Source organism: Mustela nivalis, assembly GCF_964662115.1.
Source record: "Mustela nivalis genome assembly, chromosome: 19".
NCBI classification, from domain to species: Eukaryota; Metazoa; Chordata; class Mammalia; order Carnivora; family Mustelidae; genus Mustela; species Mustela nivalis.
The window spans coordinates 38,525,615-38,727,832 of NC_139038.1; the positions used below are offsets into that span (position 1 = coordinate 38,525,615).

The 202,218-nt window shown below is 60.2% G+C and overlaps 7 protein-coding genes and 4 long non-coding RNA genes across 35 annotated transcripts; 6 read left to right on the forward strand and 5 right to left on the reverse strand.

Annotated features, from left to right (window-relative positions):
* Positions 1–21,574: 21,574 nt before the first annotated feature.
* On the reverse strand, positions 21,575–26,549 carry SOX8 (SRY-box transcription factor 8). The gene is made up of 3 exons (XM_082714002.1): positions 25,980–26,549; positions 24,401–24,630; positions 21,575–23,671 (listed from the first exon to the last, which is right to left on the reverse strand). The coding sequence occupies exons 1-3, from the start codon at positions 26,399–26,401 to the stop codon at positions 22,935–22,937; spliced, it is 1,389 nt and encodes a 462-aa protein (XP_082570128.1). The 5' UTR covers positions 26,402–26,549; the 3' UTR covers positions 21,575–22,934.
* A 9,873-nt stretch (positions 26,550–36,422) lies between these two features.
* LMF1 (lipase maturation factor 1) lies at positions 36,423–122,127 on the forward strand. 8 transcript variants are annotated; one of them, XM_082713682.1, is made up of 11 exons: positions 36,423–36,647; positions 46,679–46,988; positions 53,460–53,470; positions 81,952–82,100; positions 97,970–98,035; positions 105,974–106,141; positions 116,198–116,381; positions 116,497–116,650; positions 116,766–116,949; positions 117,587–117,699; positions 120,315–122,127. In XM_082713682.1, exons 1-11 carry the CDS (start codon positions 36,449–36,451, stop codon positions 120,568–120,570), a joined length of 1,794 nt encoding a protein of 597 aa, XP_082569808.1. In that variant the 5' UTR covers positions 36,423–36,448; the 3' UTR covers positions 120,571–122,127. The 8 variants fall into 8 exon arrangements, with proteins under 8 accessions (XP_082569808.1, XP_082569809.1, XP_082569815.1 ...); XM_082713683.1 differs by lacking the exon at positions 120,315–122,127 and adding an exon at positions 117,995–118,214; XM_082713689.1 differs by lacking the exon at positions 120,315–122,127 and adding an exon at positions 117,995–118,214 and having other exon boundaries at positions 116,766–116,869.
* LOC309854513 lies at positions 108,407–161,403 on the reverse strand. 2 transcript variants are annotated; one of them, XR_014306271.1, is made up of 3 exons: positions 161,325–161,403; positions 157,810–157,896; positions 108,407–108,678 (listed from the first exon to the last, which is right to left on the reverse strand). It is a non-coding gene; the product is annotated as an uncharacterized lncRNA (long non-coding RNA). The 2 variants fall into 2 exon arrangements; XR_014306272.1 differs by lacking the exon at positions 108,407–108,678 and adding an exon at positions 157,626–157,689.
* Positions 136,764–137,923, forward strand: LOC309854580. The gene is made up of 2 exons (XR_014306303.1): positions 136,764–136,840; positions 136,969–137,923. It is a non-coding gene; the product is annotated as an uncharacterized lncRNA (long non-coding RNA).
* A 2,892-nt stretch (positions 161,404–164,295) lies between the features above and the next one.
* Positions 164,296–167,700, forward strand: LOC309854501. Of its 2 annotated transcripts, none has more exons than XR_014306253.1 (2): positions 164,296–165,399; positions 167,088–167,700. It is a non-coding gene; the product is annotated as an uncharacterized lncRNA (long non-coding RNA). The 2 variants fall into 2 exon arrangements; XR_014306254.1 differs by having other exon boundaries at positions 164,698–165,121.
* Positions 167,701–168,292: 592 nt separating this feature from the next.
* LOC309854511 lies at positions 168,293–171,946 on the reverse strand. The gene is made up of 3 exons (XR_014306269.1): positions 171,543–171,946; positions 169,574–170,525; positions 168,293–168,925 (listed from the first exon to the last, which is right to left on the reverse strand). It is a non-coding gene; the product is annotated as an uncharacterized lncRNA (long non-coding RNA).
* GNG13 (G protein subunit gamma 13) lies at positions 170,306–172,473 on the forward strand. 3 transcript variants are annotated; one of them, XM_082713771.1, is made up of 3 exons: positions 170,306–170,431; positions 171,987–172,118; positions 172,294–172,473. In XM_082713771.1, the coding sequence occupies exons 2-3, from the start codon at positions 172,021–172,023 to the stop codon at positions 172,397–172,399; spliced, it is 204 nt and encodes a 67-aa protein (XP_082569897.1). In that variant the 5' UTR covers positions 170,306–170,431; positions 171,987–172,020; the 3' UTR covers positions 172,400–172,473. The 3 variants fall into 3 exon arrangements, with proteins under 3 accessions (XP_082569897.1, XP_082569898.1, XP_082569899.1); XM_082713772.1 differs by having other exon boundaries at positions 170,313–170,431; positions 171,953–172,118; XM_082713773.1 differs by lacking the exon at positions 170,306–170,431 and adding an exon at positions 170,721–170,780.
* CHTF18 (chromosome transmission fidelity factor 18) lies at positions 172,450–180,871 on the reverse strand. 4 transcript variants are annotated; one of them, XR_014306237.1, is made up of 22 exons: positions 180,714–180,847; positions 180,350–180,544; positions 180,118–180,268; positions 179,808–179,976; positions 179,366–179,458; positions 179,228–179,280; positions 179,008–179,140; positions 178,100–178,309; positions 177,499–177,596; positions 177,150–177,273; positions 176,917–177,065; positions 176,644–176,737; positions 176,276–176,374; positions 176,072–176,202; positions 175,727–175,898; positions 174,638–174,862; positions 174,405–174,554; positions 174,189–174,319; positions 173,429–173,685; positions 173,200–173,331; positions 172,834–172,891; positions 172,450–172,746 (listed from the first exon to the last, which is right to left on the reverse strand). XR_014306237.1 is itself a non-coding variant. In XM_082713604.1 (22 exons), exons 1-22 carry the CDS (start codon positions 180,802–180,804, stop codon positions 172,610–172,612), a joined length of 2,940 nt encoding a protein of 979 aa, XP_082569730.1. In that variant the 5' UTR covers positions 180,805–180,871; the 3' UTR covers positions 172,450–172,609. The 4 variants fall into 4 exon arrangements, 2 of the variants coding, with proteins under 2 accessions (XP_082569730.1, XP_082569731.1); XM_082713604.1 differs by having other exon boundaries at positions 173,429–173,573; positions 180,714–180,871; XR_014306238.1 differs by having other exon boundaries at positions 180,118–180,544.
* Positions 180,803–183,991, forward strand: RPUSD1 (RNA pseudouridine synthase domain containing 1; the record flags this gene model as incomplete). 4 transcript variants are annotated; one of them, XM_082713705.1, is made up of 6 exons in its annotated part: positions 180,803–181,192; positions 181,622–181,812; positions 181,908–182,031; positions 182,160–182,265; positions 182,378–182,479; positions 182,917–183,991. In XM_082713705.1, the coding sequence occupies 6 exons, from the start codon at positions 180,803–180,805 to the stop codon at positions 183,312–183,314; spliced, it is 1,311 nt and encodes a 436-aa protein (XP_082569831.1). In that variant the 3' UTR covers positions 183,315–183,991. The 4 variants fall into 4 exon arrangements, with proteins under 4 accessions (XP_082569831.1, XP_082569832.1, XP_082569834.1 ...); XM_082713706.1 differs by having other exon boundaries at positions 182,163–182,265; XM_082713708.1 differs by having other exon boundaries at positions 181,042–181,196; positions 182,163–182,265.
* Positions 183,992–185,485: 1,494 nt separating this feature from the next.
* LOC309854450 (mesothelin-like protein) lies at positions 185,486–193,271 on the forward strand. Of its 3 annotated transcripts, none has more exons than XM_082713626.1 (16): positions 185,486–185,922; positions 186,581–186,665; positions 186,873–186,993; positions 187,832–187,952; positions 188,768–188,853; positions 189,015–189,141; positions 189,225–189,415; positions 189,682–189,772; positions 189,978–190,119; positions 190,426–190,619; positions 190,691–190,846; positions 190,916–191,043; positions 191,596–191,726; positions 191,805–191,899; positions 192,149–192,404; positions 192,822–193,271. In XM_082713626.1, exons 2-16 carry the CDS (start codon positions 186,650–186,652, stop codon positions 193,073–193,075), a joined length of 2,109 nt encoding a protein of 702 aa, XP_082569752.1. In that variant the 5' UTR covers positions 185,486–185,922; positions 186,581–186,649; the 3' UTR covers positions 193,076–193,271. The 3 variants fall into 3 exon arrangements, with proteins under 3 accessions (XP_082569752.1, XP_082569753.1, XP_082569751.1); XM_082713627.1 differs by having other exon boundaries at positions 192,247–192,404; XM_082713625.1 differs by having other exon boundaries at positions 191,596–191,899.
* Positions 193,272–193,562: 291 nt separating this feature from the next.
* Positions 193,563–198,395, reverse strand: LOC309854466 (mesothelin-like). 6 transcript variants are annotated; one of them, XM_082713710.1, is made up of 11 exons: positions 198,348–198,395; positions 196,506–196,593; positions 195,954–195,997; positions 195,746–195,845; positions 195,309–195,487; positions 195,070–195,225; positions 194,821–194,963; positions 194,617–194,744; positions 194,241–194,335; positions 193,840–194,026; positions 193,563–193,767 (listed from the first exon to the last, which is right to left on the reverse strand). In XM_082713710.1, the coding sequence occupies exons 1-11, from the start codon at positions 198,378–198,380 to the stop codon at positions 193,679–193,681; spliced, it is 1,242 nt and encodes a 413-aa protein (XP_082569836.1). In that variant the 5' UTR covers positions 198,381–198,395; the 3' UTR covers positions 193,563–193,678. The 6 variants fall into 6 exon arrangements, with proteins under 6 accessions (XP_082569836.1, XP_082569835.1, XP_082569839.1 ...); XM_082713709.1 differs by having other exon boundaries at positions 198,321–198,395; XM_082713713.1 differs by lacking the exon at positions 198,348–198,395 and adding an exon at positions 197,242–197,476.
* Positions 198,396–202,218: the final 3,823 nt, after the last annotated feature.

The following is a 202,218-nucleotide window of genomic DNA, read 5'->3' on the forward strand; positions in this document are numbered from 1 at the left end:
TCCCTGACTCTGAGAGCCCAGGACCCAGCCCTCACCATCTCACAGCCAGGCGCCCACAGATGGGGCACAAATCCCTCCATACCAGGTCCCGGAGGGGAAGGAGTGGGAGCCCTCGAGGGCAGGACCCCATCCTTGCTGGGAACAACCTGCGAAGTCGGGTTAGCAAGTGTCAGACACCGGGGGGCAGGTATTGGAAACAGCAAGCACCCGCAGGGATGGAAGACCCCAGTGGGGGTCCCCGACTGTGGGGGCTCTGGAGCAGCCGACACAAAGTTCACTACCTGCCTCTGGGGGACAGAGCACACAGCTGTGGTACAGCTCCAGTTGCCACAACCCCGGCCTGAACCCTGCATTCCAGCCAGGAAAACCCCGCTTCCCTCATTTTTCTGGGGAATTCACCCAGAAGCAGAAGTTTACGCAGATCACCTGAAAACCCCGGAAAAGGTCATGGCCAGGTGAGGGACCCAGGCTCCTCCCACCCCAAGAGCCTCCATGGCCCTGGGGGCAAAGATACCAGTGGAAATTGGGGGAACCCCCATGCCCTGGCTTGGAGGCAAATCCTGGGGGTCACACCCCATAGCTCAGTTCACTTCCTGGATTCAGGGAGACACCAGGTCACAAATGGGCCAGTTCCGGCCCAGGAGTGGGGCTGGAGAGGGTGGCCTGGGCTGGTGGCTTCCTCTCCGCGGGGCAGGCTGCTGGGCTCTGCGAGGAGGTAGCTGCGGGGTAAACCCATTCCTCTCCGCACAGGCTGGGGCAGGCCTCCGGGCCCTGGCCCCAAGCAGCAGAGGGACAGATGAGGGTCCCTGGAGTCTCTGGGAACCGATAAGGCCTCCTGGAGGTCGACCACCAGGCAGCCTACAGGCTGCGGTGGGGCTGGAGTTCAAGCTCATTAGCACACACCCGGCGGCAGACCAGGGACGTCCATGGGCCCTGACCTCTCCACCTCTGTCTTTCACTGCCTGCAGGGTGGCTCGGCCCTCCCTGCTCTGGGATGCAGCCAGGCCCTGGCTCCCCTCACTCCCTGAGCAGCGTCCCCCACGGGCTTCCGGTGGCTGCCAATGAGCTGAGAACCAGGCCTGCAGGGCTAAGAGCCCTTCCCTGGCTTCCTGGTCTCCTACATGGGGAAGTGGGGGCAGGACAAGAAAGAGGAGAGGACGGGGTGTCGGGACTCCCCCAGTCCTCTGCATCTACCCACCTTGCCTGGAAAGTCCCCCCAGCAATGATGCTCTCAGGCCCCTGTGGGGAGAGGGAGACAAGTGCATGGAGTCTGTCCCTGGGGCCCGAGGACCTCCAGGTGTGCAGAGTCCTGGCAGGATAGAGAGGCAGCTCTGAGGGGTCTTCAGCCCTAGGCGGGGACCCCCCCCCATAGGGTAGGCACACGGCTGCTTGGGGAACCCCTCCACGGAGAGGAGAGAGTCCCACGCCCCCAGCCCCCAACTCCTGCCGAGTCCAAGCCCCCTGGAGAGGGCTGCTCTCCCCCAGACCTCAGGCCACATGCAAGAGAGGCTGCTTCCCCCCAAGGCCCCCAGAGGCCCCCAGAGGCCTGGCCGAGGACAGCGAATCCACATCTGCCTGCGTCTGCACGTGGGCCCTCAACAGAACCCAGAAGGTTCCATGGGCTGGGCTCCACGGCAGCCCGCCGGGTCCTTACACAGGTGAGCCTGAGGACCCGCCCCTTTCACCGTATGTCCCCGCAGCCGCCCGTTGTCCGCTCCAGACACTGCCCAGACAGCCGCGGGCGTCCCCGTGACCCCACAAAGGGATGGCGTCTCCAGAAATCCCAAACAAGCCGTTGTGGAAACAGAGGCCAGGCCCGGTCAGGGGCTATGCCAGCCGAGCGCAGCTGGGAGTGCAGGGAGCCTGGGCGGGCGCGGCCTGCCCTGACCCTGCCCGCGCCTCCCACCTTGGGACTGAAGGGGCTCCCCGGCAGTGCAGCAGCCCCGGAGCCGGGCGCCCAGGAGCTGTCCCCGGCTTGCTGGTTTGTGGCCGACTTAATCCACACTAATTGGATTCGGCCTCAGTGCTGAAACCGCTTCGTTCCTGCCGGCCGGCTGCCACTTTTACACAGAATTTTAATTGTTTCCAAATTAATCCTCCGACTGGAGTGAGCTCAGCGCAGATAAGCTGGTGGCAGGGAGGGGAGCGGCCGTCTTCCCATCTTCCCGGCCCCGAGCTGGCCGCCCCTCCAGGGGCGTGGGGAGGCCAAGCCTCGGACATGACGTGATCGCCGAGAAATGTCCAGCGCCTTCTCCGGCTCTCCCGCCTCCGAGAGCTCGGCCCCGCTTTCTCCTTCTGTGTGCCCTTGGCTAAGCTGCTCCCCTAATCCCATTTTCGGCAGTTTCTATCCAATTTAATACAGCTTCTGTGAGTCAAAATTAATTACCCCGTGTGTCCAGTCCTGCGTCCCGCCACTCGCCGTTTGCTGTCCTGTGGCTGGGCTCGGAAGGGAGGGCGTGGAGGGCAGGCGGGGGGAGACAAGGACAGCCCACAAGGGCAGGGGCTTTGGGGTCCACTCCCACACCGAGAGCCCCCACCAGGCTGAAGGGGCAAAGCCCCAGGCCCACAGCATGCAGGGCCAGCTCTGACACCAGGAAGACTTCCCTGATTGCCTCGGCCTCCCTGAGTGTCCCTGACATCTGGGGCCCATGCCCACGCCAAGCCCACCTTCTCACCACCCTGCTCCTGAAGGCCTCGGGCAATACACGCCCATTCCAGGTGGATAAAAATGCATAAAGTTTCCAGAAGCAGAAAAACAGATAAATGAGACTCCAGTGGAGCTGAAGCATTCTGTGCCTTCACGGGACGGCGGGGGCACAGCTGGCGGAGTGGGGAAGGTGTCTGCAAGTCACACAGCCGATAAAAGCCGCGTGTCCTGGACACGTAAAGAAGTCTTATAACTCACCAGGAAAGCATGAACCACCTTGTCATAAAAACCGGGCAAAGGGTGTGAGCAGATGCCTCTCCAAAGGAGACACGCGCCGGCCAGTCAGCGCACGGGGAGACGTTCAATGTTGTGAACCGCAGGCACCGGGCGAGAGGTACCACCACACACACGCTGAGGCCCATCGGCAAACCCAGCGGCCCGAGAAGCTTGCGAGTATCGGCGAGGGTGTCGGGCACGGAGGCCCGGGCGTGGCCAGCGGGTGTGGACACGGTGCGGGGCGGGGGGTGGGGGTGGCAGTCGGGCGTTTGCCTACAAGCGTACGCGCACACAGTTGCCGCGTGACCCAGCACTTGCCCTCGCCGGCAAGCCTCCAGACCCTTGGACACACGCGTCCCCACGGAAGCCTGCACACTAATTGCTAGTGTCCTGGCTCCCCCCACAGGAGCCCAACATGGATACCATGTCCCTCCACAGAGGAGCGGACGGACGGCCCTCGGTCCATCCACACAGCGGGACAGGATCCAGCCAGAAAGAGGGGAGGAGCGCTGACACTCGCGACCGCGTGCGCTCCATGAAATGAGGACACGTGCTGTGTGACACGTCCAGGGCAGAGAGCCCGGAGAGGACACGGGGTCAGTGGTCACCCAGGGCCAGGCACGAGGATGTGCTGCCCAAGGGGCCGACTCGCCCAGAGGGACAAGGAGATGCTGGAAACCGACGAGGCGAAGATCGCAGTCGCACACTTTAGAACCACAAACCCGAGAGCGTCTGAGTTAACATCCAAGAGAGAAAACTGGAAGTTGTTCTTGAAGAAAGCGAACCACGTGTGAACGAGGGAAGGCGAGAGGCGACACGGGAGAAACCAAGAGCTTCTGCGAGCACCTGGGGTCCCCTGGCGGGGGGGGTGTCCCTGCCTCTGCTGAGGGCTGACGCGGGCCGCCGCATTCTGAGCGGGAAGGCCCGGTGCCCGGCCCGAGACCAGCACCTGCTTTTGACATGGATTAGCAGAGGGCGGGCATGAACCAAGCCTGCTGGCTCTCTAGCCCACATGTGTGTGTGGGCCTCACACAAGTCCCCGTGAGTGTGCGCACGTCCATGTGCATGTCCCTATGTGTGTGCGTGCACGTCCACGCGCACATCCCTGTGAGTGTGCACATGTCCACATGCATGTCCACATCCACGTTTGTGCGCACATCCACGTGCATGTCTCCGTGAGTGTGTGCACGTCCCCGTGTGTGTGCACGCACATGTGTGTGCAAGCGTGTCTCTGCCGCACTCCCTGTGTGTGCTGTCGTGGCAGTGCGTGTGTGTTCTCTGTGACCATGGTGAGGGCGTGCCAGGCTGGCGCAGGGAGAGGTGCCGCGCTCAGCCCATCCCTGAGCAGCATTGGGTCTGTGGCCCAAAGCCCAAGAGCCAGGAGCAGGCACCCCTTCCGCACCCTGAGCTCCATAGAGACCCCGGTTCCTTCCCGACGAGTGACTCCGGAGCAGCTTCTCGGCTATCCAATCACCTTGGGAAGCACGGACAGATGCTGCCTGGCAGAGTGGGGCAGCCCTCAGCTTCCTGGGGACACGGCGGCCACCAGAGAGCCCTGAAGACTGACTTTCCACCGATGTAACCTCCTCCCCCATTCCTCCCAGCGTGGCCCTCGTCATCCCCTTCCCACCCACCTGCAAGGGGCTCCTGGCTGTGTATTAAGATAAAGGGGGACATGATTGTGCTCCCGAGAGCCCCAAAACAGGCCCACGGAGGTCCTCGGGTGGTTCGGAGCCCCGGAGGAGAGCCCTTCTTGCCGGCGGCCTGTGCTCTCCCCGTGTTCTCCCACCCCCAGCATCGAAAACCTGTGGCAGGAAAACTTGCAAAACAGATGTGAAGCTCAGGAAGGGAGAAGTTTTCTAGAGAAAACTCGGGGTCCAGTCGTGCAGATGGCCGTGGGCACAGACAGCCGCACCAGAACACCCGCCTGGAGGGCAGGGACCCACACTCGCGGGAGCAGTCAGGCTCAGAGGCTCTGCTGCGCACCCAGTTCCGTGCTGCCGGGTCTGGGGGTTCGAGTGGAGGAAAACACGGGGGTCCCTGTGGCCCCAGAGCTACTATTGCACCAGGGGAGGGCCGGCTGGTGGGGCTGGCGCGGCCACTAGGTTATCCCACCCACAGCTGGAGGAGGACAAGGCCGCTGGCCGGTGGGCGATGGAGTCACGTCCCTGGCCACAAGGACACTGACCCATCACGGAGTCTAACTCCTTTCCTCCAGGCCCCCTGAGCCCCCACATGCGGCTCTCACCAGTTCTCTCGCCATCCCAGGAGAGCCACACGTGGGAGCCTCCCCCACTCCCACCGCGTGTGGGACAGGATGGGCCACGGACGTGGCGTGGACACCATCAGGGTGTCCTCACTGGAGGGTGGACTGGAGGCCTGTGGCCACCAGCCAAGAAGGGCCAGGATGGCTGGGGAGAACGGCAGCAGTAGGAAACTAACATCGGACAGGGTCCAGTAACACGGGACCCACCCTGGCCGGGGTCGGGTCCTTTCCCTAAGTTCTGAGGCTGGAAGGTCTCAGCCCAGTGCAGTGGGGCTCCAGGGATCCTGAGCCCGCGGCCACCTCCTCGGGCCTCTGTCCTCACTCTCCAGCCCCTTGGGCCGTGCCCACTGCTACCCCGGGGGCAGAGCCTGCTCACCGCCCCGTGCTCCTCAGCTGTTCGGCGTCCAGGCCAGCCTGAAACACCCTGGGCTCGCGCCACCTCCCTCAATGCCCGGAGGACAGTGAGACTATGAGCCCCAGGAGGTAGGCCTCCCCGGTGTGCGTCCCTCTCCCCTGCCCATAGCTGGTCACCCCACGGAGACACCTAGGCCTCGCCAAGCCTCTGGAGGTGCCTGCAGCCTGCTACAGAGTTACCTCTGTCTGGTCCCGTCCCCCACCCCGGCACCTTGCATGTACAGCGGAAAGCCCTCCCAGGCGCCTCTGTTCCGTGGACACCCCAAGAACTCCTGATGGGCGTCCTTCCCTGCCTGTCCTTGCAAGGGTCCCCACAGGGGCCACATCCTTGTTCTCCCCACTGTGTGACCCTCAAGGGATTCCACCAGGCAGGGGCTCAGACCTCTGCAGAGGCCACGGGGGCCGCCCTGCGCCAGACTCACGCCAGCATCTTCCCGTGGGCATTCCCACCCCCTGGGCATTCTCGGAGCCCTGACTCTGGGCAGGGCTGCCTGCCATCACCCTAGCGGGAGGCTGTGATAGAAGGTTCTGGGCGTGCCGGTCCAGTCTGGACCTCCAGAACCTCCCATCACTGTACCCCTACCCCATCTGGCCAGCCCCGGTCCAGTGCTTGGCCAAAGCTGCAACCAGCCAGAGCCCCTTAGCCCCCACAGAGGCCCTCCTGTCCACCGGCCCCCGTGGACCTGGCTGTGTGCACAAAAGTCCACTTCTCTGGCCCTCCCCTATGAGCCTCAAGTCAGAGGCCACAGATGGGCGCTGCACTGGGTTTAATGATGTCCCCCCGATTCATGTCCCCTGGGACCTCAGAATGTGACTTCATGTGGAAATAGCCTCCATAGATGGAATGAGGGCATCCTGGGTCAGGACGGAGGCTTTAGTCCAGCACCTTGTATCCTTGTGGGAAGAGAGACACAAGCAGGGAGAAGACAGCCTCTGTTACTAGGGGAGCCTCCTTGTTGCTGTTCTCAGACCCCCATTTGTGTGGAGTGACTACAGTGGCCCCAGGACACTGACACCAACCTCCCATGAGTCCTGGGGCCAAGAGCAGGATGCCAGCCAGTGCCTTCCAGCCGCAGCTGGAGATGAGCCCAGGGGGAGACAAAGTTTGTGGGGGCCAGGCTGGAGGTCCCCACTGAGGGTCTGCAGGCTCAGGACAGGAGTGGGGGTCCCGGACAGAGACCCAGCAGAGCATCAGGACCCCTCACCCCAGGGCCATGGGGAAGGGGGCAGGTTTCTGTCAGGGCCTAGGAGGTACGGCCGTAGTGGAAGGAGAATGTGGAGCCTCTGGGCAGGGGGGCTGCCCCCCAGCTTTGCGCCTGGGCCAGAGGGGTATCCCTGGGCCAGGCTCTGCTTACCTGGCCAGGCAAGGTGGCCCGCAGCTGCCGGTGTGGCACACACACACCACCCACCGCTGGGCGCCCCAAGAGTTATTTCAGGCGCCTGGTGGAGACTCGACCCGTCTGGCCAGACAGGGGTACGGCCCCGCCCACCGGGTCCTCTCTGCCAGGCCTCCCTGACCCTGCCAGCCACAGTGACTCACGCCCTTGTGGAGCTGCTGGCTGCCTCAGTGCAGGGGAGCCCAAGAGCTCTGCTCCCCCAGCCCCCGCAGCAAGAGGCCCCCGTGCCAGGCCCTACAGAGAGCCAGCTGGGAGCCAGGCCTGGGGGACCTCCTTCAGCCCCGCAGCAGCCCCATACCTCCCCACCTAAGTATCTTTGCACATCTGCTCCCTGCGAAGCATGAGGCCCCACCGGGAAGGTCGCTGGAGTCCTGGGGGTTGGTCGTGGTCCAATCACCCCACCTCTCTTTCTGGCTTCCCAAGGCCCAGGCTGCTGCCCCGGGTGCCATGACATGTCTCCACTTGGAAGAGGGAGAGCACCCTTGCACCGCTGCCCTCAAACCCTGCTCCGGGGTCCACACCCCCGTCCCTCTTGGTCCATGCAGTCTGCTCTGGGCCAGGATCTCAGGGGCCCCTTATGACTGGTGACTGAGCAAAGGGCCCAGGAAGCTTTGGGGCTTCACCACCCCAAGTTTGGGATGCCAGGACAGCATCGGCGACAGTTTCTGTGTGAACAGGGACAGGAGAAAGCAGCTCGCCTCCTGAGCAGATGGTTTCCTGCCAGGGGAGGCCGGCTGTCCATGCCCCAGGGGACAAGAAGAACTCCAAGGTCCTCTATTCATGCCCCAGGGGACAAGAAGAACTCCAAGGTCCTCTGTCCCTTGGGCGGGGGCAGATTCCCATCAGGGGTCCCTGGACCCGGGCCCTCTATAGGCACTCGGAGCTGGGTGTAGGTGCGGGGAGGGTTCCCCTGACTCCCTCCAGGCCAAGCCCTCCACACCATCCGTGACCCCACACCTAACTAGGGCCCCACCCATCATGTGTGCTGTGGAACATTCCAGACGAGGGGAGGAGGAAGCAGGTCGGCAGGGCCCTCCGGGTAGAGAGCTGAGTCCGGACCCCTCTCAACCGGTGCCACCCCCCTGGCTCCCCCACTCCGTCTTCCAAAAATTCAAATCAGCACAGAATCAAGAAAACAAAAGCATCACTGCCCATTTCGAATTGCGATTTCCATCCTACCTTCTGATTTACTGGTTACTGGAAAGTAAGTCCTACAAATGGGTTTCTGTAAAGGACTTGTTTTTGGCGAGTTTATATAGCTACCTTTGTTCACATAAAAATCCAGAGGCCGCCTCCTGTGCGCTGGGCCCCGGCCCCCTCCGACACTTGGGGGAGGCCTTTCTTGCGTGATCTACACCCCTGCGGGTGCCGGGACAGGCCCTGCTCCGAAGCGGCCGGTGCAGTAAACCCTGAGCTGGGATTTGTTTAACCTTTCACCCTGAGGCAGCAAGTGCGCCGCGGAGCACCCTGGTGCTCTCATGTGTTTTTATAACTCCTGGCAGGGCTGCTTTGGAGCCTGGAGAAAATCTGCCAATAGCCACCGCAGAGGTGGGCTTCTGCGTGGGCTGGCCCCTCCCAGGAAAAGTTCTGAAGCCTTGTGGGTCTCTGCAGCACACCCGTTCATTCATTCATTCACTTGCTTGTGCATTCACAGCTGACTTCCCTCTCCAGCCAGGGGTGGCAGCTGCTGGACTGCCCAGCCCCGGCCCCCAGTACCTGCCCACCCTGAGGCCATAAGCAGGCGATGGGGGGTGGGGGCCTTCATAACACGCCCAGGTCCGTTGCCCTCAGAAATCGGGAGGAACGGCCAAAGAAGAAGACAGGAACAGAGAAGCTTGGCCTCACTTCAAGTCATCCCAGCAAGCATAGGCCACCTTCTCAGGAAGTGAGCCCTCTGTCTCTAGAGGTAACCAAGGAGAAGATGTTGGGTTCAGGATGCTGCAGGGAGCAGGGTGAGCTGGGAGACCCTGGGGTCTCTCCAGGAATGCCCCCACTCCCTGCTCAGAGAGAGCATGCTCCTATGGGCCCCAGGCCGGTCTGCTTCTTCTTACCAACGGCCAAGACTTGGAAGGAGGCGCTAAACAGCCCAGGAACCAGGGAACGTGTGGACACCCAGGTCCACACTGAAGACCCAGCGCCTCACCAAGAAAGGCCAGCCGGCCACCCCTGGCCTTGGGGTCGCACGACCAATTTCTCGGCTCCAACACACTCTTGGGGCCTGGGTGAGATCCCCCAGGGGGCTACCGCCCCCACAGTCATCCACCCAGGGTGGGGGGTGCTGCTGCAGGGCAGGCCGAGGAGAGCAGAGGGCAGGGGAGGGGGCCGTCCTCGGCCCCGAACCTGAAAGCCGCCTTTATAAATCCAGCCTTAGGAGAACGCGGTGGGAGCATTCTCCCTAGTGCGGGGCCGCAGGTGCCCTCACCCCACTCACCCTGCCTCCCCTCTGCCCAGCCGCGTCTCCGAGCCTGGCAACAGCCCCGGGGTCACCCAGAAGTCTCAGTCCCTGGCACCACCTCTGCTCATCATCACTGTTGGCCGAGGTGGGGGCAAGAGGGCGGCGGTGGGGGGGGGCGGGCAGTGGCCCTGGGGGGCCTACAGCACAGCTCCCACACGCGCCTGCTGCACTCCCTGGGCCCCTGCCATGTTTGTGGGGGTTATGAGCCACCCCGGGGCCCCCGAAGGGCGCTTATATTTATGTTGGGAAACATAACAGGGCTTCTTGTCCATGAAATGCCCATTCATGGCTTCTGGAGGGGAGAGGAGCCTTGGGATCCAACCCTGTAGGAGCGTGAAACTCACCGTTGTGCTCGCCTTGCGGCTTGGCAGGCTCAGAGCCAAAGGCGTAGCCAGGCGTCCTCTCCACGGTGCTCCTCCTGGCTGTTGCCCCCGGCGCAGGGTCTCCCAGCCAAGGTCCGGCCGGGGAAGGACCGGCTGTGAGCCCACAGGCCACTGTGTGCATCTGCACTGTGCTCCACGCAGTGGGGTGGGGCGTGAGCCCCAGGGAGGGGCTGGTTTACACAGCGAGGGGCACAGAAGCTTCCGGAAACCCTCCCAGAGCGTGGCCATGGGCTGCTTCAAGTCACACGGTCCTTGGCCTGCAAATACTTCAGTAGAATGTCTGGTGGCTTCTGTCAGCCAGGCAGCCACACCGGGCTTCACAGACGGGGGCTCAACAGGAGTGTGTGTGATAGCGACCCTACTGGCTGGAAGTCTGAGACCCAAGTGTGGGCAGGGCTGGACCCTCCGGAGGCCTTGGCTTCCAGACGCCGTCTCCTCCGGTGACGCCGGAGGGGGAGGCTCCCCAGTGAGTCTGTGTGCTCACCTCCTGGAGACACCAGGCCCCGGGTGGAGACCCCCCCTAAGGACCTCATTTTACCTTAATCACCCCTGTCTGCAAACAGTCCCAGCTGAGAAACTGGGCGTTAGGACTTCAACGACAAGATCTGGGGGACACTCTGGTCTGTAAGGCAATGTCCTCCGGCAATCACCCCAGGGGAGGTGGGGACAATGATCGGGGTTTTGCAATTTGCAAACATTTCCAGGCCCGGCTGCCCCTTCACCCCCCCCACAGGTAGGGACCCTGATTTTCTCCCCTGGCCCCAGGCCCAAGGTGGGGATGCTGCGCTCTAACCCCCAGGAGGCACCGAGAGACAACCTCGCTGTCCAGGGACCTCAGGCGACATGCAGGACTCGGGTGCTGGTGGTGATGGGGCTGGGAGACAATTGTTAACGGACTCTCTCCACCCCTCAGGACTCCTAGAAGCAAGCCTCTCTGAGCCTCAGTTTCCCCACCTGGAGGTCACGCGTGTAAGGGCCTGTGTCTGAGCAGACTGTGTCCCTCCCGCAGCAGCTGTCGTCACTGCCAGCAAAGTCATGGTTCGAGAAATCACACATAGGGAGCAAAGGCGAGCGGAGGGCACACAGCCCACCCCCGCCAAGGGCCTGAGCGCCCAGCACCCTCCTCCCCCACACTCTCCTGCAAGGGGTCACCCTGTGCCTGCCCAGCCCCCAGACCCACGTGCTCACCCAGGTAAAGGTGGGGCCTGGCCACCGGGACACCTGCCTGAGGCTCCATGGCCTCCTGGGGCTCCCAGAGGAGGGCCTCCACACTCTCCCTGAGAGTCTGGCAGCCCTTGGAGTCGGCACTGAGCAGTTGATCCTGGTTACTGAGGTCCGATGGCCCAGGAATAATGAAAGGGGTACGATGCTGGGACGCTTTCTGGGGATGTGGGCTTGGGCAGGCTCCAGGTGCTGCTGCCCGGCGTCCATGCGGCATGTGGGGCTCGGGGCGAACAGCAGCTCCAGCAGCCCCCTCTGGGGCCAAGTCTGCGCTCCCCGCCCCAGACTCTGGCCACCAGCGGGGCTGTCTGTGAAGCCGGGAAAATCCCGCCAACACCTGCCCCTTCCTCAAAGAGTGGTGTGTGATTCGGGGGGGACAAGCGAGCCCCTCGGCCACATGGGACCGCGGGGATGAGTATGGGGCCATCCGTGGTACTCTCCGGGTTTGCACACTGCGCGGGGAGGCCGGGGGTGAGGGGAGCAGGGTGTGCGGCCCCGACCCCAGCGCCTCTCTGGAGCTGGAGTCCTCTGCTCTGGGCAGGGTCCCTGGGACGCCAAAGGCCGCCAGCCGTGCCTCCCCCTCCCAGCTCCTCCCTCCACACCCCTAGCATGGTTCAGGCCCCCAGACTCCAGCGGCCAGGCCCTGACAAGGGCTTTCATTTCTCCAAAACCAAAGCCATCCCTGACCCGGGAGGGCCGAGCCTGCATCCGCAGCTTGGCGCAGGGGAGGCCAGAGCCTCAGGCCCATCTCCACTCCTGACCTCCGTGTCCCCAGGACCTCACTTGGGCTTTTCAGCATTCTGGAAAAGGTCAGGTTTGTCATTAAGTGGCCACAATGCGAATGGTGTGGATGAGTCACCCTGGTGGCCACGATCCTCGTACTTTAATTCCTTTTCTTCATGGAGGTGAGATTCTGTGGCATTTCGTGCTGCCCCAACACGTGCGACCCTCAGGTCAATCAGGCTCCGAGACCACGGTCATCCCCCCCGAAACAAGACCTTGCCCCCATTCTCAGCGACCCTCCCAGCCCTCCCCCAGCCCCCTGCAGCCCCTCGTCCACTTTCTGTCTGTCTGGACGTTCCATAGAGGTGCGGTCACACAGCGTGGCCTTTCGTGAGTGGCTTCTCCCGCTAAGGGTCCTGCCTGGGGGTCAAGGGCCGGCCCCCTGGGTGTAGCCGAGTCCTGGGCCTCTGTCTACCTGCCCATGACCTCAAGTGAGCACTTTCCAGCCCACACTTGGCCACGATTTTGTCGTGGTTCCTTCTGGAGGCATTGCTGGAAAACCAAGGCCCGGGGCTGCCTGAAGATAATTTGGATCTCATTAATTTTAACCAGCCCAGGTGTGGGGTGTCAGTGTCCTGGGGGGGACTGTCCGGAGACACTGATTTCCTGTCAGGCAGGTCAGTCCACGTCTGCTGTCAGAAGCAGGCTGGGCCAGGTGTGAGGGCCCTCCCGCGGCCCCGCACCAAATCGCTCTGGGGCCCCATCGGCAGGGGACGCACGGAGGCCCGGACAGGCCTAGAGGCGTGCCCAAGGCGGGACGGAGATGCCAGAGCCCAGGAGGCTATACCCCCCTGGCTCGCCTGAGAGTCCCTGCCCAGGGAGGCCGTGCCCCCCAACCCACCCCGGGGTCCCAGCCCAGTCTCTGCTTTCCCTCCCCCTGCTATCCCTCGCTCTACTTCCAGCTGATTTTTCTGTCAGCATTCCAGGGAAAATCAAATCCCCCCGGGTAGAAAGGGCATCGGTCCAAATGAGTTTTCTGAGTCTGGTTTAAAACACTTCGGGAAGCTCCAGGAGAGAAAATATGGTTTTGATTTGGTGGAGCAGGCGCAGACCCCCCGACCCTGAACTTAGCCCACATGGCCTGAGAGCCCGTCTCCGAGACTCTCCCCCAGACACTGCGCGTCACAGAGCACGTCGCAGAGAGAGCTGGGCTGGAGCTTACTGATGAATGGCCTCCTTCTGGGGCCTGGAGCTCCCGTCCGAGGCCACAGCTCTCTCTGAGGCCAGGACCCGAGGGAGCTCAGAGCTCAGAGAGCCAGCCGCCGGAGTGTGGACAGACACTTGTCAAGGTCCTGAGAAGCTTGGGTGGGGAAAAGACTTGATCCCACGGGGCCCACCCTGGCCAGCACAGCTCCCCTCTCTCAACGCCCACTGCCTGGTGGCAGGCGGATGTCCGTGGTCCCCTCCCGCCTGCGACTGCCTGCAAGATGGGGTGGAGGGACATGGATGGAAGTGAGGTTCTCGTAAGCACCTTGGGCACGTGTCTTGCCTTGTCTGAGGTCAGAGGCGTGGGTCACGGCCACCCGGGGATCCCAAGCCCACAGGCGGGGAGGGCCTGGCTGCCCAGAAGCCATGGCGAGGCGACCCCAGGGCCGCTCCTGCTTTCGGTCCCAGGCCAGGCTCTCCAGAAGCCTGAGGCCGCTTCTGCCTCCCAGGTCTGGGGTCATGGGGTAAGGGCCCTCCTGCTCCTAAGGGTCCCCGGAGGTCTACACACCTCCCGCACCCCATGTTGACAGAGAATAACCTGGGAGGCCTCACCAGTGTCTTGATGCCTCGTGACCGGGAGCCCCTTGTTGCCCCACAGCAGAGGGTGGAAGACCCTGCCCAGGCTCTGAGAGGCCACAGGCTTGGCGAGGGAGGCGGAGCCTCCATGCCTCTGTCGACTGAAGACCCTCAGAGGTTCACAGCTGTGAGGGGCAACTCCAGGGGCCTGGCATGACCCAAGCGGGCCCCACTGTTGCCCTCCTGGGCTGCACGAAGTATGGGCAGGGTGACTGGGACCCACACGGTCCTGACTGGTGTGCCGGTAGCCGGTGGGGACCTGAGCAGCAGGGGTAATGATCAGAGGGGCTCACAGCTGGGGGGCAGTCCTTCTGTCCTTTCCTTTCAGGCGTTGAGTGCAAGGGGTGACCTCGGGTCCTCAGCCATCCTGGGCCTTGGTGCTCTTCCAGGCTCCCTGCCTGCCCCATTCCTCTACCTTCTTCCCCATGGGCACAGCCAGGCACCAGCACTCCCTGGACGCCCACTGCAAGCCAGTCCCTATTGTGAACCCTGCTCCAAACCTCCCCAGGCCTGAGGGGCAGGGTCTCCAGCAGTCCCGGTGGGCACACGTGTCCTTCACTTCGTGGCCACACCAGCCTCAGAGCCCCGCACCAGCACCCGTCACTCTGCCTTCTGCACCCATGGCTGTGGGGACAGCAATTTAATCCCTTTCCTTGAGCTCATCTGGGTCCAAGCGCCTCCTCACTCAAGCCCACCACCTGGCCACCGCCCAGGACCTCCGTCCCTGCTGGCTCCCCCGCCCTCCGAGGGCCCCAGGCAGGCAGCACATGGGTGCCCATTTCTCAGGTGGGTAAACTGAGTCTGTGGCTTCCCCTGACGTGTACCAGCAGGGACCTCAGAAGCTGCTGGTAGCTGGGGTCCCTCCACCCCTCTGCGCAGTGTCCGGGACGGTAGGGCCCTGCACCGTGCAGACCTGAGCTGCAGAAACTCCAAATAAAGGATGACTTGGTCGGGGATGCCTGGGGGCTTCATGCAAATGAGCCTCCTTGCGGGCTGTTTTGTAACGAAGCAGGGAGCAGGCTCGCCTACACTCCGGATCTGCCGCACCCGCCGCCGCCCACAGCCCCTGCGGAATTAGCTCGCAAATGGGAGGAACAGGTGACAGGCGCCCGCTCTGGGATGGGAGCCCTCCGATCTCACACCCGAGGTGTGCGAAGCAGGAGGCGGGGGCGCAGGCCGAGACCCCGTTGCAAATTCAGATGTACTTTGCCTCCGTTTCCAAAGCCTCGTCCCTGCTTTGCAAGAAAATGACTCTCCTGCCAGATGGGAGCAGGACGCCCACCTCCCCGCAGCGCCACACTGCGTGCATTCCTGAAGGGCTGAGAACCCCCCCCCCCCCCCCCCCCGCAGCCTCCGGTGGGCCTGCGACATCCATTTCCCCAGGCGGGTAGGTGGGTGGGGCTGGGGCTGGGCTGGGGAAGGAAATACTCCAGCCAGAGCTTCCTGCGGGGGTCGCCTGGCCTCCCGGCATCTCCTGCCCTGCCTGGCAGGCCTGGCGGTCATGGGGACTGTAGCTGAGCCAGTCTTGGCGTCCCCCCACCCTGCCACTTGGGCCAGCTCCCTGGGGACCTGCGGGTCTTTCCTGGGCTCAGGGCTGAGCTGAGCATCCCTTCGTTCCCCCCACCCGGGGCCCTGGCCCTCTTTGTCCCCTTCCCAGGGTTTGGCCTGGGGTCCCAGCCAAGCCGGGAAGCACTGACCCGTCAGGCCCTGTCCCCTCATGCATTAAACTGGGCACAGACAGGGACAGCCAGCAAGCCTCCGAGCCTCGCTGAGGGTGCACTGGCTGAAGAGGAGCCGGCTGGGACGCTTTCCTTCTGGGCATGGCATTGACGTCAGCTGCCCCCTCACCGCGGAACACCCACCCGTCCCCAGCCCAGATGCAGGGGTGCTCGGGGGTCCCTTGATGACTGGATGACTTCCCCAGGACCTGGGCTGCATCGACCACCTGGCACTGAGATTTCCTCTTTTTACCCATGCTCCCTGGGCGGGGGGCGTTTCCTCTCCCAGGGATTTGGGGCAGCTGTGAGTGGGCTCCGTCCCCCTGCCCCTCCTCTCCATCAGGGGAGGAACAGTGCTCCAGATGCCCAAGAAGGTATGAAAGGCTGTCGTTGGAGCCGTTCCCCCACTTCGGGACGTTTTCTTCCCACCTGCTGAATCGGGAGGAATGTTCTAGAATGTGGAGACCCCCAAGGCTGGGAGAGACATCTAGGGACGTGGCTTTCCAAAAGACAGATCCTCATAACTCTGGACTGATTCTGGAAGAAATCTCCCAGAAATGTTTTTCTCACTGCTCTGCCTTAAAAGAGAAAATCAAAACCAAACCAAACCCTAACTACTTTACATAAGTGGGGTCTTGTGGGATGTCCTCTGTCCGCGGGGGCGGCTCGGTGTTGCCTGCACTCCCTCACCATCGGACTGATTCCCGATGTGTGAAGGATCATAATTCATTTATTCACCAAGGGCGTGAGGAATGTTCCTGGACAGCGGTCGGCCATGACCCTCCTAGTAGAACGGGGAACATGAGCCTGTGTTGGGGCTGGGTGTGACCACACCTGGGGGCCCGCCCGCTCCTAGGTCACCTCCTGTTAGCTTTCAGTGGGACCTCTGGAAGTGGGAAGAAGGGGAGGCTCCCCCTCTTCGGGGCTGATGCCCAGGGTGTCACGGCCCACCTTAGCTTCACACACACATTTGAGAGGGACACACACACACACACACACACACACACACCCCTCAGTGAGTTGCGAAGACATTGATGGTATTTCCCAGCAGTGTCTGGACACCCCACCACCTGACAGACACTTGTCACCTAGAAACAGGTGTGGCCTCTGCTTTAGGGCACCTGACCGGGGTGGAGACCCTCTACCCAGAGACGACCAGGGCTCGCCCTCATTCTGTGTGAGAGGCTGTCCTCTGGTCTCAGGGACATGGGGACAGCCGTGGGACACAGCCCAGGATCAAGTCCTGGAGTAAGGGACACAGCTTAGCACCCTCATCACCTGTCGCTTAGGGGTCCCTCCAGAATCGCAAGTGGGCCGAAGGAGACAGTGCTGGCACGGTCCCACCAGCGGCGTGCTGAGGCGGTGCAGAGTGCCGGTTATATCCCTGTCCCTGGACATCTGGCAAGGGAAATATTGTTGACTGACCAACTGACAAACACTGCTTTTACTCTGCCGTTCTCATCATCCCTGGGGCAGGGGCGACCTCTCCCCATCCACCCAGAGTTTCTCCCCCTCTGTCCCACAGGCTACCAGAGGGGCAGCAGGAAACCGAAGGACAGAGTGCAGCTAGTTTTCAAATCCAGTCCCCAGGGAGCCATGGCTCATGGGCACAGCGGCACTGAGCCCCCACTCCGTGGGCGAGGAACCTTGGCCAGCGGGACCCCTGATGAGCCCCCCTTCACAGGCGCTCCACTCTAGCTCCCCAGCCCCCCCGAGGAGCTCAAATTTTCTGGGTGGGAGAGCCAGATCTGTGGGTGGCACTTTTTTCCTGGTGACGTCTGGATAAGCTTGACAGCAGCTCAGGGAGGAGGAGCCTGGCTCTGGGAAGAGCTTCTGGGTCTCCCCCCTTTCTTCTCCCCTCCTTCTCCTCCCCCAACCCCTGCCTTCTGCCTCTCTCACGGTGGGGGAAGGACCCCCATGCCAGCCTCTGTACCCCACCCCCAGCCAGAAGTAGAGTCCAGGGGCCTGAACGCCATCCACAAGTCCCTTCGCATCCAAATATTTACCACCGTGTCTGCACATAAAAATTAATACACCAGTTTTGTCTGCGGTTCCCACTACCCGCTTTGCCTTTGGGGCTCAGGCCTGCCCCCGCTGCCCAGCCGGCCACAATGCCAGCGCCCACAAAGCCCGCACAGAGGCCGGCTGGTCGCGCATACAAAGCACCCGGCCCCGCCATTATCATTCCGGAGCCGAAATCCAGCCCGGCGCGCATCTCATCGGTCATTCAGCAACCCTTAATGACTTGTCAGTTCCTTGCCCTGCCATTTTCTGTCTAATTAATTCTTTTATTGTGCACCGGATAAAGAAAGACAAAGGCCTCCCCGGCAATAATGATTCATTAAAATGCAGCGCCTTCGCTTGGCCCCGCACCAGCCCGGCTGCTCTGCCCGCGGCAGGCCCTGCCCGCCCGCACTCCCACCCGGCCCGCGCACCCCTTAACCCTTTGCAGCCCCGAAGGCCTGGCTGCATCCTCCCAGGTCTCAGGCTTGAGGGGAGCTGGGGAGCGGGGCTCCCGTACAAAGGGCTCAGGGAAGAGCCCAGACCGGACTTCGCAGTCACCATGCCCACCAGCGTCCTGCACTTTCCCACCGGGGCCTCAGCGGGACTAGATTCTGGCCCAGCAACCACCCCCAAAGGTTGGGGCTGCTGGGTGCATCTGCCACACACAGGACAGCAGCCCCCCCCTCCGCTCTGGGCCGCCCAGCGTGGGTGCAGGAGGGAGGGAGGCTGGGGAGCCCTGGGAAGAGAGTCAAGGCCCCAGAGACACAGGGCAGGAGGGTACCTGTCAACGTGTGTCTGTCACGTGTGCCAAGCCTGGTCAATCCTCAGAGCCCCTCGGCGAGGCTGTCACCATCCCATGGTCACGGGGGAAGGAAACAGAGGCACACAGAGATGACTGACAAGGGACAGAGCTTCGGACCCCTGGCCTGGCCTGCTTGGGGTGTGGGGGGTTGTAAGACACCCCCCATGCGGCAGGAGGGAGAGGTGCCCCCTACTTCCCCAGGCTTCTGAGTGCACATTCTCTGCCTGGTTTACTTTGAATTTTCTAACCAACAAACCCACCTCACTGTGCGGGTGAGCAAACAGAAGTGTGTGATCAGAGGTAGTAACGTGTTTAACAGTCACTCTCGGGCCTCTGTGCGGAGCTCTGGGTCACAGCCGCAGCAGCCGGTTCCTAATCTCACTGAGAGCCCCCAGCTCCACGAAGGGTCTTGTTCCCAGCTTACTGCTGGGAACTCAGAGGCTGCACGGGAAGCCAGTGCCCCGAAGCCAGCAGAGAAGGCAAGAGCTGGGGAACCCCTCAGAGCCCCGCTCCCTCTCTTCCTGGAGACAAAGGGGCTGGGGGTGAGCCAGGCTGGGCTCTTGGCACCAGAAGGTCCTCCCAGGAGGGCAGGGCCATGTGTGTCTTCTCTTCTCTCCTTGGAAGGCCCCCGGTGGGTCCCCCCAGGGACCCTGGGTCATGGCAGCCCATCCTGGGAGGGGTTGGTCTGCACATCTGCCCCCTCCGGATCCAGGGACCCCACAAGCAGGCAGGCTGTGGCCCAGGGTGACAGAGCAGCAGGAGGCATGAGGACATGAAGTCTCCAAAACACAGATCCACGATGCTCCTCTTCTCTGCCTGGGGACTGGGGTGGGTCCCTGCAGCTCCCAGCAGCCACCCAGGTGTCCTCCGGACCTGGACAGACGGGCCTGGGGGGTGCGGGGCCTGAGGGGCAGCAGGGCTGTGCCCAGCAGGGAGGGCTCAGGACACAGGGAAATGTCTCCTTCCCTCAGTAGTGCCACATGCCTGGGGCAGCAGCTCCCTCTCCCTTGTCTTGGGGTCTACACTGGCCCCAGGGGTGGGAGCAGGGGATCTCACACCACTGTCTCCGTGGCCCTGAGACCAGTCCTGGCCAGCACAGGTTTCCTCTGAAGTGGAAAGTGTGGTGGAAAGTGTCCCAGGAGGCTGCCCAGCGGCCGTCAGTCACCACCCACAAACATGTCATGCCAGCCCTGATGTGTGGCCCACAGCCTCTGGAGACCTGGTCAGCCACAGATGAGGTCCGTGAAGATCCTCCATCCAGGGCCAGCCTGGAGGCCCTGGGCCAGACTCTGGGGAGGGAGGACAGGGGTCCACATAGCAAGGCACGTCCCTGAGTCGGTGACACTTGCCCTGGCTGTCCCCCAGATGTGGCCAAAAGTCAAAGCAGGCAGGGTGGGGGTGGAGTGTGCCCAAGGGACAGGCCTGGGTGGGGGAGCGCGGGCCTCCCCTGGCAGCTGCTCTGAGGACACGGGCCCTCCCCTGAGCTGACAGCCGCACCAGCCATGAACTCACATCCAAACAGAAAACCCACTCCTGAAAGCAGATATCATCCCAGGAAGAACGGCTGTGAACAGGCCCGGCGTTGGGGGCGGGGGGGCTTTCCCAATCTACCAGAGCAGGGTCTGGGTCATAAGGCTGTTTCCCCTTTGTCTCCGAATAGGGCATTCTGTTCAGCTGAGATCAGAGGCAATGTCCTCTGCTCTGGGGAAGGAAACGAAAAATGAGGAACTTTTCCCGCCAGCTCATCCCCAAGATGGGCCGATGGGACACTCTCCCTGAGGACGCAGACCTGGACAAGCTGTGGCAACAGCCGCCCTGGCCTCAGGCAAGGTGGGGTAAGGCCAGCCTTGTGAATGATGTCTGCTGGGAGCTCCCTGGAAAAACCCTCCCAAGCCTGAGAACCAGGGCAGCCCCTGGGACCCCTCCCAGTGGCCCTGACTGCCCCCCCCCATCTAGGGATCCACCTTGCCTCCTGGCAACGTCACTGGGGACCCTGTGTTTGGGAAGCAGAGCCCCCAGGACTCCAATGCCTGAGAACATGCCCTCGGGGAACCCACTGGCCTGGCTCCCCGAAAGCGGGGGGGGGGGGGGGGGCCGAGGCATGGCCTTTAAAGAATGGTGGTGGCCGTCCTTGCTCTCCCTGCAACTCCATGATGAGCTCAAAGAGAGGAAACCCTCCGGAGGCTTGCCCGGGCTGGGACCCAGGGCCATCGGGGCCTTTGCATCAGGCAGGCTGGCGGGAGAAAGGGCCACACCCCCAAGGAGTCAACACGCAGGAGCCCCTCCAAGTGCAAACTGAACAGGCAGGGCCTCCCGCCCCCAGGAGCCTGGCACCGCCTGATCGATTCCAGAGCAGTGAAGGGGCGGCCTCGCTCCCTGTCAGGGAGCTTGATGCGGGCGCTTTCCTTGCTTCGGGGTGTCCATGGGAGAGCCTGGAGGGCCATATGGAACTGGACAGCCCTCAGCTGCACCAGGACTTGCTGGACCGGCCCCACACAAGCATCCGTGAGCCTGGCTTACAGCCCCCTGCAGACCCCGCCTGGCCCAGGAGGCTTGGCACACCCCAGACCTCACAAACCCTCATAAACCCGGGCAGCTCTTCCCCAAGACTACTCTTGGCAGGCCCGGGACAAGGCTCTCCAGCACAGGGTGAGGTCCGTGCCCTGGATCACAGCCACACGGGCGGCTGGCAGACCAGGAGACGGGCTGAGCGTCCCCCTCCCCCGCTGGAATCACAGAGCTAGTTGTTTCAGGGATCTGGGTCCTTGTGAGAAGCTCGATCTTCCTCTCAGCCCCAGATGCATCCCCAGGGCCTGGCAGCGGGTGCACCCAGCCCGGTGAAGCCCGGATGCCGGCTACATGGGCCGGGGCGGCCCCAGCAAGGGGTGAGGCCACCCCTCGCCTGCTCTAGCTCCCCACAAGCATTTCTCTCTTGAAACAGTCAGCTAACCGGACACCCCGCCTGGTGCCTGCAGGGCAGCATTCACCCAGCTCCCAGCTTGGCTAGGCGCCAGGGCCCGAAAAATGCTGTCAGCCACCCAGAAACCCAGCTCTGGGATTCGCCCGGGAGGAAACCATGGCCCCATATTGGACCCGATTTGCCTACTGAATAGGCCCTGGGTAGGGGTGGGGGGCCAGGGAAGGAAGGCTCTGGCTGGCCAGCCAGCAGCCTGGGGCCTGAGATTTGCTCAGATGCAGATGCAGCCCCTGGAGGGCGGGGGCAGGGGTGGTGGTGCCTGGCTGTGCCCCAGGGCTGGGGCGCTGTCTCGGCCCTCGTGAGGCTTCTGGTGCCCACATCCTCCGAGGAGGGCCTGGGGCGAACCCCACTCCTGCCTTGGCCGAGGCCCTCCCGCACGGGACCCCATACGTACAGAAAGCAACACACAAAATGCAGCCCACGTAGATAAAAAGCTTTTTTTTTTTTTTAATTTTATCAAACTGGTCTGTACAAAAGTTAGCGTTGCTTGGTCAGAAAGCAGCAGAACACAGCAGGTAGTGGCGGCGGAAGGCCAGACTCCACGCGGAGCAGCAGAGTCGGCGTGAGAATGAGCTGTAGTTCCCTGCCCGCTCGCCCAGGAAGAGACAGGCCAAAAAAAAAAAAAAAAAAAAAAAATTGTTTCTAGAAAAAGGTAGGAAAAAGTAGAAAAAGTAAAAAGAAGCGACTTCTCAGAGGTCTCTCTATGTACAAAGTTGAAAGGCACAAGGTTCCATGAAGTAGGCGCGGTCAGGGCTCTGCACGCAGCGGAAGCAGGGGTTACTCCTCTAAGACTAAGCCTCTAAACACTTTAGTGGATGAGGTTTCAGCTTCACAGCTTGTAGGTGGCGTCTGGTTCCTAAGAGCCCCGATGAACGAGCTACCCCGTCCCAGGAAATCCCCATCCTGGGCGGCGACCAACTGGAGCCACAGCCCTGCCTTCCAAACGTCGGGTGGATGCTGGCACCGGGGCCAGGGCGCCCCAACCCAGTCAGAGACACTGCAAGGCAAGTCCCTTCTCCTCCCTGGGCGGGGGTGGTGGGGGGGACCCCAGAGGGGCCTGGAGCTTAGGGGGATGAGGGGGCACCCCACCTGACCTCCCAGCCCTCGTGCTCAGCCACCGGCCTCCGTTTTGTCTTCAATTCTACTCTCAGTACGAATGGACTTCATTAATTAAAGATAAAATAATACAGAACATAAATACACTTCAACAGCTTCCCAAACAAATTGAATGTGTTTAAGCTTCAAAAATAACAATTAAAAAAATAAAATAAAAAGAGAGAAATGTTAGTCGCAGCCAAACCTTGCCAGGAAGAGCCTTTCATGGCAGGCAGCACCTCAGAGCGGACGGGCCGGTCCCCAGAGGGGCTCCTGCAATGGGGTCCCCTGGAGGTCTCCACGCATGTGAGGCCGGTGGGGACCCTGGAGCACAGGAGGCCGGAGACCCCACGCCTCTTCCCTCCTTTCTGTTTTGTGCTGTGGCTGCTCCGTCCACCGAGAGGCAAAACCGAGGCGCTGGTGCCGGCAGGGAAGAGGGCCCAGTGGCAGTCCTTGGTTCCAGAGTCGCCAGCCACGGTGAAGAGAGCACGGGAAAGGGGCTCTGTCGGACGCAGGGAACATGGAGATCTGGAAGCCCCCACGTGGGTTACAAAGCGAGGCTTCCCGGCACACTTCAGCCTGCGCCCGCCGGGCCGTCCCCGGCCCTCCCTCACTAGCGCACCCCTCCCACTAGACAGGAGGCTCCATCCATCCTCGCCGAGATCCAGGCTGTCCCGCACCGACGCCAGTCCCCTCCCTGGGGCCACAGCACCCTCAGGGCCTGGTCAGGGTCGTGTACACGGGCTGGTCCCAGTTGCCGGGCGGGCTGTGGGCAGGCGGCACAGAGAGGCCGCTGAGCAGGGGTGAGGCATAGGGCCGCCGAGAAGGGTGGAAGTAGGGGCACTGGTAGAGGCTGGACGGGCAGCCGGGGTATGGGCCGTAGTAGCTGGGGGCCTGCAGGTCGGTGTAGTCGCCCTGTGAGCTGCTGAAGGAGCTGGCGGCCGCGGCGGGGGCGGCTGTGGTGACACTGGCCTGGCCGCTGTAGGAGCCGTAGTCGGCGCGGCCCGGGGAGCCGTGTGACTGGTCTCCATAGTGGCCAGGGCTCAGCTGCTCCGTCTTGATATGCGGCCGCGGGGGGCCCGCCTCGGTGGGCGACGCGGAGGCTGACGGGGCTCCCTTGTGGGCCCACACAGGGGATGCCCCAATGCCTGCCGCCCCCGAGTGTGAGTAGGAGGCAGCCCCGTAGGAGCTGGCGGCAGGCTGGCCTGGCTCCGTGGGCAGGGCCGAGTGGCCGTTGAGGGGCAGGTATTGGTCGAACTCATGCACATCGAAGGTGTCCATGTTGCCGATGACCTCGCTGCTCAGCTCTGAGATGTCCACGTTGCTGAAGTCGATGTTCTGACGCCCGCTGTCCGCCAGGCGGCGGCCTTCCAGCTTCAGCTCGGGCTTGCCCCCGTGGTGCAGGTCCGTCTTGGGGGTGGTGGGTGGGGTGGGTGGCCCGTGGGTCTGCCCTGAGGACAGAGCATGTTTCAGAGATGAATGCCCCTTCTGTGGGGGGCCGGCCAGGCCGGCGATGCGCACCCGGAGGAACACGAGCCCACTAACTGCCGCAGGTAGAAATCAACGGCTTTTTGTTTCTGTACGTTTCCCAGAAATTCCAGCACAGCCAGACCTAGACCTCACTCCTTGGCCGAGGAAATTCCGTTAAGCACTGTTCTAGGGCAAGAGCTGGGGCTGCGGAGGCCCCGCTGTGAAGACCAAGGTAGGGGAAAGAAAAGGAAGTGCCCGGCCCCCTGCACACGACCACAACGGGACCCACACAAAACGTGTTCTCCCGGAGGCTCGCAGCTTTCGCCAGCTTGACCGAGACTGCTCGGCTAGCCAGGATTCTCCCCGTCTGTCTGATGTTAGCTGGGCAGCTGACCGCCACGCCAGGGGCAGGAGTGCTGGGTCAGCACCAGCAGGAAGGCCAGTGGAAGCAGAAACGCCTTCAGGCGGAGCAGAACACACCCACATCACCCAGCTCCAGACCACGGCAAAGCTGCGAGACCCTCAGTGCTAGGTGGGGGCTAAGCAGACCCCCGGCCGCCCGTGTGCATCGGGGAACCTGGGATTATCTCAGCGCCACCTGTCCTGGGAGTGAGCCCCACTTCCCACCCCCACTACCCATCTCAGCAGACGCCGAGACCCCCACTTCTCCTGCTGGGGCAGGCACCTGCTGTGGGGCCCTGGGAGCCCACCTGTGTGGTCGCTGTGATGGTGCGGGTCACCCAGGCTGGCATCAGCCTTGTACACGGTGCTGCCAGGGTGGGGGCCCAGCTCAGGTCCGGAGTCAGAGTCGCCTTGGCCCGTCTTCACGCTCTTCCTGCGGCGTGGCTGGTACTTGTAATCTGGGTGGTCCTTCTTGTGTTGGACCCGCAGCCGCTCTGCCTCCTCCACGAAGGGGCGCTTCTCACTCTCGCTCAGCAAGCTGCAGCAGCAAGGGCAGACGTGGGATGACCTGGGTCCCCACTGCTGCCCCGGGGGCAGGGCCTCACCCATCCCAACACTCACGGGGAGGCCCGTGCATGCCCCTGCACCTCAGCAGGCACCAGGCAGGCTCTCCCCTCGCCAGGGACAGGGCGCTCAGGCCAGGGAGGAGTTCTGGTGAGGTCTGTTCTCACCAGGGTCACAGGAACGTGCTACAACAAGACCTAAACCTTCCCACTCCATCATCTTCTTACTTCCCTTCACTCAGAGCCTGTGTAAGTCCCCTCCCTTTGGGGCTTTCTCAGGCAGGCGGGGAGGAGGCAGAACCCAGCAGAGAACACACCAGGGACAAAGCAAGACTTCCTGAGAACAGGCAGGGATACCATGGGCATCTGGGCTTCCCAGACCCCCAGAAAAACTGGCAAAACCCATGTGATCCTCCCTGAGGCTCAGAACACACACGGTCCTCTCAAACCTTTCCAGAAACTCACCTCCAACCGCCTATGGGACAGGCTGCAGGGCTGCCAGAGTCCGCTGTGCCCAGAGCAGACAGAGACAGGCACGCAGAGGACAGACGTCCCAACTCCCAGTGCCCACTCCCAAGGAGAGGGGCAGGAAATGGGAGCCAGTGCCCCAAACCCACAGCCATCCATTTTAAACCCAAGTAGAAGAAAACACATCTGGTGGGGATAGGCAGTTCTCAGCATTACTGCTGTCCTACTTTCTGTAAAAATGTTCAGCTTTGCCATCCCCAAGTATGTGCGCAGCGTGCCCGTGCTGGACCCCTCCTGTATTTCTCATCCTTCCCTGCACAGGGTGCAGAGGTGGGAAAGGAGGAAAAAGCTTGGGGACCGTCCCAGCTGAACAGACGTGCACCCCTCCAACTAACTGCCTTCTCTTCCCCACATGGTGGTCAGAGTGGAGGGGAACCCTTTCCAAAGAGGGACACTTCCAGAGGGCACTACCCTGCCTGCTACTGTGTCCTGCTTCCAGACAGAAGCCACCTTCCCTTGGAGAGGGCCAGGCCTCCGGACTCTGGGGCCGCTCACGCGTGGAATCCCCAACCCCCACATGCCATCCCAGCCTTCCGCAGGCTGCTGGCGACTGAGGGAGCGTGCTAGGGTTTGCACACTCGCGGGGCAGCCCTCTGTGGCCCTGACCACCTGTGCAGCCCAGTCAAAGAGGGGGTTCCCACTGGGACTGGCCCTGAGAACAGCCACTGGGAGCAGAGCCCAGGGCGGGAGCAGGGCCACCTTCAGGGTCCCTGCGCACCTCCCCCAGAACCACTCGCAGCCCGCGGCTGCGGGGCCCGTCCCTGCACACACGCACACCCAGGCACCGCGCACTCACCGCCACAGCTTGCCCAGCGTCTTGCTGAGCTCGGCGTTGTGCAGGTGCGGGTACTGGTCCGCCAGCTTGCGGCGCGCCGCCTGCGCCCACACCATGAAGGCGTTCATGGGCCGCTTCACGTGAGGCTTGGCCTTGAGCGCGCCGCCGCCGCCCCCGCGCACGGGCATAGGCACCAGGCTCCAGTCGTAGCCCTTGAGCACCTGCGACACGGCGTCGCGGATGCAGGCCGGGAAGCGCTCGTCCGCCGCCTCGGCCGCGTCGCCCCGGACGCCGCCCCCCGCGCCCGCCGCGCGGCCCAGGCCCTCGGACCCGGTAGGCGACGGCGGCGCGTCCGAGTCCGAGTCCTCCACGTGCGACATGGAGCTGGCGGTGCCGGACGGGCTGCAGGGCGGCTGGGCGCGGGCCTCGCTCATGTCCAGCATCGGGGCCGCGCGCGGACGGGCGCGCACCGGGACCCGCGGGGCCGCTGCTCAGCTGCGCCGCGGCCGCTCCGGGACCCGAGGTCGCCGCGCCGTGGTCCGACCTGCGTCGTCGTCGTCGCCGCCGCCGCCGCCGCTGCCGCCGCCCGACCCGGGCCTCCCCGCCGCCGCCGCAGCCGCCGCCGCCGAAGCTCCGTCCCGACCGAGGACCCGCAACAAGTTTCTTTAAGCGGCGGCCGCGAGGCCCCGCCCCCTCCCCGGCTCCTCATTGGCCAGCGCGCGCCCCGCTGCCCTCTGGGGCGGAGCCTGGCGCCCGCCCCTCCCCCATCCGAAGAAAGTGCCGCGGTTCCCTCTGCGCCCCCGCACGCCCCGCCCGGCGCCGCCCCGCGCCTCGGGCCCCTTTTCCAGTCGGGTCGGGGAGGGAAAGGGGTCGAGGACCGGGGACGGCGGGGCGCTCCGGGGTGTCTCTGCGAGGCGCGTCGCGGCTTCTGCGGGTCCCGCCCCCGGCCGGGTCGCCAAGCCCGGGGAAGCCCGCTCCGCTTGGAGGCGGGTCCTCCAGAGCTTCCCCCACAGGCGGTCCTGAGCCCCGACGTCTCGCCCGCAACCCAGAGGCGCCGGGGTCAACTCCTGCCAGCCTGCAGCCCAAGGGAGGGTTGGCTCGGCCGTGTAGCCTCAAAGCCCGGGCTCCCCGCCCGCAGGGCCAGCGCGCCGGGCAAGACCCTCCAGGGCGCCCTTGGTTTGCGCGCCGCGCACGTCCAGGTAAAGCGCGCCCAAGGGCCTCGGCTGGGAGCTGGACGATCCCAGGTCCCCCGCCCAGTCCGGTATGAGCGGGGAAAGCGCGGGCGGGAGAGCGGCCCCAGGAGCCGGGCAGCAGAGGGAGGCGGGAGCGCTGGGCAGGGACTGAGCTGACCCTACTTGTGGAGTCCCTGGGGCCGCCCGGCGGATGGCGTGGCCGGACGCGGGGGCCTAGGGCCTTCCGGGCCTGACCCGTTGAGGGCGGGGGGCGCTGAGGCTCTCCGGCTGGGCGGCCCTGGGTGGTCCAGCGAAGGTGATGGCCGCCCCGAGGCGCCTTCGGTGGAGGAGATGGGCGCGTCAGCCTGGAGGGAAGGGGGCGGGCTGTGCCGCCCGTCTTGGGGCAGTGGGGTCGGAGAGGGGACATTTCTCTTGAGGCTAGAGCTAGGCCGCGGCTCCGAGTCCCCGCCCGAGGCCGCCCCCGCGAGTTGGCTTTGGGCCTGGCAGTCCCCGAGGGCGGCTCAGATTCTTTTGCCAAACCCTCGGGGAGGCGAGGAACCGGCTGCCCAGAGCTTCGCCACAGGCCCCCGCGTGGCCGAGTGGGAACACGTGTGGCTGCGAGCTCTGGGTCCCGCGCCCTGGGTGACCCTAGACAAGGGCACCGATTCCCCTCCTCAGAGTCTTGGACGCCCGGGCCACTGGCTCCTGCAGCGAAGGGGCGATGCCCAGAACAGAGTGGGTGTGCTACCAGAAAACTCCAAATTTAAAGTCGGTGCGTCCACGGAAGAGTCTTCGAATGCTCATAATACCGATCCCGGGCCCACCACCGAGCCCTGGACTGCCCAGGGCAGGCTTCCTGGCCCCACCCAGGCCTGCCCTTGCCACCGGTTGCCGATTCTTTAGCTCGCACTTGGGCCTTGAAGCCCTGTCCACCTGGGCTGCCTGTCTAGGGATGAAGCCTTCACCTCAGGGACTCTAGGGGCTGCCCAGGGATCCCACAGCCTTGCATGGGAACATGCTGGCCTCTCTGTGGGGACACCTCAGAGTCTAAGAGGGAGGAGCCCAGATTTCCTGTCACCTGCAGGTGACCCCAAGGCACAGGATGGGCTCCACTGCTTGCCCTACATCAGCGAACCTGATATTGTGCGTTATGGCCACGGGGATAGGGCGCGGTTGCTGTCTAAGCGCTGGTGGAGGGCCCCAGGACGGCAGAGCTGAAGCCTCTGGGCTTGGCTTGTGCCCTTGTCTCCTGTCCTGTGGCCGGCCTCCCTTGGCTCTGTCACCTGCGGGGGAACATCCTTACCTGCTCGTCTGCAGTGGCCTCCCCTTGAGGTCCTGCCCTCCATCTGGGGTCCGCACTCCACACTCTGCAGCAGGAGGACTGAGGGAGGCCCAAACGGGGATCGCCTGAGGGTACACATCCATCTTACTGGCCTGTGGGGACCCACTGCAAATGCAAGCAGGAGAAGGGTTGAGGTTGGCAGACCTGGACCCCCGAGAAAACAGGTCCCACCCCTCCCTGCATCCAGTGTACCCCTGGGCACCAGATCTGCTGTGTGCAGAGACAGGAAGCACAAACGGCAAAGGAGGCATCAGGTAAGGTAGCCTCTCCCTGTTCCCCACTAGCCCAGAGGGTCATGGGCTGGTGACCACCAGGCAGGGGGAGTCCCCTGCCAATCCCTGTCATACAGGTCCTAGGCCCCACCCTCAGCTCCACGGGGCTGCAGCGACTGCCCTGGAGATTGGTAGGGCTGGTGGGCCATGCCCATCATGTATGTACAGCTCATGACTCCAACAGGATGGGAAGGGAGGGCAAATCCTGCCAGGCCCGGACTCGGACTGTCTGTGTGTATGCCCTTCCCCACCAGGCAGCATCCAGGTGTAAGCTCATCGGCCCAGCGCAGGCTATGGACACATAGGATGGCACGCAGATGTATTCCACAGCCTCCTGGCCTTCTGGAAAGCCCTTATACTTACCAGCGTGCCATCCAGCCTCCTCTTCCGTTAGTGCTGACCGCAGTGTGTGCCCTCAATGGCTAGGCAGGCCTTGAGCAGGTACGTGGGTGTAGCGTTCAGAGAAAGGGGTGACCGTGGTTGCTTCCTGTGTTCCTTAGTAATGATGAAGCATCTGTTTTGTGCCAGGGGCTTTAGTGGGCAAACACCAAAGAGATGCGACACTCACCACAGCAGAGGGGTGTGTGTGTGTGTGTGTGCGCATCTGGGAAGGAGTCTTTTGAGGAGGCAAAATTCAGCTGAGACCTAAAGCTTCCAACTTCTGGAAGAAGGAGGAAAGACCATTCTCTCAATGGCAAGGAAGTTGGGGGAAGACAACTTGTGCAAAGGCCCTGAGGCAGCAGAGAGCATAGGGTATCTGAGAAAGAGTGAAGCTACAGTGATTTAAAACTTGAGGGACAGCTCTTTGAACTTCCTCTCGGTCCACCTCCTGGCTGTTCCTTCCTGCCCCCACCCCCCCCCAACTTCACCCGGTGGCTTTTGCAGTCTCAGGGATATGATCCAATAGGCCAGGTGTAAACCATATCCCTGCCCCTGGGGCCTAGGAATGCCGATGGAGATGAGGATTCTAGACCTACACCCTCGGCAGGGCCCCAAGGGCACCTGTGAAGAAGGGTGTACAGGCTGGCAAACACCCCTGTGCCAATGAGCCCGGGCTGGTCCAGGCCCGGACGGTTCCAGGGAGACCTTTTCCAGGCAGAAGACCCCCAGTCCTCCCACCTGTTGGCTTCTAGGGAAGCTCAGAAAGCCCTTGCCCACATGTGTGCACCTGTGTGCATACACATACATGTGTGAGCACATGTGCATGCTCCCGGGTGTGTGTGTGTGTGTGTGCATGTGTGTGCCCTTATGTGTGCGTGTGCACGTACCCCGTGTGTGCCCGAGTAAATGTGTGGGCATGCCTATGTGTGTGTGCCACTATGTGTACATGTGTGTGCTCATGTGCACGTGTGTGTGTGTGTGTGTGTGTGTGGTGGGCCCTGGGGAGGCTGAGTGGGAAGGAAGGGCTGCCCACCATGGAAATGGGCCTTGTACTCTAACTGCTCACAGTGCCCTGATGTCTCTGCCCACCCCCTGCCCAGCCCAGATCTTGGACAGCCTGGGAGGCTGTGTCCTTGGTGTGTACGGTCTTTCAGAGAAAGGCACTGTGGGGGGGGGGCTCTTGAGCCCCAGGGACGGCATGTCCCCTGTGTGTCTGCAGTTGTGACCTGGGCCTCTCTGTGAGCCAGCCCAAGGCAGTTGGCATCACATCCTGGGACCCCCGGCTCAGTCTCAAAGATTAATTGGTGCTTTTAATTACTGGCTGGTCTGCAGAAACCGAAAGTCTCAGACACAGATGAGCAGTCAGCCCCAAACAGCGGCTCCATAAAGACAGCCTCGTCCTGCCCCACTGGGTCTCCAGAGAGGCGAGGGGACTCCCAGGGGCGCCAGGAGTCCAGTGTCCCTCAGTAACAGACCATCAGGGCTCTGGGCCAAGCTTTTTGTTCAAACACCCCGACTTAGTTTGCCAGCTGGCGTGAAAGTTCTGGTTTGGGTCAAAGCCCTCCCCTTGGTTGGGCTGATGTCCACTTGGGAGCTGGCTGTGTCTGTTCCTGGGCCTTCTCTGTTCTGCGTGTGGAGGACACTAGAAGGAAGATCCCGCCCGGATTCTGCTCCCTCCGCCACAGACCTTGGTGCTGCGGGCCAGCGTGTGCGGGTTGCTGAGCGGCTCGCTCCAGAGGGGGGCTCCTGCTCAAGCCAGTGTATCTTCAGGACCTCGCCCAGCCTTTAGGTAGGGATGGCCGCAGCTCTTGTCTGCACCTTGTCACCAGCCCTGAAGCCTCCTGGGAGGAAAGCCACCCTGCCCAGGGATGACTGCTGATGGCCCAGTGGGACCCTCTCTGTGGCCATTCTTGGAAAATGTTTGGGGAGAGGGCGATGCTGAACCCAGAGGGCTGAGCCCCAGTGAACACGGCCTGTCCAGTGACATGTGCTACACAGATGTGTTGAGAACAGCTGCGGTCTCTGCCCAGGCCTCCGGTCACCCCCTGCTGGTAGCGACACCCTTCACCACCAGCCCCAGCCTCCAGCTGTGCCTATCCATCTCTCCTCCCCCTGGCCTGGGCCTGGGGGGCTGACTCCACTAGTGACATTCAGGTTTTGGTGTGTGTCTTTGACGGGAGGCAGACGCTGCTTCTGTAGCAAAAAAAAAAAAAAAAAAAAAAAAAAAAACCGTCCTCAGGCAGGGTCCCAGGGGTCTCCGAATACAGCCTTCCTTGGACACCAGGTGTCCAGGCCAGGTGCCAGCAATATCATCGATGGGGGAAACCAAGTCCGCTGAGGTGTTAGAGACCTGGGATCTGCCATCCCATGGCAGATCCATGGCATCGACATGGTGCAATACGTTCCCTTCCTTGCCTGAGCACATGGGCTTTACATAATACAGGATCCTGGGCCTCAGACCCCACCCTCATTCTGGACCCTAGGCTTTCCGGCTACTCTGGGCGCTTGCCCCCTGGACCCCAGTCCCCAGCTCAGGACCCCTGCCCTTCACCAGCAGCTGGGTCCTTGTCCCTGTGCACCAAGCTCCTCTGCGTTCTGATCACTGGGCTCCTCTGAGAGGCAATGGGGCTTGGAGAGGCTTTCCCAGCCCCCTTGCCGGAGGGGAGCCAGCACTTCGGAAGAGAACCCTCAGTCCAGAAAACTGGATTCCGAGCCCAGATAGGCTCCGGGAGCTGTGCTTGTCCTCCCGAACTCAACTTTCAGATTTAAACGAGGCTTCCTGTTGAAGATAGACGTGGGAAGCCCCCGGGAATGGAGCCCCACATCTGTTACGATCGAGAAAGGCAGACGTTAGCTTGAAATAAAAGTCTCGGAGAGAAAAATCCTCTTTCGGAGTGAGGGGCCCGGGCTGGCTCTGACCCCACGGAAGGTTCCAGAGACAGGGCAGTACCAAAGACAAATTAAAACACACCCTGTCAAAAGATTTCCTCTGTCTCCCAAAGATTTATTTTTCGGAACTTGGCGAAGGAGGCTTGAATTAAGACCCCCTCAGGCGGGAGCCTTGTGCATAAGGGAAGAAAGCTGAGAGTTCTTGGGAGCCCATCAGGAAGGCTCAGAGCGACAGTGGCCACCTGCCCCTGCCTCCCGCCCTCAGGGTGTGGAAAGGGGCATGAGGGAGTTGCAGGGGTCCCCTGAGAAGGCACTAAAGTTCTGCAAAAGAGGGTGTCGAGGTCACGGGAATGTGACGCCTCTGTCCCCTGTGGCCCTTTGACTTTGGGTGAGTCCGGGCTTACTCTGGGCAGCAGGGGGGTCCGGAATGCCCGTCTGTTCCATGGGCTCGCCGTGGGGCCTATGTGAACTGGCGGATGCCGGCTGCTGGGCATCCAGGAGACCCCACCTGATGCTTGTCGCTTGTCAGTCCCAGTAGCAACTTCCAGAGCCTGTCTGCACTGCTGGGGCTGTCTCCACCTTCGCGGAGAATACCTCATAGGAGTGCCACCTGTTCTCTTCAGAAGCGAGTCGTCTGCTAGAATCAGGGGCAGAAATCCTCCAGACGTGAGGCATAGTCCTAGAGGGTGGGGGGCACAAGCTCTGCAAGCCCATGAAATAAGGAGTTTGGGTCAAATCAGGGGTCTTGGGTGCCGATGCCATCTGGAGCCTGGTCAGGAGGGGAGTGTGGAGCCGCTATGGGCCAGGCTGTACGGCCTCCAGAGAGAGGCCCCAGCCTGCCCCGTGTCCAGCTGCCCCCAGACCTCAGCCAACTGCAGACGCACAGCCTGAGCCCAGCTCGGAGGGTAGCAGCGCGGCCGGCACCATGATTTTTGGTTTGAAGTCTGTTTGTTACACAGTATTGTTGTGGTGACTGGTAACTGACACAGATCTGCAAGTAGAATTCAGCCCGCAGTCCTCCTGTTTGTGACCCCTGGCCTGGGCAGTTTCCAAATCTTCGTCCGGGACAGAGCCTGACTCCAAGAGAAACACTTCAGAGCACGTATTCTTGTCCCATCTGGCTCAACAGCCACGGATGGTAACAGCACGCTGACTTTCTGCTTTCGTCTCTGCCTTGCGGTCGTGGCTTACCGGCCTTGCCTGGCCGCACAGAACCACATCTCCTTCTGGGGTGGAGGCACGGGAAGAGAGGCGAGGGTGCCAGGAGAGGGACGGGTGAGCCAAGCAGAACAGCCGTCCGTGAGTCACAGTTCCCGCAAACCAGCAAATGGCCCAGCACCTGCTCACCCACCCCCACCGGCACCTGCCAGCCTTACCCAGGGTCTTGGCCACTGGACAGTCAGGGGGGGACCAGCCCAAACTGACCACCCCCCCAGAAGAAAGTGACAGATGTTAGTGCCCGTGGGTTCTGTCCCCCCATCAACAGATGTCAAGACATGAAAAATTGGGGTAAATGAAGGGAGGGCGATTAGGTCGGGCCCAAGCTGGGGTCTTGTGGGTGCCAGAGACAGCTGCAGACACACGGCAGGAACAATTGCCCTGAGGCAGAGGGGGCTGCCAAGCCAGGGTGCCTGGGGACAGTTGGACGAGGTGCTGACACGGGGCTCATTCCTCCGTGAAGCCCTCCCGCAGCTGCTGGGAATACCGCCAGCCCGTGGGCCTGTGTGCGCCTCCACTCTGGGACGGCACCCGGGAGCTGTGGATGGCACCCCTGGGATGGGCCCAGGAGTTCTGGCTTGTCTGTGGGTCCGTGTGACACCAGCCCCAGACTGGAGCTAAGGGGTCATCTCGGGGAAGCCTCCCTTTCTCTCCTCTTGTCTTCTTCTGGGCTCTTTCTCGCTCGTTCTGTCCAGGCGGGGCTCTGCACCTGTCCCTTGGGAACCAGGCTTTTTCCTCCAGCAGTTTTTGGCTTGAAAATGTAGGTTTAGGAGCCCTCCCCCTACCCCAGGGCTCCTGGTATGGGGGAGAGGCCTCTCCAGAGATAACCCCCGCATTCCTGGGGCTTGCAGGCGTGGAAGTGAAGTTCACAGGGCAGAGCATGTAAGCATTTGGAAGTGTGCGCTGGGTAGGCTTTCGGCGGGCTCCCCGTGCTGCGCAGCCATCACCTCTGTCTGGCTCTGGAGTACTTTCGTCACTCCCCGACCCCCAGCCCTAGACAAGCACCGGTCTGCTTTCTGTCTCTGCGGACTGTTTATCCTGGACATGTCATATATGGGGAACAGGACCACACATGACCTGTGCGTCCGCTGCTCCCGCTGGGCTTGACATGCAGCAGGTGTCAATATTTCTCTCTGCTCTCCGGCTCAGTAATAGACCAGCACACTTCTGATTAAATCGGCGTGGAAACAGACCATCCCTGAGCCGCTGGCCGGCCTCTCCTCAGGGCAAGCCCTGCTCTGTCAGGTTTGCTCCCTTGTGCGTTCTAGACCCTCAGACTCGCTGGATCTCTGCAGTCAGCAACCAGGAAGGCAGGTCCCAGAGGAAACAGAAGGACATGAGCTCCCCGCCATCCTCTCCGATGGCCTCGCCCACCCTGGGTAAACCCGGAGAGGGAGCCTGGAGCCCAGCAAGCTGGATGCTGGACAAGGCCCCTTTTCTGCTCTACACAATGCCCCATTGTGCCCTTCTCTGGGGAGAACAATGCAACTCGGGCCAGGGGAAGCCGAGGACAAAGGGCCCTTTATGAGGACTGTCCCCACCTGAAAAGCAGCACCCTGGGTCACACCTGATGGCAGAGCTGTCCTTCCTTGCCTTCTGTCCCTTGAGCACCTCCTGCATCCGGGGGAAGGCATGGAAGCTCAAGTGGGCTTGGGCTGAGGGGCGCCAAATTCTCCCTGCTCTCCCCCAGACAGCTGTGCTAACCCATCCCAAACAGCACCCGGACCCGGCAGGGGAAGTGCAGATCGTAGCTTTGAAGGAAAGACCTGGAAGGACAGACAGGGACTAACTGTTCCCCAGACCCCCAGGGCTGGGAGCCCTTGGGCACATGGTTTCCTGCTGGGGGCTCACAAAAATGCAGAAAATGTTTGCCCCCCCACCCCCCCGCTGATCTTTTACATGCCCCACTTTGCAGTTGGGCTCTGAAGGGAGACCTTTCCACTGCAAAAAAGGGGGGAAGGCACTGCTTAAAAACTCACACTGTAAGATGCACGTGTTATCACTTCAGCAGTGCAGGTGGGGGACAGCCAGAAGTTGCTGATCTGTCCTAGATTTGGGGGAGTCTATGTCCAAAGCCAGTCCCTGCCCTCACAGAGCTCACATGGCAGGTAGTAAAGATATAATCAAACAAGACTGATCATTTGGCCACACAAGTATACATAATTTATACATCAAAACACTCAGAACAAGATGTCAAAACAAAACACCCAGGACAAACATTTGCAATGTACACACAAGAACAGGATCTTTAAAATGTAAAGAGTTGTGAAGAATAAGGAAAACCCACACTTGCGTCAGCGATGTGCTTCCAAGCACCTCGCAGTGTGCCCACTGACCACTAAGGGTCTAATACCTACGCCGTCTCGCACGCCCTGTGTTCTTCTAAGGAGTGCCTGTGAGCACATGGCACGCTTCTCCTGAGCGGTGCCTGGGCCGCTCTGTGCTCAGAACGTGGAGTTGCTGGTGTTCTCACCAGGTTTCTGCTTGGGACATTGGTCGGTAAGTTCTTTCCTCTGAATCCTCACGGCGCCACTTTCCCCAGGGGGCTGGCGGTGCCACCCTGAGAGCCTGTAGGGGTGCTGCCTAGTGCAGCTTTGCTGCCCTGAGCTGAAGGATCTGGCTGGATTTCAGGACCCAGCCGCTGACTGTGCTCTCCCTGCTAGCTGGGTAACTGTCACCCCAACATCCTCCCAGGACAGGAGACATGAGGGCATGGGAAGGGCACCTGTAGACCCCTGGCCACACACGCTGAGCTGTCAGTGGCTGCCTCCAAGCCTTCCTCTCCTGGAATGCAACTCCATACACCGCAGGGGCACGCAGAGGGAGTGCAGCACCCACAAGGGTCCTCTGCTGCCCACGCGGACGCTGACCAGGCCCACTCCGGTCATGTCCAGACACAAGCTTTCCAACAGTCATAGAGAGAGGGTCCAGGAGGGCAGCCGCGTGGGTGAGAAAGTGCACCGGGAGCTTCTGCAACACTGGCTGATAAAAGCGCCAACCAGGGAATGAGTCCGCCGTTTTACAGATGGGAGTACACGCTGGTCCTCCCAGGTACACCCAGTCTTGCCCTCACTGCTGCAGCACGCCCGGCGGCCTGCGGGGGGCGCGCGCGCGCCTGGAGCCGGAGCGCGCTCCCCGCCCATGGGCGTGGCCATCCCGGGCGGGAGCGGCCTCCCTTTTTGGGCGGGGTGTCCGGGCGCTTGGCGCCTCACGCGCATGCGCACTGGCGGCCCCGCGATGGCGGCCCCCGAGGAGTCCCTGAGGAGGCGGAAAGCCGGGAATGCTGGCGCCGAGCCTGGGTCTCCGCCGGGACGGGGGCCGGGGCGCGAGCCCTCGGGCTGTAATGCCCGTCTCCGAGCGGGCACTTTCTGGCTGACCAGGATCGTGCTCCTGAGGGCCCTCGCTTTCGTTTACTGTGAGTCCGCGGGGCCCAGGGCTCCCGTCACTGTGGCCCCCGCACGCGCCCTCGTCCCCCAGACCGTCCCCGACGCCGGGACAGCCCCTCGCCCAAGACAACGCTTTCCTCGCACTCTTCGCCCCCCGCCCCGGTCCCATCCGTCTCCCCCTTTCCCGGGGCACCTCCACAGCGCCCCCGACGCCCCTCCCCTTGCACGTGCCTCTCTCCTCCCCTCAGGGCGCCCCTCCCTCCGGGCGTCCCTTCCCCCCAGGGCGCTCCCCCGACGCCCCTCCCCCGGCACGAGCCCCGCCCCTCCAGGGCCCCCTTACCCGGACTCTCCCCCCCGAGGGCGCTCCCCCGGACGCCCTCCCCCGACGTGCCCCTACTCCCCAGGGCGCTCCTCACCTCTCCCCACAGGAAGCTTATCACCCCACTCCACGCCCCTCTCCTCGGGACGCACCCCCTCCCCCGCAGACGCGCCCCCCCTCCAGGGCCCCCTTTCCCTGGGACGCCTCTCCCCCTTGGGCGATCCTCCCCACAGGACGCTCTCTCTCGACAACGTGCATCCCCGGGTCTCTCCCCCCATCGCTTCCCCGCCACTTCCCCAGTGCTCCTCCCTCCACTCGTGCCCCTCCCCTGCACGACGCCCCTCCTCCGGGAAACACACCCCTCTTCCCTCAAAGCTCCCTTCTGGATCGCTCCCCCCCCCCCAAAAAAAAACGCTCCCTGGCAGACAGGGCGACCCACAAGCGCTACCCCCTCCCCCATGCTCCCCCCACCCAGGCTTCTGGGTGCCCCTCTCCCTGGATGCAACACCCCTCCCACAGGCTCCCCTTCAGCCTTCAGACAGGTGCACCGCAGAGCCCCTGCTCCCTGCGCGGTCGTGCCCCCTTAGTCTGGAGCGTTGAGTTTGAGGTGAAGGTGCTCAAGGGCGACAGCACCTGCCCCCACTTGAGCACTTCCCCGGGCTTCCGCGTTCGGCCGGGGCGTGCGTGGGTGGGGGCCTCCGAGCCTCTGTCCCTAGAGCCTTGTCTGTTAGCTCCCTGTGCCCCCGACTCAGCAGCGGCACCTAGGCTGTGGGCAGCCCCTTGCACAACCCGGGAGCCTGTGGAGGCTGGCCTGGCCCCAAGCTTCACCGCTGTTCTGGAAGCTTCTGAGCAGGCTTCTCGTTCCATGTTAGGTTAAGCTTGAGCCTCAGCCCTCCTTTGACCGGCCAGGAGCTGCTGGGCCCTCCACAGTGCAGAGCCCGCAGCAGCCCTGGCCCCAGAGGGTGAAGCCTGTGGGTGCTGAACCCACCTCCCCGCCCCAGCCCTGCATCCACAAGGGCGCAGGAGCCCTGAGCCTTCCAGCGGTGGAGCTCAAGCTCAGGTTCTCCAGCCGACCTGGGGAGCAGACTGAGAGACCCCAGCCCCGGTGGTCTCTGCTCCGGGATCCAGAGGGTGCTGGTCCCTGGCATTGCCGGCCTCCACCGCATGGGGGTCACCGAACATCTCAGCTTCGTTTCTCAGCTCTTTCATCCCCCGAGGAAGCAGCACTGTCCTTACAGAATCACGGAACTGTGGGCTGCGCCCTAGGAGGGCGCCGGGCTTTTGCGTCTCCTGGTGCACAGGGGAGACCCGGCTTTCCAGAGCGATTCCGTGGCTTTCCGCAATGTCTCCCTCTCTTTTGTTACCGTAAACATAGTTTTCGCCAGCGCTGCCTTGTGCTCCACACTGTGACATAGTCGTTGGGAGTGTTTGAGCTGTCACTTAGCAAGAGATGGAGTGAGACAGAGGTCCCCGAGGAGGCTTCAGAGACTGTTACCAGGGGAGCCCGGAGCTGGCCCGCGGCACCGCCTGCTAACGCCAGCCCCGGCTTCCCTGGGAGCAGGGCTGCCTTTGATCTCTGCGGCTTCTCTGTTCCAGTCCTGAAGAGATTGTTCTGAGCTGCTGGGTCGTGGACAATTTAAGCCCTGTGCTGAGCACAGAACCACTTGCTTTGAGACATGCATTTTTCCCTCTTTTCTCTACATTTGGGGTAGAATCAGTGTTTTTCAGCTGTATGAAGGAACTTGTTTCCCATTTCCAGGGATGAAGTTCTCTGACAGATGACCCTGGGCAAGTGGCCATGCATCTTGCATTGGTCCCTTTCTGGAAAGTTCTGGATCTTTCTGGTAGCCTGAACTACCTCAGAGTTTCTGAAGTCCCAGTGTTTTCCATGATGCCATGGGGGCCGCCTGCACATTTCACTTGATGTGGAATTTTATAGTTGTCCCTGTGGACTCCTGACCCCACCCCAAGGCTGCATAATGAACCCCTGCCCTGCGCTTCATTCTCTGCACGTTTAAGAGAGTTTTTGCAGTCCTGTCTTGAGTGTCCCTGTTCCTCCACTCGTGAGCCTGCGGCTGGGACGGGTTCTTCCTCACACTTCTGTCCTCCATCTTCTAGCGGCATCTCGTGCTTCAGAAAATTTCCTTGACTTCTTGCATAATCTTTATCAGTACTCTTTGTCCCCATGGGATACTTTCCCATCTGTGTCCCCCTTTCCTCCCCGCCCCCCCCCACCAGCTGTTTGGTGCGGACACTCAGGACACAGACCGCCTGCCCGAGAGGCCCTGACTCCCTCTGGGTTGTAGTCGCAGTTCTTCAGCTCTCACATTGCCGTCTTTTTGTCTTTTATTCTTTTAGTCTCTCTTTTTCTGGGATTTGTCCCCAAACAACTTTTTAAGAAAGAACTTGAAGCTGGACTTTCTCTGGTCTTCTTGCACCCAGGGGTCTTATGAATCTGCCTGGGTCTTCCGTTCTCAGTCGGAGCAGGTTTCTCAGAGCTTCTGGGGCTGATGATAAGTCTTCATGCAGCCGGACCCCTACTCGCTCTTCTCCGGACGCCTAAGTAGAAGCGTTTTCCTTTTCCTTTTTCTTTTACTTTTTTTGAAGATTTTATTTATTTACTTGAGAGAGAGGCAGCAGGAGTTGGGGGAGGGGCAGAGGGAGAAGCAGTCTCCCCACTGAGGAGGAAGCCCAGTGCTGGGCTCCTCCCGGGATCATGACCTGATCGGAAGGTAGATGCTTAGCCAGCTGAGCCACCCAGATGCCCCAACACTTTCATTTTTCTGCTGACACACTCTTGACACCAAATGTGGGTTTTTTTCCCTCACAAGCAGTTCTGACGCTATCTGTCCGGCATGAGTGCAGCTGCCGCCTGGCCCCACAAGACCGCCCCCACGTCCAGGCTGTCACCAGCTGTAAGTCAGGGTTCCAGACCCCCTTGTCCAGCCTTAATTTGTTAGAATGGCTCACAGAACTCAGGGAAACACCTTACTCCAGTTACCGGTTCATCGTCAAGGACAGGACCCGGGAACAGCAGAAGGAAGACACCCACAGGGCAGGCGGGTGTGTGGAAGGAGCACGGGGCTTCCAGGCCCTGCCCCCTGCCCAGGGGCCACCCGCCCCCTGCTGGCACCCCCATGTGCCCAGAGACTCCCGCACCCCTTCATTTTGGTTTCTTAGGGGAGCTCAGGGCTGATGGGCTCATCGTCTGTGGGTGATGGGCTTGATCTCCAGCCTTCTAATCCCACGTCGGGGCCTTTGGCCACCAGCCCTCAAGCTGCTCAAGTCCCCTAGGTGGTGAGAAGCCAGGTGAGGCGCATCGGGCCTGGTCAGGGGCCCCTGCAGCTGCTCCTCTCGGCCCCGCCGCTCAGCGAACTCCCAGGAGCAGGGACGAGGAGCTCAGAAACGGTTCTGGTTCTTCTCTTCTTCGTAGGTGGCATAGGTGGCGATACTACAGTGACCTGTGTTTACCTCTGGAGGCTTTCAGAGTCACTGCTGCTGTGCCATCTTATTCTGGGTCCTTGTTATTTAATGGCATGTCGACATGAGCGTCCCTTCCTCATTCTTTCTCAGGGCTCCTGCCCTAGTTCTGGACAGCTTCTCTGACCGTGCCCCATCTGCTGCCTCTAGGTCCCTGTGTGTCCGAACACCCCAGTGGGTCCCAGATGTGCCCCATTAGCGGACTTGTCCCCATCAAGCCTCCCAGGTTGGTGGGAGCCTGTCTGAGAAGCCACTTCCCGGAGCTAAATGTGGGCCTGTTGGAGAAGATGGGCCCCTCCCAGGCCCTGTGGACGCTGCTGCGGTGACGGCCCGGTCTGCTGAGTGTCCACGAGTAGTGATGTGGGGGCCTCCAGAGGGGGCTCTGAGCACTGTGGGAGCAGAGACATTAGGGTTTGAAGCTGAGAGCCAGTAAGGAGTTCTTGAGATGTCTTTGGTATAAAAAAGTCATTTAATTAAAGTACGGGCACAGGCGACCTATGGGCAGAAGGAGCCGAGCCGAGGTCATGGGGAGTGGCCCATTACGTACCTTCAAGTCTGGGGAGGGTTGGGGACAGTGTGAGTCTCCCAGGAATTTTGGAAACAAGGTTTTCAAGATCCCAAGGGTGCTAGCTATTGTTATTAAAAGGCCATTCTTACCATTTAGTAAAAACTCAGTTGTGAGACCCCTCAGATGTAAATTTGTGGGCCATGTGCTTGGGGGGTGATTGCTAACATGTATCTTGAGGGGTAGAGAAAAGGGAGTTTCCGAAGGAGTTTTTTTATGTTCAAGTAGACTTACAGGGTTGGGCTAGGACTGCCTTTTGTTCTTAGCAAACTGTCCACATTGGGGCAGTTGAGTCCCTAGAGGAAGGTCACTGCCTGTTCCAGGACCCGTCAGTGGGCTTAGGTAGCCACGGAAATGTGATCATTTCTCGGCTGCCTTTGTTTCCCACGTCACAGAGGACGGGGGCATGTAAGCAGATTGCACATTCCACTTCCCTCTGTTACTGCGGAGTCCCTAGAATCGAATTTCTTTGAAAATCCTGTCTCTGAGTGGTCTCAGGGCTAGTTGTGGCCAGACGCTGATTCTTGGTTTTGCTTTACGTGTGTGTGTGTGTGGCGGCTCTGGCGGCTCTCCTTGTTCAGTCCATGTGCTAGCCCCGACCCGACCGCGGCTGCTCTTCGAGGCGAGTCAGAACTGCACTTTCTAGAAGCAGAAGCTGGTTGACCTCCCCATCAGGGCTCTGCTGTCCCCTCCCTCACTGCCACCCCAGGGACCGGGAAGGGGGCGCTTGCCGCGCAGACAGCAGAGCCCGGGCCTGGTGGGCACTGGACTTTCGGAACTCCTAGCTGCTCCGTGGAAAGTTTGAGGGAAAAATGGAGCCAAAAGAAATCCTGCTTCATTGTATATGGTGGTGACGCTTCCCGCTCCAAGAGCTCGCAGAGGTCAGCCCTTGTCTGTGCTCCGGGCCCTTGGATTTGAACGAGGTGCTCCGGGCCCTTGGATTTGAACAAGGTGCTCTGCTGGCTTTTACAGGGTTCTCTGTGAAGCGCTGCCAGGTTGTTTAAAAACAGGTGCCACTGCCCGCTTCAGAGCTGTCTGCAGCGCACGCCTCCAAAGAGCGAGGCCTGGGCGCTGCCGTGCCCGGGCCAGGGCTTAGCCACACTCGGTAAAACCCCTGCCCAGAATGGCATCTGGGGTGATTCCGTTTCAGTTTTATAGACATTCATCTGAATGAGACAGAAACCTCAATTTTTGGTTTCTAAAGAAAGTATCTGCAGACGTCTTTGGTAATGGATATTTAGGGAATCTGCTCACCTCCCCTAGATCAGCATCTGGGTTACCTCCCACCCCGCACCCCCAGTTTCCTGCCTTCAGGGGCTGGGGTGGGGGTGGGGCAGACTCCTGCCTGCCTGGGGTGGGGTGGCGGGGCGGGGGTGCTAAGGCTTTGGAGGTTCAGTTGGTTGGTTGAGCTTTTGGATGCTATGATATTTTGACATTTTCACTTCTTTTTACTTAGGTATTTCTGTAACAGGAGTGGAAATTTAAATAGGTTTTCTTTCCTGAAATTTTAATCGAAGCTTTGTTCATGGCTTCCTGATAAGATAGGAAATTTCCTAAGCTTCTTGCCTTAGAATCACTTTTTAAAACTAATTGGTGCGGGGCATCTGGGTGGCTCAGTCAGTTGAACAGCTCCCTTTAGCTCTGGTTGTGGTCCTGGGTCCTGGGATCCAGCGGCAGCTGGGGCTCAGCAGGGAGTCTGCTTCTTTGCCTCCCTTCCCCCACTCGTGTATGTGCTTGCTCGCTCTCTGTCAAATAAGTAAAATCTTTTTTTAGGAAGAAATAATGGGTGAGACCAGGGGTCTCTGGCAGCTGAGTCGGTGAAGCGTCCGACTCTTGATCTTGGGATTGTGAGCCCAAGCCTCACGTTGGGCATAAAGATTACTTTAAAAAGAGAGAGAGAGAGAGAGAGAGAGAGAAGTCCTTGAACAGATCGGTTAGACCAGATCTTGTTTTCCTTCCCTGGCAATGGAGTGTGAATCATGGTCATAGGGAGAAAGGACGTGCCTCTCTTCCGTCATCGCTCATCAGGTCCCTGTGTGGGTGAGCCCCACGGCTCTGGAATGGGCCAGGGTATCGTCAGTGAGGAAGGAGACGGGCTGGGCTCCATGTGGGGCAGCCCTGCTGTGGCCTCGAGGGTCAGTGGCATGTGGACTTGATTGGTTCTGCCCGAGGTGGAGGCGGGTGAGGGAGAAGGATGTCTGCGGGTGCTCCACTGCTTTCCCACTGACCCTCTGTGGATGGTGGGGGCTTTCGTCCTCAGGTGACTCCCACCCACTGTCCCTTCCCTTGGCCTCCCGTGGTTACGTGAGGGTCAGGCCTCACTTCTCTATCTCCGCTGCTCTGAGCTTCATATCGTGGGCGTTCAAGACACTTGGAAGAAAAAGACCAACCTATTAAGAAAACCCCAGACTTCATTGGAATTTCTCACAGGTGCCCCTTCTCACCCCGGGGCCCCTCCCGGGGCCACACTGCACTCTGTCGCCGCATCTCCTTGGGCCCTTCTGGTCTGTGGCAGTCTGTAGGACCTCCTTGGCTCTTCGTGAGCTTGGTCATTCTGGGAAGTTCTCGTCCCATATTTGCTCCAATGCCTCCACACTGGGTTTGTCTGGTGTTTCTGGGACAAGACAGGTCACAGAGGCGAGGTGCCTTTGTCGCCGATCGGGTGCCCAAGTCCACACGACTCGCCGCGGGCCTGTATCACCTGGTGAAGGTGTGTTTCCAGATGTCTCCTCCCACCGGTTCCCTGTCCTCTGGAAGCCGGTTACTGGGCCCGGCTCGTGCCCTAGGGGAGGGAGGACTCTGCTCCAGCCCCGGAGGGCATCTCCCCGAATCACTGGGAATCCCTCTGTGAGGAAGGCTCATGTCTGCTCTCCTCGTCTTCACCAGGGGCTCCAGGTTGTGTCCCACACTGTTCCTTACTGTGGCTCCAGACTGTCCGCCTCTGGTCAGCGCTCTGCGCTCCTCTTGCCCCGCCCGGCCCTGCCGTCTCCCTTTCCTTCCTTTGTTGCTCTCCTCACCCGCCTTTGCCATCCCTAACACTGGTGGTTTGTCTGGCATAGTTTCTTCCCCAGGGAGCAGTGTTTGGAGCCCAGATCTGTGTGCCGGGAGTGCCTGCTGTCGCGTGCGGTCACAATCCGTCGGAATGTCTACCGGGGTTAACGTGAATTCACGCTGGCCTCTCCAGTCCCGATCCAGGACACAGGTGCGCCCCTTCCTTCCTCGCTTCTCTGGAACCTCCTTGTGTCCTGCTGGGACCCTTGCCCCACCCCTCGCACGTGCAGACGGCTTCAGACTGCTGCGCTCCCGCCCAAAAAAAAACCAGCCAGACTCCGGGGTTTCTCAGCCATTCCTTTGGTCTTTGTCCTGGCACTGTTCATGCGAAGCATTTTCCGGAGTCCCTTAAGCCAGCCTTCCCTTCCTCCTTGGGCACAGTGCGATGGCGTTAGGTATCTGCCATAGAGTGGCGTTCAGGGGTCACAGTCTGCATTTCGTCCTGGCTTCCTCTGACCTCCAGTCTGGCTTGTTTCGATGGTTCGAAAACACTGAAGTTCATTGCTTGTGACCTACAGTTCTGTGGGTATTGACACATGCATGTTTCTCTGTCACGGTGGTATATACAGGGTAGCCGTATCCCCCCCCAGACTCCCCTGTGCATGTCATCACCTACCCCCCACCCAGCCCCGGCACGGCCGTTGTTGTCCCCCTGGCTTTGCCTTTTCTAGTGTGAATGGAACCCTAGAGTATGTAGCCTTTGGGTCCTATTCTGTTCGTTGGAAAAGGACATTTGTGGTCCTGCCATGCTGTTGTGTGACTCAGCGGCTTGTGTAGCTTCTCTCCACTGTCCCCCCACTGTCCCCCGACTGTAGGCAGCTTCCACCCGTGGATGTTTACCCCCCACATGCGGGGACCTCTGTGCTGTTTCCCATGCTAGCGGTTGTGAACCAGGCCCCTGTTGGCTGCATTTGTGCACGAGCTTTTGCGGAAATGGGAGTTTTCAGTTCATGCGGGCACAGACCTAAGCGTCGGACTTCTGGGCTATCTGCAGTAACCCGGGTTCTGCTTTAGAAGAAACAGCCAGCGCCTCGCCCACGGCAGCTGCAGCCCATGCCCTCTCGCCGGCGGTGAGCGTCTGTGGCTCTGGACCCTCGGGGGCGCTTGGTGTTCCCCGCATTTGGGATTTTGCCTGTTGTGATAGGTGCTGGTGTATTCAGGCCTTACTTGGCATTTCCCCAGTAAATGCTACTGAGCGTCTTTTCTGTGTGTATGTAACATCCGTGTGTCTTACTCATGTGCCGCAGATGACTTCGGCGTCCCGGTGCTCTGCCCAGCTTAAACGTTGAGGGTGAGCAAGAGAGAGCATGAGCAAGGGCAGAGGGAGAGGGGGAAGCAGACTCCCTGCTGAGCAGGGAGCCCAACGTGGGGCTCAGTCCCAGAACCCTGGGATCATGACCTGAGCTGACAGCAGACACTTAACTGACTGAGCCATCCAGGCATCTGAGTCCTGCTTTTTTATCCATTCTGACAATTTGTCTTTACTGGTAGGTTTAGAACATTCTCATTTAAAGCATCAGATTAAAATCTGTCATATTGCTAGTTGTGTTCTATTTGTTTCTTCTGTTCTTTTTTTTTTTTCTTTTCCTGCCTTATCTTTGGTTAGTTTAGCATTTTCTATGATTCCCTTTTTGTATCTGTATTAATTATTTAGAGTCACTTAAATTTTTATTTGCTCTCCCATAGGACTTCCAGTAAACAAATTAATCTGAGCCTGCAACTTCCTGTGTGGCATCAGGTCCTTCTAAGAGTGGCTTCCAACATCTCCCTCTGGCCTTGATGTTTTCTCACATTGGGCCCTTCGTGTGCGTTAGGCGAATGTGATTGGTTTTGCTTTAGACGAGGGGTGGCACACGTTTCCGCCAGTCAACATCACACTGTGAGCCCAGACCCGTGTTTGTGGAACTAGAACCTGAGCTACAGCCATGCTCCCTTCTCTCCCTCTACCCCATCCGGCCCCGTGGTGCAGCTGCCCGGCCCTCAGGCGTGCAGCTGTGTCCAAAGGGCGGGCGTCCCTGCCGTGCGTGCGGTGCGGCCTGAGACGGCCTGTTGCCTTGCTCTTTCTCCTTGGTGGGCGTGGAGTCGCCCTGCTCTACACATTCGTGGAGGGGAACATGTGCCCTCGCTCCCTGCCTGTGGCATCCCTGTGCAGACATGTCTGTGCACGCACCCAACCCTAGACTCTATAGAGTGCTGGTGCACTCTTGCGGGGCAGGGCTTAAAGGAAGCCCGCGGCCCCCAATGCGGGCGATCGTGACTGATATGTGAGCTGTAGCCCGTCCGGGAGGGCCGCTGTGGACCTGGACCATGGGCCGTGCAGACATGCGTTGTCATGACAGATGCTGAGTGACGTTCCCTTGTGGTCATGTGAGACACCTGCATCTGTGTCACATACACATACATGACACATAATTGGACACAACCCGTGTTAGTTTGTGTATGTGTGCAACACAGCCTAACCTTCCCAGATTGGGTCTTCTAGTATTTTCCCTAGGATTTTGGAATTTGGACCTCTTGCATCCCTGCTTTGATTCCAAACCATGGCTCAGACAGCCCCTCGTCTCCTCACCCCGCCATGCCCCCTCCTGCAGCTGTCCACAGACGGCTGTGCTCCTGTTCACGGTCCTTCTGTCTGTTTCTTCCAGTCGTGGCGTTCCTGGTGGCTTTCCACCAGAACAAGCAGCTGATCGGAGACCGGGGCCTGCTGCCGTGCCGCACATACCTGAAGAGCATACAGCAGTATTTCCGGGGCCCAGTCGGCTGGGATGCCGTGAGCTACGCACCCACCCTGCTCTGGCTGCTGGACTGGTCACACATGGACTCCAACCTGGACGCCCTGGCACTGCTTGGGCTGGGTGTCTCGTCTTTCGTCCTGCTCACCGGCTGTGCCAACATGGCGCTCATGGCCACTCTCTGGGTTCTCTACATGTCCCTGGTCAACGTGGGACAGATCTGGTAAGCAGGAGGACGTGGAGTGTTGGGGTTCAGGCAGGCTGGGGCCCCGTGGCCTGGCAGCCTCCTGGCAGCTGGGGAGACGGAGCAAGCTTGCTGCTCACGCTCGTCCGAGGGGTACCACCATGTCGCTCTCGCGGTAGGAGAGTCTGCTAGTTGCCAGTTGACCGGAATCCAAGGGACTTTGTGCCTTGGGAAGAACCATGATTCTGTTCAGTGTGGCGTGGCCACCCCTGAGAGTCTGCATTCAGCCTCCTGGGGCCGGAAAATATGAGGTGGATGTAGGGTCCTGCCGTGGGCTTCTGGGAGTGCTCTGGGGGTGGGGGCCGGCTTTGGGGGCCCGTTTCTTCCGCTCGTCCCCACTCCAGCTCCTTCCTTGTTCAGGAGGAGCTGCTACCGGCAATGTCAGGGGTCACGATCAGGTTGGGCCTGCTTGGCGCTTCACACAGCCAGGGAGGCTGGAGGAGTCCTATGGGGAGCTGGGGGAGTGTGCCAGGGTGGCCCACCCTCCAGGGGCCTTGATGGAAGTGCAGCAGCCGCGGGCTGCTACGGAATGCCCGAGCCGAGGGCTGGCACTCCTTCCTGTCGTGGGCTCCAGAGGAAGCACGGAGGACTCTAAGAAAAGGCGTGGTTTGGGGAGAAGCTCTGGGATGGGGGTTGGTGTCTGTGCAGATGTGGAGGAAGCAGATGTGAGCATCTGCAGCTGTGCACGTGCGGAGGTGGTGGGCACTGACTGCAGGGTCATCTGTTTTCCAGAGGACAGATGTAAGTCCAGTGTCCCGACGGTTCCTCTAGCGCTGGCCTGGCCTGGGGAGGCTTGTGCAGTCTTCCTGGAATGTGGGCTCTGACCCAGACTGTCTCCACCTGGGCCTGTGGAGCTGCCTGCCCTTCAGTCCCGTCTGGCAGGTCTGTTTTGACTGGTCCGTCAGGGCTGTGGCCTGGCTTCCCCGTGTGCAGCTGCGCCCTGGTCCCCGTGGGCAGGTGTGCGCCACTCGGAGAGGAGTTGGGGCTGGACTCTGGCCTCTTCCTGGCCATGGGAAGTGCCGCTTCGCACCACACTGGGGAGGCCAGGTATGGAAAACACTCCCGTGCAGGAGGCCCGTCATACAGATCTGGTCTGTGGCCAAGAAGGCTGGGTATCCCGGGCACCCTGGGAGACCCCTGCTCTGCCCACGCCTGGGGCCCTCCTGTCAGTGTATTACTGTTGACCATGGCGGTGCAAATGGGCTGGGGTACCTTGGTTGGGGTCTGGGTGACAGTCCCACATGCCTCCTGCACATCAAGCAGCTGTGAGGTGTGATGCCCCCTGGACCCCTACCTGCTCCTTCCCTCGTGGAATTCTTGGAGGTCAGACGCCCAAGGTGCTGTCCCTTCTGCCCCTAGGCTCTTGGTCACACACAGAGACTCTGGCTGGTATTTCTGTGGTGCTAAAGAGGTTGCTGCGTTTTGAGACATGTGCTTTTAGTCCACGCCAGACCAGGGAGAGCTCTGGGCACACGCGGTGAGCACACCCGACTGTGTGGGTGGCCAGGGTGGCACGCGTCCTGCATGGTGCATGGCTTGGGTCACGCTTCGGTGTATGGCAGCCAGAGAGATCATTCTGACTTTAAGTTCCCTGTGAGAAGTATTTCCTAGTCACGAGTAGGGTATGGTCAGGAAAGAGTAACCCCAGGTTTAAACTTCTGAAAACCATTTTGGGTACGCATGGCCAAGATAGTCTTGTATTGTTTTTACTGGAAGAGATACTTCGCTCCCCTTCCCTCGGATACGTAAAAAAGAAAAATGTGATTCAAATTAGGTTAAGCTCACTAAAGCAAAACAGAATAAAGGTACATCTTCTCAGAAATGATTAGAAAATGAGGAAGAAAACAAAATCTGTCATGGAGACCAGCGGTTTCTTCACCCGCCCCTGCTGCGGATGCACTCATTCCCAGCCCAGCTGCTTGGCACTGGTTTCGTGCTCTGGTGGGGCTGCGGGGTTGGGCTCCGAGCCCTCTGCCTCCACGGTCTGTCCAGCCTTGCCCTTGACGCGGGTTTCCCAGACAGACGGCAGCTTCAGGGTCAGAGTGACATTGAACACTTACTAAGTGAGGACCCCTCCTGTGGACAGTAGGCTTTCTTTTTCCTGGTACCCCAGAGTGAGAGGCACAGACTGTTCTCACCTGTCCCATTTATTTAAAGTTGAAAAAAAAGAATGAGGTGAGGTGTCAGCTAATGGGCACTGTTGACAGACGTCTTTCAGGTGTTGTCCAGCTCCGGGCAGGGGCACAGGGTGCTTCTCTGAGGGCACTGCTGCCTTGGTCTGGGGTCGTGTGGGGACGACCCTGCATCCGCTGGCCGTTGCTGCGTGTGTGCGGTGGCCTTTGGTTCGCTAGGCCCTCTGCGTCTCCTGTCCCTCTGGGGGCGTCCGCCGAGCTGCTTCCCATCTCAGACTAGTGCCCCTGCCCAGGACCTGGCATCTCACACACGTGTTCCAGAGCAGTGGGAAGCCCACGCGGCTGCCCTGGGAGGCAGGTGAACCTTGCGCTTGGGGGCACCATGAGTGTCTGAGGCAGATGCCATGGGGCGCAGGCAGGTGTCCTTACACAGCACCCTGCCCCTTCCAGAACCACAACCGTCCTTCTCCCACTCTCCTGACCTGTTCCTGACGCTGTATCATGGGTGGGAACTCACAAAGCCACTTTGCGACGGCAGTGACTAGGGATCTCATCGTGGGGAGAGCGGCTCCCATCCAGGCGGTGAGTGCTCCGCAGAGTGACGGCCTGTGATGGCCCTTAGGATTGGGGGGCAGGGCGCTGATGCTCTGAGGTCCTTGCTGGGGCTGTGGGAGGCACAGCCGGAGGGAGCCCGGGGCCACGGGGGCCAGCATGAGGGACTGAGGCCGGGGGCGGACTGGGGACCGTGCCCTGGGCAGCTGCACCCCAGCGGGCCCTGTCCCAGATCTGCAGGGCTGGCAGCAGTGTGGGTGGCCTATGGTTGGGCGTGGGGTGACCGTGGACTGTGAGGGAGCACTGCCGGGCTGGACGCTCAGCCCTCCGTGAGGCCACCCCCTCTGTCTCACGAGCCCCCATGCCTGCGGTTCCATAGCCATCAGTGGGAACCTGGGGAACCTGGGACGCCGACTCTCCCCGCTTCCCCCATGTTTCCCTGGGCTCCACATCCTCCTGATTTTACCTACCAAGTGTTTCCAGAACCTTCCTCTGCTGTCAGCACCCGGTGTGGCCCCACGTTCATGACAGCTTTCAGCTCTCCTTCCCACACGGTGTTGTTTTGTCACAGGCACGGGCCAGCTTCATTCTGTCGTTCCACTTATGGGCAGTGAAGACCCACTGTTTCCGTATGTTGGGCAGTCTAAGGTGATGAATCACGATTTCTCCATGGACTCCAGCCACCGCCCTCCCTGTCAGCCTCGTGCTGAGGACCAGGGCAGACACGATGTTGGTTTCTTGGGCCCTGGCAGCTGGGACTTGTGGCCCCTGTCAGGGAATGGGAGCCCCACACCCCAGGGGAGGGGCCTGTCTGCTGCAGGAAGTAGCTGGGATAGGGGTGCGCGTCCCGGGACCACCGGGGGCTGTGCTGTGCTCAGGAGGGTGAGGGAGGAGTGCGGTCCTTTCCCCTGTGGTGTCGCAGTAGACTTGGGCTTTCCTCTGCCTGAGTAGAGGGAGGGACACAGGAGATGCCATGCAGGCCTTGCTCATGCAAGAGAGGTGAGCAGGCAGGAAGTACGGACAGGGCCTGGCACCGGGCACCCCACGTCCTGTGGGGCTTCATCTTGGAGGCCGCTGCGAGCCAGCAGTCAAGGCGCCGACGTAGGGCACACCCGTGCAGGGGTGTCGAGTGGCTTTCACCCAACTGCTTTCGCCCCCTTCCCATCATCAGCTCTCGAGTGTGGTCGGAACGGGTTTTCTTTGCCTGGTCTACAGGGCAGGAGCATCACAAGGGTGTCCATCCCCGAGGTTGTGCGGTTGGGGCAGAGAGATGACCGCCAGTGGTTCCTCTTGCTTATGAGCAAAGGAAGCCTTGTTAGCAGGGGTGCGGCACCATCTGCCGGGTGCACATGGGGAGGAGGCGACCTGGGACTGGGTCGAGCAAGAAGGGGCCCGGGGCACACGGCTGGCAAGTGGCACCCCATGGCTGAGCCGACGCGTCCTTGTCCTTGGACACAGTGGGCCGCGTGCCCACATCTGCACGCACTGTGGACGGGTGCTGTTCTTGGTGAGGACTTGACTTTGTCTGCCTTGCACGTTGCCCAGAGCTCCAGAGGTTTCGTTCTGTGGAAGGAAGCTTGGGCCTGGCCTGTGCGAGCGCCACACGCGGGTCGGGTGGCTGGTGGGGACCCGGCGGGCTGGAGTGCTTCTTCCCCCAGGCAGAGATTCTGTTGCTGCCTAGCTACTTCCCCCTCCTTTTAATTGAATAAACCTCCTTTTTGAAATAGTTGTGGGCTTACAGGTTCATTGCGGAGACAGTATAGAGAACTCCTGTGTACCCACACCCCGCTTCTTGTATTGTCTGCCTTTTCCTCGTCCAATTTAAAGAGCTAACACTGACCTCTTCCGTCCCTGGCTCCCCTCTGGGACATTTGGGCATCATGTCCCCTCAGGCTCCTCTGGGCTGAGACAGCGTCTCTCACTCTCCGGCTTTGAGGAGGACCAGTCAGGGATGCTGTGGGACGTCTCTGCGCGGGGACTTGGTTGATGCTCTTCTCGTGACTGGACTGGGCCGTGGGTTTGGGGAGAAGGCCACGGAGTGCACGCGGCCTCCTCAGCACAGCGCGGCTTGTCAGGGTGGGTGACACCGACGTGACTCGCCTGCACCGCTGCTGCCCCTCTGCTCCCGGCCAAGGTCCCATCTGCCCTGTGTCAGGGCGGGGTGCTGGGGACTGGGACGCTTCTGCAGGGGAGTCAGGTCTCCTGGCCCTGTGTCAGTCACAGCAAGTCATTGTGAGGCTTCGGGTGTCTGTCCTCTTGCTCTAGGGCCTTAACTGTCTTGGGGACCGGTGACATTGGAAGAGAGAATGAAAGTTCAGTAGCCGTGACCACAGGAAGTTTACGTGAGTTTACAGAAGAGTCTTGTCGCACCAGTTCTGTCCTCCGACGGGGGAACATGGAAGAACACCGGAGGCCCTAGAATTGTGACTTTGCTCCGGCCGCCCCACTTAGCATCAGTTTTCCAGAATGCTGGTTTCTGATCCTTTTATCTGTGCTTTACTTTGGCAGTGCTCCTAAAGGGCTCCTTTGTTGCTAGCGAGGACGGCTGTGCGACTGCCTTTTCTCTTCCCCACCTTCCTGGCCCCCCAAAAGAAGAAAGGATTATCTCCAGAAACTTGGACGGAGGTCGGGGAGGCTCAGGGGGTCCCTTCCTGTGGAGGAAGCCGCCTTGGCCACGTCCCTCTGAGAGAGCGGACAGAGCTTGCACTTCAAAGAGCACCGAGAGCAGATGCCAGAGGGCCGCGGGGGGCGCGGGGGTCAGGGTCAGTGCCACGGGGTGCGCTGCCAGGCTGCTCCCTTCTGACTGTCAACAGTGAAAACCTCGTTTTGTCTTAAACACACTAGCACTCCCTGAGGCCCCGCGCCATTGCCCGGCCCCTGCCCGCTGCCCGCAGCTCTGCCATGGACCTTGCCCAGAGCCCAGATGTTGTGTCCACTGAGTATGGACTGAAGATGGAATTGATACATAGTCGTGAACTCCTGCTTCAGTTCTGCGAGGTTCGGGGAGCAGAGTGGGGCCATTTCCGCTCTGTGGGAGCAGTGGCCTTGCACACCCAGTGCCTGCGTGCTGCCAAGGACCCTGTGTTTGCATCGCAGTCCACTCTGGGACAACCCTTCCTCAGCCCCAGGAGTGGAGACCAGACACCTTTCAGTTAGGGTCCCCTTTGCAATCATCTGTGCTCGGGGTACTGGGCAACTTTGAAACTTTCAAGTTCTAGGGTAGGACATTTTCCTGAAGTTTAATTACTTACAGAATTACTTGCCAGATTTCCACTGTTACGTTTGCTTTTTCCTGAAAGACTCCTTGATTGGCCTGGGTGGGCATGGCCTTAGACCCCTAGGTGGAATGGGGGCCTGGGCAGCAGGTGGGCCCTGCACAAAACACTTGAGGGCTGGTCTCCCCTCCCCCACCTTCTCCCACCACATTTAATGTCCATGGGGTCTGTGACCTGACCCACTGTGTCCTGGGGTCATGGAGTTGGGCTTTACCTAGTTGGGTAGCATGATACCAAATTTTTTGACAAAGCAAGGCAAAAAAATTTTTTTGAGATTTATTTGAGAGAGAGGCAGAAAGCCAGCATGATTGGGGTAGGGGCAGAGGGAGAGGGAAGAGCAGGCTTCCCACTGAGCAGGGAGCCCAACTCAAGACTCGATCCCAGGACCCCGGGATTGTGACCTGAGCTGAAGGCAGATGCATAACCGACTGAGCCACCCACGCACCCAGCAAGGCAGAATTTTAATGCCTTTTTCTCCTTTTGTTTTTTAGGTATTCATTTGGTAAGTGAAGTCAGAAAGTCCTCCGTGGGAGTTTAGCGTTGTTGGTGGGGTATGTATTCCCATGCTCTTCCTGCTTGTCTCCTTGCCTGAGCTGCTGTTGTCGGCTTGGCAGGTGTCCGTGTTGTCTGAGGTCTGCTGTCTAGTCTGGAATCGTGGCCCACGCTGGCTTCCGTGCCCACAGTGGTGGACCAGGGCAAGCAAGGAGGCAGAGGATGTTCAGGTGTCTTGGTGTCGATGGCGGTCTCCGCACAGCTGGGATGAGCTGCCCCACAGCAGTGACCGCGCGGTCCTGTCGCGTGTCAGTTCCGTTTCCTGGGTGGAGGCCATGCCATCCTGCAGGCCAGCTCCTCCCCACTCTAGGCCGTGCCAAATTCCCAGAGGACACACGCTTGTGGAGGGGTCAACTCGGGGCTGACACTTGTGGGCACCCCAGAGGCGGTCAGGTGCCTGTTCATTTTGCTGAAGGGAGGACTTCGGATCCCGCAGCTCTGTGAGGAGTGCTGTTCCCAGTGTGAGCCTGTGGAGTCGGGTTTGTTCAGAAATGAGGGGCAGTGGGCACTAGGCTGCTGGTGGGGGTGAGCAGAGGACAGCCCCCTACTTCCTCTGGGCTGAGCCTCATCGCGCGCCAGTATCACAGAGACGGCTGCTCGCTCCAGCGGTCGTGACAGCCTACATGCTCACCGCACAGCACCCCCAGCGCCCAGGCAGAATCCCCGACCACACGAGGAATCCCCAGGGTCTAGTGCCCCTGTCGTGACTGGGCGCAAGGCCCTAATGCACGAAAACAAGAGCTCTCAGGAGAGGAACTGATTAGATGAGAAAAGAACCAGGTGGAAAATACAGTATTTGAAACGAAAGACTCCCTGGACTGGCTGGCTGGCAGGGTGTGGGTGACAGCAGGGGATGGAGGGGTCCCAGAGGCCATCAGGCCCAGCAGAGCTCAGGTGCCATAGGGAGAGCTCAGAGGTTGGTGGCGTATGTATGGAGTTCTGGGGGGCGGGGCTTGGTAGCCAAAGTTTCCAGGTGTGGAACAACACACAGATGCCTGGCCCAGAGAACCCCGTGAATCCCGCACAGCATGAACGGGAGGAGGCTCTGCCTCCAGGTCATCCACATGCTGCCGAAAACCAGGGAAAGGGAGCGTGTTGAAAGCAGTAGGAGAAAGGGGACATGGCCCTGAGAGCTCAGGAGCAGTGGGCCATGCGCCTTGGTGCTAATGTGGGAACCGGGACCCTGTCTGGGGGCGGAGCCTTCAGATCAGGGGAGTGAGAGAACTCAGGGTCCAGGGGCAGACTTGGGGTGCCAGTGTGGGGTTCCAGGTCACGCGGGAGGGACAGGAGGAATGGAAGGGTAAGCTGGGCGTCTGGGAGGAGTGCCAAGCACAGAGAGCGGGAATCTGCTGGGCAGCGTGAACGCCTCTGCTCCCCTCTTTCTTTACACACACCTGATCATTTAAAGCAAAGGACGTTGTTTACGCTGAGACGGACAGTGCCCCCCAGAGCAGACACACGCGACAGGCTGAGGGCACACGGTGGGTGGGCCCACATGGTCCGGGTTTCCATGCGTTATGTGAAGCTGCACAACTTTTACAAAAATACATTAATTTATATGAGAGAGAGAGAGTGTGTGGACGCATGCAGGGCGGGGAGGGGCGGAGGGAGAGAGGGAGTCCTGAAGCAGGCCCCCCTCTAGCACATAGTCTGACACGGGTCTCGGCCCCAGGACCCTGAGATCACTACCTGAGCTGAGATCAAGAGTCAGACGCTCAGTAACTGTACCACTCAAGTGCCCCTGCCTTTGTTTTTTTTGTTTTGTTTTGTTTTGTTTTAATTTATTTATTATTTGAGAGCGAGCATTCACGCAGGTAGGGAGAGGCAAAGGGAGAGAGAAGCTTAGCAACTCAGCACTGAGCATGGAGCCCGACCCAGGGCTTGATTCCACGACCCTGAGGTGGGGGCCTGAGCTGAAACTGAGGCCACCCAGGGTGCCCGCAAAGCTGCCCATGGTGAAGGAGAGTCACGGAGCGGGGGTGGGCAGAGGGTGCGCCGGGAGACAGGTGAGGCCCCAGCTGCACTGGGTTGTGTCAGAGCAGTCGGGAAGACACTCCAAGCTGAGAGCAAGGATGGGAGAGCATGATGGGATCGGAGGGGAACACTGACCCCTGGGGGTACAGCAGTGGGACAGAGAAGGGGGACAGGCGAGGATTGCCTGCGCCGTGCTGCCGGGCCCTGGCTCAGGAGCTGCTGAGTGGTGACACATCCTGTCCCATGTGTGGGGATACCACAAGGCACAGCAGCCGTGTCCTGGCCATTAACAAGCAGGACAGTGAGGAGGGACCCTGTCGGGTGGGGTTCCATTCCCCATGAGCCCTCTGTCCCGCCAGATGGAGGAAGGGCAGCTTGCCGGCAGGCACCTCCATGGGGCGGCAGCAGGGTCTGCATCCCCGGCACTGGCTCAGGAGGGCAGGGCCGTGACGGGTTCCACCTTTCACCTTGGGCTAAGCCCTAGCAGCAAGAGGGCAAGGAGAGGCCTGGAGAGACATTGGGCCTGCCGGCAGGGTGTGCCGGTGCAAGCCTGTTTCCAACCAGCAGGCTAGTACGGCAGCAGGCGGTCACAGTCATGGGCACTGATGGCAGCCACAGACCTAAGCACAGCCTGTTTGTCAGCTTGCTGGCCCCATAAACTCCCCACCCAACCCGACTGCAGCCTCTCTGCAAATGCTTGTCTGGGGAGTTATGTTCCCTTCAGGAGCTACTGTTTCCTCTTTTTTTATTTTATTTTATTTTATTTATTTATTTGACAGAGAGAGAGATCACAAGTAGGCAGAGAGGCAGGCATAGGCGGGGGGCGGGGGGAGCAGGCTCCCCACCGAGCAGAGAGCCCAGTGTGGGACTCGATCCCAGGACCCTGAAATTACGACCTGAGCCGAAGGCAGAGGCTTTAACCCACTGAGCCACCCAGGTGCCCCAAGAGCTACCGTGTCTTACACAGCATTTTACAGAACAACTCCCAGACATACACCCGTGGAAAAAAAGTACTTGCTGACGGTGGGTTGTCAAGAGGTTCCAACTGCTGTTGAACTGCCAGGTATGGGCTCTGAAATCCAGGGAGGCATCTGTGCGCAGTCCCAGCCCCCAGAGGAGCGAGAAGGATGGGCCAGAAAGAGGTGCCGGGACCAGGGCATCCTTGCTGGGCCTGCAGCTGGCGGACAGACTCTGCCTGGGGTGCCCGCCGTGATGTGGCATGGGGGGAGGAAAGCACGGAACATCGGAGGCTGGAGGAGAGATAAGAGGTGGAGGAAGGTTTAAAGGAGGAAAAGCCAACTTTCTAAAAGTGAATGAAAGGCACAGGTCACAGATCCAGGAGACTACCCCACACCCCCTGCACACGCGTAAGGCTGAAAACCAGCAGGATGAGAAAATCTTGCCTCTGCGCCAGAGCGGAGGGAAGACCCCTCTGCCGGCCCACACGAGGCCTTCCCCAAGAAAGTGCGTCCGCCTCCCCTCGGTGGCCCGCCCTCGGAGCTGACGGAGCCTTCCGGCAAGGGGGCCGGATGCCCACGGAGGTTGCGTTCACTCAGCGAGAGGAGGAGGATGGCAGTCCGTGTGGAGGAGGGGAGCCTCTGGCCACTTGCAGAGATAGGAGAGCAAGCGAGCATCTAAGTCTGAAGTTGCAAGTGAAGCTATTCATTCATGTGGGCCTGTGTCCCTCACGGACTTCTTAGTGGCTGGACGCAGCCATCCCAGAGCGGGGGGCCCCTTCGGCGTCCAGCGCTGCCGGCGCCTTCCCGGCCAGCCCTGCCCACATATGGTCTTCCTGCTGGGGTTTGTGCTTCTGTCTGAAGCAAGAGGCAGGTGATGCAGGGATCACAGGATCCGCTCTCGCATCCCGCTCGCCAGTGGGGTGATACGGTCTAGGCGGCGCTCCGAGCAGCTGCGACAAGGGAAGGAGCGGCCGTGGGGCTGGGACGGACATCCGAGCGAGAGTGCTGCCCCGTGCTTCAGTTCGTGCGACCTCAGGGTCCTTCTCAGCAGACCTGCCTTCTTACTGTCTGGCTAAAATCTGGCACTTTGTGTGAACCTGTAACCATGTTGTGACTGAGCAACCATCAGACCCTCACCCCTTTTCAGGGTGGCTGAGGCCCCGTGCCCAGCGCCGCTCATTCGGGGCAGTTACAGTGAATGAGCTCAGATCAGCTTCCGTGAAGCCACCGGAAGCGCCGGTCCGTGGCTGTGAAGGGACCGGCGTGGCAGCAGATGCAGCAGGAAGACCTACCCCAGGGGACATCTGCAGGGCAGGGGTTCGCAGGGCTGCCCAAGCCGGGGCGGTGGGCTGTGGGGGACCTGTGGCCGCCCCTGGGACATGCGAGGCCGAGTCCAGGGCCCAGCCCCTCGGGGCCCCGCAGTTGGTGGCACACGGACCTTGTGCGTGGCTGTGAGACCAGGGCGGCATCCCAGGGGGAGTGTTGCTGTCGCAAGAGCCAGCGAACAGCCACTGTTTCGCTCGGCGGTCGGGCAGTCTGCGCGCCATCTGTGCGTTGTGGGTGTCGCCCTGGCGTTCACGAGCCCCAGCTGTGTCACGAGGAGCCCGAGCTGCCCGGGGTGGGGGGGCCTCCCGCGGACCGCCCACCCACCCGCATCAGAGCGCTGCTGGCCGCCACCGCCGGTTCTGGATGCTTTCCCCTTCACTCATTGCAGAGGCCACGCCAGCGGCTGAGGTGCGGCCCGCCTGCAGGCCCCGAACCAGCACACGAGGAAGACGGAGGCCCTGGGCCAGCCTGTTTCCTGACAGGAGCAGGTCGTCTGGGCCCGCGTGCACCTGCTCCTGCGTGTTCGTCTGTGGGCGGCATCTTTGTTTCAAACTGTGGGCTCCGATGAAGAGGCCTGCCGAGGGCCAGGCTGCCTGGGAGCACGTTCCCAGCAGGGAAGCTCCGCCAGCAGGCCGCTGGAGCAGCTACCCCAGCACCGGCGTCGGCGGCCATGGGGGTGTCGATTAAGGAGGCCTAGGAGGGAGCAGGTGCGGCCCCTTAGCCACACCTGCACCGTGGCCAGCGCTCAGTAGCCACGTTGGCCCGCACGTCACAGCCCGCTGCTGAAGGAAGCCCTGTGGACTAGCTGGCTGGGACTCCAGAGGCACGGACGCAAGCAGCTGCCTTCCCTGACCTCGAAGGACACGGTGGGTGAAGTATTAGCCCCTCCAGTTTGGGACGAGGGCTGCACCACCGGGCCTCTTTCTAGGCACCTTCCCTTTGTTCAGAAGGACGTCACGTTTCTCGGGGTGTCTGGGTTTCTGCTGTCATAAGGGTCCCCTCTGCAGTGTGAGTGGCTCTGGGACCCGGGGTCTTGAGTGCCCGTTTGCTGCCAGTGGTCCTGCGGGAGGGGCCGGGCGCGGGAATGGGGCTGTTTACCCCGGGTCACAGGGAAGCGCCTGGCGTGTTAGGAAGTTGTTTGCCGGCCGCGTCTGTGAGGAAGCTTTAGTGCGGCTGCGCCTGGAAGGCCCTGGTTTGGGAACTTTTACTGCAAAGATGGGTCTAAGTGTGATTAATTCAGGTCCCTGCTAAGTGCTGTTTCCTGCTCCCCTGGGAATGTGTGCTCAGAGTGGGGAACTTGTCTGACTTCGCTCTGTCCTTGAAAGCAGCCCAGGAACCAACAGGCCTCACCCAGCTGGTGCTTCTAGTCCCTTTTACCCAGAAGGGACTGCTCTTAGCCCACGACCGCCTGCCGTTGCTCAAGTGCTGTTTGGCGAGGTTGGGACCCACAGAGGGCCCCGCAGTCCTTTCCGGGTGGGGAGTCTGGCAGCTTAGCCCCAGATGCTTCTGCGGAGGCAGGCCCCGAGACCTGGTGTGGTTGAGACCTCGAGGAGAGGCTGGCCGATGGCCACAATGGGGATGGTCCCCTCGGCCAGGAGCCAGGCTGTCACAGGGGCCCTCGTGCCCCCTCCCACATACGAGAAGGATGGGTGCTTGGCTGAGGCCTCCTGTAGTGTTCAAGGCCCCTGAGGCTTCTAGAGTGTTTCCAGTCCTAAAAGGATCCCGTAAGCAGATTTTAGCTTGAGTGCGTGCAGGTGTTGCCCCCAGGTGCTCTCCCAGGCAGGTCCTGGGTCGGTCTCCCCAACCCTGATCTTCTGTCAGGAGCCCCTGGAACTTTGCTGTTCAGGAGGGCGCAGTGTGCCTCGTGAGTTCGTCTGGTTCACGCTCAGAAGTGCTGCTTCATGGACTGGTGTCTCCATCGGTTTTGGTCGTTCCATCATGGTTCTGAAGGTCTTTTGTCGTGAGGTCACTAAATCCAGCCATTTCCAAGGCCTTGCCACCCTGCTGAGTTCGGGGACCAACAGGCAAGCACTGACTGAGCCGTGCTGCCGGCGTGTGCCTGGGACATGCCTCAGGGCCACGTCTGCTTTGGTTTTTCTCAAACGGGGCCGACAGATTGAACCCTCACACGGCGCCTGAACATGGGAGGCGATGAAACACAGGTCCTCCTCGGTTAGACAGGGAGCCTGGGCACCCCTTCCCGGTCCCTGGAGTGTGAAGCATCTGACCGAAGGGTTCCGGGGGCTCCATGCTGGGGGACATTCCTCTGTGGGAAAAGAGCATTCTGTTTTCACTGCGGGCCCATCTAGTGGGGGACAGTATGCTCTAGGGACCGTCGGTTTCAGTAAGAAGCTCCGTGAACTACTGTTTTATGCTGATGTGCTCAAGGTCGGGTGTCAGCTGTTACTTGGGCCGGCGGTGTCCGGAGGCCCGGCCACAAACCTCTGGGTCAGGGAGCAGAACCCTGGAGGAGTTGGGGGGCTGACTGCGCTCTCACAGGGGCGTGGAGGGCAGAATAGCAGCAGAGGGGAGAGCTGAGGGGCTGGGCGGGCAGGTGCTTCTCCTGCGTGGTCGGTGTCTGGCGGGAGCGGGGCTGCAGCGGGGGTGCCCACACCTGCTGGGCCGGACACTGAGGGCAGGTGCCTCGCTGCAGGGCCTAGTCCAAGCCTGCTGTGTCTGTGCTTGGAATGCAGAAGAACCAGCCCCTTCGGGTGTTCGGCTGTGCCTCCTGTCCAGAGCGAGACTTCTGCTGGTGCCTTATGAAGTCTGATTTTCATGCAGGTCCAGTGCTGGCATCGATGGTAACGTGGTCTGGACTCTTGAACTCTGGGTCAGTCCCAGCAGCACCTCCCGCCAGCCGTTGTGAATTAAATGCTCCCCGTGACCCCTTACCCTTGCTGCTCTTAAATTCATGCTTTAAAAACAGCTTAATGAGGGGTTTACTGGTCCAATTGGAATTTTTTATTAAAACCTATTAGTGCTGGAGCGGAGCCTGCCTACAGGAAGCGATTAGCCAGCCCCGGAGTTCCAGGCTGACTCGGCTGCAGCAGGTCCAGCAAACCGTTTCCAGACCCTCGTGGCCCCCATGCTGCGCTTTGCCTGGTTCTCATATCCTCTGCTTTAATGTATGGTTTGTCTAATTCCCTTCCCAGCCCCCATGTCCAAGCAAGCAGTTTCTTTTAATCAAATTATTGCTGTAATCAGAGGCAGCCCGGCCTGCCGTCTTGTGAGCTTTCCTGGCAGTGCACCCTTTCAGGGGTGTCTCCCCGCTGTTTCCTGGGTGCTCGGGCTGGACGAGGCTGCTCTCTGAGCACAGCCCACAGGTCTCAGCGCACCCTTCCTCCCTGACACGTGGGCCTGAGAGGGGCCTTCCGGCACTGTTGATGTTTGGTCTCTCGTCCACTCCTGTCCCGAGGAAGGACAGAGAAGCCTGGATCCAGTGATTCCCAGAGCCACCACGTGACCCGCGTGGGCTGTGACCAGGCTCCGCCAGCAGAGCTGCGCAGTGCATGGTGAGGAAACGGTCTCTAAGCGCATGTGCGAGGGGCTCAGCCCTGAGCCCCAGGGTCTCTGCCCTGGTTGGCCGGGCAGCCTGAGAGGGGCCCGGAGCCTGGCGGCCATGAGCCTGTCGTGTCTGAAATTTCAGGTGCTCTCTCAACCAGGGTCTTGGGGTCGGTCCTGATCTGGGGGGAGTATTCTTGCCTCCCCCGCCACCTCCCCAGCCATCGCCATCCTTTCTTCGCCCAGCTGTCTGTCTGCACACCACAGTTCCCTCCTCTGCTCCCCGGAACACCAGGGCATGGCGACTTTCTGCTGCCAGAGAGAAGGAGCGAGCAGTGAGGGGCTGGGGCCTGGGGGTCTTTCAAGGCACACTCCCCACGGGGAGCAGTTGGCGCTCCTGGCTATGACCCACTTGGCACAGTTGTCCCCAGGGTACTAGCATGTGGAAGGGGCAAAGTCAGGTCCAGAGTGCTGGGGCCCTTAGGTGACATCTTGCACAGTACTGGGTTCTCTATCCTCGCGTGTTTGCACTGAGCATGCTGCCTGATTTTTAGTCTTGCCTTTCTCGTGTGATGTTTGTTCCTCCCTCTGTGCCAACCCCCTGCCTTATACCCTCTTTGACCCTCATGCCTCCTCAGAGCTATGTGTACACGTGGACGCACACGCACTCCGGTTAACACCACTGTACCCGAGTGGGGCCATGCTACGTGCGTGTCTGCTCTCTCTCTTCACTCAGGACTGTCTGGTGAGAGTTCTTTTGTTGGACCTACAAGGGGGGAAAAAATACACACACACACACACACACACACACACACACACATACATTTTTTAATTTAAAATCTTTTTTTTTTTTTTAAGATTTATCTGTCAGAGAGAGAGAGAGAGAGAGAGAGAGCCCGCACACAGAGGCAGGCAGAGCAGCAGGCAGAGGCAGAGGGAGAAGCAAGCTCCCTGCTGAGCAAGGAGCCCAACGTGGGACCCGATCCCAGGAGCCTGGGATCAGGACCTGAGCCGAAGTCAGCGGCTCAACCCACTGAGCCAGCCACTCAGGCGTCCCAAGAAAATATATATATATTTTTTTTAAAGATTTATTTATTTGACAGAGAGAAATCACAAGTAGACAGAGAGGCAGCCAGAGAGAGAGAGAGAGGGAAGCAGGCTCCCCGCTGAGCAGAGAGCCCGATGCGGGACTCGATCCCAGGACCCTGAGATCATGACCTGAGCCGAAGGCAGCGGCTTAATCCACTGAGCCACCCAGGCGCCCCCCAAGAAAATATATTTTAAAGATCTTTTTTTCTTACACAATCAGTAACATTTTGTTTTTCTCAATTTTTCCCATCACGTTTAGCTATCCATTTCCAGTTCTAAACTTGCTTATCTCTTTAATATGTAGAATTCTAGAATAGTGAAGAAGCATTTTGTTGCTTTAATTCATACTTCTCGTTCTGAATCCATTTGGGCAGCTTTTGTCTGAAATACTTCTGAATTACCTTTTACTAAATTGTATAGATGTGGATGCTTGACTAACACTTGCTTTTTTGGCTTTTGGATTTATTTCCAATAATTTGAAACATAAATGTGAAAAATGATTTGTATCCAACTTAATACAACTTTTTTAAAAAAAGATTTTATCTATTTATTTGACAGAGGTGGGCAGCGGGGGGTGGGGAGCAGGCTCCCCACTGAGCAGCGAGCCTGATGCGGGGCTCGATCCCAGGACCCTGAGAACATGACCAGAGCCCAAGGCAGAGGCTTTAACCCACTGAGCCACCCAGTCTCCCCATTAATGACTTTCAAACAGAAAAGTCACTACAGACTAAATGTGGCAAAGGATGTGCTTTGTAATTAATATAGACAGCATTTCTTGTTAGTTGCAGTAATCACGTAAAAACACGGTCGATGAACTGTTGTCTCCTGGGTGCTGGCGCCCTCGTGGTTGAAAAACATGGTTGAAAAACGTGGTTGAAAAACACTCCTTTGTCACCACCCCATTTTCTGGAGACTTGGTGCAAGTTCCTGTGGCCAGGTCTGTCTGACTGGTACACGCTCTCCCTTCCGCCATCCCACTGTTGCTGTGAGTGGCCGCTAGGAGTGGCCTTCCCACCCCCACGCCCAGTCGTAGTTCTATCTCTGCTGGGCAGTGCTGAGTCCTCGTCTGTTCCCTCCTTATTCCTGTGGTCAAAACTATCATGGGTCTTTTCACATAAGTGGTCTTATCTGATTTTTTAAAAATTGTGTTCCAGTTCATTAATTTGTAGTTTTTATATGTTTCCTCTTTCTAGGAGGAAGGGGTTTATTATTTTCTAAGATTTTGAGTTGATTGTTTAACTCATTAATTTTCCATCTTTTCTTGGCTGCTAATGAAAGCATGCAGACGGGTCGCCACTCTCTTCTGACTGTGTCCCTGGCCTACCCACCCTGTCAGGTGACATTCTAGTGTCTTCCTGACAATGGCACATAGTGTAGGTTTTTGGGTTTTTTCTTTAAGCTTTTATTTATTTGAGAGAGGGAGCACAAGTAGGGGGAGGGAGAAGCAGGCTTCCCGCTGAGTGGGGAGCCCAATGCAGGGCTCCAACCCAGGATCCTGGGATCATGACCTGAGCCGAAGGCAGACACTTAACCAACTCAGCTGCCTGGGCATCCCACATACTGTAGTTTTGTAATCATCAGTGCTGATACTTATTTGGTCCAAGTGCTGTTCAGAGAAGAGCTTCAAAAATCCCAAGCCCTTCAGAGTTTTATAGGTGATCTTTCGTTGATCAGTTTCTGAATTTAGTACATAGTGAGCAGATAAGTGGGCCCGAAGGTTGTTCTTTGAGTTATTTAAAAAAAAAAAAAAAAAGTTGTGTATGGATTAGAAAGAAATTGTTATCACACAGCTTCTAACAACAACATCAAAAAGTATCTTCTTTGACCTCTGCTCACCCCCTTCTGTTTCCCAGAGCAACTCCTTTACTCCTTCTACTACTGCTGGTATTTGCTTCCTTATTTCTGAATAATACGGTTTGTAGATTATTCTTGGTGTCTGCTTCTAGACTCGATATCCTTCTTATTATGAATGATAAGGATTACTTTCTCCTACCTCTAATTCTCTTTCCCTTACCACCTTAGTAGAGTTATGTCACAAATATAATTTATGAAACTCATGTTCACTCTTTATATTGTGTAAACGTCAGCTGCTGAGCCAGCAGTGGATTGAGCTCAATTGTCTCTAATAACTCTTGGTTTCTCCTGGAGTTAATAGTTGCCTCCTCTTTTTTGGTTTGCTTTTCCATCTCTGATCATGCTTCACCATTCCATTCCACATTCACCAACACAACCGCTTGACCTCTCCCAGTACTATTTTTACTGACCCACACATGTTGAATAATCTATCACTTCCTTTCCCCCTTCACAGAGATTTCTGCTTGGGAACCGTAGCCCCCTGGAGTAGATGCTTTACAGGCCCCCGGATTTGGAGTTATAGTTCACAGAGAGTGGTCCCAGTGGTGCTAGGGGAAAGGCTTAGAGACACAGCCACTCCACTGCCTTCTTCCCCATGTATCTTCTAGAGCAACATTCTTAGGAAGGGTCTTTTTTAAGTGCTTATCTTGATCACATTGTAGAAAGACCACTACAAGCAGCAGGGGAGACGAGTCCTTCCCTCTCCTTCCCTAGCACTAGCAGTTGCCTTTCTGAGGCAAGAAGAACCATCGCCCCCAACCATCACCCCCATGCTCTTTCCCTGCCAGGTAAACATTAACGCGTCCTGAATCACCCTGAGCGGCTGAGAGGCCAGAGAAGGGCTTTGGTCTTCAGACACCACTGCAGCCACTGGCTGGCCTGGAACCTCCAGAATCTGGTGTGTGTCCCTGGAGCTTCCTGGCTCCAATGCCCCATTGTTGGATGCAAGAGGAACCCAGCGTCGGCGAGCCTGACCTTTGCCAGCGCCAGTAACAGGGAGAGGCATTGTTAAGTTAGCCCGGAGTAGCAGCTGTGTGCCCGTTGCTTTTGTAAATGCTTTGATATTTTAAAACAGAAATTTTAAGCAAGGAGGCCGTGCTTTGTTGCTGTTACAATAGCAGCCCTTGTGTGTGTGGACTCGTTGAATGGAGGTCCTGATACCGGGGCTGTTTCAGTGCCCTTAATAGTTCCTAAGTGCACAGAACACATCTCTTCTCAGCAGCTGGTGTCCTTTTCCTGCGGGGAACTTCACAGCTCTTCCGGAGGAGGTCCCTGTGCTTACTGTGGACGTGCTGGCAGGTCGCAGATCTACATCTCTGGGACAAGGCGGAACACCGCTGGTTTTCCATTTGGCTTTAGCCTCGGCTTTAGCGAGCGGCTTTTGAGCATTCAGAAGACTTACCTGCAGACAGGACTGTGATACACTTTTGTGCCACATCCATTCACACTGACTTGGCCTCCAGACTGGCTGCTCCCACTGTGGGACACGGCCCCAGCCTACCTCTGTTTGTCTCCACCTCCCCCGACGTGGGTTCATATGTGTATGTCGGTTTATCATTGATCTACCTGTCCTCCTCCCTGAGAGAGTCAGCCCATGAGGGCCGGGGCTTCGTGGGTCCCCCAGCATCACTGTGACACACAGGATGGGGGAGCTCGATCACAGCGTGGCTGGTCATGGTGAGCCTGCACGTGGGTCCGCGCTCACATGCCACGAGGAGGCAGTGGTCTGGGTTTGTAGAAGTGGCTACGCATCCTTACGTTGTCATTCTTCTCTAGACCACTGGCAGCTCAGGAGCCCTGCTTGGTGTGGTGCCTGACGTGTTCATGGAGAAAACCGATCAGGGCGTTCGATGTTCCCAGTGCTGTGGCTCTTGAACTCAGACCACGGGCACAGTTGCACCAAGCATTCTGGTGTGTGGGACATGGCTGCGTTGACGCACACACAGCCGTTCCTGGGGACTCCATGGGCCTCTGTGGCATGAGAGCCTCAGGGGTGGGAATGTGGCACCTCTTCCTCCTCCATGCTATGAGCTGCACATAAAAGATGCACTGAGCAAGATATCCATGGTGCACCGATTAGACCCGACCAGACACAAAGCGCAAAATGGAAAACCAACCACAGAGCAGGAGGTACCATGCGAGGTCCCGTGTGAGGTCTGTGCTCCACGGCACCAGCCGGGGTGAATTCAGGGTTAACAGTGGCACGGCCGTGCTTTGTTCCCAGGTTGCAAGGCGAGAGGTGGCTCTTGTCCGGGGCAGAGCCCCCGGTATCCTGTCCAGGGGCAAGGCCTTGCGAGCCTGCTGCTGACCTGAGGCTGTAACTTGTACCTGGTAGAACCATGTCAGCAGCTCTTGTAAACGATGATCTGGACCTAGTTTCTGACTCACTGAAATGTTGCAGAGAGATGTGCAGAGGCCGCATCAGCCTTAATCTTGCATCCCTGCAGGTGGCACGTAACTGGGGTCAGACAGACATTGGCGCTGGCAGGGCTGTCGACTGAACCAGACCATGGTTGGGCTTCTCCATCTTCCCCACCGGTGCCCCTTCCCACCCCGGGGCCACACTGCACTCTGTCGCCGTCTCTCCTTGGGCCCCTCTGGTCTGCGGCAGTCTGTAGGACCTCCTTGGCTCTTCGTGAGCTTGATCATTCTGGGCAGTTCTCGTCCCATGTTTGCTCCGATGCCCCCACACTGGGTTTGTCTGGTGTTTCTGGCACGAGACAGGTCACAGAGGCGAGGTGCCCTTGTCACCGATTGGGTGCCGACTTGCGTGTCACCGATTGGGTGCCGACTTGCGCGACTTGCCGCGGGCCTAGATCACCTGGTGAAGGTGTGTTTCCAGGTGTCTCCTCCGGCCCGTTCCCTGTCCCCTGGAAGCCGGTCACTGGGCCCGGCCCATGCCCCAGGGGAGGGAGGACTCCGCTCCAGCCCCGGAGGGCATCTCCCCGCATTACTGGGAATTCCTCAGTGAGGAAGGTTCATGTCGGCTCCCCACATCTTCACCAGGGCTCACGTCGAGTGGGGCTCTGGGTTATGTCCCACACTGTTCCAGAAGATGGGTGTCAAACAATATGTGGCTACACATTACAGTCATGTAGTCATTAGAAATTGGGGAAGTTTTTGGTTTTTATTTATTTATTTTTTTAAGATTTTGTTTATTTATTTGACAGAGATCACAAGTAGGCAGAGACGCAGGCAGAGAGGAGGAAGCAGGCTCCCCGCTGAGCAGAGAGCCTGATGTGGGGCTCAATCCCGGGACCCTGCAATCATGTCCTGAGCTGAAGGCAGAGGCTTAACTCAATGAGCCACCCAGGCGCCCCTGGGGAAGGTTTTTTTTTTTTGAGATTATGCAATTGTCCTATTTTTTTCCTTCAAGATTTGCCTGCTGATTTAGGCTTCCCTGCAGCCATGATTACTGCGATGTTCTGGAAGTGATTTTTCTTTCCCTCATTCCTTCTTTGGAATTCCCCTGCATGGAAGGGCCATCCTTTCCCCACCCATTTATTTATCAGATTCTCGTTTGTGTTGCCGTGGCCACTTGCAAGTTTTCACAGAGTAGGATCCTGCATGAGGAGGACCTGCTTCGCTGCTCGTCGTCCAGCCGTGGCTGTGGGAACCCCAGGGCTGGCTGCTGCGGCCTTTTGGAGTCCCCCCTCCTCCCCTGCCTGACTTCCCAGCCCTACGGGAGCTGGGGGCCCATCCAGAGACGTCCCTTCTGCAGCCGTCGCTTCAGCTCTTTCTCCCTAGGCCCTGGTTCCCTGTCACAGAGAACAGCGTCAGGCGCCACAGCCCAGGTGCTGGGTATATACGCTCGTCGCTCACAGTGGACGGAGCCAGGAAGTATCTGAGCACTTAGAGCCCAGCCCCGACAGGCTGGGAGCGCCCCTCAGACCCGGATGCCCCTCCGAGGCCCCGGGCTGCGGGAGAGCTGCCCGCTCTGCTGGCGCCTGCGCCGTGATGCTGGGGAGCCAGCTGCGTGGGCACTGACGGGGCTTCTCAAGTCCACACCTGTGTCCGCGTTGTGGAACCTGCGGCAGGGGTTCCTGGGGGCTCTGCACTGCTCCTCGGCGTGCTGTGAGCTGGCGACAGCTCCAAACGGTAAACACGGAGCAGTACGGCCCAAAGAGGCCATCGCACCATCTGTAAATCTTGGAAAAAGCAGGCAGGGATGTGTGGGCAAGGCAAACAGAAACCGTAAGCATGGAGCGTGCTTATCACCGTGCAGCATCTGCACACTCATGGCCATGTGGTCTGGTACACGGATGTGCTACCTGTGACGTGTTGTGCTTGTGTCCGGCCCGCCCATGTGTCTGCTCGCGGTGCGCCAAGGGCTTGCGGAAGGCATTTCCACTGTGTACCTGCGCGAGAGGACCTCAGTGTCGCAGGGCGCTGTCCTCCGCGGAGGCATTTATGAGAGAAAGTGCAAATGCGCCGGAACAGCGAGCCATTCGCTGAGTGGTTTTCGGGACTGAGAGCCTGTGACATGATTTGGCCAGGAATTGCGGGAGGCAGTCCTTAAACCAGCAACGAGCGGGGGTGCCGGGTGCTGGGGAGGACTGTCTGCAGCAGCCCTGGGGTGGCTGGGCAGCCAGGTCCCAGCGCGAGCCCACAACTCAGCGCCACCTCTCGAGGACAGCATGGCCACACGGGTTTGGCTTGGCCTCTTCCAAGTGCATGAGCCTCTGGGTCCCCGGCCCACTTGACAGTTTTCTCCGGCAAGGCTGGGGGTGTGCAGAAAGACTGTGAAGTCTTTGCCACTGTGTTTGCGGCAGGAGAAAATGGAAACAGCCCGAAAGGTTCAGCCACAGAGAATGAGTTAAAATGACATTTCTGTGGATTACTAAACGTAATATTTAATGATGCAAAAATATACTTAAAATATATTAAAGTGGGTTTTAAACTACGGGTACTCTATTCCATTGCTACTTCTGAGAAATCCTTTAAAATGATTTTGAGGTACCTGATCAGGGAATTAGACTTATCTCTAGGTGATCAGGTCACTTTTCTTCTTAGTTCCACTTTAACTGAGCATGTTTGCTTTCCATTAAGAATTAGTAAAGTTGATAGCATTAGTTTTAATAAGTTGGCTTTAGTAAAACACGATCAGCGTTAGATGGAAGGTGAACAGCAGAGGGACCACGCTCCCAGAAGGCCGTGAGAAGTCCGGCTTGGGACAGGGAGGGCTGGAGAGGGGAGCCACTGACACTTTGGCTGGGGGCTGTAGTGAGGCCCACTCCCAGCTAGGGGCCTTTGGCTTGGTGGAAAGTCCCTTCCTTTTCTGGGACTGGGGGCTTCATGGTGTTTATGGCTAGAGGTGGGATATGGACGGGTTCAGGGGCCTGTTCTAAGTGTGGGGGCGATGGGGGCCTGCCCCTGCTGGGGGTTTGGGAGGAGTGGAGGTCTTCAGAGGATGGCAGGGTGTTCAGACTAGGAGCAGACTCGGATTTGTCTCTCCTGTTGGCCAGTCCGAGGTTGACCTGTGCTCTGTGTAACTCCCGGCAGGATTGGACACAGTCTATCTAGGTTCTCTTGGTGGTGCGTGGAGAGAGCCCTCGCAGGTGTTGCATGGACAGAGCTCCTCTAGGTGCCCCGCAGATGGTGTGAGGAGACATCCCCCCCACCCCAGTGGTGCATGGACAGAGCCCCCCCCCAGGTGTTGCATAGAGAGAACTCCCCCAGGTGGTATGTGGAGACGGCCTCCCCAGGTGGTGCATAAAGAGAGCCCCCCAGGTACCCCACAGGTGGTGTGTGGAAAGAGGCCCCTAGGTGGTGCGTGGAGAGGGTCCCCCATGTGGTGCGTGGAGACAGCCCTCAGGTGCCCCGTAGGTGGTATGTGGGGAGAGGCCCCCAGATGTCCCGCCGGTGGTGCATGAAGACATCCCCTGCCCCGGTGGTACATGGAGAAAGCCCCCCCCACCCACGTGGTGCGTGGACAGGAGCTTCCCCCGCAGAAGGGGTACGGGAAGAGAACCACCCAGGTGCCCCCCAGGTGGTGTGTAGAGAGGGACCCCCCCCCAGGTGGTGCATGGAGAGAGCCACCCAGGCGCGTGGAGAGAGCCCCCGCCCAGGTGCCCCGCAGTGTGTGGAGAGAGCCTCGCAGGTGTCCTATAGGTGGTGCATGGAGAGCGCCCCCCAGGTGGTGTGTAGAGAGGGCCCCCCCCAAGGTGATGCATTGAGGGAGCCACCCCCAGGTGGTGTGTGGAGGGAGCTTCCTCCAGGTGGTACATGGAGGGATCCCCCCCAGGTGCCCCACAGACAGTGTGTGGACAGAGCCCCACAGATGCCTTCAGGTGGTGCATGGTGACATACCCACCCCTGCCTCCCAGTGGTGCATGGAGAGAGCCTCCCAGGTACCCCTGCAGATGGTATGTGGAGAGAACCCCCCCAGCTGGTACATGAGGAGACCACCCAAGGTGTCCCGTAGGTAGTGTGTGGAGAAATCCCCTCTGGTGGTGTATAGAGAGGGTTCCCTCAGGAGGTGCATGGAGAGAGCCCCCCCAGGTGTGTGGAGAGAGCCCCCAGGTGCCCCTCAGTTGGTATGTGGAGAGAGTCCCTCCGTGAGGTGGTGTGTGAAGAGAGCCCCCCAGGTGCCCTGCAGATGGTATGTGGAGATGGTCCCCCAGGGGGTGTGTGGAGAGAGGGCCCCCCCGTGGTAGGTGAGAAGAGGCCCCCAGATATCTTGCAGGTGGTGCGTGGAGACATCCCCCCAGGTGGTGCATGGAGGGAGCTCCCCCAGGTGGTGGATGGAGAGACCCCCCCCCAGGTGGTGCGTAGATAGACACCCCGCCCCGGTGGTACATGGAGAGAGCCCACAGGTGGTATGTGGAGAGGGTCCCCCCAGAGGGTGCGTGGAGAGAGCCCCTCCAGGTGGTACGTGGAGAGAGCCCGCAGGTGCCCCACAGGTGGTTCATGGAGAGAACGCCCCAGGTGGTGTGTGGAGAGACGCCCACCCCACCCCGTACATGGAGAGAGCCCAGAGGTGCCCCGCAGGTGGTGCATGGAGAGAACCCCCCAGATGCCCTGCAGGTGGTGTGTGGGAAAGCTCCCTCTCCAGGTCGTACATGGAGAGAGCTGAGGGTCCAAAGAGTGGTCTAGGAAGCGACATCTAGGTTATCGTGGGAGGGGCTGGTAAGGCAGGGAGATGGTCTGCTGGAGCCACTGAGGGAACCCAGCAGTGGGTGTGAGTGAGCCTGAGGAAAGGATTTGGTGCCTGGGATCTGCAAGGGCAGTCCACAGAACAGGGGCGGTGCTCAGTGTGGCCCTTGGTGCTTCGTCGGGCCTGGTGACTTTACTGCTTTCCTGTCCACTCTGTCTGTGCTGTGTTTCTGATTTTGTGGGTTTTGATGGCAAGAAACCCCCTTCCATCTAAGTAAGAGCTGTGTGATCTGCCTTAAGAAAGGCCCGGGGCTTGGGGATGAAAGCTGTGACACAGGAGACAGGAAGCTGTGATTCTCACCACGCCAAGTGGCTCTCCGCGCCTCAGAAGCTTCTGGACTCCCCACAGCTTGGCCCCTTCCTAAATTCTAAGCATGTATGTGATTGTGTTGACTCAGGCTGTCACTTGGTGTCTGGGCCCAGCCTGCCTGGGCACAGTACCCGTTCCCACAGTGTGGCAAGGTCAGCGCCCGCCACTTAGAACAGACGCCCTCATGCAGCTCTCGCACCCGCCATTCGGTCACTTGGCTTTAAGACCCAGATTGAGTATCCATAAACAGTTCTCTTCCCTTTTTTCCCTTTTGATGGTGCCAAACTCAGCAAGTATAGTCCTAATCCCAAGGAATATACTGACAGGGGCACACCTGGTGTGGGTGTGAGCAGCGGGTGGCTTCTGTGTCCACATGAGCTCCATGGTTTGGGAGCAGGACGCCCCCTCTTACACGGTCACCAAACGGGAACAGAACCCTCAGTCTTCGTGAATGTGGCTGCCGGACCCCAGGACCCTGGATCCTCCCTCCCCTTTCCTTGGGCCCTGCAGGCTGGCATGTGCGGGCCACGTGGCCGCAGTCTGCTTGCTTCCGGGGGCGGCGCTCTCCCCATCAGTACACCGTGGCCGCCAGCCCTCCGGCCCTCATCCGCCTCAGCTCCTCACCTCCTTCGGGCAGCCGGCCACTGGACAGAGGATGGGGCGACGAAACCGCTGTTAGAGCTTCGCCTGAAGAGTTTGGCTAGCCTCGCCACGCTCCCAGAGCCCTGGCTTTCAGCTGCTCTGCTGCTGTCCTCTTTTGGAAAACGCACGCACGCTGTGCTGGTGTTTTTAAAAACCTTGTGTGTCTCTCTATAAAGTGTAATGGCTTTCCTTCTGAATATCTTCTTAAAAGACGTATTCCCATACTCACTGTAAGCTTGGCTTCTAGAACAAATGGTGGTTTAAACCCCTGCATTTCACAGGCTGGTAGGATTTGTGGACATGCTGGCAGTCAGTCTAGATGTCCCAGCAGATGGGAGAAGGCCCTGCTCACTGAACTTAGGGTTACGTGACTCTGGGAGTGTGCAACGAGGGTCTGCTGTGCCGGCTGGAGAGGACCGCAGGCCACGCTGCTTAGGAACGCGCCCCCCGGCGCAGCCCCCTACAGCAGCACCTTGGAAATGTCGCGGGGGTTCCAGCAGGTTCCAACAGGTTCCAGCATTGCTGGCCGCCTCGTGAATAAATACCTTGTGTGGGGTTGCTGTGTCTGGAGGAGACTGCGTTGTGTTCCATAGCTGTGGAGGCCTCTCCTGCAGCCCCCGGGCATCCAGACAGGATTCTGCGAGCAGCTGACTGCCTCCAGCCCTGCCATCCCCTGCCGGTCGCTGGTGGGCTAGCCATTGGCTCCAGGCGGCATCAGAGCGGGGTGCCTCACGGGTGCGGGGACTTCTCTCGCTGTCGGTCAGAAAGCACAGGTTACCTTCCCTCACTCTGCGATGGTGAGATCAGCAATGGGCCAAGTGTTACCAACCCGATCTGTTCCCAGAAAGTTCTCCGTCAGCAGCACCGGAAGGTCTGGCCAAGGTTGTACCGAGTGTCTGAACTCAGCTCCTCGGTACCCGGTGCCCGCCCAGGGCACATGCTCTCATTCTGTCATTCTGCTTGCATTTCTCTGCGATTCTTTTTTTTTTAATTGAATCAACTTTCCTTCTTCAACTCCTTGGTCGCTTGAAACCCAGCTTCTCCGGAAAACTCAAGATAGAACACTTAATCTTTCCCTTGTCAACTTCCAGGAGAATCACTGGTCCCTAAGTGCCCTATAGGGTTCCTTTTAATGTCATTTGCGATTGCTGCCAGTGCCTCTTGATAGTTAAGCTCATTTTCTGTAGATTTTTTTAAACTTTCTGTGTAGGCAAACGTGTTTTTTTTCTATGTCAAGTCTTAGAACTTTTTTCTTATTTTTACAGTGGCTAAGAATAAGTGTTACATAGGACTTTTTAAATCATGTCATGAAAAATTTTAAACATGCCAAAAGAGCTTAAAGGATTGTGTGGTAAAAACCCATATATGGACCATCTAGCTTCTACAGTTTACATTTTACTAGCTTTTTTGCTTTATTTGGCTGATCTCTTCATATCTCTGTCCATCTGTCAATCCACAATCTGTTTTGATGCGTTTCAGAGTCTGTGTCCTGTGACCCACGTACTTGCCCTGATCATTAACTTCAGCACCGCTGGTCGTTCGCTAGACTGGAGCGCTGTCCCCGACAGAGTTCACGTGCCATGAGACGCGCAGATCCTAAGTACACAGTTTTAGTGTTTGGCAAATGCGTACACCTGTGTAACTTGCTGTCAGGATGTAGAAAATTCCCGTCACTCCCGTGTATGCAAAGGGAGGACCCTGTCTATTGTGAGGTGTGTCTGTCCGCACCCATGCTTTCCAGGGAGGGAAGGTCTGCTTTGTGCCCGGCTTCTTGGCCACTTTCCAGAGCTCCTCCTCAGCGGGTACCTCTCTGCAGACAGTGTGCCTGTGCATCCCCCACTGGGGATCCTTGATCTTGGTGGCCTGTGGGGAAGGGCCATTGTTAATAGGGTATGTCTGAGAAATGAAATCAAAATGACCCAAATGAAAGCGGATCTTCGGTAGCTGACAGTGGGGAACCATCTCCCGCTTTCTCATAGGCTGCAGTATTCTTCATAGTGACGTTTTCTAAGACTGTGTCCTGTGCTCCCAGGCAGCTGATCTGTCCCCCGAGGGACGCGAGTGCCTTCTCTCACTTGTGCTGGGCTGCTCGAGTGCTTCCTGTCCTCCAAAGATCCTTGACTGTCTCCGCATTCTGTCTCTGCGGACGGTTTGGGTCCTTGCCATGTGAAAGCGTGGGGTTCTTGGTTCTGGTCTCGGAACACAGTTGCGGGAGGTGGAAGGGTCTGCATTCAGTCTGCGGTCTGCTCGCCTCCACTGTCTGGCAAGAAGGCAGCTGTCCCTCACCCAGTCACTCCTCCAGACCTAGCGCCGTGTTTTTCTCCGACTGTGGGGGAGGGTTTGTCTCCGGTTGTCGGCAGTCTGACTCTGTGTGGCATTTTTTGGACGCTGTCTTGTGATTCTCTGAGGCTCCTGAATCTGTACCTTTATGTCTTTTACCAAATTTGAGTAACTTCTGCCAGTATATTTTCAGGGTTTTTTCTGCCCTTTTCTCTCCAAGGTTCCAATGATGTGTATGTAGGAACGTCTGATGGTGTCCCCCACTTCCTAGGGGTGTGTTCTTTTGTTACTCAATCTTTGAAAAAAAAAATCTAGGGGCACCTGGGTAGTCAGTCAGTCCAGCATCCTACTCTTGGTTTCAGCTCAGGTCGTGATCTCAGGGTCCCGGGATCGAGCCCCATGTCGGGCTCCCTGCTCAGTGGGGAGCCTGATACCCTCTGTCCCTCTGCCCCTCCCCTGCTCGTGTGCTAAAATAAATCTTAGGAAAAAAAAAAGATCTGTTTTTCAAGTTGAATAACTTCAGTTGAGCTATTTTCACGGTCACTACCTTTTTGTTCTGTGTCCTCCCAGCTGTTACTGCATTCATCTAGTAAAATTTAAATTTCAGATATTTTCTTTTCCAGTTCTAGAATTTGTCGGGTTGTTTTCTTGTAGTTCTGTTTCTCTGTGCAGTTTCCCTGTCTGTCCATGCCTCGCGTGAGTGGAGGCGGGAGGTGCGTGACGTGCAGTCGGGGCTAGCGCATTGATCGGGAGGCTGTGCTGGGACGCGCTGTGGCCCAGTTGTAAATTTTATGTCCTGAGAAGGCGGCATCTCAGCAGAGACTTGACCAGAGGGGCCAGGAACGGGCACTGGGGGCAGAGACCTAAGGTGGGCCTGGTCTCCAGTGAGGGAGGAGAGCCGGGCTGGAGCGGAGGGGTGGGGGGGGGGGCTGTCCGTGGGGCGCCGGCGAGCTTTGCCCTCTCCCTGCCGGGGCCTGTGCATCGCTCGTGTGCTGTTTTCCTCTGGTGATTCACGTCAGCTGACTTAGCTGAAGCCCTTCCTCCGTCGTACCTGACCCTTCGAAAAACAAAAAGCATTTCTGGAAACCTGCCCTGACGGCCTCAGGGATGTGGTGCCCGTGGACATCACTGGCCCTTCCCCTCACCAGACCGCCCCCAGGCTTCTCTGCGCACAACCTGGGATCAACACTGGCCGCCAGCAGTGCCTGCGGGGTCCTCGTTCTGTGCCTGATGCCTGCCTCTCCTTTCCATGGCACCGTGGAACGTACACGCTGCCCAGAGCGGGGTCTGTGGGGTGGGCTGTGCCTTAGTGTCCGTCCTGCTTCCAGACCTGGAGCTGCCGGTCACCTCATGAGAGGGCCAGAAATTTCTCCCTCTCAAAGGGGAGTGAGGCCAATCCTATTGCGTGTGGGAAGGGGGAGCGCCGCTGTGCCCAGTGCAGTGACCCCAGGGGAGACCGTGTCTGGGGGGCTAAGGCTGCAGTGCCACCCGACCTCGGTCCTGGGCACACAGCGGCCGGAGACGTGCGTGACCCCTTCCTGCTGTTCAGAAGAGCTGACCCTCGCGTGGCTCCCGACGCGTTCGCCTGTGCATACGGTAAGTGGATGTGCCAGCCTTGTGCACCCGCCAGGCCTGCCCTCCTTCGGTGACAAGGGCGCGCCCCTCAGCAGCTTCGGGGATGCCCAGAAACCGTACGCACGGAGTACGTGGAAGATCGGGAACAGTGGAGGGTGAAAGTGGGTCACGCCGCAGAGCATGTGGGATGAGTGGCCCGCCTCCGCAGGCACGGGGCCCTGTGTGCACGCAGGCGGGCACTCCCTCGGCTGCATGAGGCAATGCCGTGCGGGGCCCACAGATACAGGGTGTGCCTCAGCGGACACACCTCCTGGGGCACAGTAGACCTGGAGCATCCCTTGCCGTGGCAGCCCCAGACGGCGTGACCTGCACGTCTTCAGCATCCTGACAGGCTGCTCTGAGACAGGCTCCGGCTAGTTTCCAAGCGCAGGAAGGAAACAAAAGACAAAGGAATGGTAGTGCATCGTGCCCTTCAGCCGGATGTATGTTAGTTATTTGGAATATATTAATCCTAAGAAATCTCTGTTGCTAGATCTAATTTCCGTGGACAGGAAGCATTTTCATATTTATCCAAAACCAGTAAAGCTAGCTAAGGTCATTACTGAGTTTTGTTTTCGGGCTAGCTGGTGACACCTGCACAGATCTGAGCAGCAGGGGACACCTGGGGCTAGGAAGTCTGGTTGCCATGGTAACTGAGTATTAACCAGCACCGTGACAAAGTGCAGTGGACAGAGGGTCGCTGTGTGGGTGTGCAGGTTACAGAGGTCACTTCCTATTCCCTGCAACGCCCAAGGACATCCTCACAACACAGATTAACAATTTTCTAAATGATTCATAATTGGGAGCATGCAGTTTAAAATGATTTTATTTGAAGCATGAAGCCTTTAACTGACTCTTCCAAAAGTATCCACTTGCTAGAAAATTCACTCCTGTTCACGATTTGTTCACTACTGGACTTAAATCCTGCCTCCGAAATGTGGAGTCCCCGGCTTGCCTCTCCTTTCAGAAACCAGGCTTTGTCTCCTGGACTAACAGCCAGAGCAGAGCCTCTCTGGCCGCATTCCCCTACTCGGTTCATGCTGGTTCTAGGGGATTCTTGGGGAGACCCACCTCCAACCAGGCCAGGGCTGGGGGAGGCAAGAGTGTGGGCCTATCTCTGGGGTGAGGCTGGCATCAGTACCGCCCAGCCCGAGGACAAAGGACTGTCCCCAGTCTGTCCCCTTAGGGCAAGGTCAGTCAGCTCTACAAGCCATTCCAATGGCCTAAAGGGGTCATCAAGGCCAGGCCCCTCAAACGGTGTCCTTTCCTGCAGACACGTGACACATGCTGGCTGTGGCTGGTTGCCACGGCAGGGGGATATTAGCAGGGGTGAAGGCATTGGTACCCGTGAAAGACATGGTAACCCCAGAACCGTGTGGGGCACTCTGTCACCCCCACACCATGGAAAGGGCCCCTTGCGTCGCCGTGGCCCACAGCCCTCTGGTGCCATAGCCGGACTGTGCACAGTGGACTGGTGGGCTGGTTCATCACTCCCCACCCTGGCGGAGGACCTCGAAGGTGGAGAACGCGGCGTGGAAGAGCTGCGCGTGCTCTCTGGGTGCCGCTGGGAGCCCCGGGCGGCGCCGGGGGGGGGGGCGTGCAGGAGTGACAGCCCGTCAGAGGGGAGGCGTCTCTCTGCCTCTTCCCAGTTTCTAACCCGAGGCTAATGGGTTTCCTGCCCCTCCTGTGGATGGCGGCTGTCACTCTTGAAGGATCTGTAGGTGCCACGCTTCAGTATTCTAAGTAGCTGTAATAAATTTCAGGAAGGTGACGAGCCCTCGCTTGGTACTGTCTCTGCCAGCGGCCGTCTGCAGCTTGCACCTCGACCAGGTCTTTCTCCAGGCTCAGAAGCAGCTGCACTTGTGCCTCATGGGACCTCGACTCCGGATGACCTCCTCAGAGGCCTGGTGCAGGCCTCCGAGCTGCCCTGGCCCCACAAGCCCCTCACCAGCCAGAGCACGTCTGCTTCCCACCACGAGCAGGCAAGACCCGGAGAGGCAGCCAGGGCCCCCCAGCCCCGTGCCGTTGGCCTCAAGGCGCCATGCCTTCGGCTGCTCCCCGGTCTGCAGGCACAGGTTGGGCCTGTGGGCGCTGGGTTCTCTGGGTGTTTAACAGAAGAGCACCTTCACTCTCCACATGTCCCCAAGTAGGGCAGAAAGCTCAGTGCCACTGGTATGCTGGTTTTATTTCGAGAGCAGGTCCCTGAGATGAGCCAGAGGCGTGGGACGCGGGGCCACAGACTGAACCCCTGTGCTTCTGCATGTGCTGAGGGTCCGCGTTCAGCACGTGCCCTGGGGTCTTTCCTCAGGCTCCCTGCAGTGGCCTGGCAGACAAGGGCGTGTGCCCCACAGTGTGAAATGCTAGCTCGGTGGCACCAGCCAAGAGAGCAGTGCCCACCGGCCCCGGCCCCACAAGCCGCCCACTGACTGCAGAGCTCAGGGCTGTGGCTGCCCTCTGACCTGGAGGATGTGAACAGTGGTGGTTGGCCCCAAGCTCTGGGCAGAGCTACATCGGGGTTCATGGTCCCAGCAGCAGCACCGGGGGGTTGACCCTGCAGCCTCTCTTGAGTGTGGTCCAGCCCTGGTCCCACTGCCTATCTGGTGACATGGCCAAAGAGCTAACATAGCTTGGGAGCTGCCCGCCGGCTGACAGATGCTCCGGCAGTCACTGTCCAAGTGTCAGGGTCAAGAGTGCTGACCCCATTTCTCTGAGCTGGAGGACTTCCCCCCCAGTTCACGTGGAAGCTTCCCAAATGTGGCCTATTCACTGCTTGTCTACACTATTGCAAATAAGCCAGTAGGTTTCTGGAAGTGGCCATTCCAGAAAAAGGCAGCTCCCTGGACCTCAGGCTTTGTGGCTTCCTAGAGGACGTCAGCTAGCCATCCCCCCAGAGCCGTGTGGGACCACACATCGGCAGCACCCCTGAGAGACACCCGAGGGGTCGGAGCTTTCTAGGGTCACCATGGAAGCGAAATGTTTTTCTTAAAGATTTTATTTATTTGTGAGAGAGAGAGAAAGAGAGAGTTGTGGGGGGTGTAGCAGAAGAAACAGAATCCCAAACGGACTCTGTGCCGGCTCCACCCCACGACCTGAGCTCATAACGTGAGCCCAAGTTGAGTCAGACGCCGCCCAGCCGACTGAGCCCCATAAGCGGGCATTGGCATAGCAGTGCAGGAGCCAGTCTGCAGTCTCCCGTCCGGAAAAGGGTCTGAGTACAGGTGGAGGAGGCGCAGGCACCCTCCCCGAGGGACTTGGAGCTGCGGTGAGGCCGCCGTGGAGTCTGCGGGTGGCGTTCAGCGCTTGCGGCGGGGAGCCGTGTGTTGTGGGGCCCCGGCAAGCGTGGGCTGGCCGTCCTCTGCACCTGGCCACGGGGCTGTGGGAAGCCAGCTGTCCAGGCATCTGGTTCTGGGGACGCCTGCCCACCACACTGGGCGAGAACAGTGCTGCTCCTTGTGCCGCAACCCAATCTGCTTGGCCTTGACAGGATCTGCAGGAGCAGGGGGCTCTGCCAGCGACATTTTCCATCCCAGCAGTGTCGGCGAGTGCTCATGGCCCAGGAGCCAGCAGCCAGTGACCTGGTGGCTCCAGCCGGCTGGGAGGGGTTGGCGAGGGCCTTAGGTGTCTCCACTGTCCCTGAACTCGCCAGCAGGGTAAGGAAGGTTCCAGCAGGTTCACAGGAAGCAGGAGGGCGGCTGACCCCTGCCAGTCCACGTGAGTCCCCGAGGTGGCTGTGTATCCCTCGCCCGCCCCATCACCCGCTTGCCGGCACTTGAGTGGGTCTCTGGGCTCCGCCATTTGCACATCACTTTGACTGGTGTCATTCAAACAACGTGTTAAAATTCCGCTCGGCACATCTGTGTGAAGTGCAGCGGCAATTAGAGAAGGCGGGCCTATGCTCTGGGGAACGCTCTGCACCCGCGCCAGCGGCTCCGAGTCTGCCAGGGCTTTCCCGTGAGTGTGGGCAGCACCAGCCTTGTACTGGGGGCCGAGCAAACGTGCCCGTGACCATGGGGTTCTGGGCAGACGCCCCACCTGCCCGTCTCTGTGGCTTGCCAGGTTCTGCCCAGAAGGCCCCGCACCTGCCTGTTCGCTGGGCCACTGCCCCAAACCGCTGCTCTGTGCCGCGGGGCCTCCCGGCTCCCTCGCACTCTCGGCGCGTGGGCGGAGGGCCGGGAGCGGGCGGAGGGCCCGGAGCAGGCAGCAGGCCTCAGAGGTCTCTCCACGAGCAGAAGCGCCCCCTGGGAAGCAGCTGCAGTGCCCGGTCACTTCCGCCTTCTGTGGCATCCCCGGGGCAGTAGGGACATGGCTTGGGAAACAGTCCACGTGAAGTGAGCCCGAGGTTGACGACAGCCCTCTCTCAACACAAGACTGGAGAAACTGTCACAAGGAACAAAGTCTATTTCTGCTTGAGACAAGAAAGGGAGTTTGAAGCAAGTTGTAAAGCAAACTCTTCCAGCGACGTGAACGAGAAGGGAACCTTGACCCCGGGTGCTCTGTGTCCGGAATCCCCAAAACAGACTAAGTGCTGAGGCTTCCTGCCTTTTTCCTCTTGGAGCTCGGACAGGAGTCAGGTCTCCCAGCACTTAGTCACGGCTGGTGGACGCCACTCACTGGGTCTCCACAGAACGGGGCATGAGTGCCCCTTCCTGGACACAGCCCCCACCTCACGTCCCAGCTCCTGAAGGCGCCCCCTCCCCCGCACTGCCCAGGCTTCTACCTGCTTCTGGAAGCCCCTCTGGATGGGTGCAGGGTGCATGCTGGCAGCCCCAGAGTCCCCAGCGCAGGTACCGGGCACTGCCTCACAGCAAACCGTCCTCTCCCGCAGAGGAGCGGGTTTGGAACTGGGACTTCAGAAATTCCCGAAGACATGAGAGTAAGCGGGTCCCCCCACTTTGTTATGAAAAGTGTCAAACTGCAGAGTTTCAAAGAGGGGGTGCGGTGAGACCCGTAAACCCACCACCAGGGCCACACTGGGCGTCCGCTCTGCAAACGTCAACCTGTCCCACGCTGTAACCTTCTGTGCATGTCAACCCGAGTTGCAGACCCCAAGAGCTGTCTGTCCAGCCGTAAAACTCAGGTTCAGAACTCAGTTAAGTTTGTCTGTTGGCTGTTTTGTTTTGTTGCAGGAATAAATTTACAGTGAAGTACACATTCAGCTGTCACTGATGAGTCTTGGCCCAGGCACCCCCTGCCCCTCACCCCCGCCGGTGTCACCCTGGAGGCTAGGTGTCCGTTTCTCCTGTATCAGTTCCGCTCATTCTTGAGCGTTCTGTGAATGGGACCGTAGCGCACGGACCTTGTGTAAAGTAGCTTTCATGCTGCACAAGGTTTTTGAGCAAAGTGAGCTCCTAAGGGGCATGGGCAGCACACAGAAAGGCCAAGGGACGGCAGCCTGAGATCTGCTTCAGGTCCCAGCTCTGGGCATGCTTGTGAGAACGTGGAGCTGCTGCCACCGCCGTGTGCACTGCTTGCTGCGTTTCTCGGCAGCTTCCTTGCATCCCGAGGTGGAGCTGGGGCCCCTGACGCCGGACCTGTGTCTCCCTCTGGCTTCCCCCACCCTAGCGCAGTCCGGGCAGACCCTCCCATCAGGTTGTCTGGCCCTACACATCGTCACACCACCTGTGTGGTTTGGGGACCATGTAAGTTCAACTGAGTTTGGTGACTTGCTGCTCTGGAGAATGGCTGGTGCTAACGTGGCCCTTCGTGTTCTTCCTGTCCTCGTTGCAGGATGGGAGTCCCAGCTTCTGGAAACAGGATTCCTGGGGATCTTCCTGTGCCCTCTTTGGAGTCTGTCTCGACTGCCCACGGGGACCCCCCCATCCCAGATTGTGCTGTGGGGCTTTCGATGGCTGATTTTCAGAATCATGCTTGGAGCAGTAAGTAGAACTCTCATTTACTATGTTTTGGGGGAATGCGTCGCAAAGGAGCCATCCCTCACCGCCCTCTTGGCTGGGCGGTGCCTGCTGGGCCCCTCCTGCCGCTCTCCATGTTCTCTGGCTGCTCTCCGTGCTCTCTGGCCTACCGTGAGCCCTTGAGATGCCCCCGGCCCTTTGCATGAGCACTCTGTGAACGTGTCCCGACCCTGAACCTGCTGCACAAGGGAGACTCACAGAAGAGTCCCCTGGCAGCTGCCCCTCTCCCCACCAGCCCTCCTGCTGGTTCCTGGGACTGGTTTAAGCCAGTAAGGACAGGGACAAAGCGAGACGTGCTAGAGGATTCGTGTCCCTCGGTGCCGTGGTTCTTGGTCCTGTTGCCTTAGGGAACGAAGAGGTCGACCAGACCCAGAGTGGTGGGTAGCAAAGCCACGTTCTCGAGCGAGAGTATAAAGCTTCTGGAGAGGGCAGGGTCCGGGCTTGGAAGGGGTGCCCTGTGAGCTTCCAACGTGGGGGTTTTACAAACACTCTCAAGGAGCTATCGTAAGCCTCCTGAGACTGGGCCCGTGGGTTGGCCACTACGGTGTGACGGTCGGGGCTCTGACCACGTACTCGTCTGCCTCTTATTGTTCACGTGGTGGTGCTCTTAGGACCGGACATTTGGAGGCTAAGTGATAGTGGCCAGTGTTTTATGGGTCACCGTTTTCTTTTGGGACGTCCTGCGAAAGTACCCCCTGCAGAGGCTGCAGATAGCAGGCTTTCGTGTCTCATGCACGCGATCGAACGGGATGCTAGTGCACTTTCGTCTCAGCTGGCCCGGCTTCTTGGCTTCATGTTGGGGCCCCTGGTCCTGACTACATACGTGTCTGATGAGCTCCTAATAGCAAGGCTCACAGTCCCTGTGTCACCCCAGAGCAGCCACGCCGGCTTCCTCCTGTCTGCGCCTGCTGAGTGCCATCTGCAGACACATTGCTCTCCAGGGAGTGTCTCCCACAGGCCAGGCGAGTGGGCAGCACTGTCCACCCGCTGTGGCTGCTCGGCGCATGGCCATGGCTGCCTGCCGCGGAGTCTCGGCTCACACCCTCTCACCAGGCCCCGGGCCCAGACGTCCCTGCCACCAACTTCCTCAGGGCCTTTGTATGTGCACGCGTCTGCCTCCCGTCACCTTTCCCATTTCCAGAAACGCTCTCTGAACCGTAGAATCAGGAGTGACATGTTTCCTTCTGACCCCCAACTGACGAGGCACGGAGCCTGGCAAATTGTGTTCACTTGCTCTAGCACTTCTCTCTTTGGTAATGAGATCTGGGTTTTTATCCTACAACACTAACTTCTTTCGTACCGGACACCTTGTCATTCAGGTCCGGGAAGTACCTGTTTGCTTGAAGTCTCCCCAGGGGCCGGGACCGGGGGCCAGCATGAACCCACAGACAGCCTGCTTCTGCCGTGCCCGAAACAGCAGCCCCCCCGCCCGTGTCCCCTGCAGTCCAGATGGCCCACAGTCCTCCCACCCCGTTCCCCGCAACTGACACTGGCTGTGTGCCCTGCATCCCCAGTAGGCAGCCTCTCACTCAGTCCGGGGCAGGGTCCATGTGTCCTATCTCTGACTCAGGCATGTCCAGCCAGTTCTCCAAGGAGCTGCCTTCTCCCCCACTGTGTACTTAGTGAGCGTGGTGTGGTGGACTCCCAGGGGATTCTGTGGTTGCCCTCGACAGACGCTTTGTACGTGGGAGTGTGTCCGCCTCCCCTCTGCTCCGCCCAGCGGCCGTACACCCCTCTGGGGCTGCCAGTCATCGGATGCCCTCGCTCCCCAGGTCTGCGTGGCCAGCAGGAGTCTGTCTTACTGCCACATCGCCCTCAAATGCTGAGCAGGGCCCGCTCTTGCTGGCGATGGGTGGTTCCTGAGCAGCACGGGTGTGTGTGGGCACAGAGGGCCCCGACTGCTTATGGGACCACCAGGAGCCTGTGCTTACGTGTTTCTGACACCCTCCGGGATGCCAAAGCAGCTTCGTGCTGGTGTGGCGGCCGCCTGTGGTCTGCTGATGCCGCACCTGGGGCTCTCGAGAGCGGCCAGAGTACAGAAGCAGGGTGCTCTGCCTGGGACCTGGGTGCCCGTGCGGGAAGCCACAGGAGCATGCGTCCGGCTATGGTGTGGCCGGGAGGTGCCCAGCCCCGGGCAGGCGTGCGCGGCTGCAGGTGCTGGGAGCAGCCCTGTGGAGCCACGAAGGGTGCGTTCTCCAGACTCCATGTCCGCGTCACTACCAGGACGGCCAGCCTCCTTTTCACTGTTCCTTTTCCGCCACTGAGAATTTCCCGGCTGCGTCTCGTAGGACACAGTTAGTAGTGGGCTGAGGCTCCGTGCACATCTCCCACCTCATCTTGATTTTCTACTCAGCTGCCTTTAAAGATGACAGCATGGTGCTCGGTTCGGCAGCACATATACTAAAGATGATAGCATGCGCAGTTTCCTTCGCCGCGGGGGACCTGCCTGGGGCAGCAGTTTCATCAGGTGGGGGCGGGAAGCCAAGGGCCCCATGGGAGCACAGCCAGGGTCGGGGCGCGGGGCATGGGGCGGCAGAGCTGTCAGGATGCTGGGCACAGGGCTTGTGATACCGGGAGGGGAGTGGCCCCCACGGGGCCTGCCGGCACCCCCAAGCACCTTCCGTGGCATCGTGACTGACGGCTAACCCAGCTGCGCAGGAGTTACTGGGAAGAGGAGCCGTTCGTGCTTCTGTCGGCGCACTGGGTGCTTGTCCTCCTTTGTGGGAACGGAAGCAGAGAATGCATGGGACGGGAGAGCGGCAGCCTGCACAGCGCCTGCTGCTTAGGAAGTGACAGGGTGTGGAGGCCACCAAGGACGGGGCTGCCTGCAGCTGGGAGCCCCGGGCCCTGGCCTGTGCCGATCTGGAGCCTCGGACACAGAGGCTGCGGTGACGGTGTCATCCGCAGCGCTTCCGCTGTGCTGAGAGAGCTCAGGCCTCCCACGGTTGGGCAGCACAGCCTCCCCTTCTCAGGGCTCCCACGTGTTCATGCCGCATGGGGCCGTGGAGGAGCGGTGGCAGTGGGCTGCCCGGCTCTCCCTACACAGCTGGAGATGACCCAGGGCGTTGTGCGGCCCGCATCACACCGGACAGCAAACAGTGGGGCTGGGGTAAACAGCCGGCGCCCATTGGCTCTGCTCCGCCTCACGTCCTGCTGGACTTTGGGGGCAAGGTACAGGAAGGAGGGTGCTGGGCACAGAAGGAGCCCCAAGGAGAACACGGCCCATTGCTGTTGGAGACCTGCGACAGTGCCCAGCTCTGATCTGACCAGGAGAACCCAAGGCCGTGCAAACCCTGACCGGAGGACAGTCTTCAGAGTTACTCCCCAGCACTCTGCAGGGCTGAGGTCATGGAGTGCAGGGCATGGCTCCGCCCGGGGAGCACAGCCACTCAGCCTGCGTGCTGGATGGCCCTGGCACAGGGGAGGACTTCTGGGGGGAACTGGTAACATCGGGCAGCGTGGGGAGGTTCTGGCGTGAAATGAACGTGACAGGTGCGCAGGGCCTCTGTGCCGTGTACACAGCTTTCCCGGGCGCTGGGATGTTCTCAAAGTAAAAGGTAAACAGCTTACATACTTGTCGTGTATGGAGGGGACAGTCCGAGAAGACACTCCGTTCTCTCAGACGTGAATTACCAACAGACAGAAGAAACAAAAACTCTGCGAAATGTCAGGAACAGCGCACCTTTCCAACTGCGTAACTACAGGCCCAGAAGCCCTCACCAACGCATTCTCTCAACATTTACGGCAGGAAGTGTGTAAACTCGGTGCCGTGCATCCAGAGAGCGGAGAGGAAAGCCTTCCCAGCTCAGGTGTGTGAAACGCGGAGGGCAAGGGCGTTTCAAGAAAAGAATGTTCCGGAGCACTAATCTTCAGGAGCACCAACAACGTTTTGACCCGTTAGCAAACGGAGCCTGCAGCACTAGAATGGCGTGAGGCGTGGGCACCAAGCGGCCTTTCCCGGGACGCGGGACTGGGCGGGCGGGAACGCACCGCTGTGGTTCAGCCAGTGACCGAATGCGGGGAGGTCATCTCAGCCAACGGAGGGAGGACATTTGTTAACCCCAGAGGTCATGAAACATCCTCCAGCTCATGAGGAACAGGCGGTTTCTTCAGGCTGACATGACACAATGTCGACCCCGTCCCTGCCGGGGGCCTGCACTCTCCTGCCACGAGACACAGAGCACGCACCATCGTCACATCTGCTTGGCATCAGGATGGAGAGCGTGGCTTCTGCAGAAAAGCGAGAGAACGTAACAAAAGCTCCGAACATGGGAAGAAGCACCTGTCCTCACGGGAAAGGAGACCATGCATGTGGAGGGTCACGAGCTCCTCGGGGGGAACTACGCAGTCACCAGGGCAGGAGCCACAGACCCTGCGCAGAAGTCAGTGCTCTCCCCACGCGGGCAGACGCTCTCAGGAAATGAAACGTTAGGCAGCTGCAGTCGTGCTCACCTGTCTCCCGGCCCACACCACCCGGGAGGCCTTCCGGAACTGCGACCCGGCTGCTGCCATTGCCACTGCTGCTGCAGAGGATCTGGGCCCAGCGGGAATGCTGCCCAGGGCCCTGGGCACAAGAGGCTACAGAAGGAGCAGTGGCCCCCATGGTGTCTGGCAACAAGGCGATTTCTGCCTTCCCTGAATCAGACCTTTTCAAACGGGGACCACCGTGCAGCCTGCAAAGTAAATGGAGATCTGAGGCGTCAGTTCTCCCCGGAGCTCCCCAGCGGTCCCCCTGCCGCGCACCCTGCCGACACCCCAGCGCCAACACCCGGGATCACATCTGCCTGGACATCCTGACAGACAAGGGGTCTGCTGTCGGTGACGTCAGGACCAACCCTCTCTCCGTCCAGAGCCTGCAAGGAGAAGGCAACATTGAAGGCCCTTTGAAGACACACGCTGCCGAGCTCTGGGACAAGCCAGAGCCTTCAAGAAGTCTCTACAAAGATGGCACTGAACATAGGCCCCCGGCTGGCACCTAACCTGGGAGCCTCTCCTGGTGCTTCTTACTCTCTCCTGTGGTCATCTGTCCCTTCCTTCGCTTCTGTCTATGACTCTGTGATCTGTGGTGTCACTTCTGTTTTGTTCCTGTTTCCTAAATTGAGTCTGTGGTTTATCCCTTGTGATGAATATATTAAATAAACATACTGAGTGTTCTTTTAAACAAAATTTTAACTACATCATTAATAACATCCAAAATCGGGAAATTTTAACAAGTCTGATGCTCCGTACCCCAAAAGCCACTAGACATTGCTGAGAGAAATGACAGGCTTCAACAGACAGACAAGCATGTGCGAGTCAGAGTCCCAGAACTGGGCGCCTGGCGGGCTTCATCGGTGAAGCGTCTGCCTTCGGTTCAGGTCATGATCCTGGAGTCCTGGGATCAAATTCTACATTGGGCTCCCTGCTCTGCGGGGAGTCTGCTTCCCCTCTGACCTCCCCTCTCGGCTTTCTCTCTCTCTCTCCCCCTCAAATAAATACAAACTTAAAAAAAAAAAGGTCCCAGAATTGTCACAGCCCCCCACAGCTGTCCCCAAACCCATCCATAGATTTCCTGCAGCCCAGATGTAACCCTAGAAGGATCTTCGTTTTAGAAGTTGGTGAACAGGGGCACCTGGGTGGCTCAGTGGGTTAAGCCTCTGCCTTCAGCTCAGGTCATGATCTCAGGGTCCTGGGATCGAGTCCCAGATTGGGCTCTCATCTCAGCAGGGAGCCTGTTTCCCCTTCTCTCTCTGTGCCCCATCTCTCTCTCTACTTGTGATCTTTGTCAAATAAATAAAATCTTTTTTAAAAATTTTTTTCTTTAATTAAAAAAAAAAAGGTTGGTGAACTGACTCAGATTTGGATGGAAATGCCACAGGCCAAGAATAGCCAGAAAATCTTGAATAAGTTGTCAGAGACTTGTCCCTGGTTTCAGGACTTCCCAGAGGTCATGGTCAGCAAGACTGACCATGGGCGGTGAGGGCATGAGGACAGACGGCTGACCTGGGGACAGTCCATGTGTCTGAAAATAGTCCCACACGGAAATCACCGGCACACACTTTTTGGCAAAGGAGGAGTCCCCCAGACCAAGAAAGACCGGCGTCTTCACCCAGGTGCCGGGAGGTGTGGTTCTCTGCAGAGGGCCAGCGAGCCACGCACAGGCACACATCGGAGAGGCACACATCGGAGAGACACTGAGAGCAGTACCCTGAAGTCACATGTCCTGAGGGTAACAGGGTGTGTCTGCAGTTTGCAACAGGCCCAGGTTTCTTAGAACACGGAGGACGTTAGCATAAAAGACAAAAACAGGTAAGTGGGACTCCGTTGGGATAAAAACCCTCTGCTCCTGGTGGATGCCAGTGGCAGACCAGGAGAGCGTGTGGTGGGTCGGTGAAGAACGCATAAAACCCAGTAACAAGGATGACTCGGCAGAAAAAGGGGACGGTTTTATCAGGTAGTTTACCAAGACCCGTAGATGGTCGCTGCCAGCACCTGAAACCCCACTCAACCTCACTGGCCACCGCAGGAAGAACTGGACAGACAGATGGCAAGCATCCCAGCTAGGGCCGCCCCAACTACCACCGGCTGAGCGGCTTCAACAGCGCAGACTTCCTCATGCCTCTGGAGGCTGGCAGCTGAAGACCAACGTTCTGGGGACTTCCGTGCCCGGTGGGGACGCTTCCTGGCTCATGGACAGCCGCTCTCTGCTGCGTCTTCTGCTGGCCAAGGGGCAAGCCCCCGTGTCTCTACTGTGTGCGCCGATCCTGTCAGGCCGGGATCCCAGCCTCCAGCCTCTCTGACACTTAGCTCTTTCCTCAGTCTAAATATGGCCACACGGGGGGCTGGGGCTTCAGCCTGCAGACTGGGGAGGACAACCCGAGTGGGTGGGAGCAGCTAGGCCATTACCTACAAAGTTGGCCTCCTCTTCGCTGTTGTGTTCCCACCCCAGGGGGACGGAGCCAGGGGAGCCGGAAATGCGCTGCCTATAGCCTCCCCCGGCACCAGGAGCTAGAAACCAAGCTTGGCCCGTGAGCGGAAGCATGAGGACCAACCTTGCTGACTCCCCAGAATGGAACACAGAGGACCACGCCATCTCGCCAGGTGGCGTGCTGGGGGAGAGAAGTCAGACACACTGTCCAGGTCCTTGTGCAGGGCCTTCCAGAACGGCAGGGCCAGCACGTGGCCATAGCCAATGTTCTGAGAAATGTTTCTGTTTTGTTAGAAGATGTTACACTTCTCCAGGATTTGGCGGGGGGACTCCTGGGGGGGGGGGACACTCAGAGTGTCTCCTGTGCTGATGGGGTGGGGGAGCTGCAGGCTTCCTGGTAGGACAAATCATTTTTTGAAACTTAACGAGGTGAACAGCGGTGGGGGAAGCAGCGGGGGAGATGGCGGCGGGCCCCCATGTTGAGCAGAGACCTCTGTGTTTGCGGGCAGGGCTAGAGACAGACAACGTGGCAGTTTCTCCTTGCCATGCCTCTGCTGAGTGCCAGAGAGAATCGTGTGCCCTGCACTCCTGAAGGACCACCAGCTCAGCTGGAAGCTTCAGCTTGAGACAGTACCACAGGACCGGCTTCCTGGCCAACTTTGGGCACAACTGCGGGCATGGGCCGTGTGGGGTGGGACACCCTGCTTTGTCTCCTGTCCTTAGCGCCACCAACAGGGAGGTTCCACGATGCCCCAAACCCTCCGCTCCTGTTGACGGGCTACACTCCGGCAGCTCCCTCCATGTAGCTGCGAGCTGACCTGCTGGGGGCTTCTCCAGGGAGCGGGGCTCCTTCACACTGCTGAGCCGAGAGCGGCCATGTGGTACAGACCACCCCCAGGCCCCCTCCCTTGGAGCCATGGCACAGGTCCACTCCGCGGGTTCCCCTGTGCCCTCCCGCTGGAATGGGGCAGACACGTCCCAGGTGCGTCTCTGGAAAAGCTCTGGAACCTTTCTTGCCTGTTTCAGCTCAGTTTTCTCTTTTAGCTGCATAGATTTCAACCATATTAGTGTGGAGAATCTTTTTCATTTGCAGAAAATGGCAAAGAGCGTGGGTGTCTGACTCACTGTATTTAAGGTAATAGTTTGCCCTTAATTATGCTTTAAAAAGGTTTTCACTTTGTTCTCAAATCTCTGCTTTTGTCAAGACAGAAACGCCTCTGTGTTTGTAGCTCCGTTGAGACTGGCCGGTTTCAGCGGGGGCAAGCGGTCACGTGCGCAGCCAGCGTCCGAAGCCCGAGTGCTTTGCATCTGGTGCCTCCGTGCCCCGAGTCAGACCAGGCCGCAGGCTTCCACGTGGCTTCAGAGCCACGGCTGTCCTGGCCCCTTGCTGTGCCAAGGGCTGAGCCCTCCATTGCTGGAGCCCTGGCAAGCGAGCAGGACGGCAGCGAGGGGAGGCAGGAATCGGTTTCTGTCTGGACAGCCAAGACCATCTTCTTCGTGGCCCGCCTTCCGCTCAGTGCCTGTCTGGCTGTGCACCTGGTCTTGGTTTGCAGCCATAGGCAGGCGCTTGACAACTCGTCCCGTGAGAAACATGCTCGCTGGCCCACGAGGAGGAGGAGCGTGTGCGGATCAGGCCGGGGCAGGGGAGGAGCGCTGCAGCACACCTCAGCGCGGGCAGATAAGGACAGTCAGGGCACCATGAGATCGCCCTTGTGGGGGCGCAGCAGCCTCTGTGGGCTTGGGCTCCGTTGGTCCGCGCAGCTTCCGTGTTTCTGCTCTCTCTGCGGTTCTTCCCGCACGGCGTGTCACGCTTCTCCTGACTGTGCGTCCTTTTTACTCTTGCTTCACATTAGCCAAGAAATGATACCCTTGGGGCGCCTGGGGCGCACTGTCAGTTTAGTGTCCGACTCTTGGTTGCGGCTCAGCCCATGGTCTTGGTATGAGCTCGAGCCCTGCATCAGGCTCATGCTCCGCAGGGAGTCTGCTGGAGATTCTCTCTCCCCCCTCCGTCCCTCTTTGCCCCTCCACCTCTCCAAAAAAATGAATATCCTGAATTCTTAATGACCAAGTCACTGCTGAAGTAAGCCATTTGGTTCAGGAGCTGCGCATTCTGCGGTGGCTGAGCAGGTCACCTGCATATTCAGTGAATGGAGAGTGCGATGGTGGGAGGCGGGGGCCCGTGTCGGAGCCCCCAGACACCTGCCGGAAGCTGACAAGGCGTGAGCCTCCCCGTCCCATACGTGTGGAGCCCTGGGTGGCCTGCCAGGAAGAGATGCCAGTGTGTTCTCCGCGCGGCTCCGTCACGGGGTGACCGCAAAGCACCTGTTCTGCTTGTGCTCACAGCCGTGTGCTGGCGCCGGCTGCAGCGCCCACCGTGGGGCCCTCCCACTGCTCCACGTGTGTAGACTGTCCTGCAACCACCAGAGGAGGAAAAGAACAAGGACTGTGCACCTGCATTTTTCACGTCAGTATTCGGCAGAAGCAGGAGCCCCGGTTGGGCTGTGGCCGCAGCCCCAGGAGAAGGTGCTATCCTCAGCCCACAGGCGGGTGCGTCTGAGGCCCCTGCTGCGAGAGGCCACTGTCTGCAGCCCGACAGCCTAGATGAAATGGACACGTCCCGTCACACATGCACTTCCCAAAACCAAGGAGGAAACAGGAAACCTAAACTGCTCCGTGCCTATTAAATACATTGAATCTGTAATCAGAACTCCTTCCAGAGAGAGAAGTGTGGGCCAGACGGCTTCTCGAGCAGAATCTACCAGACGCTGGAGGAGGAAACGGTCGTACTCCTACCCAGACTGTGTTGGAACACTTGCCAGGTCGTTTCGTGACTGTGAAACCAGACTCGTGGCGGTCATTACAGAGCAGGAAGAGACCGGCATCCTCCTCCCCCAGGAGCAAAGCGCAGAAACCCTTAGCAAAACACCAGCAAATCAAATCCAGCACCCAAGAAAAGCGTGGTCTATCTCAGGAATGCAAGGCTGGTTTAACGTTTGAAAATCAGTGAGTGCAGCTCACTCCGGTAACAGAAGCCCAAGACAGGTGCGCACCACAGTTCGACGCCTCACCGTGATAGCTGGGGGGCCATCCTCCGGACACATCTGAAAGCCCGGCCAGCCCGTCCTGGCTGCTGGGGATAGGAGCACTCACGGCAGCAGACCAGGCCACTGTCTGTCCTTGCCCACAGTCAGCGTTGTTAGAAGTCGTGGTGCAGAAAAACAGGAGAAAGAAAGACATCGCATAAAGCTTGGAAGAAAAGTAATGACACTGTTGTTTACACACGTGATCAGAGAAGCAGAAAGCCTGGTGGCATCTGAAAACCAGCTCGTGAAACGAGTGCGTGAACTTGGCAAGGCGCAGGACACATGGTCAGCGTGAAGCCCGGCCGTACTTGGTGTGCCATGAAGGGATCATTCCAAGAGAAGATCCGGGAAGTACCATCTCCAGCTGCCACAAGCACCACCAGGGCCGCGAGGCAGCCTGTCTTCAGCTGTCTGAGGTGCATGGGCGGCCGACGCCAGGACGTGCACCTGGCCTCACAGGCAGGAACACACTGTCACCGCCATGTGTTGTGTCCACACGCGTGTGCAGATTCCAGGCCGTTCCTGTCACAGTGCCAGCAGGCTTTCTGGAGAAGTTAATATGCCGACGGTCAAGCATACACGGGAAAACAGAATTTTGGAAAAGAACAAAGCTGGGAGACATACTTCTTGGTTTCACAGCTTCACGTAAAACTTAAGTGTGGCACTGACCTAAGCTAGAGAAATGGACCACGTCTCTCCTGCCAGTGGACACTCAGCCAAGGGTCCCAGTTCAAGTCCGTGGAAAAAGGAAAGCCCGTTTTTGCCGACAGAGCCGAGGGGATGGTGAGTCTGCAAGCAAGGACGCTTGGGTGTGGTTCCATCGCACCAACTCTCGTACGAGATGGACTGGATAGAAGTGCAGAAGCAGCTCTACCAAGTTCTAAAAGGCTCGGGGGAGCGCCTTGCGGCAGCAGCCCACACAACAAGTCGGTCATGGCCAGCCGAGGCGTGAGGTCACACGCCGGGACTTGGCTGACAAACACAGATGCCAGGAAATAAAGGTTCCCGAAGAGAATGCACCTGCACTTACCTTGGGGTAGGTGAAGACTCTCCGACAGAACACAGAATACAGTAACTATGAGAAAACAAAATGTTGCTAAACATACTTCATTGATACTAACATTTCTCTGATCAAAACACAGCATTGAGAAGAGAGGCAAAGGGTGCACAGACCCAACCAAAAACTGACATCTGGAACACACCGCAGGAGAAGGGCGGGCGCCAGGCTTAAGCACACATGGAGGACGGACACCGGAGGAGTCTAGGCTGGGACCAGCACATCCCATGGGCGGGCGCCTCGTGGGGCACGATGCTGGCTCGGGGATGGGATGCAGCCTCAGGGAGGGCGGTCGGCCAGCCCCCCTGCAAGCCAGCCTTGCACTCCTGCGGGTTTGCCGGCAGAACGGAGAGCCTGCGTCTACATGGGGGCGGGCACACACCGCACGTCTGTTCACAACAGGCACACCTCGGGACAACCATGGGTCCAGCGACACAGTGTAAATGGTGGTGCTGGGGGTGCATTCGTAAGAGGCTGTGTGTGGACATCCGGGGACAGGCAGAGCTGGTGCTGGCTGCAGCTGCCTCCCACCCAGCAGGGCCTGGGCACGCCTGGGAAGGGGTCCCCAAGAACGTTTGCGGGAGGAGTGGCTGCATCCTGCACGGGTGACCTGACTATGCGGTTGTCAGGAAGCACGGGACATTCACGATGGGTGTTCTGTTTCATGTGGTCACTGAGCCCGTCATTCAGAGCGTGTCGTGGGTCTTCTTCTCCCACACAGGACTTGCTGGCAAAGGCAGCCCCAGCCCTGGGGGACCCCAGCCCAGAGACCACCAATGCCCAGCAGACGCCGAATGTGGGGGTGGGTTCCGGGGCAGGTGGCGCACTCCTCTCTTTAGCCCAGCCCATTTGTGCCAGGGCCCCTCGAGGCTCCAACGCTGGCTGGCAGCAGCACAGTGTTTCCGGGTGCACGTGGAACATGGGCCCGTGTCTGCTCCGCACCGAAGCAGTTGCTCCCTCGGTGTCCAAGCCGTACCCCTTGGGAGACTCGCCCCACTTCTGTGAGAGGGAGAAGGGGCTGTGGCGAGGAAACCCCCCAGGCTGCACCTGCGTCGGCTCTTTCCTTGGGAGGTGAGTAATCTGGAGCTCTCTGGGAAGCAGTTCTGTGTCCGGGTGCCCCCGCTCCTGAGGGTCTGGGTCCCGACTGGCACTGAGGGGACAAGAGAGGTGCTGCCAGCCACCTCGAGCTTCTGACCATGGGTAGAAGTCAGGACTCTCCCTCGGACTCCCATTCCTCCAGTAAAACTGCGTCAAACATAATGGAGTAAGTGTCACATGCCCCCATGAAGGCGAGCCCCGCGTGGCTGTCACCGGGTCCTTGCCCTCCCGTCCTGGGATCCCCGCTCTGAGAGGAGAGCACGTCCTCCAACCTGCTTCATCACGTTCGTGCAGACAGCAGAGCGAGGGGCCGGGAGGCCGGACCACACCCCCGCTCGGGGGTGCTCGGGGGGTGGTTCTGGAAAGAACAGTCGGCAGCGCTGTGACCTCTGGCCTCAGCTTCAGACCCCACTCATGGCCGCACGCTCGGTACCTCAGCTGCTGTCTGCCTCCGAACAGCCTGGGCCTAGATGGGCAGCGAGGCCTCGTGGCTCCTGAGCGCCTGCAGTGCTCCCAGCTGCTGCAGGCAGCCCCTCACGGGCCGGGGTGGGAGGAGACGACACGGCACCGTGAGTCACCCCCACACACACAACACTGTTTTCCCGGCACCTGCCGGCCGTGCTGACTCCGCCCTGCACGCTGGACCCCGGGGCGGCTCCTGCACTGCTATCCCCGGGCCGGGAGAATGCCGGCAGCACCTGCCACGGCAGGAGACTGAAGGGGCGGGGCGCGGTGGGATGGCTCGGTCCCGAGAGGAGCCCAAGCGGTCCTGTGACCCCAGTGCAGAGCAACAGCTCGTGACCCTCACCCTCACGTACACCCAAGACGTAGAGGCCCCCACACGCCTGCGCAGCCCCCAGAGGAGAGGGATAGCGGGAAGCCCGAGTGGCGTCCCAGACGGCCAGGCCTGCCCGCAGGAAGAGTGGCGTATCCTTCTCAGCCCATGACCCCATTACTGTGTGCAGTCCAGGGTCATCGAGCCTTCTGGAACTCGGAGGGGAGAAGCCCCAGCGTGGCCCAGCCCCCCTGTTTGCAGAGGGAGGAAGCAGGGCTGCCCGTGGGAGAGCAGGATGCCGTGCGCTCTCAGGATGGGGCTGCTGCAGACAGCTCCCTGCGCCTGGTGCCCCCACAGGCCTGGCAGCACAAGGAAACAGAGGTCCTTCCTGCGCCAAGGCCTTGGGCTGCCTGTGTCCAAATAGGGGTGTCAGAAGCATGTCCTCAGACCCGTGAACATCTGGAGAGGCCTGTCCACTTCCCTGGGCAGCTGCCTTTGTGCTCCTGCCTCCCCCTCACTGCACCAGGCCTGAGGCTGCCCCGGCAGGCCTGGAATGTTCCAGCACCTCGCACCCTCCCTTCCCCAGAGAGCAGGCGTGGACAGCTGTGGTCACGTGGCTCTCTCTGGGTCTGGCCTGGTACTGGCTTGTCTGAGCCATTTTTTCAGAACTAATTTTGGGCTGAAAAAGGCTGACAGAAGTCTTTGTTCCTTTGACGCTCACTCAGGAAGGAAAAATCCGTGGAAAATCTGACATGTGCACTACAGGGAGAAGTCAGCGGATGGGGAGGAATATAATTACTCTCCGCTCCCGGAAGAATGTCTCAGATCTTTAAGTGTCTCGTATCAGCTTAGAACTTGAATGACATTTTAATTATTTTGTTTTTTTCTTCTCTGCCTGGTTCGAGTCTCTAAAGAAACCCACTCTTGGATTCCGAGGGGTGCGGGGAGCGGAGACCCGCTCACGGGGCTGTCGCGTGACAGCAGCTGCTCTCCCGCCCTGGGGGGGCGGGGGGGAGGACGCACTTGGGTCTGGACTGCAGGCGTGCAGGTCTTCCTGCGTGTCCCACAGAGGGGCACCCAGGGGCTGTGTCTCCCGCATTGCTATGCCCAAGCAAACCCAGTTCCTGGAAGGACAGGACTCCAGTCTCCAAATAGCACCACCCAGGTGCCTGGTGGCTACAGCTGGGTGAGGGGGCACAAGGGCACCCCCGAGGGGCCAGCTGGCCGGGGGTGCTGAGCACAGCGAATGCACGACCTGGTCCTAGCAGCCGGTGGTCAGGGCTCGGGACGCTGGGGTTCTCGGAGCTCTGGGACATAGGTTTGTGATCCGGCCGTTGGCAGCATGTTGAGCTCCTGCCGAGCTTCTGTGCGTGGCCAGAGCGTCATTTCTCAGGCTTCGGAGGCCCCAGGGGCTGCCACATGTCCCTGGGACTTCTTGTCACATCTTGTCCCTGCCTCTTTGAGTGTTGCTGTGTCCATGCCACTCCCCACTCAACACCCGTGTTGCCCCGCAACACATCCTGTGGGCTCCGCATCCCAACTCCTGGGTGGTCCTTCTGCCTGGATGGCCACAGGGCTGACACAGGACCGTCCTGTTCCCGCTAAGAGCCCTCACCACCCCAGGGTCCTTCCCTGCGTCGAGGTCCCATTTTACATGTCAGCGGCAGGGCCAGTACCCAGGTCTGCGTCCACTCAGCTTGGCATTGCCACGAGGCTGTGCTGCCCACGGGACTAAAGCCCATGGTCACGGGGCGCCCATGAGAAGGCAGAGCTGAGGCTCCCGCAGTCATCCCTCCTGGTGGCTGTCCTCCCAGCCTCAGCCCTGGCCAGCTCTGTCCCTCCCCGAACCACACTGACATGGTGGCCCCGGCGCCCCTGGGCATCGTCCACCATGGCCTTTCCTGGTCTTCTCTGCTCTGGAGGCGCCAGTCTTAGGCGTCGCTCACCCCCGCTGCCTGGCGCGTCCGTGTCTGCTCCGCGCTCCTCCAGCCCATCCTGCTTCTCCGTGGCTGCCCACCCTCCTGCTGAGGAGCCCAGCGCCTCTTCTCTGCCCACGCCACCCCAACCAAGGCAGGCCCGCTCCCATGCCGCGATGGGCCTCTGCAGGGGAGTCTGCTGACGGGGCGGGCGGGTGAAGCTGGGCCTCGGCCAGAGCAGCAGCAGCTGTAAAAACCGGCATCACGAGAGAGCCCAGCTGCATCCCACACTGGTTTCACGGGCCGCGTACCTCCTCGCCTCCTTGGAACCACGAGTCCATGTCTAGGCTCCCCAGTGGAGCTTCCAGTGCTGGAGGGGATGGCCTCTGACTTAGGAAGGGAGCCTTGAGTTCCCGAGAGGAAGTGGGGAGCAGGCACGGTGCTGGGGACCTCGGCCACAGACCATTCAGGAGACCCTCCTCCAGAGCGGCAGAGCCGTTCCCTGGACACTCAGGTCAGGCACCCGTTTTCCCTGCATGCTGCGCGGAAGTGAGCCTCGGGCTGCCGGGAGGGGATCTGCAGGCCCCGAGCTTCTGAGTCGCTCGCTGCCCTCCTGAGACATGCAGCCCCCTTTCCTGGCTCCTCGGCTTCTGGCATCCGTCCAGCTGTAGCTTTGCTTTCCTGTCCGCTTTCAAAGCCTCCAAAGTGTGATGGTGCTCAGAGAACCGGAGTTTCAGGAAAGCACAGAAGTCACCACGTTCACCCGAGGAAGCTGGTAGCTGGACGCGTCACGTGCATGTTGGACTTGGCCATCGAGGGCCTGGCTGTGCTGTTGCTGCGGCCACTTATGTCTCTCCTGTTGCGCATCTCAGGCAGGAGACGCCCTCCTGCCGCTCCCCTGAGGCCTCCTGGGTTGCACCTGCGGCCAGTTTGCACGCTCCCTAGGACCGCTGGCAGCCTCGGGAGTGGCTCACGCTTTTGTGTCTTGCCTTGGCAGGGCCTGATCAAGATCCGGGGGGACCAGTGCTGGCGGGACCTCACCTGCATGGACTTCCACTATGAGGTGAGCTGCATGGCGGCCGTGGACCCAGCTCCCTGTCCCTGCCTGCCCGGTCCAGGGGCACCGGCCCCCATACCGCAGGCACAAGCCTCTCGGAGGCCACAGCTCAGTTCATGGAGGCCCCTCCTGTTTGCTCTCTTGTCAGGACACAGGCAGGTCACACGGGCGCTTGTAGGACGTCCTGTGTGCTGGGCTGGCGGGGGGGCTCCTGGCCCCCACGGCTGTGGTCCAGGGGTCCATTCTGGCTGTGGGCATTGGTCCCTCCACCGCTGCGTGTGGTCCTGCCCAGGTACCCCCTGCTCCTGGCATCGGGGACATGCCTCCAACAGGAGTGCATAGTGGGGAGCTGCTCTGCCACATGTCCTTCCCCCCAAATCAGGGCACATGGACATGGGAGGAGGTGCAAGTCCTGCTGTCCTCAGAGACCTATGGCCCTCTCCCCCACCTCGACCCCCAGCTTTAGGCAGTTGTCATCCCTGCCCCCCACTCCCTGGGACCCCACCCAGGTCCAAGCTCCTCCAGACATTCCTGTTCCTGCTGCCCGCTCACATGTTTGTGGGGGGCTGGGACCGTGTCTCCCCGTGAATGAATTAACACGAGGGCGCTTGGGTCAGAGCGACCTCATCCACTCGTCCGTGGACACAGCGAATGCCTGTCACGGTGTCCTCTGCCCCTTGTCGGCCACAAAAACATGGGTGCCTAGAGCGCCACCTGTCAGATGGGACACTTGCTCTGTCTCCCACTCACGGCGACGCAGCAGCTATCCTGTAAACGCTGCTGGGACCGCCCCACTCCTCCTGTGGCTTTTCAGTCCTTGGTGTGTCAGAGCTGCTGCCTCCCGAGTCCTGGGTGCATCTGCGGCCATGTCACCTGTGACCCAGCCTGGCAGCAGGGACATCCTGCAGGGGTGTGTTTGGCGGGGAGATCAGACTGGAGATCTCGCCCCGTCCCACCAAACTCCCCTCCCCTCCTGCCCAAGGGCCCGTGAGTCCCTCCCTTGGTTCCAGAGCCAACGCCCTGTGTGCTATGCCCGTGGCCTTGGGTGCAGCCGAGGGCACAGCTGGGGCTGCTGAGCCACGGCCCCCACCAAGCACAGCGGAACCTTCCTCTAGAGTTCCCAAACCAGCCCCAGCACCGGAGGCTTCCATATGTCTCTCGGGCTGGTGAGTCTGACCCCGGAACACGGTTACAGCTGTTTTGTCCCGTAACTGGGGGAGGGTCTGGTAACCTGGAAGTAATTTGAATCAAGGTTGAAGTTACCATGAAAGCTATGAATGTTCACTTGGCGGAAGCCGTGACTCGGTTATCTCCGGTGGGTGGGGGGGAGGCCCTGGGCCTCTGTGCTGTGCCCCGGCGGTTTTACTGATGTTATAGGAAGAGTATATTTTTGTGTGTGTCCTGGGGACTGGGTGGGTCAGCGCTGGGGCCAGGAGGCAAATGCAGTCTGGTGTGTGCTCCTGGTGCAGCCCACGCCCTGGGGTCACCGGGAAGGGCAAGCCCCGCCAGACCAAGGCCAAGTCCATGAGATGCAGGGACAGAGCATCAGGGTCAGTGACGGTTGCTGCTGCAAGTACTAGACTTGAGCCCAGGTCCATGTCACTCCTGCTCTTCGTACAGACCTGTGCTGCCCGCCCTCCCACAGCCACACTGGCTCACATGCTCCTAAGGAAGCGACCTCACGGCTTGACTTGGTTTCCCCCACTTGAGTAACAACCCTGAGGTTGTGATCAGATTCGTGGCCCGTATACTAGAGCGTGTGCTCAGGTAGGCTGCTCCATCGGCGTGACTGAGTACCCAAACAGGTGGGCGCTTTGCACGTGTTTTCGGTTACTCCTTTCTGATTTAGTTCATCATTTTCAGAGACAGCGTGTGTCCACTCAGACCTGTGTCGTGGCCCAGAGCGTGGCCTCAGGGAGCACTGCCTTTGAGCCGACCACAGGAATGTCCCGTGTCGCGTGACTGCTCCCAAAGTTGGGCTGCGGGCTCGGTGCCTCCCGGTCTCCTCCCCGCTGTCCGCTTGTCCTAGTACAGTTGAGAAGGGCCCAAAACGTGCAGCAGCAACTGTGGGCGCGTGGGCCCCAGCTATGGTGTCTGCTGCCCACGCGGTGGGTCTAGACACTCTGGTACAAGGCACCTAAGTGTCGGTGCCCTGGGGCCTCCTGGTGATCCCCAGTGGCCTTAAGAAACCATCTTCTGTCCCTGGTCTCGGTGCTTCCGAGGTCTGACAGCCGCCCCCGTGTGCCCTCGCCTCCAAAGTGTGCGTCTCACAGGCCGCTGTGCTGGGTCTTGTCTTGGGGGTATGACAAATTCAGCCTTTTTTTTTTTTTAAGATTTTATTAGAGTGTGGGCAAGAGGGCGCACAGGCAGGGGGAGGGGCAGCGGAGCAGGGAGCCAGCCATGGGGCTCGATCCCAGGATTCTGAGGTCACGATCAGCCGCCCTGGCAGCCCCGGGTTCTGCCTCGCAGTGCGTTTGGGCCGCCCGCACCAAGCTGCGCTTCGACCTGGTTTCCGACACCGTTGCTGGCTCCTTCTCCTGTCTGTCCTCCCACATCGCCCGCGGCTTCTCTCGGGTCACTCCATTCTCACCACGGCTCCTTGGCTTCCCTTGGCTCACGAGCGGGAACGTCAGGGTTCACAGCACGTCTCAGGTGTGTCACCGCGTACCTGTGAGTGACATGCTGCTCCCGTGAGCCCTGGGGACCGGCAGGGCTGTAGCCGTGATGCTCTCTCACTCTCCCTCCCAGCCCCCCGTGGCTGTGGTCACACAGTTCCCGTCCCAGAAACCGCGTGTCGCGGTGCTCCTATGTTCTTCCACGGACTTGCCACTTCCAGGGCTGCTGCTTCGCGCCGACTGGACCCAGCCCGCCGTCCCCCCACTGCCTGCCGGACGCCCTTCATGTTGCTCACGCGTGGGCTCGCTGCCGGCGGGCTCCACTCTGAAGGCCTCTCTCCTGCCTGCCTGGGCGGTGTGCTACAGGTACAGCACGGGGGGCAGACCACACCCGTCCCTCGAAGACAAGGGTGGGACCCGGCCTCTCCCCACCATCGGGCAGGAAGAGCCCCCACAAAGCGGGGTGGTCGGTGGCAGCTCTTGGGGTGCCACCGCAGCTCACCCTGGTGTCCAGTACTGCCCCACAGCACTGTGACTGCTCCTGTCCCATGGGCCCTGGGGCACCCTATCACATTCATAGCTCGCTCCTCCTCCTACATCTTGGGTGGGCCTTGGGTAGGTGGGGTCGGCAGCCACCGCTGGCTCTGCCTTGGCCTCTCACTCGGGACGGAGCCTTCAGCCCTGACATCTGGGGCCCCACCCGTCCCGAGGCCCGTGGGGAGCCGGCCGGCAGCTGTGTACAAACAGCGTCCATCTCCGGGTTTTATCCTGAGACCCTCACCGGCCAGATGCCAGCAGTCCCCCCTCCTGCCGTCCGGGGGCCACCAGCAGGCGGATGCCTCTGGTATACGGGGGAGGCCCCCCACCCCGCAAACATATGGGGACTAAGAATTCCCAGTGGCCTTTCTGTGGACACCTCAGTCCTGGGCTCAACAAGGGGCAGGGGTCCTGCGGCGGAGGGCTTGTGACTCAGTCTTCTGACGGAACAGAATGCAGGTGGCTTGACGATTTTCAGAAATTTGTTCTTCAGACAAAAATTACACATATACCCTTCCTGACTGAAGCCTCAAACACGTAATTTACTATCCCCGAAATGGGAAAATGGCTGAAAAAGCCATTTCTGTCTCTTTCGGACTCACCACTGAGGCTTGGAAGGGAAGGTGTTGGAACAAGCATGAAGGAACGTTGCTTTCCCCAAACCCTACAACTGTTTTTATCACCCTTCGTGTTTTTCTTTTTTAAAAGTGTCTCTTCTTAAGGGAACCAGCTGTAAAGTGTTCCTGGGGTCAGGGCTGGCCAGCCGCCAACATCCAGGCTGTGCAGCACTTGAGCCACTTGGCCACAAGGGTGAGCGTGGCTGAGCTTCCTGCCAGAGGCAGCACTGGGCACCCCTTCCCCCGCTTTATGGGGTGTGATGTTCCAGACGCCGTTTCCAGGGTTTACAGCCAGATTCTATGACACAGTGGGGTTTTTCCCAGCTTCAGTACAAACAAAAATAAAACTGTCCTGGGCTTGCAGGAGCAGGAAGGCCTTGGGACCCTCCCCGGCCCTGCAGAGAGGGCAGGTAGAGCCGACACCCCCTGCCCAGCAGACCGTAAACCCACAAGAGGAGCCCAGTCCCTGCACGGGCAGTGCAGGCACTGGAAGACAGAGCATCCCTGGAAGGAATTCCATGCCGCGGCTAGCGTCCGTCCCCAGGCATCAGCTGGCATTTCCGCAGCGCGGTGGGGCCCGGCTGCTCTGAGCTCACACCTGCCGACCCCGGCCCCACTGCTCCCCCAGCTGTGCAGCTGCTCCCTGCTGTGGTGGCAGGGACACTTCTGCTGAGCATGGCTTCTCGGCACTCCCTAGGCATGTGCTGACCAGAACTGGCAGTCGCTGCCCCACAGAGAGGATACGTTTGGGCAGGAGCCCTTCTCCGAACCCTGACCTGCCTCTGCAGTGCTCTCCGTCTGGGCTCCCGCCGCTACAGGCAAGACCCAGAGGCTGAAGCAGGTGCACTGCCGGGTCCCCTCCTCATCTCTGGTCCCAGGGGCCAGCCTGCAGAGGACGCAGTGAGCCCACCCTGGTGGACAGAGCCTTGCTGCCCAAAGGTGGGGCCAGTGCCCAGAGGCCTCAGGGGCCGCTCAGCCTCACTCCCTGCCCCGGACAGTGTATCTCTTCTGGCAAATGCTGAAGCCAAGTCGTGCACTCTGCCCTGTCGCCACCCGCACCACAGCCGGGTGCCCTCCGTGGGGAGGAAGTGTCGCAGGTGGGGGCCTCTGGCAGTTTCTCCCGGATTCAGCGAGGAGCATGGCTTCCCTCCCCAGGCTCCAAGCAAGCACGGCGAGTTGTGTTTCTTTTTCTTTATACACGCATCCTACCCTCAGCCAGGCCTGCCATCCTGGAGGAGTCCTAGAAAGCCGGCCGTCACTAGGGCCCTCCTTGGGTGCAGGCGGCCCCACACTTCCAGAGACGCGGAAGTGACCCCGTGGTACATGCACTTCTGGGGCGGTGACTGCTCCGAAAGCAAAGGGAAACACATCTTCTCCCTGCATCTGTGCTCGTTCCCTCATGTGTGCACCCTATCACCACGGTGGCCTCGACAGTCATGTGTCTCAAGTGCTTTTCAGAAGCGCGCCAGCTGAAGACTCCGCAGAACGGGCACCAAGACCTTTGTCCTTTTCGGCCATCCGTGGGCCGTCCGCATTGGAGGGCAGAGCACATGCGGCCGCCTGTCTGGAGACCCTGTGGGACAATGAACGGGAAGGCCGCGTCACAGGGACACGCGCTGCACTTACCCACCCACGAGCAGTGGCCGCCATGTGCCCATCTACCAAGTATCAGCCACACGTCGTTCCGTGGTTGCTGGGGACTCGGTGTGGCAGAAGCCTCAGGAGGGAGCAGACAGGGTTCAGAGGCCTCGTGGCAGGTGGGCCCCCCATGCTCACAGGTGGGAACAGGTGTCGGTGGCCAAGAGCCCCTGGGGTAGATGAGAAGAGACCGGTCTGCCTCCCTGTGCGGCAGAAATCTGCTCGGAACGCGGTGGGACGCACAGCCCTGTGAGCGAGATGGCGTGGGTGCGGCAGTAGAGACACTGTCACTTGCGTTTTTCTCTACTTGCGCCCACGGAGGAGCCCAGAGACAGCACGCACAGGCTGGGTGCCGGCTCCCAGCCTGCCCTAATGGGGACCAGGGCTCCTTGGGGAGAAGAGAGGCACCGGGGGGCAGCAGCAGCAAGGGGTTCTGATGACCCTGGGGCATCTTTAGGGCCAGAAAGTAGGGAGTCTCTGGAAGGGCTGTGGACACGTCAGAAGTGGCTGTGAAGAAAGCCCACGTGGCCACGTGAGCACTGATAAACAGGCTGGAGGCACACTTGACCTTGCGGTGGAAAGCCAGCTCACAGAGGCAGAAGGAACACTGGCCCCGGAAGTCACCACTCAGTGGCCAAGGGAACCCCAGATTCTGGCGAAAAACGTCCCAGGATGCTGGAACACAGGAGGCTGCTTCTGTCTGCCTCACCGTGCCAGGTGGGACCCGACGGACACCCCTCAACCCAGAAGTCCCGGCACAAAGCACCATGCCACCCTGGGTCCGCCGGGACAGCCCTGTCACCCCTGCGGGCCTCCTGCTGAGAGCATGTGCCCCAGACCCGCCCTGAGGGACACGGGGCACATGGGCTTGTCTGTGTCCTGACGTTCCAATGAGAGGCTGGCGAGGTGCAGGACTACAGGCCACATGGCCTGGGGCCGCCCTCACACCAGCTAGGCCCATGGGCGCAACGGCCCGTCGTGGTTGTGCTTGCCAAGCCACGGGAGCGCTCACCCTTCAACACTCTGGTGCCGCGGGGCCCAGCCGCCCACCCACCGCCGCTCCTGTGGTGGGAAGCGGGAGAGCATGGGCGCGAAGTGTGCCATTCGGGGGTTTTCTTTCCTCTTCTGACTTTTCTCCAAGTCAGAAATTGTGTCCGAATGAAAAGTTAGCAAGGGAACGAACTGGATGGGACAGTGGCCCTTCCCTGGTGGCCGTCCTTCCTGGGGTCATCTCCGGCCCTGAGTGGTGGGCAGGGGCAGTCAGCCGAGGGCTGCCGTTCACGCGACTTTTTCCCGCAGCCTCTTACCTGATCCCGCCGCCCCACGTGTCCTGGCAGGAGGCTCCGTGCCCCGAGGGCAGCACCGGGCTGGCACACCTGGACCCGTGGCACAGGCACCTCCTTGTGTCCGGAGGGGAGGGGGGACACACGCCCAGGGTAGGGGTAGGAGAGCCTGCAGCTGGGCCGAGCTGGGGAGCCGGGTGGGGCCAGCACAGGCCTCCAGGGGCAACGGCAGGGGCTGCACACCCGTGACGAGTAGACATCGTTTTGTACCAGAACCATGTTGGAGTTTCAAAACTGGAACCAGGTCAGCCCAACCGCCGTTGCCCGTTGTCTCTGCGACCCCGACATTCCCCTCACTCAGATGGCGACGTCATGGCCACGATGGGCAGGCGTGGAGAGAAGTCCCAGGAGGGAGAATGGGGCACATGAGGGGCTTATGCTCAGAGCCATAGTGGCGAGAAGAGGAACAAGGCCACTGACCTGGGCTGGGCTCCCCTACACCTGCTTTTGGACGCCCTGGGTTCCAGACCCGGGTGGGGGTGGCGGGTGAGCCGGGCCACACGCGGCTCCTGGAACCAGAGCGCTCTGGGTGGTGGTCTCCTCACGGATGGCTGCGTGTACCCACCCGGGCATCGGGCTTGGGTGGGAGGCTCCCAGCCTCGGCTGCTGCCAGGGCTCTGGGGGAAGACTGGGCCACTGCGGTCAGAGGTACAGGGCCTGTCAGCTGGGTCCTGGGGCGGCCAGCACCACGGCTGAGTCAACATACAGGCCTCCCGGGACACTCCCCCCCGCCCCCTCACACATGCTCGGGGGCTGTTCCCAGGAACACACACACGGCCGGAACCCCCAGCTTCCACCGGCCTCCAAGCGGAAATTCCCACATGTGAGCACGGACCTGAAACCTGGGTTCCCCTAGTGCCCATCCCTTTGCTTCTGGGTCCCCAGGACACTCAGGGTGGCCTCCGGGGCCCGCGTCAGAATTAAAGGAGACCAGGCAGGGGGAGGGCGCCCATGATTCACACCCTAAAGCTGAGACACTTGGTTCTAGGTCTGGTATCTTGGCCACAGGCATCTGAGCTGCCGGAGGAAGGTCCATGGGACTGGTCTCCCCTGAGCCTTTCCCAGCCAGGACGCTCTCCTAGGACAGCCAGTGGGCACAGAGTGGGCAGGGCCAGGCGGCATGGTGGGGGTGTGCAGAGGTCCCCTGCGGGGTGGAGCTCCAGGCTTGGCTCACGGGTCTCCTTCTTCCCCCAGACACAGCCAGTGCCCAACCCTATGGCCTACTTCCTGCACCAGTCCCCATGGTGGGTCCACCGCTTCGAGACCCTCAGCAACCACTTCCTCGAGCTCGTGGTGCCTTTCTTCCTCTTCCTCGGACGGCGAATGTGCACCCTCCACGGGGTCTTACAGATCCTGTTCCAGGTGAGCCCCCACCTGCGTCATTCCTGTAACTGTCACTGGAAGGACAGGCAGGTGGCCTGGGACGTGCTCCTCCCTTGCGTCCGGGAAGCCATCTGTGGTGGGTTCTAGGGGCATCGTCCCACAGGGTCATCCCTCTCCTGGGTGAGCCGTCCAGCCCTCGTCAGTCAGGCTCCAAGGTAGAGGCTGGTGCTATGTTATGTCCACGTGGACCATGGTCCTGAGCCCTCGCCTGCCGCCCTGCCTCCCCCCAGCCGTCGGCCTCAGTGCCCGTGGCACCAAGCCCGCGCCCCCTGAGCAGTGCTTCCACTGCCGCCGTCTGGGGCCTCTACTCTCTGGGCCTCTCCTTTCCCTCAACTGGGGCATCTGATCATTGATTCCCAAGAAGAACTCCGTTGGGACTTGTAAATTCCTTGTAATTTATTTATTTGACAGAGACAGTGAGAGAGGAACACAAACGGTGGGAAGGAAAGAGGCAGAAGCAGAGCTGAGCTGGGAGCCTGACATGGGACTCGATCCCATGACCCCGGGGATCATGACCCGAGCAGAATGCAGACACCTAACAACTGAGCCACCCAGGTCTCCCGTTTCCTTGTAATTTAAATTCAGGCAGCCGACCTGGAGGTCATCTTTAGCTTTGGAGACGGAGTGTCCAAAACTGGGATTCCGACTGCTCTGTCATAGCTGCTGTCCTTGCCGGGGGACAGCTCGCAGGGAAGGGCATGGGCATGAGCGTTCTGGGAAGGGCATGGGCGTGAGCGTTCTGGGAAGTGCGTGCCCCACCTCGCCTGCCCACAGGGAGAGCCAAGGGCCTTGGGCTGGGGAGGGCCCTCCCCCTCGGGCTTTGCCCCTCCCTGTGTCCCGTAGTTGGCTGATCTGTTGTTCCATCGTGGAATTTCCGGGTGTTTCCAAGTCTTTGTGGTAACAGGTAAGGCTGGGGGCGGGGGGTGTGAAGGGAGGCCTGTGTCCAGGCGGGCGTGACTCCCGTGGTACCACTGTCGTAACTAGAGCAGCGAGTTGTGCAGACGGACCCCATACTCAGGAGGCCGCAAGGGAGCGCATGCGCTCCAAAATCTGAATGCGCTTGGGGGTAGACGTAGAAAGGCATGAACCATGTCCTGTTGCCAGTTTCCAGGAACAGCCAAGCGCAACACAGAAGCAAACGCACAGGGTTAAGCAGGCATTCAGGGTGGGGGCGCCTTCCCCGAAATCGCTAGGTCTGCGGCATTTTGCAGTTTCTTGCTACGGTTGCAATGACACGGGCGTAGGGATGCCCACTTCTCGTAAATGCGCCGTGACATACACTAAGTGCGTGTCCTGGGGTCTTACCGTCCCCTGCCCTCCAGCCCCGAACCCCTCGCTTCACCTCCTCCCTGTGCCACGTGTCCACCTTTGTCCTATTGTGTGGCCAAGGGCCTGACAGCGGGCGGCGGCGTGCAGGAAACACCGGCAGTGTCACGGGACTGCCTTCGGGTCCTCGACCACAAGGCTGGTCCCCGCAGCGGCTATGATGGGCACAGGAGCTCTGGTCCACACCGGGGTGTGTTTATACGAGGCACCTTGCTTTTTGACACTGTAAATGCCATCTTTAACTACAACATCTTCCTTTGTGCTACCCAAGCATGCCAATACCACGGACGCAGCCATCGTCACGCGTGCTAGTCTCTGCGCCGGCCAGTCCCGGATAACCGTGTGCTCGCCCCGTGGCAGTTCCTGGAGTGGCGGCACACCGGCAAGTCGAGCTCCCCGCGACTGCTTCCTGCGGCTTGGGCGGTCCGGGCCCTGCCCCCGTCCCAGTGCTTGGGCAGGCAGCGCCGGGCTCCTGCGTGCTCTCGAGGGCCCCAGCAGGGAATGCCGGTGTGGGCCACCCTTCCCCAAGTCCCGTCAGTTTGTGGTTTCCTTGGGCTATTTTTAGTCACTGAATTAAACACGTGGTTCTCTCTGCACCTGCTGTGAGGAGGTCACTTCACGCTCCCAAGCGGCCAACGTGGTCCATCACGGTTCACCTCCCAGGACGAACGCCTCTTCGGTCACCCTGCACACTGGGATGCGTCCTGGGGGCTGCCTGGCCAGCGTGAGTGTGCACCACGCGTGGCCGTCGTGCAGCGGTGGCGGTGACCTACCTGGCTGTGCTCCCGGCAAGCAGGACAGAGGCAGGGCTGTGGGGGGATGGGGACTCGGCCCCTGGGGCTGGCGGCTGGGCCACGCCCATTTCTTCTGAAGGCAGACTTAGCAGCAGACTGTTGTCCTTGGGATGGGCCGCACGTCAGAGCAGCCGTCCCAGCCGGCATCTTTGGACTTTCACATCTTTGTGTTCCCTCGTCTTCCTTTCATTATTCTCAGCATCCGTCTTCTGACTCAGTGGTTACACACGTGCTTCCCGCGGGTGACGTGCTCCCTGCACGACTCCACGCCCAGATTTCACCCCCATGCGGCTGCCGCGGCCACCCAAGAGCTCAGGCCCGGGCCTGCCACCTGCTATCATCCCCCGTGCTTCAACCTCTGTTGGAGTAACATTCTTGTTGTGGACGGTCACGGATCTGCAGAAAGACAGCACAGAGCGTGGATGGTCCCAATGTCACCGTCACGTGACACGGCGGTAGAGGACCCCCTATCCATGCCACGTGACACGTCGACTCAGGAGCCCAGACGGACACCTGACCACCAGCGGGATTACAAGTTCGCTGCAGGGTCACGGGCACTGTGCATCCTCTGGGTTCGGACACATCTAGTGATAGGTGTCCGTTGAACTGTCAGTCAGAGTCCCTCCACCACCCTGACAGCCTTCTGTGCTCCCAGACCCCTCCCCGCCTCAAGCCCAGGGCAGCCCCTGACACTCAGCCTTCTCCAGGGCATCCCGTGGCTGCAGGCGTCCGGGACACTCGCTCTCCAGACGTCCCCTCACTTAGCAGCACACGCTCGGGGGTCCTTGTTCTCCCAGCTGAAGTGCTCACTTCCACCGCGGAGCAACCCTCTGCGGTCCGGGCGCCACAGTTCACACATCAGCCAACCAGACTGGGCTCAAGGGCAGCGCTGCGGCTGGGCTGGTGAGCCCTGCACGCCCCCCCAGGTAAGGGCCACCTGCCGGTAGGTGGGGGCGCAAGGGCCGCACGCCTGCCGCACCCACCCTGAGCCCTGTGCTCCCACAGTCCCAAGCCAGCAGAAGGCGACTCCGGGCTGGCTCAAGCGCCCCTGATGGGGTCCGCCAGTGTGGGCACCACCTCGTGCCGGACCCTCCCCTGCTGTCCCAATTCCAAGGCAACTCAGACGATCCAGCCCTGCACAGCTGGGAGTGGGGCTCTGCGTGGCTTTGGGGTCACCATGGTGACAGACAACTGCCTGGGGAGGGGACTAGGGGGTATTCACTAGCCCCCGTCCACCTTGGCTGCGGACTGCTAGGGACCCTCTCCAATCTCTAAACCTGCCTGGGCCTGGGGGAAGCAGTGTCCACCTCCCGCTTTCTCTCCCCAAAACCTGACGGCCGGCTGTGACGAGTACCAAGGAGAAGCCAGTTGTCCTGTCACTTGAAAGAGTAAGTGAAGGAGGTCTGCTACCCTGGGGCAGACTCAGCTCTCCGACCTGGGACCCTCTGAGTGCCCTTGTCCACAGAGTATGTGGCAGGATTCCTGCTCCAGGCCGGCAACTGGTTAGCTGGACCCGGCTCAGCGGCAAGTCCGAACCCCAGCCCAGGCCACCAGTGTCCCCACAGCATGTGGAGGGGCTCAGGGCTCAAGCGTGGATGGCTCAGCCAGGAGCAGCCTCGGGGTTGGGCCCTGACCCGGCCCTGGGGGCAGCTGCCCGGGTGGGTAACAGTGGACAGCGGGCGCCCCAGGAGTGCAGGGCGGGGCCCAAGCTGGACTTTGCTGGCCCGCAGCTCTGGACGTTATTCCAGAAGACCAGCTCAGGAGCTTGCCTTCTTTCCCCCAGAGACCTGGGGATCCCCTGGTCCAGGCACATCCCAGGAGTCCTTGCCAGAGCCACGGTATCACTGTGGCTCTCCAGGGTCCAGTGCGTTGCCCAGCTCTCTGGAGCAGAGAGGATGGCCAGACAGCTGGTCTGCTGCCATCCCAGGCAGTCTGGGGCTCCGGTGTGGGCACAGCCTTGCGGCCGCAGCTTAATTCTGAGGAATCCCCGCGCTGTGCCAGGGGCCGGTCACTGGGGGGAGCAGTGTACAGAGTGGGGGGGTTATGCTCAGTCCTGACAGGCCACGCTTCTCCTGTGCCCAACAGTCCGAGGGAAACCTCCAGATCGGTTGTTTCCGCTCATTCCTCCGGGGGAGGGCTGAGGATGTGGACATGCTCCTCTCCTCCTACGCTTGGTTTACACAGCTGTTCCGGAGGGTTCTGCGAGGCCACAGGGCCGCTGTCCACTTGGAGAGGTGCACGTGAGACTCAAGAGCTGAACCGCCTGGGCCCAGACGCCCCCCGCCTTGTGACATTAAGCCTCGAGTCAGGGAGGGACCCTGGCAGGGGCAGCATCTGTGAGGGACAGGAGTGGGCACCCTCCCTAGTGGGACCAGGTACTCAGAGGCCAGAGGCTCCTGGTTGGAGCAGAGAGACCCGCCTCCGCCTCCCATCATGTCCTGCTCCTTCTACCCTCTGTGACTTTGGTCGGAGTCAGGAATGGGTCATGGTGAGGGTCATCACCAGGGCAACAGCCAGAGGGAGGTGCCTCCCCCGACTCCTGAGCCACACGCCCAGAGCTGGGGTCCCAGGACACAAAAAGTTGCCCATGAGCACGTGTGTCCCCTGGGACGCCTACGCTGTAAGACGTCCAGAAGTTATTCACGCGCAGATGGGCTGTTCTTGACCTGTGCCCCTGCACACAGCCCGAAGTCCATGCGGAGAGGCCGCCGGCCACTGTCCTCCAGTCCCCACCCTCCTGACACTTTTACCACTGCGGTTCAGAGCCTGACCGCATTCTTGCAGCACGGCTGTGCCGTCTGTGCAGGGCCCCGCCACACTCCCCCGTGCTCACCGTGTGACTCTGCCCCTCATCCCGCTGGTGGTGTCGTAGGTTATCTCTGATCTGTTCGTCACTGTCCTCAATCAGAATTCTGGGACATGATCTCTCGGTACTTTCTCTGCCATCCTCCCTTCCCGTGGCACCTGGTGTGTCTGTCGGGCATCCGGTCCCGTCACAGTCCGTGCTGCGGCTCAGAGGGCGCCTCGCCTCCGGGCCCTGCCGTCCCCGTGCCCACTCACCTCATGTCTGGGTGGGAGCCGCTCCGTTGCTGGCAGGCCCGTGGCCGCTCTCGGAGGGTGTGTGGTTCTTTTCACACTTGGCGCATTTCTCCTGCTTGTGACAGCGTCTCGTAGAGGCTGCTCGGACACGCTTATCCACAAGTTCCAGGTTTCCTCCCGCCTCCCATCTATTCTCCTGAGCCCTTCTCCTTGGCTCGTGGGTCCTCAGGCCCCGACGGGACGCCAGCTGCCATGGGCCGTGGGTGAGGGTGCGGACGCCGTGTCCTTCTCTGTGCCGAATCCCGCCCTGCCAAGCAACTCTCCTACTCACAGGTCTGGCTCATGGTACCGGGCGGGTCTGACGGAGCCTCCGAGGCAGGGCTGGCTTAGCCTTCCTCGGGGCTGGGCCTGGTGGGGTCTTTGCTATGTGCCTGGCTTTCCCCTAGGTCTCCACCATGTTCTCTGGGTACTTCCACGTGCCTGGGACCCTGTGGCTGGCAGACGCGAGGGCACCCTGGCCGTCCCTGCGCCTACTGGCCTGCGTGCCTCCTTCTGGCACAGCGCCAGCCCGCCGCCTTGACCTCCCCGGCATCAAGCTCTGCCCTTCAAGGGTTCCTTCCCTGGTCCGAGGCCCGCTAAATGCCTCTAGGGAGAGCAGAAGCTGGCATGGATCTGTGTGGCTGCCTGGGCTCAAGCGTCACCAGCCCTGTCCCCCATCCGGCTGCAGCACTGCTTCCCTCCTTCCAAGCCCTTGAGCCTTGAGAAGCCAGTCACCTTGGATGCAGAGTCAGACTGTTCCTGGAGAGCCACTGAGTGATGGCACAGAAGGGTCGTGGCTTTGGGACGCAGGGGCTCTCTCCACTTATCAAGGACGAAAGGGCATGGTCAGTGGTGGCCCGCCAGCGACCGATGGCTCTGTGGGAGTCTTCAGAAACTCCCAAGTTCATGCCTGCTGGGCTCTTCTCCGCAGAAGTGGCAGGAAGGGTGTGCCCGAGTGTGGGATCAGATGGTTCCAGGGACACAGACAGGACGGAGATGCTGGAGGAAACAGGGTGCCTCGGACAGGCTCCCTGGACTCTCCTCTGTCCCCGTCCTCACTGCTGGGGGTTTGCACATGGAACTCAGGGAGGCCCAGTGCCTGGGCGGACAGGGCCCCGGGGCTCTGCTCCGTTCTCGGGGGAGCCAGACCCCACGGTTGCGTGCTGCTCTCTCTCCAGACGACACCTGCTGTGCCCACACCACGTGACCACCTGCGCTCCAAGCCGGGCTTTGTTCCAGAGGGGGGAGTGGGCGACCCCGCACGAGGGCAGCCCTGCAATGCCACAGGACACCCCCTGCGCCGTCCTCCCACTCACATCCGAGGCCCGGCATCCACGGGCGACTGGCCCCGCGCCTTCCGTGTTTCAGTCTAAATGTTTACATGGTCTTAACATCGACTTCATCCCAGGACACGAGGGACCCTATGAGCTGGCAGGTCACTCTGCTGGGGCATCCTGTATAAGGGCTGTCGGGAAGCCCCTGGGGCTGGTCGGCGGGTCTGCCCTCCCCTCAGCGTTTCTCAGACACACCTTCCGGCGCGGCGGTACCTTCTGGCGCAGCAGTCCCATCTGCTCTGAGCTGGGTCCTTCCGGGGCTCGCTGCAACACACGGGAGCACGGGCAGGGAGCGCTCCGCAGGAGCGTCCGGTCCCACAGGCGGCTTTGGGCCTGGGTTGCTATGGGCTCTCAGCATGGCCGCAAGGGGACAGGGGGTGACGCCGTGTCTCAGAGTGGCTGCCGGCTGGGCTCGTCGCGCCTGGAGAGGTTGGCCCCTGGCCACGCGGCTGCCGGGCCTATTACTGGTGATGGTGGCCATGTGTCCGGGCGGTCTGAGGGTTGCCGTGAGGGTTTGCCCAGACAGGCCCCTCGTGGCTTGAGGGGGTTGCTGATGGCCAGCAGCTCAACAGGGACTTTGAGGGGCAGGTGTGAGGGTCCCCACCTGCCTGGCACCCCACCCGGCACAAGCACGGGCTTCGGGCCATGGGGGACGGAGGCAAGGTCACCATCTCAGAAGCCCTCAGGCCATACAGAGCAGTGGAGGGAGCTGCAGCCGCCACCTTCCCCTGTGGCCGCAGAGAGCTGCACGGAGACCGCCAGTGGTCGGCATCTTGACGGGGACCCAGACAAACAGGACGTTTCCGTGAGCATGCAGAGACCTGCAGACTCGGCCAGAGCAGCCCAGACTCCTGAGAGGAGGAGGCAGAGCCGAGCTTTGGGGACACCTGCCTGCCTGGTCTCTTGCTCATGCAGCAAGGAGAGACTGGGGAGCTGAGAGGAGTGTGAGGGGCCGCCGGCCCGGGAAGACGAGCTGGGAAGTCAGGCCCCCGGGGAGGAGGCACAGGGATGTGGCACACAGGCGGCTCGGGCAGGAGCCCCAGGGCCCCACCTGGGGGAGAGACTGCGGCCCAGGGCTGTTAGTGTTGCAGACAGTGAAGAATGAGAAATCATCGATTTGGGGGCTCAGAACCAAAAACGCTGGGTTTCCAAATTAATCCTGGGAGAGCCGTGAATCCACACATCTCAGGTCACACCTCGTAAAATGCCGTCGTAATCCATAAAACTGACACGACCCATCGAAAGCACGGCTCCTCCTGCCAGACCCTCATTAGGCTGGCGTCTGGGACCTCACATTCGTCCCTGATGGCCGGGATTAGGACCCGGCTGAGACGCAGGGCCAGTGGTTGGCCGTGGGTCGCCTCCTGCAGGGGACAGCTGAGGCAGACCAGCGCCCAATACTGACAGGCCCACCGGAGAGGATGAGTGGGAGCCCGGCTGCCGGGAAGCCCGATCTCGACACCCCCGCCCACGCCAGACCACACCTGTCCAGTCGCCCGCGCGAGGGGATGGCCTGCTCTGCTTGGTGGATGGCCGTGGGCTTCTGAAGGTCACGCTTGTTGCAGAAATAATGTCCGTTCGGTCATGCATGTGGATGAACTCTGGCCCTTCTCCTCCAGCCTCTGGGGCGACTGTGCGGTGTTCTGGTCTCACCATTTTTCGCAGTCGCCATGGAAGCATGTCTGGCCACTGCCCAGCTCACCAGGTCCCCCTCCCATCTTCACTGCTCTTGGGGCGGCAGGTGGCGGCTAGTGATTGCCGTTAACGGCTTCCTCTCCTGCCCCAGCCTGGGGCCGCCTCTACCCTTCCCAGGACTCACCCCTGGGACAGTTCTGGAACCTGCAGAGACTCTGCTGCAGCCCCACACCCGAGTCCACGTGAGGAAGAGCCCTCGGCCTCACAGCGCACAGAAAGCGGATTCACAGCGGCACATCACAGCTGGGGTACGTCGTCATCCTCGGAAGCCCAGAGGAAGCCAGCACTGCCCAGAACGTGGGCACAGCACGGTCGTGAAGCTCGAGACATGGGTAACTCAGAACCTCGTGAAAAGCAGACTCCTCTCCTGGAGATGCTGTCACTGGCCACGCGCCTCGTACGGACCACAGCTGGGCCAGTAGGTGCACAGGGCCCCCAGCCAGCTACGCGCGGTCCCAGAGGCAGGGGCGAGCACACAAGCCACAGAGCCCACCGAGTTCAGGAACAGGCAGAGTGACAGGCGGCAGTGGTCAGTTCACAGGTCGTAGGGTGGGGGTTGGTAGCTGTCTGGGATGGAAGCTTCGGGATTCTATGGTGGTTTGCACAAGAGTCAGCATCTGGGAAAAGCCTTTGCACTGGGTGCTTCAGAAGCGCGCGACCTCCCACGTGTGTCCGGGAGACTAAGGAGCAGAGAATGCCAAGTGGCCAGGGACACACTGCTCCCGATGGGCTCCTGAGCCCATGCCGCCGTGGGGCCGCCTGCTCCCACCCAGACGCCTCCTTCCCAGGGGCCCCCTCAGCAGCCGCGGCCTCGGAGGGCTGGCTGGGCGCACAGTGTCCCCTCATCGCCCTCCAGTACCCAACGACGGTGTCATCATCAGGCCAAAGATGTTATTTTTAAGTCACTAAGCAACCTGCAACACATGCAGCTGCTAGAAGGACGCTCCAGAAGTCCCAGTGCAAGGTGGCTTCAGGTGCAGTCCCCGCCGGCCAGCAGCTCACCGGGCAAGGGGCTGAGCACGCAGGACAGCCCCGGCCGTCGCACTCCGGCCAGAGGCTTTGCGACCTTGGTTCTTAAGACCAAGAGGCTAAGTCGTCTCTAGGGTGAGCCCCATGGGGACGCTGCTGCCACCCGGTTATTACCAAGTCCTCAGATGAGCCCAGTGGGACTGGGACACGGGGGAGGCCCGCTGGATGTCATCTAGACCCTGTGTCACCCCCGACGCTTCGGCGGCACGAGCCAGGGCTGCTCCAGGCCTCTGAGGGATGGTGGCCTGCCCCAGCTCACGGTGCCCAGAAAGTGGAGGAGGTCGGGCTCCACGAAGCCGCGTGGAAGGGAAGGTCAGCCACGCCCGTCCCAGCATGTGCCCAGGTCCAGGCCAGCCTCACACACAGTCACTGAGGACATGGCTCGGGGCTGCTAGATGTGGAGAGTAGGGCGGCCAAACAGGGGCCCTCATCCTGACTTCTGGGGGAGCAGCGAGAGCCTCGTCTACCTCCCGCAGGACTGAGGATACCCGCGGACAGTCACCAGCACGACGGCCCCACACTCAAACTCCAGCCCCAGGCCGCACAAAGCCGCCGGCTCCCAGGTCTGTGGGTGGGCGTCGGGCAGCCCCAGAGGCTGGAACCAAGGTCCACAGGTTGGGGCACACCAGGGCTCTAGTAAGAACCGCCTCCGATCAGCTGAGGCGTGGGCACGCACGGGGCCTGGCCCTCCAGACGTCCCCCCACACCAGCACGGCAGCCGCCACGTCCTCCAGAGTCCACTGTGGGCCTAGGCTCAGACACTGCCCCATCCCCTCCAGGCGGTCCTCATCATCAGCGGGAACCTGAGCTTCCTGAACTGGCTGACCATGGTGCCCAGCGTGGCCTGCTTCGATGACGCCACCTTAGGGTTCTTGTTTCCCTCCGGGCCCGGTGGCCTCAAGGACCGAGTCCTGAAGCTGCAGGAGGAGGCCGCCCGAGGGCTCCGGCCCCCCCCGAGATACGGTGAGTGGACAGCAGAGCCACTAGCCAGAGTCACAGCTTGGGAGCAAGGGGCCGCCGAGGGTCTGAGCCCCGGAGCAGAGCTCAGCCCACCGTCCCCCTCTCTGCCCCCCACCAGGCTGCATGGTACGGCGGGCGGTGCATGTGGCCCTGGGCATCCTAGTGGCCTGGCTCAGTGTCCCCGTGGTCGTCAACCTGCTGAGTCCCACGCAGGTCATGAACACGTCCTTCAACCCTCTCAGGATCGTCAACACGTATGGCGCCTTCGGAAGGTACAGGCACGGCAGCTCCTTGCCCCATCCCCTGTGCGCACACGCGGGACCCAGGGCCCTGAGGGAGCCCCCCGACCCTCCATGTGCCACAGCCCCCTCCTTGGTCTCCCCACAGCATCACCAAGGAGCGCACAGAGGTCATCCTGCAGGGCACGGCCAGCCTCAACGCCAGCATGCCGGATGCCGTGTGGGAGGACTATGAGTTCAAGTGCAAGCCCGGTGACCCAGGGCGGCGGCTGTGCCTCATCTCCCCCTACCACTACCGCCTGGACTGGCTCATGTGGTTCGCAGCCTTCCAGGTAAGGCCTCTGCTGTCCTCCCCACCGGCTGGGTTCCCAAGGCTGCAGGCCCCACAGTGAGGACGCCCGAAGTGTGGCCGGTGGGGTGCGATCGCTGCCTCACATGACCACCCCACTGCGCACATCTTCCTTCTGGGTCTTTCCCTTGGTGTTCCTGCAAGCACAGGCCCTGCCTCTGGGCAGCAGGGCCCCTCCCAGGTGGGGTCTCCGCATCGCCTGGACCGCCTCCATTAAGGGTCTGTGGACGCAGAGGGCCACGGTGTCACTATCAGCGATGGCAGGACAGGCCTGGTAGGGCTGTCCCTGTCCCGTCTGCCTGTGCAGACGGTCGCTCACGTGCGACCCCCAGGGCTGGCAGGTGCCAACACTGAGAGGCCACCACTTCGCCCCCCCAGAAGGGGACCGCCGCAGGACTCCCCCCCTCCCGCCAAGAGGGGCCGTCCACAGACACCTGCCCAGTGAGCCAGGGCAGGCGCGGGCATGGGCCCACCTGCCGGGAGGGCTGACCCCTACCACACCTGAGGGGGCGCAGGCGGGGAGCTGAGGGCCCTGGGCCCACGGCTGGGTTGCCTCCCCCAGAGGGCTCCCTGCGTCCCCAGCTCTTCCCGGAGCCCGCGCCCTCTCCCTTCTCGCCCAGACCTACGAGCACCACGAGTGGATCCTGCACCTGGCAGGCAAGCTCCTGGCCAACGACGCAACGGCACTGTCCCTACTGGCCCTCAACCCTTTCGAGAACAGGGCGCCCCCCAGGTAGGTCCCCCCTCCTGCACGGGACCCCTGTGCACTGCAGCCTCTCAGGCCCCTCCTCCAGAGGCACCCGCAGCTAGCTTGGAACCCCTGCAACGTGCGGGTGCAGGTCCCCTGTGCTGGGAGCCCCCCCAGCCATGGCCAGTCCGCAGGGCCTGTGGGCTCCGGGCCTGAGGGCCCTTCTGCAGATGTCACCTGGGCCCCTGCGGTCCCTGGGCCGGGTCTGTGTGCCACTCCTTGGAGTGGCCACTCGGCAGGCAGCGGGACAGGCCGCCTGACCTGGGGTCTCCCCTCACAGGTGGGTCCGGGGAGAGCACTACAGGTACAAGTTCAGCCGCCCGGGGGGCCGGCACGCCGCTGCAGGCAAGTGGTGGGTCCGCAGGAGGCTCGGGCCCTACTTCCCCCCGGTCAGCCTCCCAGACCTGAAGGACTACTTCCAGTCGCGGGAGTGGCCATACCCCGAACTGCCGTAGGAGCGGCCCCGGGCCTGCGCGCAGACCAATAAAAGCAGGAGCCCAGCTGCTGGAGTGAAGGCTCGTGTGCCCGGGCCCCGCTGCCCTGCGTCCTGACCTCTTGGGAAGCAGGCTCAGAGAGCAGGGGCTCCCTGGGCCAGCGGGTCCCCTCCTTTCGTCCTGAGTTCGTTACACAGAGCCCCTGTAAAGCCCCTGACCCCGTGGTGTCCACTGGCACCTGCCGTACAAGGGAGGGCGGGTCCCCAGTCAGGCCCTTCTGCCCGGACAGCTGAGCCCCATTCACTGCCTGGTGTGGCCCCAAGGAAGCTGCCACTCCCTGTGCTCTTGGCCCCCGTGGCTATCCCCCCACATCCAGGATAAGCCTGGAAAAGGGAGAGGCCAAGGCAGCCATTCCTCCCCTCATGCCCACCCCCTTCTCAGAACCTTCGTGCCTCCCTAGGGGGGACGTGTCCAGCATCCAGAGGCATGGACAGAAGCCCCTTGTTCCTCCTCCGGTGGGCCACCTCCTCCCCCCTCCTTTTGACCACGTCCCCCCGCCCCCCGCCCCAACTCCCTGACCTGCAGAGGGGGCTCAGCTGGGGACATCAGGCCTGGGCCCTGGGCATGCCCGCTGCGGCTTGGGCGGGACGGGGTATTCCCGGTGTGGTGGGGCTTCCGGGCCCTCTGCCTCCAGACGTGTGTGCGGCCCCAGTCCTAAGGCCTGACGTGAGCTGCAAGCAAACTGCTCCCACCAAGGGCTGCACCCCTGCTGCACCAGCGGCCCAGCCCCTGCCCCGGTCACCCCTCCCTTTTCCAACAGCTCCCCTCCCTCCCTTCCCCGACCCAAAACCGCCTGGAGGGCCACACTGCTCCAGGGAGGGTCCCAGCGGGAACACGGTGGTTCAGGCAGGAGGCCTGGCTGGGGCAGGCACAAGTACGGGTCTGTGTGCGGCGCCCGCCCCTGAGAGCCTGCCCGGGGGGCTGGCCAGTCCAGGTGCCAACAGAGAGGCCGTGTTCCTACTCGCAGGGAAACAGGCTCCCAGTGTCTATCTCAGAACAGACGCAGCCTCAGACGGGGAGCCCGGAGCCAGCAAGTCTGCCCGTGGCCGCTGTACAGAGCGGAGCACCGGCCCGCCACGGCCTGGGCGGCCCTTCCTGGGGGGCCGTCCCGGGGACTCCGCCGCTGGCCAGGGGCACCACAGTGGGCAGGGACCCAAGGAGCTTACGCCTTGGCCCAGGCGGCCGCTGCCTGCCCTTGCTGCACGCCGGACTCCCTGTCCCCCGGGGCCTCAGAACCCCTGTCTGGGGGCTCCCCTCCAGGCCTCCGTCAGGCTCGGCACCACCCCCGGCCTCCCCGTACCCTTCGGAAGGCCTCGTGTCCCAGAGGCGCCCCTGTCCTGGGACAAGACAAACATGCTCACCGTGGAGGCCATGGCAGGGGACTCTGGGTCCCGGCCATGGGGCCTCTGACAGAGGAGCCCCCTCAGATCTCCCCCAGCCTCCACCCACATATCAGCACAGCTCCTCCGGAGGTCCCCCCCAGCTCGCTAGCACAAGCTCGGCAGCCACACACCTACACAGTCCTCAGGGCCACACTGCTCCTGGTCACACACAAGGCAGGTGGGGGCTCAGCCCGGCCCCCAGTGACGGGCAGCACCAATCCGGGCCGGGACAAGCGCCACTTCAGGAAGGGGAAAGGCCCAAACTCCATTTGCCTCCGCTCTGCCCGACCCTGCCCTCTCTTGGAATCCGCAGTTTCCACACAAGAAGGGTGGCTCGGGGACACGAGATGTGAGCCCACCATTCCCCACCAGGGCTGAGGGGCCGCTGGACTGCTGTGTCCAGGCGGACCGAGAACATCCTTTCCTCCCCGCTGGCGAGGACCAGATGTGGCAGAAGCAGTGGCTCAGGCTTCGTCAACACGCCAGAAACGCTGCCCTCACCTTCCCAGGGGTCGGGCGGGCGGGGGGGCCACCAAGGTTAAGGGAGGGGCTTGACCCAGGGGGCCGAGCCCTCTTGATCCCACTACTACACAAGGGGCCGTGTGGGAGGCAGGATGTGCGCCAGCCTCCGCCCAGCCATCGGGCGGGGGCATCTGCTGGGCCACCAGGAGGGTTCGCACCTCACTCAGATCTGAGAGCTGCGGGGGCGTCGGGTCTCTCGCAGTGCTCGGCACCTGACCTGGGACGGCCCTGTGCTCTGCGGGCCCCTGCTGCGGGAGGACAGACACCACGGTGAACCCAAGAATGTGATGGGTCACCGCCACTGGCCCAGATGGGGCCCGAAGACCGAGCGGTTCCTGCCCCCGACGGTTCCACTCGGTTTCTGGTGCAACTACTCCCGCTGTTCGCCTCGTGTCCCTGTGACCTTGGGAGCGGTCCCTGACTTGGGCGAGATGGCCCTTCTCCATTCCCGATGCTGATTTTGGCCTTTCCCCTCTTACCTCCTCATCAGTCTCGAAGCCCCGACACAAGGTTTTCCTGTCAGCTCTGCTGTCGCTGGTCCGTCCAACAGGTCCCAGTGCTCGCTCGCTGCCATCTTGGGCTGAAAACTCCCGTTTCTTTCTATTCCTCCTCCTGCTCTCGGGGAGACGCAGCTGGAGGCTCCAGCCGCAGGCTCTGCCAGACACAGCGAGCCTTCCTGGAATTCTAGAAATGCTGATCTCCCCGTTAACGTGTCAGACCAACAGAGGTGGGGGTTTTGGTTGCCAGAGGAGTGCATGTGGGGCTGTCCCCTCCGCTGTCCCCCCAGCATTTGCCGCCGACCCACACCTCGGCCCCAATGCCCCACAGCACCCTTCAGACTGACGTCCCTCTCAGACACGAACCGGCTCGGGGAAGGACGGCCTCCGCGGTCCCCCGGTGGCTGCTTGCCTCCCTCTGCCCAGAAGCCCCCTGCTCCCTGGGTCCGCTCCCCATGTCGACCCCTGCCCTGCGTGCAGCATGAAGACGCCTCCGCCCCGGGGGATGCAGCTTCCAAACCCCGCTGCGAAATGGGGCTCACGGCCACGAACAGACCTTTAAGATGAAACAGTTGCGCCTTTAGCTTCCCTGACAGGAAGTGGAAACAAACACCCACGGGAAAGCGAGCGGAAATCAGGGCCACTGCGGTGGACCTTCCGCAGGTCCCAGGAGCCGCGACAACACCATGAAGTGGCGGCAGCAGAACCAGATCCCCACAGCGAAGTGGACGAAATCCCGGAAGCCCGCAGCCACCGCAAATGACTCAGGAAGAGATGAAGTCGCCAACTTTCACAGTGTGAAGAGGCATCCGTGTAGACACCTCCCACCAGAGACAGCGCTAGCCCAGGCAGCCTCACTGTGTGCTCCCCAGGACGGGCAAGAACGGGCGCTGGCCCTTCCCAAACGCTCCCCAAAATCAGAGAAGGGAGCGCTTCCCGACTCCTCTCACAGGCCTGGTTTACCCTGATTAACCCCAAGATGCCAGCATCTCTCAGGATTTTTGCCGGAAGCAAACGCCCTCAACGAAACAGCAGCATGACAGATGGACGCCGCGCCGTGCCCAGGTGGGATCGGTGGGTCCCTCGCGCCCACAGAACGTGGGGGAGTGGGGGGGCACGGTCCTCTCGACAGACGCAGGAAAAGCATTTGACACAATCCAAAGCCCGTTCATGAGCAAAGCCACTCTGGAATAATAGTGATGATAAAATGTCGTCAGTGAACCCACAGCCAACAGCGAACGTGAAGACCTTCCTGCAGAGCCAGACAGACGAGAGAGGCCGCTGCCATCCATGCTCATAACGGCGACTAAAGTTCCAGCCAGCACCGCTGGTCAAAACACTAAAACGCTTCAGGGGCACCTGGGGGGTTAAAGCCTCTGCCTTCAGCTTAGGTCATGATCCCAGGGTCCTGGGATCGAGCCCTGCGTCGGGCTCTCTGCTCAGCAGGAGCCTGCTCCCCCCTCCCCGCGTACTTGTGATCTCTGCCAAATAAATAATAAAATCTTTAAAAATAAAAAATTTTTAAAAATAAAGTTTTAATAAAGTAAAAAGAAAGTAAAATTACCTCTAATTCACAGATGACATGATCCTCTAGAAAAAAATCCCAAATGATCCACCAAAGAAATGCGCTAGAGCTAACGAACCAGCTGAGCAGAGCGGCAGGTACAGAACCAGCACCGAAGACCAGCGACGAGGAGTCGGAAACCGAAACCATGACAACAGGCTCACTCACCACTGCACCCAACAATAATAAAAAACACCTTCCAAAAGACTGAACCAGGGGCACCTGGGTGGCTCAGTGGGTTAAAGCCTCTGCCTTCGGCTCAGGTCATGGTCCCAGGGTCCTAGGATCGAGCCCCGCATCGGGCTCTCTGCTCAGCAGGGAGCCTGCTTCCTCCACTCTCTCTCTCTCGCTGCCTGCCTCTCTGCCTACTTGTGATCTCTGTCAAATAAATAAAATCTTTAAAAAAAATAAAAATAAAAAAAATAAAAAAGACTGAACCAAGGAGGCAAAACCCCTACACGCTGAGAGCCACGTGATGCAGCTGAAACCTGCCGTGAACAAGGCGGAGGGCAGGGGAGAGACGCATGCCTGCAAGCTGGGGACAACAGTGACAAGACGTGGAACCAGCCAAGGCCGTCTGCGGGCCCAGCGAACCCTCTCCGGACACTCCAACGGCCTTGCTGTGTAGAAACGGAGCCAACGCTCAAGTTCACAGGGAACCGCAAAGGGCCGCAAATAATAGAAACAACCGTTAGAAAGACAGTGGAAGCTTCATGTTTCCTGACCTGAAAACTTAATACAAAGCTACAGCCATCGAAACGGTGTGGTCCTGCCGTGGCCACCGACCTGTGGACAAGAGGAACAGAACGGAAGCCTCGTGAACCCTCACTCAAGTGGTCAATGATTCTTGACAAGGATGCCATGACCGCTTCGTGGGAAAAGGGCAGTTGGGCGGGAGAGCAAGAGCTAGAGCACTGAAGAACGGAGCTGGGCGCTCGGAAATCAACCCAGAAAAGGGGCGCCTGGGTGGCTCACTGGGTTAAAGCCTCTGCCTGCAGCTTGGGTTGTGACCCCAGGGTCCTGGGATCAAGCCCCACATGGGGTGATTCTGGTTCAGCAGGGAGCCTGCTTCCTCCTCTCTCTCTGCCTGCCTCTCTGCCTACTTGTGATCTGTCAAATAAATAAATAAAATCTTTTTAAAAAATAATTAAACAATAAAATTCCCAGAAGAAAACATGAATTTAACAATGGATTCTGAGGACACCAACGGCAGGAGCAGCAAAAGGAGAACCAGATAGACTGGACAACAAGGAATTTAAAACTTTTGTGCACCTGAGGACGTTATCAGGAAAGTGAAAAGACAAGCCACAGAGTGGGAGAAAATATTTGCACATCATCTACCTGGTAAGAGTCTTGTATCCAGGACATACGTGGAACTTGTGCAGCTGAGCATCAAAGACGACAAACCCTAGTTCAAAAGGACTTGATCGGGGCGCCTGGGGGGGCTTAGTGTGTTAGGCCTATGTCTTCAGTTCAGGCTCCCGGGATCGAGCCCCACATCGGGCTCCCCGCTCAGCATCGAGCCTGCTTCTATCTCTCCCTCTGCCGGCTGCTCTACCTGCTTGAGCTCGCCCGCACGCACGCTTGCTCTCTCTGACAAATACATAAAATCTTTAATTAAAAAAAAGGACTTGATCAGCCCTTTTTTCCAACGAAGAGACACAAGTGGCCATAAAGCACACAAAAGGATACTCAGCATCTTTAGTCAGTATAACACATGTGAAAAGCACAGTGAGGTACTACTCCACACCCACTTGCATGGCTGAGGTTTGTTTTTATTTTAGGATTTTAATTATCTGAAAGAGATCACAAGTAGGCATAGAGGCGGGGGTGGGGGGAGCAGGCTCCCCGCTGAGCAGGGAGCCCAATATGGGGCTCGACCCCAGGACCCCGAGATCATGACCTGAGCCGAAGGCAGACGCTCGACCCACTGAGCCACCCAGGTGCCCAAAATGTGGATAAACCTTGAAAGTATTATGCTCAGTGAAAAGCCAGACACAAAAGCTCACCTACCATACAGTTCTATTTATGTGAAATATCTAGAACAGGTTAGTGTGTAGAGACGGAAAAATTAATGATTGCGAAGGCTGGGGTGAGGGGAGAAGGAAGAGTGACCAAATCATGGGGAGAGGGATTCGTTCTGAGGGCATCAAACAGTTTAGAACTCGACAGGGGCGGTGATGACCAAACACTGATACACTAAATACCACCAACTGGTCGTTAAAACGAGTAACTCTGGGGGCACCTGGGTGGCTCAGTGGGTTAAGCCTCTGCCTTCAGCTCGGGTCATGATCTCAGGTCCTGGGATTGAGCCCCGTATCAGGCTCTCTGCTCAGTGGAGGGCCTGCTTCCCCCTCTCTCTCTGCCTGCCTCTCTGCCTGCTTGTGATCTCTCTCTGTGTGTCTAATAAATAAATAAAATCTTAAAAAAAAAAAAAAAACGAGTAACTCTGTGCTAATGTCAGTTTGACCTCAATTTTTAAAAATAAAACAGAAGCCAAAAAAAATTTCTAAGTGTCCCAAGGCCCTAGGTCTCCCTCTCTCAGAGGCCAGGAGACCTCACATTGCCAAGATCTAGTAGGCGTACAGGGCAGCTAAGCAGATAAAACACTTGTCTCTCTTGTGTTAAGTGTGCGGGGCTAGATTCTCTTAAGGCCAAAACATAAGGGGGTGCTCAGCCAGTGAGACAGAAAGTGGGTGTTCAGGGCCAACATACGACCACACATGAACTCTCTTACAGATGTGCAGCTACCGACTGGTCATGGAAATTTTGAGTAAAGAGCAGCCATGCTTACACGACACATAAACCTTTTGCCGTCTAGATGGCTTTCTGCCAAGGCTGCCTGCCCTGCCCTCACCTGGAATCAGCTCGACACTAGCACAGATGGGGTTCTGCCTCACCTCTTCAAGGTGAGTGGCCACCTTGCTCCACTGGGACTGAGCTGGCTGGGTGGACAGCAGACTGTGGGAAAGAACCACCTTGTCCTGAAGACATGTAGGACTCCTTAAATGGCCTTTGAATAAAACCAGAAGCCTTTCAGGGCCAAAACATTTGAGAACAAAACCAATGAAACCCAGTCTGGTCCTTTGAAAATACTAGAGAAATAGATAAACGTCTAGCTACAAAATCAAGGGGAAAGGAGTGAAAATACAGGTCATCAATACCAAGAAGGAAAGCAGAGTCATCACTACAGGTCCTACGACACTGAAAGGGAAATGAGAATATTATCGACTTCATTCTCATGGATTTCACTTACTAGATGAAATGAAAACAATTCCACGAAAGATGTAAGTTACTAAAACTGAGTTACAAAGAAACAAAACCGAGGCACCTGGGTGGCTCAGTGGGTTAAAGTCTCTGCCTTCGGCTCAGGTCATGATCCCAGGGTCCTAGGATCGAGCCCTGCATTGGGCTCTCTGCTCAGCAGGGAGCCTGCTTCCCTCTCTCTGCCTGCCTCTCTGCATGCTTGTGATCTCTGTCTGTCAAATAAATAAAATCTTAAAACAACAACAACAACAAAAGAAACAAAACCCAAGGAGCCCCATAACAATGAAATGAATTGAATTTGTGAATAAAAACCTCACAAAGAAAATTTCAGGCTGGGGTGACTTAGATGAGAAAACACACTCGGTCTGTTCCACCCAACATTTAATGGAGAGAAGTAGCCCAAACACTCCCGCACTGCTGGTCAGAACAGGAAAAGGTGCAAATGTTTAGCGAAAACACTAAACATATTCCACCATACGACCCAGCCATTTTACATATCTACCAAGAGACATGATGAAACAGACCTGTGAGCAATGCCTTTAGCAGATTTATTCAGAGTAGCCAAGAACTAAGAAACAGCCCAAGGGTCCATGAGCAGAAGAGGGGACAAGTCCACTGCGTTGTATCCACCGGCGACAGATTTTATTGACATGCGTTAACACATTTGAATCTCAGAACCATGCTGAACTAATAATGAATCCAGAGACAGAAGAATATGCACCAAAGGATTCCATTTATGTGGAACTCTAAGAAGAAAAAAAGCCTCAGCTGCAGTGACAGAAAACAGGTCAGTGATCACCTAGGGCCATGCTGGGGAGGGGCTGACTGGGAAGCAGGAACAAGGGAGGATGTGGGGGCTGGAAACATCTCAGCCACATGGTGGGTAACATGGTGTGCACACTTGCCAAATCCATGAAGCTGTACACTTAAAGTGGGTACATTTTTTACATTTAATTTTTTGAGAGAGAGAAAATGAGAGAGAAGGAGCATGGGGGAGAGGGTCAGAGGGAGAAGCAGACTCTCCACCAAGCAGGGATCCCAATGTGGGACTCGATCTCAGGACTCCAGGATCATGACCTGAGCCAAAGGCAGTTGCTTAACCAACTGAGCCACTCAGGTTCCCAAAGTAGGTGCATTTTGTGTAAATTGCAACGGACCCTCCAAACAAAGCTCTGATTTGTAGTGTTTTAATTTCCACAACTTAAGTACACCCACTGCACCTGGTTTCAAGCAAGCAACATGTCATCACTCAGTGCAGAGCAGAGAAGGCTAAGGGGCCAGCTCTTGAGCCGTGTGGGCCAGCACTGGCTCCTGTACGCTACCACCTGCGCCTCAAAAAAGTTGTTTCTGAAAACAAAAGATGACAAAGAGACCCTGAAACATCCCCAACACGCAGTGGCGATGCCATGTGCTGATGGAGACACAGAGCAATTGAAATGCCTGTGGGGCCCAGCAGCTCCCCACCCTCCGTGTGTACACAGTGGACGCGTGGATAGGTGCCCCAAGGAGGCGCCACCGAGGGTCACAGCAGCCCTGCTCCTAAAGACAAAAACGGCCAGCAACTCATCGCCAAGAGCAGGACGGATGACTGGCGCTCGTGGAATCGCTTCCAGCAGAGAGGAGGACAGTCTGCAAGGTCGGGCAGACGGGGTGAGTGGCGCAGGTGTGCCGGGCCGCAGGCGGCGTCCTGACGTGCGCAGACGCGCGGGAGCACTGGGGGCCCCACCCAGCCAGGCTGATGACACGAACGGACGCTGGGGCCACCAGGGGTCTGGTTCTTGGCTCTTGGTTGTTCAACGGACACTCGGTCAAGTTCTCGCGAGCACATGGTCTGTGGACTCTTGCGTGAGTTCCAATTACGAAAATATTTAAAAAAAGAAAACCCATGTTTCCGTGGTCAAGCATGAGAGCCTGCTTTGTTTCCAGTACGTTTGCCACAACAGGCGCCACATGGCGAGTCTTTTCACAGACACGCAAGAAAGTGTAAGCAGAATGCATGCGTGCGTCCCCTTGAGTCCCGGTGTCCTTAAGTCCCCGTCTTCCTGTGTGTCTTGACGGCACCACGGCTTGTTGCCGTCCCTCCCCACCCTCCATTCCCACTCTTTCAAAGCGTCTTCTGTCTTCTTTCTAAGCAGCCTCAGGACCTGCTCCAGCCCCGGCAGGGACTGGGAAAGCCTCGCGTGCCCCCTCTCTCCAGAAAGGGCTCCAGGCCGGTGGCTCGGTCCCCCCGTGAGCGTGCACGTAGCTACCCAGAGGCAGCGTAAAACCAGAGGGACACGCGCGAACCCGACAAAGCGTCACACAGCACCGAGGACCGGCCAGCCGCCCTGCTCCCACCCACGTCTACCTGCAAGGACACCTCGGTTTAAGACCGAGAGCCAGGAAAGCAGTGACAGGCAAAGCCAATGAGACCAGATGATGCCTCCTGTTGAGGGGCAACTGATGCCTTTGTCCTCAGGGAGGGTCGCCGGCAAGGCACCTCCTCCTGGCGCTGGCCGTTGCTGCACCTGGGCCTCGGAGGCCACTGCGCCAGCCCTGCAGCTGCAGGCCTCTCTGTGCTGGGCGCACATTTGCATCTCAATACCCCGATTAATATTTAAGGAGCCAGCTGTCTGCGCCACATGGGAAGGGGGGGAACCGCCTTGTTCCTTTAAGGGGTGGGCTCAAGGCTCTCCGTCATCTCCCCTCCGGGTCTTCACACTCACGCAATTCTTCTCCGTGAAAAAATACCGAGCGCCATTAGCGAGTTATCAGGGCCCGACTGTGTCTCCATCAATGGCCCTCAGTCCATTGTGGCCATCATGCAGCTGCAGGGCTGGCGCAGAGCAAGCTGCCGGGCTGGGCTCGGTCCCTCTGTCTGTCCGTTGTCACCGGGCACCGCGTCCAGCGTGGCCTGTCACTGCCCCGTCAAACGGAAGTGGACAGCATGTTCAGAGCTCCCGCACTGCCCTGGGGGTCAAGCCAGCCAGCACCCCCAACCAGCCCAGGGGGCCACCGGCCCCGCTGCTCTCCCCCAATCCCCACACGGCCACCAGCGCTGAGGCCTCCCTTGCTGGCCACCGCCCCGAGCAGGGTCTTGGCTCACAAGTCTGCCCGGAGGCCTCCTCTGGCCTCCTCTGGGGATCTCTGGGCAGGCATCAGTTGTAGGGAGTTCAGTGATGTCCCCCAGAACTCAGAACCTCAGAACATGACTCTCCGGAAAGAGTCTTTGCAGGTGTAATTAACTAAGAAGAGGTCATGCTGGGGGAGGGCGGGCCCCGAATCCAGTGTCTGGTCCTTGTAGTAAGAGGAAACAGGCACAGGGAAAAGACCATGCGACCCCAGATCCCCTGTCCCCAAAAAGCGACACACCCAGCAACAGTGGAGGCAGAGATCTGGGCCCAAGAGAGCCCGCATACCCAGGACGGCCACTCAGAGCTCCCCTCCTTTCCAACCTGGGGGGCAGGGGCCAGGTGCCTCCTGGGACAGCAGCCCCACCAAGGTCGGGGAGCAGGGAAGCAGGGGCAACAGCCCTCCCAAGCGCCGTCTGGCCTCCTGACCACACCTGCCCTCGTGAGTCCTGGGCCCCCTTCAAGCCCAAGCACCCAGCCAGGAACCACCTGAGACCCTTCACCCACACCCGGGGGCGGGCATCTCACTGTCAACACATAGGAATGCCTGGGTCACCGCATTCCTGGCGGCCTCAGCTGGGCACTCACGGGAGGCGGGGCCTCCACCTACAGAGGGCAAGGGTCACAGGCCCTCGCACTGGTGGGATTTGGCTTCCCCCAGCCCCCACCCAAGGGCAGGTCTAGAGAAAGTCACTCCTCAGAGCTCTTCTGCAAATTCCTCCCCAGACGGCATGGCGAGGCCCCCAGACCCGCACACCGCCGCAGTCCTGCCCACCAGGCAGAAGAGGCAGAGTCACGGGCAGCACCCACGCTCTCCCACGGCCGTGCGGGCTCAGGGGTACGGCCTGACGGACTTAACACGCCATTTCCCCCGACGAAGACCCCAAGGACCGGCTCTGCCCTGGCCAAGGGGAAACAGGGCCCAGGTCAGGCTCTGCGCACCTACCTGCTGGGAGGGGACCTGCCCGTCCCCATCCCAGCACTGCTCCCGCCGCTGGACACCTACGGGGTCCCTGACCCAGAAACTCTGCCGCCTCCGCTTTTCCCAGCCCAGGGTGTCGGGCGAAGCCAACCCACGAAGAGTCAGGAGAGTTCGCCCAGCCACTCCCGTCCCTGCCACTGGGGACTGGGGGAGTCTGGGGACTCAGAGGCGAGGCCTGGGCAGCTGCACTGTCGCCAGCACTCAAGGTTTCCACGAGGAACACATGCAGGCCGGGCAGACCGGCGGCAGATTCTTGCCAAACCTCTGAGAAAGCCTCTGGTTTCCGAGCGTGGGGCTGGGAACTGCAGACCGGGGCGGCGGGCTGACCTGTGTCCTGGAGTTTCCCGAGGAGGAGGGATGCCCATGCCCTGGGGAGAGAAATCGAAGGATGCCCAGAGACAGCGAGGGCACTGGTGAGGGCCTGTGAGCGCAGCCGCGGCGGGGACGCCCCCGCGTCCAGACATGTGCGCACAAATGTGCGGCAGCACCGACGGCCGCGTGTGCCAGTGTCACACTGTCCCAGACGGCACGAGCAGCTGGAGCGCCCGCAGCCGGGAGTGACCGCACAGGCCAACCGTCCGCCCCGGGGGCCTGCGGCGGGGGCGCCCACGCCGAGGGCATCTGCCCCAAGGGGCAGCCATGTGCCCAAGGCATCGGCCGCCCTTTCCCCCTACAGGGAGCTCCCCACGAGCTTCGGGATGCCAGAGGAAGAACCCCTCTGGGTTCAGACGCCCCTTCCAAAGGGAGGTCCACCAGCCCGGGGGTGGAGTGGGGGCATCCACGGCCCGCTGGCGCCCACACCCTCAGTCTCGCTGACCCACCCCTGTGCCCCCTCAGGATGCCCACCAGTGTGCTGGCCACAGCTTTCCGAGAGCCCCGGAAAGTGCCAGGAGGACAGTAACTATCTGCAGGGCCGCCAGCCCCCTGCCCCATCGGCAGCTGCACTGGCCAGACCCACCCAGGGCGGCCATGAGCCATGAGCCCAGGCAGGAGCCCATCGCCACCACTGCACACAGCCCACTGGCTCATTCCACATTCACTGGTGTCACAGGATCTTAGCGGCAGGAGACAGTCACCAAGGGGGACACCCCCTATCATCCATGAGTGCTGGGGTGGGGGAAGAGCAGCAAAGCACAGAGGGCCTCCAGGTGGAGGCAGCAGCCCTGGAAGCCTCAGGAGGCCCTGCCTGCCAACTGCACAGACACACCACGGTCTCTGTCACCTCTAGGTGACGACACCTCTGTCACCACTAGGCTTCCTTCCCTTGTCCCTAGGACCAGTGGAGGCCACCTGAGGGGGCTCCATGCATTCCTGGCATTGGCTTTCCCTCAACCCAGCCATGCCCTAAGGCCCAGGACAAGGGCTGCCAGTGCTGGAAGGAAGCCGTGTGGAACCCAGGAAGCTGCCGGGATCCCGGACTCAGTAGGACCCACCTTTCTGGGGCTAGGGTCTATGGCTCAGGGTCCAGGTGCAGCTCTTCTTGGGAACGAGATTTAAATGCAAATCATCTCCCAGGAACAGGCTGCCAGGGAGGGAGGAAATGAAGACACCCAGCATGCAGCTGCCACTCCAGCTGGGTGCAGAGAAGAGCAGCCCCAGGGGGCAAGGGGCAAACCCCACACAGAGGAGCGGTGCCCATCCCAGGGCTGAGGGCAGCCAGCCCGCAGCCTGTCGGAGCACAGGGACCCCAGCCGGGCTGACCGCACAAGGCTGGACTCTGATCCCAGAGAACAAAGTGTCCTCCTGCTCTGTGGCTGATGGCATGGGACAATGCCAGACCCAGGATGCCCATGGGTCCCCACACAGAATGGGAGCACTGAGCATGGCTCTGTTCCTGAGAGGAACGCCCCACTGGGAGCCACGCACAGCCCTGTCACTCCCGCAAAGCTAAGGAAAGAACCCTGAACACGTGAGACGGGCTGACATGAGGGCACCCACCACGGTCCTCACCTGCCTGCGGGGCAGGGACACACTCACACACACACAGGTCGGGGCAGAAGCTGAGAAGACTAGAATGATTCTCCTGCCTTGATGATCCCAAGGCCCTGGATTCTGAACCAAGAATCCGTGGGTCACTGTGTAGGCTTGGAAGCTGCCCACCCCACGGGTGGGTGGTCCATGGGTCCATATCAGGGCCAGGGAGGGGATGCACCCCTGCCCCGATGTCCTTGATGCCTGCCCCCACTCCTGGGGCTATACCAAGTGCAGCCCACATGTCCAGGGACTCAGGCTAAGTAGGGGACTCCAAAATGACCCACGTCCTAAGCCCCAGAACCTACAGATGTGACCTCACTTGGAAAAACAGATCTTTACTGTTGTCATGAAATTAAAGATCTCAAGATGAGACCATCCTGGCTCATGAGGAGAGGTCCTGAATCCAGTGACAAGTGTCCTTAAAGAGACACGGATAAGGCGCCTGGGTGGCTCAGTGGGTTGAGCCGCTGCCTTCGGCTCGGGTCATGATCTCAGGGTCCTGGAATCGTGTCCCGCATTGGGCTCTCTGCTTAGCAGGGAGCCTGCTTCTCTCTCTCTCTGCCTACCTCTCTGCCCACTGGTGATCTCTGTCGAATAAATAAAATTTTTTAAAAAGAGAGAGAGACTCTGAGAAGCCACACGAAGATGGAGGCAGAGATTGGAGGGATGTGGCCACAATGCAAGGGACACCCAGAGCCTCCAGAGGCAGGAAGGAGTCTCCCCCAGAGCCTCTGGAGAGAGCATAACCCCACTAGCACCTTCTTCTCGGACTTTCAGCCTCCAGAAGTGTGAGAAAGTCCGTTTCCATCGTTTTCAGCCGCCCAGTTTGTGGTGAGTTGTTACGGCAGCCATGGGACAGTAACAGAGCCACCAGCCCAGAGGTGATGCGGGTGTAACAGGGGCACCCGTCACTCCCACGCTTCCCCTGACTTCTCTGGTCAGCCCTGGGGGTACAGCTGCCCCTCAGCCTCATGAGGACTCACCCCTGACCTCAGGCGACCCCAGATATGTCCCCAGTAAGAAGTAGAAACACCTCCCCTCAGAGAATTTACATGAAACGGACCAATTCCTCCAAGTCACAGAACAGCGAAGCCACCTAAAGTATTAACAGACACTGAGCAGTCTTGTAGCTACGAAAGACGCTCGACTCACAGTCACACATAAAGGGAAGTGTCGGCCCAAGCGGTTCAGCTGTGAATTCTGCCAAGCGCTTACAGGAGCAGTAACACCGATTATCCCCAATCCCCTCTAGAAAGGACAAACGCAGGGACACCTCCCGGTTCATTTTATCAGGCCAGCATTACTCCAAGACCAGAACCAGGACAGACGACACACGAAAACCACAGACCAACGTCCCTCACAACCAGAGAAGTCCTTGACAACTGCTAGAAACGTGCCAGCCCAGTGCCCGGGCGGACGGGCCCACACGCTGCGGGCACCTGGGCGGCAGCCGGTGAGCGCAGGGCTTCTGGCCTCGGCTCAGCTCTGTCTCCAGGTCACACCACTGGCCCTGAGGCGGGCTCCACACTCAGCAGGGAGTCTGCTTGCAATCCTCCCTCCCTCCGCCCCTGCCCCCCCACCCCTGCCCTGTGCACGCGATCGTTCTCCCATCCTCTCAAAATAATTAACTAAATAAACGAGGAGAAAAGAAAAGACTCACACTGACCCAGCTGGGCTCACCACAGAAACTGGAAGATCTGTTAACAACTAAGTAAGAAAACACACACGACCTTATCCGTAGATGCAAAAAAAAAAGAAAAAAAAAACATACCCTAGACAGAATTCAGCATCTACTTGTACTAAAGGAGTTTTCTTACCCGTCAGCAAATGAGAAGGGAACCTCCCCCCCACCCGACCCGCACACAAGGGAGACGGCCCCTCCTCGCAGGTCGGGCCCAGCACAAGCACGGCTGTCAGCCGCAGCCCTTCAGCATCACGCGCGGACGGAAAGGATACGGGACGCGCCGCAGAGAGTCCAAGAAACCTGACGAATGCAGCCAATGGATCCCCCATATGCGCAGCTTCAGGACCGGCGGGGCCCTCGGGACGGATGGACGGGCAAGAGTGCATGGAGTCTGCAGGGCCACAGGGCAGGCACGGGTTACCGACGGCCCTTCCTCAGAACCCACAGCCTGACCCAGGAGTGTGCGCTTCTTGACCAGCCATCACAATGGGATCGTTTCACAAACAGAAGAGAAGGGGACCTCGGGGTATCTGTGGGCGTCAGTCCCCTCATCAGGACCTGAGTCATGGCCCAGGTGCCGCAGAGCCCCCAAGGATCCCCACAGCCCAGCCCCTCTCCCAGAACTTAATTACGTCCACAAAGACCCAATTTCCAAACAAGGTCATGTTCAGAGGCTCTAGGGACCCCTCTTTGGGGGGACCACCCAGCCCACCAGGATCCGCAAACCAGCCTGGCACGAGGAGACACTACCAGCCTCAGCACATTCCCACAGCCTGGGAAGCACCCCCAGGCCAGACCCTGGCCACCCTGCACCCATCAGAGCCTCCATGCCAGCACATGCGGGGTGCTCACGTGCGCTCCGAGGGGAAGGCCTCTGATCTCTGACCGGTCTCTCCACTCACAGATCCCCCGGTGGGCCTCCCGCCCCAGATTTGATGATGCCCGATCCGCAGGGAAGTGTGGGGGTGACGGGTGCCTGATCCGCAGTCCTCTGCCAGCTCTCAGCTTGAGGGGCCCAACAGGGATGACCCCACCACCGCCTGAGTGGGAGCGCTGCCATCAAGTGACAGCCGGAGGTGGAGCCCGCCGCCTCACTGGTTTATGGCCATAGGGTCTGGCCAGGCTGCCTCCCCGCGAGTCCATTCCCTCTGACGCGTTGGGGTGATTCTGTCTCTGAGAAAAGCGAGAATGTTCCAGGCCTTGCCCCTCCCTCACAGAACTGCTAGGCTCCTGGCAAGGCCTCCTGAGGGACAGGCACCCAGGCCCGCAGGCAGCACAGAGGTCAGAACTGGACCCGGTGCCACGTCCTCGGGCTGCCCCAGCTCACGGCTGAGGGTCGTTAGCACTTAGTAGGCTCATGGTGGAGCCACCTGGGCCTGGGCGTTCCTCTGCGGGAAGTTTTAAATTATGAATTTAATCTCTTTATTACAAATCTACTCAGACTACTTCCTCTGAAGCAGTCACCGGAGTCGTCTTTCTAAGAATTTACACGTTGTCTCTATTAACATGTCAGTATATGGTCTCAACTGCAGCCCCTCGTGACCTTAAGTCAACAGTGACACAAGGCCAGTGGCCCTCTGGACACACAGGAACCACGACAGCCTGCGGCCGGCCTCACGCCTAACCTTACAGCAGAAAGCTCAGGCTGTCAGGCTCCCCGCATCCGACATGCGTCTCTGCTGCACCCTCTTCGAGTTGAAGAAATCGTGTACCATCCCTCATTTTCTCAATTTTTTCATGAACCGGTGCTGAAAGCTAATTACGTTTCCAGCATCAACTCATAAACAAACTGAAATGATCCATTTTCAGATACAAAATTACATCATCGAATCCCCGACATGACACAGTGATACGCTTGCTCGTAAACGCGTACTTCCAAACCCTAAATATTTATAACGCAAGTCGAACTTGCTGACGACAGTGTTCTCATCTCCCACACCACTACTTACCTTCACGCCACCCATTCAGCGTCTTAAGAGGAGCGCGTTCAAGTCCCCACAGACATCCCCACCTTTGCCCTGAAAGTGACCTGTGGCATCCGGGCCCGGCCCGGCCACCAGAGCCAGCAGTGGCAGCTGTTAGCAATGTATCAGACACTGACTTTAAATACCCGGGAGCACAACATAGGGCTAGCCTCGCCCCTTGGGGCTGCTGCTTCAAAAAACCCAGCGACCTGCTTTAAATAAGATTTTATTTATTTATTTGACAGAGATCACAGGCAGGCAGAGAGAGAGGGGCAAGAAGATTTCCCGCGGAGCAGAGAGCCGGATGCAGGGCTCGATCCCAGGACCCTGAGACCACGACCTGAGCTGAAGGCAGAAGCTCAACCCACTGAGCCACCCATGCGCCCCTTGCTATGGTTTTTTTGTTTGTTTATTTAAATTATCATGGCAGTCCTGCTGGGGAGACAATGTTGAGAAGCCCACAGAAGGCAGAGGAATCGCATCTGATTCTGAACCAAAGCCCGTGGACATTTCATGTCCAGTTTTGGGGGCCAGTCTGCATCATCCTTGGGCCAGAGCAGCCCTGGTTCTCAGGCTGGACCTACAGGGCTCTGGGTGGGGACAGCCCTGGCCCTGTGTCCCTGTTATAAGTGCATTCTCAAAGTTCCTCTTAAGTTTTGACACAGAAAAGACAAAAAGCAAAAACAATAGAATCACACAGATGTCAGACATCCGAGGGCACATCCTGGTGCGGCTCACAAGGGAAAAGGAACCCGCCTGGGCTCTTGGCGCTCTTTTCCAAAGGTGTCCCAAACATCTTCTCTCCCCAAGCTGCCCCACCCACCCCACGCCTTGCCATGGGAGGGGCATGTAGGCAGCAGGACTCTGCGGAGCCTCCCCTCACCCAGGCTCGGGGGGCCACTCGGGCCAGCAGGAGCCCGTACCCCGGGGTCTGTGCCCCGACCAGACCACTCCAAAATGGGAAGGTGACCAGCACCAACCCAACAACCGATGTGTGGCCCCACCGGGATGGGCAGGCGCAGGCTCCCCTGGGGCATGCAGGAAGGGTGTGTGGGACTCTGCAGGCCTCCCTGGGGGGACCCGCCCGCACTCCACCTGGGGCGCCCCAGCTGACCGAGCCAAGCCCCCATACCCCGCACACACACACACACACACACACTCCTGCAGACAACCGCAACTCTCAGAGCCCACAGCTACCCTCCAGGCGGACTATGTCTGCCCCACAACACAGAGACCCAGTGCTGGGCCGGGTTCCAGGCACCCTCAGCCACAGCCTCCCTGAACCACGTGAGCCCCCAGAGAGCCCCCCGCCCACCCTGGAGTCCGCAGCGGCTCAGTGGCCCCGCCACCCAAACGCCCGACACACCAGCCCCCCAGCCATCCGCACAGCCGCCCCCTAGCCGTCCCTGTAAGGGCCTGCCCCTCCCAGAGGAACTTGCTTGTGGACCCCGATGTAGGGGTGGGGCAGGCCAGGTGGAGATGTCCAATCGGTGCAGCATGTGTATATCCACTAGGGTGGATTGAGATCCGATTGGCCACCTGTATAGGGATGGGACTCAACCAACTGCATAAAGGTTGCTGCGACGGGAGCAGAAGAGTCCACGGGAGCGAAGAGTCGGCGGAGTGGAGGAGCTATAACAGCTCTTGTAAGAGCTATAACCACCGCGAGCGGTCCCACCTCCAGCGGTCCTGCCTCCGGTGGCCCCGAGAGCCGCCGCCTGCAGCTTCCAGCTGCCTGCAGCACCCAGCCGCCTGCAGCTTCCAACCGCCTGCGGTCCTGCCTCCGGCGGTCCTGCCTCCGGCGGCCCCAAGAGCCGCCGCCTGCAGCCTCCAGCCACCGGGGGTCCCGAGCCGCCGCCTGCAGCCTCCAGCCGCCTGCAGCTTCAAGCCCCCTGAGGCCCCGCCTCTGGTGGCCCTGAGCCACCTGCAGCCTTCAGCCACGTGCAGCTTCCAGCAACCCCAAGCTGCCCAGACACCAGTGGTCCAACTGTCAGCTGTCCCTCGACATCTGTGGCCCTGAGACACCAGCGGTCCAGCTGTCAGTGGTCCCTCGACGCCTGCGGCCCTGAGACTCCAGTGGTCCAGCGGCCCAGCGGTCAGCGGTCCCGAGATACCAGTGGTCCAGCAGTCCTGTGCTCAGCGGTCCCCATGCCTGCAGCACCTAGACGTCAATGGTGCCGAGACACCAGCAGTCCAGCAGCCCAGCGGTCAGCGGTCCTGATGCCTGCAGCCCCTGGATGCCAGCGGTCCCGAGACGCCAGTGGCCCAGAGATGCCAACAGCCCCTAGCCGCCAGCAGCCTTGCCGCAAAATGCCTTGCCACCCCAAGCCACGAGCGGCCTTGTCCGCAGCGGTGGCTTCCTCTGGGTGGCAACCTTGTCAGAGTGGCATCGTGGGGAGCAGAGTCTGTGTCATCCGGGTTGTCCTCCTTGTCATCGTCGCTGTCATCGTTGCCTCTTCGTCGTCAGGAGCGGCCTCATCCGGGAAGCGGTCTTGTCCAGAATGGCATCTTCTTGGGAGCGGCCTTGTCTGGGGAGCAACCTCATGGAGCAGCGGCCTCATCTTGGGAGTGGCCTCTTCTTGGGAGCGGCTCCGATCATGGAGCGGCCTCATCTGCGGAGCAGCCTCATCTAGAGCAGCCTCGTCTGGAGCGGCCTTCTTGGGAGTGACCTTGTCGGGGTCATCGTCCTTGTCTTTTCGTAAGAGATAGCCCTGACCGGTCAGTTTGATTCTTGATGCTTGGCGCGAAATAAAGTTTTGTTTGACCTTCGCTTTGTATCAGTCTCGTTCCTTTGATCACGAACCCTAACATTTGGGGGCTCGTCCGGGATCAAATGAAGAGAACTGAGCCAGCATCAGAATTTTTAGGAAAAGCCTTCAGAGGTATTGGGTTCGGAGGTATTGGGTTTTGAGGTATTGGGTTTTGAGGTATTGGGTTCGGAGGTATTGGGTTCAGAGGTATTGGGATCTGAGGTATTGGGATCCTATCTGTCTGGTTGGAGCTCCAGGGTATAGCCCACCGGGGAAAAGCTGGACGCAGCCATGCTCCCTAGGGCTGGAGTGGATGCGGGGACGCCCCATCCCTCTGCTGATAGATCGACAGGGGGTTCGAGTCCCCCTGTGCGGTCAAGGGGGTTAGAGTCCCCCTGTATGGTCGGGGGGTTCGAGTCCCCCTGGGCGGTCCCGGGGGGTTCGAGTCCCCCTGGATGGTCAGGGGGTTCGAGTCCCCCGCCAGTTGTGGGGGTTCGAGTCCCCCTGCGTGGTCAGGGGGTTCGAGTCCCCCTGGGCGGTCGGGGGGTTCGAGTCCCCCTAGACGGTCGGGGGGTGCGAGTCCCCTGCCTCCCTTTAGACAGTTGAGGGGTTCAAGTCCCCTTAGACGGTTGGGGGATAAAGATAGCTCCCACCAGTGGCTAGCTCTGGGTAAATTAAAAAGTGTGTAGAAATTAATGCACTCCATAAATTTGGTCAGTAGGTCAAAGAGAAAAATCAAATTAGGAAATTCATTGAGCTATACAAGAACAAAAATGCAACACACCAAAGCTTATGGAATGTCACTAAAACAGTACTTAAAGGGAAATTATAGCAGTAAGCACCTGTTTTAAAGGAAACAAATAAACAAACAAAAAAACCCTCAAACCCTACCTTAAAAATATTGAGAAGAGAACAAACTGAACCTGAAACAAGTGGTTGAAGGAATGTGGCAAGCAGAGAGTAAGGGGACGCTGGCTTTCATCTCTCTGTTCCTCATAATAGATGTGGGGCTTCTCCCTCACTCATTTCGTGTGTTAAGGGTTATAACGAGCCACCTGGAGTTAGTCAAATGCCGGGTTGAGGTGTCCAATGCTGATGCTCATTAGAACCGGGCGTGGAATATGAGTGCCTAGTGGGCCACTTTTGGTAAGCAGAACTGGCACTGTGGGATGAACCGACCTCGAGACAGAGACTTTAAGGAATATTCCCAAGCAGCTGCCGAAACTTCTTTTGTTTCGGGGAATTCCTTGCCTTCTCTGGCCCGATGTGGACTGCCTAGCCCCCCCCCCTCCTTGCTGGCAGGGAAAGCATGGCATCTGAAGTGTAATGGGCCCAGGTGGAACATGAGGTCTGTTGGCGAAGGGATGGCTGGGCTGATGGTTAACTGTCTGTTTCAAGGGTTTAATGAGTAATTGTTAAAGTGGCTTCTGAAGTCTTTGGTAACCTGAAACTGTGAAGGGTTGCTGGAATGACAAATGGAGTTAAATTTGTTGGACATCTAGATCCTAACCAAATGGGATGAAATGCTAGGGCGCTGGTTGCTGGAACTGGGGTTTTACTTTTGAAATCTGCTGGTGAACACGTTCTGTGCTTAACTGATAAATTTGCCATCTAAAGAATTCTGTTGTAACAACTCACAATTGGTTTTGTCTTCAGTAGAGGTTAAGGTATTCCTAAGAGTACAAAATTCTGTTAAGTGCAATTAAGACTGATGGAAATGAGAAAAGCAACTCTGTATGTAAAAAGTAGGAGATATGCAAAAAGAGAGAAAAACAGCCGTGAGGCCACTGTCAGAGCTAAATCCATTCATAAAAGAATGGAAGGGGAGACTGATCACCTCCCATTAGCCAAGGATACCCAAAGGGGAGGATGTCCAACCTGTTTGAATCTGGAGAGTGTCTGACTGTGAATGTATCTCTATGGCTCCACCGCTTCCGTTATGGAGTCTGAATGGACTGCACCCTGAATCTTGCAGGGCGTCATATGTCATAACGGTCATCTACTCCACGGAGTAGCCTGGTCCAGGGTTTATAAGGACAGACCTTAGATAAGACGCTCCTAAGTTCCTGCAAGGGATGCGAGCAGGACGGCATCCAGGGACAGCCCTGCTCCGATGGCAGAGCAGACCACAGCTGTTCTCTCTGGGCTCCTCCACCCAGAATCTGGGAGATGGAACAGGGAAAATTCTGTGCAATGAATTTGGACTCTGGCTCAGCACCCAGCAGAGGTGTGTAGGCTCAAAGGTGTGCCTACGTGCCTTCGTCCATCGTCAGGAACTTGGGATCAGTAGCCGGCAACAGGGCCGGGTAGCCTCCCCTTGCTGAGTACTGCTGCTCCTGGGAGCACAGCCTGGGGAGTGGGCGGTGTGGGTTCAGGTGAGGCAGCCCTGCTGCCAGGTGGCCGATACCCCCATGCTAGAACACGCATGCCCATGAGCCTCAGCACCTCTGTGTTGGCTTTCAGACCTAGAAAAACGAGAGTCTGAGGGTCCACTTTGAGTCTAGGAAGCCATCTTCCAAGGGGAAGAAAACTCTCAAGTTCCATGAGCTGCCCGTCCCTCTTCTCTGATGTCTGGACTTGATGGGTCACACAAGGGCCCATGGGAGGAGCTCGGGAGTCAAGGCTTCAAATCTTGGCCATCGGAGGCTGCTAGGGACCTGTCCCAATTGATACACGTGCAGCTGCTGGCACGTTCCTGAATATGCTGGCTCTCTGCAGCCTCTGCATCTTTGAACGACATGTCCATCTGTCTGAAACATCATTCTGTTCCAAGCACTTAGAAACCCTCCACTACCTCTTCTTTTGTACAGAATGGGTATGACCACAAGGCATCCGTAGCCCAAGAAGGCTAGGGGCCAACGTAACTGAACAAGAGAGATATGGTAGCTAACCAAGCCTGGACAGATTAAGGTAACAGTAGGGTATGAGAAAGTTCAGCTTCCTCCAGCAAGGGAAGGACGGTTCCATGTTACATAGGGTGTCGCGTACACTCATCTGAGAATATCGGGTAAGAACCCGTTGATTGTCTATGGCCATACCACCCTGAACGCGCCCGATCTCGTCTGATCTTGGAAGCTAAGCAGGGTCGGGCCTGGTTAGTACTTGGATGGAAGACTTCCAGGGAATACCGGTTGCTTTTGCTTTGATCTCCAAGAGGGAATTTCTTGGGATGGTGGGCTACTGCAGGATGTGGATGCTGCCTTCATGGAGATGGCACAACCTCTCTACGAACTGGCTAAGGGAGGACTCACTATGGTAGAGTGTGGACAGCTGAGGCAGAAGGAGCATTTTGGGAATTACAAAGAGCCTTACTGTGTGCCCCAGCATCGGTCATCCCAGATGTTACCAAGCCCTTCCACTTGTATGTGGATGAAAAGGCAGGGCTGACTAAAGGAGTTTTGACTCAGACTCTGGGGCCTTGGTGAAGGCCAGTGGCCTATCTTAGCAAGAAACTAGATCCAGTAGCAGCTGGGTTCCCCCTTTGTTTCTGCATAATTGCTGCCATGGCCCTCCTGGTCAAGGATGCATGCAAATTGACTCTGGGTCAAAATCTCATATTGACCACCACCCATGTTATCGAGGGCCTTCTCCGGACTCCACCAGACTGGTGGATGACAAATGCCCGAGTGACGAGGTATCAGGCCCTCCTCCTGAATGAAAAGTGATCTTCTGGCCCCCAGCAGTGCTAAATCCAGCCACGTTGCTACCAGAGGTGCTGGCTGACCACCCACACGACTGCGGGAAGGTCCTAACCCAAGTCACGGGAATAAGGCCGGATCTCAGAGACACTCCCTTCCCAGATGCGGAAATGACTCTGTTCACAGAAGGGAGTAGTTACATGGTCAATGGAAAGAGGTATGCGGGGGCTGCAAGACTCTGGACGACAGCCCTGCCACACAGGATCTTGGTGGAAAAGCAAAGCTGATTGCATTCACCAAGGCGCTACAGATGGCCAAGGCTGCGGACACTAATTGGAAACTACAGTGTGCCTACTGGCCCCAGAGCTCTGAGCAAGGAGAGAGAATGAACCAGACTCTCAACGAGACCTTGATAAAGTTAATTCTGGCGGCTGGCGGTGGATGGATGGATCTCCTTCCTTTTGCTCTCAGGGCACGATGTACACCCTATTTAAACAAGGTGACCCCATTTGAAATAATGTTTGGGAGGACCCCTCCCTCGCTCTGTCCTAGGCTACAGGAGGTTGCCCTAGCAGAAATGACTGATCAGTCTATACCCCAGTCACTGCAGGCATTACAGTCTGTCTTAAAAAAAAGGGATCCAAACTGCCCACACTGGGACAGAGACAGTGGTGGAACCACATCCCAGGGACTTGATTTGGATACGTCACTACCAAGTGAGGAACTTGAAGCCTCGCTGGAAGGGACAATTTACTGTTATCCTAACCACCCCCACGGCAGTAAAAGTAGAAGGCATTAGGGCCTGGGTTCATGCGGGTCACGTCAAACGAGCCGAGTAAGGATGCCCCCCCAGATGGGAGCAGCAGCCGACAGACCCAGCTGACCATGGACTAAAAAGTTGTAAGTTTATTGTTGCTATACTAAAGAAGTTTATTGTTGCTATACTAAAGAAAATTGGGGTGATAAAATGTTAGTCTTATATGTTCAATATAAGATAGAACTATCTGAGAAGTCAAGGATTTGACTAATCTCCAAAGAAAAGGGGGGAATGTAAGGGCCTGCCCCTCCCAGAGGAACTTGCTTGTGGACCCCGATGTAGGGGTGGGGCAGGCCAGGTGGAGATGTCCAATCGGTTTAGCATGTGTATATCCACTAGGGTGGATTGAGATCCGATTGGCCACCTGTATAGGGGTGGGACTCAACCAACTGCATAAAGGTTGCTGCGACGGGAGCAGAAGAGTCCACGGGAGCGAAGAGTCGGCGGAGTGGAGGAGCTATAACAGCTCTTGTAAGAGCTATAACCACCGCGAGCGGTCCCACCTCCAGCGGTCCTGCCTCCGGCGGCCCCGAGAGCCGCCACCTGCAGCTTCCAGCTTCCTGCAGCACCCAGCCACCTGCAGCTTCCAACCGCCTGCGGTCCTGCCTCCGGCGGTCCTGCCTCTGGTGGCCCCGAGAGCCGCCGCCTACAGCCTCCAGCCACCGGGGTTCCCGAGCCACCGCCTGCAGCCTCCAGCCGCCTGCAGCTTCAAGCCCCCTGAGACCCCGCCTCCAGTGGCCCTGAGCCACCGGCAGCCTTCAGCCACGTGCAGCTTCCAGCAACCCCAAGCTGCCCAGACACCAGTGGTCCAGCTGTCAGCGGTCCCTCGACGCCTGCGGCCCTGAGACTCCAGTGGTCCAGCGGCCCAGCGGTCAGCGGTCCCGAGATACCAGTGGTCCAGCAGTCCTGTGCTCAGCAGTCCCCACGCCTGCAGCCCCTAGACGTCAATGGTGCCAAGACACCAGCAGTCCAGCAGCCCAGCGGTCAGCGGTCCTGATGCCTGCAGCCCCTGGATGCCAGCGGTCCCGAGACGCCAGTGGCCCAGAGATGCCAACAGCCCCTAGCCGCCAGCAGCCTTGCCGCAAAATGCCTTGCCACCCCGAGCCACGAGCGGCCTTGTCCGCAGCGGTGGCTTCCTCTGGGTGGCAACCTTGTCAGAGTGGCATCGTGGGGAGCAGAGTCTGTGTCATCCGGGTTGTCCTCCTTGTCATCATCGCTGTCATCGTTGCCTCTTCGTTGTCGGGAGCGGCCTCATCCGGGAAGCGGTCTTGTCCAGAATGGCGTCTTCTTGGGAGCGGCCTTGTCTGGGGAGCAACCTCATGGAGCAGCGGCCTCATCTTGGGAGTGGCCTCTTCTTGGGAGCGGCTCCGATCATGGAGCGGCCTCATCTGCGGAGCAGCCTCATCTAGAGCAGCCTCGTCTGGAGCGGCCTTCTTGGGAGTGACCTTGTCGGGGTCATCGTCCTTGTCTTTTCGTAAGAGATAGCCCTGACCGGTCAGTTTGATTCTTGATGCTTGGCGCGAAATAAAGTTTTGTTTGACCTTCACTTTCTATCAGTCTCGTTCCTTTGATCACGGACCCTAACAGTCCCCAGCTCTCGCTGTGGGCGCGCCCCAAAGCACGTCCCCCAGCTGGGTTCCAGCTGCCCGCCCCCCAACCCCGGGCCTCGCACACCTCGTCCCCACTCCCATGGCTCCGGGCGCACTACCCTGCCAGCGGACCCCACTCACATTTGTCTTCTCCGCGAGACCATCCGATGTCCGGCCGTGAAGACTCCGCGAATTCCCGCCGCGGCCACGGCTTCCCCAGCTCGGGAACCCGGAGGCGCCCTCACAGTCCCGCACCTGAAATCCGCACCCAGATGCCCGCTAAGAACGGCCTCGCCTGGGCACCTGGGTGACTCAGTGGTTTAAAGCCTCTGCCTTCAGGGGCACCTGGGTGGCTCAGTGGGTTAAGCCGCTGCCTTTGGCTCAGGTCATGATCCCAGGGTCCTGGGATCGAGTCCCGCATCGGGCTCTCTGCTCAGCGGGGAGCCTGCTTCCCTCTCTCTCTGCCTGCCTCTCCATCTACTTGTGATCTCTCTGTCTAATAAATAAATAAATAAAATCTTAAAAAAAAAAAAAAAAAGCCTCTGCCTTCAGCTCAAGTCATGGTCCCAGGGTCCTGGGATCAAGCCCCACGTCGGGCTCTCTGCTCCGCAGGGAGTCTGCTTCCTCCCCTCTCTCCGCCTGCTTCTCTGCCTACTTGTGACCTCTGTCTGTCAAATAAATAAATAAAATCTTAAAAAAAAAAAAAAAGCCGCGCCTGCGCACAGCCATGAGCGGGGAAGACACGTGCGGACGGCCTGCTCCTGCGCGCTGGGGTGACGAGCACAGCCTGCAACCGTGCCCGCGCGCAGCTGCCAGCAAGGAAACACGCGGGGATGACATGCAGCTGCGTGCAGGGGTGACGACCAGGGCCTGCGGCCGTGCCTACACACAGTGGCGAGCAGGGAAGCTTGCACAGCTTATGGCTGCACAAGGGAGAGAAGAGGCGCTCATCTGACAGCCATGGGCTGCGGCCACGCGTGGGCACAAACGTCTCCCCGCCCCGGGAAATTCCGCGGCCGCGGCGGCTTCCCGGAGCCACACACGGGAGGCCCAGGCGGAAGCGAGCAGAGCCCACTGGTCTCCCCAGGTCGCGAAGGCAGGGCCTGGGTGTTTGCATTCCCTCTGGGGCTGCCGGCTGGGTGGCGGTGGCCCACTGGAGACAAATGACGAGTAGTACCTCCGTGGCGGTGGCATTCTTTACTGAGTGACATAAACGTAACCATCCAGATGAGACGGCTGAACCGAGGCTCCACGGAAGCAGGAGGCTGCCCAGGACCCGCGCCCCCGCGGGCAACAGGCCTGCCGATCCCGCAAACTTCACACCCCCAAGGGCAGAGAGTAGCAGAGCCGTCTGAATCACTCTGCATCACTGAAGCTGTGCGACACGCTGGACCCTGTGCAGGGCAGGGGGCGCTGACCCCACTCCCGGGAGGCCCGAGGCGAGTCCCCGCAGCCGCGCTGACCCCAGCTCCGTCCGCGCGAGGCCCCAGGCGAAGTAGGGGGTGAGGGTCCTGACCCCAGCTCCCAGGAGGCCCCAAGCAGAGCCCCGCACACGGTGGGAAGAGGACACCATGGCCCGGCAGACCGGCTCCCAGACACCACAGCAGCTTTGCCAGGGAAATCCAGTTGCGAAAGTCACTCTAGTGCAGTTCGGAGGAGAAAAATCACAGGCTTCTCCCCAGAGGTGCAGATAAAGCCCTGGGCAGAAGGTAAGGCCCCTTCCTGATGGACACGGAATGAGTAAGGACCACAGGAAGCGACTGCTGCTTTCCAACCAGTGACACAGACACATGTTTTGCAAACCCATCACCTCACTGAAGCAGCAGATGCGCTCCTACTTGAGGAGCGGCATGGGGAGGGCCATGCCTGCCACGTCTACTGCCCGTGAGCCCTGCCATTAGAGGCCTCAGCCACCACCGTCTGACAGGGGAGGGCATCAGGGCCACAAGAATGGAGCCCGCGGGGGTTATGTTCAAAGAGACCAATGAACCTGGGAAACCCTGCAACAACAATGTCTAACCAAACTCTCGGTGAGGACAGCGTGTCTCACTTCCTCTGCATCCAAATCCAGCCAGGCCATGCAGCCACTAAGCATGGGAAATGGGGCACGTGTGGCTGAGTAGTGAGTGTCTGTCCCATTTCCTTTCGTCTTCTGCACACGGGAACCTAGCCACACGGGTCTGTCGACCTGGCAGCAAGCACGGCACCAGACCGTCAACAGAGAGTGGACCTCTCAAATAATCCACGAACTCAGGAATGCTGAAACTCACACACAGACCCCCCAAAGTCTTCATGTCCGCACAAAGTCACCCACGGGCAGGCGGAGTAGCCGAGGAGCCCCGCCGATGGTGGAGACCGACGGTAAAACACTCACAAGTGACCGTAGCAGGAAGTGTGCAAGTGTCGTTACGGGACAGGGAAAGGACTGTGATTACAGACTGCAGAGCAGAGATGATATCCCCGTGTGGCCACTAACACCCCCCACAGGGAGCACACCCTGAAACCCTCCCCTCGGCCGCTTCAGGCCTGACAGGGGAAAAGCCAACGTGGTAAAATGCTCACGTCTGGGCAACCCAACAGGAAGGAACGCGGGGATTCTTGTACCGTTTTTGCAACTGTTCCCTACACATGAGGTTATTTCAGAGGAGAGAATTTATTTCAAATGCCTACGTCCTGGGACCAGGTGCTCCCCAGCCGGAACTCGGTCACGCTTGGTCAAGGAGCGCAGCTTCTGGGGGGATAAGCTCTGCTCGTTCTGGCCTTGGTGATTACCTCCTGAAAGTCCCCGGACACTTCTCACACACCCACCGAGAACTGGGTGGGCTGCTCCAGACACACTGATCCTGACCAACCCCCAGCACATCATGGGGGCGAGGGAGGAGAGCAGAGGGCATGCCTGGATGCACAGGCGTCTGCACACATACAGTGTCCCCGGGACCCCCAGCCTCGCAACCAGCCACCTCTCCACGGGAGCCGGCAGCCCCGAGGTTGGGAAAAGCCATGTCTCTGTGCATTTGTCTAAAAATTGATTTTTAGGGTGCCTGGGTGGCTCAGTGGGTTAAGCCGCTGCCTTCGGCTCAGGTCATGATCTCAGGGTCCTGGGATCAAGTCCCGCATCGGGCTCTCTGCTCAGCAGGGAGCCTGCTTTCTCCCCTCTCTCTCTCTGCCTGCCTCTCTGCCTACTTGTGATCTCTCTCTGTCAAATAAATAAATAAAATCTTTAAAAAAAAAATAAAAAAATAAAAATTGATTTTTAAAATGTGAATGGTTTTCAATACTGTCAAAGACAAGAGGCTACAGATGGGACCCTGCAGGGGGTTGAACTGTCTCACAAGATGACAGGCCTCAGCCCTGACCCCCAGGATCTCAGAATGGGGCCTTATCTGGAAATAGGGCCATTTCAGGTGTGAACAGTACAAAGGGGTCGCTCTCCTGGAGTCAGCCAGTCCCACCCCAACAACCCAACAAGACCGAGTCCTCACAAGGAGGTGCCATGTGACCCCAGAGGCACTGACAGGGTGAGGGACAAGAAGGATCGCTGCCACACCAGAGACTGGAGGAGGCGGGAGGTGCCCCCGAGACAGCGTGGCCCCTTGACCCCGCAGTTTGGGACTTACGGCCTGCAGACAGAGGAGGGTGGGTGCAGTTTGAGCCCTAAGCTTGTGGCTTTGTTAGGGCAGCGCTAGGAAAGGAAAGCACACAGAAATGCCTGAGTCCACAGCACGCACAGCAGCCATGAACACTCCCCTGGCCCTGGAGACCTCCTCCTCCATCCTGTCCTCGGCCTTGTCCCAGGATGTGGAAGGGTCCCAACTGCTGTAAGGATAAACCACCTCTGGCTCATTCGGTGCACATGTGGGTTCTTCTTTTCAATGCTAATAAGCACGCGCAGGAGGCCCCGGAAAGCTCAGAGGCACTACAGACAGGGCTCTGCCACCTGCAGCACCGGGGGCGGGGGAAGGTCTGCTGACCGCAGGCCAGAGAGGACAGGCACACGCACACTGGCAGGCATTCCTGTAGCTGCAGTGGCTGCAGCCAATGGAACAGCAGCAGCCGTGCCAGCCTGAGCTTCTCACAGGTGCACAGGCACGTGGCCTCTGAGGGTGGCCACCACCCAGCTGCAGGGGCAGGAGCAGGTGCCCAGACAGACAGACGCCGCTCATTCTGCTGTCCCAGAAACGAACACGGGCCACAGCTGCGTGCACACGCACATCCCAGCCGCAAAGGCTCACGGGGCACCACTGCATCCTCACATCCCTGACTGGCCTCCAACAGGACAGCCCACATCGTCAGCCCCAGCCCTGAGCGGACATGGGGCAGATGGACCATCCCCAGAGCTGGTGTCGGAGCTGGGGTCCCTTCCCACTCCCTGCTGGCCCCGGGCAGAGCCCAGGACAGGTGGCTCTGTCCTTCCCAGAATGAGCAGCACTAAAGCCACGAAGACATGGGACAAGGCAGGCTCCTCCCTAGGGACTGGCAGCTGCCGTGCTCTGAGCAGCACAGCAGATTCGCAGGCTCAGACACGGAGAACCCGAATGAGCCCGTGGACACAGCAGAACTGGGGCATTAGCGAACTCACGGCTCTGATGTACCTGGAGAAGAAGGTGCCTGCCAAAGTGTGTGCACCCAGGAGTTTCTCAATCCTGAAGCACCGGGGCTGTGGGGAGGGGCAGGGGATCTCAGCACCTGTGTCCCAGAGAGCAAGGAAGGCCACCAAGCAAGGGCCCCCAAGACAGACTCCCACCGGCCACGGCCCCGGCAGCTCGAGCGTGAAAATAAGAGGCAATCACAGGTGTCGATGAAGAGAGTTTGGTGGGAAACAGGCCACTGACGGTCCCCAGGCTGCGAGGGCGGAAGGGGCCCGGAGAACTCCTTGCTGACAGAGCCACACGGGGGAAGCAGGCCGTCCTCCGGGGATAGGCCAGGTGCCAACCCTGCACCAGGGTGCACACACCTGCCACTGACAGCAAGGGGTTGTGAGGCAGACTCAAAGTGGGGGACCTACCAGGCAGTCGAGGAGATGGACACACGTCAACCTGTCCCCCCAGATCCTACCCTGCGCACACACCCCCGTTCGCAAGGGGTCCCCACGTGGTGGCTCGAGGGTATTCCACAGCTAATCCCCTTCCCAGGAGGACCCTACGGTGGAGATTACCTTTACGTTGACTCTGCTTTGGCATTTTCCTAGGAATTGAGTGACCCACCCCCCTTGGCACAGAGCTGAAATTCCAGGTGGGGGTCCTGACCCAGAGGAAAGGCCCCAGGGGCTTTCTTGCTCCAGGCAGCAGGCTTGCCCTCAGGTCTGCCCGAGGAGCTCCAGCAGACGGGCCTGCGAGCACCCACGATCACGAGGGGCCAAGGCAGGCACATGGTGGGGTCCTGGGCTGACGGGCCACCTTCCCTCGTCCGCAGCACACCCCTCCTCTCCCCCAGCCAACGTGGGTGCCTATTACAGTGTTTCTAGGGGCCGCTTCACAGTGCACTGGTTCTGGGGGTGCTGGGCGGCGTCCCGAGGCCTGGAGCCTCGCGGTGGCCAGAGCGGTAGACAAGGAGCCAGCGACCTTGAAGGGAGGCCGCCCCACAGCCTGACCTCCAGTGCAGGTGACCATGGGCCTGAACTACATGGCCTATGTTGATTCTGGGGAGCAAGGCTCTGCGGCCCACGTGTGCAGGCCAAGCCAGGCTGCTGCTCTGAGGGGCCGCGGCCCAGCCCCATCCTGCCGTTCGCCCCAAAACTGCCTGGTGAGATCCACTTCTCTTCCTTGTGTGTATTTTCTCTGGAGCCCGACTCATGGGCTTCTCTGCATTCTCTTTGAGATAATAATCAAAACGAATCTTTAAAGGCCATCTCCAAAAACCACAGAATGGCTGGAATTAAATAAACATAAAGCTTGTGGTTTTCCTCTCAGGAACTTCCTGCTTATCTGATCTGCAGAGTCAGCAGGCCTCGGAGCCCAGGCAGAGGCTCAGAGGCTCGCAGGGAGGGGTGGCGCTCAGCCTCGGGGCAGGGGCCAGGCCTGCAGGACACCACCGCCCAGCCCCAGGGTGCACCAAGGGCAGTGGGCACGGCCAGACCTGCGGGCAGAGCGCAGGTGGAGGGGAATTTCACTGGGGCCTGGATGCCATCAACACAGTGTGGGCTGGACAGCATCGCCCAAATATCCACGTCCACAGATGAGAGGCTCAGAGAGAAGACAGCTGATTACATCCACAGCCGCAGACAGGGCCACGCACACAGGGCATGGGAAGCACCAGGGTGGTTGGGCCACAAGCCTGAGCTGGGGGGCGACCAGGCCACAGGCTTGAGATTCTGGCAGGCGGGGGCCCAGGGCCGTCCATCAATGTGCAGCACCCAGCCCCAGTGACCCAGGGGTGGGAGGCCGGTAAGGAGCATTGGGGCCATGGACCCAGGACTGGCCAGTCCTGCAAAAGGCTCCAAACCCCCACCTCCTCCCACCCCAGAACCGCCCACGTCAGAAAGGAGGCCACGGCGCCACTCTTACCAGCATTTCCGACGCCACGTGTGCGGGTCTTTCCGGACACAGACCAGCTCTCAAGCTCTCTGAATACCCCCAGCAGGTCCTGCAACGGAACTCCGCTCGACACTCGCTGCGGGCGCTAGTGAGGTCCCACAAGTTGCGGGACCCTGAGACACCCCCACTCCATGCACCAGGTCCCAGGCCCGTGGGGTCCTCATGCTGGTGCCCAAGCTGGCCGCAAAGTCCGCGGGGTGCTTAGAAGGGGCGCAACTCAGCAGATGGAAGAGACCTACAGGGTGAGGGGTGGGGAAGGGGCTCAGGGCTTCCAGGCCCTTCCCCGGGAGCAGCCCCCTCCTTGCACCGGCACCGGCTCCGAGCCCACCAGCAGGTCGGGGCTGTTACCGCACCTCCTAACAAGTGTGCTGGTTAAGTCAATGGCGGTGGGGGTTAATCCCCGTCACTCTGCTCCTCTGCGGATGTCAGGGTTTGAAGCCAAGGTGCAACCCTCCGATCAGTAGCTCCCCTCTCAGTAGCACGCCAGACACTCGCCCTCCACAGGTGCCAGCAGCTGGGGACGAAAACTAAATGTCCATTTTTTTACTATCCCACAGACATCAGAAAAACAGCATGTGACCGTTTTGAAAGCCGAGGTCCGTGAACATCTTTTTTAATCTGGAAAGGGAGGGCAGCGGCCCCCTTAGATCCCGTGCGCAGACACACGGGTCTGCCCTCCCTGCCGTGAGCTCAGGGAAAGCGGGGCCAGGCACCCCCGCAGCCTCTCAGCACACTGGAGGGCAGACCACCCCCATCTCAGAGGGGCCCCAGGAGGAGACGCGGGCAAGCAGGCACGCCCACCCGGCCCTCACGGAGGTTACGCAAAAGCGCCCCGTGGCCAGCAGTCTCACCCCTGGGCAGGCACCATGTCCACCCCAGTCCGCGAGAGAACTTGTGCACAAATGTCCCCCCGCAGAGGAGGGTGAACGAGACGTGGCCCAGACACAGGATGGAACAGCCTCCAGCCTCAGAGGGAGGAAACTCTGACCCGGCACCAACGTGGATGCGCCCCGAGGCCGTCGTGCTCAGAGAGACAAGCCGTCGCGGGAAGCGCTGTGGCTCCCTGCAGGAGTCAAATCCACAGATGTGGGGAGTGGACGGTGGGCACCAGGGCCAAGGGCCACTGGGCCTGCTGATACGGGGTTTCACTGGGGGCTGGCGACATGCTCCGGGCCTAGACAGAGGTGATGTCACACAACCCTGTCAATGCCCTAAGTGCCACTAAGTGTGTGTCACATGAGTGTTACCTCGGTACAGAAGCCTTGAGGCCCCTCTGCCAGGCTGAGCAGCCCCGTCCCCCCAGCGGACTGGGCCCGGCTGACCAGACAGGCAGCAGGCGACACCCGCGCTCCTTCACCTGATGGCTCGAAGCCCACCCACCCTTCCTCACCTCAGATTGCCGTTCACCACCCTGTGGCCTCTCACCCTTCCTCAGGCTCCCCATAGCACACCCGCTGAATGCCCAACACGACACCACCCACAGAAAAGCCAAGGGGATGAGCCCAAGGTGGACCGTAGCAGACGTACCAACCAGGCCCCCACTTACACCTGCCTCGGTGAGCCCAGGGGACCTGGAGCGCCAGCCAGTTTAGGTGGAAACACAGGCCTCAGGGCTCAAGGCCTCGGCCTGCCCCCACCCCACTCTCCGCCAGGGGCCTGAGAAATGAACTCTGGACCCATTTTCTCATAAAAATCTTGGTGTTTCAATGCACCTATATAAAGGACTCTTTCGGCACAGGCTTGAATGAATGATTCAGCTCTGTTCCCTGAGGCCTGAGCTGTGGATCTTAGCACAACAAACGCAATTGGCCATACCAGGGCCTGAAGCCTGAGGGCAATGCGAGAGGCTCGCTGGGTATCTGGAGGGCTCACGAAGCCTCAGGCAGGATGCCAGGCATTCAGGTCTGGAGGTCCCCCAAAGGACTGTGGGAGAGGAGTCAGAGCCCTTCCTGAAAAGCGGCCCCAGCCCACCCCTGGGCTCAGACCCGGCCCCACCTCACAGCAGCACAACAAACAGCCAAAAGCGGCGGCAGCCCACACGTCCATCCACAGATGGACGGAGGAATAAAGTCCGCTGCCCACAGGGGAGAGGCCACTCCTGTGAAACATCCAGAGCCCATGAGCCCACAGGCGCCAAGAGCACAGGGAATAGGGTCACTACTAGGTCCGGAGCTGGTTATGGGGCAGGTGACAAGAATGTTCTGGAACTCGATGGAGGTGGTGGGTGCACAACACTGCGCATGTGCTAAATGTCACCGAATTGTTGAATTTTAAGTGATTAATTTCATATGCATTTCATCGCTTTTGAAAAAAGAAAAAGAAACTGTTAAAAAAAAATACGTCTTGAATCCTGAAAGAGTGGCAGCAGGGAGAGCTGGGGGTGAAGGGGGGCTGGTGTGTCTGACGTCCGCTCTGCAGTCACTGTCCGAGGCTCCTGCCCACAGTCACCATCCAGGGTGGCATTCTCTGGACATGTGACTGATCATCAGGACGGGGACAGCCCCACGTTCCCTGTTGTGGCCGTGAGTCTGTCACTTCTCTTCCCCCCAGCAGCCTCGAGGCCCCATTGCCCAGGTGTGAGCTGGAAACCAGCCCATCCTGAGAGGAACGCACGCGTGTCCACACTCCCAGCCGTGCACACACTATGCACCACGCTCCGTTTGTATCTACAGGCACACACGTGCTTGTGTCTGTGTGTGACAGAGGGCTCGCGTGTCTGCACGTACATTCTGTCCCATTTGCATGTGTGTGCAGATGCACGTGTGTGTCTGCACACGTGTTTGTGCGATGCTGTGTGTGCACACATGTGCACGTGTGTTCCAAGAAGGTAGGCTGTGGCACGGCTCCATCCAAAAGAATTACCATGTGGGGGGCGCCTGGGTGGCTCAGTGGGTTAAAGCCTCTGCCTTCGGCTCAGGTCATGATCTTGGGGGTCCTCGGATCGAGTCCTGCGTCGGGCTCTCTGCTCAGTGGGGAGCCTGCTTCCCTCTCTCTCTGCCTGCCTCTCTGCCTACTTGGGATTTCTCTGTCAAATAAGTAAAATCTTTTTAAAAAGAAAAGAATTACCATGTGAGCTACAGATTCAACTTTTTTAAGATTTTATTTTTAAGCAATCTCTATGCCCAACATGAGGCTGGAACTCGCAACCTTGAGACCAAGAGCCCCTTGCTCCTCCAGCTGTAACTTTTCCGGGCATAACATACCCGTATGTGAAAAGTGAACGCAAACATAAAATTAATGATACATTTAAACAGGCCTATCTAAAACATCACCATTTCACCACGGAATGAATGTAACAAGTTATTAATCTGCTGTCTAGTAACCCATGCTAAGTCTTCCCCCTGGGTGTGTCTCACAGGCCAGCCGCCCATCCAGGGCGCAGTGGCTGTGCTGCCCGGCAGCACCGCGGTGAGCAGCCCGGCGCCTCCTAACTGCACCCTGCACAAACGGCAAGTGAAACAAGAAAAAAAACCACCCGCAGCCACCATCAGCCCGGTGGGCAAAGGAGATGACAGAGGAGGCTTTCGTCCCTGGGAGAGCCAGTGTGTGTATGCCTAGCCCCTCTGACCATGGCATGCCCCTGGCCACAGGCTCCTTCCAAGGGGACCGTCTGCAGCAGGCGTGCCCGGAAAAGGTGTCCGCTACCGGCCGCGTGCAGCATGAAGACGCCTCACAGCCGGCAGCTGCTCCCGCTCTGTGACGCCCTGTCCCACACCATCAGTGTCAGATCTGGGACCCATAGGCTGAGGCTGTCCGAAATCCACTCCAGGTCTCTGCTAAATTCTACACAGAATTAAATTTAAAGAAACCAGCACCCACATGAAGGGCACCAAGCCCCGCAGCTCTGGTGCCCTCTGCGACCTGTGACCAGCTCAGTGGTCAGGCCCCAGACGTGTTCCAGGAATGAGCCATCAGCTGCCCTGGACGATCGAAGCCCTAGTCTTCACGCAAAATACCCTTCCCTTGCCTGCACTGGTAAGAAGTAACAGCTGTTCTTAGAAGTCAGTGTCCCCACGTGGCAACAGAAGACAGCAGACTATCAAACCTGGCTCTGCTAAAAAGGGGCTGTGGGGAGGCAAACCCAATTCTGTTTCGGCAGATGACACAGCAGGTTAGCTCTGCCAAGAACGGGAACTTGGAGAGAAAACACAAGGCGTGAGGAACCAGATGAACTTCTTATGCGAAGCAAAATATTCTACCAGTTTGCGGCTACAAAATTCTTACAAGCTTCCCTGAAAAGGAGAGAGAAACCACACACACACACACACACCCAACACAGAGCACAAGGCCCAAAGCTGGTTCAGAACAGAATCAGTGACAGCAAAGCAAGATCGCACCGGCTCCAGGACGCGACCATGCACCCCTGCTTTCGCGAGTACACCCCCCGGGTGCCTACAGCCAGGAACCAAGACATGAAAGCAAAAACTTCAGAAAAGAACAGAGAGGTGAGGCGTGGATGGTGGGGAGACAAGAGGCATCTAATTTTAGCTGGCTTCTTTCCAACAATAAAATCTATTCCATCATCTCTGGGCGAAAGCTCTTAATAAAAATGTAGTGTGACTGAAATTGGGAATTCTGCAGGGATTCTGCTGGGACAGGGTCTAAGAGCCACACAAAGCTCCCTCCAGCCCAAGTCCCCCTAAGAAACGCCATGTGTGGAAGCCTCTGGGCTGTAATGTGGCTCCTGGACCACTGTGTCCCTGAAAACGAAGATGGGCCCGTGGTTATGCCCCCCAGCCTCCTCCTGCCCTGGGGAGAGGGGTGTCTCGGGCAACTGGCAGCCCCTGGTCAGCAAGCACTAGAGCGGAATGAAGACAGACAGGTCCTCTGCTCCACCTCCCAAAGCCGCATCCTCCCTCCCACCCCCGCCCCCACCCCCACCCCCACAATGCCATCCCCACCCGCCCCCGACTTAACCCTTTCCTACTGTGCACCCAGCACCCTATCTAGTGTCAGACTCCCCCATCACCCCAAAATGAAACTCCATGCCTGGCCCCCTTCCTAGACCCTGGTGGCCACTGATATTTTCTCATCACCAATCTGCTGGCTCCGAGCATCTCCCGTAAGTGGACTCAGACAACACAGAGCCCTTTGGGTTTGGATTGTCACTGAGCAGAATGTTCTCGAGGTTCGCCCACGCTGTGGTGTGTGCCAGAGCTCCGTTCCTTTCCAGGGGCACAAGAAAGCCCGCCACGTGGATGGGCCACATTTCGCTTACCCACCCATCTACAGACATTTCAGTTGTTTCTATCTTCGGCTGCTGTGACTAGACCTTCTGCAAACCCAGGTGTACAAGGATCTGTTCAGCCCCTGTTCTTAGTTCTCTCAGACGTGCACCTAGGAGTCGAATTCCAGGGTCAGGTTCCTTCTGAGGAACCACCAGACTGCTTCTCATGGGGGCCCGCACCATCTCCCTCCCGGCCCGCACTGTGCAAGTGTCCCAACCCCTCCTCACTGACACTTGTTATTTTCCATTTCGTTTTGTTATAATTACCCTAGTGGGTATCCAGTGGTATGATTTATATTTTCTAGGCATCTTTTCGGGGGCTCCTGGCCATCCATATATCTCCTTTAAGGAAGTGTCTGCTAAAACCCCCTATGCATCTGTTAAAGCGGGTTGTCATTTTGTTTCTGCTCATCTTTCTTAAGCCCCTGATTGTAGGGGGTTCTGGGCAGGGTCTGGGTGCAGGTGGGCTCCCTGACACTTTGTGTAAGGCTCGTGGGACCCTCAGCACAGTCCGCCCTGGAGAATGACAGTCTGTGCTTGGCACAGCAGCCTTTGGTCAATGCTGGGAAACAGGCAAGAGGGACCATCTCAGTCTTTCGGTGTTCTCCTGGGTGTCCCATCAAAGGATCTTATCATCCAGTATATTTTACTTGCTCCAGGAAGAAATGGGTCCCAATTATCACAGCACTTATATGAGCAATAACCCAGAGGCCAGGTTGACACCTTGAGCCAGAGTGACATTAACTATCCAAACCAGCCGAACAGAAGCCCAGTGCGACCTGCAACCCTGGGAAAGTAGTTAAGAATTGAACTTCCAGGGCGCCTGGGAGGCTCAGTGGGTTAAGCCGCTGCCTTCGGCTCAGGTCATGATCTCAGGGTCCTGGGATCGAGCCCCGCATCGGCTCTCTGCTCAGCGGGGAGCCTGCTTCCCTCTCTCTCTCTCTCTCTGCCTGCCTCTCTGTCTACTTGTGATCTCTGTCTGTCAAATAAACAAATAAAATCTTTAAAAAAAAAAAAAAAAAAGAATTGAACTTCCCCGTCGTGCAAAGGGGGAAATGGTTTTTGCTTCAGACAGGCAGCATGTAGCGATACCAGACGTCACTTTTATGCGTAAAAGAGTGAGGAACACCAACCACGAAAAATCAAGGCTGTGCCACCAGCTCTGCCCCCCACACAGCGGGCTCCGCGCTCCTTCAGCTCTCTGCCTGTGATAGACGATGTGGGTTCATTTCCATGAAAGCAGGGCCACGTAACCCTCAACAGACACGTTCTCAGCGCATGACACTCCAAGAGCCATGTTCAGCACTTTGCATTTTAAATTTCTGCCACTCTGAAGTGCCTGTCCCTGAAGCCCGGGCGAGATTTAAACACAGCTACCCCAAATACGGAAACCATGTTCTTCTGTACCGACGTCCAAATATGGGTGTGACCACTCATACACGCAAGCTCCTCGTGATAAATGCTCCCAGCCACGTGAGCACACCTCTGCCCACCCCCACCCCCCCGGGGAAGAGGGCAGGAGTGTGGCCTGCAGACAGAGCTTCCACTGGCTGCTTCTCCACAGCCTTGCCCCACTCCCCTTCTCCTGGGACTGGAAGCTTGCTGCAGCTGCCTGAGCCGCTGGGGTCTCTGTGCCGCAGGCAATGAGGGGCTCCCAATTTTCTCTGAGCACCAAGGAGCTGACAAGTGTGGGATACAGTAGTGACATGTGGCAAATCCCCCTTTCATTTCTTACACGGGACATTCTGAACCCAATTTAAACCAACCACAAGAAAAAAACTAAATGTTCTTTGGGAATTTCTGATATCCGATAGCCACCCAAGGCCATGACGAGACACCTACCCTATGCAACAGCCCATTCCGGTCTGCTGCATCAGCTCCCACCCACCTTCAACTGGAGCCTCTTTTCTCACTTACCTTCATAACATTATGCCTACTGCCAAGGAGACAATGAGCAGTCTTGATGCTTCCACTTATTCTGCTGAGTTTTGTGAGCACACGGTCACACATAAGGGGAAAATGGGCAGATCGAGGGTTGAACGGGTTCTCAGTCCCAGCACCCACCCCCCACATCACTACCACCCCCGTTCCCTCAACCCACCTGCATGTCTGGCCAAGTTAGGGAGCCTCTGTGAAGAAGGCTGCAGAAGTACCTCTTGTGTTCTGTCCCTGGGGTCTGTCAATTAAACTGACAAGCAACAGATTAACAGAAGAAAAAAGTTTAATTATGTGTATATGGGAGCCAAGAAAAGTAGCTAGCCCAGAAGTTTCAGTTAGAGGTCTGTATACCTAACTTAGTAGGAATAAGGAAAAGGGGAGGAAAATCCTTATTTATTTATTTATTTGGGAAGGGGCAGAGAGAGAGAGGGACAAGCAGATTCCCCGCTGAGCATGGAGCCAAATGCAGGGCTCGATCTCACAACCCGGAGATCATGACCTGGGTTGAAATCAAGAGTTGGATCCTTAACTGACCGAGCCACCCAGGCGCCCTGAGAAAAATCCTTTTTAAAGAAAGAACAAATAGTTTCTTTAGGAAAGACAAATGTGTTTCAGGAAAATAACTGAAGTACAAGGAAGTTAGTGATAACAGTTGTCTATACAGGAATTATACAGGAATAAGTGGGCTTTCTGCTTCTTTCAGAGTCATAAACTCCCCCATAGAAGGAAGTTAGGATAGGTTTTATTTGTGGTAACCCCTTTGGGAGTAGACCTGCCCCAAACAAGAAATTTATGGCAGTCTTATTTCCCCAAAAGCTTCTTATATTCAGATAAGGAAAGCTCCAACAAGGATTCCCTCTGCATCTACTGATTCTCAACTGCCTTCAGCTCAAAATAATTCTCATGCCAAAGTGGTACATTCTGGGGTGGCATATCCTAGTCCCCTTCAAGTCCTTTAACCACGAGGCAATCACACCATCACCCAGCTGTAACCACATCCTCCTGAGTCACTCAGAGTGGCTCTTGTGTGAATTCCATCTGCTCTTTCCTCTAAGACCAGGCCAGCAGCTCTTTTAAGGGCCACTCAATCTCCCAAGTGAGGATGTTGAGAAGACCCAGTGAAGAAAAGACTGTGGCCCCCCGGGCAGCAGAGGAGAGGGACTGTATCAGGTCCTTACCCCAGGAAGCCACTGACAAAGCTGAGGAAGGGGGCAGGGTGGATATGTCAAAGCCTCTCTGTTTCCCTGGCCAGGCCAGGGGCTCACGGTCCAGGCTATCCTAAGTAAGTAAAGATCAGAAAAACATCTCCTGATGGAAGCCTCTCAGACAATAGCTTTCTGGAGGCCTGGCCACACAGATGACCCGGAGCAGCTGACAGAAGCGCTCTGCTTATGCCCACTGCCGCACTCCTTCCCCTCAGCACCCAACCTCACCATGGTTTACTCTTTCAGCAAGACCACGATTGTGTTTAGGGCACCTAAGAAATTACTTTGACAATAAGAAAAGTCAAAGCATCCGTCCCAGCACATCGGAGTTTCCACCACTTGGCATAAGATGAATGAATTCTCCTTCCCTTCCAAAAATAAAAACAGCAACAGGTACAGGTGTTCTTATCTTCCTTCAAAAGACCTTTGCTTGGAAATGTCCGCAACCAACGACTGTGTCAATTCCGAATGCACCGGGGCACTGAAAAGGACCAAGCAGTGAGCCTTTTCGTAATTCAGGTCATAATCTAACTTACTTACGTGTGCACACATCTTGTCGGTTTGCAGGTAGAGCCCACTACTGCACTCCTGATACATGTTCCTTCTCTAATTTAAGAAAAGTAACTCTAATGAGATGAAGTGGGATGTTACCACATTTCAGTCCTGCATGTGCTCCATAGCCCAGGTCAGGTGGTTGGAAAGAATGGAGCCAGAACCTGTTCTGAGAGATGGGGAGCAGAACCCCCAGGCTGTGTCCTGGCCGTCAGCAGCAGCTCCAGGACGTGGTGCAGGCAAGGCCGTGCGGCCCAGCTCCAGCACCGTCACCACCACCATCGCTGCCATCACTACCACCACCACCACCATCACCAGCCCACTCAAGCCAGAGTACCTGCCAGGCTCCTGAAGCACACCACTCTGTCCGGCTTGTGCACACACACAGAACCTTTCCCTTCCCTGCGGAGCTCGGTCGTCAGCAGAAGCAGGTCACCCACAACCTGCACTGGGCTGGGAGCAGAGCTGCCTTGACTGGTCCAAGCTGCCCTCCACCTGTCCTCTGCACCAGCAGAAATGGGGTCCTCAAAGCTTCACCTACGTCCTAAAGGGTAAAGCAGGTAAAAGCAGCACCTCAAGGCCCTAAGAACCACCCCCCACAGCCACAACAAAGCCTCCAGAAAAGCCAAAGGGAGACTGTCTGTGGGAGACGGCGGCCTGCGCCCATGTTCTCATTAGCTCACCTGAGGGGCAAGCCCAGCAGGGAGATGGCAGTGGGCCAGGGTGCCCCGAGGGTCCCTGGGGACAGACAGGCTGAGGCGGGAAGATAGGTGCTCCCCAGACAGAGCCCAGCAGCTCCCCCTGCGACGAGGCTTGAAGTGAGGAGGGGCTGCAGGGGGCCCCCTGCCAGGTGCTCCCCATTAGGTTCTCCCCACCAGCTGTTCCATCCAGGTCCTCCCACCAGAGGCTCCCAGCCAGATGCTCTCACTGGGTGCTCAAGAATGCCGGGCTCCCATTTCCCTTGGCCCTGCTTTGTGGTTGCCACGTCTGGGACACCACATGCTCCCCCAGCCAGAGGCTGCGATGGGTCCTGCGGACAGGTGTGCCACGTGCTTGTCCCCTCCCCGCTCCTTCCCTCTCCGCTGTTCCCCACCCCCCAGCTCCTCTCCATCTCGGGGAAGAGAAGGGGGACCATGGAGAGGTCACAGTAGCGGAAGCCGTTGCCATTTCCCCACCTAACCACAGGAGAAACATCTCATAAACCCCAACTTACAGACCTCCTACACACCTCAGATGGTCAAGGCCATCAAAACTAAGAAAAGCTGGAGACACTATCACTATGGTTCCAACCCAGAGGAGTCCAAGAGGACAGGAGGATCCAACTCCACTGGGTCCCGAGACAGATGGAGGCACCGGGTAACAGCAGAGGACGTGCGCGTGGGACGCCAGCTTCAGTAGCAACCCCACGTTAGTGCTGCTCGTCAGCTGTGACCGGCGCATCCCGGCACATCGCCCTGCCACAAGAGGTTATCGGTGGGGCCCGTGTGTGGGGCAGAGCAGCACATGGAAGCTCTGTCCTTTCTGCCCTATTTTCTTGGAAACCTAAAACTGCTCTAAGCAGAACGGCACCTGGCTGGCTCAGTCAGTTAAGTAAATGACTCCTGATTTCTGCTCACGTCATGATCTCAAGGTCATGAGATCAATTCCCATGCAGGCTCCACACTAGGCAGGGTCTGCTTAAGAATCTTTCTCCCTCTCTCTTTAAAAAAAAAAGGGGGGGGTGCCTGGGAAGCTCGGTCATTAGACGTCCGCCTTTGGCTTAAGTCATGATCCCAGGGTCCTGGGATCAAGCCCTGCATCAGGCTCCCTGCTTGGTAGGAGCCTGCTTTTCCCTCTCCCACTCCCTCTGTTTGTGTTCCCTCTCTCGCTGTCTGTCAATTAAATAAAATAAAATGAAAAAATAAAAGGAAGTATAAGGCACCTGGCTGGCTCAGTTGGTAGATTATGCAACTCTTGCTCTCCAGGTCATGAGTTTGAGCCCCACCGTGTGTGCAGCCTACTTTAAAAAAAAAAAAAAGGAACCCTATTAACTATTTTAGAAAGTACCAAGACTCTCCATAATCTATCATCTTGGTCTCTCTACAGACCCCCAAAATGTACAAAGCCCTTGACCTTCACGACTAATCTGCAAAGTCCCTGATACAGACGTATGTACGGTCCCCCCCAAATTTCCGCAGGATTTGGGGACCAGATCCCACATTAGCCCCCCTCACCTACAATTCCTCTCCGGGTGTCTTGACACGGTGTCTTCTGGGAATCCTAAATAACCTGGGGCTCAGCAGGACTGGAATGGGGAACTCCTTCATGTCCAGAGTAACCCAGATTGCAAACCAGACTGCTACAAGCTCATTTCTCACCATAATATCCTATGACAGGGGCGCCTGGGTGGCTCAGTGGGTTAGAGCCTCTGCCTTCGGCTCAGGTCATGATCTCAGGGTCCTGGGATCGAGCCCCACATCGGGCTCTCTGCTCAGCAGGAAGCCTGCGTCCTCCTCTCTCTCTCTGCCTGCCTCTCTGCCTGCTTGATCCCTGTGATCTCTGTCAAATGAATAAATAAAATCTTTTTTTAAAAAATCCTATGACACAGGGGCGCCTGGGTGGCTCAGTGGGTTAAGCCGCTGCCTTCAGCTCGGGTCATGATCTCAGAGTCCTGGGATGGAGTCCGGCATCGCATCGGGCTCTCTGCTCAGCAGGGAGCCTGCTTCCTCCTCTCTCTCTGCCTGCCTCTCTGCCTACTTGTGATCTCTCTCTCTGTCAAATAAATAAATAAATAAATCTTTAAAAAAAAAAATCCTATGACACAGTTTGTGTCTGACTCTCTTTAAGCAACAGGAGTCAAAACGCAGGAAATCACGGAGACAGAACACCAGCAAGGGCATGAGGCAGCCACGCCTTCTTTTCAGGGCAGTCCGTGGGGTGTGGGGCCTGCAGGGAGGACACAACTGTCACCGGATGCTAAGAACTGCCTGCCACGTGCATTCTCTGGAAGGGCCTTGCGGGCTCCCAGAGGCTCCCTGATGGCAACGCCGCTGGCGACTAGAGGCAGAAGCAGAGTGGGAAATGCAGCTCTTCCTTGAAAGGATCCCACAAATGGAAAAAAAGCCTCTAAATTTGTTTGAGAAAAATAACACTGCTTTTCCTTAAAAGGGACTGCTTAAAAGCAGTTATTGTTCGTGAGCAATAAACTTTAATACTGTAGATTTTAAATAAAAGAAAAATACATACGCACCATATTCTTTGACTCACTTCTAAGGTAATAAATATCTTCCCCGCGCGCCACCGCGCCGCCACCGCAGGGCAGGAATTCAAAGCCGGTTAGAGAGTGAAGGGGCCCGGAGCCCGGGGACGCGGGGGCGCTCACGCGCGCCTGTGGCTCCACCTAGTGGCGAGGACCCGGCAGTGGCGCACACAGGGGCAGGCCCAGACGCGGAGGACTGACGAAGAGCCCACCCAAGCCACCCACCACGCCGAGGCACAGGGTTTCCGTGCTCTGGGTTAAACGGGACCCGTGGAAAGATCCCGAGAAGTGCCTTTCTGGGGTGCTGATGAGGGCAGTGTACCCTGAGACTCTATCCTGACAAGGCCCGCTCCCAAGGTGCAGGTCGGCAGTCAGCCCAAGGCTTCCTTGGGGTCCTCCAGGTTCCGCAGGAGCGTCTGCCGCCGTGTCCTGGGGCTACCACAGCCGCACCCTGGACAGCGGGTCCCAGAACGCAAGACTCTCCCACCTGAGCGCACAGCCGGTTCGGCCTGGTGAGGAGGGAAAGCTCGGGAGCTGCAGAAGCAGCCGAGGCCAGAGCTCAGGGACTCAGCACCATAGGACAGTGGCGGCCCCCGGTGTCGGGCAGCTCTCTCGGCCTCTGCCTACGGACCCAGCAGCACAGACGCGACAGACAGTGGCGGGACCAGACTGGATGGGGGTCACCGGGGACACCAGGCTTCGCAGGTGCCAAAAATCACGGCTCCTTTCCCCACCCGGGCCCCATTCTGTCCCCAAGCCGCGCCTCTGCAATCTCCTGCACACCTGCCCTCCCGCCCTCCCTCATCGCGGTCCAGAGCCCCCGTCTGGCCGCTGGGGACAGCACCCGCTGTCCGCGGCAAGTCACGCTAGAACACGAGCTTTGCCTCCGTCCCGCGTCCGTCCAGCCTGTAACTCGCACACACTTGAGCTGCCGCCGCCAGGTTCCGAGAGCGCAAAGACGCCTTTGCCACGGCAAGTCTGCGGCGTGCTCGGGTCCGTGCGACAGTCCCTCAGCGGGCGGCGTGCTCGGGTCCTCGGGGCAGTCCCTCGGCTGGAAGGCAGGGCTCCCGCTGCCTTCTCCACGGACAGCACAGCACGGAGGGCGCGACCTGAGCGGGCAGACCTGGGGGGCGGCAGGGGGAGTCCCTGTGTGCGGGAGACCTGGGGAAGCTCAGGGGAGAGCGAGGGGGGGGGGGGCACCTTGGAGGGAAACCTGGGGGAGGGAACCTGAGTGGAGAGTCCCTTAAGAACTGAAGGGGCTCCCCTCAGCATCTCCCCACCCAGGTCTACCCCAGGTCTCTCCCGCTCAGCATCTCCCCACTCAGGCCCCCCCACTCAAGTCTCTTCCTCAGCATCCCCCCAGTCAGGTCCCCCTCAGGTCTCCCCATTCAGCTCTCCCTTCTCAGGTCCCCCCACACTGATGCTGAAGGTAGATGCTTAAGAGAGACCTGCTGGGGGAACTAAGTGGGGAGATGCTGATGGGGAGAAATCTGAGAAGAACTGAGGGGGGGCTTCAGGGGAGACTTGAGTCGGGGGATGCTGAGGGGTAGACCTGGGCGGGGGGACTTGAGTGAGAGACGCTGAGGGGGAGAGACCTAGGAGGGACTGGGGGGAGACGCTGAGGGGGAGAGACCTGGGGGGACTGGGGGGGAACTTGGATGAGGAGATGGGGGAGGGGGGACCTGAGCGGAGTCCTCGCTCGCCGCTGTTGTGTCTCCTACAACGCTCGGGTTTACACGGGGTCGCACAGCCCGACTCGCTCACCCACGCCGCGGGTGGGAGTGTCCGGGCCCCCTCGAAGGTCATCTTCCAAAACCCAACACAGCCTGCAAAGCACCTCCGGCGGAGGAATCCCACGCCGGGAAGGGAGCTCCGAGAAAATAAACGGAAAGTCGGCGTGCGACACCCCTCCTCCCTCCGCCGCACGACTCCCGCCGCCGCACCCACGCCGCTCCCACGCCGCCGTGTTCCAGGACAGCAACGTCATGCGTGACGTAACGCGAGCGCCCCCCTCTCTCCGGCTTCCCCGCCCCTTCCGGCGCTTACCCGGAAGTGGTCTTCCAAGGCGGAAGTAAGCGGGCGCTTGGAGAGCTGGCGGCAGCTGGCCTCGGCTCGGTGGGTCCGGAGTTTGCGGGGAAGTCGGGACCGCGATCCCGCGCGGCCCCCGGACTGCCTGAAAGCGCCCCCGCACGGCGGGGATGGGGGCCGGCCGGCCTTCCAGGGCAGCCCCGGAGGAGCGGGTCCTTCCCGCCCTCGTCCTCCGGCTTCTGCCCCCCTCTCAGCTCCCGCAGTCCGAGCCGGGGCCGCCCCGTCTTGTCCAGCCTTCGCGCTGAGAACGGTCTTTACACTTGCAGCGGCCTCCAGCCTGGGCAGGAATGTGCCCCCTGTGTGTGCTCCGGTTTGGGCCTGACGCCGGGAAGCCGGGGAGCTGGGGACGAGTCTCCGGTTTGGATCGGAACCCGCCCTGGCGGAGCCTCCCAGTACGTGGTGCAAGCCTTGGCCTTTTCTGTTTGGGCTCCTGCTGAGGGTTTTGCAGCGGATCGCCGGGACGGCGTTACCCCAGGGGCTCTGCCTGGGCCCCCAGCCGCGCTGGAGCGCTGGGTGGGCCCGAGCACGTTCATAAAACAGTGCTACACGTTCCCCGGGCAAGACAGGCCTGGATGCTGGTGTCAGGCAGCCACTGTCACGCCGAGGGCTGTGCCTCCGCCCGCCTTCCACCACGTCCCTGGAGCCGAGGGCTGTCTCTGTCGCGACACCGGTAAATAGCCAGCATCACATCCACCCCGGGTCTGAGGTCTCCTCCCCAGGCAGCTATGTGGGGCCTCGGCCATGGGGCCTGCACAGGGGAGTCCTTAGAACAGGCAGCTTCCTGGGTGCCAGGGCTCCCTGCAGATGGGGGGCCGAACAGCATCCTGTGTGTCCCAGAACACCAGGTGCCTGTGCTGGCTCTTCCCCATCCTGGAGAGCCCGTGTCCACCCTGCCACTCTGCATCTGCTGGGAACTTGCCTGTGAGCTGCTACCACCCACGTGCTCCTGGACTCCCAGCAGTGCAGCCTCAGGTGCAGCTGCCCACCTGCCCTGGCCTGTGGACCACCCTTCCCCACACATGGCCCCAGGGCAGCAGACAGCCCATCTGGATTCCAGCCCCATCGCTGCGGGCCAGCTTATGTCTGAACGGCTCCCTGACACATGGCAGCCTGGACACGTGCGGTGTGCACAACCAGAACATCTCGCAGGAATACAAGGGCAGCCCTCCCTGCCCCGACTCATCTCCTGGTTGGGCAGTCTGTGTAGGGCTCCCCTCCCCTCCACACAGTCTCACTCATTCTGCCCCCTCTTACCTCTTCCCATCTGTTTGCCAGCTGGGCCTTGAGGCCCCTCTCCTCTGTGTGCAGGCTGCTGTCCACATGCTGCCCAGCTGTTAGACATTTTCCTGGCCTTTGGGGGAAGACTCACAGAATGATGTCCCCTGAGATGTCTCCTCTGTTTGCTCTGGTAGGGAGAACTTGTAGGCCCTGAAGTTGTTTTTTAAAAGGCCTCTGGCATAAAACTGCCTTCAGCGGTGGGCGTGACCTGGGGTACCAAAGGTTCTCCCTGCTGACTTGGCCATCAGACCACTGTCACCATGTGTGGCCACTCCCAGCCCCAGCTCCTGATGCAGTGACAGCGGTCCTGCACCGGCTTCCTCCGGGGAAGCAGCGGAGAATGAGCTGCTCCCCAAACCAGCGAACAAACAGCTCACTGAGCTCTACACTGGGCCTGCCTTGCTCCGCCTGGTCAGGGGCCTGTGTGCGTGTGGTCAGCTGCCAAGCACAGAAGGCAAGGGGCCTTCTGTCCACCCCCAGCCCCGGCTGCATTCCTCATCCACACCGCAGCTGTGGGTCCCCCACCCCTGCTGAGTGCAGTGGGGGTCAGCTGGGCAGTCATTGTAGAGTGCTGAGCCGTCAGAGCAGCCTGGGCCCCTACGAGCCAGAGGCCCAGACAGCATACATCCACCCTGCTTTGTGGTGTATGTGTCTTTGGGGGTGCAGATCGGTAGACTCACTAGTGATGTGCTGGGACCCCTGAGCTGCATGAGCCTCATCGGCCAGTGACCCACGTGCCTGTGGGTGCTGCCAGACCAGAACCAGCTGCGTGCTGAGCCTGCACAGGTGACAGACCTAGGCCTGCCTGGGTGCAAGCCGCTGCACCTGTCCCTGCACTTGGAGGCCACACACACAGGCCGTTGGGAGCCTCCAGTCCCGTCTAGTAGCAGGATGGCTAGGGCACTAAGTGGTATCTGCCCCTGGTTCTGTCTCCCAGCAGAGATGAGACGATGTGAACCTTGTGTGAGGGTCTCAGCCCAGCAGGACCCCTTCGCAAGGACTGGTCCCCTGGGTCTGGCCTTGGCCGCTGGCCCTGGGGGAAGGGGGGCAGCTCTGAGCTGTCTCTTCTTCACTCCACAGGTGATGGGGCAAAGTGGCTCATCTTCCTTATCTCAAAGTAAGCATCCCCCTGAGAAGAGGTAGCTCTGCCAGCCAGGCCTGCTGGGGCTGGTAGAAAAGGGGGCGGTGAACCTGCAGACAGGAGTCTCCGCGAGCCAGTAACAGCTGGCCTCACCTGCACCCTGCTGCGTATCATGGGACACCCCTCCAGACCTTCACAAGACGGGGACACCTGTAACTTCGCACATTCATGTCTGTTTCGGAAAGCACAGGTCCCTTTGGTTGGTGTTCAGGAGCTGCCTGAGGGCACTCTCACCTGGGGGCGGAGAACTTGAGGCCCCAGGCCCGCTGCCTGGGGGACCCTGGCCTTGCTCCCTGGCCACAGGGCTGCTGGAAGCAACCAAGTCCACCGAAGTGGCCTCTTGGACACCGACTCGAGCTGTCCTGCTGGCCGCGGCCACCCGCCGGACCAGGCCTCCCCGGAGTCATGTCTTACGTTTCTTGGACGTGACACCAAAGGGAGCTCCAGTTACCCCTGACTGTCGTTCACAAGCTTTCCAAGATTACGTGAGAACAATCTTCTTTTTTTCACGAGCTCTGTTTAACAAGGTAAATAAACGGCTTCTTTGCCGATTTTGCTGTCCTAGTATTTGGCTCTGCCAGTCATGGCGGGGCAGAAACAAGTGGACACGTTCCCGTGGGGCTGTCAGGGCCACGGTCACCGGGCCTGTCATAAGCCTGCCATGGCGAGCGGACACCCCTGCCCCGCCAGCCCGGGCCCTCAGCACTGACCGCATGTACTCAGGCTTCACCACCTCCAGATGAGGCGGTGGCCCAGGGAGGGTTAGGGGGACTGACTCTCTTCCCCGGGCAGTCTGAAGCAGAGCCGGTGTCACCTCGGGCCTCACTGTGCCTGTGCGCAGGCTGGCCGTCTGCCCCAGGCTGTCTTGCTCTCTGAGAGTCTGGTCTCAGCAGCAGCCGAGTGAGCCCGTGTCCTCACACGGCGCCGACAGCAGCTGGGGCGGCCCTGGTTGCCAGCATGCCCCAAGGTTCCTGAGCCAGTGACAGACACCCCAGCTCTAGCCTCTACCAGGGGAGAACCCACAGCTCAGAGTGGTGTCAGGGATGGCACTAGACTGCGGGTCCCTGTCTGGTGGGAACCTTTCCTCCCCCTCCTCCCTGAGCCCTCTTTGGCGCCCCACCCAGAAGGGATCAGGGCACCGCAACACACACCATTTCTTTACTCCTGCAGAGCAGAGGCCCAGCCCACAGTGCCCATCCACCCGTGAGTCGGAAGCCCGGCTGTTTCTAGGCCACAGGGAGCACGTTGGGTCTCACCAGCAGCCCAGTTAGCGGAGCTAATTTCAGCACAGAGTCTGGTCTCTCTGGAGCCGCTCTGGGTGTCTGCAAGGTGGCAGTCTGCTGGAGGACAATCTGTCCCTGCTTCCCCTGTCCAGCATCCCAAGAAGCCGAGAATCCTGGCTTGTCGCAGAGAGCAGGCATGCACCAGCGGGCCCACCACACAGAGTGGGGGACTCTGTTATTCAGGGCTGCGGTCAGCACGAGGACCACGTCTGAACCTGGAGCCTGGAGAGTCCACACAGTAGCAGACATGGCTGCCGCCCAGAGCTGGAGATGTGCAGGACCCCATGCCCCACGCAGCTCATGGATGCAGGCCTGGCTCCTGCTGTCCTGCCAACATGCCCTGCTGCCCCGATGTGCTCAGGTGCCCCTGGGTGTAGAGTGTTCAGACAGCACCCACAAAGCAGGACCCGGAGCAGACCCCCGGCCTTCTCCCACAGGGCCCTCCAGACGCTGTCAAGCCGAAGCTTGGCCCTGGGTGTCCTGTTCTGCGCAGTCTGAAGAGAAGGCATGACGGGGTGGCAGGGTCGAGCTGGCCCAGGTCTCAGCCCAAACCTGTTCCAGTCCGGAGGACCATGATGCCCTCCCCTGGGCTGCCCGCCCGCCCGTGTGAGCAGCCCCCCAGGCCACAGGGGTGTGCAGGGCAGAGTGAGACCAGCACGGCCGGCCATCTGCCCTGCAGAGGCTGTGACCCCGGCTCTAAGCCCCCCATGCCCCATAAATCCATAATAAAATTAATCCCTCATTTTTCTGACATGCCCCAGTTCCAGAAGGGCCTCCAGAGGCATCACCGTGTGGCTGCGTGAGGGGCCAGGGAGGCCCAGCTGACCCCCTTTCAAAGAATCACATCAGGGAGGACTCAGGAACCCAAAGAGGCAGGTGGCACCCCATCCTGCCTCCTAGATGAGGACACAGCGACCAGTCACAGGCCACCAGCCCAGAGGGGGCTACCAGCACTCCTGCGGAAGGCCTAGTCCCGGCCTCTGCAGGGTGGAGGTTGGGGAGCGGGGCCCTTCCGGCATTCTGCAGCTGCCGTTGTTGCTTGGGGGCCCCCCACCCAGCAGGCAGCCCGGTGCCTGCGTCACACAGTGGCCCCAAGGGCAGCACTCCCCGCAGAGCCGGGCAGCAGGACCTGCCAGACACACCTGGGGCATCGGGCTGAGGAGACCAGGATGTGGTCCGTCCTGGAGCGATGGAAGGCAGAGTGAGCGTCTGCTTGGGTCCCAGCATGGGCCAGCTGAGGAGCAGGCAGAGAGGGGACGGGCCTGCAGGGAGGAAGGCCCCCTCCATCCCCAGAGCCCCCAGTGCTGCTCAGCCTGGCCTCAGGCACCCCTGAGGCAGACACACCCTCCAGAGGCAGCACATTCCCAGCGTACCCCGAAGCCAGCACAGAATAAGTCTGGCTATTCCCAGCCCAGGGTCAGCGGAAGCATGGACATACACCCAGCCCTCAAAGCAGCTACCCCATCAGCCCACCACCAGCCTGGAAATGGGGGACACAGGCTCCCTCCTACGGGTTGCTCAGCTCCAGGGCAGGATCCTGTCAAGGGCCCCATGACCCATCAGCACACACTGCTGAGGCCCCTGGGAGTGCGGTGTCCTGGCCCCATCCCTGTTACTCCCACCCGGACTGCAACTCTAGCTTCTCAGGGCATGGACGGCTACGGTACAGTCTAATGGCTCCAAGTCTTCCATGCCAGCCCTCCGTGGGAGACCACTGTCCACGGTCAGAGCTGACTCCTCACTGCCATCCCCGCCTCTCCCACACGCGGGGGCTGAGGAGCTTGCTGGGTAAGGCCAAGTCCCCAGGGTAGACCCAGCCCAGAGGAGGAGGGCAGAGGGGATGGGGGTGGTGCTGGGGCCTGGCCCCAGGTGGCAGTAGTGGGCGGGGCACCTGCCTGGGCTCTGGCTGCCCGTGAGCTCGCTCACTCATTCAGTTGGCCCTCGCTGTCACTCACCATCACTTGGTTCTTGTCATTTGGCCCTTGCCGGCACCGTCCAAGGTAGGTCCGATGAGCGGGTCCCCGTGCAGAGCAGGAAACCGAGGCGGGGGCTTGTGGGACTTTCCCGGGTCCCACCGGGCTGACCTGGACCATCCTAACCCCCAGATGCCCCTGCCTGTTGGTCTTGGAGCCGAGGGCAGCAGTCCTGCGCGGCCCAACAGGCCGGACCCCGCCGGCGGGGAAGACCCCCTCGGTGTTCCGGCGGGCGGGGCGGGGGCGGGGCGGCCGAAGGGGAGGGAAGCCGCGTCCTGCGCCGTGCGCGCCGCCCGCAGTGCCCGCCGAGCGCCGTGGCCGGGGGCGTCGCGGGGCGCGCGGGACGGGCAGCCGGCTCCGGCGGCGCGGCGCGCAGGTAGGGCAGGCAGGGCAGGCGGTGGGGGCTGCGGGCGAGGCGGCCGCCCCCGCCCCCGCCGCGGAGAGCCCACCACAACGTGACTGTCCCTGCCAGGGGTGGGGATGCTGGACTGGGGGTTTCTGGGAGGGGAGCAACCGCATGCCCCCCATGGGCTGCCTCCCCCCAAAAGGCAGGTTCTGCTCTCCTGTGGCTCTGACCCTTTCAGGACTCCTAGTGTGGCTGCTCTGTCCCCAACCTGCAGGACCCCCCCCCCCCACCCGCCAAGATGGAGATCTTCCAGCGTGGAGTCCCCTCCACAGGCTGGTGCAGACAGGGTCAAACTCCTGCCACCCCCTGCCCACCCTCCCAAGATCCAGAAACCTAGTCCCCTGGCTCTCAGCCTCCCATGATGGGAGCAGGGCCTGGGGGCCAGTGGGGAACTCCTTGGGCCGCTGAAATGGGCTTTAGTGGGGGAGGCAGGAGGCAGCCCGCTCTGCCAGGCTGGTGCACAGGCAGAAACTGGGCCAGGCGGTTTGTTAGTGTGGGGGGCCAACACGGGGCAGCAGAAGGCTGTAGGCACTCCAAGTCCCAGACCAGCTGTGCAGCCAGTGTCCCCATAACCCTGAGCACCTACTCCGCCCCCAATCCCCTTGGCTAGAGATGCAAATTGCAGCCAAATCCTCCAGGCCCCAAGATTAACTTCCCTTGGGTAGGCTTCCCCATGCAAAGCGGAGGGACAGCCCATGGTCCAGGGAGGCCAGGCGCGGCCCCACCCCTCACCTGATAGTCTGGGGTGCCCCTCTACAACAGGGAGTGGGAAGTGGGCCTTGCAGTTGGAGGGTGGGCTTCTGGGAACCCTGTGCTGTGTGCCTGGTCCTGCTCTTGGCGAAACACTGCACCTTCGCTCTCCAAGAAACCAGGCTGTGGACAGGCTGACAGGGGTGGGAGGGGAGGACGCAGCGCTGAGCAAAAACTTTCCTCTGCAGTTAATTAACCCCATGGGGGAGGGACGGGCACACGGGGCCTCATCAGTGGGGCCTCAGCTCCAGGCCCAGCACCCTGTGGACCATGTGGGTGCCTCTGAGGCCCCTAGGATAGGGATGGTACAGCCCCTGGGGGCCTCCCCAGCAGCAGACTGGGCATCGGTCTGGTGGGGAGGGAGCCGCTGGGGGGTGACTGCAGGCTGGCAGCCCCCTGGCTGTCTCTCCCTCCTGGGCTCTCCAGCCCCAGGCTGGCCACTTCCGAAGCCCCCGACGCCATGGAGGAGTGGGATGTGCCCCAGATGAAGAAAGAGGTGGAGAGTCTCAAGTACCAGCTGGCCTTCAAGAGGGAGATGTCATCCAAGACCATCCCTGAGTAAGTCCCCAGGACCCCCCAGCCCAGGCTGGCTCCAATCTGCATGTCATTTCCCTGCCCTGCGCTCCTTTGCATGAGCCAGAACCACGGCCCTGCACCGAGCCACTGGGCGCACTTCTAAGGAGCCCATCACCCACCTGCTCAGCCTCACCCTCCCCACCTTGCCCACCCACAGGCTCCTCAAGTGGATCGAGGACGGGATCCCCAAGGACCCGTTCCTGAACCCCGACCTCATGAAGAACAACCCATGGGTGGAAAAGGGCAAGTGTGCCATCCTGTGAGGCCCCCGCCCCGCCCCTAGGCTCTTGCTCGTGTAGGGAGGACAACTCAATAAAGGTGTGACTTTTATAAGGACTTTCTGAGAGTGTCCGTGCTTTTGTACATTTCCTAACGGAGAAAACGCAATCCGATAGCATCAAGCATGGTCCCTGGGGCGTCCAGCACGGGTGGAGGTACCCGGCCTGGGTTCCTGGCAGCGGAGGCAGCCCCTGCTACAGCAGGTCCCTGATGTGGACACTGCGCCGCACAGCATTAGAGACACCCTCCTTGAATCGAAACCAGACGTCACTCCTGCCCACCGCCGTGCCTATGCGCCGCTCAGCCGCATCCATCTCTGGGGCCACATCTCCTGTGAAGGCCACATGGTTGCTCCCCTGCCTCCCCCTCCTACCCCCCCGCCCTCCAGCCCCTCCCACCCCTCCCGCACCCCAAACACCTGCACTCGGGGTTGCTGCTCTCTTGATGACCACACGACCAAAGAAGTCCCTCTCGGGCTGAAAGGGGCAAGCTGGTCAGGCTCTCAGGAAAGACCTGTGGCGGTCACCCCCTGCCCTGGAGGAGGAGCCAGTGGCCCCAGGCTGTGGAAATAGAGGCCCACCTCCCCTCCTCAGGCCCCCTGAAGCAGACTCACCCAGCTTGTGTCCCTCCGGTCCCTCATCACCCACCCAGCAGCTCCCTCCTACCACAACCAGCAGAGCCCCCTCTTGCCCACAGGGGAAGCTGAGGCCACAGGGAACCCTCCAGGCTAAGCAGCAGACAAGAAACAGGCCCCCCGGGGCCAAGAACCGCCCCCACCCCATACCTTCTCCTCCAGGGCAGCTCTCTCCAGGATGCGCTCTAGCCGCTGCTGCAGCTGCTGCTCCTCACGGCCGTGTCCCCCTTTGTCCCCAGCAGCCCCTGGCAGAGCCTTGGCCCCTAGGGGAACCCCGTCTACCTGCAGACCGAAGGTGTGGTGAGGGCTGACCGGGCAGGGCCACTCGGGGGACGCTGTCCCTTCCGACAGCCCCACCCAGAGCCCAGGGCAGGCTTACCTGGGGGCTGTCCCCAACCCGGGCCAAGGCCTCCGCCCGCCGCATCTTCTCCATTTCGATCTCTCGAGCGATGAGCTGCTTGGCCTGATAGGTGAGAGGTTTGCGGGCGGGCAGCTCAGGAAAGCGACACACCTCCTCCACGTTCCTGCTCTCGGGGTGGGTCAAGAGGCGTAGACCATCAGCAGGGACAGGCAGGTGCTTCCTACCACACCGGTCCCAAACGACATGAAGCAGGAGCTGCAGTGTGGGATTCAGTCCTGGTAATACAATGCCCGTAACCCACAGCAGCAGGGGATTACCCACCCCAAGCCTGTTTCCCCAAGTGCTTGTGGGCATGAGAAGGGAACGGTCCCAGGGCTGCAGAATGAAGAACTGAGACCACAGGGCAGGGCCTAGGCTCAAGCCGGGGCTGAGCACTGAGAACTGTCACCATTACCAGCTCCTTGCAAATGGACCAAAGAGGGATGGCAATGGTCCCCTTGTTGGGCAGTGGGGCCCTGGGGAACATCTCAGCCTGGGGCCCTCTGGAAGCAGTGCCTGAGGGACACTGAGGCAGGCAGACCCTCTGCAATCACCCCCCATAAGGGGGACACCCCCCCCACAATCACACCTGCGCAAGCCCCGAGCTGGGACTGAGCCTCTGCCACTGCCCCACTGATTGGAAAGTGTGATTCACACCAGCCAAGATTCCTGGCCTGCCTGCCATAGCACCCAGAGCCCAGCCTGCCCCCGGCCACCCCCCCAAGTGCTGCAGACTCACGGCTCTAGCCTGTAGACATAATGCCCGTCGGGCAGGCGCTCCTGGCGGTAGGTTAGGCTGTAGGCAAGCATGGTGCCCACGAGGCTGGCCAGCTGCTGCTTCTCACGAGTGCTGTACAACTGCGTGCTCACCTGTGGGCATGGACGCTGAGCATGGCCAAGGCCCGCCCCCAGTAGCCGCCACAACCCCACTCTGCACTCCAAACAAGGCACTCACAGGGCGCAACTTGGGCGCAAGGATGTCCAAAATCAGACAGAGGGCATCCAGGATGAGAGCCTGAGGTGCAGCTCGGCTGCGGGTGGCCGGTGCAATGCCCGCCACCAGCGTCTGGATGAGGTTCTGTGTCCGGCTCGTCCGGTTCTGGGCCTGGGGTAGAGAATAAAGCGGGTCTAGGTGATCTAGGATCTCTGGGCCAGACCCTAGGCCCAGGCAGGGTGCGGGAGACACACCTCCTGCTGGCTGCTGGGGAAAGCGATCCTTGGCACGTGGCTGGACGCAAAGAGCAAGTGGAAGGCCACCAGCAGGAAGGGCAGGTAGCGCAGCAGCTGGAAGCTCTGGCCGTGGTACGCAGCACAGCTCAGCAGGTCGTCGAAGGCCAGCCAATCGAGGGCTGCACACACGGTGCCCAGGCTGGAATCCCGCAGCCGCAGGCGCAGGAAGTTCTCAAACAGGCCCTGGGGGTAAGCGGGCGGGTGGGCGGACCACTGAGCACCCCAGCTGTGGTCCCCAGCCCACATACAGGCACCCCCCTCCTGCACCTCCCACCTGCCCTACCAAGTCCAAGGACTCTGGGACAGCAACTAGCACCAGCAAGTGGCCCTGAAGCCCCAAAGGAGGAGCCAGGAAGGCCCAGCCTGCCGCCCCCGCTGTTCTGACCAGAGCCCCGAGAGCTGCAGGAGAAGAACCCCTGGCCTATGACTGCCTCAAGGAGCCCAGCCTCCAGGACCCACCCCTCCCTGAAGGAAGCTCTGCGGCCAGGACGGAGGGCACAGATCCCCCACTCTCGCTCCCCATGAGACCCCCATGCTCTCGGGGCGCAGATTCCGGATTTAGTCAGATCCACAGCCGCTAATCCAAAGCTTACTCAAGCAGACAGCTTAGACCAGGCTTCCCGGGGGCGGGGGTACCCCTGCCACCTGCTCCAGCCCCAACTTCACCCCGCCCGCCCTACCGCACATATCCATTACCACAGCTCACATCCAGAGTAGGGACTCTCCCGCTCCACTCACGTGTCCCAACCAGCAACTGAAGTGACCCCGGCAGTCAGATGACTGCCCCACTGCGCACCCAGCCCACCTCCCCTCCCTGTCAGCCCACGCCTGCCACCACCCACCCCCCCCCGCCCCTGCCACCAATGAGTCCCTCTTCCCAGGCCTCTGTCCCTGCTCACCATCACCTCTGAGAGCTTCCCGAGGCCCTCTCTCTGCCACCCCTCGCTCCCATCCCATTTCTCCACGAGCATGACGCTGTCTGAAGCATCGCCTGTCGCAGGGACAGAGGCGCGGCCGGGTGCTAGCAAACTGGCAGAGCAAGATTACCTGGACCACCTTCTCGTGCTCGCCTGCAGAGGCAGCCAAGTGCAGGATGTGGTAGAACCGCTGGGAAGCCGTGGTCAAAGGCACCTCGGCAGCACGGGGCCCCAGACCCAGGTGCTCATCACTGAGCAGGAGCGTGTGTGGGGGCAGGGCCGGGTCCCGGCCCCAGCGTTGCCTGCAGGGGGGGGTCAAGGCTGGAATGGGGCCCCCCACCTTGTCCCCCGCCATGGTGCTGCGCTCCCTGAAGCGGCCCAGGCATCTGCACACAGACGACGGTCTGCGGGACCCGGGAGCACTCAGGGCCTGTGTGGCACCCAGGGTGGTGGTGGAGGCGGCCCTCCCGCTTACCTCTGCACCCTGGGCAGCTGGAACACCTCCTGCCACACAGAGAACAGCCCCTTGCGTTGGTCCTTAAGGCCGACCCGCGTGGTCCACACAGCGTGCACACTCAGCTCCCGCCGGCCCCGCCCATGGAGGAACTGGACAAAGGCAGGCTGGTGAGAGGCCTCCCTCCTGGCCGCCCAGAGCAGCCGCCCCCACGCCCCCACCCACCTGCAGCGTGTTGATGCAGGCACGGATGTCGTTGTCTGTCTTCTCACACAGAGCGGCCAGCGCACCCGGGTCGGCCCTCATGCCCTGCCGCAGGGAGATCTGCAGGGGGCAGGAGAGTGGGCGGCCGCGCCCCAGAAACCCACCCCGAGGCCCCCACTTCCCCAGAACACAGAACAACCACCACATATCCCTGCTTCAAACCATCTCCCCCAACACATCCTGAGGCCACCTGGGGCTTGGGGCCCTAGATACGAGAGAGGATGGCAAGGGAGAAGAAAACGGGGGTCTGAACAGGAGGCACATCCCCCCACCCCATAGTCAGGCACACGGCCCCCTACTCACGTGCCCCCACCCCAACCATCACCAACCTCCTGCAGCCGCTGCGCAAGCCTGGAGGACAGTATGGGCGGGAAGTGCAGCAGGAAGGCCTGCTGTCTCAGCTGCCGCAGCGCGGGCACAAACCTGCAGGGCACAGCCACACGCGGCTCACTGCCTAGGCAGGGGCGTGGCGAGTGTGCCACAGCCCAGCGGGCAGAGGCAGCCAGGGGGGCTGGGTGTGCGCCCTCCCCGGGCTGCTACCCTCCTGCCGAGGGCCCCCCGACACCCCTCCCCCGCCCAAAGCCCTGCCCCACTGCACTCACTGATCATTGCAGATGCAGATGATAGGCCTCATCAAGAGCCCCCCCTCAGCCCGGCGCCGCCGACCCCCACTCGGGGGAACCGGACCCCCAGACTCTGTGTCCTGTGGGCCCTTGCGGTCCAAAATGTCCAGGAGAACGTTGATGGCAGCCTAAGGGATGCGAAAAGGACGCAGTGAGCCCCAGCCCGTTGCCCACCCACCTCTCCCCTGAACTGGGGCTCCCAGGAGGCCCACCACAGGGGCCCCGTCGATCTCGTCGATGACCAGGCAGTTGGGCTTCCCGCTGGCACCCAGCACTGACTCCATCTGCGTGGCCGCTTCAATGCACGTGCGGAAGGCCTCAGGGCTGCGGTCGTCACTGGAACCATGAGGCCAGGGCAAAGCCGTCAGGGCGGCACGGCCTCGGCCAAGACAGCGACCAAGGTCCCTGACCAGACGACCTCCCAGGGCGGAACCACCACACCTACATCTCAAGGCAACCCCCCCCCAACGAGCCCTGATGCAGCAAGAGCTCCTCTCTGCCTCCAACCCACTGGGGCCTCAGGGCCATGTCACCATGGAGGCTGGCCTCCCTGCCACTCACCTGGCGTTCATTTCCACCACGCAATACCCAGCATGCCGTGCGATCACGTGGGCCAGGGTGGTCTTGCCAAGCCCCGGGGGCCCACAGAGCAGCGCCACCTGAGGCCAAGACAACACACATGCCCACCTGCTACAACCTGTCACCACTCGAGGGGACCCCCCACACCCACCTCGAAAACCCTGAAACGGGAGATGTGCTACAAAGAGATGCACGCTCAGCCCCGCTGTGGTGACTGACCAAGAAAGGACCCCAGCATACTGATGCCTCACACACTGACGCGTTAGAGCAAAAGTCGCACGTGAGAAGAGGAACGAGGATGTGCCACAAGAGGCACAGCCACTACTGGCATGTCTGACCCCGAGAAACCCCCATCACCATGAGCGTCCTGGGAAGGACCAGGATCCTCCAGAGAGCACACGCTTTAACTGAGCCGTGAAAAGAGACTCAGAGTCCGACTCCCGGCACTAGTATTCCACGCCGACACACTGGTGTTCTCAACGCCCCAACCCTGGAAGCACTAAATGTGCCTCAGGACCCCGCGAGGCTGTGAAGGCACCGGATGCCCAAAAGCACAGCCACGAGGTGCAGGGGAGGGCCTCACCTTCTGCCGGGGCCGCCGGCTTGGGTCCAGCTCAGCCTCTAGCATGTCCTCCAGTACCTGCTCATGGCTCTTCCATTTGCTGGAGCTTGCGGCCTCTTTGCCACCCCGGGCCAGCTCCACGCCGGGCCTCGGCCTCCTGGCAGGCCTCTCTCGTCCGAACACCACCAGGTCCCACAGCTTTAACCACTTGAGGAGGCAGCGATTAGTAAACTGCAGGAAGAGAGGCACGGCCTGGAGGAACGGCCAGCACGGAGGACCCCCTGTGCCTGCCCTTGAATCAACCTGCTGCCGTGAGCCCTGGAAACACCCAAGGAGGCTGAAACTAAACAACAAGTGACCAGTGAGCAACAGAGGGAGGCTCATTCCAGACTCTCCATCCCTACGACCCTGGCCCGTTCAGGGCCCCGCCACCACCACCACCTTCCCCAGGAGCATCCCCACATCAGCTTTTATGAGAGCAAGAAAGGAAACAGGAAACAAATTCCGGGTGGCGGGGGCAGGGGGCAGGTATAGATCCCAACGCAGATCACAAGTGACACAGAGTGTGCCAGCCCCATGAGGGCCTCAGTGTCCCCATCTACAACTCAAACGTGCAAACCAAAACCACCTCTTCTGGGGCACCTGGGGTGCCCAGGCAGTGAAGCGTCTGCCTTTAGCTCAGGTCATGATCTCAGAGCTCTGGGATCCAGCCCCGGATCAGGCTCCCTGCTCAGCAGGGCGTCTGCTTCTCCTCTCTCCCTCTGCCCCTCCCCCCTCTCATGCTCGCCCCCTCTCTCAAATAACCGGAATCTTTAAAAACCAAAAAGCATCTCTCCCATTGCAGACAACATGAGATTTAGCTGAACCCTGCACCTTCTGTTTCTTGCAACAAAAAAGCCAGTCACGCTTGAACAAGAATAGTGTCTCACGTCATCACTGAGCAGCTCTGTGTAGGACCGAGGGGCAAATTCGTCCACCCAGAGGCAGTGCCGGGACTCGTCTTGGTTGCTGGCCAGCTCTTCCTCAGGAGCCGCCAAGTGCTGGACCTCCTCCGACCTGAGGCTGGAGAACATCATGCCTTTGGAGGGACTGCGCGGCACTGACTACAAGTGGGAGGGAGGTCAGAGCTGGAAGGGCCCACCGTGTCACCTGCGAAGCGTGTCTGAGAGTTGATGGGCCTCCTCGAGCAGCTGCTGCCTCCGCTGTGCAAACACCAGAGGTTGGGATCTGAATGGCTCCGACATGCAGTCCCCCCAGAACCGCCCTTCTCTTCCCAGCAAGCCCCACCTCATTGTCGACCTGCTCCTTCAGGGACGCAAAGGGCACGCCCAACAGATCCAGCTGGCCATGGCCTCGTCGCCAGATATCAAGGAAAGGGGTCTGCAGGAAAGCGAGGACAGCCTTCATCCCCTTCCGGGACATAACCACCCCGGACCCCCTACCAACAGTGCTAGGGACGCAGGTGGCGTTTTGCAGCATGAACAGACCAACAACAGGACAAGAACCCTCTCTAACCAAGAACGCCAACGGAATAAGACACCGGGATGGGCACGACTCTAGGGAAGACACACACACAAAAGGTGAAGGAGGTACGAGGGAGAGAGGGGAAGGGAAACAGGCCTGCTGAACTTCCGGAGGTGTCCCCAGGGTCCCAGCGAGGGTGTGAGGTCTAGGACTCTCCTGGGCAGCATAGAGCCCCCCACCTCTCTCATGGCCACACAGCACCCACCTGCACCCCTGTGCCCACTGGATCAGCCCGCAGGACCAGAAAAGCCCGGCTACCCCCCGTGGAGGTCACACTGACATAGTCCTCCAGGACAGGGGGTCGCCTCAGGACAGGATTTCGGGCTGCTGGCGAGGCCTGCAGAAGACCCACATCGACACCGGCGTCCAAGGCCCTGGGAAGGGACAGGGGCTGTCTTGGGGCCTCTCAGCTCCTGCCACCATCAGAGGAACCCAGATCCGCACAACCACACATCCCTCCCACCCACCCACCCTCCGCGGCAGGCCTCTGGAAACCAGCGCCCCAAGCCACACACCCCTTGCTCCGCGGTTCACTGGGGACCTCGGGACTCGGTGGGGGAGTGATGTCCCCAGCAGGGGAGTCAGGAAGGGGGGGCTCCTCCATTTCCTCGGGCCTGAAGTTCAGCTTCTTGACAACTTCCAGCCTAAGCCGTTTGACCCTGGGGGCTGGGGAGGCAGACGGGAGGAACGAAGGCTCTTCCCCAGCCTTACACCCCACCCCTGAGCCCGGGGCCCCGGAGGACATACTGGGGGGCAAGGCCCTGTCCCTCGCGACGCGGCCGGCCAGCTGTCGCTTCCTAGCACTGCCTCCGCGGTTCTCTGGCGGTCCCCCCGGAGAGCAGGGAGTGGCGGCGCCCCCTCCAGCGGCGGCCTCCTCGAATGGCAGGCGGGCCCGGCCCACCGTGGGCCAGGGGTCCCTGGAGGGCGACAGGGCCGCCGTCCCTGCAGGAGACAAGGTTGACAGCAGCTGCGCCAGATGGGCGCGTCCCCACTGTAGGCCAAGGCTCCCGCCGCGGCGCCGTTCCAGCCTCGCGCCCCCCGCTCCCCTCCCCTCCTCCAGGCAGTCCTCGCGTTCTACGGGGGATGAGACTGCGGCAGAGCCCGCGCCCACCTTCCAGCTCGGCCAGCACCTCCAGCTCGTCGGCGAACTGGCTGTGGAAGTCGTCCTGGGCACCGGCCAGCTCGAGCTCCGGGTCGCCCATGGCGCTCACTCCCGGCCGACCCGCCGCCCGCTCCGAACCTCCCGCGCCGCAGTCCCGCGCCGTGCCCGCCCCCTGCGTCCCGGCGCCGCCAATCCCTGGCCGGCGTGCCCGGCGGCGCTCGCCATTGGCCAACGGGGAGAGCGGGGCGGGGGCGGGACTGCGCGCGCAGGCGGGGCGGGGCCGAGCCAGTGCGGCGGCCCCGGACGCTCGCCATTGGCCCACATGGCCGCCCGTCCGTGGTGTGGGCGCGGCGTGGGCGGGGCTGCGGGCCCTGGCAGGGTCCTGTGAGGCGCGGCTCCAGGGTCGCCGGGTCGCCAGGCGCGGGGACCGAGTGCTGGAGCCAGGGCCCGGCAGCGGCCTCGCGCGGCCCGGGCGGCGCGGCCAGCGTGTAGGTGGGTCTCGGAGTGGGAGGGGCCGCGGGAGGCCCTGGCAGGCGGCCTGTGGTCATCAAACGCGGGGGCGGGGATTCGGGGAGGGGGCGGGGGGGTCCCCACACTCGGCTGACCTGACCCGCCCGGGCCTTGGGGGCGCGGAAGGTCTTGCCCCTCCCCGCTGCGACGCAGGCTCCCGCGGCACATTGGCGCGCTGTCCCCGGGGGTCCGCAGCGGGGCGCGGACGCAGGACGGCTGGCCCGGCCTCTGCGTCTGGGGGGCGGGGGCAGCGCCACAGTCCCCGCTCGGAGGCGGCCGTGCAGCGGGGTCTGGCGGTGCACGCACAGCGGGGCCATGTGCCCGGCCGGCCGCGACCCTGGGACTCTGAGGAGTCGGTGCCAGGCTCCCCGCGCGCCCCCACTGCACACGCTGACCCCGCGCCACAGGCCACCGCCATGGATGCGGGCCGCACGGAGAGCTTGTCGGTGGTGTACCAGAGCCGGGACTTCCTGGTGGTGAACAAGCACTGGGACCTGCGCATCGACAGCCGGATGTGGCGCGAGACGCCCACCCTCCAGAAGCAGCTACGCCACCGCTTCCCCGAGCTCGCGGATCCTGACACCTGCTACGGGTTCAGGTACGCGGGGGCGGGCCCCGACAGCCCCCAGCCGCTGCGGCAGGAGGAAGCGGCCGCCCCCAGTCTAGCCAGCCTGACCCCCTGCCCCATGTCAGATTCTGCCACCAGCTGGACTTCTCCACCAGCGGGGCGCTCTGCGTGGCCCTGAACAAAGCGGCAGCCGGCCGCGCTTACAAGTGCTTCAAGGAGCGGCGCGTCACCAAGGCTTATCTGGCTCTGGTAAGGCCTGACTGGCCCCCCTGGGACGGGAGTTCTGACCCTCAGCCTCTCCGGCAGGCCGTCCGTGCCAGGTGGGCTCCCCGGAGGTGGTGGGTAGCCCTGAGAGCAGCTCGAGAGTCTCTGCCCAGCAGGTGCGGGGACACGTGCGGGAGAACCAGATGACCATCAGCTACGCCATCGGCAGGAACAGCACCGAGGGTCGTGCTCACACCATGTGCATTGAGGGCACTCAGGGTACGCAGGGTGGGGCTTGTTACCCAGTGGGGGCCCTGAGTGAGCTGGGCTGGGGCGGGCTGGGCTCTGTGCAGGTCCAGCCCGCCCTCACAGCTTGTCTTGCTTTCCACAGGCTGTGAGAACCCGAAACCGAGCCTGACAGAGCTGGAGGTCCTGGAGCACGGGCTGTACGCCGGCGCCCCTGTTTCCAAAGTGCTGCTGCGGCCCCTCACAGGTGTGTCCGGGCCGAGGGAGGCAGGATGCTCTGAGGCTGCTAATGGCTGTTCCCCCACCCTGCCACGTGCTCTTCCCCCAGGGGACTTCGGGGAAGCGGTGGCGGCGCAGGGGCACAGCAGCCTGCCTGGGGCCACTCCACCATTTCCACTTCCCTCTACCCGCCCCCACCCCGTCCTGGGGCTTGCTGTCCTAGAAGGCTGCAGGGGGTCTGTAGCATACCTGGCTTTTCCCCGACAGGCAGCGATCTGGAGGCTGACTTCTCTTCTGAGCTCTGGACTTTCTTATCTGTAACGGGAATCAGGGTCTGCCATTTCTAGGAGTTTTATGGGGCTTGAAGAGGGCAACGGGGGATAGCATTAGGGGTGACGTGAGTGGGTGAGGGACAGGCCTGGCATGGCACCCCCACCCTACCAATCCCCTTGCCCCCCAACCCAGGCCGGACGCACCAGCTTCGTGTACACTGCAGTGCCCTCAGCCATCCCGTCGTGGGGGACCTGACCTACGGGCAGGCATTGGACCAAGAAGACCAGCCCTTTCGCATGATGCTGCACGCCTTTTATCTGCGTATCCCCACGCACACAGAATGCGTGGAGGCCTGCACACCGGACCCCTTCGTGCCGGCCCTCGACGCCTGCTGGAGCCCCCACACCCTGGTGCAGTCCCTGGACCAGCTCGTCCAGGTCCTGAGGACTGCTCCTGACCCTGGTCCCACAGAAGGGAGCCCTGCGCCCTGCAGCCCTCCCATGCCCCCCAGCAAGCCCCCCGAGACAGAGGCACAACGGGCCTCCTGCCTTCAGTGGCTGTCAGAGTGGACTCTGGAGCCGGACAACTGAGAGCAGCTGGGAGTGGCAGGCCGGGCCCACCAGGGCGATCGGGGTTGCCGGGCCCATCCTGGGTAGGGGCTGTCCCTGTGTGCAGCGGCTGTAGATGGAGCCCGAGGCCCTGGCTGCAGCAACTAGACCCGGAGAGACGGGCAGGGCCAGCAGGGGGCGCCAGGCCGCCAGGAGTTCAGAGGTGGGCTCTTCCCAAGCACCTGCCCTCCCCGGGAGGGGAAACCGAGGCCTGCCTTTCCGGCTCCGAGCTTCGCTCTTCTTGTTTTATGGATCTGCCCAGGGTCGCTGTCTCAGAGACAGAGCCCACAGTCGGGCCTCGCCTCCTCCTGGCCCCGGGCCTCTGAGCACCCCGCTCTACTCCGCTGCGACCTCCTGTGTCGGTTGGCCGCTCCCGGCTGGGTCCTCCCCACCTGCAGCCCTGACTCACCTGCCCAGCCACTGCTGCCTCGTGCCTTTGCTCTTAGAAGACTCTGCTTGTGGGCCCCTGCCTCCCCACCCACACGGCACCTGGGGGAGGGTCTGAGCCACGCACCTTGGTCCTCTCCCGGGCCCTCAGGCTTCAGCTGGGAGCAGGCAGAGGTGGCCAGCACCCATCTTTTCCATTCTGAATGTCATGTCTGTGTCGGCCTAGTTGTAGCTGAGCTGCAGAGCCTCAGAATAAATACTCAGTGACTGACCTCATGAGTGACCGTGAATCCATCCGATGGGGAGGTTTTGGGGGCCCCAGACCCCTGTCTTCTTTCCTGCACTGGACTGGTGTCTGCCCTAGGCCTCCCAGCAGGAGCCGGGATGGACCTCGTGGTCCTGGCTAGTGTGTCCGTCCCCCGCCGTGCAGCGAGCACGTGCAGCCTGTGCGGACGCTGGGCTCTGGGTAGAGGACAGAAGCTGGTCAGCCCCATTCCCAGAAATCCCAGCTCTCTAAGCCAAAAGCAGCGGAGCGCCCATCTTCTCACCAGGGTCCCTCCCTAGAGCTGTTGTCCCACATCCCTTTAGGCTCCTCCACCATGAGAACACCAGCTACCCTGCAGGGTGGGCACTCCTGGCTGGGGGTGGCCCTGGGAGAGAGCAGAAGGAGGCGTGGCCAGCTGGGGACACGGGTCTGGATACCTTGGCCTTGTGGGGCCCACAGAGCAAACCCCAGGGAAGCTGGAGGACTGGGCAGATGGGTGGCCCCAAGGTAGGGAGGCAGGACAGGAAAGTGCATAGGGGTAGGTCCCGCTGGGGAATGTGCCCCTCCCCCAGCCCTGTTGCTCCCCCCTGAAATGTCTGCTTAGACCCTTGAGCCCCCCAGGACCCAGAGAGCCACCTGCAGGCCAGACCCAGCTCTTGCTTCCTACAATTGGCTGTCTCCCAGTGCCCTGGGGCCCTCTAGGCTGAGACCGTGGAGCCCAGACAGACATGGGGCGCACACGGGCCTGTCTGCCCCCAAACACACCCTAGCTGTGAGCGAGCAAGGTTTGGAAGGTGTGGGAACTGAGCAGGGTCTCCTGGACAAGGACAGCAAGGCGAGTTTCCTCAGGCAAGTGTGGCCAGACGGACGCTGCAGGTGGCAGTGTGGGGCTGACGGGTGACAGGCAAGCTCTGGGGGGCAGGTGTGCTCGTGGGGTACCACCCAGCTGGACTTCCGTGGGGGCGTCCAGGGCTGGGGAGCCGTCCTCAGCTGTTGGTCAGCATGTCTGCTGGGCTGTGGGCCACGTGCAGCCCTACTTGGGGTGCTGGCAGCTAAACCAGGGTCCCTGGGCTCAAGGCTCGGTTCCTCCAGTTGCGCGCCTCCCAGGAGATGAGGAGAGTCAGGACTCAGTGCCCTGCCCCTGGCCCCGTCCAGCCCCTGGCCCTGCCTGGCGTAGAAGGGCACCTCCCACAAGACCTCAGAGGGCTCCCCACCCCCCGCTGGTGGAGCTGCCCCCATCCTGGGCCCCAGGGCATGTGCAGCACAGCTCTTTGCCACTGAGGCCACCTGCCTGGAGCCTGCACCCCTCTTAGCCCCTGGTAAACACGAGTAGGGACACGCATGCTCACAGGGCAGATACCGGGACGCGCGGCACGGAACCCAGGTACCACGCTGGAGCCGCGTCTGACTGGCATCACGCAGGGAAACCATGCATCAGGCATGCACATAGTAGGTGCTCCCAGATGCACACGTGTGTGCACGAAACCACCAGCACTCATGACAGATGCAGACACACACGCATACGAAGGCACATCCGATCCTTGGGGCACAGACCCATCCCCGCGGGAAGGGGCGTGCACTGGGCGGCTGCCAACCGTGAGCTCAGCCTCCCGCTCCCCCAGGGCTGGAGAGCAGGTGTCTGCTGGGCTCGGGGCCCCCAGGGGTGGGCACGACAGCCTCACCTGACACCTGGACCCTCCCCTGCAGGAGTCGCTGCAGGAGCAGGCTGCCAGGCAGGCCGGGTGTCAGTGAGCCATGGAGGGGAGCAGGAAGGCCGGTGCCCCCACCCTGCATGGCCGCGGCAGCTGACATACTCAGCGGACTGGGGTCTTCAGGAGCACCTGGCACCTGGCCTAGGCCCCCACACCCCCTCCATCGGACAGCCACTGCGGGACACAGGAGAAGCCTCCCTCCACAGCAGATGGTCTCCACACTCTGGTAAGAAGTGAGGGCTGGGGCGGGGCCACTGCCACCTGCATCCACGGGGCAATCTCGGTGTGAACCTGGGTGGGGGGCTTCCATTCTGTCCCCTGCAGAGGAAAGTAACTATCCTGGGCCATGCAGAGTCTAGAGCCCCTCAGGCACCTGGACACCACCTCATAGTTCAGGCCTCCAGCTGGAGACTGTGCAGGGCCGCCTGCGGGGCTGTGGTGTGGGCTGTGGCCGGAGGCCAGGTCTGCCTGGGCGTCTGAGGCCCTGAGAGGGGAAGAGGACTTTCCAGGCCACCCAGGAATGGCGGCAGGTTGGAGAGCCCCCAGGCCTCCACCAGCAGCTGCCTGCAGGGACTTCCTGGGACCCCCGCCCCCCAGTAGCTGTCAAGAGATCTGTTTACTGGAGACACCGAAGCTACAGGTCCCAGGGGCCCCGACCTGTGATAAGAAAGGCCCCGGGGTTTGGCCCAGCCCCTCCTCTTGCCACTCCCTTTAGTTCCGAAGAGGCATTGTTTGTGGGGTTTGTGCCCCTCCCCAAAGACAAGAGACAGGGCTGCAGGGAACCCTTCCTCTATGACCCTGGACGGCACCTCCCTCTCTGTGCCCTGTGCCACAGAGGATAGGGGAAGGTGATGGGTGGGCCTCACCTCCTGTCTCCTCTCCAGCTTGTCCTGTACCCACCGCCTGTGACCCCACATCTTTCTGCCAGGACGAGCAGTGCACACCGCACGGCCATGGGTTCCCGAGCAGGTGAGGCAGCCCTCACCAAGGGGCATCTTAGACCCTTGGGGGGTGGGTCCCACAGCCAGGCTCCCCGGAGGTATCAGGGACATCTGTGATCCTAGGCCTCTCCTAGGACCCAGGGAGCCCCCGGCCGACCCTTGAAGGACGCCCCCAGCAGGCGGTGCCCAGCTGTGCTGGGGGGCCGGATGCTGCTCACGGCCCATTTTGTTCCAGGTGGTCAGGTGAACCCAGGCCTCGCCCTCCTCGTGTGGCTCACAGCCCACTGCTCTTGTCCCCAGGCCCAGGGCTCCTCCCAGGGAGGGCTGGAGGCCAGCGGGGATGACCTGTGGGGCAGGTGAGTGCCAGGTCACGGCTTCTGCAGCTGATCCTCTGGGGGGGTCCACACCCGACGGCCTGGGCACAGCTGAGGCAGGGCCCCCATCACTCACCGACCTTGCCCCGAGACGGTCGGGAGCTTCCAGAGTCCTGCATCAGACCTACCCACGTGGGTCAGGAGTGGCCAGGAGTGGGTCCCCAGGCATCGAGCTGGATGGGGTCCCTGAGCCCCTCACAGCTTGTGCTGCTCTCTGGCCCGGTGGGTGGTTACTTCTTGTGCCGAGTCCTCTCCAGTTTCTTCCTCTGCCCCAAGACTGGGTGGCTCTCCCAGGTCCCAGAGACTCTATCATTCCCAACCACTATGCTCGCATGTGGGCTCAGCCACGCTTCACTTTCCTGGAGGGTTAGAGATCACTGATGAGGCATCGAGGGATGGATTGATCTGGATACTGATGAGGCAGAGTCAGAGGCCCAGGCTGACATCCCAGAGGACGCCCTCCCCACACACAGACTCTGTTAGATAGAGGCTCACTGAGAGCGGCACTGACCCAGAGGCCAGGCCCACTGCGGTGCCCCAGCTGGTGCTCAGGCCCCATCTCCTCCATGCCCTCAGCCATCACAGGGACAGTGGGGCCCGCCTGAGCTCAGAGACTGCCAGGACCCCGAGTCCAGGCCAAGGCCACATCCAAGCCCTGCTCACAACGGGGAGCCTGGTGCCTGCTGGACGAGCGCAGAATGAAGCTGTGGTCCTGCACGTGCCCAGGGGCCACGGGCCACGCTTCCCGTGTCTCACTCCCTCAGAGCTGGCGGTGCTGACCTCGATGCCACCCCTCACCGCCTGTCCCCTTTCTGCCCAGCGCTAATACCTCCCTCCTGCATGGCTTCTGGTGCCAGCCGGCCAGCCAGCTGTCCCGGGACCAGCTTTCCACTCTCATCCAGGGGATGGCGTCCCAGCAGGTCCCCCTCAGGGCCTGGCAGGTAAATAGCTATGGCTGGTGGGAGCGGGCCAGGGTGCTGAGGGAGAGGGCACACTTGCCGGAGACAGGTGGGGAGGAAGGGCGTGCCCAGCAAAGGACACGGGGTCAGCGGGGGCCCACGGGACTGGGATGGGGCGCGAGACCCGGCCAGCCTCCTGGGCACCTGAGACACAGCTGCTGGATAGACCCTGACAAGTGTGGCCATCAGAGGTTGGTTTTGTCCTCCCTTGGGTGACTCTATGATGCTGCCCACTTGGGACCATTTCCAGGACTTCTCAGCCCATTACCTGCAGACCCCCTGACTTCTATTCTGGCTCAGATGAGGACTTGTCCAGCAGGCCTGCGCTGGCTGCTTCCTGCCTTTAGTGGCACATGGTGCCCACACTGGGACAGGTCCTCTGGAGCCCTGTGGGGATCTTCCAGCCTCCTGGCCTCTCCCATGTGGTCTGAGCCCACCTCGACCTGCCCCTGAGTTTAAAGAAACAAAAGGAAGAAAAGCTACTATTTTGCCTCGTTCTAAAATTAGTATGAAATTAGCAATACATCTGAAAACCCCAAAGTAAGTCCAATGAGACAAAAAGTCTAGGCAAGAGGTAGCACTGGGGTAAATTACTGAGCCATGGAAAGCCGTGGGGGGTGGGGGGCTTTCAGGCTGGCCCTGATGCCTCCTGAGAAGGGCAGACCACAGGGCGTCCAGGGACAGAGCCCTGGCAGACAGGGAGGGCCCCACGCCAAGGGCGAGGGTAAGACGGCAGAAAGATGGGGGCTGTGGGCCCCGGTCTGGCCAAGCCTGTGACGTGCCACTGCCTTGCCCAGCTCAGCTGCCTGGCCAACCTGGCCACTCGGCACGGCCTCCAGGACGACTTCGAGCTCCACCCCCCCAACCTGCTGCTCTTCTACAAGTGAGTGCTGCCCCCTAGCCCCCAGCATTCCAGAGTAACAGGCTAAGAGTGCCTTCTTCGGAGTCCCAGGGTCCCCAGTTCCCCAGGGACATCTGGGCCACCCCAGAGGACGACCCTTGGGTGGCCCCCACCGTCCCAACAGCCCCCCAACCCGCCCACAGCCTGACACAGGTAAGGGAAACCACCTGCCGGGCCTTCACCCACCGCGCCGCCCAGGGGGACACGGAGCTGCTTGCCAACCTGCCAGACCAGAGGTCCGCCCTACAGCACACGGCCTTGGCCTGTCTGGTAGGCACGACGGGCAGGCTGGAACGGGACGGGGGAGGGCGGACAGGCACAGGGCCGGCTCATGCTGACCCGCTGTGTGGCAGGGAGCACCCCACCGACGGCTCAATGCCTTGGACCTGCTGCTCCTTGGGGCCCTGGTGTGTGACATGCACGCGTCCCGCATTGAAACCGCAGACCCGCATGTGCTGGAGAACTTGCAGCGCTGCCACCAGCTGACGGCCCCCCAGCAAGCTGCCCTCAACTCGCTGCTGGCCGGTGGCAAGACCGTGCTGGGGTAGGCTGGGTCCGGTGCCTCCACCCAGGCCGCCCCTCCTCGAGACAACCTAGAGACCCCTAATGTCTACCATCCTGCTGACCTTGCACAGCCTCAGGGTCCCACCACCCTCTAGACCCCCCTGTTCCCCTGCCCCCACGCCTGGGGTAGGAGGTGTCCCCAGTAGGCAGGCCCTGAAAACTGGGTGCTCAGGGAGGGGCTGGCTGCCTCCGGGGGTCTGGTCTCTGCTCCTGACCCTAACCCGGTGCTCCCTTACCACACACCAGGCCTCCCGGTTCCTGGAACCTGGAGGGGCTGCAGGCCCTGGGAGCCCTGGCCAGCTACATCAGCTCCAGCCTGTGGGTGCAGGTGCAGGAGGTAGGACGCTCTGTAGTGGGGGTGGGGGAGGAGTGTCAGGTGGCTGTGCACAAGGACAGGGGCATCCAGCCGACCTTCCGCCAGCCTGTCCAGTGTCCCCAGTCCCTCCCTGCCCCAGGGTTTCCATCTGTGGGACGGGACGAGGAACCAGGCGGCGCCTGGCAGCCCCTCCCTGGGCATGGAGTTTCTATGCCCGCCTGGCCAGGCCGTGGGCCTGGCCTTCTTCAGCAGCATGGTGGCCACGTACCGAGCTGGGCAGCTCAGCCAGGGCAATGCCAGGCGCTTCGTCACGGGCTTTCTCAAGGCCAAGGCCATGTCAGTGTCCTCTCGACCCAAGCGGGGCACAGGTCAGTGTGGCCACCAGGGCCAGGGAATGCTGTCCCTCCCCTGCCCTGGACTCCTAACCCTGGGGGGTGGGCACTCAAAAGACTGTCCCACCTGCTGCTGGACCTCCTGGGCAGGCGGGGGGGGGGTCTGCATCCAGCCTCGGGTGGGTCAAGGTCAGGGTCAAGGGCAGGCTTGACTCTCTGGTCTGAGCCAGGTTCTCAGCTAGAGGTCAAGCTCAGGAGGGAGTCAAGGGCAGGCTGAGGTTAGGAGTGAGGCCGGGCCCAAAGTCAGCAAAGGTCAGCTCAAAACCCACACCCCTCCCCCAGATGCAAGGAGACCCTGCGTCCGTGGGGACATCACAGCGGCCACACTCCTCGACGACCTCTTCCTGGTGCGCTACGACTGCATGCAGCTCGAGTCCTGCCTGGGGAGCCACGTGCTCCAGGCCAACCTGGACCCGCTCCTACAGCACCCGCTCCCGGCAGAGTGCCAGCGCGTCGTCAAGGCCAAGCTGGCTCGGGTGCGCTACAGACCGGCTGCGGGGGGCGGCAGGCAGGTGCCCAGCCCGGCCTGACCCTCCCACCCACCCAGGTATACCCGCACGGTGTCCCCGAGGAGCAGCTACGACTCATCACCTCGCTGGTCTACCTCTACTCCCGCTCAGAGATCAGCCAGTGGAACATCACGTCCAGGGACACGGTCGTGGCCCTGCTGGCCTCAGACGTGGCCCTGGAGAACCAGACCGAGGTGAGGGCAGCACAGGGGGCAGTGGGGGTGCGCCTCCCCTGGCCCCGCTGACCTGGGCCCTGCCTGCAGGCTGTCCTACAGAAATACCTGGACCACAATGGCACCATAACCAGCACCCTGCTCATGGCCATCGGGGGCTCCCGTCTCTGCTGGATGAGTGCCCGGCAGATCCAGGCCATCAGGCCAGTGGAGTTCCGGTGAGCCAGCCAGGGATGCGCCCATCGTCGGCTCAGCCGAGGAGGGAGGGGCTCGGCCTGAGGTGTGGTAGGTTCCCAGGGCTGCACAACCAGGTACCACAATCCGAGAGATTTAAAACAAGAGAAATTCTCCCGCGCTCTAGACACCAGGAACCTGAAATGGAGGGGTCCTAGGGCCGGCTCCCTCTGAAACAGGCAGGGGAGGTGCATCCTGCGTGGGGTGCTGCCGGAACTCCTTGGCCTTGCCCGGGGCCGGGGGACGCATGCCCCAGCCTCGGCCTCCATGGCCACACAGCCTTCCCCTCGGTGCCTGGGTGCAGAGTCCCTTCTCTGCTCCAGTTCCTGGACTCCGGGCCGCACTAATTCACTGCAATGTCGACTTCATCACAAAATCTACAAATAGGAGAGGCTCTGTGTTGAGGTTTCGGGCAGGTGTGAGTTTTGGGGGTACCCTGTTCCGCGTGGTACAGAGGTCAAGAGGAAAGTTGTGGTGGGAACAGGCCAGGAGCACGAGGGGCGCCCAGTCTGCCCACAAGCCTCCCCCTCCCCCAGGCGGGCTGGGGCCCTGGATATCTCCTCCTGCCCGCAGAGCCGGAAGGACGCGCTCTACACCAAAGCCCGCGAGGCCTTTGGCAGCACCAGGAACACAGCTAGCTACTACCGCTTCATGCGCCCCTACCTCGGTGAGACCCTCCCCTGTGTGCAGGTCCCCCTGTCCCAGAGGCCCCCTGCCCCGTCCTCTGACCACTGCCTGCCCCCAGGAGGGGCCCCCGTGGAGGAGCTGCGGCACCTGGCCCAGGCCAACGTCTCCATGGATATCGACACCTTCACCAACCTGAACCCCCGAGTGCTGCAGGTGGGCCCCCGGGGTGGCCTGTCTGGGGCATGGGGGCGGGGGGCTGCCAAACTAGGGGAGGCCGCTGTCACAATCTGCAGGCCCCACGTATCCCAAAGTCAGAGGTGTGCGGTGAACCCCAGGTCGCTCTGCCAAGCCTCACCCCTGTGCTCGCTCCTCAGTTAAGTACTGCCCTGCCGGGTTCTGCCCCCAAGCCGGCTGCCGAGGGACCCTCCGGCCCTGCCCCCACAGCCCCCCCTCCCCCTGCAGAGCCTGAGTGTCGGCAATGTGACCACCCTGCTGGGCCAGAATGTGGGGGACCTGCAGAAGGCCCGCAGCCACCCCACCATCAGCTCCTGGCTCCGCAGCCTCAACACCTCGGCCCTAGGAGAGCTGGGCCTGGACACAGACACTGCCGGCCCCACCGGCCCGGCCCGCTCCACCACGGGAATCCCGGACACCACTCCCTGGGTGTCCCATCTAGCCCCCACCTCGGGCCAGCGGGGGAACAACGCCCCCACTTCCGGTATGCCCCAGACCCAGCCTCCCCATCGTGGGCTCCCCTGTCTCTGCCTGGCCCCGTCTGCCCAGGGTCTCTGCAGACCCCCGACTGCCCCCAGTTCCGCATCTCGCACCCAACCTCCTACTCTGTTGGCCAGCTCTCCTTCCTTTGCCTCCTTGGGTGACATCTGGGTGACCCTCGCTTCAGCCCTCACTGGCTGCTGAGTTACTGAAGGACCAAGTCCCCTCCTCCAACACCTGCTGAGCACCAGAAAGTGGGGATGGGACAAGCTTTGAGATGCCTTTCAGGGCCTGCACAGGAGCCTAGGAGCAGTCCCCACTGGCCTTCCTGCCCGTGGAAGCACACGGGGAGGGCAGCCCGGGCCGGCTGGGGGGGGCTCCCAGCTGGGCCTGATGGTGCTCATCCACGTCCCACCTACAGGCAGCGCACCAGCCCACCTGCAATACTGGCTACTCGCTGCAGCCCTGCCCTCAGGCCTCCTGTGGCTGCTGTACTGGGGCATCCCGGGGCCCAGCCAGGACTGCTCCCAGGGCACCTGCACCAAGGCCTCCAAAGATAGCGCTGGCCCAGCGCCACAGGCAGAGAAACTGGGGCTGGAAGGTGGAGCTAGACACCTGCTCAGGCCCCCACCCAGGCTCCAGGGCCAGAGGACCTGGCCATGTCCCACTTCCTAGGGGCCAACAGGGCTGGTCCCCACTCATACCCAGCTTCCAGGACATGGAGCTGGAATGACGACCTGGGCCCACGATGTGGCCAGCCCCATACAGGTGGCAGAGATGCTGCCCCAATCCTCTGGCCTCCCCCAGGATGAAGAACTGGTACGGGGGAGGGGGCCTTGATGACTGATTTGAATAAAAGACAAGGTGACAATCCTGCCTGCATCCCTTTGCCCTGAGCCCCAGGAGGGGCAGAGACCCTCCTAGCAGGGAATAGGACTTCCACCTGCACCTCCTGGCCTCTGTCCCCAGAAGCCACCCTCAGTGTTGGCCTGGCCTTGGAAGGAAGGCCCTGGGAATGGAAACAGTGGTAGGAGGGCCCTGAGGGCCACTCCCCTCCCCATTCCCAAGTGCAAACAGGAGGAACTCCAACTCCGGGACCCCAGCTACCACATCCCGGGGCTGGGCCTTCCCTCCCAGTCCTCAGAACAACACAGGCCAGCTCTGCAGGGAAGGACAGGGGCCTTTTATTGAACTCCAGTCCCCTTGGGGTGGACCAGGCAGGGTGGACCAGGCAGGCCGTCATGGTGTGGGGGATGTTCTGCATCCAGGACGGTGGCCTCACTTGGGGATCAGAGCCAGGAGCAGAGTGGGGATCGCAGTGAGCACTGTTCTGGGTCCCACAAGGCGGGCGCCCCCTGAGAGGGCCTCTGCAGAGAGAGTGACTCAGGCGCCCTGCATGGCTCTGCCCTAGCCCCACCCAGCGGAGCACCCCAGCCCACCTCGGAGCCTGAGGTCCATGACCAGGTAGCCATTGGGGAGGCCACCGTGCAGCCCCAAGCCCAGACTGTCCAGGTCATCCTGCTGCTGCCGGACTATCCAGTCCCGCACGGGGCTCCTCTCCTGCTCCGCCTTCAGGCCCACCAGGTTTGGACCCAGAAGGTTTTGCACCTCGGCAATGGTCAGCGGCTGCAAGAGTCCCCAGAGGGCCATCAGAGTCGCCCGGCCTCTTCCCCAGAAGGCTGCCAACCTCTGCTGTGTCCAGACCTCCCGGTACTTCCCCGGGCTTGAACACCCGGCCTGGCCCCTCCAGACTTCGAGTTGAGCCCTGGCGCTCTGGCAGCAGTGCCCCACCCCCACCTTGGCCCCACCTCCAGCCCCCGGCCCCAGCCCCCCGCTATACCAGCACAGCTTCTGTCTGCAGCTTCTGGAATGTGGCCACGTCCATGTTCACCTTCTGACTACTGAGAGCCCTCAGGTCCTCTGTGGAGGCCCCACCTGCTCGCGGGGAGTGGGGCCCCAAGCATGAGACCTCACAACAGCCCCCAGTCTTATCCTCCAACCCTAAGGAATTCCTAGGCCCCAGGTTCCCTGGGGTGGGTGCAGAGGCTGGAGGGGGCTCGGACTCACAGGGCCTCAACCGACACATGCGTGTGAGGGCAGGGGCCATGCTGACCACCAGTCACACCAACAGCAGCAGCCTCGTGAGGCAAGACCCCGGCAGTACCTGTGTGGGCAGCTTGGGCCCTCTCGCCCCCCAGGGGCTCTCCCTGGCTCACCCAGGAAGGGCTTGATCCTTGAGAAGTACTCAGGCCCACTCACAGTCTGGAAGGCGGTGCGGGCCCGGGGATAGAGGACGGCCATCTGCAGAGGGCTGCACGCATCCAGGTCCTGGGGCCCGGCTGCCCTGGGGAGGCAGCGTGGGGCCGGGTGGTGAGCCGGGAGCGCATGCCCACCCCTCCCGGCAGGCCCCTGGGACTCACCAAAGGACGCTGTGCTGCACGGAGCGCAGCTGCTCCAGACTGAGGAAACACAGGTATGCGGGCCTGAAGGTGGCCAGCATGTCCAGGGTGGCCTGGTCCAGCTCGCCCCCTCCCGCCACATAGCGGGCGATCAGGGCAGCCACCTGCGGAAGGAGGCCACGGAGGAGTCTCGGGGCTGGGAGAAAGACGTCCCCCAGGGGCCTGCACACCATCCCCCCACCTGCTCCCTCCCGGGCAGCTGTCAGCTACCTGAGCGTCCCTCTTCTGCCCTTTGCTGACTTGAAGAAGAGATTTCACGGTTTCCAACGATGTCACGTTCCACTTGCGGATGTCCGCGGGGCTGAGCTCGAGGAAGAAGTAGCTCAGGTTCTGGGTCAGGGACTCGGGGTAGCCCTGTGGGTAGAACTACCCAGGGCGGTGGCTGTGAGGGCCACGGCTGCGCCCTGACTGCCCGAGAAAGTGCAGCACGGCGGGCAGGCCTGAGCTACCTCGTCCAGCTTGCGCTTAAAAACGTCCAGCTGCTGGTAGGTGAAGGGCACCATGTTCACGCGGTCCATCTGAGCGGCCACCAGGGCCCCATCCACACAGGCCTCCAGCTCCCACTCCTCGTAGAAGACAAGGTTTTCATCTATCACGTGGGCCTTCCTCGAGGGCGGGCAGACCTTGCCTGCAGGAGCAGGCCAGGGATCAGGGGCTGAACTTCTCTAGTCAACCTCCTCCTCCCAAACCTCGCCGAGACCCTGGGGAACGCAGGACCCCCTCCAGGCCTCAGTTTACACATCAGCAAAATGGGGTCATTCTGTCCACTCTCCAAGCAAGCCGTGCAGCCAGGAAGGGCCCCAGATGTGTGGGCAAGTGTGACCCCACTACACTACCCCCAGCCCCACGTCTCCCAACAGCCAGCAGGGCAGGGTGTCCTGCTTACTGTCTGTGTCCCTCCGGTCCCGCGAGAGGACGACAGATAGCTCAGGTCGCCACCAGGACAAGACCCGGGAGGTACCCTGCAGCCATGGGGTCATGACACCCTGAGGACAGAGCAGGGTTGCGGCTGAGTCGTGCTGGCTCAGGGTTCGAGGACCCCTCCCCCCACCCGGGGCCAGACACCGCCCTCCCTTTTCATGGAGAGACCTTACCAGTCTCAAGTCTGCAGCCTGGGCCCTGGAAGGAAACGCCCACCCTGCAGGGGAGGGGGCACAAGGTTTGACGGGGTGATGGGGGACTCCTGGGTGTGCCCCACCCTGGGTAGGAAGGAGGCAAAGCTGGCCCTCACAGACTCGGCACCCCATGATGTCACAGCCTTCCCCACCCCAGGGAGCTCAGGCCTCCTACATCCTCTTCACATCCTCCTCCTAAGACCTTGCTGCTCAGGGCAATCAGACACCCAGGTCACGGACACTGTCCCTTTGGCCTGAGCCCCCCTCACCCCCCACCCCCAGCTTCCAGTGCTGTGCGGTAGGGAGGAACGCAGCCACCTCTGGGAGCAGAGACATGGCTGACAGCCTACCTGGGACTCGGGGCACCTGCCCAGATTTGGAACAATAGCCTTCTGGGAGTGGGGTGGGCACGTGGGCACTGCCAGCCTCCAGGGAGGAGGCGTGGGGCAGGCAGAGCCTTAAGGCCCCTTGGGTGCCGTCTGATGCTCTCTGGCCCCCAACACTTTACCACAGCCCACCCGTGTTACTCACCGAGGCTGAGAAGCAGGAGCAGGAGGCTGCCGCCGGTGGAGGTGCCCCAGGACCCCCAGGCAGGCTGGGCGGTTCGCATGGCCATAGTCTGTGGAGAAGAGCCAGTCTGATATCCTTACCTCTTGGACAGGGTACCCACCCCACCCCCTGCCCCCACTTGCCCTGGGCCAGTGCAGGGCCTTATGGGGCTAGAGGGTGTCAGATTCCCGGATGGAACCTTCTCAGGCCCCTGTGGGCGGCGTCTACAGGGCCTCCAGCCCTGCTCTCAAGACCAACCATCTACCTGGCCCGCCCTGCCGCCTCCGGGAAACCGGCCCCTCCTGCCCGGGTGTTGAGTCTGAGTCAGCCAGGCCCCCAGCTGTGAGAGCCCAGGAGGGCCGCTGGTGGCTGGTGTCTGTCCCCTCTGCCCACAGGGCAGGGCGAGGAGGGAGAGTTTGGCGCAAGAAGGCAGGGCCACTTCTGGTTTAGGCTGGCCTCAGTCTCCCCATTTACACCAGGGCTGGGGACAGGGCTGAGTGACTCCTCCTCACTCCCTGGGGCACAGCCATTGTCTCCTTCCCATCCTGCCCCTCCCATGGCCCAGGTGGACGAGGCTGGTGGGGCCCCCTGCATTCCTGGTTTCCCTTCTGACGTCCCTCCCAAAACAGAGGCCTCAGTGAGTGGGACGCCCCTTCCTACGGGTCAGTCCCTTGAGCGGGGCAGTGGGTGGAAAGGCATTCCGGGAAGACCCTCCCACCATGCGTTTCTGGAGTGGAGTTTAGGAGGCCTTGCTGGCTGCTGGTGGGGGGTGGTCAGAGGGGGCCGCTCTCCAGGGAGTATGGTCCCAGGGCAGGGCGGGGAAGGGCAGGGGCCTGCAGGAGACCTCAGCAGCCCTGCACTCCCCCCTACCAGGGAGGCCCAGACTGGGAGGCTGCCCCTGGCTGGGTAGAGCGGAGACATCCCCTCCCTGCGTGCCTCCTCCCAAGCCTGTATCAGCTCCGCCCAGCTCAGAAAGCGGGGAGGCAGCTCCTTTCAGTTGGGCAGAGAGCCTAGCCCTCAGGGAGTGTCCAGGGGAGTGGCCCCAGAGGAGCCCTCTCCCCTCCCCCACCAGGCTCCCAAGGAGGTGGGAGGAAGCCAGACCCCCAGACCAGAGAAGGGTCAGCGGGGTGGGGTGAGGCCCCCAGCCCCTGGATGGAGGAGGCCAGGCAAGAACTGTGCCTCCCCCTGCGGTCCCCCACAGCCCTCTCCCCAGCCGCATGTCACCAGGGAACCCCCAGCACCACGGATGGGGGCGTCCTGGGAGCGTCTGCAGGCCACTGTGGGCCATGGAATCTGCATCCTTCACCTCCCCACCCCCGGGAGGGCCAGCGGGCGCCACAGAGGCAGGTCAGCCGTCCTGCAGCTCCAGCTTCCCAAGTGGCCTGCAGCTGACCTGCCGTTTCAAGTCTGTTTCTACCAGCCTGGAGAGCCCGCGCTTGCGTGTGACCTTGAAACAGCCACTAACCCACGCTGTGTCTCATTGGTCACGGCTGCCGAGAGGTGTCCTTCTCTGTCCTGTGTCGGTTCTTAAAAAGGCCAGCTTAGGGGCGCCTGGAGGGCTCTGTGGGTTGGGCTTCTGCCTTCGACCCGGGTCGTGATCTCAGGGTTCTGGGATCGAGTCCCCTCGATCGGCTCCCTGCTCGGGGGACAGCTTGCCTCTCCCCCTGCCTCTAACCCCCTCCCCAGCTTCTGGTCTCTCAGTCTGTCAAATAAGTAAGTAAAATAAAAAAAAGCCAGGTTCATGGGTCACAGCAGGGGCAGTATAGAGAAGGCATCAGGGATGGTCCCATCTCTCACCCCAAGTCCTCCGTGGCTGGCACCCACCTGGTCTCCTGAGAGCCCGCGGCATGCTGGCATCACTCAGACCCGGGGGGTGCGCTGGAGCTGGAAGGGTTCAGGCCCTGCCCCCGCCTGCCTGCGCCTACCTTGCATGCAGCGTGCAGTGGAGGTGGCTGTGTCTGTGATAGTCATGCCGGCTCCTTCCCCAGCCAGGAGTCCTGAGCTCCTAAGGCTGGCAGGCCTCCCCCTGCAGAATCACCCAGCCCAGCCCAACCCCCTGAGGTCTGGCCCTCAAGGGACGGAAGTCAGGCCACGCTCCCAAGCTCAGGACCCTCTGGCAAGAGTGGGCAGGGAGCAGATGACTGGCTTAGGGTGCTGGCCTCCTGGTCATGTGGTCAGCCCTAAGCACAGAGAGGCTCTGCAGCCGGCCCAGGGTTACGCAGCACAGCCAAGCATTCCGGGCTGGGGCAGAGGCGACCTGAGGGCACTGCTGTGGGAGCAGAGCTGGCAGGGGGTGGTGGGGGCTGTCTTCAGCACTCCCCAAGGTCCATGAGGACCAAGGGAGGGGCATCTAAGGTGGCACGGGGCACAGTTGCCCCCTGGCCCGCTTCTGGGGGGGTGACCCAGTCCCTCCCATGTAGGTCCCTGGATGAGCCTTGGCTAATCCCTGCTCCCACGCAGACCTTCTTGGTTGGAGGTGCCAGGAGTGCTGATGGACATGACCCCCTCACCTCCCCAGGCATGCCAGACCCCGAATGAGCCGTTGTTCCTGCCCCACATGGAGGCAGCCGTGGTAAGCTCCTCGTGATGCTGAACACTGGGGTGGGTCCCCGGAGGCCCCTGGGACAATCCCCCAGTGCCCCCAGGTCAGTGACTGTTTCAGGGTGATGGGCCGACCCTGAGCCTCCCTGCCTTGGCCTCAGCTTGGAAGTGAGGTGGTCAAAAGCTGGCAGCCCCCCAGGTCTGTATGGGAGACCAATGAGGCCTTGCCAGGCTGCAGGAACATGCTGGTGGAGACCCTGCGAGGAGCCCCCGGGGGTGGGGTGCCCAGGGCTGAGCGTTGCCCCAGCCCAGCCTTTCTACGGTTAGGGTGGCAGCTCCCGCCGGGCCTGGACCGGGCACACGTTGCAAGCCGAGGCCTCCCTTCACCAGCTTGCATACTCCCATTTCTCCCCCCAAGAGAAGAGACTCAGTGGAGCAGAGTGGCGGGGACCATGAGGCAGAGCAAGGGTGTGGCGTCCCAGCTGGGGCTGGGGCAGGGTATCTGCAGGCCACCCCACCAGCCCGAGGTCAGCAGATTGGGTGGTGGCTGCCCAGCCAGGGCGTGACTCCCCGGGGCATTGGCCAGAGTGGGAGCTCTTGGAGCGAGTTCTAGGCTCACAGCAACGTGACCCAGACATCGCTGGTAGTGGGAGGGGCTTGGATGTGAGCCCAGGGGTCACAGAAGGCAAATCCGCATCAGAGTGAGCTCCAGCAGGCACCCAGCACTGCCCTCCATGGTGGTGGGGCCAGTGGGATTGATGGGAGGTAGAAGCCACCTTCTTGTGGCCATGGCACTGGCCAGTGAGGACAGAAAACATGAGCCTCTGATCTGGCCAGATGCTGGCATCTGCACACTGGGTGCCAGCGGTGGACCACAGTCTCGTAGTACACCCTTGAAGCCAATGTCCCCCCGTGGCTCCCTGCTCTCCCTCCAGCTCCTGCAATAATTTTGTCACCAGAATTCCCTGTGGAGAGCCTGTCTCTGCATTACATATCTATAAAGGCTTCTGTTTGCTAAGTCGTTCAGAGACAGATGCCTGGGTCTCATCTTCTTCTGTGGGCTGGGCTTCCTATTATATGCAGCCCAGCCAAATGGCAATTCAAACAGAATTCAAAAGCTGACTGGTACGAGAAATCAATTTATCAATCAATTTATCAATCAAATCTCCCCTGAGAAGTCAGCAGGGGAGTATATGCCTTTAAAAAAAGTCTCACCCGGGATGCCTGGGTGGCTCAGTTGGTTAAGCAGCTGCCTTCGGCTCAGGTCATGATCCCAGGATGCTGGGATCGAGTCCCACATCGGGCTCCTTGCTCAGCAGGGAGCCTGCTTCTCCCTCTGCCTCTGCCTGCCATTCTGTCTGCCTGTGCTCGCTCTCTCCCCCTCTCTCTCTCTGATAAATAAATAAAATCTTAAAAAAAAAAAGTCTCACCCTTAGATAATGACTAAAACATTCTGGACAAAATGTAAAAATAAACAAATCCCCGAAGGTTCAGGGAAATGAACAAAAGTCAGTAGATTTTGAAGGGGAATTGACGCCTGGAGGAGGAGATTTCCATGTGTGTAGCTTTACCCTGAAAACAGCCAGAGGTGAGGTGGCACTGATCCCAGCTCTCAGGCTCCTGGAGAATCTCCCAACCCCCCATTTTTCCGGGCAAAGGAGGAAAGAACCCAGGATAAGCAGACACCAGAGAATGAGTGGAGAACTCTGGAAGGGAAAGTACCAGAGAAGGGGACCCAGATTCTGTGATTGAACTCTACCAAAGACTCCTGCTGCCCCCTGAGTCATGCATATGCAGGGGATACTGAGATGGAACTCTAACCCCTCAGGGTGTGCAGACCTCATAGTGTAAGCCTAAGTATGTTCATTGCCGCAAAACAAAAGCATCCAGTGTCTTCACAGGAAGATAACAAAATGCAGTGTCTCCACAACCTGATGGTCACAGCGTTCATGATAAAATCCAACACTGTGTCCACTACACATCCCATAAGAAAAAAATCCAAACTACTTAGCAGAGGAAGAGCCAGGAAACTGTGACTCATTCTCAGAGGGAAGGAAACCACTGAGGCCAATGCCACGATGAGTCAGTTACTAGAATTATCACACAAAGTTTTTTCTTAAGATTTTATTTTTTTAAAGTCCTGTCCACACCCAACATGGGGCTCGAACTCATGACCCCAAGATCAAGAGTCACATGGCCTGCCAGCAGTGACTGAGGCTTCCAGGCTTCCATCAGACAGACCGACACAAAGCGCATTAGAGACTTCCACACGGCAGAACATGTGGATAGGAGCTGACCCAGGAACAAGGCCCAGACCCAAACTGAAACGACGTGGCATTGGCGGGTAACCTTGGCTTCATCAGAATTCAGGATTCCCGTTCAACAGACACTTGGTGGCTGACAGGGAGATGTGAAACGCGACATGTCACGGCGCTCCCGGCTCGGTGGGCACCCAGAACTCGCAGACATCAGGAGCCCGGCAGCCGCAGAAATCCCGGTGCAAACGGGGGGTTCACGAAATCAGAAGGGTGGGTGGTAGCGGGTGCTGATGACCCTCGGAGGGACAGAGGAGCAGCAGAGGCATGGACACATGGAGCGGAGCCTTCGCCTAGCTCCCACGGGCCTCCCAGGCAACTTTGCAACATGGAGGCGCGTTCCCTCCCAGGGTCGGTCCTCAGCGCCGCCTTGGCTGTTACAGGTGACACGCAGGTGCACACCAGCTTCTCCTTCCTGGTGCATGACCTCTGTTTGCCCTTGCTTGCCGTCAGGCCTGGGCTGGGAGTATCTGCCTCCAGGCTGTTGCTGGCCCTATCACTCTCTGGGTGAATAAACGAATTTGGGACTGTTTATTCTGCACAAGAAGAAAAAGCCTTTTTTCTTTCATATTGACATGGCTAAACCTGTTCCTCAGCAGGGGAGGTGTCCAGTCACGCCTGGTTTGAGTGCTGGTGTGGACATAGTTCACTGTAATCTCATCATCCCGACTCCAGGGATGACCAGCCAGCAGACCCAGCAGGACCCAGGTTCTCGGGGCTGGGGGCTAGCGTCCATTGCCTGAATTCCGTAGGCTGTCTCCTGCCTGATTTCCTAAAACATCTGTCCCCAAGTGGAAAAAAAGAGAAAAGGGGACCAGAGTCTGCTGGCCTGGGGCAGA

Excerpts from the sequence above, each read along its gene's own strand:
- LMF1 (XM_082713682.1), top strand. The coding sequence starts at position 36,449 with ATGCGCACTGGCGGCCCCGCGATGGCGGCCCCCGAGGAGTCCCTGAGG. Across the intron at positions 116,950-117,586 it reads TGTGGTTCGCAGCCTTCCAG|ACCTACGAGCACCACGAGTG; the intron begins GTAAGGCCTCTG and ends CTTCTCGCCCAG. Across the intron at positions 117,700-120,314 it reads GAGAACAGGGCGCCCCCCAG|TGCTCGGCACCTGACCTGGG; the intron begins GTAGGTCCCCCC and ends GGTCTCTCGCAG.
- LOC309854466 (XM_082713709.1), bottom strand. The coding sequence starts at position 198,380 with ATGCCAGCATGCCGCGGGCTCTCAGGAGACCAGGTGGGTGCCAGCCAC. Across the intron at positions 196,594-198,320 it reads CCAGCCACGGAGGACTTGGG|ACTATGGCCATGCGAACCGC; the intron begins GTGAGAGATGGG and ends TCTTCTCCACAG. Across the intron at positions 193,768-193,839 it reads CATGGACCTCAGGCTCCGAG|AGGCCCTCTCAGGGGGCGCC; the intron begins GTGGGCTGGGGT and ends CTCTCTCTGCAG.
- CHTF18 (XM_082713605.1), bottom strand. The coding sequence starts at position 180,804 with ATGGGCGACCCGGAGCTCGAGCTGGCCGGTGCCCAGGACGACTTCCAC. Across the intron at positions 176,203-176,275 it reads CCTGCATCAACACGCTGCAG|TTCCTCCATGGGCGGGGCCG; the intron begins GTGGGTGGGGGC and ends GCCTTTGTCCAG. Across the intron at positions 174,320-174,404 it reads TTGCGCCCAAGTTGCGCCCT|GTGAGCACGCAGTTGTACAG; the intron begins GTGAGTGCCTTG and ends CCATGCCCACAG.
- SOX8 (XM_082714002.1), bottom strand. The coding sequence starts at position 26,401 with ATGCTGGACATGAGCGAGGCCCGCGCCCAGCCGCCCTGCAGCCCGTCC. Across the intron at positions 24,631-25,979 it reads ACGCTGGGCAAGCTGTGGCG|CTTGCTGAGCGAGAGTGAGA; the intron begins GTGAGTGCGCGG and ends TTGCTGCTGCAG. Across the intron at positions 23,672-24,400 it reads CCATCACAGCGACCACACAG|GGCAGACCCACGGGCCACCC; the intron begins GTGGGCTCCCAG and ends CTCTGTCCTCAG.
- LOC309854450 (XM_082713625.1), top strand. Across the intron at positions 187,953-188,767 it reads TCCCCCTCAGGGCCTGGCAG|CTCAGCTGCCTGGCCAACCT; the intron begins GTAAATAGCTAT and ends TGCCTTGCCCAG. Across the intron at positions 190,620-190,690 it reads TCAAGGCCAAGCTGGCTCGG|GTATACCCGCACGGTGTCCC; the intron begins GTGCGCTACAGA and ends CCACCCACCCAG.
- GNG13 (XM_082713771.1), top strand. The coding sequence starts at position 172,021 with ATGGAGGAGTGGGATGTGCCCCAGATGAAGAAAGAGGTGGAGAGTCTC. Across the intron at positions 172,119-172,293 it reads TCATCCAAGACCATCCCTGA|GCTCCTCAAGTGGATCGAGG; the intron begins GTAAGTCCCCAG and ends GCCCACCCACAG.